Source organism: Lonchura striata, chromosome 3, assembly GCF_046129695.1.
Source record: "Lonchura striata isolate bLonStr1 chromosome 3, bLonStr1.mat, whole genome shotgun sequence".
NCBI lineage: Eukaryota > Metazoa > Chordata > Aves > Passeriformes > Estrildidae > Lonchura > Lonchura striata.
This window is the reverse complement of record NC_134605.1, coordinates 52,602,609-52,890,966: the sequence shown is the minus strand read 5'-3', so window position 1 is coordinate 52,890,966 and position 288,358 is coordinate 52,602,609. Positions and strand designations below refer to the sequence as shown.

At 37.9% G+C, this 288,358-nt stretch overlaps 4 protein-coding genes across 6 annotated transcripts; 1 reads left to right on the top strand and 3 right to left on the bottom strand.

The window, feature by feature from the left end:
• Nucleotides 1-72,298: 72,298 nt before the first annotated feature.
• On the bottom strand, nt 72,299-181,156 carry ADGRG6 (adhesion G protein-coupled receptor G6). Its single transcript, XM_077782146.1, has 25 exons — nt 181,023-181,156; nt 176,069-176,169; nt 140,050-140,391; nt 133,870-134,490; nt 129,115-129,183; nt 125,970-126,053; nt 118,887-118,972; nt 117,450-117,502; nt 117,316-117,369; nt 108,266-108,408; nt 107,469-107,583; nt 104,375-104,436; nt 102,795-103,002; nt 102,176-102,341; nt 98,810-98,950; nt 95,679-95,795; nt 94,515-94,560; nt 92,720-92,826; nt 89,873-90,000; nt 88,249-88,517; nt 86,521-86,635; nt 85,219-85,502; nt 81,269-81,370; nt 79,149-79,301; nt 72,299-75,035 (listed from the first exon to the last, which is right to left on the bottom strand). Exons 2-25 carry the CDS (start codon nt 176,166-176,168, stop codon nt 74,857-74,859), a joined length of 3,744 nt encoding a protein of 1,247 aa, XP_077638272.1. The 5' UTR covers nt 176,169; nt 181,023-181,156; the 3' UTR covers nt 72,299-74,856.
• Nucleotides 181,157-216,998: 35,842 nt separating this feature from the next.
• Nucleotides 216,999-254,444, bottom strand: VTA1 (vesicle trafficking 1). Of its 3 annotated transcripts, none has more exons than XM_021553166.3 (8): nt 254,289-254,444; nt 241,295-241,389; nt 238,172-238,299; nt 237,452-237,527; nt 234,012-234,123; nt 227,170-227,343; nt 225,250-225,330; nt 216,999-218,161 (listed from the first exon to the last, which is right to left on the bottom strand). In XM_021553166.3, exons 1-8 carry the CDS (start codon nt 254,395-254,397, stop codon nt 218,016-218,018), a joined length of 921 nt encoding a protein of 306 aa, XP_021408841.2. In that variant the 5' UTR covers nt 254,398-254,444; the 3' UTR covers nt 216,999-218,015. The 3 variants fall into 3 exon arrangements, with proteins under 3 accessions (XP_021408841.2, XP_021408842.2, XP_021408843.2); XM_021553167.3 differs by having other exon boundaries at nt 227,170-227,340; XM_021553168.3 differs by lacking the exon at nt 241,295-241,389 and having other exon boundaries at nt 254,289-254,298.
• Nucleotides 254,445-257,348: 2,904 nt separating this feature from the next.
• Nucleotides 257,349-260,942, bottom strand: GJE1 (gap junction protein epsilon 1). Its single transcript, XM_021553057.3, has 3 exons — nt 260,845-260,942; nt 260,069-260,251; nt 257,349-259,676 (listed from the first exon to the last, which is right to left on the bottom strand). The coding sequence occupies exons 1-3, from the start codon at nt 260,881-260,883 to the stop codon at nt 259,281-259,283; spliced, it is 618 nt and encodes a 205-aa protein (XP_021408732.2). The 5' UTR covers nt 260,884-260,942; the 3' UTR covers nt 257,349-259,280.
• A 9,266-nt stretch (nt 260,943-270,208) lies between these two features.
• On the top strand, nt 270,209-288,038 carry NMBR (neuromedin B receptor). Its single transcript, XM_021553075.3, has 3 exons — nt 270,209-270,724; nt 284,597-284,945; nt 287,255-288,038. Exons 1-3 carry the CDS (start codon nt 270,309-270,311, stop codon nt 287,654-287,656), a joined length of 1,167 nt encoding a protein of 388 aa, XP_021408750.1. The 5' UTR covers nt 270,209-270,308; the 3' UTR covers nt 287,657-288,038.
• Nucleotides 288,039-288,358: the final 320 nt, after the last annotated feature.

The following is a 288,358-nucleotide window of genomic DNA, read 5'->3' as shown; positions in this document are numbered from 1 at the left end:
ATCTCACTGCAAATAGGATTTCATTTTTATTTTTGATGGAAAAAGTGGTTTTGTTACATTTACTTGGCTGACAGCCAGGAATACAGCTCAATACGAATCAAGCAAATTTAAAGGCCTTCTGCAGCAACATATGGCTTGTTTGGGAAGTATGAGTCATAAATGGAACCAGATGCAAAAAAAGAAAATGTTATAAGAAGGTAGGAACTGTCCTCAGACAGATGCTACTATTGTTATTTCTGATGTTTGCACCTCATTGTGAAAAACGTTCACATGCATACTGGTGAGCAATTTTTTTTTTCACTGTGGATTGCTGCCTGTTTCAAAGCTCTTCAGTGGCACAGGTCCACTCGGTCTGCTCATGCAGCTACTTCATACCTTACACAAGCTGTTTTCTTCCTGCAAGCTATTAAAACACAGTTCCCAGTACTGTTTGTTTCTTCTGGTTTCAGGGTGTTTCTTAACATATGCAGGGTTGGCCTTTAGTTTGTTCTCCAAGTCCTGTGTAAATACAGGCTAACAGAAGTATGTCCTTGCCTAGGAAGAAACCCTACGGATGCTTTGCAACCACACCCTGTGCATATCTGCGGGGAGGGCGTGTGTGCATATGCCTGTACACACACAGCCAGCCCAAGTGCCAAGAAAATGACATCCAACAGGGAGGGAGCCATCAGGGGCTTCTTCTGCCAGAGCTTCAGCTGCCAGCAGTGAGGCAGCAGGTAAACATGGGGACGACCAGAGCGGTGATGATGGGGTGAGCAGCCTGGGTGCATTTTGGCACCCAGCTTTGCCTCCCAGCTTTGCCTGGTGGCTGCTGCTGCAGGACTGCTGTCAAGGACTTTCTGCAACCACATAAAGAACTACCTGCCTGTACACCCATTGCTGTGTTGGGTACCCTGAGTGAAGGTGTGCCTCCTGCACAGGGGCCCATAAGTTTCTAAGAGTTTGACTCCTGAGTCCTAAATACCATTTCCTTTTTGCCAATCATATTCCACTGTATTCCTGTTGTGTTTTTTTTTTTTTTCCTAATTTCCCCAGTCCTCACTCCCCATTTCCCATGAAGTATGTCAAGAACTTTGACCAAATTTAACTCAAGAGTCCCTTCCTTCCCACATAAAATCCTCTCATACTACAGGTAAAACAGATTCTCTGTGTCTCCCTGCTGGGCAAAGCCTAACTAGCCCTGGTCTAAAAGGAAGTAATGTATGTCATGCTCAAGTCCTGCAGAACAAAATGGCCACACACACTTGAACAGTGACACAATTCACATGGTGCAGGCAGTGCAGGTGCAAACACCAGGTGGTGGGGTGGGCTGTAAATCAATCTCCTTCACTCAGTGGTGGACACCAGATGATGACTAAACAGTGAACACCCCACTGGACATGTTGTCCTGTTGTATGTGCTCTCCCAGCCCTGGCTCTTCCTGCATCCCAGTGCCAGTGCTCCTACAACAGCAGGGATGTCCTGTGGCTCAGCCTTGATGTATCTCCTCAGAGGTGTAGTCCTGTGCAGTGGTGGTCAAGGCCCTTGAAGAACTTGTGAGGTACCTGCTTTGTGCTGTGGCCTCTTCCAGCATGATGTACAAGGGCTGCCCAGAGCCCTGTTCGTGTCCCCCACCTGGAAAGTCAGTGCTTAAACCACAGCTTGAACCATTGCCCTTTTCTTGGCAGGCATTCTTTGTCCTTAGAAAAAAAAGGCCATAGTATTGACTCAGTGGCTATCTGATACCACAGCATCTCACCTTATTTGATCTGCAAGGTTGGTTAGTCACCTGCTTCTCTGAGTGGAAACATGTTTGGTGTCAGTGGCTATAGCCTGCCCAAAATGTCAAGTCACAGTCGTGCCAGCTCCAGCCTCTCTCACTGCAGCTCAAGCTACTGCCCAGCTACAGCATAATCTGACATATGAGCAGGCTGACTGAGCTGAAGAGGGGGAACTGGCTCAACTCATAACTCAGGTGCGTGCTTGCTCACTCTTATCTTAGTAAAAAGTCAAACTACACACAAACATTACATCCCAGGGTTTGCCTTACAGCATATGTGCAACCCTTTGCACTTTAGGAATTCAGATTGCATATCTGAGTTGGAAATATTATTTCCTTCTTTTGTACCTTGTTTCTGCTGATGTCCGGGATCTTGACAGAGAAGAATTGGGTGTCAATAATTTTTAAAGTGATATCAGGGACTGAAGTTAAGGAGAGAATTACTGGTAAGGCTGTTGCTTTTTATTCAAAGTAATCCTCTGGGAAGGTAGACAGAATTTCAGAAGACTGCACTGGCCTCTGGGAATAACAAGAATCTGCCACCTTGGTTGGGAACACAGAGTTCAGATGGACAGTGAAACAGGCTGTGTAAGTTGAGTGGACAAAAATTTGTACCCGCTCTAAAACCAACCTCATGACACACAATACTACTTAAAAGCAGATAGATTTTGCAACACTTTCTCATGCTGATGACATCAATGGGATTACTTAAGTGAATGGTGTTTATTAAATATGAATAAGGGCTGTGCTATGCAGCATTAAATGCACCCCAGTTGGGCTGGAGGTTTGGGAGTTCATGTTCATGACTAATTCTTGATGCTTGCTAAGAAGAGCTGGGAGTGCCAGCAAAGGAGCTTCCAGATCCTGGGAGGAAAGGCTTTACTTTCTGTGCATTAATTGTATTAATCTTGCTCATTGTGAAGGAAAAACTGAGCTCTTCATCATACCCTCCAAAGGCTTCCTACCTCAAGAAGAACTGTGGGAGGTTTTGTGTGCAAATGCTCCATAAGAAGAAAAGATCAAGAGAATGGAAAAAATCTGTCTCTATAGCAAACTCCCACAGAGAGAAATTTCAAGGGGGTTGGTCCTACCAAGAGAGAAGTATGTACCTAACACGCCCAAAGAGGCCCCATTGATTAAATATGTTTAAAATCATCAAATGGTCTGTGCCTTAACTTGTAAGCTCTTTTAGTCACAGATTTTGTCTGCCTCTTTGGCCAAGATTTTATTTCAGACAGAGCATCCTTCCAAACACAACACTTGTGGCAGTGTAATGGGTAACCCTATTTCTTAAGCACAGGAAACCCAGCAGTTTTTCCATGCTCGAGGGTTAGATAACCCTTTAGCATGCACTGGAGGCCAAATTTCCTCATGGAGCATGTGTCCTGGCCCCTGGGAAGACTGAGTCTGTCCCTAATACACAGACAGTTCCCTAGAGTGCCTCATCTCTGCTGGTGTAGATCCAATAACAGAGATACCCTGATTCAATTCTATGGAGGATTTGGCTTTTAATTTTGCATGATTTTCATGAGCAGCTGGATGGAAAAAGAAATGCCTGGAGCTCAGTTTTACTTTGACTTTCTGAGGTTTCCAGGTGAGTACAAAATGTATTAACAGCAATCAAAACCAGATTGTACTTTTGCAGACCAAATATATATGTCCTTAGACTATATGTGGCTACAATAAACTGTAGACAGTTGTATTTAGAAATCTATTTGTTCCACCTCACTGAATATATACTCATGATGATGAGTTGCTATCATAACCCTTAGTGCTGCACACTCACAGTGCCACAGGAAGCTTAAGCTTTTTAAATAGTTTCCTTTTGTATTAGCGGTACAATTTTTCACGATTGCCTTTCATCACCAGTCTAGTGACAGCTTAGTGACAGCTGACAACATGGAAGGAAAATCCACAGCTTTGGCCTGTTTGTTCCCATCAGCACAGAAATCTGGAAGCTGTTCCAGAGGACCCGGGGGAAAAAAGCCCCAGGCAACAAACTCCCAGGTCAGAGGAAGGCTTGAAAAAAGGATGAAGTTCACAGTTTCGCGAGTCAGGGGTAGGTCACTTGTCTTTTTGAAATGCAAATTGATGACTAAAAGAGGGAGAGACAATAGTAAAGGAAACAGCAAACAGCCCTAAAAAAGTATCTTTTCTTATAGCAGGTTACACTTCCTATTACATGATGATTTTGTGATGTTTGCATTCAGATATTTGTCCCTCCCAGGAACAATGAAATTACATCAGGTCTATGTGGAGATCAAGTTCAAATAGCCAAACTTGCAAAGAGATATTTTAACAAAAAGCTCTATGTGAGCACCTGGCTGCTGCTGAGAATGAGGCCATGTAGAACATTTTAAAGCAACTTCTAACTAGTGGTGAATTGCTTTTTGGAATCTTTGGGTATATTGAATGTTCCTGAAGGAACTCAACTGCTCAAAAGCAAGAAAACATCCAGGCCTTTGTTTAGAATGTTTAATTTAAGACTCTTACTTACTAGTGGAAGAATTAAAATTTCAAAGATAAAATTAGATATGTACAACAGGAGCAAACTAGAAAAATTCAGCCTTTAGTTTTATGTATTCTGAGTGAAAAGATTTACTAATTTAAAATAACATCCTAAAGTATCCATATCATGGGTAACAGGTGTAAGTCTTTGCTTTCCCATGTAATTCTTGATATATTGTACATGTGGCACATTAATATCCACTCTAATGAACCAGGTGAGGTATATTAGTCAGGACATACAAGAGATTAAGTACTGTAATATTTTGTTATGCTGGAGGCAGTTGGTGTCTTGTGGCTGATGTGATGATTTGGGGGGTTTGTCTAAGAAAAGTTTACGGGTTATGGATTTTGTAAATTGGTGTGATACAGAAAACTCCTTTGAATCAGAAGGCTGATCTTTGTGTCACTACTGCCTTTCACCCTCTGACTCGGACTAGCCAGTGCTCCTAGGAGCTGGCAGAGGGCTTGCGCTGGTGCTCAGTGATGCCTTGCAATGCACACATGCTGAGCAATGGCCAGTCAGACTGGTTCATCGCTGCATAACTCAGTTTGGCAATGCTGTCACCTGGCAAGGAGCTGTTGTCATCAAACCAGCTGAATCAGAAACCAATCTGACAAAGGAGGGAGAATTTATCCTCTTGAATCATGTTGAGACTCGATCGCTCATGCAGCTGAGGAACAGCCTGCCTGAGGAGATCCTTAAAACAGGGAAATCCCAGCACTGTTTAGTATACATGAATTACCAAGGACACCCAAGAGAGTGGATGAGACAAGAGGCCAAGACAAAAGCTCTTTAGTGAAGATGTTTATCCTTGGAATTTAATTGAAGCTTAAAATAAAAGGTAAACTAAACCCCAGGAAAATTATGTGTATGTATCTGCTAATTTTTGCATGTTTGGTTACACACCATATTTGTTTTCATGAAGAGTTAATACATAAACCAAAATGTTTGTTTCTCCCCCAAAACTCTAGGAAAGTGAAACTCTGTGAGGCCTGTTTGGACCCAAGGTAGATGCAGTTTTCCTGTGGGTCTCACCTCTCATGAAACAGTGTTGAGTGGAATATTATTCATTTTAGCATGGATCTGCAGGATAAAAGGCTCTGGACAGCTATTAGGTATGTAGCTAGATTTTGCCTTTCAAAGCAAACGCAGTGAGAATGGGATGAGTGGAGTTGCCATGTGTATGTGCAATGCACCAGTGGATCCCTGCAGCAGCCCAGAAGTGGAAGGAGCCCCTGCTCAGACAGCAGCTCATCATTGCAAACTTGGCAAGGGCAACTTTCAACCAAATAAACATGAAGGAAAGAAGGATCAAAAATTATGCTGTATTATTGTGAAGAATTTAGTTTTGAATCTATATTTGCTCAGTAAATCCATGGAAATTGGCAATACTTCAGAAACTTGAAGCAAGTGGATCAATTGGGTGCAATGGGGAAAAAAAATATCATAAAGGGACTTCCATAAGGTTGAGGATGTTCGCAACAGAATATCCCAAAAGTTTAGTGAAGGCCACTTCTGGGAATTGTACCCCAATACAATAGGCAAAGAAGGAAGATGTGAGATACTCTGAAAATGAGAATTTGAGGACTGAAATGCAGTAGTAATACCTGGGAATTGCACAGGAATATGAGTAGTGGCTCACCTATGGCATAACTATAGTCACAAGTGTCATGCAGAGTAATACTGGAAGAAAAGAGACCCAGAATAAGTCACGTATTAGTCTTAGGTGCAGAATGTCACATGGAGCTGTGCAGCTGTTCAGATTTGGGAACATGTAGAAAGTGGAGTTTTGTAGTTAGAAAAAGAATGTCTAAATAACTGGAGATCAGATTTCTTTGCTGTTGATTGATGTCCTAACTGCCAGAAAAGAGGACTTATATGTGAAAACATCAAGCAAATAGTTTGTAGGCAAGTGGTCTGCTGTGGTAAAAATGGCTTTGCCTCAGAAAGCAGAAGATAAAATTAATTGCATATTGAAATAGCATTTTAGCAAAGAGTGACAAAAGAAAAAAAAAAGCAGTTGTCAGCTGAATCTGATTTTGAAGTGTAGTTTAGGATTCATTTTAAATTTGAACTATCAGAGGGTCTCACTGGTTATGGATTCCTACTTGCTTCTGCAATATCTTTGATCCACAAAAACATTTTATGTGTTTTATAAAAGAGAAATATGGTAAACCCAAAAGAAAAAGTGAGTCAGTAGATTTGATAGATCACCATTTATAAGACAGCCAGAAAGTTCAAAGAGACAAAAATGTCTCCTTTCAAAATAGGAAGTGGCCTAACTTCACCCTGTGCCTCAGCTTCCCTCAGTATTTTGGTTAAAAAGTCCCTGTGACCACAACCTCAATGCAGTCACTTAATGATTTGCCATCACATAAAGAACCATGCAAAATGCAGGCAGGGTAAGGAGCATTGGCACAGCAGAAGTGATGTGTGTGTTACAGAAAAGGATACATGTAAGACAAGAGTGGCCCTTGTGCAGCCGTATCTCATGGGATCATCAATGGATCATGGTTTTGCTTTGTTTTGTTTTGGTCTTGATGTGTGTAAACCTTTGCTTGAGGCAGAAGTAGGCAATCAATATTTGCTGTCAGCAGCCAACTACTTTACAAAGTGGTTGGAAGTTTTTCCACGAAGGAGACAAGAGCCTCTGAGAGTAATAAAATTTTTGACTAGATCTGATAAAGGCATTTGCAGAGATGGTTTTGAACCTACAGTCATTCCATGAATTTACAAGGAATTGGCAGCCTACCCACTGCAGCATCTCACTGGATGGGGGAAGGGTTCATTGAGGCTTATCTGTCTTCAGGGTGAACCACCATGGTTTTGGGCCTGGGCTCATCCCACTTCTCATAAATTACAAGGCTTTCTGGATTGTTCCCTCCCCATTCAGTGAAACAGATCTTTGCACCTTCTTTGTGAACAAAACAGTCAATGCTCAGGAAGAACTTGGCTTTTGCCAGCCAGTCATCCTAGCATCCTGCATGGCTCTGCTGACTGCTCAGGGCAGAGCAGAGCCCCTGCAGGGTGGAAGCAGCTAGGTTGGCTTGCTAAAGCCCGCTTAATAAGTGTGCTACTCCAAGGAATGCATTTCCTTGAATGCACTCCCAAGGTCCCTTCCCTAGGAGGAAAATATTTTCCCCAGCCACATAAATACCCCTGAAATACAATTACCTGGTGCTCCCAGACCAACAGTGCAGCCTACTGGCCATTTCACTCTAATTAGCTCATTGAGTTTCCAGCAAAATTCAGTCTCCAGCAGGAACCTCACCAGATACATGCAGCCATGCTTGGTTTCAATACATGTTTTTACCAGCAGAGCCATAATATCCACTGAGGGTGGCTTAAATACCCTTGGCTTGTGGCAGATCCCATATATCTTCATGGAGAATTTGCAGTTACTATAGCAAAATAAGTCACTTAAGCTGCCTTAAGTTATTTCTTGGAATTTCCTTTGATTTATTCATGGCTGGAGGATTTGCAATTCAGAGTTTTGGCTGCTTGTCAACAGTTTTTCTAAGGGAGAGATGCATTCCACAACTTTAAAATAGGCTGGGACCATCTTGTCAGATGTGTTTCCTACATCTGACCACATTCCTTATGCCTATATTTAACAAAAATTTCTTGCAACTTTTTCCATTTTCTAGGCAATTTAATTTTTTCCTTAGAGCTTGGGTTAAAAAAAAGTTATTTCTCTTGTAGTTGATATGAGTACAGGAGCATATGGGACAGGTTTTAGAAAAAATTATAATTCTTAGTATACAACCAAGAAAAGGAATTATTCTCTGACATAATAATTAATTGTCTCTTGTTGTCCTTAGGGTCAACACGCCTTCTTTAGGTAAAATATTTTCTTTCTGGTAGTCCTTTCACAGTGTGTTTATCAAAAAATGACATGACTATAAAAAAAATTTATGTGAAACACTATGTAATTTTCAATGGAAATGATTGCATTCCTGGAATTTGGCTTGGATTAAATGTAGCTGTTCATACTGATCAGAAAACATACATAAAAATATTTCAGCAGTGCTTATATTCATAATGGTGTCCTCCTTCATTAATCTAGCATTTCATTATGTTGCTTCTCATTAAGTGTTGTATAAATAAGAATATAAATTTATCTCAATTCCTGTGCTTGTTTCTTGAAATACAATTTCACCCTGATTTGTTTTTAAAAATAGTAATATAAAAAGAAACAAATAATAGCATTTTCAGAGATTCTAACTCTGTGCTCAGGAACTGTAAAGGAACTTCATCAGGATAGCATCCTAAATCTCTTAAAACACCTTCTGCAAAAGCATGTTTATCCAAATGAAGAGGTTCCTGACCCAGCCAAGCACTTAGCTGCTTATTTAGCTTTAAGCCTCTGCCTAAGTGGCTCGATGAGCTATCTTCCCCCTCCTCTGAAGGGTGTTGGATAGAGCTGGGGGAGTAGCAGGCATAATTTTTTGAGTCAAGAAATTTTAACACACTGTGGAGGAGGAAAAATGTGGGAGGAATATGAACTGATTTCAACTTATCAGCCCCAAAGAAATGAGGTATGAATCTGAAATTGTGCTGCTCCTTTCCCCTCCTAATGAAAGAGAGAGCATCCTGCTGCTAAAGACGTCTCCTACCTGTCAAGAGCTCTCTCTGGGCCTTTCTCAGCCCCCATTTCTTCCTCTGCATTGAGTACACACACAGGCCATCCAGTTTATTTATGATTCAAAATTTATTATTTTCTTTCCATTAATTTAACTGTTTATTAGTTTTTCCCCCCCCTGAGCAGATATACAGGAATTGAAATAGTGAAATAACCTTTGGACTTGAAAATGTATGGAGGCAAAATAGGCAGTTGGTATCATTGGAAATAACCCTGTAATTACAACCTGAAACACTTGTTGTGATTGGGCTTTGGCTTGCAGGAGCTAGCATAACCCCCTAGGCTGAAAGATAAAGGTCTGCTGACGTTAAATGAGGGTAAATTATTGTAATGAATGACTTTTAATAATAACCTTTTGGAGGTGGTACAGTGTTGTTAGCAATAACTCATAGAATCATTAGTCATTAAGGTTGGAAAAGACCTTCAAGATCATCAAGTCCGATCTTTGAACAAACACCACAATGTCAACTAAACCATAGCACTCAGTGCCGTGTCCAATTGCTTCTTGAGTGTCTCCAGGGACGGTGACTCCATGACCTTCCTGGGCAGCGCATTCCAATACCTCACCACCCTTTCAGTGAAGGATTTTCCTGATGTCCAACCTGAACCTCACCTAGAATATCTTGAGGTCATTACATCTTGTCCTGTCTCTGATCACCTGGGAGAAGTGATCAATCCCCACCTGGCTGCAGCTTCCTTTCAGGTGGTTGTAGAGAGTGATAAAGTCTCCCCTGAGCTTCCTTTTACCCTGGCTAAACAACTCCAGCTCCCTCAGCCACTTCTCATAGGACTGACTCTCTAGACCTTTCACAGGTCCTGATGAGGGCTTGCTGTACCAGCCTGAAGGATGGGGACAGGTACCATCAGGAAAAGTAAGTGGGAGTGGGATTGTCCTAAGTTTTTCAGAAAATCTCCATGTTCTGTGCGTGGTTGCTGTCAGTCCTTTCATGACTCATAATTTCAAGGTCAGAACTTCCTAACTTCATCTCTAGAGATGTGTAAAGAGAGACTTTAGCCAGTGTCATATTGTTAGGTCAGACCTTATTAAGACATACCCTGAATCCTGAGGGTGATCCTATCTCATCCCTTTAACCGCCAGGGGAAAAGATGTGATGGTCAGCAGCTGTAACTAGGTTTCAGGGCTAAATGTATCTCTTTTAAGGTTCTTCTTCAGGAGACCCCAAAAGGCTGCAAAGGAAAATGATGACAGAAACCAGAGAAAGCAATAACAGAGAGCAGTAAAAGGTGAAGAGTACAGAAAAGCAGAAAATAGTCTCTTCTGGGTGTGCTCAGGGCCCGTTTTAATTATTTGACACTTGGCTTAAATTTAAATCTACCCGGGGCATTGTATGCAAGAAGAGACTGGATGCCTTACTTGGCAAGGTGAGCACGGTGTTTGTAGCTACAGTAAAGGGGGAAGGAAAAGTATAGCCCAGACTGAAGCAGTAGATAGAAAAACCCTCAGACATCCTCGTTGCACTGATTAGTATCTTGAGTCATTGCCTTTGAGGGAGGTGAGAGTTTCCTCAGTATGGTGGAATTAGATGAGCTCCTTTAATGAGGTTAGATACCAGAGGCATTGCGCAGTACCGTGAAGTTCCCCGAGGGGAGAAAAAAAAGGATACCTTTTCCCTGCTGGGAGCTGAGGTCTAACTGGGGGTAATCAGTGTTAAAACAGTAGGCTTTGGGAGCTGCTAAAGCTACCCTACCTATGGCAACTGGAAGCGGCAGCCAGAGATGGGAAGAGCTGTGATGGTGCGTAGCTGCTCTGCTGCCCGGCAGATCTGCCTCTAGCCCGTTTGTCACCCTCAGGCTCAGGGTCTGTCACTGAGAGGGTCTGTCCCTGTCCTGCCGGTCGGAGGCTGGCCCCGCACCAGCTGCCGGGAGGCCAGCGGCGGTGGCTTGGCAGCGAAGGCAGGGGAGGTAACACTAATGCAATCTGAAACCTCCCCCAGACAGCAAGGCGGGCAGGCGGAGGGGAATGAGGACACAGGCAAACAAAACAAAAAAATAAAAGGGAAAGAAATCAGGCTGTCTCTTTATCTCCTTTCAACAGACATCTGTTACACAATGTGTGTCTTTCTGCTGCTTTATATAGCATGCGTTAAGTTTTCCTGCTTCCTGCAAGCGCTGGCCGGGACAAGGCGCTGAGATGAAGCAAGTGTCGGCTGTGCTTCAGCAGTGAAACTCACCCAAGGAAAGGTGAAGGTGTAACCTATACAAACCCCATGACTGCTGATCTCTGTCCTGTGACTAATGGAAAAACCCCCAATCTGGCTGTTCCAGCTTGGAGGCCACTTGTGCCCAGGCTGGGTCCCAGGGGACTTAGTGAGTTTCAACACCAGAGGCAGGGCTGGTTGCTCTGAATAACACTGTCAGAGCTAAGAAAGCAGAGCTGTCCACTTTGCAGCTAAACCTGTTGAGCACCCTCAACTACCAGCTGGGCAAACAGGTTGCTGCCAGCTTCAGGTGGCCGCTGTGGAGGGCTGACCCCTAAACTAAAGCATCATTTGGCTGCTTCACTGAAAATCTTTTTAAAGTATTCAACAACAGCAATAGAGGAGGGTAAGATTAGAGATTTCACTTTGCATAGAGTGACCTGACAGCACTCAGATTGAGTTTTGTTTTTTTCATTTTTAAAATTTAATTGTCTCAAGAATTTGCAGCTCTTAGTGTAATTTTTGTAATAGTTTGGAGTGTGTTTAGAAGCTTAAGAGTCTCTTTGTTACCACCTTTCCCTTTTTGAGAGTGCCAGACTGTTTTTTTGCACAAAATACATATTAATAGACTCAGGGCTGCTACAGTGATAATAAAACAAAAATACAGTGCAGCTAGCACCCTGCTGCAGAGGAGCAGTGAATCCAGACACCAAACTTGCCTAACCAAATCAAAGGGGCTCTCGGGAGCCCTTTCCTGCTCCTGCCTGCAACAGAGCTCAAACCAGCAGCAGATACCCCAAGGGTAACCAGTCCAGCTGAAGCTGCAAGCAAATTTAGCCAGAACACTACAGCCAAAGAACTGAGATCCAAATTTAGTTTTGGACCTTTTGAAAGCACAAAGTGAAGCGTTTAGCTTTGGAGCTCTTGGTAGCTGCAAATCTGAAAAAGTTCAAAGCTCAGTGAAGTTCTTTGCAATTAGAGGGAAAATTGGTCCTGGGATAGCAAATGTGGAGGCACCACAACACCACAACTTCCAGTGCAAACACCCCTAAGCTATTGAAGTGAAGTGAACATTTCTCTGGTCCCTCTAATGCATTCATCGCCCCTTTTACCTTTCAAGATAATAGCTATGAATGCCTCCTTTGTTATAAGGTGCACGCTGCCCCGTGTGTGTGGGAGGTGGGTGTTACGATAGGCATCATACAGCAATATTCTGGTATTTTAATAAATGAGCTTCTCCTGGAAGTGACATTACTTGAGTGTAAAACCAGGCATATCTGTCTCCTTAGTAAGATACAGGGTATTTTGTGGGGGTGTGAAGTAATTTTCTTTGAATAATTGAATTAATTAATTACAAGTTACATAAATGGATAAAGCTCCAATTGCCCATAGTATCTGTGTACCATTCACAGAACTCTATGCAATATTTTCTTCTGATTACATGAACACGCTATTCTGAATATGCCAAACAACCTTCCTTCATCCTTTTTTATAGTTCCCTGAGAGCTACTTCTGTAACACCCATGAGATGTGAAGAACAACCAGAGACCTCCTACAGGGAACAATCTGCCACCAGAAGAGCTGTGCATTTCACTGATTTTTTTGGTTTAGATGCCAACTCACACCCTCGTTCTAAGACAAAAAAAAGCTTTCAAAAAATGGTGAAAGCTTTGTTACCTGGTGAAGCAAAATCTCAGAACATCTAAAGTGTTCAAAAGATTTTGATTGAGGCCCTTGCAGACCAAAAAAAGAAATGCAGGTTCACAGAAGCTACTATAAGAGGATAGCAAAAACCCAATAGTCTCCATGCATCAAGCTTCGGGAGAGCTAGTTCAGTTTTCATCTCTGAAGAAATCTAAGAGCAATAGGACAGTGTTTTCACTAGCAGCCTGCAAGCTGATTGTGCATGTTCAAGGCTTGAAGCATTGCTCCTTGGACTCTCCTGATGAGACACCCACTCTGTGTGCAGCATTTTACATTCACTGCCACATGCTCTAGAAGCCAGACAGCCACTTCCCAGAAGTGTGAATCATTTTCACATTTGTTTTCTGCTTCAGCTCCTGTTAAAACTACTTTATTCCAAGTAGAATGGCTTTAAATGGAATACCTAAGGAGATTCAGCAGCTGGATAGGGATTTGTAGGACATTCATCTTCAAGGTTGATCTGCCTCTAAAGGATGCACCTGAGCTTTGAGCATCCAGTGCTCCCCAGCACAGTGTCCAAACCATTAGGAAAGCCAGTGCCCCAGGCAGCACCTTGGGAGCACCTCCAGGTGCTGAGAACAAGAATGAGAATAATGCCCAGGGAACTGGAACACTCACCTGGGAAGTGCAGCCACACTGCAGAGCATGCAGGGCTGAAGCTTGACATCTTGTACTGTCCAAGGTTTGCATCTGAACAGAACAGTCCATGCTTGCAGACAGATGTATCTGAGGCAGAGCTGGGGTGCCACTACACTGCTACTTTTCCACTCCCAAGGCTCTTTCTTCCCAAGGCTTACAAAACAGGATTAAGCAAAGCTGGCTACTTTTGTTTGAGGGGTCTTCAGATGAACTCTGGGAACCCAAACAATAATCTTGTTTAGGTTTGTTGGGGAAAGTGAGAAATTGCTAGGAACACTGGTGATGGGAAGCCCCACACTCTTCCTTCATTATTCTCTTTAGCTGTGTAGAATAAGTGCAGTATGAGTGAAATACACCAAACTGTGTATCAATCATTTTTTGCTGCTCTCTGGGCTGTAGAAATAGTAATGATTTAGCTTTAACAACTCAATTTTTTTCACAACTTCTTTTTTTGACATTCTTTTCATTTTGCTGCTCTTTGTTTAAAAGCACAGATTTTTTCCAAGATCCTCTGGAAATTTCCAAGATGTAGTGTTTTGCTTTGGGCTTCAGTGCTGCCACTTGTGACAATGTTTAGATTTTTATTTCAATTGCACCTCTGAGTCACAGAGCCACATTTCTTCCTTCTTTTCTTTCCCTTTAGAAAAATGTTTCAAATCCCTCACTGTAAAAGTGCTTTGGCAATAATAATAACAGGAATCTTAACAATTAATGCAGCTGTTTCAGTGTCTCTACTAGAAAACTTATATTCACTGTTTTTGATTATGATTTGGAAATAAGCAGGTATGAATGTGCAATGCTGTTTGCTTGTGACTTTGTCTTCTGGCATATTTTAAAATCATAAGGTCCCTGGTACTGGCTGTCCAAAACCAGTGCAATTTCATCCCTTCAGGTGGTTCTGATGATACCAAAGGTCACTCAGCTGCTTAATAAAGTCAGTGAAATGTGGAATAAATCAGTCAGTAGCCTGGGGAAGTACCCCTTTCTGTGTGGCTTCACATTCCTTGGCAATTTTATATGCCTGCATACATTATCCTTGTAAGTGTGATCTGATGTGTAGGTGGTCCCTATTTCTGACACATTACATTTATCTGCATCTCTGGAGAAGCTTAAAAAGTCAAGCCTTTTTTACAGTCAGAATATTACCATGAATATGATGTATTCTGGGGACTGCATTCTGCATCCCAAGCATTCAGCTAATCAGAGCTGCAGCTCCAGCTGGCCTTATTTTGCCAGTGAAATAAAGTGAAGCTATATAGGGAGAACACGTGAAGGCGTGCAGTAAATTTTTATGAGTCTGAGAATGGAATGACCACATTGCTCAAGACTTACCAGCAGAGAGCTATGAAAGGCTTAACCAAATAAGTGGCAATTAAAACTTTATAGTGTTTCACACTGTCATGTGTTTGTGCCCTGTGTGTAATTTTTATCTCATGTTTACACCTGCACTGGTGAAACTGAGGACTATTTCACCCAAAAGGCATGGTTTCATTTAGTTTGTTCATGGGTCTTCCTTGAAGCTACTTTTTTATGCATTATTTTGAAACACAGGGAGGTATGCAGCCAGGAAGGAACTGTGTGGTGGTATTGCCTTCTTCCTTCTGTGCTGCACAGTGAGCTGCTCTGTGCCAAGTACTGACAGTGCTGTAGTCTACAGCTCCTCACAGGAGCTCTTATCCTCCAGGAAGTATACTTTGTAGATGCCATGGAAACTGAAATATGTCGATGGTACTTAACACTGTATAACAAGAGATTAAATGCAGATGTTTGTAATGGTCAGAGGGTGTATTTGTTGCACATCTCCTTGAACCAAAACTAGGTTTAAACATACTTTTGGGCTTTGTGCCTAACCTTTACTTGGTTTCAACCTGCTCCCAGGGTTGGGCTTTTTTGTATTTTCTATTTCTGCTCTTGATATAAATGGCCTCTCTGGTTCTCATGGTATGCTGGCAAGGGCCATGAAAGATCAGGACAGGCAGAGAGGAAGGGGAAGGGTGCCAGCTCAGTACATCAGGGAGGAAGAGGGTAGAAAAATCACCTCAGTATGGACATAAGAGCAGAAATCATGGCAAGACAGAGTTAAATAGCTGGGGCTGCAGAATCAGATTTTAAAAATACAGTAAATAGTATTGAGACCTAAATTCTGAATCCCAAGCTGAAAAAACCCTGAGTTACTCAGCCTCATTCGCATAATGGGAAAATCTTCCACTTTGAAAAGCCATGCCTCTGCCATTAATACCAGGCACCTCCCTCCCCGTATCTGGCCTTAACATGTTCACCGGTGTTACCCTGGAATCCTGCAAGATGTTACTTTAGAGATAAGCCTGTCCCCAGGGAATCATAAAAAACAGAGACGGAAAACACCTCAAGAGATAATCTATCCCCTCTTGTTGCCCCAGGCAATGGAAGGCAAATTGCATGTATGGGCTGGGGCGTGGAGAGATGGGTACATGGGCAGGGTTTATTTGCTGGAAAGCTGTGAAGAAACTTGCTGGGAGAACGGTGAGGTAATGGCAATGGCGTTGTATCCAGGTGGTGTTGGAAACTGCCAGGTAGAAATGAGGTACTTTGTAGTGACAGTGGAGAGGCAACAATACAGGTTAATTACTGTGCTTTGAACGTTCTCATCCTCATGATTTAGGCCCATGTAGGCATCCTGAACCGACTGGGACATTTTTCATTGCATATCTGTATCCGTGGTGGGATAGGAGTAAGGATTAGAAGGGCTGCAGGAGGTCTGTAGCTGCACATGCTGTGCTATTAGTGCAATCAGTGTTGAGCAATGCTGCCCTGCCCAGTGGCAGTACTGATGGATCCAGCTTGGTTGCTTTATAGGGTCAATAATTTGCGGTAATCAGCTCAGTAGTTGAGCAAGGTAAGAATCAAACTGACAGCTTCAAGAATCCTGATTATTTCAGACATGAAAAGTGGTCTGATTCTGTAGCGCTAAAAAATGTGTTTTCGGAGATAGGGTGCCCTGTGAATTGCAAAATTTCAAAGTGCTGTTTTTCCTCCATCTAGAGTAATGGAGAAATGGGGAGAACTAATGGGAAACCTGAGACTTAACTTAGCAAGGTACGGAGCTAGGGTCTATAAAAGTGGTGAAAATCAATATGGGAAAGTCGAGAGGGAAAGCCAAGGGCATTGAAGAGCTCCCCCTGTTGGAATGGAGAGTCACAAGCTAAACCCTCCAAGAAGAGCTTCAACATTTATCCGGATGAAATTCTGCCAGGTGAGTAAATAAACAAATATTTCCACTGAGCCCAAGGAAAAGAGATTGCAAGACACAGAACAGCCTCATTCGCCATCGGGCAGTGCTGGGGGCAGCGAAACTTGGTCCTTCCATGCCACCTAGTGTAGGAAGCTGAGCAGCTCCCTGCTCTTGGCAGCAGCTCCAGACCCATGCATCCAGCCAGGCTGGGCTCCGCAAGCAAGGGTGATTAGCAGGAAATTAAGTGAGGATCAGAAGTCTGCCAATGTACAAACCATCCCACCAATGAGGGCAAAAACCTGCTTCCAGCGTACCATGGCAGTGAGTGATGCTGGTTGCTTGGCTGTGCTCGTGTTGTGGTGCACCCAAAGGTTTTAGAGTGAACGGCGTAGCTTGTGTTTTCACATGTCTTCAGTGAAACAGATTACACTCTTGACATGCTAAGAAGAAAAAGATAGCTTGGGATGTTTTAATTCTGACTCTTTTTAAAGTGGTCTTAATTTCTGTGACTCATTTGAGTCTTCATTTCTGTGACTAAAACTGTACATTGGGTAAGTGGATATTAGGTAAAGTTGGATTTTGGTTTAGTTTTTATTTGTTTTGTTATGTTAGTTTGCTTATTTGTTTGTTTTCAACAGGATAGAGCAATTTCTGGGTTTTGGCTGATTTTTGTAAGGAGAAAAAACATTTTGTTTCCATTAGTAGTTGCTCCAAAACATGCCCATGGATAAAAAAGGGGCCAAAGTTGTGGTGAGATGTCTGATTTCTAAACATAGATATGCTTCAGCTGAGTGGTTAGGAATACTTTTCTCTAGCACCAGTTACTGGTGTAATGAAAAGACTAAAGGCTAAACCAAGGACTCTTGACTTTGCTTTGGAACATTCACTGCTGGTTTGTCTTTGACACAGAAGAGTAGATTGAGTGGGAGAAAATTTTGATAACTTTTGATGCTCCCAGAAAATCTATACCATCTCATTAGACTTTTTCAAAACTGCTTCTTAGCAGATTGCAGTGTCAGTCCAGGATGTTACCAATCCCAGAATAACCAGATAGCTATATATATATATATATATATATATATATATATTTCACCCAACACTCATGGACAAGGGCACCTGCATGCTGGCAGATTGTCCTACGTGTAAAATGTGAAGTGTGTTTATAAGCAAGTTTTGAGAGTCATAGTTGCTAGCCTCGATATATAAAGAATGAATGATCTCAGCAGGATTTTAAAAAAGACAGTTACCTTGAATAACTGTCCTAGAGCCTGCATCAAACATAGGAAGAGGTAGTTCATGTTTAGTTTTGGACCTAATAAATACATATGGGTTTTTTTCTCAGCTTTCTAGTTTTTATTTTATCATTTTTTTTATTCCCTCTAGAAAAATAGCTGTTCAACTCATCCAGTCACTACACCCTCTAGAAAAATAGCTGTTCAACTCATCCAGTCACTACCTTGCTGGAGTTGATAAACAGTATTACCTCCAAACATAAATGATCCAGGCTTAAGAGATCTGTGCCCTTCTTCCACCCTGACTCCTGCTAAATGCCCTCACCTGTGTACAAACTTCTCTGTTCCCACATGCCTTTACTGTGGTACAAGTAAGGTTTTGTGTGGTGTGTAAACAAGGAAATCCCTGGAAGCAGAAGAGCACTTCTGAAGTTAGGCTTGCATGATGGCAAAATGATGACATGTAACCACAGCACTAATAAGGGCCACATGTCTGTTGTGTGTTGAGAAATGGGTGAAACACAGCACAGGCGAGGAAGAGATGGAATGTCATCATATGCTTTCTATTTGCACCAACATAAAAAAAAAATAGTGTTTTTACTCTTTCCAAGGCAATGTGATATATGTGTCTGGTTCCATTATTAAAAAAAAAATTAAAAATTATTTAAGATATGTTTCAGGATTAAAAAAAAAAAAGGTGGATGTTGGCCATTTTGAGTCATCAGCCAAACTCTTGGCCTTCCTGTTTTTTCCTCAGCTTGGAACTCCCACATATCTCTACTTAACAGAACCCCCGAAGATAAGTGATGTTTAAATATTTTAAATCCTTATTTTTCAACATTTTCCTAGTCTAATTATTGATCTCACAATGTTTAGTATCCAGGAAGCAATCCTGAGTTCCTGAAATGAAAACCACCTTCCAAAAGCCAGGCTTTTAAAAGATGAGTCATTGGCTGGCACTTGAGCACTTTTTGGCACTTAGCTTAAAAGTAAGAGATTTTGAGGACAGTTTCTGCATGTGAGAAAGTAAAACAAAGATAAAATAAAATCAAAAAGTGGTTTGCATGCAGCCTACCAACTTTCAGAGAGGAGTGTAATAAAATCACAGTGTCCAGGCTGAAATAGGGGCACTCGTGTTTGGTATTTAACTCTTTCCCGAATGACCTGTAATTACCATCCTGTATTTGTCTGAAGCCAGGGCTGCATTTCTCTCTTTCTCAGAGAGTGTCTTTTTGCTGCTGAAGCTCTGGGGTCTACAAGGGCTTTGGTTTGCTTGGGGAGGTGGGGAATGGGGAGGGGGCTTGGAGACCAAGTTCTCAGCATCCTCATTATCTCCCTGCAGAAACTGCTAATCCCTACCAGGACTGCTGTCCTTGAGGCAAATGCTGGATTGGTGGAAGATATTCATAACTGATGCACCTGAGGCTTGCCCTGCTCTTTGTTCCCTTAGGCAAAAACTAAGGGAAGCAAGGAAAGAAAGGGTAGGAAAACTGGTATGATTGTCAGTTAAAGTGCTCTAAACATCTGCCTGTAAATAAAAATCTTTTCCCTATTGTTTTCAACATCTTCCTCACATAACTCTAGTCCACTTTGAGGCAGGTCTGCAGGTTCAGGTCAGCAAAGATTAACATTAAATAGAGGGAGAATAGAGAAGGCAAGAGTTGGGATATATGCCTCCCTGTATTGAACAAAATCCCAATAGAAATGAGTGTATTATCAGCATGGTGCGTGGTAGCTATTAACCCTTGGAGATGGAAGGTGTATTGGTCACATGCATAGAGGACCTGTAGCACAGAAGGCAGTGCTGAAAATTCCTGGGTCTCTGCCAGGTTGACAGCACAGTCAGGTGCTCCATGAGTAATTTCAGTCAAGCAGGATAACTGAGAGTTAGTAATTGTAAGGTGTTTTTTAGATTTCTTCTACTTTTTCTCATGCTACTTTAACTTTGCAACTTCCCATTTTCAGCTTGCCCCTCCACAATGTTCTGCAGTGGCTTAGCTTTATTTGGTTTGTTTCAGGCCTTATAATTAAATATATTAAAGCCTCTGTTGCAGTGTTTGTGGAAAATGATGATGATGGTCCCACAATTTCCGTTGTAGGGATCTCTTTGATAAACTGCAGGATGACGAGGTCTGGGGCTCTGTACCTATGTGAACCCTTGGAAACCAGGTAGAAGGAGACAGGTTGACAGAGTTCCCTTGGACTCAGGAAATATTTTTCAAGCAGGAAGTATAACCAGCCAGCGTGGGACTGCCATGGATTGGCAGCAGCATCGCTTATATGATGACATGGCTCGTGTCAATGGTGAGTAACCTGCCATGATGTGCTCATTCCCAATGCCAAGTAAAACCCCCAGTGAAAAGCAATGAAGTTACAGGTCTGGGGGAAGAAATGTTCCATACGCCTGACCATTCCAGACCTCCACAATGCAAGCAAGTGCTTTGGGAGCTGCAGCTGCAGGAAGCAGGTGAGCCTCTCGGTGCCTGTGGCTGTTCCCAGCGTGCCTGCAGAGAGCAGCAGGGAAAGGCCTCGCCTGCAGCTGAGCAGGGAAGCTGGGCTTTCCTCTGGAAGGCAGCTTCCCACGGCTCCCTGCCAAGGAGGCTGCAGCCAGTAACCCTGAGCATTGGCCCCTTGCCCCTGTATTCCCCTGCTGTGGTCAGCCCGAGCAGCAGGATAGGAGGGAGCTGTGTGATTAAGTAGGGAGGAAGGGAGCAGATAAGGACACAGAGTAATGAAATGAGTAGCTGGAGTCAAGGGAAGTGGGAAGCTGACCTAAGGACTGAGGAATGTCACTGGGGACAGAGGGGTGGGGACATGCGGACTTGGCAAAGAAACTGGGAGGGTAAGCCAGGAAGAGAGGGTGTGGAGAGGCTGAGATTAGATGGGGACCAGAGAGAAAGTCTTATTCTGGGGCTGGGTTTGTCTCAGGTTTGGGAAGAGGACAAAGATCCACAAACCTGGCAAGTGGATCACGGCACTGGTCAGGAAACAGAGCAGGAGGAAAAAGTTGAAGGGCATTGTACTGGGATGGAACAGAGACAGAAAACTCTCCACCCACCCAAGTGTGTTCTAGCCTCCAGAGCTGGAACGGGACCCAAGAGGACTGACTGTGTGCAGACCCCACCACTGTCTGCAAATACTTTTCAGAGCTATTCTTTGAGACAAGATTCAAGAGACAAGATTGCTCTCAGCTTCTTTCATGAACTTTTTGAGAATTTGTCTGAAATGGTGTAGAATAACTTTGTATGCAAACAAATTTGTATATTGTTTTCTACTTCATCATGATGTATTTTAAAGTAGAAATCACATTTTATGGCCAAAATATGTATCATCAATTCCTTAATTTGCCCTGTAATTAATCCATTAGTCTATACATTTCAGCAAATATTTGAGTATATTAATTTTAGAAAGATATAATATAGAATTAGCACATTATTAAATAAACCTAAACATGTTCTCTTGATTTGTCGTATAAATTTTTACCATTTTAAAATAATTTAAAAACTGTAGCAGATGTTTGTTTAAATTGTAATTTCTAGGAGCTGGCACCAATAAAAACAATCAATCTTTACATTCTTCAATATTTCCATGCATTTCATGATGATAAAATGTGGTAGCCCCTGTGATTTTTAAATCCTTTTGTCAGGTAATGAAAGGAAAGATGATCTAAAGATGTCTTATCACAAGTGTATTTAGCAGCGTAATGTAGTGCATGAAGTTGGTCCTGTGGAAGCAATATAGCTCCTCAATTTCTAGTTAATTTGTAGAAAGAAGAGAGTTCAGGCAGAGGAATTATCTGTCACAATTAACACTGCTAGTACGAAGTTTGTATCTAATTTCAAAATTAAAACCATTTTACTACACAACAGTTTTTAGATTTTTCAAATATTCCTTATGCAGCTTCAGTGCAGTCAAAAATCATCATGAGCCAAGTAATTCTTTTTCTTCAGTTTTATTTAAGGAGTGCAATTAAGTGCAGTCTTTGGGCTAGATAAGGACAAAAATTCATTTTGATTTATTGTTAGGTTGTTTTCTCAGCTTGGTTTTAGTGTAGGTTCTGCACTGGAAGCAAGTATGATCAGCCTGCTGAGAACAGATTGGTGCATTCATCCTCCCTTACATTTATGTGATAAATAAATGAAAAAAGGGATCTCTGTACAATCAGAGACTCTGCTTCTGTCACTCACAGGGACGCCTTGCACTGTTATCCCTACACTTCACTGTCTGCCCTGGGAGCAAGGGAATGTTGTTGGCCCCATGCAGTGCACACTAATCTGGGATCCTTCAGCTGTCTTCAAAACTGGAAGCCACATAGATGTGCCTGCACTGTTCTATCACAGCTGTGTGGACTGGCAGGATTCCAGTGAGATTTTTGGTATTGTACTTTGCTGGGTACTTCTGCTGACTTACCTGGAAGTTACTTCAGTATTTCTAACACTGCCTAGTGCAGAGAAATGGAAAATATGATGGCTTCTGTTAATTAATTCCACATTGAAATGCAAGCACATGAGAGGACTTAACATTCTCAGCCTCTGGTGAGAGAGCACAGGATACTGATACACTTGCTCCTTTCTGATTGTCCCTTACAGATGGCCTTTGTAATATAGCCTTGAGACTTTTTCTTTTTTCTTTCTTAAAAAAAATATAATGTGATGTTGCTAAAAGCTATTTAATGAAAATAAAACCTTTTCCAGAACAGGTACCATATGAACAGCCCTTTTCCTTTCTGTTCTTCATATTTTTACCACATGTATTAGCTGTGCAGTTTTTAAGGTTCTCATCCAGAAAAGTACTTGAGCAGGTGCTTAGTTTTAAGCATATGCTTAAATGCTTTTCTCTCTTAAACCCTTATTCTTGGCTTCCACTAGGACTGCTGAAAAGGGTGATAAATGTATGGAAGTTTCTGTGATGTAGAAAGCTGTCTATTAGTAACTCCAGAGAAACCACCAAGTGATTCCACATGGACCACCAAACTGTCTTCAGAGTCTAATGATTTTCATTTGCTCTGTCAGTCCAGCGTAGACTCAAGATGAAAAGTTATGTATTATTTTTCCAGCTCCCCGAGCTATTCAATCCTTCTTCCATCATTTGTTTAATACATTCCTCATATGCTACTCTGGTCTCCTGACACCCAGGCTGTTCCTGGGAACAGCTGAATTCCCACATGAGGGAAAACATATTTTCATATGTTTTTGGGTATATCAGAAGTGTTATTTTATTTAATAGATTTAAAATATTTAAGCCCCCACCCTTACACCACCCCTTTGGCATGCTTTTAGTGGGTGTCCCAAAAGACTGTAAAGAAGAAATGAGAAAAACTACAATGGCACAGAAAAGCATGCTTTTCATAGGAGTTCAAGGTGACATAGTCAAGAAATACATTGCAAATAAACTGAACTTAGTTTCCTCTCAGGAGGAGATTGACTCTTCACCTCTTTGTCTGTTTTCAAAACTACTTTTACTGTTTTGCTTTTAAGAGCTAATAAAAAATACAGAACCTGATTCTCCTCTTACATCAATTTTAGATTGGCAATGTCAGGGTTATTGTACTCCATTACCTACAGAGCTCCATTAAAATGTCAGCACTACATCAAGAAGGAGAACCATGTCCATGTTACCTGAAGAATTCTGTCCTACTGGTATTTTGGGAACCCCTTCAACGTGCAGGTTAGAGGTATCTCTTTAACAGTGTTAGTCCTGCATGAAATTGAAATGGGAACAGAAGATGGCTAAATTTTAAAACTACATGGAGAATATATGAGAAGAAAAGAAGGTAAACTCCTCAAGTCAGTTTGTGTTCCTAGTCACACCCTTTTATCTTGCTGAAAGCTCTGAAGTCACAGGGGACAGATGCCAGTTACTTTGTGAAGCTCTAAAGAAATAACATTTTTGGAGTGAAATACTGGTGCAGATGAATGCAGTGGGAGTTATCTCTTGCTTTTTGTGTGACAGGATTTAAGCAAAGTGTAGATGGTGTGGGATGCAATGGTCATGTTTCATTTGAAGACCGACATTCTTGTTCTTGCCCATCCCAATCAGGTGAAGAATCACACTCTAGTAACCAACAGATCCTTGGAAGAGCACTGTTACTTAGCAGCCATAGTGTTCCATGGCTGTGAAGCTTCAGGAGAGAGTTAAGTAACCCAACAAGCACTGTGGAGAACAAAAGTATCACAGAGCATTGAAATACATTATCTTTTTAATTGGAAGAGCATGGAATCATGCAGTGTTCACTAAGTTATGCTCCTTGGGATTTCAGCATTCTGCATATCCAGGGAATGCAGTGTGGTGACCCCCAGCATCTAGTTTCCGAAAAGAGTGGAAAACTCTGCAAATTAGAGAAAACATAACAGAGCCAGAACTCTGCTTTGCATATTTCCTCCCCTTCTCCTCCTATCTGTGTCACCAAGCGTTTCCTATTAACACTTCTCCTTTATCCTACGCAGTGCCAGAACTTGAATGAGTCACTGCTGGAGAAGGGCTTGTTTGATGGCAAAGGCAAAGCAGCAGCATTACTAACAGTTTCAAAACAATAGGGAATACTCGAATGTACAAAAAAGGAAGCACTAAACTTTTGCTGTGTGAGACTGTCACTGGCTTACTGTCAACTCATTAGGCAGCATCCTGAGCAATGACGAAGGAATATATTTGAAAATACATTTGGGATTGTTTTGCAAGCATCAGATTGTTTACACTCCATGTGAGCTTTCCCCTTCTTTCCTGCTGGGTTATTGTGCTAAGAGTATTTGTAGTTAAGACTGTTGATTACCCCAGCAAGAAAACAGTATTTTTTTTTGTGAGTACTTCTGAGACTTTGAAATTTCATTTTGACCCACATGTGGTGGAATAAGAATTTGATTTCAGAGTTTTTTTTTGAATAACAAGTTGCAAAGAGAAGAATCAGGAGAGAGAAAACAGCAAGAAGATAAATCTGGCATTAACCTGACATATGGGAAAACAACAGCTGGTACATCTCCTGCTAAGGTGAGGACCTTATAAATAACACTTTCAGCTATTGTGCATTCTTCTCTGATAGCCTCTAGGAAATCTTTCTGATTCACAAAACATTCTGTGTTTGGCAGAATGTCAAATCTGGAAATAAAAATATCCCTGCAAATACTTGGATTAGCTGTATTGAGAGCCCAAGACCCAATCCTAATCTTACATTCCCTTTAGAGGAACCTGCCTCTAAATAACATTGATTGGACAATAAATAGTTTCATGAGAACATGTTAGCAGTGTTACATTTTACTCTAGGAAGCATGAATGGTATCCCAAGACTGTCTGCAATGAAAAATGTAAGCCTGGTCTCCATATAGCATCTCTCATTACCAAATTGGTATTTTTCTGTCTGACCAGTCATGTAGTTTTAGAAAAAGCCATAGGACCATCATAGACAATACCTAGTGCAAAAAGTTCATATATTGGAGAGCAAAAGGGAAGCAGGTCAAATTGAAAATAATAATTTGGGGTTCTGTCAAATCCTGCTTTCTCTTTTCAGATGAGGCATCCACTACTTTGGCAATACCTAAATCTTATAAATTATCTCAAAAATCTGAGAAACTTCAAAAACTTCAACTGACATTTAGAATAAATTGCTAAGAAAGGAAATTGAAGGAAGGAGCATAAATAATCTTAAGAGTCACCTTGGCTTATTTATTAACAAAATATGATGAGGGATGCAATGAAAAGCAGGAAAGAATAAGAGAAAATCAGCAAAAGAAGGATAGACATACCAAGATAACTGGACTTTTTCCTGTTCTTTAACAGTTCTGTGCTTTAATCACAACCTGGAAACAGCATAGGCCTCACTCAAGATCATAAACACCTTTCCTACATGGCCTGATTCTATAAAAACTGTAGTTTTGCACAATATCTTCTAATCGCAAACAGATGCAGTCTCAATTCCAGGTGCAGCAAGATATAGTATCAATCTGTTCAGAAATATTTAGGAGCATTTCAGGTATAGTGATCCAAAAGTGGCCTAAACACTGGGTGTGATCCTGCATCATTTGCACCTTTGCACCCTGATGCTGGCCCAAAGTGGTGAGTTGTTGGCAGGTTGGGTCTAGAAGCATTGCCAGAGGGGAGCTGGGGCTGGCCTCCACACGTACCCTGCTTGCTCCTGCTGTGGACTCAGCTGGCATCAGTGCAGGGCTCTATATATTGTGCTTTTTTGTGCTGTGTAAACTTGAACAGTCCTATAGGACCATGTCTGCTGGTTTAATTTAAAGCAAAATTTGAATTGTGAATGTATCCCAGAAGTGCAACTTTTAGTGTCTTCTGGCATCCAGTTCTGGTCCTGGAAGACAGAAGTATTTCTGGCCCCAGTTAAAGAGAACAGTACTAAAAATTAGCTTTTCTGCACACAAAGATGCTTAGATGTTGAAACAGGCTTTTGAAAAAGCCTCTTTGTTCTTGTGTATAAGTGTGGAGTTTCCAGGGCAGGAAAAGACCAGAAGGGTAATTCTGTGGCTTTCATCTTCAGGCTTCTCATGTCTGAGGCACGTAAGAAGGAGGTGGTGGCTGTCACCATGGCTCTGCAGTGTTTGGGACAGAAAGGCTGGTACAGGTGGGCTGCTGCTTCACTGACAGAAATGATAAAGTCCCCTTTCTTTCCCAACCAGACATCTTATATGGAGAGGTCTAACGAGAATGAAGACATTTCCTCCTCTATGCTCTTTCATTCTGAGCGACACACAGTTTATCACCTCATCTCTTTTATTTCAGATAATTGTATGGGCTAGTATAATTTATTAATAGAATTTTTATCTCAGAGCTTCAAAGGTCATAGTACCTGTCAGAGAATTTCTTGGTGTTATAACCTGTGCATTGATACCATTGCAAATCCCTTCTGCACACAAGGCCCTTAATGCGAGCAAAGTGGCATTTTTAACTCAAATTAGTGGGCTCACAGGGAACATTAGCTACAGTTTATTAGCTCAGCTCCCCAGTTGCTAATCCAATCTCCCTGCATGGCAGGGCAGACACTGGGTAGTACAGGTGGCATTGCACAGTGTGCTCTCCCTCCAGCCTGGCAGAAGCATTAACTGCAAGGCAGGGGTCTGGTTATGCAAAGGAACTATGGTCATGGCAACAGAGTCAACCAGCACACCAGTAGGAGTTCAGATGTTAGTTCTGTGTGAAGGATTAAACCTAAATTACCCTTTTGTGTACAGAAGATGCTCAGTGAATGGCCTTCTCCAAAGTTTTGAGATACTTAGTTTGAAACGGCTATGATTCTTCCATTTTTGATTTATATATTTGTGTTTAAAAGTCTCATTAACACCTCTTCAACCTATCTGCACTTTTGTTGCCTCTGAGAAGCATGTGCAGTGCACCAGCAGCAGTCCCACCAGGGACAGACCCACCATCAGTTCCAGAGCAGATGTGGCAGGCAGGGGTTGAGAGTGACTGTGGGGGTAACAGGGCTTTCATTAGTCCCAACTCCCAAAGGCTGAGGGCCTGTTTCTGTCACAAAATTCAAATCAACAAACTGATCTGTGAATCAGAGTCTAGGTCTCTCTTGTTTACTTCCTTTAAAAGTCAAGTGGGTAACTTCTAGCTTAGGCCACATTCAGATATTCTAAATTCCACCAGCATGCTTGCCTGGTGCTTCTGACTGACTGAACCAAGCTAAGTCCCTTTGTGATGTCTGTGCAGTTTCTTTGACACATCCTTCTGGGGTTCTTGGCTTTTTCAACATACTGGAGATTTGTGATTAGGTAGCATTTAATTCTTCCTAAGACAGGTTTGAGAGTGGTGACATTGGAAAGTAGAGTCTTTATTGTAGTGTAAAATCCCCTTAGTTCACTTTCTATAATTTTCTGCCCTGAATTTTAAAGGCATAGTACTGAAAATCTGGCTGAAAATCTTCAATACAGAGCAAAAAAAAAGGACTTGATGACTCATGTCTTCATGGAAGCTGAGGTAATAGGTAATTTTCTGGTTATCCTGGCAGGGAAGACCTGCTTAGGTTGCAGGACCACAATTTCATCTGTTTTCTCCAAGTTGCTTGTTTAAGGGCTTTCAACTCAAGTTCTGGTCTGGAGAAAGAAACAACAGAGTATTTTATACCTGGAAAATTGAATGGGTTGATGATTCATAACCTAATGAGTTTCCCATGGTTTTCATCCAGAAATTTTTTACCTGGTTATGTGTTTTAACTAAGCACCAGAAAAATACTTAGAATGGAGTAAGGTTTCAATATCAATAGCTTTGCAAGATTGAGGAAAACTAGTTTTTCATCAGCATGTGGAAGGGGAATGCAAAGAAGGGCATTGTTGGGCCAGAGGGCTATCAGCTGAGCAGCAAGATGTGAGATGTTAAACGGAACAAGTCATGTGTTCACCTACTGCGAACTTGTATTTTGTCTCTTGAGGAAAAGAAACCACAAATTTGTGCTTAAAAATGTGATTAATGCATTGAAGTAGATCCACGTAAGTGGATCTACAAGGGGTCTGCAAAGATGCATCACCAGCCAATACCTTATATACACTTGCACCAGCACCAGCCCTGCCAGCAGGAAGTTTTCCCTCCACCTATTTTTAATAAGATAATTTGAATCCAAGCACAAGGAACCTGACAGAGATCATTTACATAGAAGAGTTAGAGAAATTTTCCAAGTCAGTCATCAGGTGATTCATATTGTGAAGCACTAGAGAATGTCAGCTGACACTTTTGCATGCAAGTTGTATGTGAAAAAGAAAGAAAAGGGAAGTACATGAACACTGCAGAGCTCCAATGTATTTTATTTTCCCTCCTAGCAATTACTGAGAAATGCAGGTTAAGCTATTTTCCTTTGGCCCACATCTTGCCATCAGGTTCCTGAATATCTGGGCATACCTTATTAAGATTAGCTATATTCAGAACACTGCCCAGATTGGGTTAAATGAGCCTCAAGATAAGTCCCTAGAAACTGATTCTAGGGATGCAATCTCAGCCAGCTTTTCAGAAATGCCAATATGTTTAACAGATGTATAGTCTTTCAGAGTTAAGCTCTACTGAGCTACAGTCTAATGCTGATGTATCAGAGGCTGATAGCTGGTTTTTGCCACTGCAAATCTCTGGCTCAGATGGATTTCATTGGAAAAAGTCAGTCATGTGCACTAGAAAATCAAGATCTTGGACACTGCTTAGTCCACCATCCTGCAAAAGCATCACCTCCAAGCTCAGAGAAAAGTAGATTACAAAATTCAGTTTCAGAGGCATTTGAATGCCAAATGATGTTTTTCAAAAGTTCTTGTGATCTGTAAATACCTAAAAGTAGCTTAAAAGTCTCATCCCTTGTGGCTATGTAATTATATTAGAGCATATAAATTTGGCAATCACATAAGTTAAATATTTTAAAGACATACTTCCCCTCTAGATGAGTTTTCCATGTTGAATTTTATTTCAGTTAATTGTAGGTGTAGACAGAAATATTGGAGTTGCTCCTATGAAGAAGGAAAATATGCTGAATATGGGAATGTATTTCAGACTGAAAGGGCTTGACTATAGGATTTCAAGTCCTGGATCAGGGTTTTCAGTTATCTGAGTTGATACTAAATGATACTAATGTGAATCTTCCTGCAAGAGGATTATGTAACAAGCCATTTTAAAAAGAGATTTTTATTGAATTGAGAGTTACTTTTGACTTAATTTACCAGTTACAGCAGCCATGCTACATAACTGGAAACAGTAACTAGAAAGGTACAGGAGATAATTCTGGCAAGTTTTCTCTACATATGTCAGAACTGTTCTTATGTTAATTGTTTGACTAGAGAGTGGGAGTTCTGTGTCTTTTAGAAGCATTGACTTTTTTCCCCAAGTGAAAAACAAGGTCAGAAAGAAGAAACTGCCTCTTTTCCTTGCCTTGCACTCTTTTCCTGCACTGATTTGGGAATTTGGATGCTGTTGCCTGGTTACATTTATAAATCTGTCCTAAACTAAGGCATTTATGTCTGGGTTTTTGTCCAATGAATCATTTCACTAGCTCTCCCCAAAATCTTGAATTAGCTCTGTGTGAGAAAAGATTTGAAAGCATTTGCACTGGTGGGGGCAGGGAGCATAAGAAGAGGTGAAAATGTGCTTTATGTTCCTGCTCAAAAATGTTAAAGCTGCTCATTGGGTCAGTAAGTTCAGCTAAGCTCCTTCCTAAATTCTGCTGGATATCAGATAGCAGGATTTAGCGCTTATTCTAGTAAAGCTTCACAGTGGTGGTCTTCCACTGTTTGAATGCAACATAAATAAAATATTTTGCTTCAAGCTTTCTCTCTGTGTCCTGGTGAAGCTGATTTATGGAAGTAAGAACGAAAGATATATGAAAACTGATGTGGGTTTATCAAGGTATGCTGGAACCCTTGTATCTAAAATGAACTATCCTGAGTGATTCACTTATTTTCCATCAAGTGTTTAATGATGTCACAATATAAATAAAATGCTCATTGTAAGGAGTAACTGGTTGCCAGATGACAAATAACACTGAAAATCTAAGGGTTTGTTTCTCCATGAAACATTTTGAAACCTTAAATGATCTTGTTACAGCAAGGGTAACAAAATTCTTGGGAAAGAAAAATGATCATTATGATTTGTGACTGTCAGTCTCACTAAGATTTTTCTGCAGACAAGCTTTGACCTTGAAAAGAGGCAAAATACCTTTTTCATTCCTGGCTGCTCACAGCCTCAGAGACTGTGAGACTGCTTTTTGTTCCAGGCTTCTCTGCAGCGCTGTGGGGAGGTTGCTTAGAGCCTCTGTCAGAGCTCTGGTGCTTGCATGGGCTCTGGGGGCAGCACAATCCTACAGCAAGCTGCAGGGTGAGAATGGTCTCCACCCTGGCAGACCCTGCACTTTCAAGGTCTCCTGCATGCTTCTGTGTCCTTTCTGCCTTCAGTGAAGTGATGGGGAGGACATTTCCATGGGAGGACCTAGGCTCCTGAGCTGGCATATCCTTGCTCTGCTATATCATCCTGAGTAGAACTGCTCTAGTTTCACTGTCTCCTTGGTCTTCAAATTTGTCTGTGAAACTCATTCTTCAGCACTAGCACAGTTCTGATTTCATGTGTAAAAAGTCTTTTTTTTGAGCATTTCTACCGTCGATGAAGACAGATTCCTTCATAGTATCTTTGTTTCCGCTCCCTACACATATCTCCTGTAGATACAACATATGTTCATAAAACCAGCTGGAAGTGGGACATATAAACAGCAGTCGCTCAGCAGTGGCTTCTCATGCCAGTTTTAGTGGAACACAGTGTAAGGATTACATTTATATTGTCCTGCTTCCCTACATAAAACCATTCTTTGCTTCTGGCACTAGCCTCTTATGCAGTCAGAGAAGATGCACCAGTTTGCACTTAGCTGAAGGTCTTTATCTATCTCTGAATCTTCAAAAATCTCTCCTTCCTGGGGGGAAGAGCACTTGGCTATACCAAGTGAAAGCCTGTTCCGGTCTGCTGAGAATGCCAACAGGCAGTGTTAGTGGTTGTGTTACTTTTCCTACCGCAGGTGTTAATCTTGGCATTGGAGAGAGCTAGCAGGGCAGAATGAGTCCTGGGCTCCTGCGATGCAATGACATTTCTTTAAATGATCTGTTTACATAGGTTGAAAAATTACAAACTGACAAAACTGGAAACAGGTTTTCCATTGATCCACTAAACAGTTATAGCAAGGAAGAAGGAAGAACAGAGGTCCCTGCTAATCCCATTTCCCCAGTTCCCTCCAGCCAGCAACTCACCTCTAGAAGAGTTTCTCTTGTGTGTCATTAAACTGGCTTTTGATCTGACAGTGCCTCTCTTGCCGCAATTGCATAGGCTGTGTTCACAGTAATGAATTGAACTTATTGTAAATCCACAAAGAACTTGTAACTTGGTCCATCACCACTTACCTGGCTTGGATTTGACTCTTGATTTTTAATGAAAGAGTCATCCATCTTCCTTTTACTTCAGTGAAAGAAACAGCATGGATATGTCTTATCATAGCAGAGATACATCATCTTGTATCTCAGATCTGCCTACTCCTAGCAAAAGAAATATTTTCCTCACCATCCTGAACATACCAGCAAACTAGCAGAAAGAACCAAAAGTAACTTCTTTTGGAATGTGGCTACTTTAGGAATTGCACCATATGTAATTTGGATCACTTCATTGTCCAAGCTGGCCTTGTGAAGGATAACATCACTTTGAATAATCTTCACAGTGATTTTCTGTGAAAAGAAACAAAATGAACTCATTTACATGTTTGACAACTTTGGACACTTTTCTGGAAGTTTTCAGAAGTACTGAGGTGAATAGCACACTTTTCATGTATTCATGTGTCTTGGTCCCAACCAGGACATGGTTAATTTTTGCACTAGCCAGGAGGGGTCATGGCTAACACTTGGAGGTTATTCTATACCCCCTCTCAACGTTTTTGGGGGATGGGGGAAAGGAAGTCTCTTCCTGGGAAAAGGGGTCCCTTCCTGGGCACATAGGATGGTGAAGGGAGTGGTCAGGTCTTGTCAGGGATGAGAACTCATGTGTGAATTGTTTGTTTCTTCTACACTCTTGCAAAAAAAAAAATATTTTGCTGTTAATGTTGTTACTGTTTTGGTTTTGTTTTGTTTGTTTGTTTTTGATCTCATTGCTCTTTCCAGTAAATTGTTCTTATTTCAACCTGTGATCCTCAGCTTTTGTGACTCCAATTCCCCTTTCCTTCCTACTTCAGCGGGATAGGGAAGGCAGAAGGGGCTGTGAGTGAGTGACACATGGTTTGGAGTATCTCTGTGGAAACACTAAACTGGGGAGTACCATTCCAAAACCACAAGAATATGCTAGGAAAATATTCAGCATCAGGGACCAGGGATTCATTACCTTTGTGTTCTGCATGCAGCATTTTTGTGTACTGAAGACAAAAGAGACATTTGAATTCTAGTATATTTATTGGTATTTATATTTCTTTTTTCAGTATGGCAACACAAGTCTTCATGTAAGACTGTAGAGCCAGTTATAGCCATTGAACTTCAGCTTTTAGTTTAGATTAGAGTTCTTGTATCCTGATCTGTCCTTTTATATAATCCCATATGAACATTACTGAAGTCTGTGGCTTTGAGTTATGCTCACACATATCAGCTGTGACACCTGGACTCTTCTAGTGACTACTCTTACATTCCAGCAATACTTTTTAAGACATGAAAAGCATTTGAAGGTAATTAAATTTCTAACAGAAACAAGAAATGCCCTTGGATAGTCTAACTAGAAGAGAATAAAGAAAGAGATAAAATACCTTACATACTTTTAAAGCAAACAGTTGGCAATTAACAACAGCAATAATAATAGATTTTAGCTCTGTTTGAAGTAATATTGGTTTTAGTTAACCAGATGAGACGTATCAATTTATGTCAGAAACACCAAAATTACTTTAAGTCATCCAAAAATTACTTCAGATCTATACAGTAAAATTACCTTAGAGGAATAATTTTTCCTTACTTCATCTTCAATAAAATTAACTCTTTTCTTATTCTTCAGGTAGTTCAATTTATGTATGGACTATTGTGCTGACTTTGGCTGGGTTAGAGTTAATTTTCTTCCCAGTGGCAGGTATGGGGCTGTGTTTTGGGTTTGTGCTGAATGCACAGTTGACAATATAGAGTTGTTTTTGTTACTGCTGAGCAGGGCTTAAACAGTGCCAAGGCCTTTTCTTTTTTTAGTACTGCCACGCTGGTGAGGAGGCTGGAAATACATGGGAAGTTGAAAGCAGACACAGCTGGGACATCTGACCCCAACTGACCAATATTCCATACCATACGACATCATGTGCAGTATATAAAGTGTGGGGAAGAAGGAGGAAGGACAGGAAATATGTACTGATGGCATTTATCTTCCCAAATTCTAAATTTTATTTCTTTTTCAAGTCTTCCTGGAAGCTTGTTATGTCTTCCATAAAGTTTTCACTTTTGGTGATAGAGGAGAGCGAAGACATTATCCAGATTGAATACTTATTTTCTTTAGAAGTATTGGTAGAAAAGGAAAATGTCATGGTTTATATTTGTGCTGAAAAAATTCTTTGTCTTCTGGCATAAATAGTTCACTGACACCAGGACTAAGGTGAGGCTTTATAGTTGAAAGCATCATTGGTAAGTGAATACAATTTTAAGTTCTGTAGCAATCACAACACGTCCATAAACCGCACAGCATTTGTGCATTCAGTGTAGCTGAGATTTTCCTGATTTACTTCTTTTTTCTTGTCTTTTCCCTTTTCATTCACTTTGCAAGCTATTCATGCTGAAGCAAAAAATAATTCTCCCTCACCTGCACTGAAAGTTGCTTATTTTTTTTGTTTAATGAGATGTTTTGTTTAGAGATGTTTCTGTAGACTCTTACTAGGACCTTGGATGTTATCTAGTATATTTGTGAATCTTTAAGATAAACAGCAAATTTAAGGGATATGATTGGTGCAATGAAGTTTTTTTCTCTAATCAATGCAAATAATATTTCTTCATCTCTTTGATCCACTTCCTATGAATAGAATGGAATGTTTTTGTGTTTTTTTGGTTTTTTTTTTTTTTTGTTTTTTGTTTTGTTTTTTTTTTTTTTTTTAATGAGAAAATATGAAATCCAGACTCAGGAAAATGCTACTTGGGCTATTTTGCCTATTAGAACACGAATTGAATAGTCTGAGAGCAGACTCAACACTCAACACTCAACACTGTCCTGTATTGGATGATAGGGGATGAATTACATGGGAGTAGGTGTCAGGATAATTTGATTTTCATGTGCTCTTACAGTTCAATGGCATCTGCATCTGCTTATCTGGGAGAAAAACTGGAACCAAAGACTTTTAAATAAATAACTGCCCAAACATGTTATAAAACAGATGCAACATGGATTATTCACAAATAAATAATCCTGCAGAATTAAAACACTGACAGCAAAGTCGAGGAACCTAACTCTGCACTAGAACTGAATACAGAAAATACTGAAAATATTTTTTTTATATGGAACGATGACAATTTACAGAAAGGCAAAATTATATTATCCACTTTTTAGCATATACTTTTGTGGGAATCAAAGGATTGTGCTCCTCAAAAGTGAATGGACAACTGTTTCATGGGGAAGTGTGTTCCAGTGACTGGTCTGGCAGAGAAACAGGCATCTCCCCAGGCTTGATAGTGAAATTTGTATGGCACTTTCTGCTCCTTGCCCCCACTTCCACCCACCCTGCACCTGTAGTCTTTGCCAAAGGATCTAACATGCTCTTCTTTCTCTGTTTCACTGCCTTTATGATCTGAGAACACTCTCCCAGCCTGGAGCAGGTGTGAAAACTTAGAACAGCAGCTGTGGGATTTTGTGCTTCAAAAGGAATTGGCATTGGTGCAATGATTATGTTTTGAACTCACTTGTCCTTTTAAAATCACCTAGCCTTTTTACCTAAATGAAACCATGAGATCCTTGGGAATTGTAAATACCTCATCAGCAATTTTCTGTTCAGCATCCTCACCTAGGTCCATTTACTCCTCTACTTATCATCATGTTTTTTCTTCAAGCCTTTTCTTCATTGTCTCACCTAATTATCAATTATTGTCTTCCACTCTGTTTTCAAGCAGGCCTTTTGAATGAATGTTGCCAACTTTCCCTTGGTGTCCAGAGTATTTATGAAGTGCTTTAGAAGTCCAGCAGAGAAAAGCAGTGAGACATCCAAATTAAATGACAAAATGATTATGCCAAACTTGTTTTGAATACAGCCCAAGGCACAAAATGCAAAAGGATTAGTTCAGGTACCAACAGCTCAGACTGTGGTGTTTTGTGTGGGTTGGCTTTTGGACTGTGTGCTACTGTTAGACAAGTGTTGTAACAAATTAGGAAACCATTTTCTGCCAGAACAGTGTGAAGTCCAAAGACATGCTTTGACTTCTTCCGACATAAGATTTCTTTTTATTATGTCTTTCCATGTTTTTGTGTGTGAGTGAAAGAGATGAGCAGGTGCTCTGTGACTTAATGTTAGGGTTTGGGAAGAATATATGTGCCGCATACAGTGGGGCTGGAGAGCTTAAATAAAGGAGATGGGAGAAACAAGGTAAGAAATGTAGTGGATTCAAAGCACAAGGCTGGAATTCAATTAAAATTATATAAGTGAGGGTGAGTAAAATGTAATCAGTAAGTAATATAACAATATATATTATTGTATTTATTGGTCATACACAGAGTATTCCTATGTGAAACATAGCTGTCACAAAAATATGCAGAAAAGGCACTTGAAGCTCCTTGCACTATTCAAGGAGCAAGATGTACCAAATGACAGACACAGGCAGTGCCCCAGCTGTGGCTGTCACATCACTGTCAGGGTGTACAGACTGCCCCTGCAGGGGAAGCAGCTGGGGGTCAAGGAATGGTGTGCAGGACCTTATACCTGATGTTCTTGTGTTTAAATTTGACTAGTGAGACATGGAGCAAAATGCTTTTCATGCATGAAGTATAAACTGCTGTATGTGCCTCTTCCTCAGCTTTCTCCACACTGGCACCCAGAGAAACTCAGGACTGGAGTTGTGGAGCTGCATTGTGGTGCAGCGCTCAAGACACCTCCTGGGAAGAGGAAGAGAGCCTGGCAGTCATCAGATGCTCTTTGGAGGAGCTGGTGCTTTAAATGAGTTTATTCATAGTTAAACATTTCACATGAATTACTCAAGAGAACTTGTTTGTTAGAGGCAGGTGGTGACTAATCATCTCTTAGCCCACCTTTACCACATTCAAGAGTTGTCAGAAAGCTGACAAGCAGAAAAGTGTCTTAGTAACTCATCATCATAACAAGCTGACATGGGAGGCACCGACCCCCGCTGCGGCTGGATTTAAATGGGAAAAATAGGGCTTCCAAGTTCCTTTTCCTTGTCCTTGGAGCTTCATTACTTAGGTAATGGCAAAAATATGTTCCTCACATGGTGAAACCAATACATATCTAATTCTCCTTCCCCACTCAGAATTAATCATAACTTCCAAATTCAGAACTTTTTTTTTTTTTTAACACTTGATTTGCTGTTGCTCAGCTGAGTTTAGAGATTTAGAGTCTTCCTTCAAGGTTACATGAAGTCCCTTATGTACTGCTTGCCAGCAGAACAAATAAGTCAGACTTCAGTGTTACACGTCAAAATTGCAAGTAGAAAGAAATGGTTAATTGTTAGAGTATTCTCCACCTGGAGCAGATGCTGGAGTGCTCTATATTCCATAGCTTCCAGATAGTCAGTAGAGAAGCTCTGAGCTGTCTGGGATATAACCTGAGGAGTGGCACAGCTATTTTTTTTTTTTTTTTTTGTCCTCAAGATGAAGAGAGGCCAAAAGGAAGAATAAAGCTGCTTTTATGTCCATTCTGCTGAGATAGGGATGGCAGTAGCTTGGGAAAGCAGAGAGAACTAGTTTAAAATGTAGCAGATGCTGCTTTTAAGCCTTAAAAAGAAAGAAAATAAAGGAAAATTAGTTGTGCAATTAGGAAAATATACTGCAGCTGGAACAGAACACTGCAGGGATGAAAGGAAGCTAGGTATCCTTTGAGATGGCAGATGTACTACCAAATATTTATTTCTTTTAAATATTTTCTTAAGTCTTTAAAGTAAGGTAGTAGTTTCTATTGTTTCCTTTGGCAGCTTATTCTAGCCATGAGCTTCTCTGTGTAATGAAATTCCACCTACAGTAAATCTTCTGAGTGCCTGGATGTTCCTGAGGTTTAACTCTTCCAAGCCTAGTTCTCTGCTTCTCTGCCTGCCCTGTACAGTGTTAATTCCAATGTACTGTGAGATTGACATCAACTGTCTTGTCCCAGATGTCCTGGACTGTCAACAGGATGAACTAAGTGACTGACTTTCTATGACTCTTTATTTATCCATTTGGTTTGATCACTGAAAATCTCATTCTTTATTTCTGCCTAAGAGCTCATTATTTTGACCTGGAGAACCACTCCTTGTCATTTCAATGTATTTGTCACAGCTTGAATCTGTGCAGTTTGTCCTGGATGATCCCAGTGGTCTGGGATCCCAGCTGCTGGCCTACTGTCCTGGTCAGTGGTCTTCAGGCTGGGCTGGACTGGCTGTGGGTCTGTGTGAAGGAACTAGAAAACATGTCTGAGGGAGTTGGGCTTGTTTCATCTCTAGAAGAGAAGGCTCAGGGAGACCTCATCACTCTCTATGACTCCCTGAAAGGAGGCTGTAGCCAGATTGGGGCTGGCCTCTCCTGCTGTGCCTGCAGCAGGAAGACTGGAGGAAATGGACTTAAATTGAGACAGAGGAGATTCAGATTAGATATTAGACAATTTTTCTCCACTGTTGAGGTGGTCAAGCACTGGAATAGGTTACCCAGGGAGGTGGTGGAGTCACCATTCTTGGAAGTGTTTAAGAGATGTCTGGATCTGGCACCGGATGATATAGTTGAGTGGTTTAGGGGCTACAGTGGCAGTGCAGGGTGGACATTTTGACTTGATCCTAAAGTTCTTTTCCAACCCTGATGATTGTATGGTTCATTCAGTGAGATACTACAAAATCTAGCATCACTGTGGTGCCTGGATATGTGGAAAATATCTAACATAACTAGGGAAAGAGAGAAAGAGACTGCTCTTTCCAGGATGACTTCTCTGATTTCCTAGCTATCAGAGGCCAGCTGAATCTTGGTGACTTATTCTGCAGGTCAGCCAACATTTCTGAGCAGTTCTGCCCCTTTTCATGTTGACTGTATGCTTCTAGCTGCAATAACAGCAAACTGAGCTCTAGGTCTTTCTCCTGACAGCAGTCAGTGATCCAATGTCCATGCTGAAGTGAGAAATGGGAAACAAACTGGAACTTAAGGAGAACATCAGATCTTATATAGAAAGCATTTTTCTTTAGGACATAATATTTCAATCTGTTAATTCCTAACTTGCTTTTCTCCAGCAGGAACTGCTGAGCTTATTTTAACCAACATCCCTCTTTGATTCATGCAAACTGTTTTTTTTGCAAATCCTCTACTCTCTTGCCATTGACTAAAACATTAAAAAGCAAGCTATTCTGAGAGAACAAAAAGGTATGTGTGGATTCTGGCACCAAAGTTTTGGTCTGTATCTGTAGATAGTGGAAGACACTTTACTGGGAGTTAGAAGCTTAAATGCCTTCCAGAATCAGAGCTTTATTGGGAAATTATGTAACTTTATTTAATTTTTTTCCTTATTCTTTCCTTTTACAATCCATTTAACTCAGAGGGTAAATAGGTTGTGAAAAGAAGCAACCTTGCCATTTAAACATTCTGACTGCTTAATATATGAACAATTGCTATAAATAAATAATTAGTCCAGGTCACTGTGTATGGTACTGGTTTGTCAACTGGCTGAAAAGAGGAGGCTAGAAATGACAGAAAAGAGGCTGTGTGCATAATGTTTCTTTCCTACAACAGAATAAGAAACAGACATGAACTCATTTATATTGTAAGAATCTGAATATTGGCTTATTTTATGTGTAGAAGAACTTTTCCTTCTGTGCGATATTCTAGTTTTTCCCTTAGGAGCTGTGAACATTACATAACCATCGAGCAACATTCTACGCACTGTGTTAAATTTCCTAAACCTGCAAGGAGGAATGTGTCACCAGCCAGAGAGACGTCACTTTGGCTCACTGCTGAGTTCTTTGAAATAGATGCTACTCCCCTTTGTGCATATTCACAGCGAAATGGTTTAACAGGACAAAGTGATTTATTTCAGTAGACATAGCTTCTTGGGTAAATGAAAAAACATTTGTTCTCTCCACTAGATTTATTAAGCTACAAGCAAACTGTGGCTATTAAAATGAGCTCTGAGCTATATTGGGAGCATCTAGCACTGTGTATCCAGGTACCAAATCTGCCATAGAGGCATTAGGTAAGGAATGATATGGATCTACCCTACTGCAGAGCTGCCCAGCATGTTTGATTTGTATCCAGTATCTTGGTTTGCATGATTATAGAAATCTCTGTGCCAGAACAATGCACCCTCAGTAAATATAATTATTCTATTGCTTTCCCCCTGCACTGCACTGAACAACTATTGCTCTGTGGTGGATCTCACCTTACAGATTGTTATCAATTGTAAAATTCTTTCTCTATTTTACAGGTAGAAAAATGAAACACTGAAGAGGGTGACTGAGTTTCAGACTCTGAATCTATGTTTGCATGTTACCATCCTGTTCTTGGCTTAATTTAATCATGGAGATGAAGCCATGGGTGACATTTTTCTTCTTTGCATGGAAACCGAAAAAGAAGTCTTGGAACTTTATTCACAGAAAACAGCTCTGAGTTTGGGAGATGGATGAGTTTCCCTTGGGTACCACTGTCACCATAAGCTGTTAGTGACATACAAATATCATAATCTAAAAATATATTTGGTCTTGAAATAAGATGTGTGTCCCATTGGTGGAGATGATTAAATTGTCAAAAGGTTTAGCAAGGCAGTTGATAAATTTGTCTTCTATTATATTAGTCTTTAAAATAGGTTTTAAAGTTTTTTAAATAATTATTTTCAGGAAGGCATCTCTGTCCAGCAGTTGGACAACCTCTTACAACCTGGGTATGCAATGGTTGTATGATCACTGTCACATGGGCTGTCATTTCTTGTATGAGAAAAATCCCAGAAAATTAACCTTGTGCAATACAATTGCATTATTGCTTGTCCCTGAAATCCATAACCCATTAAGTATATATTGGCAAGTCTTTCTCTGGACTTACAGATTATTAGTAACTACAACTGAGCAAGCTTAGCATATATATGTGTATGTTTATATTCATACTTTTTTATAGCACACTATAAACAGAAGCTAATCTCATTTGCTCATCTTACATGAATAAGTGCTGAAATATCAGACACACAGTCATGGCTTAAGCCCAGGTGTCAAATATGAGCCACAAGCCTCAATGCTCCCCTCTCCCCCCTCCCCCTCCCCCCAGTGGAATGAGGTGTAGAATCTAAAGTAAAACTTGTAGGTTGAGATAGGAAAAGTTTAATAATTGAGAACAAAGTAAAAAAATAAAGAAAGTATTGGAAAGGAAAAAAACATTCAATTGCTCACCATCCACTGACCAATGCCATGTCCCATTCCAAAACCCAGATCAGACTTTCTTCCAGGTAACTGCCCCAGTCTGTGTAATGGGCAAGACATTCTGTGGTGTGCAATATCCCTTTGGCCAGTTTTGGTCACCTGTCCTGGCTATGACTTCTCCCAGTTTTTTTATTTTTTGTACCTCCTCATTGTCATAAGCATGAGACACAAAAAGAAAATATTCCTTGACTTAGGATAAACACTACTTAGTCAAGCCCAAAACTTCAGCGTGTTATCAACATTATTCTCATTCTAAATTCAAAACACAGCACTGTACCATCTACTGTAAGAAGGAATTAAGTCTCTCCCAGATGAAACCAGGACACACAGAGACCTTCATAATCAGTATCTGTCTGGAAAATTTTAAAAACAGATGTGTGAAAGTGCAAAATGTATAAATCATCTCTGACAAATCCAAAAAAAGACTGCTAATTTTTAAAAAAAAAATACTTTATAAGCTCAAAGGTCACACAAAGGTTAAGTTTAGCCAATCAATGTAAGTGCTTTGTTTTGAAATTGAATGGGAGCTTTGAATTCATAAATTAATGTGACAGAAAAAATCTATAATCAGATAAAAATGGTAGCTAAAAGAAATACATACATGATTTTTAATGTGATACAAACTGAAGAAGAAAAATTTTAGATAATGATATCTTTTCTGACCTGAATCAGTGAACCAATAAGCACTATAAAGCATGGGAAGTGTAAACCACTTTTTAAACTATATGGAACAGGTTATGTTTCAATAAACAGTTTCCTTAGTTCTGCCTCTTGCACCCTTGTTGGTTTTATTTTCCAGATACATTCCCTTAGTAATTCTTTAGATCTGTATTTACTGGATTTTGCTCAGTGAGAAAGTCCTTGGCTGTATTGCTGTATTCCTACCAGATAATATGGTAAGTTCTATTACATAGCAGAGGTTTTGAATTTGCAAAAATGTATGTGTGTGTATATGTGTATATATATATATATATATATATATATACATATATATAAGTGTGTGTGTGTGTGTATGTGTATATATATATAGTGTGTGTGTGTGTGTGTGTGTTTTTTTCCTCCCTCCCTGAATAGGAAAGATGCAGTAATCACTGACTCAATCAATATTGATTATTGACTTTGCTGTTGTTACACATTATATAGACAGTCATTTACCAAACTGAGTTCCGTGAATCTTATTGTTATACCAGAATCACCAGAAAATTTTGATTTAAGTGAAACTGGAAGCACCTTGAGCCATATGCCTTTGAAGCTGACATTTGGTTGCACTTAATATTTCTTATTTCCTGTAGAACTGAAGAACTTGTAAGTTAAAAAATTCTTTCAAAAATCAGCAAGAAATTTCTGCATTATTTTCTGCCCAGAATTTGCAATTAGGCCATAGCCTCCTAAGTCCCAGATAGCTCCCTTTGAAAGAAGAGTAAAATATCAAAAGCATAATAGCTGAAACATTAAACATCTCTTTGGACTACAGCATCCATTTCCCTGAATCACACGCAGATGGTTCAATGAAAAAGAAAGTCCATGTTTATTTTGGCTGGAATCCCAGTCACCGTCAAGGAAACACTATCTTCAAAAGAAAAAAGGTGTTTCAGATGAAAATTCCCAAAAGACTGACTCTTAGTTTTGACATCACCATAGATTCAGAAATGAAATAATTAAAAAAACTAGTTCATGTATCTTACAGACTCATACTGTAATGCCAGGTATTTTTAGTTCTCCATAAGGATTCTTACCTCGTGCTGAGTTGTACTGCATCTTTGTGCTCAGAGACAAGAGCAGTGCATCCTGCACAAGGAAAGGGCACGTGATTTCATAAGACGATGCAGAGTACAGAGTGACAGAGGGTGAGGTGCAGCCTCTTTGTTCACCCCATTCTTTGTTTCCATGGGCTTTGCAGAAATTCACTGAAGGGATACACGGTTAATACCCTGTGGGGCATTACAGGGCAGCTCAGGAGAAATGTTTCTTATAGATAAACAGCCAAGGATTTTTTTCATCCCAGTCACAGACAAAAAATGGATATCACACAAAAAATTTTTAAAAAATAAGTGGCTGTAGATGATAGATTATAGAGAGTCTGGATGAGGAGATCAGCAGGATACCTGGATGTCAGCATTATGACGTCCAAAGGCCCATCTGGTATCTATGCAGTGGAGTAAAAGGAGATGTCTGGTAATCAGGGTTTTGAGGTATATTCAGAAAACAGAACATATATATTCAGAAAGCAGAATATATATATATATTCATAAAGCAGAAAGGAGATTCTGAGTAGGGATGGGGAACACAGAAGACTCACTCATGGAGGGAGCAGGAGGGGAAGGAGTGGCCACAGACTTCCCTATCAGGAAATGTCTTAGCAGAGCTGTCTTTATGAGACAGAGCTTCTTTGCTGTCAGTGGGGGAAAACCAGCAAAAAACCCAGCCTCATTCTTACAGTTGATTTTTCTATTTTATCTGCTCATGTCTTCAATACTAAAAATGAGTTCACTAACTTGAATTAATTACGGAAAAAGCAAAGAAACAAACTTCTATATATTTCTGACGTGTTTGACATGAATATTTCTTCCTCCAGTATTTCATTTGAGAGTAGAATCAGAAGTGGTAGAAATCTCAGCAAAGGGCTGTCTTTATGAAATTTCCAATGTCTTTTTCTCTTTTTCAAGAAATGAAATATGTAGGAAAATTGGATAATCTTTCAGCTGTTTGGATGGTTGCTTGAAGCAAATCCAGTCTCCAAATCTTTCAAGAATTTGCTGCAAATGCATATTGACAAACAGACAGCCAAATGCCACAGACATAGGCTCTGGTAATGCATATAATTGAATTATAATACCAGAAGAGTGCTGAAAAAGAGGGCCAAAATGAATAATATAATTATTCTGAAACTTGCAATCTGTTTTTTAATCAAAATTACTCTACAAGAAAAGCCTATCCCTTCATCCTCATGTAAACCCCTACTAGTATGTTACTCCTACTCTTCTGTATTCTTGGACGCAAACTTTGTAAGTCAGAGTCAGATTTGTGGACTCAGATACTAAGATTCTTATTTAATCTACTTAGATTTGTCTGGCTAATTGAGTAATGCTCTGGAGATGGACAAACCTCAAATAGAAAAAGGAGGAAAGTTTAATACAGGAGATAACATTCACTTTCTATTAACAAACCCTACAGTACTCATAACACACTCATAAGTATTGCTTCCCTAATTCTAAAATAAATTATTTTGCTTTGAAACAAAAAGGTGGCATTTTATCTGACAATGAGTATTGTCAAAAAGAGGGGGTTATTTTACTCTTCTGCAGCCAGACCTGAGTATTTAGATGGTTCTCTGCAAGTGAACATCTCAGTTAGTTTGTTTAATAAAACTGGTTTCAGGACATTGTTTTCACTTTGTGTGATCAGAATCTGCCTACTGTAAAATTGCAGGAAATGGGATAGACCGAGATACCATATTTTTTCTACATCTTTCGAATAAACTGGGTTGTTTTTTGTGTGTTTTGTTTGTTTGTTTGTTTTCTGGAGACATTTTTTTAACTCCTTCTTATGAGTATTTCTGGGGAAGTGTAAATTCAGTGAGATGAGATGAATTCCTCAAAATTACACTAAAGAAAAGTCCACAAAACCAGATTACCAACCCTTTGTACTGCATATCAGCTCATTAAAGGATTCATAATATCTAGATACATTCCTATAACATATAGACCCATTTTTTTTTTGCTCCAATCTCTTTCAGGAGGGGGATGGATGAGGATGTTTTGATAACTGGCAATTATCAGTGCAATGAAATAAGCTTCCAAAATATCACAAGGTTTCTGTGCTGGGGATAAAGCAAGATTCTTTAAGTGAAATGGAAGAACTCTAAAATTACACGCTGAAAAATCAATATGTTGTTTCAATTTGCTTGAAAAAACATCTTGCAAAAGGGTCTTCATTTTTCAAGTCCCATGACCACATCTGAAACACATAAACTGAAGAGATATAAAGATTTAAATCTTCATAGAAATCATAACTTCATTATGCCATTATTGCTGCTCCTCAGCAAAACCATGCAGTCATTTTCTATTCATTTAGAATTCAGTCAAGTAGGATCAATTCAGGCTTTGCTTGTCTGTATCCTGTGATGTAATTCCAGCTAATGAAGCTGCAAAGTATAAAATCTGGCTTCAGCCAGCAAGACCATTACAATGCTCTTCCTTCTGTTCTGACCTTTCAGTGTCTAAGACAGTGAGGGCTGCCTGCTACTAGCACTTGTGGCAACATGTTGAGTGCTAGTAGGGATGATGGCTCTGCTGTAATGAATCATCTAGATGACATTATCTAAGCAAATAATTTATTTCAAATGAGAAAACTTCATCAGGAACAGTAAGACATGCCATGCCAAGCATGCAAAATTTAGGAAATAGTAGAACTAAGATGAATCATGTGGCTTCAAGTCCCTAATATCGGATATGTTAAGGTTGTTTTAAGGGTTTCAGAATCTCATATAGGATTTTCCTGCTGATGTGTTCTGCAATGGAATCCTAGTTAGTACTTAAGATTGTTCTCCCTGCTAAAGTGTGTGCAAAGCTCATGAAGACATCTTAATGTCAGACTATACATTTCCTGGTAGATTTCTGCTATGTGTGCTTAAGAAAATCAGTGCCTCAGAAATATGGATCGACCTCTGTCTTGCCATGTATTCACATAGTCAGACATGCAGCCAGGTAAGAGCATTTGTAAGATTTCTAAGATGTGTGCTGTGATCATCTCATCTTTATAAGGCTTGTGCAAGGCAGAAGCTCAAATCTCCTTGTGCAGTTCCCATGGCATTCTCCTAGCCACAGAAACTGGGATGCCCTGGGAGAAGTGGCTGGTTCCCTTTGTCCAGCTCTGCAGTGCAATGCAGCTTTAAACCCTCCAGGTTGCCTCCCACGTAACATGGTTGGTTCTTGAGAGCTGATGTTATGACCAAATTTGGGCCATATTCTGGGATCTATCTGATGTCTTCTCTATACGTTTGGTATTACAGCAAAAAGGTGCTCAAAAATTCTAGACTGCACAGTGTGGCTGAGCACAAGATTTATTAGAAAAAGAAAAGGATGAAGAAAAAAAGTATGCCTCCCAAGTGTGATACAAGCATCAAACATTCCTTGGGACAAATAGGGGAATAGAACAGGTGGAAATTGTTTCCTCTGCATTGCAAACAGAGAAGTCAAGGCCTGGAATTAAGAAATCTGCCAAAAATTATACAGAAATCCAAGGCCAAATGGGAATTAGGAGTTTTTATCTCTTATTTCTGTATTTATTCTTTTTAATCAAGTTTCTTGTCATTATTTGCATATTGTCTCTTATTTTTCAGCACCAGTGCTTGGCAGAGCCTTGACAGAGGCTCTGGCAGAGGGCTTGACAGAGGCACTTTGCAGTCAGGTGGAATCACCTGGGCACAAATAATTGCTTTGAGAGTATGTGGCATTTTCTTGCCCCATTCAGTTCAGCACTGTAAATCAGAGCATCTGCACAGTGACCTGCTGTGTGTATTATTGTGGGCCAGGTCAAAATACTGCATTGGTAGATTGGTTTTATGCAGCTCTGTTTGCCAGTGCACCTTTTCAGCTATGCAAAGATGGTAAAACCTACTTTAGCAAGCAATAATGCAGGATGCATTTCCAATAAAAATGAAAAAAAATTAATGCAAATATTTTCCCTGGGCAATAAAAAAGAAGGAGCAACAATCTCAGATCAACCCAAAAATGCAAACTTTAGCAGTAATCCAAACATCACTTCCAGGAGAAAATCACAATTATTTTGAAATGAAGGTTATACATTTGATTGCATTTGATAGACAGAATTCTACCACTGCAAGGAATTTATTGGGAAGTTTCCTGGAGTAGAGAAAAGAGAACAGAAAATTGTGGCAGGTGAACATGAGAAATTGCTTGAGAACAGTTTGTTTTGTTCCAGCTCAAAACATGTTACTTGGTCCAGTGACTGTTCAAGACCAACTTCAACTGCCCATTACATAAATTCTCATCATGTTGAGTTCTTTAATAATTTAGGCTGCCAGTCTAAATTATTACAGTTGAGGCAGCTGAAAATGCATTTCTGATTTCTTTTCTCTGACTCAACACTCCACATTTACATCTGCTGGACGACCAAAGAATCACCTGTTACTTAGATTTCACTTGCTTTTGACAGATATTAGATATTAGAACCCAGCTGTATTTTGTAATCATCCCTTGATCTGCATTGTTTTCTCAGGGAAATTTCCACTTTCTTCTGTTTTTTTTTTTTATTTTTTATTTTTTTTCTTTTTCTTTTACAATGCTCAGTGAGACACAGCAATCAATAATCTCTTGGAAATTGCTCAGGAGATTAAAATGCAATTTTAACAATTTTTCATACACATTCCCCTCCTGGAACAAACATCTTAAACCACAAAGTTATCTCTCTGAAACACCATGCCAGTAGGCTCAGATGGCTTCTCCTAGCATTTACATTTTTTAAAATCTGCTGTAGCTCCAGGGAAATCAGAAGTGGCACTTGGTAGTGAGTGAGATTTTACACAGTAAGTTAGACAGGAAGCCCTGGTATCCAGAGATACTTTTTGGTAGAGTACACCCAGAGAGGTGCAGCCAGGGGAAGTTCCCACCATACAGGTTTTCCATTGGCAATGGCAAGTGTTTTTTTGGAAACCTGTGCTCAGTTTTTTTGCATTCCCTTCCAGTGAGCCAGCTCACTTGGAAAGTTGTTTGGAGGGAAATTGCAGTGGTACATGGTTTTAAAATATTATTTAATCACCTTTATGTGTCCCATATGGCTTCTGTGACTATGTCATTTGATTGTGATATTGCTGGCTAATCAATAATTTTCATATCACTCCTTACTAGTCTCTTAATTTCTGGGAAGAAAAGAGACACATGCAGATCCATTATCTTGAGTCTTAGATTTACTAAAGAATTTTCAACACAGTTCCTCCAAATAGGCATTGATGTCTTGACAGCAGCAATCACTTCAAAAAGACCCAAACAAACCAAGACCACCCAAAACTATTGAATTACACACTTTTGTTATTTATCAAATCAATTTTCCTCAAATCACAGGTCAGAAATCATATGGCAGATTCTGATGTACAAGACCAAATATATGAACAGGTAAAGAGGCAATGTCATATTTTCTAAGTTTGAAGGATGGATTAAATTTGTTTTTCTGGGTCTTTAGGCCTCGTCCTTTTTACTCATTCTGCTAAAACTTTATTCCTCTAGGGGGAAATTTCCTCTATAAAACTTTCTTTTGTGGCTCATCATTATTTTAAGTAGTTGGCCAAAAGGAGAGGTTTTTTTTTTTTTCAAATGTGAATTTTCCAGCTAGTGGAAAACTGTGGGCTTGCAAGTACCTGTCTCCATGGCAGAGTGCCTGAGGGCCCTGGCACTGCTGGTTATCCTAGTGCCACAGGCCCTGGAAATCCTTTTGTTTTCCCATCAGGTCCAGCTGTGGGGTATCTGCATAATAGGATGACTTTCATTAGTGTTTTCCCCAGAAGGAGATCTTTGGAAGTGAGGTCAAATAAATGTTCTGTGCACAAGCACACAAGTGGCTTTTGGTACTGGTGGATTGAAACGTGTGGTAAATTGACCATTCAAACTGATAATAACTCAAATTATTCCAAACAGATAAAGATCAGTTTATATTATGTGTAAGCCTGCAGACCAGAAACGGTCCAAGATTTTATTATTTGGCAACTTTGCATCCAATTTTTCAATCTGTCTACAGCCTTTTTAGCAGTGGGCATTTTCTTTTCTTTTAACATACTTATGTAACCCTAATCCTGAATCTGTCCAGAATTGTAATGTCAATGTTCAAATTGTGATAGACATCTGTTCTTGAAAAACAAAATTACTTACAACTCTTTCTCTCAATTTTTGCAATCAGATAATTGACTCCAGTTCTGATAGTGATGTTCTGTATTGTTTATTATTTTAACATTGATTAATATATTTCTAGCAGTTCAAAATTTTCAAGTGAGAAGAATTATAGGAAGCTAATATGAAAATATGATGCAAAAGCAAATATTTATTAAAGGTATTTTCCTATTTTAATATTTTAAAAATCCTAGTAGAACCAAATTATTGTAGGCTTTTAAATCCTCAATCTGTTATTTTTCAGTTGAAAGAAATTTTAGCTCTGAGGACTTCTATGACACTCCTAAAAGCTGGTCCAATCTTCTATGCATTCAGTGGAAGAACATCAAATGCCTTCACCAACTCTGGATCAGTTTCCAAAAGCTTTTACTTGGAAAAATATTGAATGCTAAATTCCTCTCTTGTACCCTTTATGTCAGTAGGACATTTCAGTATAAACCTTTATTATTTTCCAACAGGGCTGGAAATCTATCATGGCTTATACTATAGAGCAGCACCTAAGGTAATATTGAACTAAGCAGAAGCTCAAATGATTGACCACAAAGCTACTCATCTTCCTTGACTTTAGTTTAAGGATTAAGTAATTTTAAGGATTTTATCTTTAAATTATCCTTGTCTGAAGATTACTTTGGTGTAGATTTGTGAGATTTTTAATGCATATTAGACCTATTGAATCAGCCATATTCCATGGCAAATATAACTTCTAGAAACACCCCCGCCCCTTGTTTTTATTATTCAATTAATGATAATTATTCAGTAGAATATGAAGGACAATGCAGACAAAACAACACTGTTTACCAGATAAAATTTAATACACAAGTCACTGGAAGATTCCACTGTTTAGTGGCGGTACACATTACAACAAATAATTTAAAAAGCCAATATTCTAAAATAGATTTTCTTATCAAAACTGGCATGGATACCTGTGTCTATTGATTCTTTAGACATTTACATAGAAAAGAATACATTGAGATAAACCAAGTCTAATTATGATATGACATTTTGTGACACTATGATACCTCACAGTCAACTAAGTTTGTGACTCAGAAACTAATGTTTCTGTGTAACTAAAAGTCTGGCATTCAGGAATTCCAGAGTTGTGCAGTCATACATGAAAATTTAGTTTATGCATGGGGATACAAATTCCTTTGGTTTAGAATTAGTTTCCAATATGTGATGCCTGGAACTGATAAGCCCCCTCTAGATTAGGGACGTTTTCAATCCGTCTTCATCTTAGAACAGATGTTCCAGGTCTAATTATTGAATAAGTAGCTCATGTAATTTCTTTACCTGAAATACTTTAAAAACATGAAAACCTGCCATTTTATAAAAGCATCATCAAATAAAACAGATTTCATGTTCTTCTCATAAATAATTCTGGTTTCTTATTATGCACTGCTTACCATCTGACTTATGGCTGGCTAAAGTGGCCCAGATTCTTCATGCCTAAATAGCATCCAAACAGTTTAAACCTTGGCACATCAGGACTATCTGATTTTAAGGCTTATTGTATCTAAGGCATTGCATGAGATATTTTTGCAAATGTCTGCATCTTCTTTCTGGAAACTTACCAAAAGTTCAGTTTCTACTTCACTGGAGAAGGCAAGCTGCAGAATGTCAGCTCTTCAGGTCTAGAGATATCCATGCCCTTCATACTTCCCTGTTTTCAACCTCTAACAGCACTGTGCAGGGTCAGTCTCATCTATCCATTTTGTACTATGGTGTGGTGAGGACTGTTTCTCTCTTTAGCTAAAATCGTAGCATTTCTTTCTTTTGTTTTTGTAATGTTTTGTTTCGTTTAATTCCTTTAAGAAGGAAAGACATTACCTTTCATTACATGTGTGCTAAACCTAGCAATAAAAATTGTGACCCAAAATTTCTAACAAGTAGCTATCATTATAATGATTATTAGAGTTGCATAGATATACATTGCTAGTAATAAGTATTTTTGTGGTTTTCCAGGAACTTGCTCCTCATGCAAGTTTTTTGCCGTATGTTAGTGCACCATGCTTAATGATATCTGGAACAATAAAGTATAGTGCAGTACAGTAATAATGCTAAGTTCTCTTACAGAGTAACCTCACATTAATTTTAAAAGAAACTTTAGCCATTTAGGGACTGCAGAGTTAGGCTAACAATATTTAATGAGCTTTGTTCCAAAGTCTGTCCTGATATCATCAGCAATTCTGGTTTACGGTTGAGCGTGCAAATAAGAAGAAGGGAAATATTTAAGTAAATTTATATAAATAGAATAATAATTTATATAAATAGAAGGGAAATATTTTACAGAGCCATTAGAAATAGTAGATAAGAATAAAAAATACAGCTGTGGGGAAATAAGGTGATTTTTAATCAAAGTAGATTTCATCAGATTTTCTCAGCTTTTATGCTACTGAAATGAGCATGAAGTTATATAAATAACTTAAAAATACCTTTTTGAAAGTTGACTTAACTTCAGTAGTACATTGCTTACCAATTTTTTTTCCTCACTATAAGGCATTACATGGGGTTAATTTGCTACTGTCCATTGCAATGGTAATCATCACTGCTTGTGATTAAATATATATTGTAAGTAATTCATTGAAACATAAGCATTAGATAAGACATTCTGGAATACTGTAAATATTGCATTAAGTGTATGAATTTACTATTCATTTTCTTGGTGGACAATTTGAGAAGTGAGGTGGAGAATTGCATTTCATTTATAAAAGTACAAACAATGTACAAGAAATCGTCATTGTGTTCTCATGACGCAAGTGATGCTTACATTTTTGTGGGGGATGCAGAAGGAATTAATCAAATTTTAAAACCCAGTCAGGATATGAGTGCTGGATAAATATAGACCATGGAAGTGGTGGTATAATATCATGCTAGTGACATCTTGCATCACGAAAAGCAAAGTCTAAATCGGAACAGCAATTTCTCATCTTGCTTTCAGATGACATCAAAGGTCCATGGGAAATTTGTTTTCATTAACATGTTCTTCACTGATGGCAGTAGGAAAAACATTTTTCTCTAGAAAAAACAATCTTTTTTTTAAAGTACTGAATATCCTTAAGTGTTTTTAATTTGAAACTTAAACATATGCTTTGCATTCTGATGCATTAGAAATTTCAAAATCATTACATCACATCTTTTCATGCTTTCATTACAGTCCTGTCACACAGCTTTCCCTCCCTGCCCCTCCAGAAGGTTTTTCTGGCATCTAACTGCAGCTGAGACATCAGCTCCAACATCAAGCATGAGGTAAAGCCTTCACTGGGACTCTATGGCCCTCATAGAGTGTGACAGATGTTCATGGGATCCTCAGTTTGTAAGTGAAAGCCTGAATAATATCTCCACACCCTGGAAGTCATTCCATTGAAGTGAATTTCCAGGGCAAGGCCTGGAGGAATCGAGATGGCAATGGTAGGGCAGAGTGAGAAGAAAGCACTGACCAGACTGCTGAGAGCAACATCAGAGAACATCTCTGTCCTTCCTCATTCCCAGTCAAACCTCATCTCTCTGTGGTGAAACCAAACCAGTGGTCATCTGTGGAGCTGCAACCCATGACAGTAGCCAGAGACTGAGAGAAGACAAATGGAACAAGGGAACAGATTTGAGAAAAAGAAAAAATGAGGGAGGCAGTATCACATTAACAACTTTGATAGGTTGGATGGGGAGGATGTAGGATCAGATACAGAACCCTCAAATTTTCCAGCCTGGGCTGACAGGAGGATAGCTCACATGTAAGCTGAATTCAGATGAAGAAAAATGGCCTTCACTTTTTCCAAGCCAAGAGAACCTTGAAGCCAGTCCCGCGTTTCCCATGTGCTTTAACTGCTAAACTGAATTTGCTTGCAGGCATACCCATGGCCAGAATCAGCCTTCTGTGGGCCCTAGGAGTCCTGGGGACGAGTTGGGTGCTGGGAAGCTCAATATGACCAAGGCTGTGGGAGCATTGCATTGCCCAGAGGCAGGTATTTAGAGGCTGTGGTGGTAAGTGGCAAAAGCTAAGGAAATGCAACATGACAGATTAAATCACTGTTTTTTCTCTAAGTGTCTCAGCTGTGCTCAGTGCTACCTGCAAATACTTCCAATCTTTTCTCGAAGAAGGCAACTGAAAAAGATTTTTAATGGGCTGTTTAGCATATTGGTGCACAAAAATGGAGGCATACCTGATTTGTTCTTATCTAAGTTTTTACTTTATATTTTTTTTAATACCTCTAAAAACACACTATAGAAGAATACATTCATGTTTTGAATTCTAAGTCACAAAGCAGGGTTTGGTCCTTCAAGTCAGCTAAATGCTGTTATACAGTCCATCCTAAACTTTCCTTTCCCTTCTCCAATGGAGTTTACTTCTCTTTTATGTGCAATAGGTAACAGAAATGGCACAAATATGTCTCCTTCCTGTCTATTTTTCTCATTTTCTTCAAGTTGGGTCCCTCAGTGTTTGAAAATTCTTTTGAGGGGTGGAATTTTTCATGACGTATGTTGAACATATAGCAAACATATCTATAGCCCTAGACTGAACTGTGGGCTATAGATAAGTCTTCAAAGAGAAAGACTTACTATCAAATGGCCTATTGCCATTTTGGAGAAAGAGAAGCTCTGCTTATGCAAGTGTTTAAAATGACTAGGAAATTACTTTTAATGCCTTTATTCATATTCCCCTCTCAAAAATATTTGCTGAAAAACTGGTAGTTCCATTTCACTCAAATAAGCACCAGATTCCTTCAGGAAAAAGATTGGCTCTAGGCAGATGCTCTGCTTAGCCAGCTTCCTTTCTTTGGAGGGAAAAGAAAAAGATGTCAACACAAACACAAGTCTGTGATTGATGAGATGTTTTAGGGCATGGGGGAATATTTCTAAATTTAATATGTTTTTCCCTTTAATGATGAAGAAAATAGGTGGATCCTGAAAGCTTATTTAGCTTACATAAACTTACTTATTTGTTGGCCGGCTAAAGGCTAGACCTTGGCCAAGGATAAAACAAATTTAAAAAATATTTGTTCTGTTGAGTTGGGGATATTTTACTTTTTAAATTAGTTTTCGAAAGACATTATTGAATTAGTATAGAGATGGTCTTATAAATATGAAAAAGTGTCTGGGTAACAAGTCCTTGAATATAGTGTGTTTGGGGTTTTTTTTATGAGTTACTCTAGCACAAAACTGGCAATTCCTGTGGGCAATGTCAGCTTGGACACTGGTGGTCATCACAACTCAGTGGTGCCAGTGACCAACATTGTGTGTATTTTCTTTGAAAATCAGGATTAATTTTCTAAGAACTACTGGGCATTTTAACCAATTGTGATGGATTGTTTTAGTGAATAGGTCTCTCCTGTTAAACCTGTTTATTTGTGATTAATAAGGTTCATTAGGAAAATGGATTTGAACCTTGACAGTTGTCACTCATGTCAGTTCAGATTTGTATAGATGAATTTTTAACATTGTCATAGAAGAAACACATTTTCCCTTATAATTTACATGTGTAGAGCAGGAAAAAAGAAAGGATTTTATGTCATCCCAGTACTGCTTTTTCTCATCTAGACAATCCTGTGAAGTCTTTCTCAGAGGACTTTCCCAATTCTTAATAAAATACCTTCTTTTCCAGGTATTTGACTGATTTATTTGATCATTCCTTAGGAAAATATTATTTTAAGGAGTTTTTTTCATTTGATTTGCTCAAAGATTACAGCTGTTAAATTATTGGAGTTTTGCCTACCCTTTTGTATTTAAAACTTCATTCAAATTTAAATCTTTTGGAAAGATCAAAAATTACTCCTTTACTGTATTTCCTGTCTTGCTTTTGATTTTATCTAAGTTCTCTGTTTAATGTTGCAACAATTCTTATGGTACAGTAGATTTCATTGTGAAGAAGAAAAAGAATTTAAAAATGTTTTCTTTGCTTTGCGTGTCTACTGAATGATTTTGATTTTTGTATTTTTCAATTTTATCTCATATATAGACCTGTCGGGTTTCTTCTGTTTCATGACAGGAAAGTGTCATAAGAGGACACATAAAGGATGCTGCCTTGGCTCATGGCAGTTACAGGAAGGAGGAGGAATCAGGAGGGACCACGTTGCCAGGAGCACTTGTGACAAGTAGAGCTCCTAGTTTGTGCTATATCTCTTAGAACACTCTGGACAAGTGGTCCTTCAGCTGCTGAGTCAGTGCTCCAAACACAGCTTCTTTGAGAAGAAACAAGGTTCAGCTCAGGCCTAAAGATCCCAGAGAGGATGGATGGTCTGAGTCTGAAAGTGCTTGGTGTGTGAGACATGACCGGTCGCACATTACTTCCAGTCAAGCCCTGGATCATTGTGTTTGACTTCCAGCTTATTACCTGGAGTCTCTTTGACTAACAGAAGAATAATTTCCTTATAACCTCATGTGGTATCATTGGGAATTGGATTTCCTGTTCTGCCAGTAACACCTTGCAGTCACACCTTAGAAAGGATTGGTTTTATACTTCAGTGTCTCTTACAATCCAGAGCTGCCCCTTTCTTTTACAGAAGGGTGTTCAGCAAAGGTGTCAGCAAATTGCAAAAGTCCTGTCTGTGGGTGTGGTTTCAGTAAACCCCCTGTTAAATATGGAGCTTTCCCAACTTCTCTGCAGCCAAAGACTTAAATATTCAAATAAATATATTTAACGACTAGATGGTCCTCTTCTTCACTGGTGTGAATTTTCCTTTACATGCCAGAGAGCTAACAGAAGAGCCAAGTGGCTTGAATCATGAGAACCATGTTGCCAGTAAAAGGCAAGCTCTGTGTTTTAATTGGCAAAAGCACTAAGGAATATACCAGCTGTGAATTATTTCTTCTCCCCAAGTAAGGGGGTTTTCGGGGCAGTAAAAAAAAAAGCCAAATTATCGTGGACTAGGGATGATAAGGAAGTTGAGGAAAATACTGAAAAGAGCTGAGGAAAGTCCAGAATGCGTTCCCCTGTGTTGTTCAAAATTATGCATATTTGTCATTTATAGTCAAGCTACACACACCTCTGAGGAGGAGGGAGGGGATGAACCTGAATGAGGACAAAGACTCAGGAAAACCTGCATCCTTTCTGCTGACGTAGCAAATATTAGACTGTCTAAAGAAGAGTGTGCATGTGGGGAAAAGTTGTGAATTAGCACTCTTAGTAAACTCTGGAAAATCTTAGTTAAAGCATGGAAGCTGGAGCTAGAAAGATCCTGTTAATCCATCTTATTCAGACTTTTCACTCCAGCAGGGCTCTCTCATGATATTTCTAGTGATTCATCTAGCCTCACTTAAATTCATATCTATGAGGCTATTACTTCCTCTTGCATTTTAGGAATCATAATTATGGAAAGTGGGAATCCAGGCATAATTGCTAAGAAATGGAAATTTATTGCATCAGAATGCACAGTTCAACTCCAGCAGAATACTCCCTTTTCCTTTGTCATTTAAAAATGAAGTGTTTTTTTGTCCTTCTCCTCAAATGTCTTAATTTTTCAATGTCTCTTACCTTAAATACTCCATTAAACATGCCTAGATCAAGTTTGGTTTTTTTGGGGTTTTTTTGGTGTTTGTTTTTTTTTTTTTTTTTTTTTTTGTTTGTTTGTTTGTTTGTTTGGTTTGGTTTGGTTTGGTTTTTTTTGATAGGCTGTTGCAAGACTCCTTCAGTATCCAATCAGCTGTGGAACACCTATGGTGGGGCAGCACCAGTACCAGACCTCAATAGGCACGGGCTTCATTGACATTACAGATGATGCTGAGGCTGGAGTGGCAGCATGTATAGATTACACATAGACTTTTAGGGGTGTAATGCTAAATGGCTGGCTCTGCCTGGGGTACCTTGTAGCCACCAACAAAAAGCAATGAGATTTGGATAGAGAAGGTCATTAAACCATTCTTCTCCTGATGCTATGAGTTAAGAGCCATGGGAGAGAAGGCTGGTCAGACATGGTGTGGGACCCAGAGACGGACTGCTGCTGTGCAGCAGCCTGAAGGAAAGGAGGATCCCAGAAAAAGACATGATGCCTTTTCCTTTCATTGGCTGGAGAATGCCTTAGACATAAATGATATGAAAGAGTTTTTCAAAGCAGAAAACCCCACATATTTTTCAGGTCAGACTACCATGCAAATCATAATAGAATTTCCTGGAGATATTTCCATTTCAGGCTTTTGAGTGAAGAAGGACAGATTTTACAGATCACCTGGATGAGATACTGATGGTGCCATGAATTCTGAAGAATCTCAAACAAAACATTACTAAACTATTGCACATGGGAATAATGTATAGTTTAAACCTTGCACAATATCAAAGAAAGGAAAGCTGACAAAAACAACTTCAGTCACTTAAGACTGGTCTTGGAATGTGTAGACAAGTGGGTCTAATTTTTCATTCTGGAAAATCAGTTAAAAGGGTTCAAACAGATATTTGATAATACATTATATATACATATATACATATATACATATATACATATATACATACTCTACATATATATATAAGCGTACACAATACATATAAAAATAATTACAAAAAGGAACAGGCAGTATGCATATTATCAAGGCAGTTATGCCTCACAGAGCTGTTAGAGTCCTTAATAAGCAATATATGTGGATCCATGTAGTATATATGGACTTTCTACCAGCTTTCAGCAAGATCATTAGCCAAGTTAAAAACACTAAAAACTCTTAAAACTCCCTCCAACTAGGAAAGAAACCCCTTTGGGGGAAATAACTGCTAAAAGATAGAGAATGAAAACTTTTAGCAATGGGATGAGGTTACTAATGCAGCCCCATGATAGACACATTACTGCAGGCTGTACTGTTAAATTTACCCATACATGATTTGTGAGCACAACAGAGGTGGTGAAGCCTGATGGTGATTTGGGATGCTCAGGGCAAAGATGACAGTAAGATGGCACACTTCAGATAACTGAAGTGTGATATCACAGTATGGAGCAACAGAGGAATAAAATTATAGATGAAATATAATGTAGACTACTGCACAGAGGGAATGGGTATGAGGGAGATACCAGCACTCACTTCCAATATGCCTTGTTTTATATTCTTTTTCCCAGAGTACCAAAGTACATATCTTCTGTTGGCCAGACAACAGATGGATGAATAGTCAGTCTGGCATTTTGTTGTGATTAGAAATTTTAATGGAAAAATTGGAAAGAGATGCAGAATTCATGAAACCACTTTATATGTTTTCTGCTTTCTTAATCACTCTGCACTAATGAATTTTATCTTAAAATATTTGAAACATGGCTACTGTCATACTGACAATACATATAAAATACAGACCAATAAATATAAATTGTATCTTTCTCACTATGCAATCAAAAAAGCAAAAGAAACTCAGATATGTTGCAAAAATGATAAGATTGGAAATAGAAGCATATATAAACACTTAAATCCTTCTGTTTTATGCAAGACAAAAAAACAGGGTTTAAATCTCTTGAGAATTCACATCTGAACTTGTGAAACATAGGCAAAATAGTATGTTTTGGACAAGAAATGAATTTTAATACTGCATGGCTAAATCTAGCATAAATGATTATATTTTATTTATGCAAATATAAAGTTTTAACCTTTTCTCTTTGTCTTTTTTTTTTCCCCTCACAGTACTCTTACGTGTTTCTCTACAGATGCTGTATTGCAGTTGCATTTATTATATTCCCTTGCTACTTTAGGAAGTTCCTTTCTGTGCTATTTGAGAAAGATCGAGGTTCTCTGGAGGGCAAGAGTGAAAAACATAATCATCAGTGCCTTGTTCAGGGCCTTTCAGTCTGATGATGTCAGTTTGCCATGCACCAAACCCCAGCTGGTGCATTTCTTTTATACACTAACACTGATGGTGAAAGGAGAAAGGGACTGGCCACTCCAGGACCTCAGTTCTCACTCAGAGCTGTCTTCTAGAAAAGTCCTAGCTTTCCCTTTCCCTCTGTGGTGCATGTGCCCATGCACAGCACTGGGTGGAAAGGTGACTCAAAGAGTCACGTCCACCCTCAGAGACAGAGAATTTCTGGGTTTCCCTTGCACCACCCTCTGCACATACAAAGCCACAGTAGGAGAGATACTGTTTACTCTGGCTGGCAGTATCCTGAAGCGATGGTCACCTTCTCTTCTTTTCTTTTATTTTTAGAGGAGATTTTTATTTCTCCTCCATGCTCTTCCCCTAAATTACATCAGTTCTATACTGGAATGTGCTGCACTTGTTTGAAAAGCCTTATCAGGAGCTGAAGCGTTGCCAGCATTTTGCAATCCTTGGGTGGCAGGGAGGGGAACCTGGTCTATTGCTGAAACAGAACCTCTGGAAAGGGATGGAGAATAAACCAGAAAATTGCTTCTGTCTGGTGAACTAGAAGAAAAGAATCCATGGAAAGAATTCCCCTTCATAAACTGTAAATTTTACTTGTAGTCTATTGAGCCCAGATATGCATGTTCTTTCTATTACAGCTCATGAACTCACAACTGGAATTTGCTTTTTATAAAAGAATAAAAGAAGAAGAAAGAAAAGATGCAGTGAGCCAGCCTATAAAGCAGTTTTGAACTCTAAAACTATATTAAAATTGGAATTTTTAAACATATGTAGAAGCATTACTGTGTTAAAACATCTGAAATGAGGTATTTTCAACATAGAAGTTAAACAAAAAGAAACACCAGTAGTTTAGGGCAGGAAATTACAAATTGAAGCACTCAGTTTAAAAGGGATTATGGCTAATGCAAAATAGGCCTTTCACTTAGCACTTCTTTGCTATTCTGGCAACCAGGCACCAAAAGACAGTTACATTATTTGTGGCTATAAAATGCTATGAGCAATAAAGTCATGTTACAGGACTATCAAGCTGAGAAATAAAACCTTATGAGGAGACAGCTTATAGCACTTAGACTTGCTCCTGCCCCAAAAAAGGTGATAGAGAAATGAAAACAAGAACAAGCTCCCGAAAATGGGGAGAAAGCAGAGTGCCAAGGCCACAAATCATCTTCAGTTTTTCCAATCCTGTGGTCTGGGCTGTTTTGTTTTCTGAGAGGAGAAGGAACAGGTCTGGACTCCAGCAAGAAAAGAGCACACAGAGCCCTCAAAGTCTGCTAAGAATCATTGGGTCCAAGCAGGTAAACACGAAAGGAACTGCAGCTTTCCCAGGATGAGATCCAGCACTGTCCCCCTGACCTTGACCTCCCAAGTGACCCATAAAAGAAAAGCAGCAAGTAGAGTGAGACAACCAAAACCAAGGCAGAATTAGCAGAGAGATAGGAATGTGTGTGTTTGCACTCCTACAACTGTGTTGCTCGCCCCATGTAGGTGCATATCAGGTCGCTGGAGCCTGTGGGGATAATTTTGACCTAACCTGAGGTCTTATAGCACTGCTGTTACACTGAAATCAGTTGTGGTGCATTGCAAGACCACAGTGAGATCCTAAGTTAACTGCTCAGGTTTTTGAGAATGTTTACTACAAGTAGTTATAGACACTAGGAGAAGACCTCTTGCAGGGAGGTTTTATCCTGCAGCTGCATCAGTTGTCATTCAAGGCAAAGAGTTCAGGCTGTCCGAGGAAAATGTGTGTCTTTGTAACAATTCATAACTTAATTCTTTAGAATTCATTACAGGATTGGGAAAGAAGTGGCACGTGAGATAAATGAAGTGGGAAAAAGATGTATGGGAAGAACTTGTGATTATTAATGGAAACAGTTCAGCATAGACTAATTCCATCAATATGACTGTGCTTATTTATGCCAACTGAAGCTGAGATTGTTTGTTTGCTTGTCTTAATTGCATTTAAAAAGTAATGCATTCATTTCTAATCCTCATGTTTGCAGAGAAGTGCTTGAAAACGTAAGTGCATCTAATTGTTCAAAGAAGCAGAATGCAATTAGAAGACAACCTAGTGGTATTATTATTTAATCTTGTGGTACTTAGAGAAAATTATTCCTATTTTTGATCAGACTATTCTGAGAATTTGATTGACGTTTTGTATAATGGTAATTTCCTCTCATTTTTTTGATGCATCTCTCAAACAGTGTCAAAAAGCAGTAAACATTACTTAAGGTAAGCAATCTTTAGATTAAAAATTAGGCAAGTATGACAGAATTGGATCTAGTGAATGCAGTAAGTAAATACTCTGCTTATTTGGAGAAATTGATTGGTTACATCCTGTACAAGTTCCTAGGAATTTTTGACCCTAGAATTTGCAAATATATTTCTCAAAATTTCACAACAAGATATTTAAAACCTCTTTTGACCAAATGACCAGAAAGAAAAGAATTGAAATGCACGATCACATTGAAATTTATTACGAACTTTTAATTATTTTCAGGAGGATGTTTATCCAAGCAATTTAACATTGTAGAATGTGCTGGTTTGGCCATACTAGAGACTGAATTCTCCATCAGGCAGATACAGGACAAGAAGCAGCATGTCCAGTCAACCAAACCTTTTCTTACTTTTATGGATTGCCTTAAGTGGTGTTCTGCCAATGTTCAGAGAGTTACTACTTTTGCTGCTGAGTGAGACTATAGCAAATGTCTGTTTCCTATGGATGTTTTTTTCTGGGCTCCTGTTCTGGTTTCAGTTAGGGTAGAATTAATTTCATTTCAGTAGCTGTTACAATAGCTGTGTCTTGAATTTGGAATGAGAATGGTGCTGATAACCACTATTAAGGAGGAGAAGCAATTATTTTCTCATCCTGCTCAAATAATGTAAACCTGAAAGTGGTTTACATTGAAGCACTTGGATGTGGGGTGGGAAGCACAGCAGCTTTGCTCTGCACCTCTGTGTATCAAGTTGTCATGGGAAGCCTGTCTTCTTCACAGAGCAGTCTATCTGGTATGCTAAAAAGCCCCAGACACTATGCAAATATAGAAGTGAAGTGAAGTGGCAAAAATTGTTACAGATGAGCAATAACATCACAAAGACATCTAAAACTTATTTACCGAATATTCTCAGAGAATTTAAAGAAGAGGCTAAAACTGACTCTGAGATGGTTACAGGCCCCTTCAAATCACAGCCAGGTGCTCCAGAACTGGAGCAGTTTCAACTGAGGCATTTCTGCTGCAGCTATTTATTATTCAGTTCCTCCATATGGATTTCTTTTTTCCCTGCTTTTTCTTGAGGATGTTCCAATTTTTCTGAGCCCAACAGTTATCCAACAGGAGGTAGCAGATAGAGGGTTGACTCACACACCTCACACCAAAGAGTACTGCCCCAAGGAATGGCCTACAAGTCAAAAGGCCATTTTTGTTTTGGGGTGACACTGCTACAGGAGCTAGGTGGCTTCCCTGCAGCCCTAGTGCTTTGTGGAAGCCAGATGCAGGCAGTAGGTTTGAAGATGTGTTGAGAATTTAGTTTTGCATGCACAACATGTAAACTCAGTAACTCTGCAGATACTAGGTGAGACAAAATTCATACAAGCAAAGAGCCATATGAAACCCTACAAAACAGGTAAGACTGCTCATGAAGCTGCCTGAGGGGATGGCAGGAGGCAGAGGTAGCTCTGAGACTGACTACTGCAGCCTTACTTGTCCACTCAAAGGACAGTAAAACTATTATTTTGGATTCAGCCATACACTCCAGCCTGCAATGTCCTCAGTTGTTGGATCTCTGCACCGAGTGAGTTCAGAAAAACCTTCTTCTACTGCCTTAAGTTATTAGATCCTCTGGTGGAAATTCTTATTTAAATGGATTTTCCCTCTATTAAGCAGGAAAAAATTTCCAGAACAGGAAAAATGTGTTATCCTCAGCACTGCTTTCTGTCCGGTGGCACTGCTCAGGCACGGAAGGGCTTCTCTGAACTCAGGAAAGCACAGGCTTGAAATCAATGTGGAACAAGTGGTGATTTCTGACAAAAAATAAAATGTTTTGATCATTATTTCCTATAGTGGTTTTCTTTTCAGAAGCATAAATATGTAAAAGGAAAACATCTGTCAGCGTTTGTGTGTTTTTTGTATATACTGTTTTTGTTTAAAATTGAAAAGAGTTAAAGAATAATTAAAAATATATAATTTGTTAGCATATTCCAATAAAATATTTGAGACCTTTCCAGCATTTTCTCTTGCTTCTTTTTAATGCCTTTTTTGTCCTATAGCTTATGCATCAATTTGTCTGAATCTTTACCTGAATTTAAAGCCAATTATACTAGACAGAAGTTTCACATTTGGTGTGTGACAGATTTCCTAGGAAAAGCTTTGGTCATAACTTGTGATCTCTTTAGGGTCATAGGTGAATCTTGGTGACTTTTTTGCCTTGCTTTCCCTCTAAAATGCGTGTTTTCATGAACAGCTGCATACAGAAGTTGAACTGGGCTTATTGAGGCAAGCACTTGGCAGCCCTTTTCACAGAGAGGAAACAAAGCAAAGAAAGGTAAAACTTCCACTTTCGCATTTCTGACACTTCCGTGGCTACAGAAGGCAAATGAGCACAGCAGCCAGCAGCATGGCTTCTGGTAAAGGCTTCCCACATGCCTTATCACTGCTTCCTCCGCGGCTGCTTATCACTGGTAATTCCTCTGCATTTCCAGATAGGATTTTTCCTGCCTGTTTCAGTCCCTCGGGCTGAGGTGGTTTATTTTCAATCGTCGCGGATGCCGGCGCACCCCCAGCTCCCCGCAGCCCCGGGACGCGCCGGGCTTTGTGCCCGGGCCGGCTTTGTGCCGGGGCCGGTGCGAACAGAGGCCGCTCCGGAGCCAGCTCCGTGCTCCCCGGGGGAGCGAGGGACGTGCTGAGGGTCACGGATGGGTCTTTATCGCAGCCTGGCGCTGAGATAGACAGGAAGATCTGAGGGTGCCGGCGGGGCGCTCGGAGAGCAGCATCTCCTGCCTGCCTCCGAGCGCCGGTGCGCTCGCAGTGCCGGCGCTCGCCGGGAGATCCACGGGAAGTTTGAGGACAAGATGAGAGCCGGAATAATGATCCTGCAGAAACTGAGCTTTGCTTAGCACTGCTGTCAGGAGGAACATTTTGTTTCAGCGGCATAGCAACCACAAGATGAAAAGGGCCAGGCATGAAGGAAAGGGGAGATGTCCCACTCTGTAATGCAGTTTCCTGGGAGGGGAAATCCTGCGGTGCTCCAGAAAGATCCCACTGAGCAGGTTGAGCTGGGCTCACGGCATTCAGGATTTGCTAGTGCTCTATTGCCCTGGTAATGCCGTGGCACCTGTCCCTTGTCAGGCCCTGCTTGGTGACAGAGTGCAGCAGTAAGGATTTACAGAGTATCAACAAATCAGGCTACACGTTAAACAACTCACTTCTCCCTCGCTCCCCGTTTTTCAGGAGAAAGGTGGCTCAGAGGAGGGCACTGGCAGGTCCCTTCCTCAGAGGCCAAGCCATGTGCCAAGCCCCTCACAAACTGTCCCAGCAGGCTCATGGTCAAACCTGGACGTCTCATTGTAAGTCTGATGAGTGACCAGTCTGCCTGGTGCAGTGTCACAGAAGCCACCCTCTAGTGGATCCTAGTGGATCCTATCCATCCCAATCTGGCCTTTGGGACCAGATTTGGGATGGCTTATACATCAGAGTTTCACATTTTCAAGAGATAAATGATGCAACTTAGGGCTGCTCTTTGCCTTGATTTTTCAGTTTTGGCTCATTCCTGAGTCCTTACTATAAATTTGCTATTGGTTTAAAGTGTCTGATAGTTTCTTGCAATTGATGCATTGATCAGGACAAGTGGAGATGGTTGATTTACTTTTTAGTAAGCATACTTGCAGATGTTTGCATATCTCTCAGACAGAGGAGTGCCTCTTCATTCTTTCTCGTGCTGTAACTGATCAGATGCAATGCCCTTTTCTTTCCTCAGGACTTTGAAATCTGTTTTCATCTAAAACTCCACTGCCATAAACTTGGAAACAGCATTCCTTCTGCAGATAAAAGTATGATAAATCCAGCATGGTAAAGGATTTCTTTTTTTTTTCTCCCACAAAAAAGTTCAGGTATTTTAAAACACTACATATGTGTTATCCAATGGTCTTGTAAGTTCATGTTCTGCCTTTTAAAAATTATAATTTCACTTTAATTCAGAGATCATTCAGCTATAAAGGGTACAAATAGCAAATACTATTTCCTCATTCCTCTACCCTGAAATAATTTATTCTTATGGGCAAAATCATCACAAAGACAATCATTATTGTTTTTTATACCACAAGTGCACCCAGATTCACAGGTACAAGAAGAAGCTATCAGTAGCATGTTACCCTTTATAAATCCCTGCATTCAGGTCCTGAGCACAGTGCTCTGCTACAACAATTCACCATGCATCAGCTGAGTGAGGGCTGGCAGCAGGCAGCTCAATTCTTAACTTGTTACAACTTAAAGGTGAAACATATTGGAGAAAAAGAGGTGGATGAAGAACATTCACCTTGGCAGTCCTAATGACTCAGAAGGATAGGGCAAAACTCTTAAATGACAATAACTTCATCGTAAGTCTGAGACACAAGATTTGTGGAAAGGGCAGTCTGAGTGCTTGAGGAAAGGTCCAACTTTGGATATGAGAGGCCAGCTGAGGAGAATACAGGTGGTGAAGCATCCACCCATGGCTTTAAACTTCTGCTACCTCACAGTGAAAAGATATGCCAAGGAACTACTCCAACTTAAAAGCGATCACTGTGCAGCTGAACGGATCCTGATAAAATGTTAAAATGGATAATCCATAGTAATTGTGCATTTTTGTTGCAATAGATAAGCAAGTTCTGGGAACCACAGCACTAATGCCCAATCAAGGTAGAAACCCTTAAACTATATGGTGAGGCCGTGCACAGTACTGGGTTCTGATCAACCTGATTAAAGCTGATGTTCCTCATCTTCTTACATAGTGTGGCTTAAGAAATAAATTGCAAGTGTAGGGCAAAAGAGCTAAAGCATACTTGTCCTGATTTAGCCGATATGAGGAAAACTATTTGTGTGAGTTTCCTACCTTACATGTGGGTGTTGGTTTAGTGGATCCTATCCATCCCAAACCGGATAAATGAAACTGTACAAGACAAATAACTTTTGTTTCCTGAACTCAGGCACTTAGTCATTAATAAGTAATTACTGCAGGTAAATGAGCCAAAACACTTCATAAAGCAATATTTTTTTTGTTTCTCAGCTATTGCATCTGCTGCTTTTCCACAACCACCTTAATATTAAAATGCTTCTCTTGGCATTGTGCCAGTCATGGAAGAAACAAGCTGGTTGAAGTAACCACATGCCAATCACAGTCACAGGGTTGCTCTACACACATTGAAATGTCTGGTTTATGGGAATAAGCTACTGCAGCTCCTATCATCAGGCAGCCAAATCTGTCGTGATTTGTGTGCACCAAGACAATTCAAGGTTTGTGTGCATAAAAATCCTGTTAGGCAGAGATCGAGATCTAAGGCGGAAGGACTCTCTGCCAAAGGGAGATTTTTTTTCCTGTGGTATGAAAAATAAAAAAAAAAAACAAGTCATTTAATTAAATGTCTCAGTATGTGGGTCTGGGTTGATGCTTTTATTTGCAAATATCCTGGAAAACTATCTGTTAGTTTCTGTAGCTTGACTTTGGGACAATTCAAGCTGGTGTTTTGTTTTTGTGATGGCTTGTGTAGACAGTGGTTCAGAAAAGAAAGCAGAGAACAAACATGTGGCCCATTTTTTCAGACCTGTCTGGGATGCGTATATGTGCTGGATGTGCAGTTTGTGTTGTTCCTTATATTCTTCCCATCCCATTGCCTGCTGACTACCTGCTGAAATGGCTACTTAAATAGGAAGCACTGCAACAGACTCTGTGACTGCATGCCCAAGTGTTTGAGAAGTTAATGCTTGCCTTCCCTGGCAAAGTCAAATTTTGAGTCAACTCAATAGTTTAAGTCAAATTTCTTCATGTGAACATTATCCCTGAAGCTTCTTTCTCACCTTCTTTTCTCAACCTAACCAAAATAAAACACTGAAATGCCTTTTGCAGCATCTTCAGTAATGAATTTATTTCTTTTAACTGGGAAAAAAAAGGCCTGTTGGTTTTCCTGGCAGAGTCAAAGGAGGTGACAGCTGCCATGCTCACACAGGCAACTGCATTAATTCATTGCAAAGGTTAAAAAGTAAAACAAATACCTAAAGCCCTGGCACAGATTTAATCTGGTCCATAAAAGTGCCAGAGAGAAGCCTTGGTTTCTAGTGAAAACAGCCCACAGAAGCCTATACTGGACATTAATCTGAAGGAAAATGGAACCAGAAGGGTTCTCAGGAGGGTGTCTATTTTTCCTCCCTGTTTAAAATCTCTGTCAAAATCAACCCTGAGATACATATGCCTAAAACCCCAGAGGTTTGCCAACCCACCTCTAAAAGGGACCAGGGCTCAGAGGTGATGTGGCTATAGTGCCTGCATCTGCTCCTCCAGCACATGTGCAGGTCAGTGCTGCACCACAGCATCGTGCCAGTGCCAGGCTGCTCAAGAGCTGGGAGGTTGTTGCTGTTGTGGCCATCTCTGCTTTACCTACAGAGGTTGTTCCTGTAAGTAAATGGTCAGGGGCTGTTGCTGCAGTAGGGATAGGCTGGTGACTAAAGTGGTTATTGGTAGTGTGGGAGTGTGATGGGGTCCTGTGGGGTCCTTGTTCAGAGGGGTGAAGCTATTTGGTGGATGTTGTTATGGACAAAGGGTTTGCAGATGAAAATTTGAGGGAGCGAATAAGACAGGAGAGAGGTTAGGGATGAATTTATTGTGGGAGCACCTTCCTCCTCAAATGGTGTGCTGTGTTAGTAAAAATAGCTCCATGTAATTAAAGAGGATCATCACCGGAGGTTGTCTCTGTGTCACCTGATACTGCTGTCAGTGTTGATAGCGGCATCCACATGCGTGGGTTTAGGAAGCCCAGGTTTAGCCTGTTCTTAGACATCTCCAGTGACAGAGGGTCTTCTCCTGAAAGTCTTTTGGTGCTTCACTAGGACATATCCTTCACCTGTGCCTTGTTCAGGAGGCAATTAATAGCATGTTTTTGGATTAGTCCCCAAGTGATGTCCAGTCTGATTGCAGCAAGAGGATCTCTTTGCATGAATGTAGGAAACTGCATATACTACATCTGATAGAATAAAATATGAGTGGAGGATTGCCTATTTGCTTTGAACTATAGCATGCTTCAGTTTGGGGAAAGCAAGTGGAAAAGTGAAAAAGACCCATCTTTAAAAAACACTGAAAAATCAATGAAAATACAAGAGCGGGATGTGTTAAAATCAGCTGGCTGTAATCCAGCAGCAGTATCCAACAGTCAAATCTCAGGGACAGGCTGCTACTGCCTGTGCTGATCTTTATCTGGTTGATCTTTTCTGCAATAAAATGTGCATTTGGCTTTTCTGTTGGTTCTGCCCATGATGTGAGTCTGTGGTGGTACTCCTGATGTGGAGTACGATGACAGACCCACATCACCATAACTCCATCTGAAACTGGTGCACAGATCTGGAGGATCTACTCTAGCTAAAATAAATATAAGTTTCCCATCTCTGGCAAAAGCTGTCACCTAACCATAGCAAGGGCTAGGGGCTGCTTTGGATGGCAATTTGAAGCCCCAGTCTGCCTGAAGCAATTTTAAGCCTCAGTCCTGTTAACAAGTATTAGCTGGACTGCTTCAAATCTTGCTCCACAGTTACCACCATCTCTTAGCTTTCATCAAAGAAAGGGTGAAGAAGATACTCATGGGTTGAGGTCCAGCAAGGCTGCTGGAACTCCATCCCCTTGATCTCCTTTCTGCAGAGCTCAGCCTGGGCCTGTGCAAGCACAGAACTTCTCTGAGAGCTCTTTTAGTTGCACTCTGCATGGAAAGTCACAGTACCGAAGCCCCTGCAAAGCTCTACAAATGCTATTTTTTTCATGCCCTCTTTTTGGAGCATCCTCACTGTCCTATACAGTTGGTTGTGGTTCTGTGACCCAGGCAGTGCTGCATAATCCCCAGATTCCCCTGTACTTTGGTAAATTCTAGAAAATCATTGTATCTGAGCAATGAGATGTTTGCAGCTAGACTGCGAGGTCTACTGACATGTCTGCATTCCTGGGAAGTGAGCATTAGTTGTAGGGAGGACAGACAAATTTTGGGGAGCTCATGCTGGCTCTTGCCTTGTTTAGAGCTGTGCTCATGTAAGGACACCAAAAGATGATGCACCAGGAACACAGCTGTGCTGTGACACTGAACTCGTGCTATACCAACACCGTGAATCTTTGGATAAATGATGGTGTAATGACATCAGTCACACTAATCTTCTGCTCTGCTGTGTACACCAAGTCTTGACCCTTTGTGGGACTCCCTTCCCACTGTTCCTTCCACAGCCACAGCAGCCATGCTCCAAAAAAATTAAGTAAGGCTAGAGCAGGCCATGTCTTTCCCTGCCTTCCCTTCTCCATCTCCCCCAGGCAACTTGACTCCCCTTAGCTTGGTGCTCATACAGGGACATGCTAGTGAGAGTCCATGGACAAGCCAGAATTGCAGATGAGACATTTCAATTTTGACAGGGTGCCACTTTCCAATGGAGCAGCTTCCTAGTCAGTCCTGCCCTATGATGGAATGGCCGTGGGGCAGCTTTACAGCTGGGTCTTTAGCCCAGGAGTTCTGCACCTTTCTTGAGCTGACTGGGTAATATGTGCCATGGGGAAGGAGTATGTGAACAGAGGAACCAGCTGACAGCAGATCTGTTCTGATGCCTTTGATGGTAAAAGTGCTAGGGAGGTATGGATCTGCATGTCACTGTCAACAGAAAGCTGCTGCGATGTTTTCCTCCTTGGACTATTATGCATACATTGAATTTCTGAGTCATAGGCTGACATTCCAGCAGATCAACTCATTTGCCCAGTATTGGAATAAGCCAGTGTACAAGCCTGAAATGGTGAGCTGGTTCTGTTTGCTCAGCTGATGGAAGTGTAGCAGTTGCTAATTCCATTGCATCCTCTCAAAGAAATAAAGGAGAAAATGAAACAACCAATGAGAGAGAATACAGAGAGACTCTGTATTGCTCTTTCCACTAACTATGCCCAAATGCAGGCAGACAGCTCTCTCCCCTCACTTCCCTGAGTGCAGAGTGTTTGCTTTATCTGGTGATGTAACTGCTAAATAATAGACAAACCTGGGATGAACTCTCCTACTTATTTCTGCGCGGGTGCACATATGGAGGAATCTTTCTGCATTTCCACTGGATTTTAACAGATTTATAACTAGAAATATGCCACTGCCCTCTGCTGGAAAAGCAGGAGCCAGACAAGAAGAAAAAAAAAAACCAGAGCAGAATCTTGTAAATATTATTGCATTTACTGCACTTGGTGCTGGAAACCCGTGAAATGCAGCAGGACAGGGACAGTCGGAGTCCTCTGACCACTGGACAGAGCAGGATCGACTCCCCTACCATGGCTGCCTTTTCCCCTCACTTTGGAGGGCTCCCAGATTGGGAGAAACCTGGCAGCAAAAGAAAACATCAGACTAGAGTTAGCAGGAGTTGCTCTTTCTCCTACACTTAATGTATAGAATACAGTTTGGACATTTGAGAACACTTTTATATCTAAAGGTATGGTTTTTAAGAATGCCCACCAGGAATAGTTGGGATAAAAAGTGCCAAGTCCAGACGATCTGTTACAATCTAAATAATCAAACTGGCATTTATTTGTAAGGTAGATCACTCAGCACACCTTGAGAAAACTGTGTCACTCAAAGTGCTGTGGTTAAGCACAGATGGTTGTGATTAAGCAATCCATATGGACAGCACCATCATGTGCACTCCCCATGAGTACTAAAACTGTTCTCTAGTGAGAACAACAGCAGCATTTGCTTTGAGTGAGAAGATGCATCTGAGGAAGGGTCATCCACGAGATTTATTTAACTATTTCTGGTGTGGTGCTTATCAGTCTGATTTCTTATCATGAGAGGAATTAGCTTCTTCCTGAACTGCAGAAATATTATTCTAGGTTAATCTTCAAGCATGGAAATGCTGGAAGTGTTGCCTTTAAGAACTATGACAGATTTTCAACTTAAAGCTGGAGAGACAAAAACAGTAGTTTAAATTGACATATGCACAAACAGCCACGGTGGTGTGTCCTACCTACGCCAATGGCCTTGTCTCTATTTTTGGTCAGGGTGACACAACCTGGGGAAGAGGCAAGAAATCATGTAAAAAGCATAAGATGCAAAGCAGGCCTTGGCAACTACCTTTTCCCTTCTTTCATTTTCAGTTTCCCTTTCTCTTCTTTTTTTCCCCCTTTCCCTTTCTCTAGCACTATATTGTCCTGAGGATGGAAGTGTCATGATGGTTCCAGGACATCTGACAAAATAAATGGACAGAGTAACCAAAGACCGGCTAAGTGGAAGGTGAAGGGGAAAACCTCCTTGGCACAGCAGCAGCTGGAGTTCTGGGCATGAAAGGTCTGCTCCCCAGACTGGTTTGCATGATTGACTTCCCTGGCATTAACTTTCAAGCCCTTTGCCTAATTTGCTGACCCTTATGTGGGTTTATGTCTTTACATACAGCAAATGCATAAAAACATACATTAAAACTTTTCATAATGACTCCATGAATGACACATTGCTGCCCTGTAACTCGGTAGCTGTCCCTGAAGTTACATAGATGTGTCTGATTATAGCTCAGCCTTTCAAAAGTAATAAAATTAAGTGGCATTTTATGTAACTCAATGGGTTACAGTAGGAAGCTGTTAACAGTAGAGGATTAAAATAAAATTGTTCTTGGTATTTAAAAAGTGATGAAATGAGGAGAAAAATAAATCCGCCCCCAAGAGCTGCAAATCATTCCTTACAAGTTTGGCATCTGCCAAAATTCTACTTGGGAAAAAAACCCCTGGGCTTCTTCCCTCAGAGGGTCCTCCCACACTCTGAGGCATAAAGCCCAAGGGTAGTGTTCACTGTCCACAGGCACACACAGACAGACTGTTCACAGGTGCACCCAGCAGCCTCATTATTAAGTGCCACTTTTCCCACAGGGTTCTTTTTAATGCTTTCTAAAAGGTATCACTGCTAAATCCTCATATTCTGTGCATTTTCTGTGATAAGACTTAAATGCAGGGGAGCAAATCTGACACATTTCAGGATATTTCCATCTTCTTTACAGGTAAGCAAATAAAGGTAGGCCATTAGTGTGTGACATTTATTGTTTATACATTAGTGTGTATTAATCAAGTGATTGACTGAATGAAAATTTTCAGCAATGATCAAATGAAATTATTTATAATGAGGGACTACATTCAGCTGGAGAGAAACATATAGAAAGGAGTAACTCCTGAGTTTTAGATTATTCATTTGCATTACTTTAAAATATCATCCCAGCATATTGACTGTTGTAATGATTTTCTTTTAATTTTGTTATATGACTGCCACTGTAAATAAATGAGATTGCACAACTTCCAGGCCATTCACTGAATGTGGCATTAAGTAAATTACAAAAGGGAAAGGCATATTCTGCAAAATGTCTTCCCCTGATGAGATGGAGTTAGTCTTGCACATTTATTTCCAACATTTTGGCTAAGTGTGTACCTGTCTCAAGTAAAAAACCACAAGATTATTTTCCAGAATTCCACTGTGTAATTTTTGCCATTAAACACTAAAAAGGAAAAATAAAAGTCAACCAGTCACTATTAAAAGACTTTAATTATTTGGAACACTAACATAAAAAATGTTTACTTGAAAAGGTTTCTTTCCATTTTAGTCCATCTTCAAAGCTGTTACATTATATTTCACTGACTAGTATCACAAATTACACTGACAAGTTTCCTCAAAGTTGCAAAAGATAGAGCTACAGTAAATTGTTTCACAAGTTATTTAGAAAAAAACATGTAAGAAATTATTCTTTCCCTCTTTGTCTATGATGAAGCAGAAACTTAGCATTAAAGTAAAAAGAACAGTCATTACAGTGCTAAGTATATTTGACATATTTAACCTCACAAATAAATAAATATGTACAAGGGAGGTTACAGCATGTCAACTGCAAAACAGAAGCTTTACATTGTAGAATTGAGAGCATTCAAGAGCAGCTAAGTGACACAGACAGTTTAAGATTACTACATGGTAGTAAAAAAAGAGAAAAAAATCTTAATTCAGCAAAAATACAGGTAGATGTACATTAAACTTACAGGTTACAGCTCAGCTTCATTCAGGATACTGTGTTTTTTTTTTTTTATCTGTTATGTTTTATTGATTCCTCATTTTTTTAAGGAATGTTTGGTTTTCCTTCTCTTCACTTTTGAACATCTTAATCAGGTAGAAATCTCACAGTAAGCTGCTATGTGAACACTATTACCTACAGTAGTTAAGCAAATGGAAAGATAAAATATAAGTTCAGCAAATGATGTACATAATCTCTGCCTAAATGATTTCAATTATTGAAGATACCTGACAACACTCATCACTGTTATTAATTACAGTTTGAGTGAATGGGGCTGACTTCCATTCATAGACACAAACGTATTTGCAGCTGTGAGGCCGAGGTTTGGTTCAGGTCCATGTAGTGACAGCAGTGTTCCTCATGGAATACATGGGGACATCCTCCTCCCACCAGGTGTTTGCAGCCAGGGCAAATGTGCCATTTGTGCGGTCACAGCATTAAATGATCTCTGCACACAAAAGCACGTGCAAAGAGCAGGGAAAGCACAAACCCACATCCCTAATCACTGAGCATCCACCTGCTTGGCAACTGAAAAATCTCAGCACAATTTTATGCTCTCTGAATTCAAATAATTAAATATGTGGCTAAAAATATTTTGGTTAAAAAAAGGGGTAATTTAAAAAATTAAAACATTCTCCTCTGAATGCAGTGCTTGGAAAAAACTTTTATGTTTCAGCATATGCCTTCAGAAACGTGCAGCTACAATTTTTATGAAGTTTGTCATGGGGTGAAACACAATTCATGAGGAGAGATGACCTTTTGGCACTCAAGGTCACTTGCTAATATGTCACACATTTATAGAGAGTAAAACAAGTAACATTTTATGCTCTTGTCTGTTCTCTGTGCACACCTCCCCCCCTACCCCCCAGTGCTATTATGGACACAGTATAGCAATGTGAAATTCCTTAATATTACCTCAACACTATTTAAACTCTGTGCATCCAAAAACCTCAAATCATGTCATTGAACAGGGCAACAGAGGGATACTGATAACATTACGTGCCCAGAAAGACGTTTATTTTTGGTAAACATGTTCCAGATTATCCTAATGTTGCAATGCCATCTGATGGAGGTGTCTATACACACAGTATATGTGAAGTACAGAGACTGACAAACTCATGGGTTTACAAATAATTAATCTTGCATTTAAATATTTAAACTTAAGTTTTAGCACCGTCTGTAGTTTTTAGATTGTCTCTTGTATGCATTGTGATATTTACTGTGTGTGTTATTATAGAAATATGTGTAGAGAGAGTTCTAGGTACATATTTATATATCTATATATAGTTGAATGTCTTTTTGTTATTTTGTTTTGTGAAGAGAACATTAAACATAGACTCGAGATGGAAGACACTACATTTCATACATACCAATCAATAAATGTTGAAACACAACTCTGTGTAAACTGTTTTTCTATGTATATGGATACAAATTTGTCTGCATTTACAGCATATGCTGTTTTGGTGACTAAGTCTATCTGATCAGGTCTATTTAGGCAAAAATAGTTTAAAATAGCCCTTTAAGTGGTGCTAGGGTTTTACTAATTTATGAATAAAGAGCACTAGACATTCAAGAAGCAAGAATCTAACAAATGCCATAGGGAAAATCCATATTTTTCAAAACAAAAAGACCATCAGCAAACTGCTCAATAAAAGCTTGCCTATACTGCATGACATGTCTGCTATTTTCTCCAGGAGTCAAGACTTCTGTTTGGATTATATAATTTAAAGTTGCTCTTCAGTCTTAAAAGATATTTACACAGGATTACAATTAGCTGTCCAGGCATCATGCTGGCTGGCACACATTTAAAAACAGCTCAATACCATGGTAAAAAATTGTCGTTTCCCACAACAGTAAAAACTTAAAAAAATCAGTCCTGAAGTGGAAGCTGTTTGCAGGAGAACACTATAAACTGGGAAAAAATAACTGAATGGGTCATACTCTGTGACATCCAATATTCTCAATTCCAGGAAAAATTTTTGTATTCCTTTGATTTAAAAATAACTCAGTAAATCAGAAACCGAGTTAGAATTTTGTGCTGCGACTAAATGTGTCAGACATGATGATATTTTTATAGAAGTTGTCGGAGTGAGGATTGCAGTATCCTTTGACTTTGTCAATAACCTGGTGGACAGGGATGATTGATGTCTGTTCTCCATCCTCTTGGGCAAATTTTGAAGATGGCTTGTCAAGGAAAACATTCTCTAAGAGGAGGAAAAAGCAACAAGAAATAGTTAGGGCTTCTTAAGCAAATTCATAGTTTAAAAGATGTGTCACTCTCACATTGATATGCCTTCAATTGCCACTACTGCTGAACTAAATTATTGCCCTAAAAGTCAGCAAAAAACTTTTTGGCTTGAGATTGCTTCTTCTAAATTCTTTTGAGATACATGGTTTTGTGGGCAGACTTTTCAGGTATCTCTTTAAATTATCCCTCTATTATTTTGCCTGAAGTGTTACTGACTCCTATGACCTTTTAATATATTCATTTGCTGCTGATGCTCTGAATCTTACAAACCAAAAACATTTTGATAGCACTGGATCTCCATAAATAGCATCTCCACGTTAAAGTACTGTAGAATGACTGTGAAAAGAATTATTTCAACAGTGGATGTTTTGAGCTATGCACAGAAATAATATAATCTGTGCTGAATTTAGCAGAGGATGTCTTTCATCCTAAAGCAGATAACCAGAGCCAAAACTTTGTGCTTGCCTGGCCTCACCTTGTTTTTTCCATAATGTGGAGGGTGCAGACTGAAAAGTGTAGGGAGGAAAAGATGCAACAACTGGGCCTCCCTTCAGAGTCCACAAACTAGATGTCAAGGGTGAAGGTGAAGAGGTAAAGAAGCAAGGCAATTCCCAGCCAGACTGGGAAAGTCTGCTTCGGTGGCTCTCATTAGTGTCATTCAGAGAATGGTCAGTAGGTAGAGCTAACGTAGCGAGAAATAAGAAGGAGAGAGCTTGTATCTAATTTTCTTAAGTATGCTGTCCTAACCAAGCTCTCTTTCTTATCTGTTCCACTGCAGTGAAGCTGGAGTTAATTCCCTGAACCTGGGCAAGATCTGTACCACTGTAAGCCAGCAGTAAGGTGGAGCACCCTGGGAAGTAACGTTTCTATAAGTGACATTTTTGATGGCTGTTTACAAGACCTTGGTGAAGTCATCTCCGAAAATTCCTTGTTAAAGGATCATTTAAGAATGAAGCATACTACTTGAACCAAGATTTCATTAAAAACTTTTCTTAGAAATAAACCAACTAGAAATAAAAAGAATAGTAACCCATCCCAGGAAATGTCATGATATCAAGCCATAGAAGAGCACGAAGTGTTGCAAAAGATAAATGGATTGCAGACAGAGAAATCAAAACAGTTTCACTCGTTAAAACAGAAAAAGGCATGTTTGAGGCTTATCAGGATGATTTTTCAAAGCACGCAAGAATGTTCATTAATTGCAGTGAGTAACACCATGTCCAATGGTGGAGTACTGAGAGCCTTTCAAATGTATGCATCTACTAACCAATGGCTTCACATCTACATACAGGGTCAAAATCTTGTATCCCTGAAGTGTGATCTGTATGACCAAATTCTCTGCAGAGATAGTCTTAGTTTCTAATTCACTGAAGGGTTACAGAGGGCATTTAAGGACTTTCTACAAGTAGTTTGGTTTGGGATTGTAGACAGCTGGGGCACAAGTTGCCGTAGTGACCTTTTTTGTTCACCCATGAGGGTTCATCCAATATTTGTGTTGGTGCGTTCTGCATTCAAGCAGCAATTCATAGGTTGGCTTTAAGTAATATATAATTCACCAAGAATAATTTTGGGTGCTAATGGATATAAAAATCTCAATGTCTAGAAGACTGGTCCAGTAATGGCTGTAGACCCAATATAAATATATAAAATTTTCTGTAATAACTTTGATAAATACTAAACAATCTTCTGCAACTCAATCATATTGTTTTTGCTTTTTAATGTATGCTTTGTGTATGGGTGTTTCAAGATAATCTCCTTTACCCAGACTACTGTACACAGGCATTAATGTCAGGACATTAATGTCTGTTTTCTAAAATGGGATGTTCTAAATGCTGTGTGCCCCATGCAGAGTGCAGACACCCAGAGTTTGAAGCATGCTTGTCCTTTGATTCTGCATCAGTGGTGCAAGATGTAATAGAAATAAGCAGCATTTCTGATTAGCAAAATCCTCTGCGTCAATGAGGACATCATGCAAGAAGCATCCCTCCACCCTGTTCCAACCATGCATTCAACAAAATCAATTCTCACTTTACCTGTAATGCTCCACCACTGATGAGGAAAGGGCCTTAGAAGACATTATCTACACCACAAACACATGAATGCTTGTGTCAATTCCAGGGAGCACATTATAACTGTATCAACAAGACTTGCCAAGACATGTAGCAATGGCATTCTTTGCCTGCAATTTAGCTAAATTGGCAAACTGGGAAGTTCAGCTGTATTAACAATCAGAATCTGAATATTATATTTTATTACTTTTATTATTTGTACACATGAGAAGATATGTCAGTATTTAAAAACCTAGTGTTATCAAAAATTCCTGTGGAGTATCACAGTAAGATGTGTATTTTGGAGAACAAAGTCAAATGTATTGAAATTACAAAAAATAAAAAGAACACTGTTGTATTCCCTTAATGTCCAAAAACCCTTCATATTAAAAACTTCAATTACATTAAGAACTGCAATCCTTTTTAGGAATAATTTATGCATGGGATTAAACTAATAATTTTTGAAGAATATATATGAGCGAGTTTCTTTTAACTTTACTACTTCTTTTCTGGAACAGTTTCTTTGTTTAACTTCAAGAACACTTTGCAAAAACTCTAGCACTATGTCTTCTTAATTGATAGTCTGATATTAAAGATGCTGTTTGTGGAAGACTGCTGGCAGAAGTGTTCCTGCAGGGAAGAGATGAATGAGCAGGGCAGCTGGGCACACTGCACACTGAACCTGGCAGCAGGGACTGGCAGCCCAGGGAGGCAGGCACTCGCCGTGTGCTCCCAGTGCAGTTGTGAATAGCAGCCCTGAGAGCAAGCTCAGGTGCTATCAGCCATCAGGAATGTCTAAGATACTTCTCATTTTTACTGTATTCAAAGCAGATGTACTTCCTGTATGTTCTCAACAAACAATAAAGTTTTAAACTATTAAAATGCCTGAAACACAATCCCTCATGCTAATGGACGCACTGAATCTTGGTCAGTGAGAAAACAACAGTGTAATTAATTTAAAAAAATGAGTGTTTGTGCCAAACTGAAGTAGGTAATGATCACAAATTAAAATAATAGAAAGTATTTCCTAGAAACTATGCCATGCATCAAGAAAGGTGAGTGTCCCATCATAACTGAGACACTGGGGGCTTAATGAAAATAATTAATACTTAAGAAACAACATAACTTTCCTTCTAATGAAATCATCTACTTCATATCTAAACATTTTTTCTGATAAATATTTTAAAACAAGTAAACACACCTCTGAGTTAAATATGTGCGCAGATTTTATTTCCACTATATTTATAAAAGAGTATTTATAATAATGCTATGTGACTTTACACAGGACAAAAACATGCACTCACAAAACCAGAGTAACAAAAAAATCTGAACTATATGAGTGACTTTCTGAAATATTATCTCAGACACAACCAAACTTGCAAATCATTCCAGCTGCTCTCTTTCTTTGCTCCCTTAAAGTCTTCTTAAAATGAGCATATTTTTATGTTATGAGTGGAATACAGATGATGCCTTTTATTACATATACCATTGATATCTAAATAAATAAGCAGTAGATATGGCTATTTGTAGAAATGCAAGACAATGCATACTCTGGGAACACAGTATCCATTTCGGAGTAGGCTCCATTTGTCGTTTCACTCACAAATGTTTTACAGTTAGATGAAAGGAGTTTAACCAAGACAATCAGCTGTGGACTTGGACACTGAAGACTTGATTCCTATTTCCAGCTGTACTGCCAGCTTTCATGTTACCTTGGGTGAAGAACGTCATCTCTCTGTGCTTTGGCTACCCTGTGTTTACAATAGGATAATAAGCAAAATTTGCTTTCATCAAGCCTATTTCATTCAGTATGGCAACATATGGAGATCAGATCTATATACTGGATGTACTGCACGTTGGGTAATGGTTCTTATTAAACAGTAACATATATTTTAAAAATACTGGCACTATATGAATTGATGACATTTTCTCTCTTTAACCTTGGGGTAGAAACACTTGCTGTGCCTTTAACACAAACCTATGTGCTCACAGATGCACTCAGTTGTAGTGTCAGAACTCACCTGTGTGGCTGTTTCGTTTGCAATATGTATTCGTCGTGGATTTTGATTTGGATGTTAGGTAGGTTGAATTGGAGCCGATGGAACTAGAGGATAAGGACTTCCCAAGATTATCGGAACTCTTCTTTATAATATTGGTTGCTGTTTTGCTCCAATCTAAAAATGATTGAGAAGTTTTACATAAATATCTATCATGATAAATGCCTAATTTGTTCAGTTATGATTACTTCAAATATCTGATGCATTTCCTAGTATTGCTTACAACAAATACCCCATCCTTTTCCTGTTAGGTATCTTCTTTGGTTCTTAAGAATGATAAAATTATTCTAATTTGATTCACTCTACTAAAACAATTGAAATTAGTGGCTCTAACATTATAACAATAGTTTGTCTGGACAGCAGAACTGCAAATATGACCTGGATTTCCAGAATGCAGAAGAGCAGAGAAGCTCTGTAGCAGTATATGGATACCAAACTTTCCTGACCTGAAGAACAATATCTAAAGGTGATAGGAAAGGGGTAGATAGGATCATTTACAGTGATCTTATCATCTGAGGGTTTGATCTGCTGCTGCTGCAGAAGAAGACAGTACATAATAACAGCTAGCTTGTTGTTTAGCATATTGGTGCACATTTTACATAATAAAGTTTATTCAGTAGTTCACATTTAAAGAATTTTGTCCAAACCATTAACACAACAGGCTCCTATGCTGGAACAACTTTCATAATTAAATGAAACAGCTAATACCAATAAACTGACTGAAGAAAAATAGCACTTAAAAATGCATCATAGGTGTCCCAATACCAGTAGAATAAAAGTATCTAACCACTTTTGTACCATACAATTGCATGTAAGTGCAGAAAGTTTCACAATTTAGTCATCTTGCTGTTATTCACCATACTTCAATGAAATTCACAAAATGGAAGTGAAGTCCAAGTCAAAGACATGTGGGCCACTTTAGTCTTGATTTAAATTAAGACACATACATCATACTAAATTATTGCTAGAGTGTTTAGGTAAGCAAATTCACATTTGACTTATATTTCACTGTTCTACCTGAAAACAGAACATGAGTTCTGGAGAGAACAGAGTTCATGCAGATTAAAACCAGCCCATGGAGATAAACTGGTTAATGCCAGACACAATGACATCACATTAACTATACCACTGAAATATTTAAATCCTTCATGTTTTTATTTCTACCATATTCACATCTACAAGCTGCCCAACAGCAGCATAAAAAAAAGGAAATAATTTGATCCATCTTTGTTTTTCAGTTCAGGAGTTACAGGATTAATCACATGGAAACTCAACATATGAAAAAATTTGGATGTCTGATCAGAATGAATATGATTTTCCTAGTTTGCATTAACCCTTTGAACTAATTGAAATAATTTCTTACTACAAAATGAAAGCTTATTGTAGAAAACAACAAGCTTATGCCATCTTACACCAGCTGTACATTTGAACACTGGTCATTGAACAAGAACCATATGAGAAAGAATTATATGGTCCAAATCACTACATCTGTCAGCAAAGGAAGAGATAGTTGCCTGAACAAAGCAGTTTCATGCCATCCAAGATGGCCAAAGGTGCAGGAAATTATACATATAGTGGCCTAAGCATTGGATTTTCCATGTGTCCAAACCAATGTCTCTCCATTCACTCTGACTGTTGCAGATGAAGGTGAACTTCAGTTCCAGAACCTAACTTGTTAAAGGAATTTTCTTTGTTTCCGAGTCTCTAAAATTCTCAGAATTCAATGGCAAAGGACAGGACAGTTTAAAAAAGCAAAGATAAAAGCAAAAGAAGTCATAAGATTCCTATGCAACTTTTTAGAATTGCTCCTACATCAGCTTAACAGTCCACACAATTAAAAGTCAACATATTTTAATATAGGGGAAAATGAGTAAGACTGGGTTCGGAATGACAAAGTTTGAATCTCTGGATTTTTTTTTTAATTTTTTTTTTTTTTTTTTTTTAGGGTCTGATGGGCCTTCCAAAACCAGCATCCACATCTCTGGCTTACCTTGCATTATATTACAAGAACATATCAAGCTGTTTACCTGGACTTTTATAGACAACTGCAGCACCTAAGGAGGGGAGTTGTGAAGTGTCTTTACCTGAATTGTCTGCCAGTCGGAATCTGCCACAACAGAGGTGTCTCCTCCACTGTTTCTGCACATTTTCTTTCATAGCACAATGGAATACAAATATAAACAATCCTGTGACAAAAGCAAATAAACACCAAATGAAGCACGTATTTATAAACAGATTAACTGAAATTTGTAATCAGAAGACTATGAAGTACAAACAAAAAAATTAATTTTAATATTTTATTATTGTTATCCATGCATCATTTAAGAGGTATGGAAATTAACTAAAGTTTTCCCATCCTCTAGCTGCCATGTAAGTGTCTGGGATATGAGAATACAGAGATTAGTATGCCTTTTATTAGCATTGTTGATTTAGCTCAGTGTTCTTTTTTTTTTTTGTTGTTTTTTTTTTTTGTTTAGAGGAAAATGATTGAAAGGTCTTTGAAGCAAATGACTATTCTGCACTCAACAGGACTGCAAGAGAGAGACTGCAAAATAAATACCAACATTATTATATTTACAAGGAGATATTTTATCTCCTGTATGTACAGAACTATGGGCTGTATTCTTTTAAAACCAGACATCTTGTAAATGGCACTTAGGGGTATCCTAATATACTGGGTTGAGTGCTGGCCAAATGCTGAAAAAGCACACTTGGATTTTTGTGCATCACATGCATGTACTTGAATGATTATGGAAATGGTAAGAATACGCTCACATGTACTAATTAGGAGTCCAGCTGCTTACTTCCAAAGAAAACAAACAGATTTTCATATGCAATCGTAATAAATGTGTTTAAGAATGTTTTTGTAGGGTTGATTTTTCTCATGGAATTTTGAAGTTTTTATTTTTAAGACAGGAGACAAGTATCCTACTGTGTGATAAGGTAGGTCTTAGCAGATCATATATGTTCATCACCTATAGATGTACTTTGGAGCTGAATATAGTAGTTGCAAATACTCCTGAATCTTTTCAGGCTGTCACTGGCTGTGGAATCTTTTGTCGTTCTGTGGCTTAGCCTACTTCTTGTTTTACTTGTGCTGTTTTTGAGAGAGCCAACCTGAGGCAAAATGCTATTGCATGATTTTATCTTAGATGTGAATAAATGCTGCATAATGTGGGCAAACATGGTTAAGTGGCTTCGTCTAAAACCATTCCTTTATGATCATCCTGAATTGTTCTGTATACTAATGTCTACTATGTTTCAGCTGTCAGAAAACAATGGCAGGGTATAGCTTGGTTTATGTTTTGGATTATTATAATTATCTTCTCTCCTCCAAACTGCTGAGGTCTAATTTTGCACTAATGCATGTCATTGAACTGGACTTGTATTTGCTTATCAGGCCAGGTTGAGACCTCTGGAATCAGTTAACTTCAGGTAGGGACTGGGTCATGAGAGACAATCTTTCCAAAGTTTTTCAAGAGTTGATGGGGAAAAAAGGAAAAGCACATTTTAAAAAAGGCATGACCTTAATGCATCTCAAATGTAAACTCTCTTGGATTATGGTTACTGTATTTGCATTTGGTAAAATGTTTTTCTATGTGATTTTTTTAAAGCACAGAGGAAGTCCAATGCAACCTCTATCAGCTCTTACAGGACTGGAGATATGAAGTTGTTTGTGTCCTGAAATTCTTCTTGGGGCTTTTACACAGCTTACAAACTTGGTAAATTAATGCTAAATTAAAGTGCAGTGAATGTTCTGAATATTTAAAAAGAACATGCATATTCCACAGTAATGCAAAACAAATGTACTGCATTAAGTACTTTGCCTTTGCCCTGTCTGGGCTTGGTCTCCAGAATTTTTTTCTCTGTATTTCATTATTCATTAAGTTTACAATGTGCTTTTAGTAGTACAACTTTGGTTTTGGTTCCCAGAGACAAATCAGATTCTAGGCTTGGTTCTAACTTGGCTCTCACTTGAAAGTATTTGGCTTGTCCAGGCATATATATAAAATGAGCAGCCAAAAAAGAAATGTTCCCATATTTTTTACTCTGAGTGTCAAGGAGAGAGTGTCAAGAATTTCCTTTGTAGATGAAACAGCAAAGTACAGTAACACTAGCAGTTGCTGCAATTTGCTTTTTCATCACCAGTGCACAGAAAACTGCTGCTGGAAGCTGCTGGTATGGCTTGAAATACTACTCATGCAGCTTTCAAAAACATGAGAGAGAACAGATGTATTTACCAACATCTCCATAATTAAGCTGCAAATACTGATGAAAGACTTGCTATATTGAAATGCTTTTTGCTGCTAGGGAATGCTTTCTGATACAGATTTGCCCCATTCCATCTCCTTACTGCAACATGAACATTGCACCAGTTGTATAGGATTTTAAACATCCTCTTCCTTTATCCTTTAGCTTTGCCTAGCTCTTTCTGCCACAGCAAAAAGTACCTTCAGATAGAAGAGTTTTATCTCCAATTGCTTGATCTGACGTGACTGAGCATGACTGCATCATCATTGCTACCACAATCCATGAAAATCTCATCACTCTTCTTTCTACATTTACTTCTCATCTTTTTCAGTTTCATCTTCTGACTTAATTGCCTTCCAAATATTCATTTTCCATTAAAAAGTGCCATTACCCCACTTAGGCAGCATTGGTTAACCTTGTATGCACTCTGCACATACAAGCTTAATTGATTGCACTGGAAATTCTGGTTACAGAGAACTTGTTCAATTTGACCCTTGGCAAGGTTTTCAGAATTTAAGTTTTCTTCATGTTCTTCCCATACTTCTGATCTCTGTAGGCCTGTCTGAATATCTAACACAGACAAAATGCAGTAAATACTTCATTATGCTGCTAGGGGAGTATCAGAATCTATCCTTTGTAAAAAACAGTCTCTAGTAAAAACACCACATCCAAATGTTTTTTGTCATTTTGCTTAGCATTTTAAGTTGAAACTGACCCAAACAAAAACCCACAACATGATTCTCTTTCCATAAAAGCTCAATAAATCTTTCAGCACAGTAAATACATCTCAACTGTATCAGATAAAATCTGCACAGGGTGATATTAAGTACTTTTTCCGTAAAGAGAAGATATTTTGCTGACCGTAAGAAAATTTCATTTTTATCTCAATATTTGTATTGCATAATACACACTTCTTCAATGACATTCTTGAATTTGTTTTTTGAGTTTTTTTTTGTTGGTTTTTTTCCCCAGCAGATTTAATTTTTATGTCAATATGTGTGTGGCATAACACATGCGCTTTTAATGACCTTGGGGTTTTCTCTCCATTACATATTTAGTTGCTCTTTATAGGTGGATAAGGCAAGCACTGGTAGGGAATTTTATGGAAGTTGCAACATATGCAAATTTTAGCTCTGAGTTGAATATTTTTAAATGTCATCTATATCATTCTGTAATTTATAACGATTTGATTACAATTTACAGCATTTTTCAGAAAGATAAACTATGCTGGAAAAGTAAAATATCAAAATTTGAATAATGGAAAGAAAAATAAACTGACTGTAACAGTCATTGGATTTTTCTTAGGCAAAGAATATCCCATATGTCTCTGCTATCTCTCCACACTGACACAGGACTGAATTTTATTTTATGAGTTCCTCATGCCTTATATAAAATATTTATGAGTTTTACAGGTTCCCTACAGGAATAAAGTAAGGAAAAAGGCTTCCTATATTTGTTATAATCAGTGAAAGGAAATGCTGAAGGTCATACAGCGTGTATCTCAACAGAGAACACTGCAGAGTATTAGCCAGGAAGAGCTCTATTTATAATATAGTTAATTTTATGGAAAACGACATTGAAACTGTAATTAATTTACATAAGATATTCAAGTCACATGTAGTTGGTATTATTCCACATAAGGGGAAACTAATGATGGTTAAATATGAAAGGAGAACCTAGAGAGCTTGGATATGAGTTCCCCGGTCCAATCACCGGACATAGTATGCCTCAGAACAGTAACAGATCAAATACTGGTCGTTCGCAGAACAAAAATTCAGCTTACCTTGCAATGAATTGAAAATTGAGAAGAGGTACAGGAAAGCAAGAGTTAAAGGACCCCAGGCAAAAAATGCAAAGCCCCAGGTCATGCCCAGGAGGAAGGTCAGGCTGACCACGCTACGGAGGTTCCTCAGGATCTCTTCCTTCAGGCTCCGATTGGTTCTTTTCCCATTCCTCCCGCAGATTTGCACCATCACCACAATAAACATGGCGACATTCATTAGAAACATGATTCCAAAGTAGCCGGCACAAGTCACGTAAAAGACAACTTCGTTCTTGATCCAACAGCTGTAAAAAAATTAAAATAAAATAAAATAAAGGATCATTCTTGGTTAATGGCAACTATCCTCTAATTAATCATATGACTAAAGGAAAATGAGCCAATTTCTGATACCACTGATGCAGAAATATAATATAAAATGAAACATTTGTCCATCTTCTGTTTGGAAAAAGGATGAAGCCCAGAGGCATCTTAAGTGACTATGGCCTACAGTATGAGCATATGAGAAATCTGAGGACTGTACCAAATTTTATTCAAAACTAGTTAAAAAAGTAGGAAGTGGTGGGAACTGCATTCCCATAATGAAAAAAGCTCAGACTCAGTACAAAACATTTCACTGCTGTCATCTGTGTGAAGCATTGAGTGCTTTAGAAACAGAATGGGAAAACTTGGATCTTCAGTGTCAAAATCTCAAGTTTCTGCCACTGGAGCTGAAGAAGAACCTGAACATGACTGGAGAAGAAGCAGGACTTCTGAGGCAGCCTTTTGACAGTCAGCCATATGAGAGTTCTAACTAATTCCTCTTGCAGCAAATGGCCTGAATGCTCAGCATGATAATATAATAAAATTTTAAAAAATTAAAGTTTTATTTATCATAATGAGGCTTTGCCAGGAAAGGAAAAGAGCACTCACATAAAAAGTTTGGCATTTGGAGTTATTATCTGGACATCAAGAGAAGAACATAGAAGACTATTGAACTACATTGGCAAAAGGCTGCTTGATTTACAAAGGAAACTATTTTTATACAAATTCTTTCTTTGCTCTTACCTAGAAAATATACTTTTCATTTAAGACAAACCAAAACAAGTATTTTTATTTTATTTTTATGACAAAGCTTTTGCCAGAGGCATGTTTGTACGTGGCATTGGGTAATGCAGATTTCCCTCCAATTTTTCTAACAGACTTCTTCACATTACAGATTCTAATAATTCAGAGTTTTGCCTCTTTTTGCTTGTTTAATGCACCATTGACTTTTCCAAAACAACTATAAATGCTAAATTTTAAGAGATCAAAAGAAATACTCACAAGTCATCTCCTCCATGCCCGTTTATATCTCTGCCATATAACTGTTTGCCATAAACATGGCTTGCATTTGTATTAGCACTTGCAAAAACAATTGCTATCACCAGAGCTGGCAAACCTGTAACACAAGAAAACTTGTGAGCTATCAAATCTCCTAAAATTTCAAATTCACCATGCTAAGCTGAATTACTGATGTCTCCATCCCTATCACTTTAGTGCACAGCATCCTGAGAAAATTGCACTGAGAAGGTAGAAGGAAACAATTTTTCAAACAGTACAAATATGTAGAACTATCAAAGCAATTAACAGGCACTAATGAATAAGCCTTGTAAAGTTCTGTAAGGTAGAAGAAGTTTAGTATGTGATAAGGAAATTAAAGTAAAATAATAAACTAAAGTAAAATAATATCCCTTAATTTCCCAAAGTTAAATTTGCAGCTGCACAGAGGCTCTCATTATATAGTGAAAAGATTAATAAATTATTGTAAAAATCAGATCTACTGGAGGAATGGTATTAGGAATTTTTTGAGGGATTTTTTTAATGCTCATGTGAATTCATAAAGTTGTGTAACTGGGGTACATGAACTTAAACCTGAAATATCTCCACTGCTTCTCTCAACCACATTATATTATATACATCATATTATATTCTATATTATATAATATTATATACATCATATCATATTCTACAGCACTATACATATTATATGTGGTCCCTTTGCTTCCATAAAGCAAACTATGTATTTCTTAATAAAAAAGCAGAGTATCTGGAGAAAATAGACGACTATACAGAAGAAAACTCTGCAGAAAGGTACAGCTCACACAAAAGAAATGCATGTTTCCTGATATGCCTTATTTACATGTCTTATCCTTGCCATAACAGAACAGATTCAAAGGGGAAGAGGTTAATTTGCTTTTCCGACCACTCAGTCCTCGTCCTCTGCTGAGGTTGCCAAAGAGGATGCTAGTTGCCAATGGAAAGACATCAATTATCAGCTGTACTGAGGTCAGTGCTCTAGTCGTAAGGTTAATGGCTTTGCATTGTGTTGTATTATTTCAAACACAATATGCGCATTCAGGGAGAAACCACAGATTCCTGATACAGACAAAAATGAAGAATAAAAGTCTTGCTGCCTGAGCCTTGCAGTTATTTTTCAGTATTACTTTTTCCATTTCTGTCCTGCTGTGTACATTGCTTAGTGCAGCCAGGATCTCTTGGTGGTTTAAACACTGTGCTGAATCTCAAGAAAATTTTGGTTGTTTCTGATTACACAGTAGGCTTTGTGTTTGCTGGCAAGAAAATTCAAGCTGGAATTAAAGTTTTTGAAAGTCACTGCAAAACCTCCATAGGCTTTGCAGTAACTGCAAAAGTTTCTGCATTCATTGTGTGACACAGTTCTCCATCTCTGACATGACACTCACATTTCCCCTCTCCCACTCTGGCCTCTTTGGAAAACAAGACCAGTTTATCTGGTCTCTCTGCTTATTCTGGGGCTGGGAGCTGCCCTGGGTGGAGAGTGCCAGTGTATTTACACAGAATCACACAGGGGAACTCAGTGACAGAGAGGGCTGGCTGCATGCCGGCACTGCTGCAGGCTGGGGAAGGAAACCACACACTGATATAAATCCTACTCTGTATTTCTGATAGAGAGCTTTTATATAGCAGCATTTACAGAAAGCATTTTATACAGCAGCATACATCCTATGAAAATATTGCATCTACTGAACTCACCCCAGCCAATGATGCAAAACTTCAGTATGTATCGCCGTATATACGTGTTGAACACCTTCACTAGAGCAATGTACATGTGAACAGCTTCCAGTCCCATCCATGTAAAGGTGGCCAGAAGAAAAAAGTGCAAAAGTGCAGCTACAGCTATGCAGAGGCCGTCAATGTCAAAGGATGCAATCCAGCCATCAAGCAAAAAAATCAGGTTAAGAAAGAGCAGAGCTGTGCTCAGATTCATCAAGATTTTGGATGGATAATCTCTTCGTAGCTTCCTAGTGAGAGAAACATGTTACACATTATTAACTTGCTGCAATGACACAAACTACCTACTGCAGCTGGGTTTACCCCTTCACAAAGTCAATAAAAGCACAAGGGACTCCCTCCAGCTGGGTTTGTGCAGTAAGACATAGTGGTGTGTATTTCTGTGTGGGATTGCTGAAGGTTTCAGCTGCGTGTGGTGAGGGTAAACTACCAGTTCATTGGGTCCATAATGACCTAATGAGCTGCTGCAATATTTTAACAATGGACTTTTTTTATTTAAAAAACCCAACACCTTTCAAATAAAATATAAACAATATATATTATAATATAATATAAATAAATACGAACTATTTTAAATGAAAACAACAAAAAAAATATAGCTGACCAGAAGGTCCTCTGTGATCCTCTGTGATCTTTATATATATATATATATATATATATATACATGGCCTTATATGTTAGTTTTTGGAATATATTGTCCAGTGGATGTGGTTTTCTGTTTGTTTTTAAATAGGATCTTAGGAAGACTGAAGAACAAGTAATTTTTTTTAACTGATCCCCACTGAAATGTGGGTAATGAGGGGCAGCAAATAATTTCTACCAACTTTAACCAGAATACTATACCATAGGTAATGTAATAGGAATGCAATCATTGAAGATATTTAAAACTTGTAAAGTCCCTTCTTCAGCCCCCCCTTCCCCCTCCTGTCCCCAGAAAACTATGCTTTAGCAGCTACTATGTCCTATCCTGTTACTGGCAGAATGCTTTCTTTGTGTTGACATGACTTCATTTTCTCTTTTCACTGTTCACAGAACTGTACCACTTCAAAATTTTTGCTTTCTATTGAGCCACTTTCACATTTCAGCAGGACTTCTGTTGAAATTGTTGCAACACTTCACAATTTATTTTCATTTTATGTCTTTCCGCTTCTTTCTTAAGGGCTATAGAATGTAATTTCTCTAGTTGGAAATTTCTCTTTTTAAATTTGGAGTCTGTTATGCTCATGTAGGCAAGTTTTGGTTTGTTTTTATAAAAAGCCCGTTTGACAATTTAAAAATAATATCTATCTGTTCAAAATCTAGAGGATTCTGTCTTGCCAGAAGGACAATTTTGATACACATTCCCCTTATTCCCTGGTCTGAGCAGCACAATACATTAGAAACTGGAAGAAAGACTCTGAACTTATGTCTGCTTGAAAAAGTTTCCACTTTACAACACTTTGACGCTGATTTTGCAGGTTTGATTATTTTCAACTATAGACTTCTCCTCCTAGGCAAATAAACCACACTAACCACATAACTAACTTATTTTATTCTGCACACACAGGTACTTCTTTGTGATGTTCTTCACAGAATTAGTACTTACTCAAACGCAATGTATGTCAGAAGAGTTGCAGCTGAAAATATAGCAGATATTCCACAGCCTATGTAAGTGATAAAGGTCAGGACCTTGGTGTTCTGTGGGTCGATTTGCGTCACAGTTCTCTGAAGGTCCTGTGAGAGAGAAGAAAGAGACAACAGTTGTAGGCATCACTTTTGCTACGAGCACAGCACTCTTTCTTTCTTTCTTTCAGTCAAGTAAAACTGAAAAGCATTCTGGCAATACCACTGTAACCTTCACACTGGGGTTCATTTCGACTGTGTGTACTCAGTCTAGAGTTGTTACACCTCTCACTTCCTTCCCACAGCTCTTCAAAACATTGTGCTTTAAGTATTATAACTACTGGGAACAGCAGATAGAGCTGATTCTGATCCTTGTAATTCAGTACTGGGAATTAAAATGTCCTTCTCTGGAAAAGTGTCCAAACGTTTTAATTCTGTTGCTTGTATACAACTTTTTTCAGAAGATGTAATTTCTGGCCTTTTTGTTATTTACAGTCCATAGGAGTCAATGTAACTATTCATCTACAGGTGAAACAAAGGGCAAGATATTACATTTTGGATTTAGGGTCTGTTTTGACATAAGAACTACACTTTTAAATATAATTTGTCAGAAAAGTAGTGATAAAGACAACAGAAAAAAAAATTCAGAAATGAAGCAGGAACAGCCTATGGATTTTCTTTTTTTTCCCTGTCTGTAACTGTCACATGCTACCATCTGAGAATGAATGTCAGTGTTATTTCCTTTTTTTAAGGACAAGAAATTATGAGAATGTTCAGATTTATATTACTGTGGAGAAAATATGAGCAAGCACTAAGAGATGATTACGACAATTCTACAGTCATTTTCACTGTTGTCCCTAGCAAACCTAGCCAGCAAAAAGGAACATTAAATGCTACAAAACTTCGCATGCTTTGTAGGAAAAGGCAGGAGCAGTTTTTTCTTACTGTCCACACCAGCCTTATATGACAGTTTATTTATACATAAAGAGATTGTTCTTTGGAAATAACTTAGTATCTAAATTAAAGTCAGAAGAAATTATTATAATGCAAAAACAATTAGAATGGTCAAAACTATGTAAAAATCTATTGGAATGCAGCCCAAATTTAAAGACCTGCCTTATTTTCTACTGCCACTGAAGCATTCAGGGAAGAGAAGGGGCTCATTGAATATATCCTAAAGAAAGCCTTTTCTTAATCCCTCTGGGGATGAAAAGTGGAACAAGACCTTAATTTAACTTGCAAGAAGACACAAAGTTTGCGGCTTTTCCATATCTACGTCTCACATCTCAGCATGATGTGATGAGAGCAGTTCTATTAAGAAGGGTCTGGAAGGCCAAAGCTGAAAAAGTCAGCATTTGTGGCTCCCTTGTGTGGTTTAAGTCCTTTTTGACACTGCCACAAGTTACTTCAAACCCCAGATACTTCCACTTAGGAATTATTCCTGCTGTGACCAGAAGCCAACTGCAGCTATGTTTTACAGGCCAAAGAATGTTAATTTTAGCTGGAAAAAAAAATGTATCAGCCCATTGTTGAGCATAAAAAACGACCAAAAGTTCAGAAAAGATAGCACTATTCCATTTTTTTGTATTGGGAATTTTTTTCTCTGAAAAACACTTCACAAGTGCAAATTGCTGGAGGCAGCTGAAGGCTGGAGGCTATGCTGCTGAGGCTGAAGTGCCCCATATGGTTCCCTCTTTTATCTCCTGGACAGACACTTCTCTGCCAGCCACCCTGTCTGGAGACTTTGCTTAAGGCTCTGCCAGAGTATGGGCTACACGTTCTGTACCAGTGCTCCGTGAGCAGTCCTTTTCCCAGAGAAGGCCTGTAACATAAGGCATGCCCAAAACTGAGTAAAGCCAAGAAAGAAAACAGCCAATATGGGTTTACACATTGTGCAAAGGTGCCACTTCATAGTTTATGACATTAGATAAATATTGTCAAGGTTTGTGAACTAGAGTTGCAAGGGACAAGTCAGCCTTTTGACCTAAGGATGAAAGAGAATTTTTGTGCTCCCTTTACTTTTCATCCTCATTACTACTTCTGCTGTCTGGAGGATATTTTTCTTTCCCTGTTTTTCCCTACAATGAGTCTCTTTTCTTTTTGTTCTGAAAGCAGCATTTCTAACTATTTCTCATGCTTTTTTTTTTTCTTTCTTTTTTATTTTTCTTTTTCCCCTGCAAGCAACTTCTTACTTTCTTAATCTGGACATTTCAAATAGACTTTCTTATTCACTTTCCTCTTGTTCCACACCTCCTTCCTCAGCTGCAGGTCACTTTTGGCAGATTATACTGTTAAGGGATATGTCAGAAATCCCCTGAAACTTAAGACTCATAAAGATCACTTTTTTTTCCTGTCTCTCTAGTGGAAATGGTAGTACTGGGCCTTGTTATATTAAGTTAGATAATATGCTATTTATATAATAATATACTATTTGTATTCTGGTATCACTCAGAAGTCTCAATCTCAGGTCTTTTGTGGCACAGTATTTTTAAAACATAGAAACATCTCATGGGTATGTTTTAATTATTTTAAAAATAATATTTATCAACTTTTAAAGAATTTAGTAATGATAATAATAATAAAAACAATAATATTCTTCCATTTCTAACTTTATTCATTATCTCATTCCTGAATCCTTATCATTAATACTTTGTTATGACAAGATAACTTTATGGTATTAAGGGGGAAATAATGTATTATTATTATTATTATAAATTATATCCAAAAGAAAGAATCCAAGTAACAAAAAATGAGAGTTGTCTTGACACCAGATAAAAGCTGTGTTCCTGTTCCTGGGAAAGGTAACTTGGTGAGTAGTGAGTTTTCCTACCATTAGGACCCCAAAATGTGTGAGGTGGTTGCATAAGCACACAGTTTCATTTTCATTGGATTCTGCATCCACCTGGCAGCCCGCAGGGTTCCAGCCACCACTGCCACCTGTGGAAATGAAACACGAAAAACTGGTGTCCAACAAACACGTCAACCTCTCTTTTAGCAGATTTCTCACTTCATCTTGTGCAGATGCAGAAGTGCTTTCTCAAATTGAATGAGCCAGCATTAAAAACAACTGCAAGAGAAGCAAGTGCAAGACTTCCTAGTTTATGCAAAGAATTTTCCCAGATGAGGAAAACTGGATGGAAATGGACTAGTAGTCCCAGAAATGGACTTCTGAGCAGAGGCAACAGATGGAGAAGTATAATAGAGGCAGGCAGCTTTTTGGTTAGTGAGTAAGATGTAGATCACGCATTAAGACACGCCTTAGTTTTACCCAATAATAAGATGGTTTTAGAACTACTTTATACCCCTCTGATGTGATGTCTACACCTGCCTGCTTCCCACTCATATATCCTCAGGCACATGAAAGCTTTTATGGCCCAGGAGCAGAGGGTCCCGCCCTTCCTCTCTGCAGCATGTAATGCAGAAGCTTAGAATGGGCAATCCCAATGATCTCTGGGGGCCTTACAAAAAAACATGAAGTGAGCTATTCCCAACCCACCTCACTTGAAAAGGCCATTATGAAAAACAAGTAGAATGATTTCAGTTTTAAAAAATCAATGTTAAAAAGTAAAATTTGTTTCTTTGTTCATTTTTTTCCCTGCCAAAATATTAGCTAGTTTTTTGAAATCATTCTTATTCTCTGACTCTTAATGACATTTTTCTCACAGCTCTTGAAAAAATCCAGGATAATTTTCTCTGTAACTTCAAGACAATAAAACACTCAAATTCAAGACATTCTCTAAAAAACTATGCAGAATACTGTGAAGATGTTCCAAAAACACTTAAAACTCTTCTCCACTCAAGCAGCCAGTGGGAATGGTTTCCTCCCCTCCCTGTGTGTTTCTCCTTTAATGTGATTATTGAGTTCAGCTTCCTAGTTTCCATGATTTTTTGCTTATTTTAATGGTCCTGAATTCTCCTCAGTTGGTCTGTCTCTATTTCCTAATTTGAAATACAAATTTGGATGTTAAACCTTTCTATCCAAAATCCTACAGGTCAATCTGTTTCATTGTAAGGAAGAGAAACATCTCAGCAGTGATCGCTGAAACAGAGACATCTGGAAATTCATCTCAGAGAACAACTTTGTGCAAAGGATTAAGAACCTGAGCAAAACATCACACACGAGTTTGGCAGTACTGACCATTCTTTGATGAAGAATGGTCTAAAATGTTGCTCTATTAATGTGTGTCTCCATATGTGACCATAAAAGCTTATAATCTGTAACAATCACCATCTTACACCTATATAACGCAGTTCTTAAAAAAAATGAACAGTTAAAAGTATGATTAAGAACCATTCATGTGTCAGAGTAGCATTATCATTTAATTTGCTCATATAGACCGAGAAGAGAAAAACTTCAGATACAAGAAAAAAATTGAAAAACTTAATTGAAAAATTTAAAATGTTAAAAACATTTACATTATAAACAAACTTTAAGAAGGACTATTTAAAATTTTCTGTTGCAAATAACTGTGCTACCCAGAAGAAATTATACACTTCATCAAGTGGACTTTATTGAATCCTGTAAGGATTGATTTGGAAGCAGAATAGACAATACTGTGACCAATTTTAAAACTCAGACATATTTATTCCCCTCATGAAAGAAATTACAGTATTTTCAAACTTACCATTTTTGTTCATATCCCAGAAGACACAAGTAGGTTTAGGATCTTCCTAAAAACAGATGTAAAAGTAGACTTTGTAAATCTCTTCAGACATACATCTCGCCAACATTTACAACACATGTTGCAATGCAAATATTTTCATTTAACGAGCAGAAGAATCCATATTGTTAGATTGTTGAAAATTTGTGTAATGTCAAATTAGAGGTTGTTTTCTGCTAGAAAGATGGATTTTTCCAAATTGCAAAACCTAGAGCACTGCTTCTATGTACTGTTCAACAGTTCCTTTTGCACATCCTCAGAATATGAAGTTTTCTTGTTACTGAAGTTATCCACAAATATGATGTCTTTATAGAATCTAAATACTTTTACCTGTTTACTTCCTTAGGGCTTCTCCATGAATCCTCTACATAAAGCTTGAAAATGTACAAATGCCTGCTGAACCCATGTGTAGGTTGTTTTTCCTCACCTTAAAATATTCATTGTAATGCAATGCAAGACAAAGTAATTGAACTGTGAAAATGACAAACCAGGTTTTCATTACATAAACAATTTACTTAGGTATTGCATTTTAACATTTTCTTTAATGTTTCAAGTGCTATTGCCTTTTTTGGATTATATACTGAGAACGGAGTCAAGCTCACACATTTTCTAACTGGAACAGTGTGTGCCAAAAGGTTGCATTTGGTCTATATTTCCCTAAATTTACTGTAGTCATCTTTTATTAATGTGTTTCTGTCCATTCCTCTGATGAAAACCACATAACAACAAAATAGTTCCGGGAACTATCAACAAAGCAAATAATGCTTAGTCAAAGAATTTAAGTAATTATGAAATTCCAGTGTAATAAATCATGTCCCTGGTCCCTGGTCATGAATATGGTCATCAACAAAGGTCTCACCTACAGTTATCTGCACAGAAATTACTTCTGAGGGGCAGAATCAATGGTTGTGCAGATAAATGTTAAGTCATAAATGGAGTGCAAATGTATGAGGATAGGAGAGATTATTTGCTTCTACTTTGTGCTTGCATGCTTTTGTTTGAGACTTCTTAATTTTGATTTGAGTTTGATTTTATTCAAAATCCATCTATATAAATCAGGCTATAATCTTAGCCTTTATCATATATAATCTGAATTTCTGTCCCTCTGAATAATCAGTCTTGTTTTACCTGAATTTTGGTATGCTTGATTGTAACCTTCACATAATCCTGAAGATCCTGAATGGTTAAGTTTCCAATACTGCATGCTACCACGAAACTGGTCAAATTGGCAGGATTTTCTGCATCCTTCAAGAGATTAAGAAAAATATAATAAGTGCTGACATGGCACTTAACATAAAAGCCAGAGTACACAGTTTCATTTTTTCAGCGTGCCAGAATAAGTAAGTTGTCAGCATTTCTGTACTTTTGATTGCACAGTATAAGAACATTATGTTTATAAAATCAAATTATGGGTTACCCTTATGGAAGCTTCCCTATTTTTCTTGTAGACATAAACATGCATAGACACAGTTATAGAGAGCAGTTAGAAGGCAAACAAAAAAATAACTCAAACAATGTGGCAGATAACAACCCATGATATGATTAGCTCATTTCTCTAAACAAGCATGAATGAGCTCACTTATCTTATTGTTGACACTGTCCTTTAGTAAAAGCAAAGGTTTTAGAGAATAAACCGTTTTCTGCATACAGTTGTTAAATCATCCTCAATCTTAAAATGAATGACTATGAAGTAGTAAACAAATTCAAAGCTGTTTCATACTGAAGGGTATAGCATTTTCTGTAAGGTCTTATTTGACAGGAATTCAAATAGAATTCTGACATTATCACTGACCAGTAGGATTTTTAACCTGCAGCTGACAATTTTCCAGAAGAGGTGGTTTCCTTGGAAACTAATTATTTATTGAAATGGAAGTGCATTAACAATGCTATTTTCTTTTGATAGGCTTCTATTGGAACCTGCATATTTAGATGCCTGGTTGGGAAGCTTGGTCACTGCCTGTGGCAGATCTTAAGTAAAGTAAATTCTTCTATTTCACTCACTTTCTCTCTCGAAATCTGGTCTGCCAAACTCCTGAACCCTTGATTCCTTCTGTTTAGGAGTTTTATTAACGTAACAAGACGTCAGGTTTCAGCTCATCACTGGGCTTGTGAGATCCCACCACTCATCAGAGATACAATAGCTTCCATTATTAGGTGGATATTATCCTGAGAAGAATATTTAATTTCCTAAGAACCATATCCATGAATTTTCAGAGACAGTATTTCAGATTATACTGAAACTTTGTAGCAAAATTTCCTAAAATCTTAAAAATTGAAGAGGAAAGAAAATGCAAATTTCTAGGCTGTTCTTAAGTATTCAGACAAGAAAAAGTCTCTTGGCTGCCACCTAAATTTGAACATCTGACAAAGTCTATGAAAGTCCTTGGACATATTTCCACAGGTTTCAGTAGATTCTGTCCATAGCAGAAAAGAAAAATGAGACACAGCTGGTTTCTTTAGTGAAGGCAGTTTAATATATTCTTATGTGTGCTTTAAAGTCAAATACAGATTACTACTTATTTAGCCATGAGGCTGTGCTCAGCTGAAGTTCAACAGTTCAGGCATAGATGTTTACAGTGAACACACCTGTGTTTGGTGAAGTGAATCCCACCCTGAACAGGTTTTATATAGTCCTCTAAATAATGGGACCGTCTTTAATGAATTACAAGCCAAAACCTACTGGAATTCTCTTAGCTGCAATACAATAACCCACCACCTCCAATGCTGCAAAGTATGTTTCACTGTTACATTGAATACTTTTAAGGAAGACAATTAATAGCATTCAGATATTTGTAATTGCACATGGAAGAAATATGAAATCCAATAAAAATAAAATACTCTTATACTAATGGATAAAGTTATTTGGTTTGAGATGGCATGTGGAGTTTATTTGTATGCCTTATTTTAATCCCCTTTTTCTTTAACTTTCTTTATTTTAAGACTTCCTAAAAATGTGAGGATTGTACATTTTTAATTCATTGTGTTAAACACATCACCCATGAAGAGTTTGAAAAACACACAAAAAATGAAAGGCATTTTAGATGTGAATTAAAGTGCAATTTTTATGGTTTTTGTTTTTCAATGGCTTATTAAGCACCAGTTAGAAACGCATTCTGGCACCATTAAGGGAAACATTCTAACTTAATATGATTTTATGCCATTATAACCAGCCTTCATGTGTATTCTTCTGGGTTTTTTTTAATTAAAGATATTCATCCTGTTTTTTCTCAAAAGCAGGCTTGAAACAAATAGAATTTAATATAAAAATACTTTGGGGTGTATTTCAGAAGGCAACTTTGGGTCATGGGTATTTTCTTGCCTAGATTATCTTAAGAATCTGGATACACTGCCAATAAAAACGATAATATAGGGACAATACAATACTATGGAGTTCTGCGGATGCACAAGAGCCAAAGGTCACTTGAAATTCTGATGGGAAAACAAACTCAAGTCTTCTGAGACACATTCTACAGTTCACCATGAAACAATGTTTCCTTCTTAATTAACTCCTTTTTTTTTTTTTTTTTTTTTTTCCCCAAATAAGTGTGGTTTTGGTTTTCTTTTTCCAAGCTGCAAACTCTTCCTAATATTTTTGGCACCTACCATGCAGGAACTATTTACAATTACCATTTGATAAGACCCAAAAAATAAAACATCAAATTTACCCGAGCATGTTTAGGTTTCAGGTACAAGCATTGTTGTTCTTATTCCTATTAAAATATGGCATGCTTATGAGAACACAGGTATAAAGAATAGTGTATATATTTGAACAAAAGTTCACTGGCTGCTAACCATCAGCCCAGGGTTTCCAACTAAATATAAAGCAGTCAGCTGGATACGACTGCTAACCAGCTCTTAAAAGGAGAGTATTTGGCAGTGTGATATGCCAAATTACCTCCTGACATAAAAGAACCTGGCTCCACTAAAAATCAAGGAGTTATATTAATTAATTTTAACAGAATTAAAGGCTTTTTTAAAGGCTTTTGCTGCTTTCCTCTGATTTTAAGCAGTTGGGATACAGTTTTGCATAGATTACCCTGAGAAAAAGTTTATTTCACATGTGAGAGGAATTTGCAATTAAACCACTGACTTCAACTCAATTTGGGCACTTCAACTATTTTGCTGCTCTGAACATGAGTGTCTTTAGTGCCTACATTTGCTGTCATATTTTAATTCCTGTAACTCATGAAACAGGAAACTTTAAGCAGCTGGCTTTGATTTAATCTATCTGAAATTACTTCAAGCACATTAATGCTTACCTGAAAAAGACCATTTTTATTGAAGAAAGTAAACTGAGCCCTGGATATAACTTCAAACTCATCTTGACTTAAATTCTTCAGTAAACTTGGTGGCAGAACAACAGAAGCGATGGCACTTGTCTGATCCTTGTCAAAATCTATCTGTTAAATAAAAACAGCAGGAGAACATGTTCAAACTATAATAAAGAAACCACCTGTTGTCCACAACTGGGTTCACACTCTTAAACAGAAATATCTAGATATGGGACTAGAACCAAACAACAGTAAAATTCCTTGTGTCTATGTAAGAGTTGATACAATAAATAAGTTTTTTAAAGGCTAGAGAGGTTTGCCACTTTTCCAGCATGAGATCAGCCTTCTGCTACAAAAAGATATTAGAAAAAACCAACAAAAAAGCAAACTCCTCCACTGCTATAATGATGATTTGGAAATAATGAGATGGTAATTATGACAATCATAACCATTTTCAGTAACATTCAAGATGCTTTTCCTCATAGCAAACAATGCTGAGAATTAAAATATATGCTCTGAATCTTTCTTTGTTAAATTGTATTAGTTGACTTGATCTGTACATCTGAAATAATTTTTTTATGAGCCTTTATAGTTTCTCTGGAAAGGAGATTTAAAAATTATTAGTGTTGCTTTTCTGTATTTATTGTGCTATGTACCACAAAAGGGACACTTTCTGACATCCTATCAATTTAATCTTTATTCTCAATGTATCAGAAATCTAAAAGCCTTCTGTGGACCAGGAATATAACAAGTAAGTACAAATTAAAATAGGATGCAGACCTGCATTTTATTAGCAATTCTATGACCGATCACTTTCCTGCTGTGGACTACTCAAGGCGTGCCATCATATCCATTGAAGGAAGGGGAGCAAGCCACCTCACAGTGGCTCTATAGTAAAAACACTTCAGAATTTTACTGTGAGATATGGGAACTCCCACTACTGACTTCCCCAGAGGCATCCTGGCCATGTACTTATGCCTCTCATGGACAATTGTGTCATTCTAAAACCACCAATATCTAATAGAAAGTAAAAGTCATAGGCTATTGACAGATTTTTCATCCTTGGAAATCAGTAAGAAATAGCTCACTGACATCTCCTGACAGGGATAAATGTAGTTCAAACCCACGTTTTCAGAGGTTGATTCTGCCACAGTAAACAGAAAGTGTGTATGTGATAAAGATGTCCCATTAGGCACTGTCTGCAAATAGAGAAGAAGAGGTTTCCCCAAAGAAGCATGGATATATTACAGGAACAATTTAATAATATGAATCACCAAAACCTTAGTCAAAGGTTTGGCAAGAAACATAGACATAGGGGACTGAAATATAATCTTTCCATATTGCCATGGATAAATTTGCTTGATATCTACTTTAAGAAAAAAACACAAGGAAAAAAAAAAAATCTGGAAACATTCTGACATACAGCTTGAAGAGTTTAATGTTCCCTGACGAGCCTAGGATAGATCATCACATCACTGGTGAAAAACGTGGGCTTTCACAAGGGAATCTCCCTTCAGCAGGGATAGAAAGTATCTGACAGGCATGGAAAATATAAACGATGCCCACAGCTGCTATAACTTTCCTGGTAGGAAGGATGCTAAGTATTCTCAATCAGCTGTTGGAAATCTGAAAGTTTGAAAAGAAGCTCATGTTCCAATAGGAACATTATAAATAATTTGACCAAGTTTGGATTTTATGATTATTTAGACAGTGCTGTAATAAATGATTCCTGGACGAGAAAATTCCTGGATGTCCTCAAGCCACAGATGGTAATTCCTGTTCTATGTATGATCATCTAAAACCTGGCTTCAGAATTTTCCTTTCCTCTTTCCATAAATAAAGGATGAAAACTGCAGGAGAAACATTCCTTTGATAACAAAGAACTATTCAACTTCACAAACAGCTATTGAGCTTCATTAATATGAGAGCTAAAGAAAAGTAGATTTACAATCACCAAAAATTTATGATAAAATTGAGTGAAAGGAATTTTAGCTAAAATATCTAGGAATATAAATATGTGAAAACTCAAGTACATTAAATCTATTTTTATCTATTTAAACAAACATTTGAGTTTTGATCCAAAGTCTATATATATTCACAAGCCCTAAACCCTACTATATTAATTACTACTACTTTTTCTAGGAAGCAGACGTTTTTCTTCATTATTGTTTTGATTTTTACAGTATATAGTATCTTATAAAGTAATCAAACATTTATTAGGATTGTTGTGTTGCCAGCTTGCAGCAGGAATTAATTTGTTTCCATACAATACTTACACTCCAGTGATTAGTTTTTCACTGTTTTTATAATGTCATATTTTGTTTAATTCGGTTTTAGTTCCTTGGCCCAAATTATAGCAGATTTTTTCTCTTTCTGTGTAATATTTTCTGTGTGTTTCTCCAAGTAAGACTCACTGTGCTTAAATGGTTAAACACTCAGTAAATTGAGATTACATTACCTCTGTCACAGACTTTCTATGTAACTGAAAAAAGTTAAATTGCACTGCATTTTTAAAAGTATTTAGGTGCCTTAAGATGCAGACAGGCATGTAGTGAAATTTATAAATTTTTGGCACCTCATCACTACTGATTTCAAAAGAACCTTCGGAAAATCCTGTAGGTACTCATGTGCTTCTCAAGCAGTATTTCACATTTTAAGATGTCAGTTTTTTTCTATTTGTGGGAAAAAAACCTAAAGAAAATATTTTTGAGGTGATGATAAGTATCTTAGCTACAGTATCCTGTCTAGATACTGTAGCACTGTAAATTTTGTGTGATCTCTGTTCATTTTATTCTTAATGTCCAGGCTGGTCAAGCTCCACATGAATGACTTAAACTGCCTCTGATATCCTAAATGGTACAACCCAATCAACCTATATGTAGACAACTGGATTAGACTTAGGTTTCTTTTAGCACTAAATATTTTATCTGTACTGAAGAACTATTGTATCTGCAGCAATCTATATGTAGATACCTATATATAGGTATCTTATTTTAAGGCTTAAAGACATCAGAAGAGTTGTTAGATATTCTACAATGGTCAGTACCACAGATTGTTAAAGGTTATTTTCCTTTTTCACTAGAAAAAACCCCACAAAACTAAAAAAAGGTCAAGTGTGTTGTGGATTTATAAGTCAAATTACTTTTTATCTGCACGGAATGTGAGTTTATCTGTGTTTCCTGTCACTCAAGGAAATACTACATTAATCTGTTATCTGTTTGGATGATTGTAGGAAAAAGGAAATAGAAAGTAGGGGGAGAACTGGGAGTTGTAAGTGGATTTATAGGAACCACAGTAAACACACTTGGAACAACAGGCACATTTCACATTCAAGCACAGCTGATTGTTCTGTACCTGGAAATCAGATGCATTATTCTGTGGACTGACACTGAAAGCACCACCTTTGAATGAAGTTGAATTTATAGAAGACACTCCAAGTGCAAGATTCCGTGTTGAAATACTCATGGATGGTCCAGCAAAATGGATCTTTAAAGCCAAGGCATCAATTGTTTTTAGAGCTCTAAAAACAAAAATAAAAATTAGTCTGAAAATGGAATATAGAAAAACCCTCCACCTATGCTCTGAATGCTCTTCACATAACAAGATGATCCTCTTGTTACTGACAATGTTTCTATCACCCATCTGTGTATTCACACGGAGAGTGCTGGACTGTAAACTTATGCATGTCTCTTGAAAACAAAAGCTTTTGACTGACAGGAACTGTGTGATTACATATCACTGATCCTGAAATAATTTTCCAACAACACTTATATCTATGCTGTGTCTTGTATCAGAAGACTTCTTTTCCATCCAAATACTTTGTCATGCACACTAAAAGAAAAAATATTTATGTATCTATTTTGGAAAATTTTTTTTGATGGAAATCAGAAAATGTTGATTTTCTGGTTTGTCTATGTATGGAAGAATGAAACAGCCTTGCAGGTTGCTCTCAAAAGCTTTTCTCAATACTTACTCTGAAGATGAGGCTGCCAATACACTGTCTGAACTGGCTAGAATATTGGAAAAAATTGTCACCACGGTAGAACCCAGAGATTCATCGATTTCTTCATCATTCACAATTTTTTTGAGCTTCTGCACAACGTCATTTACTTTGTCTGAAGTCAGCTGCTGCCCCTCACCAGTGAGATTCAGAAGCTGATTAGCAATATCTGCTGCATTTTCTGTGAGCATACAGAATCAAGCAAAAAGAGAAAATAATGCATTAAAGTCCTGAAGTAATCAAGAAATACAAATTTTTATCATTGTTGAAAGCTAGGGTATGTTCTATGGTATTTGTAATGAATATAGAATTTCATAATTTTGTCAAATTTATAATTTTTTAAAAAAAGTATATGGAACCTGCTGATTATGTACTATCCTCATTGACTGTGTTGTGTCTTTGTTTTGATTTGAGTTTGTAAATCAGAACTACTATAGAAAGGGGTGATTAAATAAAAAAGAGAGGAATACAATGACTAGTATAGCTTTTTTTTCCCTCCTTATGCTATCCTTTTTTCTCACTGGGAAAAAGTTTCACTTTTGAAGTGAAACAAATGCATCCAAAGTCTCTATTACTGAAGTGTTCATTCTTTTAAGCTTTCTGAAGAAAGTCTGACCCACTTGCAAATGTTTCAGTTCTTTCAGAGGATGCTACTCTTACTTGTCAGAGGCCTGGAAAGCACAACACACAAGTAATTTTCATTGCAAGAATCTTCCTGATAACCAAAGTTTGATAGTGTGTCCAATGGCAAAACGTGTTAAACTCTAATTTTAATGCCACCTGGACAGAAAACTAATATAAGCACTAACCTTTAACAACATCAAAATATTTGAGATTTAATGGAATTTGCAAATAAGATTTTGAAAGATCAGCCTTCTTTAGTTTGCAACTAGTTGTGGGTTATTTTTTTATAATACAGTTTTATCATATATTTACTGTGGAATGTTCACTTTACATGACATGATGTTTCTCATATAATCTGACTACAAGTACCCAACTGACTGAATTAGGTAGCCAGGCTCCCCAGGACACCTCTATCAATGAAGAAAGAAAAAGAGGCTTCTCCAAGACAGCAATTCAGAACAAGAGCTTAGTGCAGGTGCTCTGCACATTATACATATGACTGCAGAATTCTCACCACTAGCTTTAGCACTAGAAAAGGTACCATAACATTGTTGTCATGTTATTTTATTACTCTTTCATGGCCAAAATTACATAAAAGGATAATTTAGAAACAGAGAATAAATCTGAAACTATCTGCTTGGAAGTCCAGTGAAGAAAGCAGGAGCCTTTCCCCTGGCAGCATTCAAAATATTTTAAAAATTGTCCTAAGAGGTAAGATACCACCTTCCTTTACTCTTGATTAAATTGCCTGAAGAGTTTGATTTAATTCAGCAATTGGTTTCCAGAGCTTTGAATGGGTGAGCTGAATTGAATTTGGGTGCACTTCCCCAGAGTTGAATTATCTACTTGGCACTGATTTTTCAGAAAGATTTTTAAACAACTTTGCATAAAGAGAAAATATATTCTTCCAAAGACATTAATATACCCACCTGTGCAATTTCTAAGATCAGGTTGACCCCAGTATGATGTATAATTCTGCAGACCCAAATAGCTAAAGAGGAAAAATTACAAAATTCACATGAAATATTGTTACAAAATTACATAAATATTTCATAATTCTTATGTAGGTGTCACAGTGGTCCACTCTTTTCAATTCCCAGTATTTGTAGCAACATGACCCCTAGCGAAACACAATAAATATACTTGACAGTGAAAGTAGATGATTGATTAAAAGATATTGCTGAGATAAATCCCAGTTTTTCAGCAGAAATTCTGGCCTTGTGTTTCAGGAAATACCAAAATATTGACACAAATGATTATGCCATTATTGTGGCCTAGTCACATGCTGTTTCTATAATTTCTCCTTGATATAAATGGCTTTGATCTAGCCAATAGCAAGACATACTACCTCTCTTAAGAACATGCACAGAAGCCATGTGAAATTATAGATTTATTCCACCAGTGAAAACTGGTAAATAACAGGGTAAATAACTATTGGATCCAAGTCCAAAGTTAGGGGCAGATATAAAGATTTTTTTTTTTTTTTTTTTTTGCTTGTTTTTTAAAGCCTTACCATAGAAAAATACAGAATCACAGAATGGGTCAGGTTGGAAGAGACCACAGTGAATTTCTGGTCCAACTGCCCAACTCAAACAGGGTCATCCCAGAGCACATGGCACTGGATTGAGTCCAGACAGTTCTTGAGTAACTCCAGTGAGGGAGACTCCACACTCTCTCTGGGCAATCTAGTCTGGTGCTTGGTAACCCATGCAGTAAAGAAGTTCTTCCTCATAGTCAGGTGGGAATTCCTGTGCACCAGTTTCTGCTCACTGCCCCTTGTCCTATTGCCTGGCACCACTGAACAGAGCCTGGACCCATCCTCTTGACAGCCTCCCTTCAGATACTCATAGACATTGATGAGGTCCCCTCAGTCATCTCTTCTTAAGGCTGAACAGGCCCAGCTCCCTCAGCCTTTCCTTTTAGTAGAGATGCTTCAATCTCTTAATCGTATTTGTCACCCTGTAAAAATGGCTCCAAAATTAAACACACTTTTGCCTCAGTTTTCTTTAAAGACAATCATGTTGTCACAGCATGGACAAAAGGCAGGATGGTAAATGGGGAAAATTTACCCCTTTATTCATCATATGATAACATTATTCCTCAGCTGATCGCATTTATTGTAGCAGCACTGGTAATCACCTACTGTGGAATGCAGATGATTAGAAGAGACTTAGAAGAGTTTCCTCTTCTCTCCACACGAATCCCACCAGTGCTCCGTATTGGATAAGTTAGTGGAGGCAGAGGCAAGGAAGGCATAATACAGGGCAGAACACAGTAATTTGTTTTTATGGGAAGTGTTGTACACAATCAATGGTATAGTGTAGACCACAAATGAATAATAGAGATAAGCAATACTGAGACAGCAAAGCCAGAAACTTTAATTTTTTAATGATTCTGAGGTTCTGACATATAAACAATTTGATTTCTGCACTACCCTCTCTACAGCAAAAGTTGGTCAGTCAGATCAGTTCTTGTACAAGATTAGGAGTCTGAGGAAGTGAGTTATTTAAGTATAATGTGGGTTGCTTTCCTGTTTGGCACCAAAACTCAAAGCTGATTCATATCCATGTTACCATACTATTTGGAAAAATTAAGAGCTCTGGTCTTCTCAGAACATGTTCCAGATGCAATGTGGGTGGATAAGACTAATATATTGCATTTAATGGTAATCATCCTAAATACTGAAGGAATTAATTAATATTGCATCATCATAACCATGTTTAAGGCACTCAAAGGAGATCAAAGCCATAATGTTTGGGTAATATATAAACAGAAGTAATAATATTCCCACTTTACAAATAGGAAAAGGACATACAGAGTCAGTCTTTTGTAGATGTTTGCAAAAGAACCCTTACATTAGGGAAAATTTCTTAAACCTTAAAAACTCAAGTTCAAATCTTTAAGCAAAAGATTATCCCCACCTTCATTCTTTTACTTCTCCCCTAATGAGATGACATGCTTTGGATTAAACCAAATATACATCTCATCTTCATAGAGTTTTATTATACTTCTTACACAAGTCAGATAGCAGTGGTGGAGTGGTAGCAAATGTGAAGCTTTGAACACAGTAACACAAAGGTCATGGCCAAGTGCAAGGTCCTGAATGTGGGTCAGGGCAATTTCAAGTAAAAATAGAGGCTTGGGAGGAAAACAGATTGAAAGCAGCCCTGAAGAGAAGGACTCAGGAATGCTGGTGGAAGATGCAGCCCAGAAAGCCAATCATATGCTGGTTGCATTCAGCTGCATCCAGCTCTGGGGCCTGCAAGACAAGAAAAATGTGGACTTGCTGGATCAAGTCCAAAGCAGGCCCACAAAAATTATCAGAGGGCTGGAGAACCTCTCCTGTAAAGAAACTGAGAAAGTTGGGGTTATTCACCCTGGAGAAGAGAAAGCTCTGGGGAGTTTTCAGCATCTAAAGCGGGGTACAAGAGATCTGGAGGGACATTTTACAAGAGCATGTAGTGATAGGACAATGGCAAATGGTTTTAAATGGAAAGAGATTAGGTTCAGTTAGATATTAGAAAGAATTTTTTATTATTTTGAGGTTAGTGAGGCACAGGCACAGGTTGTCCAAGGAGGTTGTGGATGCCCCATCCTTGGAAGTGTTCTAGGCCAGGATGGATGGGGCTCTGACCAACTTGGTCTAGTGGGAAGTGTCCCTGCCCATGGCAGGGGGGTTTGGAACTAGATAATCTTTAGGTTCCCTTCCAACTCAAATCCATTCTATGATTCTATGACTTGAATAAAACAGTTTCATTCTGTCAGGAGATATTATTTTTATGGTCATGTTGAACATGTATTAATTGTGGGTCCCAATATGCCCTACAGAAGTGGTAGATGAGTTTTTTTTCTTATCAATGAAATACATACTATTACTGCTCCTACCTAATCTCTCACAGTATAGAAAAAGTCTTCCTGAAACAAAATACCAGCCAATGGCAACCATATATAACTAAATAATAACTATATAACCAGAAAGTTGCATCAGAAACAACTCAGCTTCTCAGATATTTGAACACCTACCAGGTTCTTGATGCAGTCTGAACTGAGCTCCCATGGCAAAATGTGAAGTTGGTCACAGTAGGCCTGGTATCTGGCCAAAAATAGTTTGGAGGGTTTTCTTCAGCTAAACATTTTTCTGTAAAAATGAGTATATCAGTGTTAATAGTAAATTTTGTCACCTAATCATCTTCCATTTGTTGTCCTCAGCTCATCAATCAACCTACAACACAAAATTTCCTTAAAATTAAATGCATGGTTGTTTGCAATAGAGGGATGCACAATGGGGGATTATCTATACTGCTGCTGCTCAAAGGCAAGACTTGAATGTGCATGCTGCATCCATCTGCACTCCAGCAGCCTCCTCCCTTCCAAAGGAAGGGCAATCTTTGGGAGAGGCTGAATGGGAAGAGATGAGAGCTAAAAGAAGATTGATTATGGGCAACTGTTGTCAGAAACACAAACACCATTGAGAAGTGGGAATGAGGGGCCTTGGAGGTCCAATATGTCTCACTTTATCTCTGGCTGTAAAGCATATTTTGTTATCCTCAAATCACCAGAGAAGCTTTCAGGAACTGTTCAAGCCTCTTTCAACCAGACAACAAGACACTGACTAAAGTGATTTGGACAACTTTTTGTTAAAAGAGCTATTTTGAGCATGGGTCTTTGAGATTAGTGGAACAACTAGGCTTATAGGGACAATTTAAAATCTGAAACCATCATACTGCTTGGAAATGTGTGATTATTTTAACACAGGAGATGCTTATTTATGAGTAAGTAAAAAAAAATATTGTTGTTTAACGAAGCTGAACACTACTTACCCACTGGATCAACATCCACAGTATGAAGTTGATACCCCTCTTCCATGGTTCTATTATTACTTATGAGCTTCTGTCGGATGTCTTCCTCTTCCAAATTGATGTTATTGGTAGAATTATAAACCAGAAGAGCCAAAGCACTAAAGCTGCAAAGAAAATTATCCAAGTGTTTCAGTCAGGAGAGCAGAGACCAAATGTGTGGAAATAAAAATATCTGACAAACTCTGGTTTTCTGCGTATGGAACACTGTCATGAAAACAGTGTTGCTCATTATCTGTAAATTAATATTTTTGTCTATATAAGGCCATGATGGCTGGGAAATTTAATCTTCTAGTTACCTTTAAAAAGCATATCATCAAAAGAGCTAAAAAATGTTTTCACAAGAGTTCAGAAGATGAAACGATAGAGTTGTGAGTTCTAAATGGTCCCTAATTAATTTTTAAAATCTGGTTGCTAACAGCTTAGGAACTTGAGAGTTGATTCATCCCACCTCACAAAACTTGTCAGGGTGGGTCAAGTCATCCTCCAGAGGATCCACCTCTACACTGACTACAGAGAAAGACTAGAAGATTAACAAAGAACAGATGCCTAACATTTAAATCTCTTAAGTTTTTTTATGGAGTGAAAAACACCCTGACATACTTCTGAAGCTTTTAGTCATAATTAGGAAAGTGGAGTTCCTCAGATGACTAATCGAAGTTTGAGCACTAGTTCTGTATTTTAGCCCACTGCTACTTTCTTGGACATCAGAAGTAGTTCAAAGTGCCCATGACTGTTTCCTGTGAATAAAATAAAACAGTCCCCACCCTTGTCCAAAAACATCGCTTTTTTGGAAGAGAAATTGTGAACAGCAAACCAGTTCTAGCAGGACACAGGAAATAAGCCCAGAGTGGAAGGCACAGAAATTTCCTCCTGGGACAAAAGGAAATGTTGGAGATGAGAATATGTCAGTACTCAAGAGCATTGCTTGGCTCTGGCTAGTAGGAGGTAAGCCACTAAAGCATGGAACATTGGATGTCCATGGAAGCCAAAATGTGGAAAAAAGGAGAAAGCAAACATGCTTTGGGCTGCCTTCATCTTAGCCTTGCCGTTGGATACCCATCAGCCTGAATAAAGACAGACCTTTGGAATGTGTGAGCTGTTCCTGGCAGCCTAGGCAGTGGTGGTGGCACTGCCAGCACACATACAGTGGGCAGGGCACACACCCATCAGGGGTGCTTTCACCTGTGGCCCCCTGTGCAAGAAAGCAACAGTGAGCCAAAAGGGCTTGTGGACTACAGGAGTAGCAGAAAAAATCTGTAGGGGTGCTGAAGAGGGCCAGCAGGGCTTTCAGGTATTCCATCCTAGAGACACCAGGACTTCAACTAAAAACATCTTTCAGAAAGACATCCCCATAATGACAGCTCAGAACTGCACTTTCCAGATGCGTCTAATTTTCTTGACATATTCACTGTTTTACTGGTAACATGTTGCTGGAGAAGAAAGATAAAAATGTGACCACCTGCAGGCTTGGCTTTCTCCTTTCCCTTGGATGTATTTTAACAGAGAAATTGCAGCTATCTTGGGCCAGGTCTCTCCTTCCCTGCTTCCAGAGATACTGAGTTCCTCCTAGCATTCCTTTGGTCTCTGTGGGGTGTTTAACATGTATATGGCAAATAGCCTCAGTAGGGTGGATATGCACTAGTAGGCTTTTGCTGTGTACCTCAGATATGTTACAAGCACAAACTTATTACGGCATTTATTTTTAGTAGAAGTAAGGAAATTGCCTACGGGATTGCCAATTCCTTCAGCCCTCCAGTACTTCATCCCCAGAGACTCCTGGCATTTAACCATCTTTCCTAAAAGATTCTGGCTTCATTAATCTACTCCCTTTACTTCAGAGGAGGAAAACTTAATATACTGATGCCACTCCCTACCTCAGCACTCTGGCTGCAGAACAGACATCCTGAACAGTCACCACTACTGCTTAGCTGCCTGTTTCAAGATTCCCAACTAACTGAAATTATATTTAATATCCATACCTGTGAGGAAGGACAATGCTGACAAAATAGAAGGGATAATGATAGATGAAGTAGAATTGGTTACAGTTACATTGAAAAATTACAGAGAAAAGTATTGATTATGAAGCACTGGCAAAAATAATCCCTTAAACCAATCTGTTGTTTTCTGAGAAACTCTTAAAACACAAGTCATGTATACTATATAATAAGAGCCTACTCCATAATATGATGAAAACAATTTCCACAAACTTTTCAGAATGACTCATGCTAGCTTCCCAGACTAAATAAATACCTTTTAACTTGACAGCTGACGCAATATGAAGTTCAGTGCTTCCCTTCCACTTTTGTCACACTCAGATCCCAGAGAGAAAATATTATAATAGTGAAGAGCAAATTGTCAATTTGGGAAACAGTAGGCCTGCACTCAAATAAATGGCAACACTGCCATGCTCTGCTGGTGTCATTGGATTTGCTACACCCAACTTTATATCTTTTATTGTGTGACATATAATGGAAGATAGATTCTCACAGCGGTAATCAATTACAAATTCCACATCATCTATAGTAACCTGTACTGCCAACATTACTGCCATCATTATAATTTAAAAAATGGGCAGTGGTGTAGGTAAACACAACAGGGATCAGTATGTTTCTCTTTTCTTTGACTGAAATGGTGACAGCTGGAGCAAGCAGGAAAGCTTGGGAAGACCAGTATCTATCCCACTTTGTCCTGGTCTGTTGAGCTAAGCTGGCTCAGAGAGGAATTGACAAAGCTGCATCCTCATCAGAGGCACAGGAGGCAGTGGTGGAGCCTGTGCTGCCATGGCCCGGACCACAAAGCCAGCTTTCTTCTCCAGCAGCGTGACTCAGAGCTATTCCAGGACAGTGTGCCTACACACAGGCTGTGGTCGCGCTGCTGCGCCCTGCGAGGAGCCCAGAGGAAGGATTAACAAACCACGCGAACCCTGCGGCACAGGCTGCCTTGCACCTGGAGAGATGCAGCTGGTAATTAGCAACGCACATTTCTCCTTTCTGTTGTACAGACAGGCAGAATTACTGAATTACTGTTGTTGTCAATAGTGATTTGTTTCACAAATCACTATTAGTTTGTTTCAGAGTTAGTGTAACTTGATTTAGAGAATATAAAGAACTATTTTTAAAGAACCTAAATACTTGCGGAATCTAAATTTCCACTAAAAGTCGCTAGGAATTTCAATGCTGACTACCCTGGCATATTTTAAATAGTTTTCAAGTGTCAACACTAAATTCTTTACTAATCTCACATTTATGTTGTCTCTGAAGATAAATGGTGATGGATAGCTATAACTGAAGACTGGCCGCACAGGTAGGACCACAGAGTCACTTGTGAAGTTTTAACTACTTCACATTAACTGGACATACAAAAAAGAGCTGACTGTTCCATAAATCACTCAGTGAAGATGCAACACAAAGAGCAGACAAAATCTGAGAAAACACGCAAAGACAGAAATAATTATGAAAGCAGAGGAAAACTAAAAGCATTCCACAGAAGCATCTGAGTTGTGAATAATCTTTTACTTGAGGTGATTTTGACTGCAATACATTAAAATGTTCAAAACAGAGAGCAAAAAAATATGACTTGCATAACAGACACATTTAAAGAAATGTCAAGGATGAAGAGTTTCCTTCCCCTGGAGAAGGTGATATTATAGTTAGAATATAAAATCTGAGACTTTATGACACAAAACTAAAAATTGAAGCTACTTTTTGGACTATTAAAAATAAAAGCATCCCAAGTCTTCCTTTTAAGTTAATGACCATTGTAGCAGAACAATTTTGCAAGCAGCATGGTCATGCCTCGTTCCTTGGCTTGTGTCTCTAGGTCTTGCTCCTCTGGTGTGGGAATACAATCAACTATGGCTTTTCAACATAAAGAACTTATAATATGTGCTAGTTTGGTATGAAGGCTATTCATTACTAGAGAATGTTGGAGAGTCAAACCAGAAAGGACTGGAATCCCTCACTTGGAACAGCCGGTCTTTGCTGAAATGAGTTTTTGGTTACACTTGCACTATGTTCTGGAATAATGAAGAAAATCCCCATTCCCTATTCCCCACTGCTTTTCTAAAAACAGCATCTAACAATGTCAGATCTATACTAAATCTAGTTAAAGTCAGTGGAAAGACAAAAGAAGTCACTGGAAGCTGGAAAAGGGCAGGAAGCTTCAGTAGGAGACTAAGAAGGGCTCATCCTTCAGTCACTCAAAAGGAAATCCCAAATTCTTCTATCTGTGATGAAGACTTTCTTCACAGGTCATGTCATCACAAGATGACAGCAGGGCATTGTGGAGAAACCTGAGAATTTTCACTTGGGATTTTTTTTTCGTTGGTTTTCCAAACAGAAATATTACACCTAATGTACATGTTACATGGCATTTTAAAATATTTCTTAGCCCTAGTAAAGGCTGTCCCTTACTACCTTTAGTAACACTGTGTGGACTAGAGGAGGGCCAGGTCCAAATCCTTCCTAAAGCCTCCCTGGTCAAAACCCAGAAAACTTTTGAAATAGAAACAGACATCACAGATATGTTAATTTATAACTAGAATAGAAAAGTTATTTCATAAATGTAATTTGAAGTAATCTACAAAGAATATAAAAGGCCTAATACTTTACTTAGGACTAGAAAAGCAAAATTATGCTGTTCTAGTGTTGCTAACTCTTGTCAAAACTATTACACAATCTAATTACCATTTTATCCAAGTGCATTACACTTTCCATTAAGCAAAACAACACCCAAGAACACAGCATGCAGGAGCCTGAATATGCCTCACTAACATTGGTGGCAAAACTCCCACAGACTTCAAAAGAGCAGGACTAGGCATGGGTAGCTCTGATTTCCTCCTTTCCTCTCTATTTTCATTCCCAATAAAAATGATTTCTGTTTAGGTTTAGTAGTTTTTAAGCCGCTGGCTACATGGCTACCACTGTGGTTTTTAATTTCGATGAGCTGTTTAACAGTACTAACATTAATATTATTTCCCATAGAAGGAGAAACTCAACACTGGAAATAGGCCAAAATTATGACAATCAAGCAGTGGAAGTTGGAACAAGCATAAACTTACTGTATGTTAAGCAGAGAAAAATTCATAAATTAATTAGGGCCTGAATTCTCAAAATTGCTTGCAAAATATGAGAAGAAAGGAGAAACAAGGGAGCTGAACTCTTTATTAAAGACCAATTCCCCTGCTGTGAGGCAGGTCTATGTAGTCATCTGACAAAATCTAGGATCAGTAGGACTTTTCTGAGAAAATCAGCAGCAGCAGTCACAGGAAGTTTTGACAAAGCTGCAGAGTCCTAAAGAGCAAAGAATTAATCATTCTTTATACACATTTTTAGTTTATCTACAAAATTGGTTCACTTGGATAAAATCCACAAATTAGTTTAATTTTCAAAGGTTTCTGCAAAAATAACGGGGACAAAGAAATAGCTATATCCATAGCTTATGCTATAGTCCTGTCTATTTTAAACAGCTGCCCTTTCTTGAAGAGGCAGAAACAGTAAAACCACAAGAAAAATTGAACACTGATATGAAGTCAAATATCTTTTATAAAACTCTGTCTATTAAAGTAGTTAATAATCTACCAAAGTATTAGCTTGATACATACTGCTGTCATGCAGAGATGTCACAGTATTAAAGGTGCTGATAATAATATGCACTTTTGGACTTGGCACTCTGTCTCTCATCGCTGGGTACATAAATGCCTAATAGGCAAGGTGTACTTTGGATTTCTGCAGCTCATACAACACAGCAATGAAAGAGCAACAATCCACTTCAATAATTTTGTTTTGTTTTGCTCTTCTTCAGAATGCAGTAGTTTAAAATATTTTTTGGAAAACACCTATTTTTAATGTGACAAAAAAAGCCAGCTTCCTACCTCCCACTTCCAGCTACTATTTCTTCTCTGAATCATTCTCTCTAATGATTCTTCCTCTTTCACATGCAAGAAGACTAGGTGGGGAGAGTGGCAGCTCAAGTTCCTTGATGAGAAAGCAGTGTGGTAAATAAGGGTAGAGAAAAGAGAAATGCATAGAACAGGTTTGTGGATGTTGTTTTGTTGCTTTTGGGTATTTTTTTAAACTGCTGTATATATAAAATACTAATCCAAAAGAAATGCAAAAAATATGTGATCTGAATTACAAGAATATTAATTAATGTAAAGAGAGGAAAAACCTTCTCCAACAACAATTTTAAGAATTATTATACTGTCTTGGAAATAGAAGGCTATGATCTTGTAGAAAATTCAGAAAAGAGAAATAAGGCTTAGTGAGTTAAGAGTTAGGACTAATATGTTCACTTCTGTAAAAGATAAAGTTAAGACCATAATACTTCTGTGTTAGGTCCTAAATTTTAACTGTGGAGTGAATTTCTGTTTAGATGAACATGAAGATAAATAGAACAAGAAATACTTAAAAACTAAGAGAAATAGTACAATGTCTAGGACTGCAACAGACTTATCCTTGACTATCCAAAATGAAGAAACAAGAAATATTTGGGCAGCTTTCCATAGGAATAATTTATAGGAAGATTAAATTAATATTAACTGCATGAAATCATACTGTGAGCAAGTTACATTGAAGAATTCAGACACAACATTTCAGTGAATCACCCAGGAAATTAGGAATTGCCATTATTTCCATCAGGTAGTAGTCTAAATAGATTTCTAAAATTTTAAATAGAATTCTAAATTCAATTTAGAATTTCTAACCTCTAAACTGCTAATTGTTTATACTCTCAAGTGTTACCCTAGCATCTTGCAGAATTTCCTAAGAATTCTATCCAGGAAAAATCTAAGGAAAGTCTAACAAAGAATCATGATAACAATTATCTGGAAGCAGTAGGAAAAGATGTTTGCTTTATGGATCTTCAAAAATTCAACAGATTTCTTCCCCACAAAATTCATAACAGATGTGTGAACCTCAAAGAAGTAAGGAACTGGTGACTAAACCCAGGAACACTGAAGACTGCTGGGAAGCTGATGCTTTTTTGGTTTCAGAATGGAGGGATGTACAATCATATATATATATACACACAGAAGACCTAAAGATGCTTCAACCTATTTTTTTTCCAATGTTTCTTCTGTAAGAGGTAAATGATGCATGAAAATGTATTCAATACATGAAAGCTACATGAAAAAAGGCAGAAAATCATGTGTATATATATTTCTATATATGTGTATGTACATAAACAGTGTGTAAAAAGCGTAATTTTTGCTAGTCAGATATCATGTAGGTCATGTAAATTTTTAATTATCCTTGCTTTATTTCATCTGGATTTCTATCTTGAGCAGGATCTTGACTTGTCTTTTTGTTTTGTTTTGTTTTGTTTTCTAAGAGAACATTCACAGCATGACACTCCTGATTATTTGGAGAACATTAAAATTTGGTGTGACGTGATCAGCATTTATACTAAATTATTCAGAATGATGAAAAAATGTAATTTGGCCTTGACACAAAATGCACTAAAGCCCACGAGAAGACTTGTTCCTCATTACATGAGGCCTTCCTTGAAAAATGACATATTATGAACATGTAATTCCATTGCCTCTGAAATTAAATATAATGAACAAAAGAAATAGAAATGGGGTTACTTCCCCATAAAAGTAATATGTCATGAGAAGTCATTTAGTGGCATATTCACTGTATGTCAAAAAGGAAGGGAAAGGAAAGGGAAATTACTAAAATAGTTTCTGCCTCTTCAACCTTTTTTTGAGTAGACTAGGAAGAAGAAAAAAAAAAAAAAACAGAGGGCAGGATGGTTGGAAGGATGGAAGGATGGATGGAACAAGAAGAAACTAGGTGTTCTTCTCAGCTGCTAGACTCATGAAAAGATACACGAATAAAGATGGAGAAAGCTTTATATTCCTCAGTAGGAATTGTTGGTAAGACCCAAGGTGCGGTCTCCACTTGAAAGGCGTTGCTGGCATAACCATATCATTTAGAAGTGTGAAAAAAAATCCTACCCACATCACTACACCCTACTGTAAATGTAGGTCAAGCAGCAAAATAGCCCATTCAGAGACTGGGCTTACAGTATAGCAGTTAAAAGGTTTTGCCAATAAAAACTGTCTTTCTGCTGTGGCTATGTGGGAAGGAGATACTACCTTTCCCCTTTCTGTAGATCTTTTCATGTCTAGGCAAACTCTTGAAAACTAGAGCACCACTAACTACTTCCTGATGGTAAATTGGGAATATTGGGCTCTAATATTAAAAAGCCCAACTTTTATTGCCATTATCATGGCAGTTCTCAAGAGTCAGCAGTTAAAATTCGTAACAGGACTTTTGCCTACACTGCAAACAGACACATCCCATAACCACTTATTGCCCCATCCTCAGAAGACTAATTATGTTTTCGTTTCCTCTTCTTAATTTGGTCCTAAGATTTCCTCCCTCTCCAGACATCCCTCAGAAATCAGCCTGCTGCTTTCAAAGAAGCTCATGGAGGCTATATTTTCAGGGGGCTGACCCATCTAACTTTCTCTGGTTGCCTTTGAGGTCGTTCCAACTCCAGCGCCTCCAAGCCCAGCAGTAGCCAGGAAATGAGAGCATATGGTAAATAGTTTAACTCACACTCCTTCAGCTTTCACTTCTTTTCAGTGTTTTCCATCTAGTAAGATGTCTATTAACTCAAGAGCGTCTGATTCAAGAGAACAAATGCAGAAACAGTGGACAGATACTAGTGTAGCTAAGCTTGCTGCTAAAGAAAGCTGGGTGTGTTGTACAACTTAAATATCCTTTATCTATTCAGTTTTGTGACAGATGAAATCTGAGTTCTGAAAAAATTATCTGTTAAGGTTTAAAGCATGATAGGTTTAAACCAAAACAAACATGACAACCAGTATTAGGTTTCTAAGAACATTCAGTACACTAAGATTGCTAGCAGTCATGTATTTACAGATCTGCAGCATATGCCAAATAATAGGCAACAAATCCAATAATAGACAATAAAGCCTGTTGTAAAGCCACTGGCAATAACAGCTGTTGCCTCTATTGAGAAAATGTCTTTCAAAATATTACCTTTTAATACTTCTTTTTTGTCTTGCTCCTTCTCTTATGGAGGAAGGGTGGATGCTATGAAAGAAACAGTCATTAATTAGAGTGGAATAATTCTCCAAAGGAATACAGCATAAATATCTCCCTCCTTAATTTACCTGATATTGACCACATACACAGTGTAATTCCAGTTCTGGAAAGTACGGTTCAGCTGAAAAACAGGAAGACATTGATCACATGAATGGCAAGATGTTAATGTGGCTCATTGTTGCTTAAAGCAGTATTAGAATTTCACCCTTTTGCCCTTTGAGAAATCCCCTTCAGCTCTGCAAAGCAAAGAGAACACTCTAATTTCAGTGAGGTGACTGTTGTACAACTGGTAGTGAGACATGTGGCTTTTTTGTGTGGCAGAAGGAAATCTGTATATGGTCATGACAGAGTGAACAGGTGAGTGCACAGGATCCTGACTTTTTCCTTTTCTCCCACTCTTCCACATCTTAAATACTAAGGTACACTTAGAATATATTTACTGAAAAAGCTAAAAAAATCGGCTAAATTTTCACCTGAAAGTCTTCAAACTTACGATGATCTTCTTTTCAGACCTTTGTGCCGAGCCACAACACCTTTGTACTCTTTATTCTGAGTGCTCAGTTTTCCTCCAAGAGACACCATTGCATACTCTTACACCTTTCTAGTTTCTTTGGCTCAGGCACCTATGTACTTTGCCTTGGTACTGCTGCTAAGGGAATAGCCTTGGCAGGTGTGGATGGCTGCAATTCTGTTTTGTAGATTACTATATATATATGTATATATTCATATATATTCTGGTTTAGGGATTCTTTAGCTTTTTAAATGAAAAAAAAAAAAAAAAACAACCCCAAAAAAAGAATAGTTGTTATAGTTCATTATATCATATTTTCACATAAATAGTTGGTATAAAGGTTTCACAAATTGTGTGAGAGGGACTAAGTGAACTGTCAAAAAGGACATAGAATATATTTATCCAGAAAAGAAGAACTTTTAGAGGCAAGAACTTCAAAAATCCCTCACCCAGAGAGGAGCTTATGTCTGCTAAAATGGGCTGAAAAACCACGGAGTACTAGAAACCTCAGGAGCTGACCTATGGCAGAAACCTTTTGAAGTAAGTGAACATTAAGATATATTGGAAAAGTTTATTGCCTCACACAAATCAACACAGCCTGGTGTTTCTATGATTTCTGCCACAATATAGCTTCAAAACCAAATTAGCACTTGGGAGAAAGTTTTTGTCCTGTATAATGATGTTGGAACTCAGACATGTACCTCTTTGGTGGACAATTCTGATTTCTCCAATACTTTCCAAAATCTCACTTACTATCTACATCTCTTAAGAAACAAGCTAGTATAGTGCAGACATTTCAAATTTTATCCATAGTGCTGAAGAGCGCCAGCTAGACCTCTATTTATTACTGCAAAAATAAATAAAAGAAAGATATTTTGAGAACCCATGTGAAGAGTTTTTTTGTTAGTCTCATTCTTTTTTTTCTGTTCCAACTCATAACAGTGATGGTACAGATTCATATATGCAATCACACAGGAAAGAAGATTTAACTTACCCATTCTGCAATGACATCATGTACTTTTGATACTGAGTTGGGGTTGGAACTAGAGACAACTATAGATATCCTGTAGAATAGCCCACCTGTTCATTAAAAACAGCATTATAATGTTAGAAACTGAGCAAATTTAGCTTATTAATAATGAGATTTTAGCTTCATTATTAATATAAAAACTGTGCTGAACCTCAGACAACATACATCTAAATAGTATTTTGCATATGCTTCTAATGTGGTGTGTAAAATCAAGTTCATGATGCTGTCAGGAATTTAAAAAATTATTATACTTAATGAAGTCTGCAAACACAGATAAATTCTGCTCCTAGACATATTGTTATAATATTGTTATAAATTCCAGAATTGAACCACTGCAGATTGGAGTTTAAATACTGTGAGAACAAATAAAGGTCATCAATTAATAGTAGCAAGGTAACTGAGGACAGAATTAGGTGTGAGAAGGGATATAGAGCTCTTGTTTCCAAAGTACAGGCTTGCTCTGAAGCCTGGCAGTGGCCAGACAGTAGAAGAACCCATATTAGCTTTACAAAACTGGCAGCTGAACAAACTACCTTTCAGTCACAAAATGTGTAACCCTTGGCTTGGTGCAATTTTATATTCAAAAAACTGTTTTGAAATGGCACTGGGTAAATATAAATTCTCCTTAAGCTCATGAGTGGGTAGGCAGCATTACAAGATTTCACATCTAATAAATAACGTCAATTCATTTCATAGTTATGCTCTGTGTTAAAAGTCTGTACTTTCCACAAGCCTATTTTTTTTCATTAAGCTACTCAACATTCTGTAAGCTCTAGCTGGGTAAAAATTCCCAGGATGTGGGGGAGATTTAAGAACTTCTGGATCAATTCACTTGCATTTATGTGTATTTGTGGCATTGCTTGGTTTTGGGCTGTTACCAAGGTTGTGGGTCTTGATCACAGATACATGCATTTATATAATCTTATGTAAATCTTACAGAGACACCACACAGGACAGAGCAGGACATGGCAATAATTATACAGAAATCCCTTTCTGTCTCTGATTGGAAAGGAATGGCTCTACCTTTCGGAATCTAAATAAAAGACCTTTTATTCTAAGTGGAGCAAATGTCATAATTTTACAACTTCATAGATAATTACTGTACAAGAGCTTGAAATAAAGGCACCTGGAAAAATATTTGAAGTCGGTATTTTCCAATTTAAGTATGCATGCATTGGTTACTATTCATGGAATGGTTGGAGTATTGTTCTTTCTTTACAATATGGAATTAATTATATGTATATTAAGATTGGTAAAAATATTCCTCTGCAATAAAACAGTAAAGAAGATGGTTTACTAGACACCTTCTTTGGTAAACTATAATAAAATTTTTGATATGAGCAGAATGAACTTTGTTTTGATGTACTGTCTTTTTTAACTCTCCTGAGGAGGCACACAAATTTGGTGCATAGTTTAATTGGAAAATGAGCTTTAGTTTATTATTACTGTGATAGTTTAAAAAAAGGATTAAAAATTAAGTCTTTGAAGAAGAAACTTGCACTTTGGGCAAATTGAAAACACTTGCAAGACCTAGATGTTCTTTGTATGTATATATCTCTGCATAAACATGTATTCAATTTTAAATCTATAATGTATCTTTTATATGTGCCCTACAGATACACACATACAGAAAGTGTGCATTAGATATACTCTCATAAACTCATATATAATTATAACCTTACTTAGAAAATTATGTATAGTGACAAAATCACCTTAACATAGGAATTTGCGAAATATTTTCAATATCATACACAGTAACTACAATCTAGGGGATAGCTTCAAGATCTCCACCAGATGGTGACGCAAAGCATGTTTTAATGAGGTAAAAAAAAAGAACAAGAACTAATCTGCATTTTAAAATACTCTCAGGAGACTGTAAATTAGATAGTAAAAACTAAAACTTAATCCCTCTTCAAATTAAACAGTTGAAATCCCACCTCAAAACGCTGAATGAAAAAAAAAAGAGTATAAATTTGGTGAAAAGTAGTCAAAGAAAATTTTAAAAAATGGAAAAAAATAACCTGGAAAACAATGCTCCCTACCCCTGCCACCTACTACAAAAATATAATGATCGATCAAATCTGAGTATATTTTAAAATTCTGTTTGGAAAGTTATCCAAACACTTAGTTTTGAAAAATCTTCTATTTTTGAAAATGAAACCCCCAAAAATGTGTCAGTAAAAAGCATTCATACACTCCCAAACAATAAACTGTCCTTAAATCATATAAAATACATGGAAACCAGTATCCTCACAGTCTCATGAGAGCTGTCTTAGAGAAGTACACAAATATGAGAAATCATACATTAATGACATTTACTATGACTAAGATGTTACAAATTCCCTTCTACTGTAATTGTATTATTATTCCAAAGCATGTTCATATGTTAAATGGTCCTACATCTAAAGGACAAAAGATAGCTACTTCTACATTTAGTCTACAAACTGAATATCTAATAGACAAGATGATCTGGGGTTTTTTCTACATCTAACTTAGTGGCTCGACATACTGTAGTGGAACTCAGGTCGACACAGGCAGCCCAGCTCAGTGGAGAAGTCACACAAACAAGGCAAAAGGACTGCAGCAGAGCTATCAAGTTGTTTCAGTGGTGGGTAAGAGGTGCTGTTTTGGCTTGTCCCAGATGGTAAATTGGCCAAGGAATTAACATGGGCTGAAACTGATGACTCATGGTACGTCACAGAAGAAGGTGATGTTTGGATCTGCATGAGAGAGTGATGGGTGGCTGCTGCAGCTGTTGTCAGAGTGCCTGTCGAGATGGTCTCTTTGTGTTGAATAAAAACTCGGCTATATGAAGATGGCAAAGGTACCACATAATTAATTATTGAACTTCTTGATGATTCCAGAACAGAAGAGATATTCGTAAGATGCCCATAATCAGCATTTTCAAAATCTGAGACATTAGCAGTAATGATAGATATTGCTTCTCTGTTCCTGCTAAAGGGTCCATGCACCTCCCCTTCGGAATTCCATTCAGAAAGCCTCGGTAGGTTTGTTGATGTCAGAACAGCAAAATCCCTTATGTCTTTATTATTGTCAATGATTTCTTGTTTTACTGCCCAAAGAGAGTATCTTGAACTATCCACTTGATTTTCAATGGAGTTTTGTCCTGAAACAGTTAGATAATTTCTTGGTGTTTCTGTTGTTGGCAAGTTTAACTCTTCTACATCCCACTGAGGGAGCAGGCTTGGATAAATTGTATCAAGGTGGTTCTGAAAACTTTGTGGGAGTGGAGGTGTGGAATAGCTGTTAGGGGCTACACTATCTCTGAATTTCGAGTCTGAATGAAGAAATTGCCTTAATTCCAAAGACACTGGAAAAAAGTCAGAACTCGTTGAACTGATGCTTTTTAAAAAAATACCTGCATCTTTTTGAACTTTACTTCTTGGTTTATCAATGGTATTTGTTATAGCATCATTCTCCAGAAGACTTTGAGACTGCAGTGTTCTGTGTGTTCTTGTACTGCTTATCAAACCGTTAACTATCCAAGTAATCTGAGTCCCAGGTGTACTAATCAAGATAGAAGCTCGGCTATTCCTTAAACCAGAAGGCTGAGTTCCTGAATATGTTGGAAATACAGAAACAGGCTGATGCTTATTGTTTAGGAAGGTCATGTCAGTTTGATCACTTACTATGTCAGTTTGAATTTGCATGTGCAAACTATCTGAGGAATTTTCAAGCACCTGATCAAAAGGGCTTACCTGTGCCCATATAGAGGACTGAATGTAAGGTGCTTCCAGGGAAGGAAAAGGAAAATCAAAATAAAATTCACTGTTGGAAGTCATAGATAGGTTTGCAAAGTTCATTGTTGACTGCAATTGTGGTATTGACTGGCCATTACTTTCTGAAATTCTCTTTGAAATGTGTGGAACAAATGAACTAAAGATTTGTGTTTCCAAAGTTGATACATGAGTAGAAAAATTAATTTCTTCAGCTCTGTGACCTAAAAATCTAATAGCAGGTGTTGGTTCAGAGATACTGTCAGACTTAACATATAAACTAATGGACAATCTCTCTGTTGGGGAAGAAAGAAGTTTATTAAATGAGAGACAGAAATTTTCTGATGGCTCCCCAGAAAACACTTGAGATGCTTCTTTTAAACGATGGGAAACAGTCCAGAAACTTGCTTTTAAAGAGGGGGATATATCTACGTATTTTGTTGGAAAATCCAAGTAATCTGAGTCCCAGGAGTCAGCAACTGGATTCATGTTCTCTGACTCTAATATGGAGAAAGCTGACTCTTCATTTTCATTACTACCATGAAATGCATTCAAATTATTCTCCAGTGCTCCATATCTGAGGGTCTCACTCGGATTTTGAAAGTATAATGAATGCTGTAAATAATGAGACCAGTAATTACTACTAGATATAAATATGCTATGACTTTTCAAATATGTGTCAGTCAACAGCTGTTGATAAACAGGCAGGGTTGTTACGACATGCTTATATGCTGAGCTTGTCCTGCCTGGTTCTACCAGAAATGATGAAAATGTTAATAGTTCTCTGCTGTGTCCTTGGACTGAATTTGTCACCTGTCTGTCATGCATAAATTTTGTGTATAATTTTTTCATGTTCTGAAAAACACTTGTTGGTTTTTCATGTAGAATCTCCACAGAGGTTAAATATGTAATGTCTCCTGAGTGATGCTCCTTAATGTGCACAGATTTTTTAAATTGAAATTCATTGTTTGCTGATAGTGTGGAAAATGTTTTTCTGTCAGCATTGCCTTCTATAATTTCCAAGTAAAAAATTTCAGGTACAAAGTCTAACAAATCTAACCTACTTTTTTGGAATGGCTTCTCATCTGGAGGTGATACTGACAAGCTAGAAAGAAAATTATGTCTGTCTTGTTGAATATCAGAAGTGATATGGTGATGAAATACAGGCTCATTCCACCAGTTCACAGGCTCCAAGACATTGCTTGTATGCATGAAATTGTTTGTGTCGCTGTTGGAGGATGAAATCCACAGAGTTTCTTTTTTGTGTTCGTACGCAGTGCCGCTGCTGCTGCCGCTAACAGGAGAGTGGAATGATGGCTCAGAGTCAGAAAGATGGAGCCTACTTGTCAAAGTCCTTGCTAGCTCTGTACAGGGATTTCTGCTGCAAAGAAGAGGAACTGCTGCATTCACAGGCGGCTCTGTAACTGCATCTGCTGCACCAGAAGTACCATGGAATGGACTTCTAGAATAATTCAAAATATTTTCATTTGGCAACTGATTCATTACAGTATTATCTAGGTTGATGTTTTCTGTAAAAGCAGACATGTTTTTGTTGCCGGTCTCCTCAGAAGAAGCTGGTATGGACAAAGTTGGAAGGAGCAAGCTGTATGGGTTTTTTCTCTCTGGGTTATCATCAGCTGAATTTTTATTGAAATGCAGAGGCCTTTGTTTCACTGGCCAAATAATTGGGGTTGAGATAATTCCTATTGTTTTGATCCCTTCTATCTTAGATTCTTGCTGCCTCTGTGGTCGTGAATGAGAAAATTCAGGTGAATGTCTCTTCATTCTGAAGATAACTGTAGCAGGAAGTCTGAATTCCTGCAGGTCTGTGTGTAGCAAGCCACATAGTTAATGGATTCAAGAAAATATATGTAACTTAACTCTCTGTTCTTGGTCTAAAAATCAACTTACCAAGAGTGGAAAATGATGCCTTTTAGCTGAGTGAAAGTTTAATTTGCTTCTAACCTAAGTGAACTTGGCTTATTTTCATAGTGTTTCTACCTTTTCTTGGGACTTTCAAAGCTAGAGAAAGGACTTCAATTGTCCCTTTTTTATTCATACTAATATTAATAAGATTAAGTTCATTCTGCCATCAAAAAAAAAAAAAAAAAAAACCAGAGTTAACTGCTCATGGTGAACATTTTTGAGTGGCTCCACAAAAAAGAAGCAAACACTACTTGGAAGAAATTTTAAATATTTTCTTCTTACTTCTACAGCTTATTAAAACCAAACAGTCTGGATTCAGATAAATTCTTTCACATTATGCACTGTACTGCCTGATTGCCAATGTACAAGAAATATCTGCCAAGAGAAAAAATGCTCCAAGAGTTTAAAATCCTACAGTAAAAAATGATGAACTGGGGAAAAAAAACACCCAACCAAAAAAAAAAAAAAAAAGAAACCAAAAACCAAACCACAAACCCCACCCAGATTCTAATTTATTTCTGTGCAGTACACTGAAAAAATAAATCTTAAAAAAAATGTATACATTTAAGCCTATGATGAAAATTGGCAAAATCTATCTCTGTGTTTAACAACCAACTTTAACAATCTAATAAATATTTTAGCAGCACTTCACAAAATGATGCTCAGTCATTAGGAGACAGTGATATCACAGAATTTGAGAAAGCCTCAAAAGAAATCCTGGCTATATTCCTGTGCTAATAATAGGTTCTTTACTACCTTATTTTTTCCCTTAATCTTTCTAAATGAAAAGTAAACTATATCTGATACTGTCAACATTTTCCCTAGTAAAGTCTGATCCAGCTCTTCTTTAAGTCAGTGGAAAGATTTCTGTTGACTCAGTGGAAGTGGCTTTGCTCCATAGGAATGGTTCCACTTGGCTCCTGTGCCTGAGGAATGGCGAGGAACTAGTGAGGAACAGGCAATCCAAGCCTACTACCACTCTGGCTGTACAAGTGGGAGCTACACAACGTCTGACGATCTGCAGCCTTGAAATCCTTCAACAGCAGGGTTCTTTTCAGACCCTTTCTAAGCATCCCTCTCCCTTCCCTTTTTCTTTGCAATTCAATGGGTTACACACACCTTAAATACAATGGGTGACACAAAGTTAATCCCTTTCACAGAAGAGCCAGGCAAACATGAAACAAATAAACACTGAGTTTGGTTCTGTTCTCAGTTACACCATTCTGACATGGTCCAGAGAGCTAATCCTGACTTATTCAGTGTAAATGAGATCAGAACTGAGACATGACCTTTGACATTATGATGGTAGGAAAAACACACCTTAAAATACAACAAATTTGCTTTAGACACAGTACAAGGAAAAATGTAACACAGGATTTCTTACCATTGTTTGGCTTATCGTTTCTATTAGTATCGGGCATGTTAGTGGTGACAGTGGGTGGTGTAGGAGTAGTAGCATTTACAGTAGCTGGTAATAAAGATGAGAAAGAGGTGAACTTGAATGAAATATGAATGTTAATAAGGTAAGACAAAATGGGAACTATGCATGACAATGTAAAATGATACCATCTACACACAATGCCGCAAATGTTAAAAAAACACATTATTTTTTTCTGTACAAAGTGATGAATAGATATGAACTGAGGACCCAATCCTGCAATTCTCACTTGCACTGACTTCAGTGGGAATTTTGCCAGTGCAAATTTTGCACAGTCCTGCACTCTTTTCATAAACTCAAAATCCTCTCATGAGAGCCTTGGTTGTGTGAAGACCAGAAAATGGGTAAGTTCTAAGATGAGCGCACTTAGTATGTTGCTTGTGAAAAGAATCTTTGCCTCTCCTTAAATACTGAATATGACAAACAAATGAGAAACTAAAGCACTCATGCAAGGATTCACTTAACTCGACTGAACTCAAAACAAAGAAGAGAATTGAGATCAGGCTTGGAATAGTGAAGTAAAATATCTATTTTGAAAGCTTTATGAAGAAACTCAGCTGTACTGTTCCCATTAACACCAACAGGAGTCACTCCACAAAATCCTGGAGAACCAGCTGAATGCTTTTCAAAATTAGAAGGAGGAGCCAAACCTGAAAATTTCCCCCATGATGGACTGGGAGGGCATATGTGCCAGAAGAATTCAAAAATCATGCCACTGAATTTTCAAATAATGGTTTGGAAAATAATTTAGTTTTGTTCAGTAACTCCCAGAGAATGCAAATCCATTCACGGACAGATTTTTTCTTGAAAACCCTTATTTAAAATCTGAAGGTTGATATGGTAAAATCTCCCTGTGTTACATGGCTTTGGAAGATTTTGACCAAGAATCAACCTAGGAAGGTTAAGCAGTTATATTTTGGGCAAGAAATCACATTTTTTATGTTTTGCTAGGTTGATTTATCTAACCTTTTGAATTCAAAAGTCACAAACCTGTCACAGCTTAGGGAGCAGGTTCATGCTCAGGTTTCACTGAGACAAGAAAATTAGGGAAAGAGAAGAAAAAGTTGGGCATTGGAACAAACAGATTCTAACTGGGAAAGTGAGCATATAAAATGACACCTAGAAATAGAAAAAAAGCTCTTCCATGAAACTTCAGAGCAATATTGTCTGAGGAATAATTTACAAGGTTTCTTACATATTGGGTCTTAGCAGCCAATGCTGCTAAAGAAGGCATCTAATGAACAAAAATATTTACTAAGCATAATGGAAAAATCAGTTCTTTCATCAGACATAGCTGACATAACCTGGCATCCACAAACAATTTTACTGTTGTAATTGCACAACACCCAACAAACAAAGGAATTCAAACTGGCCTCTAAGTTTAGACAAAGCCTGTGGCATTGAGAGAAATAGACAAATAGACATATTTTTATAATTTTCATTATTATGACAATAATTATGATGGTGATGAGTGGGACAAAGCTGATTTGGCATCTTATTCCAAAGTGACAAGCTGAAACAAGGGACACTACCAAATACTTTTTTAAAGAAAGAGTATTACCTTCATGAAAATACTCATAGTCTTTATTGATGGTCTAAGAAGTTAAGAAGGCAAGTTTTAAAGGCAGCATCTTTTATCAGAGGCAATATCTACCAGACAAGTTAATAAAGCTGGGACAAAGGATGAGGTTTTCAGAAAAGCATGCTCGTTCAGCTGAAAGTGTGTCCATTTCTGCAGCCATATTATCTGATGTCATGAAAGACATTTTCTCCCTTCCATACCATGCCATTTTAAGGGAGGAAAACACTCAGAGATCTTCCAAAAGAATTGACAGTGATATATTTATACAGTGATACCCCTTACATATAAAAAGACTGACATTGAATAATTGTGGATGCATCATTTACCCAAACTATTTGAGGAGCAGTATTTAGATCATACTCTGCTTTCTGAATATCATGTCTGAAAATTACTGTTTAAAATCTGATTATGGACATTAATGGCATTTCACTTTCCCCATGGAGACTAGTACAATATGCTCCAAAAACTTGAACTAAATTTACCTCATGAACATCTGGGAAAAGCATACTGAAAACTGACATAGATCTCTTATTGCCTTTCCAAGTAGAGTGCATTTTACCTTTTATTTTTAAACTAAATCAAATTTACTTGAAAATATTTGTTTTGAAATAGTTTTGAGACTTCTTCTTTTCCTCTTATATTTTATTCACTCCTTCTTCCACCATTCATGTAGAAAGAGGTTACAAAGCTAGATATTTTTGCTGCAGTTGCTGCTGTAATTAAAGTTTAACATAGCATGCCAACACGTTGGAAGGCCTGGGTTCATGAAGGAAGGCATTGTGGAAACAGGTTAATGTTGCTCATCAAGCACTTTTTATGGAACTTCAGCATGTGAGCAGAACAGTACCAATTAACCATCCTTGCATGCCTATTGATTCATGTGACATGGAAATCTGTAGGGTTCACCCATTCCTTGCATTCAACTGAACTGACTTTTAAAAACACTTAATGAATTTTTATATGTGGTGATTTTTACATTATTAATCCATCACTAAGTGCCATAGCATGTGTTTCTTTCTCTAAAAGCTGCTGAATTTTGAAGTTTGATGGTACTTATTTTATACCTGCTAATCTCAAAGTACCTAGCCTCAAAATATCTTACTGAAAAAAAACCTGGATAAAAGCTAGCTTCTTTATTTACATCTGCTCTTTTTTTTTTTTTTTTTTTTTTACATATTTACTTACTACTTATACTGGTTAATATTTTACTGTGAAAATGTACAGGAAGAAAAGAGGTGGACAAAGAAATAAAGGTAGTCAGCTAATTCAGCTTTGATATAACTGAGACTATTTGGAAAATTTATTATCAAGGGAGTGCTCACATTTTTTCCACATATTGTACGAACAGGACACCCACATGCTTGATGAGACTAAAGAATTCCTTTTCTTGCTATTTTTTATTGCTGCTCACCCTTTTATAAATGATAATAAAAAAGAAATGGAATAAAACCCTGAGGCAAATAAAGATTTCCCAAAGATGAACCTGTGAGAAGGATCTGGGTTTCTTACCTTGGCAAAGGCTTCCGAGGTTTGCACAACTGGTTGGTTCAATTGAAGAAGAGGGAATTAGATATGAGCCTTTAAAAGGAGAAATCAAATAATTTAGAAAGGGTTAGTTACTGGGCCTAAAACACATTATATTGCACAGTGACACATTCCTCTTTCTAATTTCTCTCGGGGCAAAACTGACACTGCCATTTGCCTATAAGACTTAAAAGTTTTCAGTTTCTGTTGCAGCTTGGGGATCCTTGAAAACCCTGCTGACTTGCAAGTTAGAGTCACTTACGTATCCTCCTGTGGTTTTCTTAGCTTTCACTAAATAACATCACATTACAGGAATTCAGCTTCTGTGTACTCTGTAAACTGGGTTTAAGCAAAGGGGTCAGTGTGGCCACGGGATTTATGTGATTTTTCATAACAACATGTGCCTTGGAGGAGTGACCACGCTCTGCTGCTGCAGCACTGGCTACCCAGCACACGCTTGTGAGTAATCTGCCTGGGACAGACACCAACCAGATAAAAGGTGATTAAACTTGCTTCTCTGCCCAGGGCAAGGGTGTGATTAATATGCTGGTATGCATGACTTATAAACAGATAATGTTATAAGTCTGTACCTCTACAGAATTATTCATAACAACAGGCATTACACTTTGATGATCTGGAGACAAAACCAAGGCACGTAAGAATGGCTACAGAAGAAGAATTGGTGCAACTGCATTAATTACACTTCATGTATCCCAGAGGTTCAGCTGAAGGTACAGCTGCCTTTGCACACTGTGTTGAACATAATGGGACCATAGAGCTCTGGCAAGATGTGAACCCACTAGGAGCTTTGCCCTTTTTTGTTTTGCTTTACCACTTCAGAATCATATTGACTCAATGAGGTTTTCTCATGAGACACACTATCCGTCCGTAAAATTAAGTAGCCACCACCCATCAGCTTGTAAAGATAGCTAAGAAAATATTTCCTGTGATGCAAGAACAAATGAAGCATGGAGCTTTGACACAGAAATTGTATCATGACACAGATACCTCTACCTGTATTGTCAACAAATATAGGGCGTAATTAAAACAACAAATATTAAATGATCCTCAACAAATATTAAATTTCACTGATTTTAAGAGATAGAGGCAAATTCACTTTCTTGGTACACTTCTTATGAACTCCAGGAAGGATGTTCTAAGTGAGTGTACTATCCCCTGCATGAGGTGGGCTTTTTCTCCCAAAAAAAATTCATTAATATTAAACAGTCAATATCTAAACTACTCTGTTTCATCCCTGTTGTGTAACATCAAAAGATGACCTGAGACTCGGCTGGAAATACTGTGGATGTTCATATTTTCTTCACTGAATATTTAAAACAAGATTGTGATTTTATTTGGTGAAACTAAAAAAAAAAAAATAAAATCCAAATTTACAAAACATTTAAGTCAGAAGACTACTGCATTGAGTTTACATGGCAAGTGTTTGGCAGCAAGGGGGTTACAGGAGTAGTTCTCTAAGAAGCCTCTCACAGAAGCTTTCCCTATGTCCAAAGGAGCCAATGCCAGCCAGCTCCAAGATGGATATGTTGGCCAAGGCTGAGCCTGTAAGCAGCAATGGTAGTGTCTCTGGGATAATGGATTTTAAAAGGGGGGAAAGTTACTGCACAGCAGCAATTGCAGCCAAGAGAGGAGCGAGAATGTGTGAGAGCAAAATTCCACAGACACCAAGGCCAGTGAGGAAGGAGGGGCAGGAGGTGCTCCAGGTGCCTGAGCTCAGATTCCCCTGTAGCCCGTGGTGCAGATCATGGTGAGGCAGCTGTGCCTCTGCAGCCCATGGAGGTCCATGGTGGAGCAGAGATCCACCTGCAGCCTGTGGAGGACCACATGCTATAACTGGTGGATGCCTGAAGGAGGCTGTTACCCCATGGAAAACTGGCACTGGAGAAGACTCCTGGCAGTAGCTGTGGACCAATGAAGACAGGAGCCCATTCTGGAGCAGGTTTGCTGACAGGACTTGTGACCCCATGAACCTATGTTACAGACACATTGTGTGTGATACATTTCCCATCAGATGTCTAAAACTCAGACATCAATATCTGCTTGTTATGCTAGAGGTTATAGTCAGTGGAGAGGAACAGACACTCCTACAGCAAAATAACTTTGACTTCACTGAGACATCTCTTCCAGGATGAAAAGCATTGACCTGTGGAATAGCCTTTTGATTCCACTATTCATAAACAGCACTGAGGGCAATTATCTTAGCCCGAATCATTGGCCAGCTGCCTATAAGGCAGACACATCCCACACTGAGTTAAATCTGAGAGTGAAATTAAGGATTCCTTTGGACTTGGGAATGAAGAACTCATTAAATGCACATGAGAAAAAAAACCAAAACAATTGCAGGCATGGACTGATATGTGGCCTTGTTACCCTTAAAATGAGTAGATCATATTCTGCCATAGCTGTAGCCAGTGGAGGCTTCAGAATCAGAATCAGAAATTGATTAAATGCTCCTAAATTTGCCTGCACTGAACTCTGAACTGGTGGGCAATAGCCATATTTCTATCATTACCTAGGTTACTTGTTTTAAAATAAGTCTGGATACCTAGGCTGTGAATGCATACCTTTACATGCAATCTGCACAAAGGTATGGCAATAAAAACAGAATTCTGTCAAGTCTTATGCAAACATCCCACCACAACTGTGCAGCTGTGGAAACATTAGTCTAAAGAATAAACTAACAAAAAGTAAAACCATGAAATGATTATCTGAAACAATTTGCTGGTGTTTTATGCCTCATAAATCTACTTGTAAAAGCTTTGTCTGAAAAACCATAAAAATAATACCCCTTGAAAATGTAAGCACTGTTCAGGCAAAGATATGTTGAGATCACTGCTAAATGCTTGGTTTGCTTTTTTTTAAAGTTACAGGCCACTTCCTGGTGAAGCATTATTGGAGCTGTGTGAAAAACTATTTTCTGCATAAATCCTTTCACTGCTGTTAAATGAAGCCTAATCAGAGTCAGCTCCCCAGTGTCAGTGGTTTATTCATGGTTGATAGCCTGACTCATCAACTCTCCTGTTGAAGGCTGATTTTACAAAGAAGGCTTTTACTTGAGAGGAGGAAGGGAAGACAATTCTAACAATTTAATCTCTGGGATTAGTAACCATCTCTGAAATGGCACTGCACCCAGAATTTTCTTTTAGGAATATTATGGCTCAGAAAAGCCTAGATCACAGAGGATGATTTCATGTCAAGGAAATAAAAAGACTGGCTAGTGAGTCAGTTTCCTCATAGGCTTATTTAGAGACAACAACATTTATATGTAGATATATTTTAAATTACTTGAATAGATACTGAGCCTGAAGTAGGAACACTAACATATTTTTTCTTAAACAATGTTCTGCTGCAGGAAAACTACTGATAACTCACATCCCAGGGAATAAACTTGTGGAATGAAAAAAATTCTATCTATAATATCACAGCTGTGTTATTATATTTATAACTTAGGATTGTACATTCTTTAGCAGAAAGAAGAACAAGACTCCTACTCCAGTCAAAATTAAATGAGATTGTAGCTTTTACAGAGATAGGTTGCTTGGTAAAAGTGTTATGGTAGACATCATGGTGTAACAGCGCAAGATTTGGTGTCCCAGCGATTTTTTGGGAAGTTATTCTCTACCATATCAGTTTATACTGATGAAATAGAAACAACTTTTTTGTCTAGAAAAAATGTTTTTGTTCATCACTTGTGGTCAGATCAGCCTTTTCTTTGTTCTGGTAGAAAGGTGAAGGTACTGAGGTGTTTGTGGTTTCATACAGGTGTTGCTTAATGTTTTTTTAGCAGAGGCATGTTGAGATCTTTCTCAGTAGTTCTAAGCTGTGAATGAATATACAATACTTTGATAAGAGTACAATAAAGTAGCAAAGCAACTTTTTTAGCCACCTTAATCCTTCAAGAACTATTAGATACAAAATAGAATGCCTTAGTGATGGCAGCTTCTCTTCTCATCTAAGGATTCTCAGAATGCTGACAGATGCTCTGTCAAATACACAAAAAAATACTCCAGGACATTTATGTAAATCAAGTGTCTGAGCCATAAAATAAGAATAGGTTGGTAAATGTATTGAAATTTATCTTCTGGAGTAATCTACAGGAAAAAACGCCTTCAGTAAGTACCAGTTAAAAAAAAAGGACGAATAATATGTCATTATGAAGAAAAAATATTATGATTTTGATCTCAAACTCTTCCTTCCTGTACACCTCTTTCAATTTAATATTTTATTCTAGTTTCCTGTCACCTATGCTTTTGTCATTGCTTTTGCTGGCTCTGCATATACAACATATGGGCTCCTCTGGCTAATCAAAGGGCCAAAGGGCAGGTACCAAAACATTTGGTAATTAATTAGCTAATATATATTTTCTTCTCCAGAGACCACAGTAATCTTATTTGAGGCTAGTAGGTACTTGCCATTATCCCCCTTTTGTATGAGCCAATAAGAGTGTTTAGGAAATTTTTGATCTGCAGATCTTTTCCAGCAGCAACTTAATACACTTAGGAGGCTTGTTCCTTTCCTTTAAGGAATCAACTCCATACCCTTTCAAAGCCTCTGTATAGTAAGAGTCAGGCTAAACTGTAATAAAGGTAATACCTTGCTGTTTTTCTTCCATGGGAGTGTTCTCATTTTTTTCCATCTTGGTATGTGGTATGTTCAGCACAATACAGAAGAGTGGGGGGGGGGAGAAAAAGCAAAAAAGTTTTGGCAAGGCATACTCACCGCAACTCAAATTGTTTTCTGCTTTCAGCGCTGAAGTTGGAATACTCCAGAATTCATTTTCCCAGTCTACAATGTTTCCTTTCACATCGCAGCTGAGGTTGGCCAGTGTTTGCGCATTCATGGTGAAATTCCAGAGGCGGAAGTTGTAAATGTCCCCATTTAGAGAGCTCACTTCATTGCTGCTAGAGCCCAGCACCAGCCTCCCATTTCCAGGGATAACTTTGTCAAAGACCTCTGGACAGTCCACCACATGATAGGTGCTTTTGGCATATATACCTATAGAGCCCGACAAGCTGTCCCATACAACACAGAGCTGTTGAAAGGTTCCTGTGAAAAACTCTGCATTTCGGGGCAATGCATTCTTAAGGATACACTGTGTGCCTGAGATAGACAGAAAATGGCCTTTTGTGGTCTTCCCAAAACTGAAGACCTCTCTCAACAATGCATCAGTGTAGGAGAAAACCTTCCAGTCATCGTTGTCATCACTGTTGCCCTTGGTTGCTTCAAAGCACAGTGTAAACTGTCTAAGCTCTGGCACTGAGATGGTCTCTGCCACAGACACAGCATCGATGTCAGGAACCTGGGGAATGATGACTTTCTGATTCCTCAGAGACACAGCAACTAGAACCAAGAGCAGATACATAAACTATTTTAAAAAATTTCATCATATAGGAATATAGGCAGACTGGCAGCAGGGGTTGAAGCAACATTCATTAAATCAAACATTCATCAGGTCATTTTTATCAATGTAATATACCAGCAGTGCACACCAAGGGGAATTTGACTTGGGAGTGCACTCAGCTGAAAATATGCAGCAATCTTTTCAATGCCATAGAGAATGCTGTGTGACACCCAGTTAACTCCCTAAGTTGCGTTAAGAGCAATATTAGGACATACTACCTACTGACCTCCAACTCTGCTTCAGCTCACTTAATGAAAATTACTTCTCATTCATCTAGTAAGGATGCATTAAGCAATGGAATAAACCAGTTATTTGAAAAACACAGTACAAAACTTGCTTTTAAGATATATTTTAATTACTTGTCTGTATGACTGCATTACACCAGTGAAGTTCAGGCCTTCCTTCTTTTAAATATTGCAACAGAAGAAAGACCCCATTACATTCCTTGGCAAACTGAAGCCTTTTGTTGCTGAATTCAGTGAATGGGTATTTCTCTACAGCATTAGGCATCATCTCATTTTGTCCCCAACAGCTTTCTGATCAAATACTGCAATCGTGTGCTCATGAATATTTCTATCCAAGCTGTTTCCTATTTACTAACAATTGGGTCAGCAGTTTTGGACTTCGCACAAGTATCCAGAAATTTCTAGTCCTACAGCAAATTATGTATTGCTGTAAGGGAATTTAGGCAGAATTGCTCTAATTGTTCCTAAGTATACTTATTTGCATGAGCAAAATGACAGCCATGAAATGAGAAAGTACCACATGATACATACTTTTTCCCCATGAGTACATGAATGACAATTCTGTTCACTGTATTTCGGAGAACATTATTTTTCAAAAGAGAATGTTAATATGCTCAGTTTTATTGTCACATATATGGCAGCACAATTCTTCCAGCAAATTTCTCCACAGAAAAGTTTCCGGCTACCAGACATGCAAAGGTGTCAGACTGCAACAGGCCTCGGTTTTACTTCTGGCTCCTCAGTTCTGCCTCAGACCCCTATCTCCCGCAAATGTCTGCTACCTCTTAAACATTTTCACAGTGTATATGCTGGAAGTGAAACTGTTTCTTGAAGAAGGTGAAGAATAACTGCCACAGTAGTTAATTCCCAGTCTCCGCTGGGATTTATCAGTGATGTCACAACACTTATACTAATACTACAACTATTCTCTTCTCAGATTTAAATAAAACCCTTTCAAACATGACAGTGTGAGACATGAGGGATGGGTGACTGTCACGCCATACCCAGGAAAGACACATATAGATGGTGTATAAGAATTCTGTATTGTCTGTGGTACTGCAAATTCCCTTTGCCAGCTGCTTGCAAAGACTCTGAGCTCCAAACTACCATATTTGGATATACACAAGAACATAATTCGACCAATGTATTACATAGTAAAATAACATAAAGCATTGCATATTATCTGCCAACCCAGCAACTGCATAATGGGAGGGAAGAGAGAAAAATACTGGGCTTTTATAGTTACTGGATATACTTCATAGATTTATTTTTTCTTCCCAAGGGAAAAAGCATGCTGTAACAATTTTATAGATAGAAAATGCGTTCAACTCTCCATTGAAAACAGGAGCATTTTTTTAGCGGGTTAATTATACTGTAAGCTCCTTTACGTAACATGGAAAGTGTTCCAGAAGAAGCATAAGGATGCATGACTCAAAAAAGAAGAAAGCTTATTCACATGAGTACTGTCCAGACCAGGTGGCCAGAAAAGTTATGGACCACCTGGTCCCATTTAAACAGTACAGAAATATAAATAAATGGAAAGGATTTTCCTCCTCTGCTGAAGAAGTCTACTCAGTTTTGCTCTATTCATCATACAGATTTAACCACTGGCATCTTTCCCATATACTGAAAACACAAAACTGACAAGTATTTTGTCCACATGGAGAAAACTGAATGCTGCCATCAATATTAAGTGCAGATTTCTTTCCTGGTTGCTGCTGCACAGTCAGTCACCACATTGATGAATTTAAATGTTAGTATCAGGAAAACTTATTCTCTGAGGAAGAATATACATATATTTTTGGAATACTCATCCAGGTGTTTCAGAATACTTTCAGAATGATGCTATTTTTTTTTCTTAGGAGGATCCTGAGATTAGCTCAGTTGGTTAGAAGATGGTGCAAATAATGCCAGGATTGTGGGTTTGATCCCTGTATGGGCCATTCACTCCATAGCTGAACTTCGTTATTCTTCTGGGTCCCTTCCAACTCAGACTGTTCTGTGATCACTGGATTTAAATGGGCTTGGGTTTTTTTTGACACATTTTCTTACAAAGAAGGCACAAACCTCTACCTTACCTGCGTCTCACTGTCTCATGTCTCATACACCCCTTCAAACATAAGCAAGCCAGGAGCCCTTAGGCTCTGTTTTCCAAGCCCTTTACAAGCAGGGCACACTGGTCTCCTGCCAGCTGATGGGCTTTTCAGTATAGTCTGGTGCTTAAGGAGTGCCTTATGCTGTTTCTAGCTCCCCTGCTTTCACCTTCCCTGTCACTGATGCTGGTAGAAATGTGTCAAAATTTAATGAGGTCCGCAAGTGTCCACATACCAAGTATGTTTGGCAGTGTTTTGTTACTACCTCAGTGAATTGTGCTTTTAATCTGGGCCACTTCAGTCCTGTTTAACTGTATGCTAAATTGCCTCAAGCACTGCTGTACTAACACAGGTCTGTTTGCTCTCCTTCCTCCCCTTTTGGGAACTGACTTCTACTGTCTGATGGAGTTATTACTTACAGTTAAGCATTACTAGGAAATTATTTACTATGACAGATCCTCAGCTGTGCAAATTGACATAATTCCCCTAAGACTGGCAAAACTAGATTGGTTTACTGCAGCTGAGGATATGGCCTGTCCATCTGCTATTGTGTGTTGTAGGAGGTGGCAGGCAGGAAACAAACATTTGTGTGGGTGGCCAATTTGATACGGACAACGGGACTCTGCAAAACTCAGTTTGAAACTTACATAAAACTGAGCAGTCACACAAAAGCTGTTCTATTCCCCTGCTAATTCTCTCCTACAACTCACTCTCTTATGTCTGTCTTTCCTCACATGTATTTTGTCTTGTGTACATACTGCATATTAGGATGCTTGTATCACTAATGTCTTTGTAAACTACATTTCTAGATAGTAAATTGTGTCTTTGAATGGCCTTTTACTTTCCAGTTTTGCATTACTTTGTGAAATTCAAAGTGGAACAATTTTATTATTATATAAAAAATATAATTTCTTAGAAATAGAAAAAATATAACAGCATCCCCCTATTTCTGGGAGAAATTAATGCTTTTGCTGCCGTATCACGTTGTTAGTAGTCAAAGATGGTGTCAGTTTGAACTACAAGCTTTGAAGCTTCATGTGAAGTGAGGGCGTGTGCAAATTTTCACACGACATGAAGTGAAGGGGCATGCAATCTTTTGGATGGCTTTGGAAACTCTTTGCAAGCATAGCAGAGCATAGTACAGGCATCTGACATGTGGATGTGTTGTCATTTCAGTGTGTGTGCATATTGATGTACTATTTTCCACATGCATTTATAACTTGAAAGGAAAGCAGTACATTTTGATACCTTTTCCCAGACCTTGCTCTGTATCCATTTCCAAGTTAAGTTTTATTATAATCTTGGTCTGTAACTATGATCTGAAAGTAACTCAATTGCACAACTATGAGCAATAAGTAAAAGATAGTAATAATTTTCCCTAGAAGAATGCAGACAGCTCTCCCAGCATCCACAGTCAAAATCAAGAGGTCAAGTGAAAGTTACACATGGAGTAATGAAACCAAATGAAGTCAGTCTCAAACTAGGTGCTTAACAGCACAGCTTAACACAGAGCTTCTGAACTAATATATATGCAAAATATTAAAATATAAGTCACTGGTGAATGTCTTCAATACTTTTACTCCTATTGGAGAATAGCCTTCTTTTTCAAAATAAAAGGCTGTCTTCCAAGACTATTTAATTTTGATGGTGCTATCCATGAGCATAATGTACTATTCAATTTGGAGGCAATACTCTTGCTTCCATTATAATACATATCTGTGGGTATATACACACAGTGTTCTCTGCCCATGTTCGTACACCTCTCCTTTCCTTATTGAACACAGCTGAGGTCAACATTTCATCTTTTAATTCCAATTGTAACTCATCTCTTACAGTGATACTTAAACATTAAAATATTAAATATTTTGCATAATTTGACTGTATATGATTTTTTGTGATCTATTTGATTTTCCAACGTCTTACAATACAGCAAGAGTTTTGTTAATTTCAAATAGAGAAGCCTTTCAGAAAATTTGCTTTGACTTTCATAAGAAAACAGATGTTCCTACAATTATTACTATATATTTTTGTCAGCATAAAAGGACCTCAGTAGAGAGAAGTATTTTTAGCTTCTCTGTGATGCTACCTTTTTTCTTTTCAGGACTGCAACAGATTTTGATGATGTAATCATGCCTACTATTGTCTTATGATTCCTGGGATGTACTATCTTAATTATTTTAAAATATATGAAATGCGTAATAAATATTTTAAAACAACCATGAGGAAGATGTACTTGTGACTAAAGACAGAACTGCCAAACTTCCCTGCTCTGTTTTTTATACCAAGCTAACCTGCAGAACATCACTGTACTACAACAATATAAAGATAAATGCAGTACTAGTATTCAGTTAAAGGTGTGCAACCACTATAAAAAGGAAGTCTACTGAGAGCATGCAACTGTAAGCTATAACCCTGAAGTGGAATGAATAGTGAGCCACACACGGGGCCTGTCAGTGACTGTCCTGAATGTCTTTCATTACCTCACTGCCTTTACTGTCTAATTAATTCTAATTAATGCTCTAATCAGAAATTATTTGTATGCTTACCTTCTAGGGAAAAAAGCATGAGCATCTTTTTAAAACCTTTAAAACCATTGTTATATATTTAGGGAAGGGAAAGAAAGGTCATGGAACTGGAATGACAGGTAGCCATTCTGCAGTATCAGCTCATCCCTGGGAGTTTGTTCCAGAGGCTGGATGAACTCTGAGAAGTTCTGCTTTCTGCAATAACTTCTCCCCACTGCTGGGAGTTACACTGGGCCAGAGGTCCAGGCTGACCTTTCTGGCTCAACTAAGTTGCCCCTCATGCTCTCCTTTAAGTTTCTATGTCCCTCTGCAGGTGTGCTGACCCAGAAGACACCTATCCTGCTTCTGAATCCTCCAGCAAAAATTGGCAGGGAGAGAATTGTTAGGCCTAAAATCTTTGCATGTAAAAAGTTTTTCTAACACACTTCTTGTCATGTCCTGGAATAAAAAAATTTTGATCCAAAGAAAAATAAATTAGCTAATAAAAGACACAAGATAACCCTGTAAAGTGCAGCCTCACTCATCCAGTCTCTTCTCATGGAGGACTTGGCTCCTTTGGGAAGTGTGATTATAATCCTTATAGGACATTTCCTTGTAACATCTATAAAGGGATGAAATGCTTTGGACTTACTTACTTCGTACATAGCTGGCATTAAAACCTTTCTTTTGGATACTGAAGTCGCTTTTAAATGACACAATCATCTCATTTCCAGTGGAATTATAGGATAATCCTTTGGCAGTGATGCCACAAAGGTTCATTGGGCTTTCTCCATTGTCTAATGTCAGTGAATCATAAATGCAGCCCGGAGCTTCTTCAATGTCGAAATCAATAAATGTTAGCTGTATGATAAATCCATGAGGTGCTCGGATGATCCACTTGCACGCTTGGCTGTTGGGATAGTCACTGGGGAAGCATGGTGAAGTGAAAACTCCAGAGGGGTCAGTTAGCACAGTCCTACAGTCATAGCATCCGTGAGCTGACAATGAAAACACAGAAAAGCTGGAGGTCAGGCAGAGACATAACTTAAGAATAAAGTAACAATCAGCACAAGAACTAAATGTACATCTATACAGGCAAATAGAGATGGGAGGAAGAAAGGCAGAAAAAGGCCTTGTTTCTTGTGGGGAAAATGTTGGAGGAGTAGGATAGCAAAAGCATATTTTATGTAAGAAATCCTATAGCAAAGAAATATAAATTATATTGCTAAACAATAATTTGTGCACATGATATACATATATATATTTACCATATATATTGGCCTGATAAAGTGAAAGCAATGTTTTTCAATTCAGAAAGGCAAATTGTAAAACTGCAACTTCCAAAAAGATGACTGGTATCATTCAGATTTTTTGGCTGCTGGTCTGATGCTGACTGTAGGTTCTCCCAACAGCTCTATGACATGCTGCTGTTTCCAGAGTAGTGTCCCTGGAAAGGAGCAACAAGAGTTGGCCTGAAGAGCAGCAGAAGCAGAAGTACCTGAAGGTTAGTCATCTTCATTTTCAGCTGATGCATTCCACAACACCCAGAAGGGTAGCAGTGAGCTACTGGCTTTTGATTCAACAGTAAATTACTGTGTCCTTCCCATGCTGACTCAGCTCCATTGCCATATTTGTGGCAGTCAGGCTTTAAGAAATTCTTACCCTATTTGTCATACTCCTTTGCTCACCTGCTGTGTTTACCCTTGAGAATTTCAAGCCCAGTTAGTCCCCAGGGTTGCATTTCTTATTTGGTTAACATTTGCTCATTTATCATATATTTGCTTAGTGTATTATATGATATAATTACTGTGAACTGCTTGCTGCTAAAATCTGTAACAATTTGCCAAAGCAGCACTGAACAAAATAGATGAGAACTGAATATCACCAAGAGATAACCAAAGAAACTAAATGGCCCATTTATGCTGAATTACTTTGCAAACATTTCATCAAGCCACAACCCTGTGTCAAATCTTACAAGGATGAAAAAACATGCATTACTAGTTGCCCAAACTAAAAACAACTTAAAAAGTTGTTGAGTGTAAATTACATACAGAACAGTTATAAAATAAGAATAAATGGAACTAATTCCTCCAAAGAGTCCTTGATGTTTCTTTGCAGACAGGGTCCTGATATTTTTCAGTTACATTTAAATGGTGTTTGGCCTGAACAAGTGAACACTGACTCTGTGAAGTTGAATGCCAAAAATGCAGTTTACATCTGCAGCTAGAATTGAGAGGTATATTTTACATAGTTTTTATAATTTTTATTTGCAAAGCACAAATTCATGTGTCCCCAGTGAGGTAAAGAGACTGTTTGGGCTCTCAGAGCCAAATGAAGGCTGGTTACACTTGGAAAGCTCAGTGGAGCATTTCTTTGTTCAAGTGAGAAAAAAAGATTGTCTGAAAGATTTGCAGGTAGCTTTGGGAAGCAGTGCTACTGGAATTCGAAAATTTGATCTGTGTAGTACAAACAAAACCCTGTCCATTTTTTATTTCCCTGCAAATCTTTACAGTCAAAGGACTATGCTCACCTGCACTGCAATCCTGGTGTTCCATTTATTAACCAGAGAGGGAATATTTACTTATTAGTGACATTATAAGACATTCCCAAACCAGAGAAAATATGCTACTTGTCAGTAAAAGTGTATGTCCCTAATTGGTAGAATATTACACTCAAGCCGAGACTGAAAAAGTCAAATTTGTCCATCTGAGCGAACTCTGAGGTTCTTTGTGTTTATTAATTCTATTGATCATCAGCAACCAAAAAACAGGACTCAACTTTTCTATTTATCTCTTTCTCTTGAGTATTTATCATTGTTTCTAGGCTGTGTAAAAAGAAAAAGCCAGTACATATAACAAAAAATACTCTTATCCCTGATTTCACTGTAAATATTAAAATATAAATGTTATTTATGATTTTTTAATAATATAATCTTTGCAGTAATGTATTCTCACTATTACATCCATATTGTTTCGTTGATTTTACAGAACTAATGCAAAAAAACTTAGCCCCTAAATTTAGGTTGGAAAATAAGTGCTTGAAACTTAGCATGCACAGAAGAAACAGATTTGGTAAGTAAAATAGTTGGGTTTTTGTTTTAAGTGGGTTGGGTCCATTTTGGTATAGCAGCTATTCTGTCCATGACTGCAATTTGAAGGAGAAATATCCTGTTTTCATGCAAATGTCCACAGTAGTAAGTAAAAAGAAAAGAAAACAAACAACAAAACTATATATAAACAGAATGGTTTTAAATGGAACGTTTTGCACAGCTTCTCATGAGACAGTTATTTTTCTATAAACATCACCTATTTTACTCATTAAAGAGAAAAATTGCTGTGGCAACGTTAGGCTGTCAGCCAAAGCTGACAGATATTTTGCAATCCCATTGGCCCAGAGCAGTACTGAACTGTGGAGAATGAATACTTGTTGCAATATACACCACAAACATTTCTAGAAGCAATCCAAGATATTTTGTTGATTTTAATGGGAATAAATTTAGCTATGATATTCCTGGTTAGGAGCCCCACATATCCAGAATCTGCCTGTCAAGTAAGTTTTACCACCACAGACCAAAGGAAATTCACTGTCTAAATTATAATATATGATAAAGGCCTTTCTCTCTCTCTCCCCCTCCATTCTTTCCCAAACCAAAATGAACACCTCTTTCAAATAGTGATACCACGGACTTAATTTCAATATTTCTTAAATTGAAAGCTTCACTGGGCAGTTAATTTGTTTCCATCATGAGAATACACTGCACTATGGTTTCCGTTTCATAATATTTTTTTTTCTGCATCATACTCATACCTGCTATAGTAAAGAATATTAAAGTATTTAGTGTGATACTTCAACTGAAAAGGGAAATTATTAAATTCCACTGGAGCTAGTTAGAGCTTTCACCAAAGTTATATGTGATTCAAAAATGTTGACTTCAGAAGTGGAATAGACTGTAGGGGAAATGGCTTTTTCCTATCATGGCATGGAGATAATGGGTAAAAATGGAAAAACTTTCCACAGATTTTTAGTGCTTCATCAATGAAATGAAACTTCTGATTTTCCTTAACTACTTTGTATTTGTACAGGGTTTTATATGCGCAAAGCACACTACCAATGACTTTAAACTGTAGCTGGGAGAGCGCTTTGACAATCTGGCCCACTGTAGAAAATCCAAAAATTAGTATATAGTGCCCAATGGAAAACTGTGGTCAAAGCAATTTGACCACTTTTAATAATAACTTATCAGTAAAAGCAGGAATAGAATCTCATTTTCACAGTTGCCAGTTTTCCTAACCATGAAACCATTTACTCTCTTCTAGGAATTTCCTGACTATTTTACATATATACCTTTTAACTTGTGCGAGGCAGAAAATACCCTATCCTACTCTTTCATACACAATGCTCAATCATCTGAAGACTGCCCTAAAACCAAGGGGCTAAGGAAAGCATATCAGACTCATTGAGTCCACCACACAATCAGTCATGTGTACATGCAAACCTCATATCTTATGAAACAAAATTAATTGTCCAGCTTGTTCTGTCCACTAATTTTGCCTCTTTAGAGTCCCAGCACTGAATTCCATCATATGAACTCATCAAGACAACTGTAAGTACCGAAATACACAATTTCAAAAGCAACTTTCATGAGTCATTTGTGGCAAGCTAAAGCCACAGCCAGACACAGAACTACAATGCCTAACTGCAGATTTGGGAAGGAAACATTCTCCATACATTCTTATCCCATATGTACATACTTCTCTTTTTAACTTTTTTTTCTAGAATGACTAATACACTCCAGCCTTTGCCTCCAGAATCTGTGCTAATAATCATATTTTCCTCTAATTTCTCTACTTCTCTCCATTGCCATTTTTTACCCATAAAACCTGTGTTTTGTCCTATTATACTCAGTATTTCTTTCTCAGGCATGAGTTTTGACCTCTACTTCTCCATGTGCTTTCATTTCTGCACTTATCCAACCTTGGTAACGTGCTGGACAACAAATTTTGTTCAGCCAAGAATTTTTACAAGAGTGCAAAAGCAATCCAGTTTGGAACACTGTCTATTTCATCCTTAAAGAGACAAATTTTTTGAAGGTTAGGATCAAATGAAAAGAAGGTCACTGTGGGGGAAAAAAGTCCTTATTTCAGTTTGTGCATTATCCAGGTTTTTTTCACACTAAGTTACGCTTTGCACTGGAACTTTCTTTTCACAGCTGAAGCATGCAGCATTTCCCACCCAACAGGAGTGTAAATGACTCCACATGCTTAGGCAGTAGCACAGGATACCAATGACAGCTGGGGTGGGTTGTAGTAACACTACCAGTATATTTTTTTTAATACATTAAAAGGTTCCCTCATAAAACAGAATGCTCCTGGGTTTCATTTTGGCATAAAATTTAAATCTACTTCTCTCTGTGGATGATACAATTTTTATATGAAAATATCCTGAAATAAATCTATGTAGCTCTGGAATTGAATTTTTAGAAAGAAAACCCAAATATTTTATGTTAACTCTAGTAATATTCAAGTGAACAAGAAAATCTGCCCTGCCCAACAGAATTAGGCCAATTCTAAACCACAGAAAATCTTAGCTAGAATGCCTAGCTCTTTAGACATAAAAAACCAGTACAGAATTAATTATAATTTGCTTTCATGTTGACATCCGATAACTTTTAAGCACTTTACATACATTTTAAAAGGCAGTATTAACAAACATGGTCACTTGAACTGGGCAAGCACAGGAGGTGACACAGCAGAGGCACTTGCAAGTGTGTGGTGATGCCCAAAATAAAAGAGAAAATTTACAATCATTTTGTGTCACAGCATAAAAAAAACATCTAGTTAGATGAACATTGGGTGGAAAAAAGTTTTGCTTTGTAAGAAGCAATTAATTGTTCAGGGTTTTTCTATTTCAAGGATATCACAACACTAATATGGCCAAACATTAGGTTAGATGTATTTATGACTGCAAATAGATGGGTGAATGAGGTCAGCAATGGGCACACCTGCAGACAAGCAGAAGGAAGGGCCAAACCACCAAGATGTGGGTGGGCTGGAATGGCTACAGAACAAACAAACCTGTGTTATTCCAGCAAGACACAAACACCAAACCAAAAACAGCTATCCTATGGCATAGGCCTGGACAGTAGCTTATCTTCACCTCAAAAATAATTTTGAATGTAAAGGCAATCTGTAGATCTAGAAAACTGTCCATATACAAAGTGGGAGCATATTAATTGCAAAGAAATGTCCCATCATTCACTCTGAACATAAAGTAGTACTCTCCTCTGCTTACATTTAAGCTAGTAATGAGATAAAACCTTTTAGATTTATTTATGCAAAACAGGAATCCTAGCACTCTTCTGAAGCCTCTGCAGACCAAACCATGTACTCTGCTCTCTGTGTAACCCACACTTTTGATTGAATTAGGTCTGGGAAAGTTCAAATGAGGAGATGTGGCAGGTTTATTTTTACTTTTTTATTTACTTTCCAAATTGTAGAAGCTGTATGATCTCTCAAAAAGATCTTTATTCTGCTACACTATGCTGATAAAAATTACTATGCACCATACCTAATTTAACGTTTGCAGATACTGTAATTATCAAATTAAACAGAGAATCCTAATTCTATTAAAACATTCAGATTTAAAAATAAAATAAAGGATTATTTCTGGAAAAAATAGAAAGGAAGTAAGACTCATTCTGATGTGTACAAAAGTTTGTCCCTTCACAAACAATGTTATTGGGTTGAGGTCTATTGCTTGGAAATATGACTGTGATTGCGTATAAATGCAGATATCCCTGGATTTGTCATCATCATATGGAACAATATCTACTTTGCCATTTCTACAACATCTCTGAAGTTTCTAAAAATTTCTCCAACAGCTATAAATTTCCTAAAGTGTTGAGCAAATCCTATAACCTCACAGATATGCTTTGAATTTAAGCATGGACTTAAAATTCAGCAACTGCTTAAAGTCCTTTCCTACACAATGGTGCCTTTGAGTTTGTATTTGAAGTTTTGCTGTCCTGTCTTCAGCCTTGCAGCCCCCTCAAGGCTGAACGGGAGAGCATGACTCCATAACTGCTGCTCTCTGAAAACCACACGTGTGCCATTCTCTCTAGGTCTGACCATTTTCTTTTCTCTTTCAATGAAAGGAGTAACAACTGGACCAACACTGGCAAACACCCATTCAGGGAGAGAGATCCACTCTCAAACACAGAGGATGCTAATGGAAATGTGGTTTCTATGTAATTAAGTAATGTGGATTGAATTTGGTGGGACAAGGAGATTGATTTTTTACACCAAACTGCAATGAAATAGTTCCTTCCAGACTTTGAATTTCTTCACCAAATTACTTTATGCCTAAAGACCAGGAAAGGTGAGGTTTAATTCTAAGTCAGCCATGAACTTCCTAAAAATATCCTTTTATTCCCTGGCCTCCCCACTTAAAAATATAAACTTTATTCCTCTGTGTAGGGTTCAAACCCATTCCACCACCCTTTGTTAGCAGGATGGTATGCTAACTTTCAGCTCTGCAAAGGCATCAGTAACAGGCTTTGATGATGGACATTTTGGGTGTGGAGAAATATATTTCAATTCACCCTTGAGTTTTCTTAAATTTCTCCAAACACTGAACAGTCAAACTGCAGGTCATAAAAACCCCAGGCAGTGTAGTGTGGGTCATCAAAAAATGGAACTTAATAAAATTTAAATAATTTTCTAAAATATTCCTAATTAAAAAAAAAATTATTAATAGCTATAGAATACAGAGATTTCCCAACAGGATAAGCATTACACATTTTTCTGTGAAATCACCTGCATAGACTCATCAGTAATATAACCAGCATATTTTATAAAATAAAATTTTATAAGCTTTATATGAGTGAAACTTTACATTATTCTTCTGCAACACATAATAAGATGTATTTTGCAGAGTACAAGAACAATAAAGTTGTAGTTAGCAAGAATCTTTTTTATCTGTGTTACTCTTAATTTGCAAATGTGACTCTTTTCATTGATTTGTGAGGAATCACTATTTTAAAAACTCAGTCCAGACTCTCATTCTGCATCATTCCCATTGCCTCATCTTCACAGTACTCCTTGTACCCAGCAAGAATTTAAAGCCTCCATATTCCTGACTGGAAATAGCACATAACCCTGGCAGAGTCTTTTATAATTCAATGAAAGACAAGATTGTGCTCTCACAAAATAATTCAACAATTTGGTTTTGGCCACTGAAGCCAGGAGACAAAGAGTGTACTATGCCCTGGCCAGTCCTATCAGCTTGCCTTGCATCATCATTTGCTGATGCATTAGGTCTTGTAACATGCTTTAAATGGATAAACTGGTTGGCATACCTAGGAATAATAAAATGTAAGGAAAAAAAAATCTCCTTACAGGCTAGTACAGAGACGTATATGAAAGTGTAATTGTTGACTATGAATTCACTTATTATTTCTGCTTCCTGTTGCTCTAGCCCATATTGCTTATCAGTTTATTAAAAAATTATATTTGTCATCACATTGAATTAGAACTGATTATTTTCTCTCTTTTGTAAGACAAGAACAAAGCACTTAATGAAATTATATGTGGCAAATTGAAAACTGATAAAAGACAATATTTTCTCTTACATAACAATGACAGCCTGTGAAACTCAAGCCGAAAACTATCAAAGCAGGGAACATAAAACTCAGAAATGCACAGACATTTTCCTAAGTATATAACAGGATCTCTGAATCCCTCCAGACATAAAATAATTGATGGGACATAACTGTAGACATTGTAAACTTCATGGCTTATGTTTAAAATTAATCTTAATCAACTGTCCAGGAACAGTATCAATAGCTCCACCTTGGTCATGGACACAATCCCAGTCTCCTGCCCATATGGCTGCGGCTCAAGGCCAGCCCAGACAGGTCTTCTCCAAACTCTTCCTGGGTACGGCTGCGCAGCCAGCACAGGTCAGAGCCCATTCCCAGCATGAAACCTGGATGCAGCTACCCCGGTTTTTGGAACTACGTGCACTTGAGACACAGCATGAGCTGCCTCTGAGGCAGACAGCAACCCTGGGCATATCCCATTTACTGGAGTAAAAGTGGCCATGGCACTGTGGGAGAGCAGACGAAGCCACGTGAGGCCGAACACAAGGCTCTATCTTGTGTATCTTTCATAGGAGCCAATTGAGCAGTTCTCATTAGTTTTGATGTTCCAACACTACACAGAAATCTGGGAGAAACAGGTGGTATTACATCCTGTTTCTAACACGATAATCAAAATTATCTTTCAGGATACACTTGAGATCAGTAGCAGTAATAATGTAACAAAAAAATCAGGAAGAGCGAAGTTTAATTTTCAGATCAGGTTAAGATTAGAAAAGCAGACATTAGAATAGTAAATTACTGACTTGGGAAGCATTTACCATGAACACAGGCAGTAACCAGCTACTACTAAATCCAGGAGCAGGTTTTTCACTAAAACCAGAGATCATCGGAAGCTGATTTGCGCTTCCTCTTGACACAACTGTGTGACATGGTCCGACACCGAGAGAGATTATGTTATTAATTTTTTCATAAAGAAATATATAAGCAACAGCTTGATTGCTGATCTTTTTATTAGGCACACAGATGGACTGGAACTGTACACAGGTTTAAGGTGCACCATTCATATGCAGGCTGTTGACACTTTGGATAGGACATTTCAGGGAACTGACATCTTGACTTCTCAAGATTAGCATCCTAGTCCTTAAAGGAGTCATCCAAGTACTGACATTATCAGTATTTGTAATGTGCTGGATCTCTACATCTTTATGATAGTCTTGGAAAGGTAGGAGCTGAAGCTGTTGAGTGGGATGCCAGCACAATACAGAGACCATTAGAGATTCAGTGTATTTCATGATATTCCCCTTTACCCCCAGACCTCATTTTATGCTGGAATTCAGTAGGTATTTATTTCTGTAGGGTTATCATTGCCAGTAAAAATGCTCTGACCCCTCTTGATCACTCTAGCACAGATATCCTACTCCCTGACAGCAACTGACTTTATCACAGCAGTGACTCCAGCAGGTTTTGATTGATCTGGGAAATTGAGGGAACCAGCTACAATAGAAGAAAATACGTTTAGAGCCAGGGTGGGGGCCCTCCACTGCCTGTTTCCCCTTAGTTGTTTGGGTTTGTGCCAATGAAAATGGAAGTGGAAACAAACACACTGACTGGGTAAATCAGCCCTGACCCATATGAGTGGAGTTCACAGTGTAGACAAAGTTATGGATTTCCCCCAGAGGGAGGGGGTAATGTGAAAATCCTGTGTTACACCCATTGTAACTTAAGAATATTTTCATTGGCATTCCTGTGATAATCTTATAAAAATAACAGAATTGACTTGCTAGTTTTGGCTTGAGTTGGACTTTTTTTTTTCCACAAAGAAGCAGAAGTTTGGGACAAAGAAAGGTATTGACAGTTCAGTTTAGATATGCTGGTTAAAAAGGCATTAACTAGTAAATATACAGGTGCATATATTAAGCACATAAACTAGCATACATGTAAATAAAAATAAATTAAGTCAGGGAAGGGATAGGGTGGGAACAGGTGAGAGGTTTTTTGTGAGGTTGCTGCATGTAATCTAATGTTTTTCAATCTGGGATCTATATTTCATGCTCCATCATGAATCATGCTAGGATTTACAGGAGGAATGGTCATCAAGAATGTTTTACTTTTGTCTGCTGCACTGGCTCCTAGCTGTTCTGCTGCTGCATTGTTACAATGAAGATCACATCCTCAGCTGGAGTAAACTGATGGGTGCAGTTAAATTCAATACCAGGCTACACAAACCAAAGAGCTGCATGGCTAAATACATTCCAAGGTATCACTTGTGCAAACACATGTCACACTTCTCTGGGAAGTAGTTAAAAAGAATGAGTGGGAAAAGAGCTGACAATCTTTTAATGAGGAAGAGTGGTTTGTAGAAGCGTGAGTTCCCACCAAACTGTACAGATATGGATTAAAACGAGATATGGGTTAAAATAATGTTACAGTTAGGCACAGGTTATCTTGGTAAACCCCAGTCATACAGAAGCACACATTTCTTCTACATATACATTGGAAACAGACAAAAGAATTTGTTAGGATTAAATTCTTGGGTAACAGAATATTCTGTTATTCTGTACAGTGAAAGGATAAAATACTGAATTTTTACCAGGTGCTTTACCCAGCGAATCCAACACACACCCAATATCCACAGCAGTTTACATTTGATCTATGATGCATTCAAAATATTTATTGTTTATAAGAGTTCAATTGCAGAGTTTTCTTTCCAAGGCTTCGATGTTGGAATCTCTTTTCTGGCTGCTACTATCAATATTCTGAATAGTCATAATTTCTAAGTCCTATGAAGACCTTTAGAAAACACAAGGCAGCAGGGCTTTTGTATGGTTTATCAATTATTCTTCAAGCTTTGTCTGTTTACAGGTCAAATTTTGTGTCTAGATATTCTTTTAGAATTTTTAGCTATTCCAGAAAATCTGGTATGGATTATGTGGATCTCTTGCAGTAGATGTTGAAACTACATTTTGCTGTTGTTTAACAAATTACAGAAATTATGAAAAATTAATTTACACTGGAATTCACTATTATAATAAAATACCAAGGCATTCTAGACATACTGGGAAGCATCAACTCAAAACTGATTTCACACAGAGCCTTTGAAACACTTTAAGCATTTTATTACTTGTCCTCTCTAAGAGTTTTTGAAGTAACTATTTCAGTATTATTTGGGCTACTTATATTTCAGTACTTTAGTGTTTTCTGGGTCCTTTTACTATATTATTAAAAATAGATACTGTTGTTAATATATTTGTTTCATTTGATCTGCAAGATGTAGCAATCTAAGTCAAAAAAACTGGGATTTTTTTAACATTACAAATTTATAGAGTTTTTTCTATTACACACATAAATATTCTATTCTCCCCATCACAGAAAATCAGCCATTCTTTCACCTTCCACAGACAATAACATTCAGACAATACCACAATGAGCTCTGTTCAGACCAAACTGAAAAGATGTCCTGAATAAGGATATCAGGTATTTTCTTGTACACTTTCAATGGAAGGGTGAGGAGACTGGAAAGGGTTAGAGCCTCTTTGCTAAGCCAAGATTTCAACTTTCCTACTTCATTTAGGCACTTTCTGCAAGCAGTCCAGCTACACAAGTAAAAGTGAGATCAGAAATGACTTCTCAGTAATTGAGAAGCAATTCTTTTTCACTGATGAGAACAGACTCAGAATAATGTCATGTACAATATGGCAGACTAATATCTATTGTAGGAGGGAAGTGTGTACATTTTGGACATTTAATGCTACTCTGATATCTCTAATGCTGTTTTTTTATCTATATTTACAAACAAGCCATTCATTGTAATTTTGAATAATTTCAGTTATACACCATCTAAAACTGCTTTCTTATCATATTGTTTTTATCAGATGTAAAGATGGAAGGGATTGGCATACCTAAGTCAAAACAGTAATTACTTCACTGATGTATTGTTAGTTTCCACCCCTGGTATGTTGGTGTATTTCTCCTCACATTACAGCTGAAAAGAAAACTTTGTGAACACAGACTGCAAAGTCTTGTGCTGAACAGCCAAGTGTCTCCTTATTGCTTCCATTAAGCTTACAATGACTGATCTTTGTGTGACTATACCCAAACCTTTTATTTTTCACCAGTCTGGGCTATGTGATTTATTTTTCTAACCTCCATCCAGTACTGCAACTGCTCTAGACACTGAACTCCCACTGCAATCAATCAAAAATTCTCCCCACACATTCCAGTGCTTTTTCCAACAGTAAAGCCTTTTTCTACAACTTCTTTGAAGAAAAATATTCCATGGATGAATGGATTTCAAAATTAGGAATTTGATCCTGATCAAACTACATATATTTAACTCCTTGAGTATGGATATTATGTGCCCCACTCCCTTTTTTTGCATCTTGCTTCCTTACTGAAAGAAACCCTCAAACTGACAGGGATCAGATCAGAAAAAAATTAACTGTGTCCTTTTTTTTCAACTATGACTAATTACCACATAAAACCTGAAAATATTCTCTCCTTAATCAAGAAAAACTATGACAAGCTTGACTAAGTTTGGCTTTAAAATCTCTCTATTAGATTCTAAAATGCTTTGTCTTCTTTTTAGAATTTGTCTACTCTAAATCTTAAAGAACAGGTTTACAGATATTGGTGTGATGTTTTTTAAACATGTCTCCAAAAGGTTAAACTGGTCTCTGTTAAAAACATATGCAGCACTTAGTTACACAATACTAGACAATTTAAATCTCAAATACCATGAGAAATCAATTCTTAACTGAAAGAGGAATTCTGAAAATAGACTTCTTGTTTGTTTGGGGAAACTTCTTGTTTCTCCAAATCAAAATCAGCAAGTTATTCAGCTTAATTTAAGAGGAAGAGTGCTTTCTTAGTCTCAGGAGAACTTGCTTCAAATGAAGGAATTTATTTTCTGTGATGGTTCTGCAGTCATCAGCATGATTTGAAAACAACATCTAGAGCACTTGCCATTTAATGGAAACTGCAGTTTTACAATTGACTTGCTCTGCAATTTCTGAAACCAAACCAAGCCAATCAAGCAAAGGAAACCTCTTTCATGAATCTGTTATTTACATATGAAGCAGACAGGAAAAAGGTATTTTGTTAGCTCTGGAGACACTGTTTAAGGAGGTTTTAAAAGATTAGGAAGTATAATGACAGGTGCACAGTGTTCCTTAATATGAGACGGGAAGTGAGTATGAGAAAATTTTATGGCATCATCCTTCTATAAAACTAAGTGAACAAAGTGTACTCTCTTAAAAATCACTATTCAGTCACATTTACAACCAAGTATTGTCCCTTCACTTGACCTTTAACACATTGTACTGCATTAATTGCCTTAACTATTCAATTAAAGAAAGCCAAGTACTGGGTTGCTCCCATATTCCTTCTGTGTGAGGTTATTTTTTAAAATATCTTCCCAAAATATTAAACTCTGCCATTGTTTTGTATTCAACAAAGCTCTGAAGTTCAAGCAAGCCAACATGTGTCATCATCTCAAAACCTGACATCCTCACTGTGCAACTTTTCAGCTAATCTTTCTAGCAAAATCTACCTCAGCATACACCAGTGACCACAGCACTCTCCTCAACACCATTTCCAACACCACTGTTTCCAACATTTCAACTGTTTTCAATGAAAGCCTATTTCAAAGCCACAATGAACAAGACATATTCTTATTTAGAGTTGGAGTCCATTTATCAATTTTCTCTGTCTCTGCACCCAAAATATGAAATAATACGAATATGAAAATAATTTGAGTATCTAGGCAGATTATCTGGACACCTCCAAGAACTGAAGCCCACTTTGATTTCAAGTTTTCTAGTGCTGAAATTCTCAAACCCACTAAGATTGACTCCTTGAGGATAATAAGCCCTGGGTCTTCCAGTGATGAAGCCTGGCAGAGATCAAAATTGAAATAGACCTAATAAAAGGAGTAAATATGGAAGAGACACTAATCAAATTCTAATATTGAAAATTTGACCATGAAGTTCCAAGAGAGCTTACAATTCCCACTGCTTTCACATTACTTACCTTTTACTATAGTTTTTAAGCACAATTACTCTGATTCTGCAGATATGGAAAATCTTAACATTTGCAATACTGTAATTTTTGAGCTATAATTTTTGGCAATAACAAAACTAAGAAGCAAACCGTTAAAAGTAAATATACTTTTACTCATGACCACAGGTTTATGATTATGAAGAGTTAACTGCAAGGTTTGAAGGGAGAATCAGAGAGAAATATCTCAGTGTTACAGAACAAAGTGATTAACAGAAAAGCAATTTTCCATGTATGACAATTAATAAAAATGCAGCAAAATATAAAGCATATGCCCATTGCTATGGTACATGCCATGTTACCAGTATGACTCTTCAAAATGCAGCAAGTAGAGCTGCAAGGTGTTTAAACTCACCTCCTGCAAGAATAGAATAAATGAGTGTTCTTGAGTTCTCTTTTTTTTTTTTTTTGCCTAATTTGTACACACTTGCTGTGTAAACTATTAAACTGCAAACTGTAAACTTGAGTTCATAAATGAACCCATTCATGACTTCTACCTCCGCTCTTTTAGTGGTTATCTCAGTGACCACTTCCATGCATTGAAGATTTACTTCTGGGGCTACTGAAGTGTATCAGTGCAGTGTTCAAAAGTAGTCTGAGGACACTGGTGGGAACAGTGGTTATCTCCCATATCTGCATCCTATCAGACTGTCAAGTAGAAAGTTACCATGAATGCCATTCACTGTTGTTCACCCAGATATTTTAGACATTTTATCAGAAGTGCAGAGGAACACTTAAAAATAGTAATTTGGGGTAATAAGTTTAAAAGTTTTGAAGAAGCAGGTTTGTTTAAACATATTAAACAAATAACACATCAAATATATCTGATTCTCTTTATTTCAGTTCAACATCTAATGCTAATTGAAAGCTTTTCTCCTTTCATTATCCTTGGCCAGACCATCTAGTTTTAGGCTTCATTCAAAACTCAACAGAAATGCTCTCACAGCAGGATTTGGCCTTTAGACTCACACATGAAAAACAATAATTGACAATAACAAAACCTCGTCAGGTGACCTGAGTGCTGGTATTACACAGTTTCTGTCATAGAAACAAACTACCGACCTTAGGATCCTCACACACAAAGTTCAGCAGAAATATAGAAGTTGTTTAAGGTGAACACCTAAAGCATGGGTTTAGCAAGTTTTTATATGAAAAGCATACTACCTATGAGTGACTACAATACCTGAGCAGAAAACAGCAGGCAACAGAGTGGAGAAAGCTGTTCTTAGTCCTTTGTATTAATAAATCTAGAGTGTTAATTTTAAATCATTCAAGGTGGTCCCTACCAGGCATACACAATGCAGAAAAAAATCTACAGAAACAAGAAGTAATCTGAAAATTGTTCCAGCATCAGTGCCCTATGTCCCTCTAACATATATTTGAATGTAGAAAGTAATAAAAACTGTAAGATAATGAAGGAGATCACAGTATTTTTATAGAGGGAGGGAAAAACATTAATACAAGGCCTCTTTTGGGCCATGTGCTACCTTTATAGCCATAGTGTTCAAAAAGGCAAGATGTGGTCTAAAAACATATAACTGTTGTTCAGTGTGTTTTGGCTCTAAAACAGAGTCCCAAAAGGAATACTACAGACACTGAAAAGAAGATAAGGCAGAGCAAAACACCACTTGCTAAGTCATTGTATCATGATACTCACAGAAGAATGGATCACAAAAAAAGGGAACAAAAGTGGACTTCTTTCCCTAGTGGGGAAAAAAGTGAGGGCTGTATCTGACTCTCTTTGTCTCCTAATAGTGTGTCCTTCTGAATATGATATACTATGTCCTGATAGGAATTAGGAAGAGGCATATTAATGTTGCACTGTGTAGGCTGGAACCTGCTTTATAGACCTGCTTAAACATATACTTAACAAGTTGGTTCCTTTGCCATACCATGAGATTTTTTTAGAGGGCTTATTTAACTCAATGAAGCAAGAGAAGAATGAGTCATGAGTGATTTCATAACAGCTCTGCAGAAATTAGTCCAACACCATGGCTGTAGGAGAGCTAAGCTGGACAGGCTGTGAAAGCACAGAGAAACAAGGAGAAAGAGTCATAAACTCACAAAGAGCCAGAAGCACAGAGTAAAAAGGATAAAGCCTGTATAAACAGGAAATAAAGGAAGTCTTGCATTTCAACCTGATCATGTTGTCTAACTCCTATGGATAAGAAAAACTGAAAAATTCCTTTCACACTATGTATGTGCATAACCAAATAGTCATTTTATTCTACAGTCATGTCCATCTAAATCCACCTTGCTATTGTCCTGTAATAGCATTATTTCTTCCACAAAAGCCAGTGACTAAGCCCAGAACTGTGGTAGACTCCCATGGCAAGATGGCAGAATTTTTAGGCAGGTCATCTGACTTTGGTCAGGAGCTCAGTCAATAAAACTTAGTGATTACTCTCTTCAGGGTTTTTCTATTAAGGATTCTCAGCTATTAGATCAATTAAACTACAGTCAATATAAAAAGCTCCTTAGGGAAAGTATTCCTTCTTATTCTCAATACTCTAGTTGACCCTAGAGCCAAGGTCTACAAAACTGCTGCTGGTCTAGAGTTAAAAATTTATTGTACCTACTTCCTTAAGAGACAGGCTATTCCAGATCGCCTAGTTCTTATGAAATCTATTAAATCTATTTTAGTAGCTGTGTGGTTGGCACTAGCATCAATCATTGCAAGTTTTTCAGCAGAAGTTGCTGAGCAGTGCGTGCAAACCAACAGGGAACACTTCAGTATGGTTCAGGATAGTTTCAGTACAGCTCTCCCACAGCCTGCATGGAAAAGCTGAGAAATGTTTTACATATCTGCAAGCGTTAAGCCTAATATGAACCTTACGAGCCTAGTCAGCTGATCCAGACATTAATTGGGTGCAGCAAATATTAAGTGAAATACTAAAAAAATGATAGGTGTAATCAGCCTTCTGAAAATAAGTAGTATAGGAATATTTAGATGGGAAGGGTTTTTTTTTAGGAAAAAAAAGGAAAAAAAGAAATCTCCTTCAAAAAATATTCTTCAAAGTAGTTTCTGATAAGTGTAAAAACATTTGATTGCTATTGCCTTTAAAACTTTTAGAAAGCCCTTTCTTAAATAATGAAGAAAATTCAAAACAATTACTTAAAATTTTGCTTTAATTTTCAGAGCAATTTTTTTCTCCATCATTAAAACACTTAAGCCAGAATTTTTATCCTTTTGCTTTTCTTTAAAATTAATATGCCTTCAAGTTTCAACAAAAACAATATATTTTGGGGAGAAAAATCAATCTTATTTAATAACAGCAACTCATCCAAAATAGCTTTCCAGTAACTCTGATATCTTCTTTCTCTTTGTAGTTTTCTTAAGTGTTATTATACAGCACATTCTGCGGTGAGACAGAGTGCTGGAGATCCATTTGTAGTATGAAAAGCTTTTGGGTGTGCTAGACAGCTCTCCTGTTTCTCTCATGACTGCTGGCTTTTCTCCATTCAGGCATTCGGATCACCTCCTGTAGTCAGACTCAAATCTATTCAGCCAGAACAGCCAAAACAGGCTCTGACAGTCTGCAGGACTAACAGCAATTACAACATTTTGTAGTGTGTGGTAATTGAGTCATTATGATCAGGCTGCAACATCTACATGAAGGAAAAGTTCTTATAATAGCTCTGATGGTAACTGCTTGCATATTTTCTTCAGTCTGGACCAGTTATGAAAGCTGCAGAGCAGTGCTTAATGGTCGGCTGGAATGTGTTCCTTCCAACAGAGTCACTCCAGTACCACTTGCATGTCTGCAATGCCATATAAACAAAAAGGTGATGTCAGCCTGCTCTAAATGCCCCTGAAACTGTGGTCACCTGTTCCACTATTGGAGATACCACACTGTGCTACAGAGTAGTAATGGTGGCAAGTCTTACAACTCTTTTCAGATCATCTGGTAAGTCTGCTTCAGCCTGAACTCTAAACATAACTACAACCTAGTGCCAGCAGCAATTTTAAGCAGTTTTTAATTATGGAAATGGCAGAGGGTTGTTTGTAAGTAATCAGACAACTCCTAGATTCTTCACCAACTATGACTTGCAAACACTTGCCAGAAATGAGTTCATTTATAACCAGACAGAGAATTGCACCTTTTCTTTCTAGCTTCCTGACTCTATGGAAGTGTTATATCTGAGGCAACTGATGAAACAAATGCAAAATAATAACAGAGGCATGAATATAAATAATTCAGCCTAAAAGAGCTGATCATACTAAACCTTCCAAGTGGGATAAATCAATACCACCATGCTGATATTCAAACCTTATCAATAGGGTAAGAATGGTCTTACTTTGCCTGTCTGTAGAAAAAGGGTTATGAGGAAGGCACTCCAGCAAAGTATAAGGGACAGAGTGGGCTGAGTGATACAGGCATGATGCAGAGTTATCATGAGAGGTCTGGAAAGCCAGCCTTGCAGCACCCACTGCTTTTATCACTACAAGGTGATAAAAGTGTCAACCATATGTTCACATCCCTTCCCTAATGGCAGCAAAGCAGCCCTACACCTTATGTAGCAGGAGTACATCAGGTCTGCTACCTACAGCAGAATTCTGCTCGATGCAACTGTCTGCTCTACCTGAAGCTAGTCCTTCTCCAAGGACTATATCCCTGACACTAACCAAAGGCCCAGTTTCATTTAAAAATTCAAAGTTGCAGCTACAATGGGAAACCACCTTATTGTGGTTGTAATCTGCAACTCTTAGCACAGATGCAATGCGAAATGTTATTACTTCATGAAAAATTATGACAATAAAAGTTCCCATTTCCAGTGCACAAATATTTAACTTTACTTTTTCTCATCATTAAATCTCCTTTAAGCCAATTTTGTTTATCCCTGCACATGAAAACCTTGCTACTTCATTTACAAGCAACAAGCTGCCCTGTTCTAAGAAAGCAATTACTTTACAGGAAGTAATAGCATCAGAAGTGTCTTGCCATTTGGATTACTGAAAAAACAAAACTAGCACAACAGTGTTATCTTCTGCTTAGAGCTGACGTCTGCATGGTCTTTCAAATAGAAGGGTCTAAAAATCTGATGTCTGAACCAGCTGATTGCTGACCTGCCTACCAATAAGAAATAATCTATGTGATCATATCTGAGTTGATACGAGGTTATGCCAAAGTGCTCTGTCCTTTTAGAGAGAGGTAGGACTACTAGTCCTACAGCTACGAGATCTGCACTGTGCAGAATGACAGGTTTTTTCCCTCATTTGTAAGGAAGAACTCATAGCACATATAGTGGATTGCAGACTATCTCGGTTCCTTCTGCACCACAGCTTCTTTCTGCCTCTTCTGCATTTCAGAAGAAAAAAAGAAATGAATCCATTCCTTCTGCAGTTTTCCCCCCTTCACAGTCTGAGGGAAAAACAGTCATTTGACACTTTCAACAGGGTGTGGGAGGGTGGTCTAGCTATTCGTTGAACTGAAAGGGTTGTTTTGCTAATGTTCACAGATGTGAGGAATTACCACTCGAGCCGCTTGAAGTTTTCATTACATTTTAATAGAGGACCTGAAGTACCACTCAGTCCTTTCCACTGCTTGTCAACATGATCAAACACATATTATTATTTTCAGGCCCATTTTTACCAGATGCAGTCTTAGTCTAGAGCAGGAGTGTAATTACAAGTCATACATCCTAAAGATTTGCTAATAACATTAACACCTGGACAGTTTGCTAGTAACAGGCAGTCAAGTAAAATTAGTTTACCACAATTTTTCCCTCTGACCAGACCAGTGCCTTGGCTACCACAAAGGATCTGTGGTACAAGAGATGCTAGAATTAGTGGACACCTGGATAAATAAAATCTATTTGGGGAGTCAACATGACTTCTGTAAAGTCACATTTTGTCTTATAAACTTCTTGGAGTTCTCTGCAGGCTTCAGTTGTGCTATGTGGGCTAATATGACCCAGTTGACATATTTCCCTTGAATATCCAGAAAATTTCTGGCGAAGAGTTTCACCATAAGCTTTAAAGGCCATTAAGAAGCCATTGTATAAAAAGCAAAGTTTTGGCATGGATAAGTACTTATGGATAAGTAACTGGTTAAGAAGTAGGGCATTGGAGCAAATGTGAAGGTGTAGAAACACAAAAAAATCACCAGCAGAATCCCACAGGCATCTTTGCAGGAATTCACACTAATTAGTGTATCCAGAAAGTATCTGGAAAAGCAGTAGAAGAGTACAGACAAAGTTTGCTGCTAAAGGAAAACTGCCACAGATGTTAGATACCTTGAAGGCAAACTGTAAAGAAGAGAAAAATGAGTCCCTTATAAGACAGTGACTAGGCAATAAAGTGACAAATAAAATTCAACATAGATAAGCATGACAATGCCCTAAGTGCACTAAAAGCCCTTAATTGGCTTTCAGTTCTTGCTGGATATATGCTGTAGGTATATCTGCCTCTGGCCTTTGTCTCTGGCTGCTCCTAACAAGACTCTCTGGATGCTCCCCAGACCTGCTTTTTTCCTCACCCTGTCTGTTAACCCAGCCCAGATATGGTGACACTGTGTCCAGTCAGCGAGGACCTTGTCTGTGCTGGGGTCAGCCTGGCTTCTAGATCCTTCTCCATCATGGGCAACTGAGCACCTGCAACTCCCAGCTAGGCGACAGCCCAGGGCACATGTGGATGTCCCAGCCTGGGTTTAATGAAGCTGTTGAGCCACAGGAGGAGGATGCGTGGGTGCGGGTCCTGAGTGGACATGGCCAGGGCAAAAAGGGAGGAGCCAGGTACTCTCAAGCTGGGAAAGAGACAATGTCACGGAGAACAAAAAAAGGTTTACAAAATCTCTGTAGGTGACAGGGAAAAGAGATAAGGAGTACCTGCTCACTGTCATCACTTAGTGACCCTTTGTTGTAGAAGCCAGTTTCAAAGGAGAACAAGGTGGTTCTCCATACCGTAGGAAATGGACACATGGCACTCCCTGCCTGAGGACCACTGTGGATGTTCAAAAGGAGCGGGCAACTAGTTGGCAGAAATCCACTGCAGACCAAACAGGCAAGCCATGCCAGCCTCAGTTAGATTTGCATTCCCAAAATGGAAAGAGTTGAAGACTGGGAGTTTTGTGGAGAAGTATCAAGTACATAGGCTTTGCTTTAACTCTTCTACTTCAGATGCCCAGATATGAACACTGGGCTGGTTTGACCCCATCTTAAAGTAACAGACCTGCATCTCTTCCAAGGGCAGATGGCCATCAAGACTTTATCCATAGTAATAGGAAAGAAATATTTCATGCAATCTGTAATCTGAAAACTGATACAGTTATTAAACATTTCATAATTTCTAGAAGACTCATTTGTCTTACTACTAGCTACATGTCTGGAGAGTAAGAAAAACAACCTCAGCTCTAAAGGAAATCCTTTTTGAATCTGGTGTCTTAAGAATTATGATCCTTGTTCTTTTTGAGGATGTTGGCACTGAAGGCACTAAGGAAGCAGGGGGTGCTTGGCACTGCATGCCAGTTCCAGTCTTTCATCTAGCAGACTATCTTGACATCAAAGATATCCTACCCTTTAATAACTGTATTTTGAATTTTACTTTATTTATTACTGAAGAAGTAGGAATCTCTCCACAAAGCTCTGGGCACCCTGCCATTACCACGGATATACAGAAAGATTGTATGCATTTCAGAGAACCCCATTTCCTAGAAAAATGCCACCTCCCCTCAAACACAGGACCTGCTTGTCCAGACAAAAACACTCCCAGGTGCTCGTTCAGAAGATAACACTGCAGAAGTAAAAGCCTTAACATCATTTCCCTAGATAGATATTCTCTTGCCACTCTTTTGCTAGCAGTAATATTGACTTCTCTATTCCTAATGCCCAGTGTTTTGTTTCCCATTTCCAAAAGGACAACACAAACCAATCTCCAATAAACTAAAATTGCATTGCCTTAAAAACAAACACAAAAAGCAAACAAGCAAGTTAAAACCTCCCCCAAACCCAAACCAAACTGCACCCATGCATTACTCTGGAGAAAATAGCAGAGAAGATAAAGAAATTATACTTTTAAGCCTGACCAGAAATTCCCCTGAAGATATACATAGAATAAAAAAATGAAGTGCAAAAAAATCTTTCAAGTGATAGGAGCATGCTGGAAAGACAACAGCAAAATATGTCTCTATTCTTTTTTTTCCTTTTTTATTATTAAGTCTGTGTTCTGGTTTTACATAGGTTGTACCAAAACATGCTGCAATTGTTCTGACTGCTGGATCATTCAAAGGCTGCAATAAATAATTAAATGAAAAAGAAAGTTCTAGTCCTAAGAAAATTGCTTCACAGGGAAGTAATTTGATTATTCCAATCACTGTCATCTTCAGCTTCTTAAAATGTCACAAAAATATAGTGGAGAACAACTTGATTAAGTGGGATGCATGAAACAAGAAAAATAAGTAAGTTACATTTTTTTAAGAGGACTTTCTTCTCTGCATATGGGATACATTAGCATTCTAACTACACATCTCTAAGAGTAATTATAGTTTTATCTACATATACACAGACATCTCAACAATATAAACCCCTCCCAGAAAAAGACACATTAGGGTTGCACAATCAAGGACGACTGAAGTTAGGAAATGCCAGAGTTAACCTTCCTCTGGCCCTTGTGCACAGATAATTGAAAAAAAAATCTTCAATTACATAATCACATACTACTGTTTTTGCAGGATCTCATTCAGTGCACAGGAAGGACAAACCCCATGAAATAAGCAACTTTGCAGTATCCTGCTTTACTTCTGTACTTCAGTGTGTTACCCTCAACCTTGAAGTGATTCCAGCTCTCTCCTGAGGCATTATCACTGACTTCCTCATGAGCTCTTCTGTGGTGTTCATTAGTATAACATTGGAACCTTCCTCCAACAATTATTTTATTAAATAAACTTATAATATGGCTGTGATGGAAGAATTATTCTTAAACTCATTTCACAGAAGGATATCTGGAGAATATCAAGTTCAGAGAAAATCTTCTGATGTTAGGAATCTCAGACATGCAAGATCTAACTTACTTGTGATTTGCAGTACTATATAGATGTTAATATAGTCAAACACAGCTCCTATTCACCTCAACAGCAATCAGAGACACAAATCATTCTGTAGGTTTAAATTAGAGACAGAAACTGGGACACATTAAAGACAGGCATGAAATTCATTTGCTGAGCCACCGACAACAGAAAATAGAGACAGAATTCAGTTTTCTAGCACAGCGTTCAGCCACTCTTGCCATGAGATCTCTTTGCAATCCAGTTCCTCATTCAGTGTGCATACTTTACCTCTGGCCACACTTTAAGCAAAGACCTTAAAAACTATGTTCATTTTCAGCCTCCTGGCATGTCTACTTTGTACAAAACTGAAGGCCAGTGAAAAAAAGCAGGTGGCTTTGTAAAACACCCTCCAAGATCACCATGGATATGAAAATGAAAAAATCCATAGGCAAGATGAATTCTTCAAATCTGTTATTTCCTAATTACCGTGTTGACAGCTTTCTAGACTTACTTTTATCTATTATATTAATAAAGTTTTATTCTAGTATTTACAATAAGTCAAATTTGAAAACTACACTTGTGTGACAATCAAAGGAAACCTTCCCCGCTGGTCTATCACACAGGTTTCTGACATATCAACTAAACTAGCAACTGCAGCTTCTAGATTATAATTCTCTATTTCACTAGCTGAATCCCAAGCTTTTCCTCACCTCCACATAAGACAGAAAATTACTGCAAAATACATTAATCTCTTACTCTTTGTCAGAATTGGTGTGATTAAAAGGTTGTGTTACTTTAAAGCAGTAACAGACAAGTAAGAGCCATTTAATAGCATGTGGGATTTCAGAAATAAACATACTGTGTTATAATTAGAAAAGATAGATTACAAGGATACGGCATTGCCCACCTATAATTGGGAGCCTGGATATTTACTCTCTTATTGCTGCTGATAAAGAGGTGCTCACAATGAAAGTAATTATTCATTCAAGTCTCATACAGATATAATTTTCCATGACCAAAACCTATACTAAATAACATAATTTACTTAAAGTGTGGACAAAGGCTTTGTGCTCTATGGCTTGATTTATAAATCTGTCAGTGCACACAGGAGATCCACCTGCACAATCCAAATAAACACAATACCATGTTTCTGTATGGACGTTTGTCCTTAAATTTATACGAAATGTTAGTTCAGCATTTGCTTCTGTTGAAGTTTAAGATGTATCATAAACATATAATGTTTTAGGATCATTTTTATCTGTCATTTTTGTAACTTATAGTAATTGCATTTTTTAAAGTAACATCAAAGGACAAGTCAAGTAGCTTTATTTATGGCAGTACACAAACACAGGGTAATGGTTGGTGCTACCTCCAGACTATGTATCTCCAGCAGTGATAATCCCAACCAGTACTTACTTATGAAAGCTCATGTTACATGGAGAAAAATAATAAAATACCACCATTATTATTTAATATTTATCTTATGAATTTTGCTGTCAATCCTCTTTGAGCTGCATTATAGCTTTAAAAACAAAACAGGCAGATTTTTAATCTTATTGAAAGCTTCATATGTGTAATGCATAGCATAACCCCAAGAAAGGTCCATAAGGGGACATAGGAATGTATTTCCCAGATCAGTGTTTAGACTGGGCATAATGGTCTTTAGCAGTTTTCATAATTGCTGACAAATTGGTAAGTATAGCCCAACAGTGGTAGATAACACTGCAGGATATCTCTCTGCTTCCCAAGTAACTGGTTCTTGAATGTATCTAGCACCCTGTATAGCACCTTGGCCATACAAAGTCTACTTGCGCAGCATTTGACTGTCATGTTTACTATCATCAGTATTTGTAGACACACTTCCATGTTTACACATTGACACCATAATTATTATGAGGAATGAAGAAAGAGGAATAAATGGGGACTGTTGTGAGGGCCAGTATAAAAAACTGAACCACAAACATACAGAGAATTAAATTATGACAAAATATAAAGAACAAATTGCAAGTACAACAGAAGAGCTTCCTGTCAAGGAAAAAAAAAATTAATCAACTGCTATTAAGTAATTTATGTTTGTGACTCACAATGGTCACGTTTTGATGACCAGAGTCTAATTTAAAACCTTTTTGTTATTACAGTACATAAGATTATTTTTCCATCTGCTGTCAGATTTCTTATATTGAATTCTGTGAAGGGAAACAAAATCAAAATCTAATGTCAAATACCACAAATTGCTAAAAGACCTGATTTCCCTTTTTTTTTTAATTTTTTTTAATTTTTTTTTTGGTAAGTTTGGCTTGATCTCTCCTAATAAAAGATGTTTCTTTGGATTTTCACATATTTCAAGTGAATAAACACAGTAGCTGATTAAGATAAGAAGCACTGTAGACCTCACCCTAAAGATTAAAACTCTGGCCAGGCTGAGCTGTCTTCTCACTAGAAACACACGCACTAAATTAAAATATGAGGAAAGCTCAAAATATCATGCCACTATAATCAAAAGTAATTCACTTAAAAAGGAAAAACACAGCTTTCCTCTGTGCACTAGGATTAAAAAAAAAAAAAGAGTGGATATCTGGATTCCTATGATATTTTAACTGACTCTGACAGTTACTGAAAAATCCTCAAACTGATGTAGTAAACCTTGCTGAAAAAGAGTGATAGAGCAAAAATGCTTGCTTTTCCTTGGCTCAGTTTTTGAGACTGCTGAGAATATTCATTTAACACTGAATCTCAGGGAATCTGAGGTGCTCTGACCCCCACAAACAGTACCATGTCCCCCCAAAAAAAGCAGAACAGTGCTGAAAGGAAAAGGCTTTCAGTATCAGTCTTTCCAGAAGAGTTTGTACATCTGAATTTTTTCTAGAGCTCAAGCCAATTCTTAAGTACCAAGAAAGGATTCACATGACATGGGGATTACACAGACAAAAAGCAGAATACAAAAACCTCTTCCATTTCACTGAGTGAGATCACAGTTATCTGCAGACAAAATCCACAAGTTACAACATGTAATCATTGCCAAGTGTACACAGCAACTCTTCTTTTGTTCTTTAAGCCTTTTTCCTTTCTGAACACTGAACAGTGATGCAGCACCATGCAAATTAAACCTTTTAAAGCCATGGGGCAGAACTTCAGCTTCCTCTGACACAGGAGCACTGCTTGGCCAAGACACAAACTTCCACATAGTTTCTGTTTGGACATTTGGGGAGGGATTTTCTGAAGAGCTCCACAGTGATGTAACTCTGCCCTGGACTGTGCCCTGCACTGACTTTGGTGGGACCCAGTAAAATGAATGTTATGCAATCCATGGAGGAGCCACCAGAATATACACAGCTGAACATCCACTTAAGAATTTTCTTATATTTTAGTCCAGAAGTTTTGTAAAAACTATTTGAAGATTAAAGTAGATTTGTCTCAATTTCCCCATTCCTAAGCATAAAAAAGGACAGGACACACCTTCTATGAAATTATTTCATTATTTTCTCAATTATGTTATTAGAAAGTTATTTTCATTTACTTTCTTGGAAAGAATACTTATTTAAGAAAATTAATGCTTTTAAGAGAGTATGGCAAAAAATTTAAATTAATCTTGTAATTTTCTCCTTCAGATTCAAAGTATTTATTACACCAGAAAAATTATTAGGATGATAAGGCAAGATAAATGTTTTGAAAACAATAGCTTTAAAAACTGGACTCTTCTCAGCTACATTTCTGGCATCTGCTACATTCCATTGCTATGATGTGCTATTCAGAAAAGATTTATGAAGCCAAGCATTTTTTTCCTAAGATCTTGAGTTCAGTTATTGATTCTATGATTAAATCGCCAGTAATTCAATTTTGTTAAGCTCTAAAAAAAAAGAACAACATCAAATACTTTTGTTGAAAGTAATAGCCAAAGGAGTCAGTAAGCACAGGAGTTGTGTACAACAGAATACTTATATCACACACATCAACATTGCCAATAAATAAGGAAAAACACCCACCCAAAACTAAAGACAACTATGCCAGATATTACTTGCAGGTAACTAGATCTTGGTCAGAGACTTAGAAACTTAACATTTGTTATTACCCACATAAAAAATATATGTATATTTTATTAGAGAGAGGGAGTGTATACATAGAAAGATGTTTGCCTTTTTAATCCTCAGTAGTATCTTTTGATTTACTATTCTACGAGTGCTACTTCTGCCTTTTTGAGTTCCACAGAGACCTTTCAGGAATGAAGAAGGGTTGAATACAATTCACTTGTATAGCAGTGAAATAATCACTTAATAGTGGAGCAATTCCTCATATGCAGAGATAGAGGGAAGGCCTGACTGGCAGCATTTCTGTATACAATGCCTTTGCCAGTTCCAGTGGCAAGATTTTAGCAGAAGCACAGCCAATTCAAAAAACGACCAAAACACTAGACATCACGGAAATGGTATAAGGCCAAAATCTGACTGGCCAAAGAAAAAAAAAGCCCCACACTTTATAAACCAGTTACATAATAAACTGTAACCAGAGCAGCTAGTGCACATCTGATGCACCAGGATTACCCCATGTGAGGGAGGAGGCCCATTGTTGGTATTGTTACGCTTCCTTTAAGCACCTTTATCGGTCAAACAATTTTTTTTAAAACCCCACAACTTCTAACCCATTGTACAAATGATGTAGTTTTTATTTTTATGTGTATATTACATATATACATGAAATATAACGATTCTTTAACTCAAAGTTAAAACCTAAGATAAGTTAACATTATATGGGTGATTTGCTATTCAAATCATTGGATAGGTGGGCACCCACACCCAGAATAAAATCTCTCTGTTATTTTAGATTTCATTACAAAATAAACACTACTGTTCCTTTTTGTAATTTTAACAACTCATCAAACAAGTGATTTCAGGATTTTTTGTATACTTTTAGTTTCTATAAAATGCAGTATAATATGTGAATATCATACTTTGGATATGGAAGATATTTAGACAGAATCAGAAGAAGAAAAAAATATTCAAAATTTAAACCCATTTATAGACTTTTCCTGTAAATTCAAGATAATGAGAAAAACCAGTTGCCCTCACACTTAAAAAAAGTCACAGAGGACTGGGTCACTTGTACAAATGACTCTGTGATAACTTCAACCATGAGGTCTTTCTCTCCACCTAAAAAGCAAGTTCTGATTAAAAAATGCCTTGAGTTTCATAGTATGGATTTGTCACTGCACAGTTCTTAATTAAAAGAGCTCTGAGAAGCCAGAGCATGCATCTGAACAAAACAAACTCTGTTTGAGACAGGGAGTTGCAGCTTTCTGTCTGACACCCATTAAGGAGCATATTCATCACTGAAAAAAGCTGGAACTAGGAAAAAATCTGATTGCATTTTATGCTTTCAAAAATTAAATTAGCTGTGTGAACATCTTTTCATGGATCTACCCTGTGTTCACGGATCTACCCTGCAAGCTCTTGCAGACACTCAGCTTTGGAAAAAACTGTTTTAGGAGTCAGTTGGACTGCTTTGGGTATATCCAGAAGAAAAATGGTTTCAAAAATAGGAACTTTTTGTCACTTTTTGAGTAAATTATTTTCCAATACATACTTTTTCAGTCTACAAGAACTTTTCAAACATTAATTTCTCAAAAATATGTCATACTGACACTTCGATACAATATTAACTGTCTTAACATCTTAATTAATACATCTGTAGTTTTAGAGGATTATGCAATCTGAGATACCACTGTGATGGCCTCTATTGTCAGTTTTGACTATTTTTTACACTGGAATTTGGACAAAACAGTAAATAACTGAAAATATGTTCAGAAATTTCTGAAAAGAAAATTCACAGAATGGGAATTGGTAAGTATCTTTGGGAGCTGAAATCTTGACAACAATTAGCAAAATCGTTTCCAAATAACAAATTGAAAACAGTCAACATACTGCTCAAGCAGCTGTAGCCCCAGAGAATAGGGGGAAAAAATAAACAAAAAACCTCTACAAAACCTACAACATGAAAGATCATAAAAGACAAGCACAAATTCATAGTGGTACCAAAAATACAGGACTAGAGTAGGGTTTAGAGCGTAAAGTGGCTTGATCTTTTCAGAGATGGCAATTAAAATTAACTTGTGTCAAAGACATTTGGAGGCCAGACTACATAGGCAGACTTCTAACTCTGAATTATGCACTTAATTTTCCTGTACTGAAGCAAGAGTTAGAGCTTAGTCTGTCATTTACAGGAACTGAGCAGACCAACAAGCACTGAACCCAGACAAAACAAGAGGAGCTTCTGGAAACTCTCCTTTCCTTTGATCTGCATGCTGATAGAATTATAAATGTCCTCATGGCTTTATTAAAATAAATCGTATTATCACATCTAGGGCAGGAAAAGTAGTTTGGTTCAAGATATCACAGCAAGGGATGTACTTCTCCAATGTAACTTATCACTATTACTTTAATATTTTTGTTAACTTTGTAGAAACTGTTCACAGTCTATAGCTAAAATACTTTATTTTCATCCCACAGCAGAGATACTTTTCTCTTCCATGATGAGAGAAAGAAATTCAGAAAGAGTAGCTGTGAATAATATAATCAGATGTTTTTCATACACAGTCACAATTCCCTCACTTTTTTTCCCTAATTTTTCAAAAATAAATGTAGTATTTTTTTTTCATTTTACTATTGTATATCTATCTCAGACATCTCTGTGTTGTGGTTGTGTGAAAATGTAAATTCTAACATTTCTTTATCACAAAGTGATAACTGAGGCCGTGATTTGGCAAGCATTACATGCTACACCTTGTGCAAAAAGCTTAAGCAATCCCACTAAGTAAACAAATACTATGTCCCAGCAAAAGTAATCATGGACATTAAAATAGGCATCTAAAATCTGCAAGATCAGCCCTTCTGATTAATTGAGAAATGCTAACTTTACAGTGGTAATTACTCACTTCTAAAACATCAACTAGGATATGAAATCAATAATTGTAATTACTCAGTATTAATTGTGATACCTATTGAAATGCACATCAAAAATTGCTAGACTTGTATGTTAGGAACTTTTACCTGGAAACTTCTATTTCTAGTTAAAACCTTCACTTCACCATACAATGCTTCTCACATTAGTAATCCACAGGAGAAAAAAGTGTCATTTGCAAAGTCTCCGTTTTTTAGTAAGAAAAAACCACATTTTGTTCTAAAATTTTCTTTCACTTTATTGAGAGAAGCTGACACATACAATCAAAAACTAATTTTTTCATATGATAACCTCTATCAGGGCAGCCTTTGCTAAAGCACAGTCCAGATGACCACAAGTCATTTGAGTCTATTTTCGGATATACTGCTAAGGTAAGTACTTTTATTATGTGTTGTGATAAATAGTATTGACAAATATTCAAGCTTGTCTTGGCTATGTTTTTTTTAATTTCTAACAGTAAACAGATAAAATGAGGTAAAAATAATTTACAAAGAGATTCTAAAATACTGTAGGTTGTAAAGATTGGGCCTTCTCTGACAGGTTGTTCTTTTTTTGAAGGTATACTCTTTATAGAAGGCACACTCTTTATAGAAGGCACATTATTTAACCTTTGTTCCAATAAAGGAGTGCAGAGACCCTGTACAATGAGGTCATATCCAGCTTAGAAATGCCTGAGCACATTCCATATCAGTTTGTCTGCAAGGACATATCAGAAAAGGGGGAAAAAAATCACTGTGCTTTTAAGGCAGTATTGTCATGGTTAATGCAAAGAGGTTGAAACATTTAAGGAAGGGAAAAGAATTATAAACACCATAAAAAGATTATAGCTAAAAAAAGTAAACAGAGGGAATGAAAGGTAGGTTCCTGTGAAATTCATTTTAACAGTAATTTACTTTTATATTAACAAACTGGCAACTAGGGAAAATACAAGAAAGCCGACTAGCAGCTTTTTCTCTGAAAGATTTGTATGAACAGAAATTCTGAACACATGCCTCAAGCCAGCAAAACTTTAGATATCAAACAGAACATAGAAGAGATAGCTTATGTTTTGTTTAAGCTAAATTAAAATATACATTAAAAAAACAACAACCTGACAGACAAAGAGGAAAGAATAAAAAAAACTTGGAGCAATTCATTAAATACATAAATTCCTTCTGACTAATCTCTCAGTTACTCATGATTTATGTATGCCTCTGTAAGGAAACACTGCCAGACTGAATATTTTTTCCAAACTTTTTAAATTTCTTGATGTTTTCCATAACTTTCAGAAATAAGAATTTCCATGACTGAGTCAGGGACAGAACTATCAGTCACATTTACCCTGCTCAGCAATAAATGCACACCCACTCCCACCCCTGGGATGCCATGAGAGGAGTTGGACAAAGCACCAATAACAACCTCATAAAACCACCCCCTGCTGTACGAGAGGATTGTGCCGACTGGCTGGGTTAATGCCTTGGCACTTGGGTTCTTGCTCTGCACATGGTAAGAAGGAGGAAGATAAGGGAATGTGCTGACATTCATTTCACCACTTGCCCAGTGATAGGATCTTTGGCCCCTGTCTGGCGTAGGCAGCTTGAGATCTGTGGAGGAAACCCACACTTCCTGACGTGGCTGTGCCAGATAAAGTCCAATCCATTTTCACTATGTCACTAACTCTTGCTGCTAGCGCTGGTGGCATGAGCAATACTTCCTACCATGCTGACTTCCCATCTCTTATTGGGCTTCTGAACCCACAGATTCACCCTGATATACTCCCATAAACAAGGGAGGACGTTAATCCCTCCCTTATCTACACAACACAATTAAGGAGCATAACAAAGATGATCTTATATTGTGGATCATCATCAGACGTGGGTGAAGGACCTGCCTTCTGATTATTTTTTTCTTGATGAATTAAATACAGCACAAAATTTTGCTTTGAATCAACACTAAAATTAAGATTTCAGGGGCTGTAACAGAATTGAAATATACACTTTGGTGAAATCTGGAGAATTGATTAAACTGCTCTAAAGACATGGAATGTGACTACAGACACCAGTGCACTTTACTGATGGATGACCAAAAGGACAAAGGTTCATTCTGGCATTAGCTACAGCTACAGTAATTTTGTGAGAACATCAACATGGAGCATAATGCAGAAATAGTGTAGTAATAATTACAGGTGCCCTTATGGCTTTATTAAAATAAATATTTTTCACATTCTGAATAAAACTAAATATGGTTGCACAGCAGTCAAAACTTAAAATATTTAATTACTCTTATGTAATTATAAGTCTACTAATGACATAAGAAGGTGAAAACTCTTATGAGGATGTTGCCATCTCCTCAAATGTTCAAGTGTTCAAAACTCTGAAAGTCCAGTGCTGACAAGACAATTGATAATTAGACTGGAAAATAATTATGCTAACTGCAATCTGCACTTAAAGTCACTGAGAAAACTCCAGCTCTGCTCCTGAGTTACCACAGGGAGCACAGACAACTCCAAAAGACAGCACAATATTGAAACAATAGACATTTTATTATGACAGCAGAAAAGCAAAAAAGCAAGGTGGGGACTAAATTGAATGTTTTTGTGAGGTTACACACGCCTGAAGCAACTGATTTTTCCTTTCCATACCGAACTGCTGCTTCTTTATGCCAGATAAATTGAAATTGTGACAGGACAAACACAAAATCAATTTTTTAGGCAAAGCAAAAGCGCTGTCATATTCCAAGATGTGCGATTTCCAGTGGGTCTTCTGATTTCCAGTGGGTCTTCTAATGTCCCAGATTTTAATCAAAATAGATTCTACAGGATAATGATTAAGAAGGAACTATAGATATTAGGAAAGTTTGGAAGTTATATAATGTATTTCTCAGCTCCAGGGAAAGAGGACTGTAGATTTAAGCAGTTTCTGGTAGATATTACTATATTCCCAGGAACTGAGATTTTCCAGTCTTTCTTGACATCTATCTCACTGCTACCTAAACCTTTTGATGAGATGTCCTCCCCTCATTTATCTTCCTGTAATTTAAGCCCATTTCTTTTTGACCTTTCAACTTGTAAATATCAGTCTATCCCTTCCCAATGCACCTACCTCCTTAAATATTCTCAGTTCTTATGCATTCCCCCTTTTGTCTATTATAGACCAAAAAATTTTAGTTCTTTCTGTCTGCCTTCATTAGTTACATTTTCTAGAACTCTGTTCACTCTATTTGTTCTCTCCTGGGCTTTCTGAAACAAATGAAATGTACATACAAACAAAAAGTTAGGAATATCTGAGTCTCCTATAAAAGCAGATTTAACTAATTCTGTTTAAAACACACCCATTCTAACATCTCAGCTCCCATGCAGCACTTTCACTGGAAGATAGGCAAGCTTTTTACAAGGGAGGCCAGACACACTCATCACAGGGAAATTGAGGCACAGCTAAATGAGCCACATAAGACCATCAGGGACATCTACCCCAGATAGGAGTGGGACTCTGACAAGTCACTAACTGAGCTGTGCAGTAACCTACCCCTGACCCACAACACATGGCCTGAAGCCAGTGTGCCCAAACCCTTATGACTGCTGAGATCTTAACTAAAGTACACACTACATTTTTATCGTTTTTTACCTCTTAATAATTTCTTTCCGTTTCAAGTGTCACAATCCATCCATTGATTCCTTTGAGGTATCAGACTTTTAGTTTTGGATTTCACTCCACTTGTGCACCTGCTTGTCAGTACCTTACCAATCTGTGGCTGAATATTCTTTCCGCAGACCATCTCACTCCTGTTCTAAGATTTCTGCTCTGTGACCCCTCTCCTAAGCTTTGCTTGTGAAAGCAGGCCCAGTACTGCAGTTTTACTCAAACCAAACTAAAAAATTATTACTTTTGCATTTTTTCATGTCACAGTGTGACTGATATCTTTATCTTTAAATAATCCATATAACCTGGACCTGATGATCTTAATCGCTTGCTTGTATGTAACCTCCTCTGGGCAAAGCTTAATAAGCACCAATAGCTTTCTAAGCTTACAGCTCACTAGAGAATCTGGATGAATGTCAGGCTTTTATGAGATTTCTACTGTAAATTCAATCAAGCTTAAGCTGCCAGAGAGATTATGAATACCATATGAATCCACAGCCAAAGTGACCAATACCTTTTAAGAACATGAAATAAAAAATGCAGGAGCAGCAGTGTTTCCTGCTTTGTCTGTCTTGCCCTATTAGAAAAGGCAGATAAAAAGACTCCATTTTGCAGCATAACCTATGCTTTTACATCAACATAAAAAGAAATATGAACCCTGAGGGTCTACAGGCAAGCACTGCCAAATGACAGGTTCCTGTAAAGGTAAATGTCTCATTTTCATTTCAGTCAATTATTAACAGCAGACTACCTATCATCTCCTTCACTACTGAACAGCAAATATCTTTGTATTGAACCTGGGCATTTCCAAAGTACCTTATTTGTCTACTTATCATTCAGGCAGACAGGGAAATATATTTTCCATTTATTACAAGTTTAGAAGATTTCAAATCTACTCCTATGGAGGCAAGAAAGGAAAAGCCCCCACAGAGACACACTTGAGGCTGGAACACTTAGGCTGCTTTTACCAATCCAATGGCACCAATCATTTTATTGCTGAAGAAGTTAGCCAGGGGCATATATGATTTTATAGAAGTGTATCTTGGAGTTTGGCACAGGGTTTTTGACCTTACTTGTTCAGCACCAGCACAGCTAGCCAAGGTGCAATTACCTGAATGCACGGGTGAGTTTGTGTTGGCTTTCCCTGTCCTCACAGCATACTGACTGGAACCTTCTGGCCCATGGGGCTTAGGTTGCTGTGTCACCTGCACTTTCAGTTATCAGTTATCTGTTATGAAGAGGAATTAGCAAAGGATAATAAATTTGGCATCCTGGTGTTCTAGTCACCAGGTAAAGCACAGAGCAGATGTAAATTAGAGGAGGTTTAGCTGATTTACTTTGTGCTAAGAATGGCAGCGGCATGGTCCAAGATCAAGTATGGACCAGGATCATGGGGACAAAAAATCAATCAGTCAATGGAGCCACAGGTGAGAGCAGATCCCAAATGCATTTCTGGCTACAGTTTAACAGAAATGGAAAACACCTATTAAAGTGACATGAATATGGAAAGTGCTACTGCACAGCGACAACATTGTTTTGTCTCTTAAAAAAAAGTGTAGGTTTTAAAAATTCAAAAAAAGCACTTTTATAAAATGGAAAAACATTACCAAAGAAGTTAGAAGCCCTTTCTATATATATAAACAATCTTTTTTTCCAAATGGCAAGCCTGCCAAAGCAAAACTACCCATCTGATACAGAATTAGCTGGGCACCACAAGCTGCTCCAAAATTTTCATATGCTCCAGAATAAACTCCAGACATCTTTTTTCCAGCAAAGCAGCTGGATCTCCTAAAATACTTTGCACTTCAGTGGTTAGGACATTTACTAAATGAAATCTCTCATTCATAAGTTTAAAGAAAACAGTCAGAATGTTACATTATTCTGTGCTGAAGTGTACAGATCAAGATGATGTCAAGTTTAAACTGATAGTTCTTTACAGTGTAGAGTTATCTTACATATAACTTGCATGTACTTTGCTGAAGAATGTTTCTATTATTTGAGTCATACAGGCTTTCTAAAATAATAAGCACACTCCAGGTATTTTACCACTTTGAAGTGCAGTGAAGGGTTATTAAATACAAAATCTGCAGGCACAAATAGTACTGTGGAAAATGGAAGAACTACATGATTGCCCACGGAATTTCAACAACCAGAAGAATTTCAAAAGAGGCAGGCAATAACAAGGTAAACATAAAGAAAGAATAAAATTAAAGAATTCAAAGAAAAAATTCAAAGGAAAGAAAATAGTAACAATTAATAACAGAAAAACTGTAAAAAATGGCAAGAAGAAAATTCAGCAGTAGCAACACAAGACCCAAACTATAAAATCACACATAGTGATCATAATGCATCACTTTCATCAAAGTGTTATATTGTACAGAATTCAGCCATACATAAGCATAATCCTTGGTCATTAAAACTTTGGTTCCCAGATCATTTATTTATGCAAGAAGATAAATTGCTGACTTACCTGCTTGCTGCATGCATATAATATATGTGGTAAGCAAGCAGAGACAGCGCTGCAGCTTCCATTTCCAGTGATAGCACCACATTTCACTTACATGGGACATCCTGTGGGAAAAAAGAAAAGCAAACAAGAATTCAGGGAGATTTATAAGACACTAAAATGAAGTAGACTTTGTTGTTAGTCAAACTAGTAACTTGCAGTAAATAAAGTAGTGAAAATTATGGATTGCCCCAATATTGCTTAAATAGAGACAAAAGTCTGCTAAAAAGGGTCAGAAATTATGTTGTCTTATTCTCAACAGACAGCAAAATGGAAGATTGGTCAGCACTGGGCTTCTAAGCAGATATATGTGGGTGGTATTTTAGTAAAAGAAATAAGAAGCACCGTCTGAAAGAGTTAAGGTATAGGAGTAAAGGTGATTTTTTAAAAATATATGAAATGTATTTTTTGAAATATGAAATTTTACACATATTAACACATTTATTCTATTTATTTATACATAATATATATTTGTTATTAACAAAATAAATATGGTAGATGATAATTTGCCTCTGCCCTTAACAAAGCTTTCCATTTTTCAGTTCTAATGTTTTGACAACTATGATATTTTCTGCTGACAACTTTTATGAAAATCCTGAAACCTTCCTTGCCAAAATCTAGGAGCTCACCTGTGCTGCCAGAGGAGTCAGGGACACCTTGATTATTTAATAAATTAAATGCAATTATAGAAAAGTCTCTACCAATTATAGCTTGAAGTTAAAGTTGCCTTTCCCTTGCAGCCTAGAGGATATTTAACGGCTAAACCAAAATGCTTCCTCCATTGTGGGCAGAGCAGGAAGCAAAACTCTTAATAAACTTCTTCATACCTTTAACCATGCATCCAAAATGAATGGTGCTCTACTACATTCACATCTCATTTTATTCAGCAAGTTAGCAGAAAGCAAAAGGAAGTAAAAAGTAACGAAATAAAACATGCATTATTTTGACCAACTTTCTTCTCCTATTTGGTGATGATAAATGGCTTTTGTTCAGTAAGATATTATCTACCTATACTGAGGAAGATAAAGACAAAACTCTTCCTTTTTCCTCACATATATTGTTGTGAACACACCAGCACCAGCTGAGCGCAAATATAAAACCTTTCCAGTGTAAGATTCTGTTTATTGCCAAAGTGGAAACCAATGCAGCAAGATAAACCACTGTAAAGGAACAAGTAATATTTCAGCTTTAAAAGTAGTAATTCATCAAAGCACTCCTGTGGGCTAGATGCCAATGGGCCCAGGTAAATGACACTTCAGCAGACTGCTGCGATCAGTTAGGCTTCCCTTGAGTGCACTGTTACACAGCACAGGTATCCGATTACAAAAGTAGTTCAGTTCTTTGTGGGTATTTGTATCAAATTAGGAATCTGAAGCAGATTTATTTTTTCTGAGATACTGTAAAGTCAAACTTAACAAGTGTTGAAGACAAGCTCAGAAAACATGGGGCTCCGAAGTACAAAAATCTCTTTGATTAAGCCAGACATACAAAATAACTGGATTATCAAACAATAGAATTATTGTCCTTCCACTTAGTGATCCAGAAATCCCTATTAAAATCTCAGACAACAGAAAGATGAGGTTTTGGAACTGTTACTTTTCAATGTATGTAATTCATAAATCCACAATAACTTTAATATTGATTTAGAAAATTGAATTTAAAAGAAGTTCTTTGAAGACATCAAAACAGTTACACACACACTCAAACATATAGGGCATACATATATACTCACAGAGTGGGAAAAAGGAAATGTTTGGGCTAACAGCATGACACACCAGAGGTACAAAAGAATTTTCCTGTTCCTACAGAAGAGTTTGCAGGTACTAATGAGATACATGGCATCCTGCTGCTTAATCTAGCAACACAAACCTGTAGAAGCAAGTTGCATTACTGGTTTTTGTTGCTGGTTTGTTTTGAGCAAGCACATTTAACGGTTATCAGACTAGGAAACAAAAAATTATTTATTAATTCAGAATAATTATGTGTTGATTTCCATCAAACTGATAAATGGTCTGTATCATCACTTTTGACATCTTTGTGAGCTCAGACAAAGGTTTTGCTCATTTAGTAACTGGAGAATCCAAAACACCATATTTAAGATACTCAGGGAAAAATAACACTACAAGCTTCTGCTACTTACTGGTGTGAATATATCCAGCCACATTTCCTCTAGTGCCTTTTTGAAAAAACGTGAAATTCTATGTTAGTCTGAAAGAGGTATTTAATTTGGCCAATTTCTATTTGTTACTGTTTACTTGCACTGCGGTAATGCTTACAAGCCAGTACTCTGTGGTACTCCAGAGTGATAGTTTATAGTCTGTTTCCTCACCCTCACCCATGTAAAAAGTGCTAGTCAAGAAAGATTTCAAGAACATGGATAAGCAACAACAGGGCAGAGGATAAATAAGTGCAAACAATAAGGCAGAAAGGCATAGCTATAAATAATTTTCCCCAGAGTAAAAAGGTAGATAATTGCTATTAAAAAATATACAGTTCTCCACCAAAATAAATAAACAAAACAAATATATAAAAAATATCAAACTGTCTTCTCCACTTCTCCACCATTGAAGGATAAAACAATTCTCTTTATACCATGTTGTCTCGGTTGACAAGAAAAAGGTTTATCAAACTCTGACAAAAATGAACACAGAAGCACACACTACCAAAACACACCACTAACATGCGTACCATGAGTCAGATCTGTTTCTTTTGGAGAGGATTGCTGAAAAACTGTTTTACAAAGCATAACCACTAGCTGAGTGCTATAAATTAGTGAGGAAATCAGTTATTTATATGTTCCTAGGATCTTGCAGAGCCAAAAAGTGAAAATTCAGAAAGCTGATTTCTCACAGCCTTACACTGTGATGTGTAACACTCCTGTTCACACAAGAAGTTGTCAGGGATGGAAGTCAGATAATTGCCAACAAAAAGGCTTTTTCCACAACAAAATCCATCCCTGATATTTTTATAATTTGACATTTCAGACAATTATGATAAGGTGTTGTAATAACTGATAAATACTTCCCAGGCTTTAAAAAACACAACTTAGTTGCAGATGTTATTCATCTCTTAGTAGCCACCATATTTATTTTAAGGTTCTTTTTACTAGTGTTAATCAACATCTAGAAGTAAATACAAACAGCATATGAATAATTCAACAGAAAAATCAGCAAACAGTTCTTAGATTGTTTATGCTTATCAAGGCCCCCTCACATATAGCTTATATGGCCTCCTGACAGCACTGATTTGATGGCCCAAGAGACCTCTTTGGTCTTGTGTTCTTATTTTAAATACAATTATAAAGATATGTTCTATCATTTAATATTCATTAACAGCACAGGGGATGGATATCAGAACAGCAATATAGTAAAACATACCAGGAGTTTAGGTAAGCAAAGGGATGGACCCTGTAACAAAGAGATGGATCTGTAAAAAAGGTCTCAGAAGAGATGGATTATTTCAGTCTTTGTGTTTGGTTACACAAACATTGCTGAACATAGTTCTTCTCTATTTTGTATCAGTTTAAAGGAAAAAACCCTGCTTTGTCACCAGCTGGTAACAGACTAGCAGCTCTGAAGAAATCACTCTAGATTGTCACAGAACAAAAACGTTTCACCCAACATATGTGGGAATTATTAGGACACCTATGGTAGGAGTATACTACATGTGGATACAGTCTAAAACCAGCAATCCCTCTTAACTTTTTGGGGGGGTTTTGAGGGTTTTGGCCTTCTGTGGAGTCTGATTCTTTTGAAGTCTGAAGTACTAATTTTCCTATGGATTTGCATTTCCCAGTACAGACACTGTGTGACATGACCATCTATGCACTCCAGATACCAATTCAGTACAGTCTAGTCCACAGCTACTTTCATTTCCTATAACATAGGGAGACAATGAGCTTATTCACAATTCATTTCAGAAGAGAAAAATAGACATGTAAATTATCTAAACCCTAAATGGGTAGTAACTTGACACAGTTCAAGATGGAATTACTGGGAATTTTGCTACATCCAGCTACTAAATCTTTTATTCTACATGTCAGCAGCCAGCTAGCAGACAAAATAGCATTGCCTTTTAGGGAATTTACAGTTCTGCAGGACAACATACATAAAATGTGAATAATGCTGGAGTATTTCATTTGTAGATCGTACCATCCCAAAACATGCAATACAAATTTGAATACACCATCTTCTGTGTTCAAAACTTTGTCAAAATTCCCTGGAGTAGGATGTGAATTCTGCCTCAGGCATGCTGACATGACTTTTTTTGTCTTTGACATGTCTAAAGCTATTAAGGAAAAATGTTGCTGACACTTTAAAATTAAAAGAAGGATAACATCAATTTCATATTTTTTTTCACACAGATTGTAAACAAAAATATTTTATTCTTAATCACTCCCAAGTTGAACTGCAAGTGAAAGATGATTGTAACTCACAGTTTAGTTCCCCAAGATTAATAGAGAAGTTGATTTTAACTTTGAAACTATTGCTTTAAACTGTACATGAATGTCTTGAAAGACTAATTACACAATACCCCTTAAAACTTTCATTTTGTTAAGCACTACTTGTTCCTAATTATTCTTACAGCCAGCTTTGAAAACACCCTCATGCTCATCAAAAGAGACACTGCCTTTTAATTTAAAAAGTATCAGCCCTATCAGATCCATCTAAGTCCCTTGGCTTTCCTTTCAAAGGGAACTTTTCCCAGTTGCAGGCAACAAATGGGCTGGCTGTTTCCAATCCGGTAGCACCGCAACACTAAATCCTTAGGAAAGCCTGATTTCTGCCATAACTTGACGGCGCAGTGTGAGAACCCCCTGCTCTTTTCACTTGTACTGACTCCATCCCCAGGTTCTCGCTTCCTGGCTGTGAACGCACCGAGGGAACGCCGAGCCCCAGACCTCAGTATCTCGCCTTACCTTCGGCGAGTGACAGCCGGTAGAGGAGAAATATCCCCGGGAAGGCGTGCGGAGGCCGGGGCACTGTCCGGCAGGAGGGGGAGCCCCCGCCCGCCCCTCGCCCGCCGAGAGTGGCGGAGCCCGGCGCTGCCCCCGCTCCGTGCGCTGCCGAGTCGCGCCGGGGATGCGAATGCTTTGTGAAGCCCGCCCTGCCCTCCCTCTCCCCTGCTTTTTCCCTAATTGCGCTGGCACTTCACCTGGAAGGCTGCCCGTGGTGCCAGGGCTCCTCGACGTGAGCGGCCGCGGCCCCGAGCCGAGGGGCCGGGGCCGGGAGGATGCGGGGGCACCGCCGCTCAGGGCAGGCGGCCAGCGGGGCCAAGTGTTTGGCTGCTAGTCCGCAAGCACGGGGAAATCCACCAGACCGGCGCTAAGGACGGTGTTAGGGCGCCCTGGAAAGGCAGCGGCCGCCCGGGAGCCGGCCGGGCGGCCGCCGACGGACACGGAGCCCGGACGGGGCAGAGCCTTGCCAGCCCTGCCCTCCGAGCTCCCGGCCTGAAGCCTCCCCGTTTCCCCATTCCTTCAGCCCTACCTAGCTGCACGGCTCAGCGCTGACATTACTCACCCCCTACCGTGGGTGGCGGGGAAGCCCTGCCCGGGCTCCTGGCCCCTCGATGCAGCCCGCGGGGCTATCGGCGCTGCCCCAGCGCCCCGGGCAGCCGCAGCCCTCGTCCCGGAGCTCGGAGAAGAGACTTACATGGTGACATTACGGGGCGGCTCTCCTCCGGGTCTCAGCAAGCATCCCCCCGCGCTGCCGCTCGCTCTGCCTCTGGCCCGCTCCCTCGCCGGCTCCCCGCAAAGGTCATCGCTCCTTGCCCACCTCTCTTCCACGCCCGCGCCGATCCGCCCCTCCTCCGCCGCGATGCTTCTCCCACCCCGCCGCGGCGGGACCTGCCTCTCTCTTTGCACCAGTCGGGGAAACTTCGGCGTGAGGGAAGCCGCCCCCGCGGAGGGCAGGGGCCGCCCCGCCCGCTCCCCGCGTCCCGCAGTCAGGTGGCGGCCCCGGCGCGGCCCCGCGGGCTGGCCCGGCCCGCCGCGCTCCGGGGCAGGACGGGCCCGGCCCGCCGCCGCCACCGGGGCCGAGCCCCTCGCCAGGAGCGGCTGCTGGGACCGGCGCGCCGCTCTGGGGAGAGGGATGCCCACCCCCGCCCGGGAAAGGCGCTCCGCGGGCGGCACCGCACGGCACCTTCCAGGCTGGCACGGCCGTGCAGCCACCCGGCTCACTGTTCGGGGGCTGGGCCGGGGGCGTGCAGTCCCCAGGGACCCCTCAGGAGATGCAGCCGCAAGCCCAAAGCCAAAGGACATGGGCAGCCTCAGAGAAGATTCCGTGCTGGGGGCACTGCCCTTGCCGCTCACAGCGCCCTGAGCGTGCAGCACCTCGCAGCACCCCGGTGGCAGCAGGGCCCCGGGGACAAGCACACCCTGCACGCCCACCACACTGCGCACTGCAGGGGAAACGCGCATAAGCCCACCTGCTCGCCTTAAGAAAAAAAACCTGTCCCATTGTGTCCCAGAGCTGCTGGCACAGACTCCGAGGCATTTAAAGTGTGTCAGTTTCCTCTGAAGCACCTTTGAAGCACACTAGGGACACAAGATGGGTGGGGTGGAGGTGCGCGGCTCTGACCCACTTTAAAGCGTCCGAGGCAGAGTGCTGCTCCCATAGAATGCTGGCCCACACCTCACTCCTGGGTAGCGTTCTTGGAGGATGGTAGTTTGCACCATTTGCTAATGATGCTGAGTTGCTTTGCTCAATTGAAATCTGTAGGACATGGAACTGCACTACAGGTAGACAGGAAAGCATTGAAAATATAGAAAGGGGAAAACAAAAGGTCATTAGAGAAATCCAAAATTTTCACAGTACTCCATGGATCTGAATAGGTAGGATTAGGAAGGATGGGGCAATAAAGGACCTGGCACAGCAAATCATTCAACGAAGTTATCAGCATGCAATGGCAGTAAAAAGCAAACAGTCCCCATAAAAAAAAAAAAAAAAGAAAAAAAAAAAAAAGAAAACATTGATAAATTTTTCATGAACTTTATACTGAACATTAATATTCACTTATTCTGGTCAATTTTCATTCTCTGTCCTTAAAACAAATCTATAGGCTTGTTTTCATTGTAAATTCCTGGCACTGAACATGGGCACAAGAACTGCTGGGACTGGCTTAGCCAAATCCACCTGGGCAATGGTGCAGGCTTGGACAATGCCAACCCACAAGTTCTTGCTGCTGGGTTCATTGTACACCTGCAGATTATTGCATTCACCTTATGTGCACAGCAAAGTCTGTGCTTCTAGAATGCACTGCACTCACTGTACATGAGCTCACTATCTCCCGGGCATATTGAACCCACCTGTATGAGATGTACACAGTAAATCAAGAGCATCTGGAAGAAATCAATCTGCCATTCATGCCCAGATTAGTGATACATGCGTAGCGTTTATCTGCTGGCGTTGGAAACTTACATCTTCCTTTCCTACTCGGAAGGCATTAGGGGTGACTGCAATTCCAGAACCTGGCAGTCAAGCTGGAAAAAAAAGACAAAAAAAAAGACAAAAAAAAAAAAAAAAAGGATTTTTCCTGTCATGTTTTTGTTCAGCCATTCCTTGGTTAATTCTCCTGTTCTGATTTTGCTCTCATGCACTTTTGCAAACATCAATCTGCTTACCTCTCCACAGCAGGAGCACTGCTGCTTCTGGATCTCAAACTGAACACTGCCCAGCGAGAAATACCTGTGACGTCCAGTGGGAATAATGTACAGTGCAGATTTTCTGGACAATGAAGTAGCACGTTTCTGAAGACAGTTTCAGAGCTGCACAGCAGTGAAGGGAACCCAATCACTAAAGAGAAAATGCTGATCATTATCTGGCAGCAGCTCACTGTGCCACATCTGCCTTTAATCAATAGTGAAACAACTTGGCATGGAGTGGATAGTTGGAGAGGGCTGTATTTCTGGCTGCTGCTTAGCAAGTGAGAGTTTCTGTGTAGATCACAGTGATTTTAAGATCTGTGTCTCAGCATGAGAAGCCACAGGCTACATTACAACGCCCAACTCAGGTTAACATTGCAGGCTGTCTTTTGCATAATGTGATTAAGAAGGAAGAAATTACAGAAGTCTGGGAAGCAGTGCTTTAACTAGGATTCTTTATATTGATATCTAGTGAGCAGCACCTGCAGAAAGTCAAGCAGCTGTTTTTATTCTTTTCTTACCACATCTGTAGTCACAATGTTGCTTTACATTTATTTTTATTACACCTCAAGCAAGTGGGGTCTGAATATTCTTAGGTGCAGGGGTAGCATATTCAAATATTGCAGTGTTTAATGAATATTCTGAGATGATTAGTGAAATATTTTGCATGAATTTATGGGCCCTGATTTTTTATGGCTTTGTTCATGTGTTTCTCTAAACTTATGGCTGGCGTGATTTCCTAGTATTTTGTGCAACTTTGCATCAACTCATTGAAATATCTTATTAAAATGTTAAAGAATGTTTCATGAAATAATAGTATGAAATACCAATTTTATGTCTGGATACTTCATTTTAATATTTGAGACACATGATTTGCCAACGAGCTTTTGTTTTGAAAATCTCTTCTATGTTATAACAATTGCATTTAGGAAAATCTGTGTTTATTTTCTAGTGAAGTGCAAATACTGAGGCTTTATTGCTTGTAACAGTGTAAAAGAGAAAACAACCTGAAACAATAAAAAGGAAGCTGAAAATATTAGTGCATGACAAGTGCTATAAGCTCATGAAGAAAATTCAAGATCATATGCATTCTCAAAAATTCTAGGGAAAAAAAAATTGGGTTGCATTCTACAAGTATTACTGGCTTTCTGTCTGATCATTCTCATGTCTTGAAGAAAAATGTTACACAGCTGAGTCCAAAAGTTCAAAGGTGAGCTCCTAAATGCTGGTTTGAGGATAGAGGTTTGGGTATCAGTCTAAAAGGTAAAGTAGCAGAATTGATGTGAATTGTTGGTAACAACAGTTCGCATCAATTAAAGGATTCAAGAATTCACATCAATCCAATAATTACTTCAAACTTTTGACATATAGCTCTGTTTCACAATGCTTTTACATAAACTGATCTCATAAATTACATACAGTAATCTCTCTTGCAGCTTTTCCTTTTTGAGAATCTTTTGTCCCTCTAAAGACAACTCAACTAGCTCCCAGATTTCCCAGGAGAAATGAACCTTGTTCACCCCTTCCTGGGCCATTCTCACAGTCCGGAAGACAATCTGACCAAACCTCCTAGTTTTTCTACTTTCAGAAGGTCTCTAAGCATCTTATATCTCCTTATTTTCCCTTATCTGAGAGAGTAAGGGCCTTACCTTTCTGTTTCATGTGTAAACGCAGCACCAACAGGATCAGGAGTGTCTTTTTCTTTATTTGGTTTTGTTGGGGTTTTGGAGTAGGTTTTTTTGGGGGGGGTTTATTTTTGTTTTGTTTGTTTGTTTGTTTTTGTTTTTCTGGAGAGTTGTTTTCCTCCAGATTTAAAGTGCCATTCAGACAGGGCTCACTCCCATTAGTAAGATGCTGAAGAGGTGTCAAGTCAGTTTTCACTGTGGGCCTTAATGCAGTGGCTTCACCTAAGTGCTGGGCAGAGATGGCTGGATGCTGGGCGGGTAAGCATGTCTTAGAGGTTTCTAACCTAGTAGATAGGGTGAAATAGCACACAGTTTCTATGCTTAACCAAGTACAGAGCCAGAATGATTTCCAAGAACCTGGAAAGCAAGGGAGTTGTGATGACTGTATCAGCTAATGTCCTTAAGTGAAACTGCCTGCAAATGATTGCACTGACCTATATGTCCTTGAATTTAAGTATTTGTCTCCTGAAAACAAGCATAAAGTGAATTGTAACTCTAACATATTTCTACAATGCATGTGCAGGATTTCAAAGGCTAACATACACTCGTATGTTTATCTTATTTGGAACTTTCTCTATGTGCTTTCATGTGCAGAAAACTTATGCTATGAAATATTTCCTGTTAGGGAGGTTACCACCAGCTAAAATGCTGTGCTTTGTGCCAGATGAGATGTCTTTGATGAAGTGCTGAGAGCATGGCATATTCAGTGCCTGCACACACTGCACTCCATAAAATTCTGAAAAGTTTGTGACCTCAAACAAAGCAAGAGACACATCATGCAGCAAATTAATTTGGATAGTTTTCACAAAACATTTCATGTCTTTGATCACTGTCTTGTTTTCTGAGCCCATTTCTACTCCTTATTTCCAAGCACTCCAGGGGTCCTGAACCTTAGCCTGCTGGGGCATGCTGCCACTGGTGTTTTTCCACACATTTCTGATCTGTGGGGGTGGGAGGATGCTGGAAGTCCCTGCTTCCTGAGCTTTCATTTCTATAAAGGGGAAGAGGAACCTCATAACATTTTTGTAGCTTCAGATGAATGAACTTGGGAGTGGTGCTCACTTTGCATGGTGATGCACTCTTACTATAAAGGACTCTGTAGGTTGACTTTGTAATCTGTAAAGAGGAACCTGCAGCTGGTGTCTGGTGTTCAAACAGGAAGATAAATGTGGAAGAAAGAGCTTGTAGAATCAGAGGACATGCTAAGAGAATCTGTCATTCATGGTGTGATACAAAGCACAGTGGGTAAAGGCTCAGTGGTGAAAAGAAGGGCTTCAACAAGAGGTAATTCATCTCTGCCAGGTACACTTTGAGCTAAATAGATACCAACCAACAAATATAATTTTGTAAAATCACTTATCTATCAATTCTTTTGTCTAGAAATATGCCTCTGTGGCTACAAGTCATTTCAATGCTGTTCATCACCAGCTAAACTGCCCCATCTCCTCAGCAGATGAACTCTGAAATTAGAGCTATTTAGAAAAGGTAACACTGAGAGCTAGGATGTCTCCCAGAGTGTTGGTACTGGGAAGAAACACACTGATAATTCTGTACAAGACCATTTTCCCACCAAGATCTGTGTACAACCTACTCATAAATGAACAAATAATTGACTGTAATTAATACTCATCACTGAAAGATTCTAAAATGGCACCAAATTTAAGTTTTTCTCCACATATGTTATTTCATGAATAGCCAAATTCTAAGGAGTTTCAACTGAGCAGGCTATATTTTTATGGTATCAGCTGACTTAATTCATCTCTAATTCTGGATTCTTGATCTTTTTTTCAGTCATTCCTTGGCCAGTTTGGAGGAGTTAAAAAAAATCCATTCTTCACCTATTTTAAGAACCCAACTTTTCCTTTTATACAATTTCTGGGCAGGATTTATCACTTCCGTTTTCTGTCCAGATGTTAAAAATTTGGAACAACTGGAAGAAAAGCTGATCTCATGGTATTTCCATCAGGTTCCACTAATGGAACAACTGGAAACCTCATGAGGAAAGCCCTTCTCTTAAGTCTTCAGACTAGTTTTGCAGACTCAAGAGATTAGGAAACTTTGGATAAGTTTTGAGTAAGTATTGAAATATTTGGATGCTTATCAGAACAGAAGAACTGCACGAAATTCATTCATCATTTTTTATAATAATAGCACAAGTAAAAAAATCATAGGATCACATAGAAATTGAAAAAACTGTATGTAAATCATAATAAATTAATAATTTTCCATGTCATAAAAATAATATACATCCATGCAGAATGGAAATTAGATGTTAAATGTAATATTACATTCAAAGAAGGGTTCAAAGAGCTGAATTGTAGGGTGAAAGCAGAAAGCATTTTCATTTTGCATGAATTCATGAAGCATTTTCATTTAAGAAAATGAAAGAAAAAATGAGCCAGTAATGTTCATGATTAACTATCCACAGCTCTTTTGGAACCTATCACTGTGCTCAGGCTGAAACAGCAGGAATTTCACACCAATGTTTTAAAACATTACTGCAAAGTAATTTTTTTGGGGATATGATTAAAAGTCCTTGCAATTCCAGTTTTCAATAAATTATACAGCAAACCCAACCAAACAAAAATACCCAATATTTTTTCAGAAGTATGCGAAAATTTGACCTGCCTTCAGAATTTAAAATCCATTTCCTGTGCATATGCATTATGATAAATAACAGAAGCATGTACTATCTGTTCCACAAGATGAAGAAATGAGCCTGAAGAACATGATGGAGTGATACAGGTAACACTTTGTATCACAGACTTCAATTCCTCAAACTAAATGATTAGGAATTCTTTAAAGGCTGAACTAAGTAGGACAGACTCAGGTGTGAATTTGGAGTAGTGATTAAATCAATGCTTTGGACTCACAGGCTCCATCAGTATGAGAACAGTTAATTGAAATTAAGAAGTGCTTTCCATTAAAAGAATGATCTGAGAAAAACAGTCCAAACCCTGAAATTTTCAATGTACATTTTGAATTTCCTTCACCATTATATCTGAATGGTTGATTATACAGTATCCTTGAGTGAATACATGAATTTACTGTAATGTTCCGAGAAGGGAGCTGAAAGACAGAGATATTTAGGGCAGAATTACAGAAAAGTACCCCCATAATAAATGTTCATCCTAAAAGTCTTAGGGTAATATTTTCCCTTGTGGTTTTTGTGCTATATTTATCATATTTCTGAATTTTTAAAAATGCTTTCTTGTAGAGCTCAGTCTTTCTCATAGTAAAAATTAATAGGAAAGTGGAAGTGCATCAGTAGTGATTTTTTTTTTTCAATCTAAAACACTGCAGCAGCAGTAGGAACAAGTTTTTCATAACACTCTTAAAATGCTTTTTGTCTGCCTTCAGTTCCTTTCCCATGTGTTGGTTCCCTTTTCTCACTGGTTGCAGGTATTGCATGCAATGAAGAGGCATCTCAAATTCTAAAAATAATTGTGATTCTTGTAGGTGCATGTATAGACTCCTATCAGGGATCACAGCTGGAACCTGGAGAAGGCTGTGGTAGAACTGAAAAGTTATATATATTGTTATATGGCTACTTAACCATATCCAGCTCACTGAGCTACACTTGAAACTGGATCACCCACCTCCAGAACCTCCAGGTAAGCAGCCGTACCTTACTCCAAGCTGACCTGACACCAATACAACCTTCTGCAACTACAGAAGAAAAAGCTGTGAGGGAAAGCAGATAATCTGAAACAGGTTATAATTTATTTACTCAAAAGAATAACATTGAGATGAGCCAAAATGAGCTCAAAATCACTGGGTTAATGTTTATTTGTCTCACCCAAACACGAATTTTTCCATATGATGATGGAAAAAAAAAAAAAATCCACACCTCTGCTGACCTCCTGGCTATTTCTTCTTTGTGTCTTCTCTTTTCCTTTCACAAACAGATTATAATTGAAAACAAAGGTAAAAGTCAGTGAAAAACCCCTGAAAAGCAAAGGCACAACCTCATTAGGAGAGTGCTACTGGAACAGGAGTACGTTTTTGTGATTGTGGGGGATGAGAGCTATCAGTGGTTCCACAGACCAGCTGCAAAACAGGGAAAGGAAGTCAGCAGTGGAAAAACAAACACCAAAGCTTTATGGACAGCTTTAATTCAGAATTGTCATGGAAGACCTAGTCCAGCGTCTGAACATGTTCAAATCATTGTGAAAGCTGAGCTAGATACATGGTTTTGATTTATTTATTTTTAAACACTGCTGTAAGTCTCATCATAGAAACAAGACTTCCTCTATTTGTACTGCAGTGTCAATGTTCAGTCCCCTGAATTTTTCATTTAGTGAGGGGTAATGAAGACTATGTTTATAGGCTGTTCTTTTTACTTGTCATAGCCCAAGTCACACTTAATTTTCTTTTTAAATATTTTAAATCCTATGTGAAATTTTATGCATTTTCTTTAGTTTTTACTGTATAGTAAGACATAGTAAAAGATCATATAATATAGTCTCAGGAACAGAATTAATGTAATATTATAGTGTTATTTCTATTGGGCATGTGTTATATCAATACTTTTTTCCTTAATTTAAGAGAGAGTGCATGGGAAAAAGAATTGAGGTTCATGAGGAATATGTTTCTCATATTCCTATTTCTTCATGAGGAATGAATAAGCCCTGGAAAATTTTGTGGGGAAGGGGAAAGAAATAAAGAATATCTTCTTCCCTAACTCAAAATTAGGGCTTGACAAGTCACAGGAAAATATGTGAAGGGAAAAGGACATATTTTCCATTTAACCCTGTATGAAATTTTGGTGCTTTATTCTTACAACTATAATTTTTTTGAGCCCTTTTTCCCATTCTTTCTTTTCTACCCTGCTTCCCCCTCTTCCCTGACCCTTCTCACTGCATCTTTCCTCTACAAATAGTTAATCTTCAATTATAGATTCCAAAATAAATGCTATTCAACTTCACCCTATATTAAGACCTACTTAAATGAAAAAAAAAAAAATACAACATAGCTTTTAAATTATCAAAACCTGTATTTTGCATGTGTTTTGAAAAATAGTAAGATTAATATAAGTTTGAGGGGGGAAAAAAACCCAGAAAACACAAACTCCAAGCTTGTATTACCTAGGTATATTCAGTCATTTCCCTGAATTGTACTGAAACTTTCCAAACATCAGAGAAAGAACAAACTGTATTCTAGAACAGTCAGTCAAGTCCTCTATGTGAAAAAAAAAAAAAAAAAAAAACCCAAAAAAAACCCTTGCTTCTAATTTTTTCTTATTTTTTAAGTGCTGTTTTTCCTTTGTTTGGAACAAGTTGTAGCCTCAGTAGAGGTGTCTCCTGTACTCTTTTCCTGGAACTGGGGAACGTTTATTTCCCTAAACATTTGGGATATATGGCAGTATTAGGGATTATATGGGCATACAAAATAATCCTGCTGGCTGTACCGTGACTGCCAGGAGGAGTTTAAGGGCAGATGTAGCTGGCAGTGTGACCCTCCCCACACCACATCCCTCTCCCCTGCACTGAGGTTAGAAAGGGACGGGACAGCCCTACCAGTGAAACAACTGGAGCAAGGGATGGTGGCTTTCCCAGAGCAAACTCCAGCCTGTGGCAAGAAGTCACCCATCACTTACTGAAGCCAGGAGCCAGCTTTGCTCACGGACCAGGACACTAGAGGAGAGGACAGATCCACAGCACAGGAACTGGGGACACTTCAGTGTTCCTGTGGCTTGCTTTGTATTTCAGATGTGAGGTCTAGCTAATCATGAGAGCTGCTATTTCTTATATGCTTCAAATCTTATATAATAGCACTTACTAGGGTTACTGTACTTCTAAGGTAAAAAGAAATGATCAAAATCTCTCTTAATAATATTAATTACTGATTACTTATGTACACTCTTAATCTCGGAAATCTATTACAAGGAACAGTGTGACAGAGAGAAACCACTACAAATAATGTAAATTTAGGTACAAGTGTAAATATTCAAGATTCACAAAGATAAAGGTGTTTGAACATCATTCCCATTTAGCTTTCTTATTGTGCTATTTTAAATTATTTTCATTAAAAGTAGGCAGTCATGAGAATGCAGAGGGTTAAAGAACAAATTCAAAAGAAATGTCTTGTATGAAACTATCTGAACTTTGTTTAATAATATTTTTTGATAATCCACAAAGATTAATTAAAAAACATACAGTAATTCTTTTGAAGTTCACCATTTTCATTATGATGTTGAAATGTCTTCCTGCAGCTAACCTTTGTCTAATGTATCCTGAACATACTTATTTATTTTTTCAAATTGAAAAGGAAATTCAGACAGTTGAATGGTAGTGCTGCTTATAAATTTCACAACACTAGTATAGACAGAAATTTATTAAACTAGAGGTATTTGGCATACCAGTTTGAGTTAATGATTCAGCAGCTCAAATATGTCCCTAAAGCAATGATTTCATATACAGGTTCTTTTATGTCCTAAGTTGTTGGAGTCCAGCTCTCAATGACTTGGTTTTACCATCATCACATCATAGCTCCAAACATCTGCCTTGAGATCTCTATTTAAAGTCTCAGTGGAGAGGTGAATGGGACTGCAGTAAGGGTCAACCTCCTTCCTATGGGAATCACACACCTTAGGGACAAGACATGTTAGCCCTATGACTGGGAAGGCACCAGTGTCTGCCCCAAACTCCTGCTTTGAAAAGGTCTGCAGTGCTGGAATCCCACTTTCAAATAACTGCCTTAGCACTTCAGATTTAAAGTAGTGTGCTAAATATATTAATACATTTGAAGAGTTATTCTGTGTATCACTACATGATCCTACCATAAAAAACTACTTCATTTAGATATTGAGAGTGGGTGCTGCCCTTCGTCTCCTCTTGTGAAAGATGCTCCCTCCCTGTCCCCTCTCTGCCCTTCCTTGTGCCTTTTTGGAGGATGAAAACGGAAGTGGCACTATATCCACAGAGCACACAGGGGCTTCCTAAAAATCCTTCTACCCACCAGCATGCAGCACTCCACCTTCTCCTTGCTCAATAATAGGCAACTGTTATTTGGCTCCACCCTGCACTGGAATTTCCCACAGATTCTTAGCAATTAAGGCACATGTAAATAAAGGAGTGCAAACCCCTAACCACTACTGAAGAAAAAGGGTGAGTGTATGAGGTGGCACAAGACAAACATCTAAGGGTGACTAAGAAGATACAGAAAATCTCAGGAGGTAGGAACTTCAGAGAGAAGATGCAGGGAAAATGGTAGGAGCACTGCAAATGGAAATACAGCTACAGGGTAAAAAGGCAAGGGACATTGCAGTGAGAAGAGAATGGCAGATGATTGAAGAATATACAGAAGGAGAATGCTAACTTAAACTGGAAAATCATAAAAACCTGAAAAATATGAAATAAACCTTGCATTTACTAAAATTAAAATTATAAGATCAAAATAAAAAGGGTGCGAAAAAGATGTGCAAAAACTTGGTCTTGGAGTTCATACACCACAAGCATTTTTGGAAATATTTTAACAATGTAACTGTAAATGCACTTTTCAGATCACTGTTCTTCAGTATCACACCTACTATGTGAGAATGTGTGTGTAGAGATAATGTCCAGTATAGTAACTATTGTAAAGATGAGCCATCTAAATCATGAAAAGCCATGAATTTACAATCATTACATCCTTCCTACATTTCTCATTCCTTTCTTTTTTATGAAATGGAGACATCCATTAAGCTCAAAATTGAGGAAAATTGAGCTGAATCTGTCTGGAATGACTCCTAACACCATGTAGTTCAATAGTCAGCAAGACATTAAGTGGGGCTTTTTTTAGAGTTTCCATAGATAGCCAGCTCAGATTCAGAAAGGTCTGAACACCCCAAATTCATATGAAGTCAGTAAGAAGAGTGTCTATTTAAGTTGCTCTCCATATCTTCCCCCTTTATCTTGTATCAGAACTTCCTCTATTGTTAAAAACAATCTCCAGCCAAAAATTAAGGTTTTTTTTTCCTGAGTTATAATAACTAAATAACTTTGTATTATTGACATAGACATTTCAAAAGACAAGAAGAATCATTATGATGTCTCCAGTGATGGTTATTGATGACAGTCTCTTGAAGCTGTAACATTGTTCTTAATTTCTTTGCTCTCAGTAATTTATCTGTTGGGGATTTTTTTCTGGCATCTGTTACTACTTAAGCTTCTGAAAGCACAGCTAAAAGAGCATAACAGAATCTTAAGATGTCATCAGCTTGGCTGTAACACTGGATCTCAGGACAGGTTACTGATTTCAAACAGTACTTATATTGCAATCAGCAATGGAAATAATTTGAAACTGCTCTGCCTACACAAGCAGAATGATTCCCCCTGAGGTTAAGGGAAAGGTTCCCACTGACTTCAACAGGCTTTGATTAAGCTGTGAATAAGGATCTGAACAGGGTAAATACTGGTGACAGAATCTGGGGCTCTGCCAGATAAACACAGAAAGAGATGGGGAATTTCAGAATGCTTTGTTCCTGGAAGAGAGGAGACTTTCTATCCTTTGTTTTTTAGCTCTAATTAACACCGTCCAAAAAAAAGGTCAGGAGAAAAGAAACAGGAGAAAAGACTGAATTTTCTTTTGCCCTCAAATGTTAAAGAGAATGTGAGTACACTTGTGAGAAATGTTTTGTTTTAAACACTCTTTACTAAAAGTGACAACAATCAAAATATAAGAAGGTATGACGTAGTCAGTGGTGTTAGAACCCATGGACAATTCTTATAAAAAAGGTTTTGGGTTGTATGAGAGATTGTACACTGGAGAATTCCATTCCCCATCAGCATCTAGTCTGTACATGTTTGGAAATATTCTGACAATAAGTTCTGGGACATCCTCTTCGATACAATAAGCAACATTACCCCTCCTTTTTATCCAGTTTGGGAATATTAAGGGCCAAGGAATATCCCTTTATTGAATGCTTCATTTTAATGAGATTAGAGTAAGACACCCTTCTAAAAGCTGATTTTGTGTGGGGGCACATAAAAAAATTGCAATTTATACTGACTAATGCTTCTCTTAATTTTCCATTGGTTTTCATCTTTTTGAATAATCTAATTGTTAATATTTTATGAATTATACTAGCTTAAAAAATTGTTACAAAGCACCTTGAAAGCAATTTCTATACTAGACCAGAATTAAACACACTGACTTATTTTCAAAAACATGGCGATGTGGGGACATGGTCTAGTGATGGGCATGGCTGTGCTGGTTTAACAGCTGACTTGATCTTAGAGGTCTTTTCCAACCAAAATGATTTTATGATTCTTTAGGCTGTCTATGTATTGAAACCATTATATTAGGAACTCCAAGCTCTTAAATATTGTATTCTTTAGACCATCAGTGAATTTTTGTCTTCAACCATTTTCTGCTCAAGCAATTTGCAGTAAAAACCAGCAAATGTGGCCACTGTATTAAATTTAAATTTATTATATTAATGTGACATACTGCTGTTTTTAAGAACTAACAAATATATAAATTTTGCCAGAAAACCAGGTTTCAACAAGAATTGGTACAGGGAAGCACGTTCCTATTGTTCAAGACTGTGAATTTTCAGTGCAGAGGAAGACATTTGTCCTTTTCAGAGCCAGAAAGCACATTCATCTTTCCCAGTGTCGGCAAATACATGCAATTTACACATTACTGTCTCAGCTTCTGAAAAAAATTTGGCCCTTGAGGCTTTCTTCTTCAGAAAATACAGTTAAGCTTTCCACTAACTTTTTTTTTTTTTTCTTTTTAATATGGTGGGAATAACTTAAAAGCAGATAGGAACCACAATTTAAAAATCCCTTGACTGTAACCCAGTCACCACATCCCAAGACTTAGCAGGAAAATAATTTGGTAATACAGTAGGGTTGCCTTATCATGGCATGCCTAAAAAAGGTCTCTACAATTAGATTATTAAAGCTGGGGCCAAATTCAGTTCAATTTTAATTAATAATGCAGAAGTTGTTGCAGGTAAGTTGGATGCAAGTTTTTGTATTCTAATTGATGAAATGAGCCTTGATGACACTGAAGGTTCTCCGATTTGGGTTTTTTTAAGCATGGAATAAGTTTTTACTTTAAATGCATAGTAGATTTGCCTGAGCAAATGCCTGAGCTTTTGGGTTTATTTTCTCTTGAGGTAATAGCTCTTGGCAACTCACCAAGCCTTTTCTATTTGCTTTGCATAAGAAACAGCAAGACCATATGAGTATTCTATGTGTGTGTGTATAGGATATATCTGAATATATTTTGTTCATAAAACACATTTTCTCTGAGGAGAAGCTCATTTGTACTAACTACTCACACAAATATATATATACATAATATATATATATATGTGTGTGTGTGTGTGAGTAATAATTAATAATAATTACTTAATCCTTTTTCTGCATAGGGACTGAAAGAAACTGAGAACTCATAGATGCACACTATAAAAATAGTGCTGTATTCTAATAATTATGAGGAAAAACAATCATCTTGTTAATGTGGGTTGCTCAAGTAAAATATTACCTTAACAAAGGAGCTAAGAATCCACTGTGTCTGTAAAGATATAAATGCATTCTAGTTTATTATTTTAGTTCTAGCTTATGATGGAATTACTCATTTAAATTACAGATGTAATAAAAACTAGTCTTGCACAGCCCAGTCAATAAAATCACCAAGACAACTGTTAAAATACAGAATCCAAGTGAGAGTAATATTGTCTAACCAATAATCTATGTTCCCTCAGTTAATGGTTTATCTATGTATCTCTCCTTGTATTTCAAGCTGCCTGAACCATGGAAAATGTAGATTTTAATAATTCTTATCATAGCCATGAAGCACTAAAATTTCAAAATTGTCTTCTGTTTGACAGATGCAGGACTCGCTCCCCATGGTGTTGATACCCAACAATGAGAGAAATTACCTGGAAAATTTCTGATACCTACATTGGTAGGTAGTATGGTCTTATTTCCAACACTTCTCTTCACAAAACGTCTTCCTCCCATGACCCTCACTGTGCTGTGGAGACCCCAGTCCTGAAGCCTCCTTTACATCCCAATTAACAGCACTCTTCCCTGCAGTGCCTAGGGCAATGCAGCCTTAAATCCTCTCTTTTTTTCCCATTCTGCTTTCCTCTTTGTTGGAGCAAATGATTTCCCATACTGTTTTTTTTCAGACACCAGCATCTCTTTTCCTTCACACACTTTCTGTCCCAGCCTGCCTCACTGCCTCCTCAAACTCCGCAGGTAGATCTGTTAAACGCAGGAGGCAAGCTGGCAGAAGCCAGCTGAAAGAAAGACAGCTGACAGAACTTAACCAGTCTGTGGGCTGTTCTTAGAGGAGCTGTAGGAATCTGGTTTATTAAACCCACATTGACAACCCTTCATTCTGGCTCTGAATGAAACCTGTGGGGTAACCTATTTCACGCCAATGCAAGGGAGCATTCAGCACCCATACTCAGACATTTAAGAGCAGTAGGTGCTGGGCAAAGAAGGAACAGAGAAAGAAATAGAAGGGGATGTTGCCTGGGACATGGCTGGAGATACACTCTTGGGAGGAAGGGCTCCAGCAACGAAGTAGTTATGGCTTTGAAGGATTTCAGCTATGGGCAACCTATGTCAGAGCAGGGACACACCAGAAGGACTCGCACTGGGGCAGAGGACAGCAGGTGGAGTAGAGAAAAAAGAGTAAACAAGGAGTGTCAGAAAGTAACCATTATTCACCAGTGCCGATTTCATACAGTGCCTTGTTGTAGAGTCTGGGACAGTATCAGGTGGTCAAAATGAGGACAGTTGAAACCAGGAAGAGTAGAGAAATTATATTTGACTGAAGGTAAACCTAGGAAAGGGGAAGGAAAATCAATTGTTAAATCAATTATTAGAAGCTTATGTTGACAAGCAATAAAAAAAAAAAAAAAAAGAATCATTGAATGATTTGAGTTGGAAGAGACCTTAAAGAGCATGTAGTTCCAGCCCTGTTGCTATGGGTAGGAACACCTTCAACTAGATCAAGTTGCTCAAAACTCCATGTAGCCTGACCTTGGACACTTTGAGGGATGGGACATCCACAGCTTCTCTGGGCAACCTGGCCCAGTGCCTCACCATTCTTAAAGTAAAGAATTTCTTCCAAATATCTAACTTAAATCTGCCTGCTTTCAGTTTAAAGCCATCACCCCTTGTCCTATGCTCTTGTAAAACTTTCTCCATCTGGCTTTTAGGTATTTGAAGGTTGCTGTAAGGCCTCCCCAGAGCCTTCTCCAGGCAGAACAATCTCAACTCTCTCAGCGCTGAGCACCTTCATAGGAGAGGTTCTTCAGCTCCTTGGCTATCTTCATTGTGCTCCTTAGACCTGTGTCAACAGGTCCATGTTCTCCTTATGTTGAGGACCCCAGAGCTGGATGCAGCACTGCAGATGGGGTCTCACCAGAGCAGAACAGAGGAGCAGAATCCTCTCCCTCACTCTGCTGGCCACACTGCTTTGGATGCAGCCCAGGACACAATTGGTTTTCTGGGCTGCAAGTGCCCATTGCCGGGTCACATTGAGCTTCTCATCCACCAACAAAGCCCTTCTCAGAGAGGTTTTCAATTTGACACTGTTTTGTCTGCAACAGATTTGGAGTCCCCTTGTTTTATTTACCAGCCACTGTAAGCACTTTATTCCATCTTACCCTTCTACTTCTCATATGCAAGAATGTTCCTCCCTATTTCAAAATAAGCCCAAGCATTTTTCAAAAAGTTTCAGGTACAATTGTGAGCTTCACTAAATCTACTAAATAGAAATTCCAGCAGCGGCTAAATCACTGCTGATTTTGTTAACTGTGTGCATGCCACTAATAAACATGTTGAATTTCACATACTGAGAAAACACGGACAAAACCTTATTCCATGCAAACTGAGGCTTATTTTTATGAAAAGCCAGTTACATTTATATGTACACATATATAAAAACATCTAAACCCAAATTCCTATTATGCAACTGGCATTATCATGTTTATTGGCCATTTTTCAAAATAATGAGAAGCATTTTTATCCAGTATGGCACTTTAATATAACATGGTGAAATGTGAAGAGAATAATGAAATTCAGTACTAAAGAATTTGACATATAACTCTTGACATACCCTGTTATGAACTTTAAGATAGGAAAGTGCAATTTCCCTGTGTAAACTTATTTTAGGCTTAATCTAATCAGAATGATCGTAAACCAGTGATTCACAAGTTATGTGTGTACACCTTATGATTATATTGTTCTTAGTCATGGAGTTTATTGTTCTTAGAGTCACATAGTTCCTTTTACTCCAGGAGAAACTATTCTAAAGTAGTTGATAGTCTATGGTTTGCCCGTATTTCTTCAGAAGATCCTTTCAGTAGCCAGGGCAGTTTATGTTGTCTGCACAGAAACAGAGTAGACTTCCCTTAAATGGCCATCAAATGACTGAAGGAAAACCTTCTTGTAATGGTTGTCATGACCATTTATAATATTTGTTAGTTTTTCATCCACTTCTACTTTTTCCTTTAAAGAATGACCAAAAAAGAGAATAAATCACAACTTAATTCAATCACAGCAAGCAAAGGATGGAAACAGACCCCGCAGAATTGTTGTAGTTCTTTTCTCTCTTAAGAATGATACTGGCATCTAAACAAGGAAAATTTGAGGAGGAGAAAGAATCTGGCTTTCATTTTTTGGAGGTATAACAGTATGTCTACAGAGACAATAATACATCCATCTCCACAATGGCTTTGGCAGTCATCCTTTGGTCTCAATTTCCTGTTACACAGTTTCAAAATTCAAGGTACAAATGCTCTCTCTTCCTCTTTCAATCTCCCTTCCCCTCTTCCTGCCCAAAGAATGAATGAAGTTTCAGCCTTCAGGAACCCTATTCCCTGAAACAAGTTATGCATCATTCAGACCGGGCTCTCCTGGCTTCTTTCCCCTCACTGCTCCTAGGAATCCAAATGGTTTTCTGAGCTATTCTGTCACGATCAAACCCACTTGTTTTCACATTAGCACAGCATCAGTTCACTTTGATGCCAAGGAGGTTTTTATCCTATCCTTTATGGAATTATATCCACCTTCCTGACTAGAGTCTGCTGCTGCAATGACATGAGGCAAGGGCTGCAACAGAGCTTAACTCTTCACCTTACCTCTCTTTCTGATACCGAATCTCACTACCTCCTTCAGTTGGAATGTATATTGCTTAATCTTTCTCTCTAAAAAAAATGCCTTTGAACATGCTGGTTGTAGGTTCTTCACTGCATGCAGCAGTCCTGCCACATTTACTGAAAGCTGCATAGGACAATAGCTGTTAGATTCCATTACAGGATCTCAAGACAGCCCAAACCTTTGTGGTGGATCTGGGAGTGAGTGTACTGAACACCCAATAAGACCTTTTACCCATAGTGGCATTCACAAACACAGTCTATGACCTGGTGACTCTGAAGACAGGTTGTTGGATCTTGTAGATAAATTAGAAAAAGACTAAAGCATTTGAAAATTCTTTGCCCTTACTAAGGTTGTTTGCCTTGAGCAATCGTGCAACCTTCAATTTCTTCCTCCAGGTTTTCAGGCCTGAGACAGTCTGGTCAAGACAAGAAGTTAAGATGGTCTCTTTTCTGCCTTTGAGCTGCAGCCCCCTGAAGAAACCCCATGGCACAAAGCACTCTTGAGAAATCAGAGCAACTTTCTTTTACATATGCATCTGTATGATCAAAAATTCAGATTTTTTTTTGTTTTCAGTATCTGAAAGCATTAGTGGGACACTGTCTTTACTCTCCACAGATCTTTCCAGGAGAGTGGAATGGCAGACATTTGCATACAATCTTCCACTCTGTGGTTCAAGAAATTAGAGCTATTTTTTTTCAATGAAAGTCTGTATTACCCTTCCTTCTAGGCTAAAATATTGGTATTGTCTTTCTCTTGAGATAAATTTTCTTGGCTGTTGCTCCAGTTTAGGTGACTTGCGGAAGAGCTTCTAAAACTTTTGGGCTTCCTTCCAAAATCTTTTTTACTTTGTCGGATGACAAACTAGGACATGGGAACGGAAAATTTACTTGACTTTATCCTGTCAGTGTAAGAAATTATGTTTTTGGTTTTTTCTGTTGTGTGCCAAGATTCTGCCTTCTATCTGGATGTATTTGTCAGCAGGACCCAAAGTTTACAACACAATCCTCCCCTCATTATGAGTGACAAAATGCATCTGAGTGTGGTAGGGATGAGCATTTCTATCTTGTCTTTTACCAGACATATCAGCAAGAACTCTCCCTCCACCTTTAATTGGAAATAAATTAATGGTATAGTGGAGAAATATCTCAGGTTTCCATTATGCAAAGTGGTAGCCTGTTAATAATCAAGTTTCCAGCTGAAGGATGGTAGAACCAACACGCAAACGCTTAGAGACTACATTTTCCCACAGAGCAGATATACATCTAATAAAATGTGTGAAATACAGCAAGGATGAGATAGGAAGGTTTGCCTTGAGGCCTTTTTGAGGACTATACATTTGTAACACAAATAGTTTTCTCTGCAATAAATGTAAATACCACTGAAAGACAGGGTGAGAATATGCCAGAATAAACCTAATTGTTTTTGATAGATACTTCCAGACTGTTTAGTCTCTTCTGCGTTGTATTTCCAGCACACTTCTGGTAAGTTAAAGTCCTCAACTACCCCTCTGTTCATAAAATTAAAAAAAAAAAAGCCAATATATTACTGTTCAGATTTAGAATTTAAGTTTTTAATTCTCCCCTAAAATGGCCCTAAGTGATGGGCCATTTTTAATTTACCAACATTACAGAGTCATGTGAAACAATTGATAAAGTGTACTTCACTAGTCAAGAATCAAGCTTCTAAAGGTATTTCACTTTGCAATAGATTCAAATATATTTGTCAAATATAACTTTTGCAAGTAAGTAGCTATAATTTTCTGTCCATGTTTGGAGCCTCCCTTGACTTTCTTTCTCCTCATTGATCCAAGTCAATCCTTTCTCTTATTTGTGCTTCTTTCCCTGTTGCACATGAGAATTTTTCCACGACTGGGAATGCCTGGTGCAGTCTATTTCATAGATGCATGTACTGCTTGGCTTCCATTAGAAAAATAATTTATGGAGGATAGAGCAATATTTAATTATGTTATTGATTTAATTGCACTCCACTGGACACATGGGATCCACGTGCACATCTCGGTTTTCATTTAGTTCTTTGTTTTATTGCAAAAGACATTTATCTGGCTAGATGCAACTATCGATCTATATACCAGTTCATTTATTTGGTAACTGAAAATTTAAAATACTAGACAGTATTATTCATTAAGATTTGATGGAAAAAAAAGAGGGAAATTAAATATAAGGATAATTCCAGAAGTAAAGAACACTCAAAAGGAGGAGAAAAAAAAAGAAAAAAAGATTGTTGCATGTCCTCAACTGAGACAACAGGTGAATCATACCCTAGCACACACCTGCTAATGCTGAAATAGTGTACATCCACCTGGAGGGAAGGCTCCCTCCAGATGTTAGTAAAATGCCTACTGATGCTCCTAAAAGGTTATTGATGCAACTGCTTACATAGTTTTATCAAAACCAGAAATTGTACGCAGATGACACTAAGGTGTCACTGAATGCTATTATCAAATACTATCTGAACTACACAAATCAGCTACTGAATTACTGGATTTGATGTAGCAAGTAGTCAATAAATTCCAGAGCCAGGACAACAGATACACTGGTGTGTGTATCCTCCCAATATTAAACTGTATGTAAAGCAAGAATACTTGAAAGAGAAGGCTGTGCTATTGTCTGTCATTAACAAGGCTATGATTGTTAGAGACCTCAGCACTAAGATTTAATTAAATGAATACAAATACAGACTGAATACAGGCAGTTCCACAATAGGAAGAGACTTAGGGAGCAGCATAGAGGCAGTTATAAGGAAGGACTTACTTTTCTTGCCTAATTTACTATTTCCAGTTATTGCTTATAAATCTTTCATGTCAGAGCATTGCCATTAATGAAAGTATTTGTGTTTACTGCTTTTTACAGTTTCCTCGGAAACTAACACATTATTTATCTTCTCTAGAACTAATAACTATAGCACTAATATCCTGGTTATAAAGAGATGGCTGCAGTCTAGACAAAGCCAGTTTAAACTCAACTTTAGTTCAATCAACAACAAATAAAGGCTAAAAGTGCAATTAAGAGAATCAGACTATGCTGAAAAGTAAAGCATGTCTTTAAACACCCTTAACAAGTACAGCTGAGAAGTGTAAATGTAGCAGAAATATGGGCAGATTAATTTGTTTGTTTGGTTTGATTTGTTGGGGTGTTTATTTTGTTAAAATCTTCTATCTTCCCCATTTCTTCAGGTAACAGTCAAATTATTATCCAAATTATTATTAATTAAAATCCATCTTTTCTCACTTAAAAAAAAAAAAAATATTTTGCACTAGAATTAATTACATTCTATGCCTAACAGGTATTCAGGCACCTCTTGCAGACTGCATACTGCTTCAGCAAAATTTCCAGATTCAAACTTCATTGCTGATGGCATGCACATTACCTGGGATGGAAGATTAGAAATGTGGTTCCAGAAATTTCTGGGATAAAGCTAGCTGTGACAGATATATGTTACTACCTCTATATAGAGATGAAAACTAGAAGGCAGTGAGGAAAATACAGTGCAGCTTGAGATGGGAATACATTGCATGAAATTTGCTACATAGGCTCACTGGCTTCAGTGAATCTGTGTAGAATTTCTGTTGCACAGTGTTTGAAAATTGTGTTTGCATTTAGCCATAGTGTATCTGTAGGATAAAAAAATTACATTTATTATAATTATTGGTTTAGCACAAGTTCCACATCAGTATTGAAATACAAAAGCTGATAAACTCTTTTCTTCCTTCAAGACACAGTTATTTTAAAAGAACCTTATCTAAAGTGCAGGAAATTCACAGGAATAATTTACTTTTAAAATACCTTAATTAAAAAAACCTACTTGTTACATTTCGGCTAGAGATCTACTACAGAAATACATCTGATACCAAATACTTCTCTACACAGGATTTGTTAAAAATGTTTTTGCACACACTCTTTGAAAAACAAGAAACATTTGGGCAGCTAAACTGGATTTGGTATGGCTCCAAAAGTGCTTCAGTGCACATTAGTTTCAAAACTGAACAATTACTGTGTAGCAGAAAAAATGCCATTTTGATCTAAGGGGAAGAAACAGAGCATGATCAGTGACTAAAGTTTATTTGCTAGTAGAAAATGCAGATTTAGTGTCACAGAAATAATATTCTTAAAATAAGCTTTTCTTCAGTAAAGGGCATCAACAAAATGCTTAATTTGGCAGACAAAGGAGTAATTGAGGACACTGTTACTTCACTGTTAAGAGAATCAGTCTAATTTACTGATTTAAGCATAATCTGAATACTTAAACAGTAACACACAGATAACAGCATTTTCATAAACCCTGGTCCAGGAAGCACCATAAACAACTTGCTGCAACCACTTGCAGTACTGCTGGCAGTGAGGCACCCCAACACAGGCTGCTGCTGCTGCTCTAACACTCATTAGCCCAGACCAGGAGAGATAACCAGCCATGCTGAAACCCAAGCTTCCAGTTTTGTGTTAGAAGTATTAAAGTAACTTAGACCATGGTTACTTTTGCTGCAATAATGCCCCTCACTTGAAGCTATTCAAAAATACCCTTGCTTTGCACATGGAAACAAAGCGCTCTCTTCTGGCTTTATCAGTTGGTCTAAATATTTGGGATTTCAACAGTCTGGGGAGTGGGAAAATGATATTTACACTACCCACCTTTAAGCACTTAATGTACTTCCTTCCCCCTCCTTGTCTCCAATGTCTGCCAGGTTTACATTTGCTGCAGCTATAGCACTTCTGTCTCCTCTGGGAACAGAACACCAGAAATGGAGTATCGCCTCTAGCTTTGTGATAAGTGGCAAGGAAACAGGATGTAAATTCACATGACAAGTACTCACTTAATAATTTCTCATAAATGATAGTCCTATTATACTTGATACTAAACAGGGAAAATGTGTGTACAAACAGAGCCATTAATCTATTTCAAGTCATCTGTAGAGAAATACTGTAAGGATCAGGTTCTCATTACTTAATTAATTTTTATTGTCCACACGCTTGTGCAAGATTATGGTGTAAGATGGCAACATCAACAATTCTGGTGAAACAACTGAAGAGGGATATCAGAGAATACCACTATACAAGGAATTTATCTACAGAAAGCTATCGGTGCCACCAAAACTATCACTGAGATAAGGAATGTTAATATCAAACCTGGAGACCTTTGGAATGGACAGTGTTTGATCAGTAAGTACAAAGACACCAAAGTTTACAAATACATTTCTTTCCCTAAATTCTACACACTTACAACTCCAGTTCTCATAGACCACACATAGTTGAAGCTTCCTCATTTTGTCTTAGGATCTGTAGAGGTACATGAGATTTGGTCCACGGAACAGCCTGGGCAGACAGGTAATTTAAACTGAACTGGTATCAGCCTGGTATTTTGTAAACGGAGAAGCTTTAATACTACATACCAGGGAAAGGCAAATATTTAGCTTCTCTGTGGGCATTTTAGAATGGATTATGATGATTCTAAAGTTTTATTCTATATTGTATCATACTTTCATATATGCAACAATTAACTCTTACTACTTGGATATAAGACGAGGTGGAAATATGAACTACGACAAAAATGAGTCTTTAATTCTTTATAGACGTTGGGTGAAAACATGCCATAAATTTCATACAGCCCCGTACTGTGTTCCACCAGCACAATTCACACTATGGCCTCACTATTTATCCTTTTCTTACACATCTAGTAAGTTTAATAGTCTGACCCTATGACATGTCACTAAAGCCAATTCTCTCCAGTGAAAATAATAATGAAATTTTCTAGTCATAGAAGAGAGAAACTGCTTGACAATTAAAACTCCCACTTATCTGGAGTGCTTTAAAGTTACTGTTACACTGCCTGTTTTCATTTTCAGATAATGTGTCAGTGTATCTCTCCAGAATTGGTGTGTTAAAAAGACACAATTTTAATAATGTCTTCTAGAGAGTTAAAGTATCATCTGAAATTCCTTATCTCACTTGGACAATTAATTGTTCCTATTCCACTCATTTACTTGTTTACACACTCTTTATTTTTCATTGTGATAATTTACACAGTGTATGGTAGTATACAGCCTTAATTTGTGTCAATGTGCTCAGCCAGGTCTAAAGCACAGCTAAAACTCAAAACAAGAGTAGAGTCGCAGTATGAAATTCGAAGAACAAACACTAATGAAGAGTTGGTTTAGGCTTTAAGAAATAATTATATTCATTTAATTCCAGGAATTGATAACTTGTTCTCTAATGCAGTTGTGCTAGATTTATTAAAAAAATAGATTTATAAAGCAACCTTTTAACTGGACACAGATCTCATGCTATGGTTGTTGCTCAAATGGTAAGGACATGGTTTAGCGATGGACTTGGCAGTGCTGGGTTAACAATTCTATGATCTGTGATTCTCTTCTTACATTTGGATAACTCAAATGCCATGAGGAACAAGCTGTGTGTGTTCTGTATAGTCCCCTAGAAATTATGAGTTTTTAGACATGTTTCTGTAATGTTTAGTATCCATGACAGGTTATGGAAAATAGAATTTACCCAGATATCCTGCCCTCAAATAACTCAAAGGAAATATATTGTTTCCAGTTTTTTCCTTCTTCACCACTGACATAATTTGTGTCTAAATTACTGCATTAGTATACTGGAGAATCAAAGGTTCTGCATTTATATAAAACACATATTAGAACATAAATATTTGTTCATGCTTAGTGAACAAACATTTTTCTGGAGACAAATGAACATAATCTTTTGTACACCAATGCCATGTTCCTATGGTAATACAGTAAGATATACTAGAACTTTACCATTAAAAAAATTTATGATTAATTAATTGTATCAGGTGAAGCAAGAAGCACTTGATTGTTGAATCTTTTATGAATTTGGTTCCTTTCAACAGAAACTTTTCTTGAAATTTACCAGTTTCATTAAGCTTGTGCTATAGAAAATAAAAAAAATGCTTAAGAGATGAAGGGTCAGTACTTGAATGAGAATTTACTGGTAAAATAAAATATAAACTTTAAATATTATAATATAGGTCCATCACAGAAACAAAGTAAAGTGTAGATTTTTTTATTTCCTCTTGCTGCTAGTTCCATGTTAGTGATCATTTGTAAAGTAATCACATAAAAACGCACAGGTCTGCCTTTAGAAGTTCAGATCCTTTATGAAGGCAGGAAAGTCAAAGCTCTGTCTGATCCTCTTCTCTGCATGCCTCCTAGTTTTGCCAAGGAAGCAGTACAGAATAACTGTTGACTCCAAATCGGCAAGGGTAGGAAGTCTAATTAGTCTGCAAAGGGATGGACATTCCTTTGTAGTCTGACAGTGGATACACTTCAACACAGTTGTACACTCAACATTTTTTAAAAAGGGAGCTTTGTAAAATTCTGGCATGCTTACATCCTGTTTCTTTTGCAATGCATCATACTGTGGCCAGAAGCACTGCTATTGTATATCCATCAGAGCAACTTCCAAGATTAAATTAATACATACTTAAATCTTATTTTGTTTTCAAAATAGCACACCATTTTGAAAGAAATTAGTCCAAACTAAAGATAAAAAAAACCCCAAAAATCCCAAAACATAAAAGCAACACACCTGTTTAATAGATAAACACTCTAGAAAGAAAGCTGCAGTTATGTAGGGGAATAACAGTCAGAGCTAAGCAAAACTCAGGGATGCTGCTTGATACAAAGGCCTGCTTTCAACTCCCTCTTTGGTTAATGAGGTTTGTAACATCAGGTTTTGCTATCCAAGAATCTTCTAAAAGAAAGCAAAACCCAATCAAAATGGAATCTGCACAACAAAATACCAATTCTTGCTCTTTCCCCTAAACTAGTCTTGGTTCACTGGAATGTCGTTTTGGTAAATTTAGTGAAGTTTCACATCCCAAACTGTAATTAGAGAAAATAAACAATTATATCTTAAGAAATAATATTCTCAAAATTACAGTGGAAGGAATAACTGAAAAAATAGTATTGGCCAATGTGGAATAAGGCTATATTAAGAAAAAAATTATAATCAGTGAAGCAATTTTCTCCTTGCAGTTTACCAATTGCCTGTTTTGTATAAGATGCTCAAGAAAAATACAGTAAAGAGAAAAACAGAAAAATCACCTTTGTTGACTTTTAATCACTCCAGCAAGAGCTAGGCTGCTTTGACTAAGAATGTCTGCCTGCAAAACAAAGTGAGTAGTGGAAACTTGTATCCAAATAAAATAAACCCAGGAAATTCTGGAGCATGCCAATGTCATGGCACTCTCCCAAGTGTCCAAATAGGGTTATGTCAACCCCTATCAATTACAACTTCCATTCTCAAGCAAATCTCAGAAATGGCAAATACAGGGATAGGTACAAACGTGACAGAGAAAAATACATAGTTCTTTTTATACCTTGTGGTCCACAGATACCAGACCCTGGTATTGTAAAGGGAATGGTCAAAATCATAACAATCATTGATGACATTTGTTCTTTCTATACTTTGAACCTGTCATCAAAGATTTGGAATCACAGTTTTATAGCTAAAGTTTTCACAACAAATTAAGTCTTGAAACTTTGAACTGATATTTCAGAGTATGTTTTTGTTCTAATAATTTTTGCTTCCACTTAAGCCAATCTGGATAGAAGTTCCCCAGCATCCTCAAAATATACCCCCCCATCCTTTTCCTCTCTTCTCTTTTACATGCTCTGAAATCACATATCACCAAAGAATATCTGTCCAGTCTCCATGAACCCACCGTTCCTGCAGCAGTTAACAGGGCTTCAAAGAAATCACACTTGCAGCTAGGCAAAATCCAACACAAATTTGTATGAATGTGCTCCACCTCAAGAGAATACACCAAATTATTCACCAGCCAACTCACACAATTGTTACAACACAATGTTAGTAAAAGAACCCCTACTGACAAGTCTGAAGTACCTGCCATTCCTGTTGCTGCACTGTAGGGGTGGGATTTGGTTGCTTTCAAATTGTTTGTGACTTGTTCATGACATATGGCAACAAACACGCTGGCTACATGCATGGAACAGTAATTTAAAGCAGTCAGACAGTGGTAAACAGAATAGGAAGAATAATTTTTATTCCATATAAATGCTCATTTTGCATAATCTCTGCAGAGAAGTCCATATACTTAGTGAAAGTCCTGATTTTGTCCCCTTGGAAGTGCTAATTTCATCATTTAAGTCAAAGATCCCTATGGCTCTAGATTTCTCCTCCCATATACAGAAAGTTTGACACCTAGACACTAAATTAGATATGACAGAATCAGACATTACTAAAACAGAGACCAATGTTCATACACTGAAATTTATTAGTTTTCTTTTCATTCAGAATTGGACCAAGTAATTTTCTTCTCTCCCTGCCTAGTTTAATGACACTAATCAAATTCTGTGCTGCCGGGAAAAGGAATCACTGAAGAAGTGCTTATCTGCATTTAATAGCTGAATGCTTGCAACAAATTCCAGTGTGATCATTGGCTTGTTTGTGAATGCCATAACACAGGTTATGAACCTGCATTTAGTGGCAAGTGTAGCATTTAAAGAAATGCCAGATAGAAATGGATGTACTATGTTTGAATGTTTATGAAGCAAATAACCAATCTGCATCAACACTTCCTAAATGTTTTACTTTGCCTCTACCTTAAAACACCAGTAATTAGTTGAGCACATTAACTTAGTAATGAATAAAAAACTGAATAATAAAGGCACGTGCAAATCTCTCATTCTGGACGATCAAATGAATCAACAGTGTAATCCACTATGAAAATTATTTGAAGAATGAGTGAATTGTGTTGGTATAGTTTCCCCTCCTACTTCCAGCCTCTCTTATATTCTACTACTGTGAGACTTCAAAAACATAAAACTTAGGTTTCAGCTAGACCTTGCCAGACAGAAATATTAATTACATTAAAAAACTCTTAAAATGAAGCACATATTCCCACACAGAATAAAACCAGAATCTCACAGTATTGAAACAAGCATACATGTCTCCCCAAATACTTACAGCAAAAAAGATATAGGCAGTTACATTTTTGACATATTTTTATTTTAGAATGTGGGCTAATTTTTCTTTTCTTCCATACACTTCTGTGTGGAAATTCTTGTGTGAGATGTGCTTTCCATATAAAGTCCTTTTACTGGGCCCTACCAGAGCATAGCTGGAAAAAAGGATGACTATGAGAAGTCCCCCTAAATTTTCTATCATTTTATATTTTGCAGGTACATTAAGTTTGTCATTTACATTGCATCTGCATGAACAGGATCTGCTGTAGTCATTTTAGTAATGACATATGATGAGCCACAGATTGCATTAGCAAGTTACAAGGGAATGGGAGTCTCGTGGAAGGAGTTCTAGCAGACAAACAAAAAACTGTTTTTTATTTTTAAACATATCTAAGGTTACCAGGTGTCAAACACTGGAGATAAATGGCACACAGAATTACATTAGATCAAAGTCACAACACGCAGAAAATAAACAACTGTTTAGTGAATCGCACTCAACAAAAAGATCAGATTTAGTATTATTTAGAGTGCAGGGAAGTCCTCTAGTTACAAGAAGTGTCAAGCAGCTATCCTTATTAAAATGACCACTTCATTATACAGATGCTAAAAATTCCTCACTGTGTGATAAAGTTTCTTCAGGAATTAGGATGCACAAAGAGTAGACATTAATGCATGTGCTCTGGTAATCTCCTGAGAAGCCCAAGGAATCGCATGAAAATTGCTTTGTGCCAAATTCCAGAAAAAATTATTTAGCGAGTCTTCAAATGTTACCAAGTCTTTGACAGGTCCTACTAAACAAAGCCACTCAGTTCAGCAGTAGACATGGTTCATGTCTGGTCACATGAACAAAATAAGCCTCTTTTGGAGTCTTTTGTACTTTTGGTTTAAATTCTTGGTTTTCTGAGTATTTTGAAGCTAGCCACCCAATGAGACCCAGTCAGCAGGACCTTTGCTTTGGAGTGATGATGAAGGAACCTACCAAGATACAGACTGATAAAACATACTATCCTTGCAAAGTACTTTTGCCTACTTCTGCCACTTGATGCCACAATTTTGAAAAACTACTTTAAATCTAAGCCTTAATAGAGAGTTTCAGAAAAATAGCTGAAAAAAAAAGTCAGTATAAAGATTATGAGATTAGAGCCTCCACTCTGGAGAGCTGTCAGCATATCACACCTGGATCCATTAATTCCATTGCTATTGTTCTCATATTTTACTCAACACAAGCAAAGCTTTCTGAACATAGCAAACACTTATGTACATGAGCACTCTTACTGCCTTACTAAGACCATTCCAATGGATAGAGTTACTCAGGCAAGTAAGTGTAGGATGAAGGCCAGATGTGTGTGGTTTCTGTTGCCAAAAGCTGTTGAGCTGAAGTGCAGCAGTTATGAGTACCTGCATGCCTCTTTTACAAACACAGAATTAGTATTGACACTGAATGAAGTATTTTTTTTCCCAAGACTGTGCAGATACACTTGATAAACTTCAGAACAAAAGAAATATTGTTTTTGACAACAGCGTACAGAGATTTCATTACGGGCTCCTTCCTACAAAGCTGAATTGAAACCAGGAGATATGGACTCTATCTTGAGCAGTGCCATTTCTTAACAATATGCTATACATAACAATCTTTGAAAAGCTTTTCATACTGCAAATTGGAAAGGTGTTTGCATTGAGAAGTATGCCAACTGTGGGTAGTCTTTCATAGTCACAAGCAAATGCACATTAGGTATTGAATTAATACAATCTATAAATATCTCCTCATTCTACCCACTGTTATCCATAAAAATACTTACAATCCATTGTAGCAAACATTAGTCCTAATACAGATAAAATTATGGGGAAAATATTTTCCCACTGCAAAACACTGGGAGAAATCAGGTCATCACGATGTCTCCAGTTCTGCAATACCTTTTTCAAAAGTAACATCTCCAGGTATTTTGGAAGATGGACCATTACTCAGGGTCTAGCAAAAGCCAGAAAAACCTTCCCAAAAGCCTTGACAAATCAAAAGTTTAACTCTAGAATAATTTCAGTCTTGCAATCCACAAGTTTATCAAGATGGCTTAAAATAAATGCTTTATCATTAACACCTTAAGAAAGCCATTCTGTACCCATGGTTAATCTTTTCTCAATTAACAAGATTTGTACCATCTCAGTAGCCCCACTTTGCATCTTGTACTGGTAAATAACTTTCATCAATAATGATCAGAATCAAACCCACCAAGTGACAATGTACTTTTTGTACTGATACAATCTCATCAAATGCATACTAAATTCACATTATGAACAGCGTTGTTTCTGTTTCCAGTATCCTAATTTTTGTTTAAAAAAACACAGTCTTGTAGAACCTAAGAAAATTTCATTGTGTTTTGTGTTTTCAGTTTCACTCCATTCTAATCCTTTAGTTAAAATCACAGAATTTTCCCCAGTTCTCTGCAGGTCTTGCAATACTTCCCCAACTTCATCTCATTCGCAAATTATGTCTGACTTAAATGGTGACCTCAACCTAAGTCACTGGTATGTGAAAGAGGATGTACCCCTAGACTGATCTCTCTCATTTAGATTCTGAAAATAATTTAGAATTTACTGCAATCTCTTTTTCCACCAGCTTTAATCTGTTTTTCAATTCTCATGTTAATGTTTAGAACAGAGGTTATTTTGGACTTCTGATAAATGCAACATTTTAAGATTTGCATTAGATGCTGCTATATATATTCCTGTCTGTCATTTACAACTGTAATGTTTCCATATCTCTAATCTTCTAACTTCTGCCCATGGTTTCCTAAATTATCCTATCAAATTTTTTTCCATTTCTTCTTCTAGTGGGTTGACCTTGGCAAGACATTAGGTGTCCACCAAGCCACTCTATCACTCCCCTTCCAGGAGAGAAGGGGAGAGAAAATAAGATCGAAAACAACTAGTGGGTTGAAATAAGGAAAAAAAAAACCCAACGAAACCAAACCAAGCAAAAAACCACCAGCTCTCTGCCTCACCTAGAAATTCTATTTATTTGGGGAACTTATTATAGTGATCAGCCCAGCTGTTCTCGTTACTTGTCAGAATTACAAAATCCTGACTATATTAACAAGTATTAAACCTAAATAATCTTATTTTGCAGATGGGCTATTTGAGGCAAAGGAAAGTTTATAATTGCATGAACTACTTAGATTCGTTTGTTGGGCTCTGACTTGTGAAATCGCTCTGAGTAGAGTTAATTTCCATATATCCTTCCTCAGATGTTGTAGTCATACTGCTGCCAAAGAGACTCTGAAGCTCTTCGAAGAAGGGAAGTACAATGACTACCTCTTTCTTTACAGCACATACCAGCTAAAACCCAGACCAGATAATCTTCGCAAATTACCCAAGAATGCCTAAACATGTGGGCTATCACTCAGACTTAGCATTGTATCAAACTACAGCAATCAGACTCACCATTGTATTAAACGACAGCAACCTCCTCCCAGCTATGGGAACACCACAGATTAAACAGACACTGAAAATGGGGAAGCAAATCAAAACAGGAAGAAAGCACAAAATCAGAAGATAGCATTTTAAGGCAGACATCTAGTTCTCTGCAGATACTAGGCATTAACTTATGCAATCTCCCAAGTTCTCCAAAAGGGCACATCAAGTCAATTTTAATTACTTAATAAATATTACATATTTAACAAGCACAGATTCTTAGGATGAGAGGATCTACTCTCCGTTTTCAGAATGCTGTCAACTTGTATTTTTTTTGCTTCCCTTTTGTAGCTAAGCTTAAGATTCTGCTATCATTTTGTCAACTAGGTTAACTTTCTCCTGTGCTGTAACTCATATTTGTTCGTCTGCATTTAAAAAAAGTTATGTTTTTTTCCTCTGTCATTCTAGTGCTCCTTCCCACCTCTCCTATCCCCCTGTAATCTTCTACCTTTAGATCCAGCACTTTTTCTCTTCACTTTCAAGTTTCTAAAGAGATCAGATAACCTCATTACAGTCACTGTCCTGCTCCCATTCCATGTGGGATTTTAAGTATTTCTTGTTTTCTTCTGCAATCACTTCAGTGCCCCCTCTCATTCTGTGAAGAATGCAATTTCTTTTTCTCCCCTGGCATATGCCTTCCCTCTTTCAAGTTTGTTTTCAATGCTTTTTTAAATAAGTTTCCTATTCTGAGATCATTTAGGGCATTACAACAGTGTCTATAATCAGACTATTCCAATACTCTTGTAAGCCAAGGAGAGCTCTGCTGGCAGCACTATACTCTTTTCTTGATTGATAGTGAAATATCTAATGGAAATTTGTGTTTTGTTAATACAGCTGTGCATTGAAAGGTGATGATGCAGTAAGAAAAAAGCATTGCTCCTTTTCCCAACAAACTTGGTTAAAATTCCAACATTTAAAAATAGATACTGAGGTGATTGTGAAAAACAGTTGCTGTCAGAACCAGGATGCTTTGGTGGTTTAGAAACTTGGCATAAACGCCTAGGTTTTCCTAGCCCAGATATCCTGGCTCAGGCTCTAATTCCATAAACCACCCAACAAAGGATATTGTAAAAGTACGCAAGAATTACACTTTATATAAGCATGGGCACTTTCCAATCTCAATCAAAACATTAGCACAAAGACTTTAAAATAACAGAAACTACATTTGAGCTTTTGTAAATTTAACTTCTTCTGAATTTGTGTTCTCATTCTTTTTGTACTGGGCTCCTATTTTACCCATGAAAAAAGAAATTGACATGAAAAGAAGTTGACATGAAAAAGAAGAAAAACAAAGATCATTCATTTGGAATACCACACAATTAAATGCTAACTTTTGGTCCTATGTATGCTAGTACATTTAAAACCTCACATTAAGAACAACATTTGTCAGCAGTATCTATATATATATTTGTATCTGACATTGTCCCAACACTAGTAAAGGAGGTAATAATAGTTTTTTTTGAATGGCATTCCTATGGCTCACCATTGAATTTACATGCATTACATAACACATGCACTGATGTCTGAACACAAACCACCTCTACCCCCCAGTTCTGCTTCAGGCAGGAAGTTTCTCTGCTATTAGTTTCTCATAGGTCAGTGTTACACAGTCTCAAATATTAAGTGTTACAATCACATTCTGGAATGTGATCATACTTAAGTCTGTGCTTCTGAAACTTTACTTACAAAGGACACTTAAATATTCCCCCTGAAATTACTTGAAAAATTTGAGAACACTGCTTTCAGTATTAGTCAATCCAATTCATTTGAAAAAACCTTCATGTTTCATAAAGGATGACCTCCTCCGCAAAGCATTTTTTAAAGACTTCTGTAGGAATCCTGAAGTATAATATGGAACTTTCCCTGGAGAGAAATGAAAATACAAAGAACTGCAAAAACATAAAGCCTTTTAAGCAACAGATACCGAACAGACTGACTAAAATTCTAGCTTGAATAAGCAGTAAAACTGAACATGGAATACCTGATAAAAATCTGACAGATGCCTTTCTCCTTTCTTAAGAAACACTAAGGACACTGAGAACTCACAATCCAAAGGAGAATGGCCAACAAATATGTAAGTGGCAGTCAGACTGAAAAGCAGAGTTGTTAACTGTAGCATGGAACAAAATCAGCACTCTGTTTAATGCTGTACTTCTTTGTATAGGGAAGCAGTTGAGAGAACCTATGTGTTTTTACTTTATCACTCAGAATGCCTGTAAAATGAACCAGTCAACACTTAAAAACTCACACAATATTTAACAATGGGGCCATAAATTTCAGTGCCTGCCACAAATTCCAATTTGGAATAGTTATAGCCTATGTACCTATATTCCCCTGACATTTTCAAATATATACACTATTTGAACTGTTCTGCAACACTGGTTTGTACTTTTGGGCTATCTGCTGTAGTTGAAGCTGTCCCAGAGGCTATACTTAATGGAATGGAAATGCTTTGCTATAATATACTTTAGGCATCAGTTTAGAGGAGAAATATTCAGCCTGTTACATCAAAAATCATCACCTTAAAGATGGGGTTTAAAACATGGTTTTGTGAGCTGTTACAAAACTTCCCAATTAATAAATAAATTATTACAGCAAAATTATTTTATGGAAAATAAATTCAATAGGTTATGTCAGACCACATAACCTATTGAATTTATTTTCCATAAAATGATGAAAAATAAAGGCAATAGGTTATGTGGTCTGAAAGTTGGTATTAGGATATGTTACATTTTACATGAAATTTTATATAGTAAGTCTTCTAAAATTTATTAATTTATTTCCAGAAAGAATGTCTTGCTAGCTTATCTAAGAAATTTTTAAACCTTTGTGTTACTGTTTTCATCTTCATTCCCCTTAGAAACACTTATTTTAATTTTTTTTCTAGGCAGAAGACAGCAGATGGGCAAATCATCAAACAAACTGCTTATGGGCTTATGGCTTTTGCATTGCTTATAACTTTTTTACTGATGATTCCCTGGTTTCCTAGAGGAACCAACAGATACAATATAATAATGACCAACAGAAAATATTTTATACCCTTTAAGAAATACTTACATTTTCATTTTCAAGCATAGTTATGTATTACATTTCAGATAATTCCATTGTAAAAAACCCCAACAACTTTAATTCAAAAGCTTCAAATCAATACAACATTATACCTTATTTATTTTTGCATGTAATACAAAAGCCCCAAAGTTCTTTTTTATTATTTTATAAATAGAAATAGGAAAACTAAACTTCTGGGGGTTGAAGCTGGTTTTAAAAATAGTAGTATGATCCTGAAATGAAAGAAACTTCTGACAATTTTATAGCAATGCTATATATACTTTATATCAATGCTACAGGGTAAACTGACAACTATATATGCAGAAGACTTTGCAGTAATTAATACTGAAGTGAGAGATCTATCTTTCATGAAACACCGTACAAAATACAGACTTACTGCTCAGGTCTGTACAGCATTACTGTCAAAAAACTTTCAGATAGTTTTATTCTAAATTTCCCCACGCGATTAAAATCTAACCCAAGTGACTGTCCAGATTAGCATGCTATACCACATCTGAAAGCAACACAAAAATTATCACATTTTATCTAGTAAGTCTCAGTCAACTACAGTGTTTAAGCATCGTTTAAGTTTCATATTATCCATGTGAAATCTGCTGTCAAAGACACTACACACGTTAAGGGATACAACCAGCTAAACTTTAATTCATGCTTGTTTTGTTTTCTTTTCCTCATCTTTTTGCTTTGAATATAAGACTTGTTTTAGTCACTCCAAAGCAGTGCAGCTATAAATAACATGGACTTGATCCAGCAGCTTGGAAAGACAGAGAGATCAGATAAAATGCCATTAAAATTATTATATATATCAGACATGCTTTATGGTGTACTCAATTATGTCATGTCAGTTAAAAGACTGCATATTCTTTCTTTTAAACAGGATGGGGGGATTTTTAACAATGAAGAGCTCTATAACTGCAGTGGTAGACCTCATGAAGACTCAAAATTCAGTTTCCAAGATATTTTAATTAAATCTCAAGTCCAAAAAGTTTTCACAACAAAGCAGACAGGAAAAATATTAGTTGGAAATACAAAGCTCTATGACACTAATACCAGAGATGAACCTATAGTGTTTTAGTGGCAGAAGAACAAGCATTTTTCCAGCCTCTTAAAAAGATGGAACAGTTTTGTTCTTTTAATAGGTCTTCCTGAAAGTTCAAATTATTTAGAATCTCTGCCTCCAGTTTTGGGATCATTGTTGGTAAATATTAGTATTTTCTCTTAATTACCCATACAGATACATAAAATTCTAAGTGTTCAGAAGGAGCAAGAACCCATAATAAAGAATACATGTAGTAGTCCATACACCTGTGGGGTATTAAATTGGAACACCATCAAAATTACTCCCTCTGAAGTATCAAGAGATGTTTTTTTCCAGCACATTTTCAAATGAAATACAAATGTCCTCAAGACTCCCTCAACTTAGACTTATGTCTCAGATCATACAAATACTGAAATAATTTATGTATAGAAAAGTCCTTCCCAATGTGGACTTGTCAACCTTCTCATATTAAGCCTCTAATTTCAGGAGGAAAGCACTCATCCATTTTAGTTACCATTTTAAAGCTATTATACCTATTAAATAATTGTTTGCAATAATAAACCGGGAGTAATAATTTTAACAGAACATCCTAATTCTCAAGTTTTTTACAGTGAGCATTTTCCAGTTCTGATAATCCAAATATTGCAAAATGAATTCTAACTCTTGAGTGGTGTTCACAGTACTTTCTTCAATATTTTGCATACATCAAGCCACTGCATTCATGTTTCAAGCTCCACTGTCTGTAAAATGAAAACAGAGATTTAGACTGTACCATTAATTGCTAATCTGATGCTGAAGCAGTGGTTTCATAGTCATGAGTGATGGGATTGACAATTTCTGTGTAACTCCACTTCCCTAACAGGTACAGTAATAAACTGTTAGTTCTTTAGGCGAAAGACATGAATCTGTTGGATTAAAGCTTCATTCTCTCCCTGTAATGAGTAACTTGAGGGCCTTCTGTAGATTTTGCACAGCAGTGCTCACATCTTCATACTGCAATGCACTGCCAGCATATTTGCAATATTTTTGAGCTCTGGCGAAGTCCTCTGGAGTCAAGCGGACTTCTCCTGCAAAAACATAAGTATTACAAAGTTACTACAAAGGAAATCTGACTTAAGTTTCCTTTTTTATGATTTTTATGTTTTACTGATGCTTGTGGCAATATTATGAAAACCAGGCTAATATTGTGGTAATATTATGAAGACCAAGCTACAGCATTTCTTCTGTTCTGCCCTGCTCTCTTTTCTTTCCATTCATATAAAGCTTAACTTCTTTGCTATTGAAAAATGTGAGGACCTTTCTAAAGACTGGTATTTGCATGACCCAGTGCCTTTCAAAAGTAAGCCAATACCTTTGAGAAAGATTTGTTCTTCATCTAAGACAGTAAAGGAGAGCTTTTATATGACATTAAGTTAGCTGTAATCATGTTACAACCTGCAAGAAACAAGGACAGTGCTTTTTGTGTTTACAGCATAATTACTCTGCTTTCTTTTACGAATAATTCCTTCTCAACTGGAATAACTTTTCAGAATATGGAAGCATTTCTCACTGGTGTGTTTTCACACATTTTATGTTTCTGTTATTCCAAATAATTTTTGTTTCCAATTTTATGAAAGATGAAAACAAGATTGAAGTCATGAAATGCACCCATTTTTGTAATACTGGAGAACACTAGCCAGAAATATTCCCATAATATAATATAAACCAAATATTACTTCTTAATCAGAGTATTTTCTTGCTGTAAATTAAAACTTTAGGAATTCTGTAGTACTCAAACACATGCATTAAGTCTTGGAGAAGACATAGCAGGGACTTAAGCTCTAACTGGGGGAAGATTTTATATGTGAATAGTTTCACTGATGTGGGTGCAAAATAAAGCAGAGCTATGGTACTGTACCTCCTACCACCCACAAATCCACTGGGAGTTTTAAAGCTAATCCCATGCCACTCCAATGATGGACAAATTTATATATGTCCAAATACGGACAAATTATAAAATCTTTACTCAGGTTCTTTCAAAACAAATTGTAAATGATGGATTTCTATGGGCAGAGATAAATAATTATATAAAACACTAAAGATTATGTATATATTTAATAACTTCCCACACAATCTGGTATAAGCACTGAATAGATTTCACAGATTGAGAGAAAATGTGCTTTTAAATGCACCACACATTTTACATAAAATTTAGTTAAACAAAGATTTAGCTCTTGAAGTACATTTTACTCTTAAGCAACTACATGAATTATATGAACATACTTAAAGTCATTTTTTATGGCGCAATTTCCATCAGCTGGATCCTTTCTTTCAAAATAGAACTGTTAGCAATACTGTGAGAATGTTTACTAAAGAATCTCTATTCTTATCAAAAAATGTCTATTATATTTGCTTTTCCTTCCCCCAGTCTTACTATTTAAGAACAGTTTTTGAACAAATAAAAAGGAAAACTGGGAATATTAAAAAATTAGCCTCGTCTGCTGGTTTTCAAAACAACCCTACCCAAGTAAAATCAGAAAGGTAAGCACTCTGAGGGTTAATTTCATAATTTTTAAAAATATGCTCTAGAACTCCACTTTCAATAAATAAATATAACCATTGAGGGACATAAAAACTTGGTGGGCTCATTATGATTGCAACGTATATTAGTTTTATGCTTAGTAAGTAAAGCCACATTAAATCCCTTAAAATACATACACATGTGAGTAAATACACACGAGGGAGTGCACAAACACAGACACACACCTTGGGTATTTTGTACCTCAGGAAAATCACAGACTAAAAGCATCTGGGGTCAATCTGTGACCACATTACTGAACATCTCTAAGAAATTAAAAAGACCAAGTTTCCCTCAAAGTAGCTTTATGCTATGATGCCAAAAGAAACTACAAAATCATTCTTTAAAAACTGGCCAAGGCATCAGTCCAGTATTCAAATAATTTATTGGAAGCAAGCCTAAATTCACCCGTCTAATCTTATTTTTACAGTATGAGCTCTATTAATGTTTTGCTGGCATAAAGCCTTATTTATTATGAAATCTACCTCAGATGCTATTATGACAAAATGTGAGGGGAAAAAAATTATTAGTTTCAAATTTATAAACCAAAGTTTATACAGTAAGAGGGTTGATCTTTTGATGTGCTCTGTAGCCTGAGCTCCTATTGAAGCCAATACCTCACAATGGAAAAGCAAAATAGAAACAAACCAGCTCTCTGTTCTGAAGTTTTACAAATAACATAAAACTTAACTGCAATGACTGTACTTACATCAAAGGTATAATCACAAGAGCTATTAACCTACTTCAATTTACATATTCAAAGGTCAAGCAGTTTAGGAGGAAATGCCCTGGGGGTCCTGGTGGGTACTGATCTGCCCATGAGCCAATAATCCGTCCTTGTGGCTAGAGTGCCAATGGCATCCTGTCCTGCATTAGGAAGAGTATTGCCAGCAGGCGGATGGAAATGATCCTGACACTTTCAGGTACATGTTGAGTGCCATGTCCAGTTCTGGGTTCCTCAGCACAAGAGAGACAGACTGACATCCTGGAGACAGTCCAGCAAAGGGCCACAAAGACGACTAAGGGCATGGAGCACGAGAAATGTCCAAGAAAGCTGGGACTGTTCAGCCTAGACAAGAGAGAGCTCAGGGGGATCTTGTATCAAGGATATAAATACCTGAATAGAGTGTATTAAAAGGACAGAGCCAGGCTTTTTTCAGTGATGCCCAGTGACAAGACCAGAGGCTGAAGCACAGGAGGATCCTGTCTCAACATCAGGAAATAGTTTTACTCTGAGGGTGACCAGGGTCTGGGACAGGTTGCCCAGAGAGGTTGTGCTGTCTGTCCCTAGAGAGATTCAAAACCTATTTTTCGAACTAGCAGTAACATTTTTTCTCAAACTCCTTCATGCAGGAAATTAAACCACAGGGAGAGTGCACAGGCAGGGGGAAACACAAAAGACATGGTCCCGAGTGACTGGTTGTACATGACCCTTCCTTGAGCAGAAGGGTTGGACCACGTCCTGAAGTCCTTTCCAACCTCAAGTATCCAGTGACTCTTTGCTCTAAAAAAGCCCAACAACACTGAGATACAAAAGGTACACTGTATTTATTCTGAAATAAACCTGCTTCCTCTGGTAATCTGAAATTTTTAGGACTGTAGTTATATTAGTGGAACATAACAGGGATATGGAATCTGTAACAACAAGCATGATTCTTTTAGTTTAAGAGAAACACAAAGTGAAACCGATTTGACAAGAGCTGCTGAAATAATTTTGGGAAAAAATAACAGTTTTAGAATAAAAGTAATGTGCATTTTACATAGATATATCTTTTCCCTTAAATAATTAAATAATCCTTTTCTACCATTCAGATATTTTTTCCTTTTCACAATGCCCAAATATAAGGCAGATGATTTAAGAACATTTCAGTCATACAAACTGATACATAAAAACAGTGATGGAAAAGGTAGCAAATGGTTTTTGAAACATGATACTCTTTTTACCATTAAATCACTTGAAATATTTGAAATGTATGTACTAAAGGATTTATTTTTAAGATCATGAAAACGCATTCAATGTCAAATTATTATTTCTACTTTGTGTGTAGAATATCAAACATTCTACATACAAATACAATGGACAAATGCCTTCTTTATACTATGCCACCTGTGAAAGGGACAATATGGCAACATAAGAAGATCTTGTAAAATCTGTATAGCACAACTGTGAATGCCTTTAGTGTTAGCAAAATCTAGGGGTAATAAATTTTTAAGACAACTATACCAGAGAAGTGCACACACATGTACACGAAGTTGCTGCATAATTCTACATTCTGTTGTCAGACACATTAACTCATGCTTACACGAAAAGGCTTTGACACTTTCAAAAGTCAGTGTTAAACTCTGAAACCTGTTCCCACAGGACAGGACAACTACTGAAAGATGTATGCTAACTAAAAATCAAAGAACACTATTCCTTTAACTTCCTTTGATAAAATATGCTACTCCTCTCTATCAAAAATTTTTCTCCCATAACAGCATTAATCAGGCTTCCCCCATGTTATGGGAAGCAAAGCATTTATCTTTAAAATATATATTTCACCTTACTATAAGAAAGAGTCTTGAAGGAATATGTGGAATATCCTGTTTGACTATGCCTATACTACCATATTCAACGTTGCCAAGAAAGGCGTCTCAGCACTCAAACTTGACTGTCTGCAGTGTCAAACTGCTGGAACAGATTCCAGTATGGTTTTGGCCCATGCAAACTAGCACTTTCCCAAACAATTCCTGGGCATGACTTGTGGTCAGAGCAAGCTACAGACCATTCAATATGAGCAGTCTTAACAAGCTACCTTGTTTAGGTTTAGAAGTTTAATAATATTAATGTGAGAGGTTCTGTGCCAGCTGTTCTCTGTGCCAAATATTTGTAAGCATGTATAACTTGGCTAGCATGGACACAGGCACTGTGTCTAAATCCTGGAACAAATCTATCTTGCACTTGCACTCTGTGGACCTACTGGATGGAGGGCAACATTGATCCCTCCTTCCCGTGCAAAGGAAACCTCAGTTGCACAGGAATGGTACACACCTCAATACACAGCAAGGATCTAGCCTAGATATGTCAGTAACAGGAAAGGGCTCATGGCTCCTATAGTTTTGTACATCCCCTAACAGATACAGGCATTTTTCCATCTAGTTATGGGTTAGAGAACAAAGCTGCTGTTAGCATAGAAAAGACCCCTCAGCAGCACAAGAAGAATGCACAAGACAGTGACAGGCAAGGACATTACTGTCACTCTCAAGCTTTTTAACTCCACACATGCAAAGAAAACTCTCACTGTACCTCTGCTGACACATCCCCTGCACCCTGCATAATTGACAGTGTTTTCTAAGCTTTCAAACCAAGAACCTGTATGACCTTTATCATCTCTTTGCATGCACTTCTGCAGCACTCCCTTATAAGAATGTAATACTTTGAGCTGTTACAAGACCCAAACTTGTAGAAACACAACAGATGTGCAGATGAGGAATGCAGGCATGCAAATACTCAGGTTAGATCAAGTTAAGAGATTTATCATGGTGCTTAGCAAGGGTCTTAATCTCTTAATTACACAATACTACTTATCAAGCATTCTCATAAACACAGTTAATTCCTTCTTATTTATGTACTTATTAAATCAACTTATCTCAGATAGGTGGTAAAAGGGAGCAATGCACTCACACAATTCAGATATTGAATAATAGAACGTCGTAAACTTAAAAAAAGTTTAAGTTTCAGTCAAAATTATGACATTTTGACATTATGACAACCAGAAGCAAACATTCAAACCAAGAAATGATGATTAAAATTTTCAGAGTAGTTACCATAAAACCTGGCACAATGACTGTCTAGAAGATCATGATAAGCTAGTTAAAAATGAAACCTTTTCTTCCTAACACCACAAAATTTGTCTTCCAACTAGCAATTACTATGACAAGGCTTAAGTAAAGCTTTGAGCCATTTCAGTTGAGGAGCTACCAAAACCCCTACAGCACTCCCCAAAACTCAGAAACTCTCACCAAGTTAGAATGTTACAGCTACAGGTCTGAGGTGTTGTTTACAATGAGTTACTGCCTCAGAGACATTAGTGCCAGCTCAGCTGGCCAGGGCATGGTGCTAAAAATGCCAAGGTTGTGGGGCTGATCCCTGCATGGGCCATTCACTTCACAGTTGGACTCAATCCTTCTGGGCCCCTTCCAGCTCGACTATCCTGTAATTCTGTGATTACAGTAATAAGCCAGAAAAACTGTAGCACCTATAGTATCATTTGCTCTTCAAGAGAATACTGAAGGTTAATATGTCTCTCAATGGCAAATTTTGCTATTTTTAAGACATCGTCTGTAAAAATGGCTAATATATTAGAATGGAAATATCCTTAAGCATTTTTTATGTCAGCAGATTAAAAACAAGTATTGAATTCCTCCTATAGCATTTGACTGAAGCAAAAATGCTTTTTCAGTAAAGCTATTTTAACAAAGACACAGTCTTCAATGACATAATAAAGTAACTGAGTATCTGTAAGTCATAAAATACAAGAACATACCTATCTAAACTTTGTAGTCATAACAGGCAATGTTTTACTGTTGTTAGTACTAGAACGTAATATAGCAATTATGTATAATATTGTATACTAATATATACTATCAGGTTTCCCTGATGAGGATAAACTGTAGGGGAGAATATGAACAGATTTTCTACCAGGACTCTTAGACCTCCTCCTCATTCAACATCCATGTTACACTGCCAACAAAAATTTGATTATTACAAACAGATGTAATGTAAGGGTTTTATTTTTTTACACTCTTTTCTCTTTTCCATGGACAGTAAAATTCTTAGAAAATAGCTAACTCTTTGTCCATATGTAGATGAGTGTTCAAATGAAAATCTAGGATGATTCCAGCTTTATTGTCAGTTACTATTCTTTCACAAGCCAGGGTTTCCCCCAGGTTAGCCCTTATGTGTATGTGTATACTTCAAAGCATGGAATATGAGAGCAGACATAAAATACATATGATATAGTTATCAGTGATTTCAACATCAAAGACAGATGACATCTTAGAAGATAAAAGCCTTGATTAAATGGTACATCAAAAAACATCATTAGCAGTACCTTACAAATTGATTGTTTCATTTAACACAAGTACTACTTCCAGTCAGGAAGCACACTATTATTCTGTACAAAAACATAATTTGAATGTTTTATGAATTATTTTATGAAATTAATAAGTAACTTACATCCTGAGCCCGTAGAATAAATTTTAAGTAAAGGGAATGTATATTAATTACAAATAATGCAATTTACGAATTCTATCAGGAATATAGGCTTTGCAAAATATGTAAGAACTGCACCCGAGAAGCAACAATATAAATAATAAAAAGCCTCATGCAATGCTAGGTCATTAGTTCAAAGCAGCCAGACAGACAACACTATATTGTAACAGCCTTCAGAAACTACTAACATCTTAGCAACAATGTTTAGATGTTGACCATTCCTTTTAAAATGGATTGTGTTCAGATAATAGTGACAATATTTCTCAAACTTCTTCCTTCAGGGCAGGGGAGACACAGAGGACACAGTATGTCCATGTACAACAATACAAATGCCACAAGCTTACCAGCAGACTGAGCACTGTAAAGGGAAGGATCAACCAGAGGAATATTCTGAGGAGCAGGCTGAATGGTGTTACTTGTCACTCCTGCAAACCAATACAAAAAAATGAACTTGGATTATTTTTATTTATTGACTTTAAAAGTAAGCAAAAAACCTTACCTGTTCTGTACACAGAACAGATACACCTTATGATTTTCAAATTAAACAGCTGATAGCATACTAATTCTGAAACTGTGTAACAAATAATTTAAATGCTTTCACTTCAAATATGACTGCTTTATAAAATAAAACAGAAGAATGTACAGACTGTCATCCATTTTACCAGTACAGGATTTCACAGAAATTTAATTTCAGGCATTAAAAAAGTAAGAAAATACTAGTCCAAGAGACGCTGGTTACCCAAAAGTATTGCAGAAAGCCTGCTAAACAAAAGTGTGAGTAACCCTTTATATTTCAAACTTAAATTCTACATTCTAATATCAGAACCAGTCTTTATTATTATATTTTAAAGCCCAGTGCCAGTCACCTCACACGTGCAAACGATCTCCTTCCTAATTCCTTTGAAAACAATCAGTGAGAATAAAAAAAGCTAAAAAGGGAAACAATGTTGCTAGAAGAAGAAACTGCACTTTATGCTGTGAAGCATTCTTGTACCTGCATTCTCATTTTAAGTACACTCATTTGCTTTGATCCAAAACTGTATTTCTGCAGTATGTCCATAACATACCAGACTAGCATAAAGTTAATTCTACAACATTGCTGTCTAGGAGGAAGGTATAATTACTTTTCTAAATCCCATCACTCCACTGAATGATTGGTGGGGTTAAAACTATGTAATGTACATTGGAATTCATATATTCCAACAAAGTATGCACTCCCTAATTTTCAGATCCTCCCACATCCAAAAAAACCCCCACCTATCTGAAGGATTTCCCTTTGATAAAGCTGAAAAAACCAGCATCCTGAACTCTTCATAGGGTGAAGCATTTTTAAAAAGAGAAAGTAAAAGAAAAGGAGGGATTGTGTGACAAAAAGTATCTTGTACATTTGAAATATAAAAATGTATCTGAATAATAAGTGATCACCAGGATTGAAAAAAAAATTAATTTTTAGTCTTATTAATCATTAATTAATAATTCTACTCTATGATTATTAAAAAAGGTCCCATAAGATAAAAAAGTTGTACTCACTAATCACTTAATTTTTTTTTTTAATTAATAAATACAGCATCTGAGAAGGAATTCCAGATGCTGTATTTAATTAATAAATACAGCATCTGGAATTCTGAAGAACTTGGTTTTTGGTCCAAATACTATACATAATAATACGAAGGATGTAGGAGCCAATACATTTAGCCAATGTTTAGCCATAGGGACAAATTCCCATTAATGATAACATCTGAAGTCAATCGCACTAAAGCACTGGGGAAAACAGGCAGAAGCCAAACCAAACCAGTATGATTGGTACATCAGCTATATTGCTATAGGGTTGTAGCAATTTCAACAATGTTGATAAGCTCTCGCATGAAGAACAGCAACCTATCGGCACAGGGAAAGCTACGTATGAAATGAAGTAATACAATTCCACCTACAAACTGAAAGACTCAAAATTGTGCTTTACAGTACAGACGTTGCAATACAACATCATTTTACTGATTTAAGAAAAGACAAATAAATTCTGTCTGCAGGAACAGTCACTACCTTGGTCCATATATGTCTTCTGTAAAAGTGCTCCAAACTATGACTGCCATATTTTAAGAAAACATTAAAAATATTTCCAGTGACATTTTTATGATTTTAGCTTATGAAGACGCTTTTGTCACACAATATTATGCTATTTTACTTTCTATGTGATGAATTAAAGTTTGGGCAAAAATTCATCTCCCATTAAAGGCATGGATTTCTCAGGTGTGATTTGGACATACCTGTGTTATGAGGTACTTCAGCTGGAGTGTTGGCTGGTGCATGGGCACCTGGTGGTATATGTATGCCAGTGTAATTACTAGTTGGTGTATTGTTAGATTCATATGTAGATGATGATGATGGAGCTGTTCCACTATGGACAGAAGACGACCCTGCTTCTTCCTTTTCAGCATCTGCTAAAATCATACAAAATAGGAATTACTGCAACTACTATGTATAAACACTTGAAAACTTTGGCTTTCCTTAACATCTCCTTTCAAATTTGTATTGGTAAAAAAATTGCCACCACACAGCATGATATAAAACATCAACCCAAAACCACAGAGGGTCGATTTGAAAAGCTAAAAAGCAACATATCAGACAACAAAGATCTAGAAATTCATACTTTCAAAGATCTCTTCTGTTCAACTTGAAGAATCATTTCCTTACCTGTCTGAATATAAGCTATCTCATTAGAACAATTGTTATACCGTCACGTTCTGGATCCATAGAAGCTGAACAAGTTATTACAAATATGCAGTAATCTACATTTTAACATATACATGAATCAGAATATGGAAAACAGTATTTGCTTTACAAACTCTTCATAAAAGGCTAGACAGTGCCAATTTTTTTAACCCAAATCAAACCACAAATAAGTAAGAACCAAGAGGAACTTTGGGAAAGTAATACCAAACAAGAAACTAAGTGCAGCTTAGCCAAGTCATAATTGCATCTAGAACAACTAGAATACATAATGAGCTATAAGAATAATAAGGTTCAATATATCCCACAGCATGTACAAAGATCATACGTATTTTTCAATCTAGTCATGTTTTTAAGGTTCTGATCTACTTTATTTAATACTGCTTTAAAGGCTAAGGATCCAGTCAATTCAGAATATATGGCTGATTCCTGCTTCTTCATTTGAATTAAGTTCAGTTAAAAGAACTGATGTCATTTACTGTGTATACATTCACCTGTATCAATAATGTCAGATGGAACAACTAGTAATTGCTTATTTAACAGCCAGTGCTTGAAAGGGAACAAAAAAATATGGGAGAACAGAACATATATGTGTGTAGAGCTAGCAAAAGAGATATTTTAAAAGAAATTCACATTGATCTTCAACTACACAAGACTATGAGTTATGCAAACACTTCCGCTGATTAATAATTAAATGGTCTACTATTAAAAATATTGCTATAATAAATATCAGAATTGTTTCCCATGTAAGTCTTTTTATCTCCCAGAAAAAAATTCACATGCTACCTTTAGGAAAAAAATGCCTAAATACCTTTTAATTAACAATACAATTTACTAATAAAAAAGGCTACAAAGCAGAGTAAAATCAAGTATTGTTATTAGAGCATTTTTACTGGACTTTAATAAATACACTCTGGTTTTATGGCACAATTTCTGACACATGCAAATGAACACCTGACAGGTTTTTGGAAGACAAAAAACATCTTAAGGTGCCAGATCTTTCTTTTGCTGTATTTCATGTTTGTAACTCATACTGCAATATTGTGTGGCTAATATGCATGGAAATAAAATTAAATGTGTGAAAACTGGTGAAAAGAAGGTGAGATTCAAGAGTAAACATTGCATATGCTATTGTTTAAATAATAATGATAGGAAACAAAAATGATAGGAAATAAACATGAAATAAAAATTATAGGAAACCATTGCTTGAATGCTGTATTTTTCACTGGTTTTGGTGTCAACCGAAAAAAAAAAAAAAAACAGCTTCAGAAAAGAAAGTGAACAAAACCAGAAGTTTATTATACATAATATGAGTGAAATAGTTACGTACAACACTCATAATGCTGTCTGAAGGTGAGGCTGCCGAATATTACTTGTAACACTGTTACCAATTATTTGCAGCTTGGGCAAATTGTAGCCAAGCTAGGATTTTGGGAAAGCTGTTGTAAAAATTACTAAGCAACTTTTGATGATGAGGCAGTGAGGAAAATGTGTTTCCACTGTCCTTGGTATCTCAGCTGTGAGAAATTACTTGTAAATTCATGCCCATATTTAAGCCGTTAATGCATTTATTCCTTTATTCTGCCCCTTGCACTTTCCTGTTGCCCTCATCTGGTTCTCAAGGCACATTCAGATTTCCTTCTCTGCACTAGGATTACATGTCCGATATCTGCAACCCTTTGCCACATACTTGTGTCACTTGCACTGCTCCCATTTTCTCTCCAAGCCATTCCCAGTTTCAGCTTCTAACTTCCTCACTGCACAGTTCAGGGTCTCTACTTGCTCCTGTACCAGTGCAAAGCCGTGGTCAACACTGGCCACGGAAGACATGAACCCAAAGGGTTAAAGTCTGGCAATGTCAAAAACAACCCAAAAAAGTGTTAGGAGTGCTAACCACCAGTAATAGCAGTGCCTGCAAGAGGCAAATTCACAAATGAGGAATCCACTTTTAAATCAGGTATATGTATCAAAAGATTATGCTCAAATGTTTGATTTGCTCATTGTGCAACTGGCCAGTGTTAAAACTGTATTACACATAAAAGTAGTTTTGTTTAAGTTAACTCTCCTTAGGTCTTTAAAGTGCCCAAATATCATAAAAGCATTGTAACTATTCTTTTAGCAAAGCAAATATTTAAAATATTCTTTATCAAAGACTAAAGTATTAGAAACAGTTTAAGATATCCACTCTCAGTATTTGTGCATCGCTTTCAACAGTAGTGCCAGATAAAAGGATTTCAGCCTGCTATAAAAGAACATTTAAATCAACAGAGGTTTTAAATTCTATGGTTAGAATGTACATAATATAACTGAAAAAAAAATATTTTTGAGGGAATGGGAAAGAATGCTACAAAATTAATAAATTAAATAATTTTCTCATGCAGCGGTAATAACCTAGAATTCAAAATTCCTTACAATTTTCTTAAAAATGCTGAAACTAGGCTGTGAAACAGTGACACAATTGTTTTACATTTCATTTCAGCTCCAGCTGAGTTTCTTGGCTTGGAATCTCATCAGCTTTTGTACTGGAATCCCAGCATAATGAATTAACAAGCTCTTTAAATTTTCTGCAGAGCTACAGTATACCCAGATCACCTGTTTGTGGTTTTCAAAATTATTTATTTACTGAAGGTAAGATTTTGTGAAATAATCACCCCAGCCCCATAACTAACCATCCAAAGATACTTTTATATACACAGAGGATTCTCAAGGCTTGATGGCATTCCCTTTCCAGTGTAAGCAAGCACAGATCATGACTTAATTTCAGCAGCCAAGTGCAATAAATATAAAATTAGCAATTTTTTTTTTTAAGGAGCCCAGACTCCTCCAGTTCTCTGGAATCCTGTTTTTCATGAGTTCAGAGAATTATAATCTATCAATATATTTTTCTTCCCTTTGTCTCATTCTGCTGTGTTGTTTCTCTTTTGCTTGAGGTGCTGCTGAAAGATTCACAATGTCAGGTTCTATATGAACCTTGCTTTTAAAAAATGAAACCAAATATGTATTTTTTTTCCACAACATTGAGAAAAGAACTCAAAAATCCACCAACTTTTCCCATATTGTTCTTTTTACTAGTTGGAACTATTAAGGTTTTCTGAAATTCTGAAATAGAAATGTAGCCTACATATTATATATTGCAATGAAGGTGATTAAATTTAATGTATTTACTATGGTTATAATATGGCTATTTAGGAACTTTTTTCTATTTCCACTTTTTTTCCCAGTAGTTTAAAACTTTGTTGAATGACCTAGGGCTAATGCTAAGTAACCTCTATGTGTATTCTAGGACTTGTATTCCAACTGCATTAATAAATTAAGCATATAATTTTTAGGTTTCCATGGTGGCATCCTGACAAAAGCATCCATAAATCCAATAGCAGAACTGCAAAAAGCATGCCTATGTACTGTAAAAACATCTCCAAGAGTTACAGTATGGTTTTCAAGAATCACAAAAAAAAAAAAAAAACACTCTGGAAAAAAATGGTAATTTGTCAAGCTACAGAGACCTAGTTTCACTCTGTTTAAACAGACTTTTTCCACATGCGAGGGGAGGAAGAAAATGAGCAAGCAGAAAGGAATGGGGAAGGTCCAGTCATACATTCAAACAATACTGCTTTTCTTCTTATGATGCACAAAGAGGAACTGAAACTCTTTTGTACTGATTCTTCTCATAAAAATTAATTTGCATAAAATTTTTGTCTTGATTATGAGAGACATCATGAACACCTACACCATGGAGCTAACCATAAAAAATAAACATCAACATGTATTTTTCATTTCATTTCTTAGAAAATTAGTAGTGTGAGAAATAATCTCTCTACATGAAATACAATTCAACAACAAAATAAACAAAGTATTGTCAAGTTACAAATCTTGCAAGCTCCCTATCAAAAAGGATGTTAAAATTTTGATTCACTCAGCATTTGCATCCCTTTTAAGCTGCATGTAAACATAACCTGGAAATTAAAGCAATTGTCTTTACCAATTCCCATTACCACCTGTAATGAACTGCAACGAATATCAAGGATTTGAGGAAAGCCTGAATTCTGCTTCCCTTCTTACAACAGTTTCTTTTGTTGCCTTGAGCAAGTCAGTCACTTCTGCGCATTAATAAAATGAAGAAAGAGTCTATTTGTTGCTCTGTTGAGAAATAATTAGCTTCTACAAATTGCACACATGGATTTTTAGCAGAAGTTTTGTAATGTTTACTTAGAAATTCTATTTTTGCACTTGTTTAAAATTCATAGTTCGCTTCACATACTCAGGTCAGCTTTACCACACTATGAGCCAGACCACTAAAAGAGCATTAATGTAAAGCTGAAAATATTTCATTGAACTATTCATTACATTCAATATAACAAGAGATTTTTCTCTCACATCTTGCATTCTCCATTAAATCATCAATCTGGTGTATTTTGACAAAGATGAAGAGATGTATGCAGTTGGAGTTGCATCATAAGTATCTCTGGCTACAGCTATGTAGCCAGAAAGTAGTACAGCTATGAAGCTATGGAAACTACCTTGGAAAAGACTGTATGTTGAAGAAGAAATTAGTTTGCTAATGCTTCACTTCAAATACAGCTGTGCCTAGACTGGAGCATATTTCAGTGGGTAAGATACCCATTCCAGTGTTTAAGTCTGTAGGGTGCCTTTAGGTTAGGAAAACATAATAACAAGAACAAACAAGTAGCTTGGAAATAAAACTATCATACTCAGTATTTGTTCACAAATATTTGAATTTACTTATGTTGCAGTGTTTCTGGAGCACTAATATAAATAGTATTTTATCCAGGAAATTGCAAATAAATTATATTTGGCACCCAGGCTCTTAGACGCTATAAAGATAATAATAAACTGAAACAGATATGTTTGGTACACATTCTCCTTAAAAAAAAAAAATCATGATTAATATCCTTTTTTTTTTTTTAATGTAACACTGTCCAGGACATATAAATTACAATGTGGAGATGCATCAAAATGTGTAACTGCATGATGAAAAGATTGAGAACCAGAAGATAAACTAGTTTTCTAATGTTTTGACATGTTTAAAATGAAAGTACTGAGTAGAAAATTACATGGCTACTCATAACTTATTAGAAGTAAATTAAAAGTTCAGACGTCAAAATTCACTCAATACTCAGGTATAGACCCCAAACACAAATGCATGCAAACAAACAAATAATTACTATTATGCGCATATACATTTACATTTCATGTGTGTGCACAAATATAAATACACTGGTCATCTATATTTATACATACATGCACAAACTATATGTAGCCAGCCCCATAAGGTGGCTCTACAGGTTAGATACATACTCTACAAGCTAGATCTCTTTTGCACTGTAGATTTGTTAATTGACCCTTTTTATTTGGAGTAATTTCTATTACTAAATCCAAGCTTAAGATATAAATTAACATTAACTTAATTGACAAGCCACAAAGTCTCATGTGCCAGCTCAGAAGAAAATTACAAACTGTTTGATGGCCTCAGTTGTTCCACTAGGTTTGCCAAGAATGATACACTGATGTTGTCATACAGAATTAATCTGTTTTAATCTGAATAGTGAAAATATCCATTCCAATGACATCCTATCTCTTAAGAGATCAACCTTTGAAATTTGTATTCAATCTGCATTGAGGTAAAAAGCAAAGAAACTGGTCACTACCAAAACCAATGAAACTGATCACTATCTAAAGCAAAACAACTTGTTCTGACACACATTGAGTTTGGTTAAGTGGATGTCCTTGGAAATTATGTCCTTAACTGTTAGATAAAGTGGGAACCTCACTGAATCCTGTACAGAGAACTCAGATAACCAGAGGAAGCAATTGAAAACATGAAGAAAAGGAAGATGAGTGAGAAAGAGGCAGAAAATCCAACTCAGTAAGAGTAGACCATAAACCTGTTTTGAAACTGACATTATTACACAGGGAGAAAGAGATGTCTCACAAGCAGGTCTTTGCTTTGAAGTTAAAATTCATTTGCCATCAGTCCATTTGTAACTCCTACTTAAATTCTGAGAGAGGATAAACTGGCAAAGGGACCCTAACTTTACAGAACAGATATAAATGAAGGACTGTGGTTAGTTTTAAAGAAATTTATGGTTCTGGCTCAAAGCTGACAATGTCTTCTTAGAGAGTAGCTGTATTTAAAGTAATAATCTCACTACAAGCAAGTATTTTATTAAATAAGTCAATCACACAGTAAGGTGCAATAAAAATAACAGCAAGAGAAGCTGAAAAGAAGGCAGCTCATTGTGAATGGAACATCAAGCTGGGAAGCTGTGCTTCCTGAGGGGTGCTCTCTGAAGAACTGTGCATACCACCAGTTCACCTTGGCACAGCCTTCCGCTCTCTTGAAGAAAAGGGAAACACGTACCAAAACTCTCTCCTTCCATTCCAATGGGGCCAGGCTGAGGAGTCTCTCCATTCTTTAAGCAGTTGTGAATGTAGGCTGCCTTCCACCTGGCATACTTTCTGTGCTGGGCATTCTGCGGGGAGGGAAAAGGCCAGCCATTTTAACCACTCACTTCTGCAAATTAATGCATTCAAAACAGAAATACAAACATCTTTTCCACTTTCTCTGCTGTCATTTGACACCCTTTTAAAGAAAAAAGTGCAAAATTAATATGTGAACTACAAAAAATAATTAAAATAACAGCTCTAACAAGATCTCAGCGTGAAAGGAAAGTGTTGAGATCTTCAATTAGTGCAGCATATCAGGAAAAGGAAATAAATTATACCAAGAACATCTCATATGAAAGACATAGCACTGTGTAGCAATTACTGACATGAAGTAATGAAGAAAGCTCCCCATCTCCATAAACTTTGATGATTATTTACTTTAGATTTAAATACTTGAAACTTAAAATGCTACTGCTGCTGATCAGAAAGATGAAATAATTTCTAATTATATTATTTTATAATTTAAAATTTTATTTAAAACCATGAATACAGAAAGGTTGATGTAACTGCAGATTAATGTGATTTGTTTGTAATATTCTATAACATTAAGATTTTCCATTTTGTTTTCTAAAATATACTTTACTGTTCCTAGGTACAACTTTTAACATGTCAGAACATGAAAGGAAGATTGGCCACTTTGTATCTCCTGGGAAAAAAGAAATCCAGGAAGAGCTATCAATTGAAAGATATATTAAACTGATTATGCAAATCAACTACTTTGCCAATAGTTGTATGGGAAACAACTAGTTCTGACAGTTATGAGGTAATATAAATCAAGGATCAAGGCTGAATATAAACATTAGAAATGTGGAAGGATGAGTGGAATAACTTGCCCAGATGCATAATTCAGGTTGAGACAGCATGCCTCACACCAACACCAGAATTTTAAAAATTCATTTTTTATTTAAAAAAATTAAAAATTATTTTGGAAATTAAATCCAAAGTTTATAAGAAATTAATAAACTGAAATTCAATACTGTACTTCATAAAGCGTATTGCACTGTCATCAGGGTAGAGAGACACAGTACAAAAGGTATCTCCAGCAAGCTCCCTTGCTCATATTTAATACATTGTATCACCCAGGACGCTCACACAGTCCAAGACAAACATCTGGCCTTCATTTTTGAAAACAAGGTGTTCTCCAGAAAAAAAAAAAGCCTATTCTGATTACGTATTTATTAAAATGCATTCACTCTACGTCAAAATGAAAAGTGCAATTGGAAAATACGGCTTTCTGTTAAACTTTCTTTTAATAATAATTTCTGGTCAGTCTATGTTACAGATTAAATCCCTTCATTTTTTAACAAACACTCTAGAAGCCACAAAATGCAGAGAACACATACCCAGTGTATGCTACTTTTAGGAAAGATTATTACGGAATATTTAAGAGCCTGTACATCTCCCCTCTATTCTAATATGGCAATTATTTATTGACAAAGTGTGAAGATGCAGCTGTATCAGGGGCCCATGCCAGGTGCTGGCAGCTCAGCCTGGCAGGAGCTGTGTCTGTGAGGAGAGAGAGGCCAGGGCTGCCCCATGCTGGATAAAACCAGCCCCAGAGCACCCAGCTCGGGACACAGCTGAGTCCCTCGGCCATCTGGTGGTGCCCTTGGGAGAGCGTATTTAGGGACAGGCCAAGCACCCCCAACCCCTGCACGCAAGGATGGATGGAGTGAGGAGAATGGAACCAAGTGTTTCATGTCTGTCCTGCATCCTGACTGCAAAGCTTATCATTTCAGAACTGAGAAGTGAAATGCTGTTGGTTTTAGTTTGTTTTTAACATGCACTGCTGTCCCTTTCCAGAAGGCTGCCCTATTGAATTAATGTTACTACTGAGGTAAATGAAAAGAATGCTGCTATCCCAGAGCTTCCTACTGCTCTGATCTAAGCTGTGTCTTGTAAAACACATCTTCCAGAAAATCCTTTTGCCTAATTCTAATATGGAGATATAGAACAACCACTCTTCATCTGTGACACAATCCATTCATTCTATCCAATAATCAATCACCTGCCATTTAAAAACATACATATTATGCTCAACATCCATTCTCTAGGTGTCAAATATCTCCTTTCTGTGCCTTCTGCTGTTGCTTTAAAAACCTTTTAATAGTTGATAGTCCACATATGAAGGCAATTTCAATTACCCATTATAAAAATAAACAGGAGGTCTGAATATAGATGTCATACTCTATAACCAGGTGCCAGGCTGAATTTCATTTAGGCTGAAAAAAACTTCTACAAAAGTCTAAGACAGTCAGGTCATACTTCTCCCATCACCCCTTCACATGAGAATGGATAAGGAAACGGTTGAAATGTAATGATGCTATACAGGGGAGCAAATATTTTCTGTATTTCCTGTACATTCTCTTTTACCATTGGTGTTCATCAATTAAACAAAATGAGAAAATTCTGTTTCTTTCCAATTACAAAGCATTTCTGTCCTTTCAGCATCAACAATAAAAAAACCCAACATACAACAGAAAATGTACCACTGCTATTCTGCACTGACATTTGTAACAATTTCTTCCATCTTCAGAGCAGGATTGCTTCAGGTACTGAGGACTCAACTGATCAACACACTGTCCTATGCACTGAATTCCTACAGACTAAGATGGATTTTTTTCAGTCCAATTCAATGTGCAAATATGCATTCACCCTCTGGCTCTAAGAAATGTTATTGCTGGATCTAGTAAAGGATGTCAGGGTACAGAGAAGACAGTTTGAAGAGAATACATCAAAAAACAAACTTATTTCTGCTTCTCAATAAGATGAAAATTTTGTATTGGTAGAGTCTCAAGCTATGGAAGGTGGAGAATATTGCAGGAACTCTTCACCAAGCATTTCTCTTGGGTAAGACCTATCTTTAGCATCTACACTTACATCCTATAGTATTTCAGAGGTGCACCACTATCAAGTCCATGCTTTTACCTTCTTTCCAATATTTACAGATGAAAGTAGTCACAACAACTGCATTTTAAACTGAGCAAGTATGATTGCACTTTAGGCACACTTACCAGATTGGGGATTTACATACAGGATGCTAAGCCTGTGAATTTCAACCAGGACAAAGGAGGACAAAGCTAGGAACCTTGCATCATTTTTCCCCCTATATGCATTCTCACTTGCTCAATGCAATGCTTTGAGTTTCTAACTGATTCTTGTCATGAAGCATCTTCTAATAGATCTTCTACTATTTCATCTACAATTTATTTTAAATACTAAGCATGATTCTTTATGGCTTTCTAACAAGTATTTGGCTATACTGTTCTTTGACATTCCTATTCACGACATATAAAAGCAATGTCTGTGCTTGGAAAAACAATCAGATAATGCACTCATATGCCTGACACTTACCTCTTCAGAGAGCTCCCCAAATACTGTAAGAACATCTATCAGGAGACTTGCAGTATAAAAGGACTTTATCATGTTTCTGCAAAAAAGAAAGCATTTTGCTAACTTGGCTATGTCAGTCTCTCAAAATTACATTTTAGGCATTGTAATCTTAGGCCATACTGGCTTATTTCAAGCCAAATGTTGCTTTTTTTTTTCTTTTAATCTGATCTTACAGAAGCTGCTTCATAATATTTAAATCTAGCAATATTGATTAGTCTTCTAACTACTATGCAGAAAATATTCAGTGTTTTTTAAAACTGGTTACGTGTTCTGCACTTCATTTCTAGCTTGGAATTTGTAGGACATCAGAAATCCTGTATTAGCTTAGAAAATTGCTGTAAACCAAAAAAATTGTTGTAAACCAAAACATAATGGATCATCACAACTATTTTACTATCACTGGTCATTAGAAACTGTAACATGCTTGATAAAACAAAGCACAATATTAGCCTGTGGTTTTAGAAGGCTTGCCAATAGGTATGCCACTCCCTAAGGAACATAAGGAGGAGGATACCAGTTAATGTGTGAAGTTAGAGACCTAAAAGTAGTAACAAATTGAGTTTTCCAGAAGAGAAAAGAATGTATTAAAGTCTGATTCTTGCTTCCATTCAAATTAGAGTTTGGATATTCACATTCCCTGAGCAGTATCTTCAGATAAGAAAAAAAAAGATTTTCACCTACTTATGAAATTGCCCAGCTCTGTCTTCATTGTCTGCATACAAAAACATTTTCAAGGCATAATTCTCCACATGAGCAGAGCCAACAATTTCCTGAGTAATTGCTTCATTATCACCAAATTGCTTTTTCATCTGAAAAATGTTGGAAAAATACATTAATTACTTTATTAGACCTTAGCAATTCTGCAAACACAATAAGAACCTGCTGATTTAAACAAAGTCAAGTAAAATTTTAAAATAAACAACTTACACCTTGTTTTACAAATCTGCAGCTTCTAACATAACAAATTCTAAAAGCAGCATGTGAAAGAGACCGCACATTCTTTTGGAGACAGAAATATTATGAATAAGTAGCTCTGAATCTTTGGTCAAAAAATGCTTAGAAAAACCACCAACACCCCAATATTTTCTCCCCCAAGTTAAAAATAAACACAACTTCAATGCTGTGGAGGAACAGCTACAGATATTTTTCCCCTTAGTATCTGAAAGACCCGGCACCCTGAAGCCTGTGTCAAGATTCAACACAGTTCAACTGGTAATGCATGCTTTATAAAGGTGCTGTAGATCAGAGCCATCATATATCTCTTTTCTTGTAAGGTTATTTCACTGCAGTTCATTATATCTTTCAAAGTATCTGAGTCCTACCTCAACCGGTCTAGTGACCTATGGATTTACTGGAATTTTCAGTGTAAGCAGAGTATTTCAATTCAAAGAACGCTTTTCAAAAATATTAGAGTACCAGAAATCTCAGGTTTCCTAATAAAAATCAGTAAAGCAAACAACCCTCTAACAGTTACAACAGGTGGATTTACAGCTTCTGAATAGGCTTACTGTTTGCACATAAGGAAATCTCAGGTTATCCTTAGAGAACAAAAACAGGAACACTGCATGATACTAACCTGCAGCCTTTATTTTGCCAAAAGATTTAAAAACAATCTCTGAATGGCAGTTATTTTTTCACTGTGCGTGCGAAGAAAATTTTAATCATGCAGGCAGCATTTCCATAGTTTTTAGATTGCTGCCAACTTTCTAAGACATAGAATGTTGCCAGAAAAGTTACTTCACTTCAGTAATTAAACATAAGTTTCCCAAATAGAATTTTAAATTTAAAGGCTTTAATCAAACTACTATATGTGGTTTTCAAAAAGTATTTGTTTTATGAAGCGTAATTTTCTTGTGAAACTACCAAAATTCATGTGTTCAAATGAAACACTCAGACACTGAAACAAACTAAGGAAGAAAACTGCATACACATATATTTTCCTAACCTATCTGTATACCTCACTCAGAAAAGAACTGATTACTTGACCTGATGTTCGATTATTTCAAACACACAACTGACACTGTTACTTACACTTCTAAAAGTACTAAAGTTAACCAAGCTGTTTAATGTTGAAATTATCCTTTACACAATTCAATACAGTAGTACTGGTGTTTTAAACGCTGAAACAAAACTTCAACCTAAAACTCAAGGCATTTAGGCTTAAGCTTAAAAAACAGTTAAACCGCACCCCTCTGCGCCCCCTGGTGGTTACGGGCAGACTCGAAACAGCAGCTCCTAAATTACAGCAGGGGTCCAACTTTTCCATAAACCCCAACTTCCTGGCTCCAAAACTGCTCTGTTAGACTTGACTAGGAGTTCTCTCTCCATCCTTCAACCACCCGGATACATAGAATAATCTTCAATACCTGTGCGTGAGTTGTCATACAGACAATCTTACCAGTAACCAAAAGGTTAAACTACAGATTTTTGCTGCTGTTTTAGTCATTTCAATTTCAAAACAGAAGGGATAACTGAATGCAGATTAACTGCTGCAGTACCACAGGTAACCCAGCAAATCCCAACATTTCTTAGGAAATGAAGAGCAAAATCCTTTTGAGTTTTAATCTCACCTCTGCTGCTATCTGTCTCTTCCTTTGAACACGTAACCTAGTCCTATTAAAGACATCAAAATCCGATGAAATAACACACCAAGAAATCACTGTACACTGAATTTTCCATTGCAAAAAATCAGTGATAAAAAAGCAAGAAACACAAGGAAAAAAAAAAAAAAAAAGACAAATGGTTCATATTTCATTTTTTTTCCAAAGACTCACAGAATGGTTTGGATTAGAAAGGACCTTAAGCGTCATCTAGTTCTAACTCCCCTGCTGTGAGCAGGAATGCCATTCACTAGAAGAGGTTGCTCAGGACCTATCCAACCTGGCCTGGAATACTTCTGTGGACGAGTGATCCATCTTTCATAACTGAAAGATGGGTCTTTCAAACTGAAACTCTTATACTAGTTCCACACAAACTCTTCAGGCACTGCTAGACTTTGGATGGAATCAGCAATACTGAACAAAAAAAGAACTGCTGCTTCATTTTTCAATACTACTTTCTCCTTCCAAATGAGCACTTAGATCTCAGAATCAAAAAACCTCTTCCTTTGAGAATGCTGAAAACTACAGGGTGTGAACATAAACAGCTCCTGGAACTTAAACTGACCATCTGTACAACTTTACCTTTCTTTGTTTAACTCTCTTTTATTTAAGGCTTTTTAATAGTATCAGATCTATTCAGAAGAGCGTGGCATAGCTATCCCTTACCCACACAGATCAGACTGTGCTCACAACAATTTATAAAATAAAATCTCCAATCTGTAACACAGGATACAATCAGAAGTATCTTTATCTGTTGAAGAATATTTTTTAAATCTCCCTGGATACAAGTCTAGGTTAGAGATTTCAAAAGCATCCATGGACTAAGTTATTAAGTCCTACAGCAGTTAAAATAACTAAACTTCAAGGAATCAAAGGCAAATCAATTAAAAAAAGTCTTCCAGAACACCTGCATTAACTTAATAATAAATTGATTTGTCATGGGAATATGTATAAATAAAGCATTGCAATTTATGCTATCTACACAAAATCTTATGGCAAAATTTTAATTATATTTGTGCATGTATACACGCATAGAGCTTTATCTCCTTCCAATCCTTCTGCAATTTATTACATACAACTCAGGCTCATGCAGTATGCTTGCATGTAGAATAGCTGCAGAGAAGAGACAGTATTTCCAGAAACTAAAATAAAAATTGTATTAGTATCATGATTATTTTTGAGGAAAGCAATAAATTCTACTTACAGCTTCCAATTGATCCATAAGTTTGCATAAAAATTTACGGCATTCTGGCGTTTTACTATCAATCTTCATCCCTGTCTGCATTGCATACAAACGACCTTGAAATGATACAAAACACACAAAAAACACTGAAAGTCATTATCTAAGGCAGAACCCTTAAGCAAACAATACAATGCCCCCCAACAAACCTGAAAGACAAACTCATGATTTAACCATATACTGACTCCAGTACTAGTGAACAGTGGCAGCAAAATATAAGGTTTGGCCTTGCAGGAGATAGTTTTGGGAGATTCATGTTTTATTTTTCCCCAATGACTATTACTACTCACTTTAAAGTAATGTTTGTGTCACTGTTTTGCAATATCAAGTGCTTTTATAAACTACCACCACCCTTACTTGCAACTTACCCAAATAGGAACTTCAAATTGATTTGAGAGAGCACACGGATATAAATGGAACTTCATCTAGCATGAGGCATTTATCCTTTAAACAGTTGAACAAATGGTATTAAGCACCTACTATCTCCATGTATATGCATACATAGCATCAAAACACTCAAGACACAAACCTGATCTTTACATCAGGCAAGACATTCTTTATTGAACTTCCCTTCCGAGTTGCCAGTTTTTAGTAAGATCTTGAACATGAATGATTAACATCTTCTGATTAAAAATTATCTTTTTACTACCAAAAAACTGTGAGTTTTAGATTTGCACATGGCAGAATTTATAGGCTTGATAAAACTGTGGGCAAATGTAAGCAAGCATTATTTGCTAGGATTAACACACACCGAGAAGGGAAAATAGCCAGAAACATACAGTAATCAAATGCAGAACATTTACCACAAAATATATTCCTCTAATTCTCACTTCTGACTCTCAAGGGAGTCCTACAAAACACTCTCAAATCCAGAGTTTAGGAATCAAAAGCTGTAACTCCACCAAATATTGTTATGAGGTAGTTATTATGGAATATCCCATGTCCTTCTTGCAGGACAGAGTTCTGCAAGCAATCATAACTTGCCTCACAGCTTTAGAATCTCGTTCCTCCCAAGCACCTCTTCATACACTAGAGAATCTTTTCCCTTCAAATTACCTCAGTAAACATGAATATAACACAACTGCTATCACATTGCACTTATCCTCATGCTTGCTGCAGAAGAAAACATATTACACTCACAGGCTTGTCTGCCTTTTCCATCTATTAGAAATTTGTCTCATAAGATTCAATCTCTTTCTACAAAACTTAAGATTCTGCTGGTGAGTGACATAATTTAACTAATTTTTCTGGATTTTAAAGTTTTATTTTCTATTTTACATACAACTGAGTGTTCAAACCAGACTAAGCATAGATAGCTTATTGGGGACCGCAAAGCTCCCTTATTTTTGAATGTTAAAGCTGCTGGGTTGCCTAACCATTTAAAGACATTCTCCCTGAAAAATAAAATACTTGTGCTCTCCAGGGCCTCTCTATTTTTACTATTACAATATATAGAAGGATCTAACATCTTCATATTCAAGTTTTCAGCAAAGAACAACCAAGTGGAAATCCTGAACAAGACTAAAGGAATTAGTAAAAACTTAAGAACAACTAGAATGCTTGAAAAATTTCTAGGTAGGTTTCATCAAGTGACAACATTACTATTAAGTTAATTAAGCCCACCAATATATCTTCAGGATGATGACATGTTAATGTTAAACATTACAAAACTAGCACATGTAAGGTTGAAATTAGATTTCAAAGACAGTCAAACACAGAGAGAGAAAGAATTGTATCCAAGGTACTAAAATTAATATGAAAAGCAATCATAAATTAAAATACCATCATTACACGACAAGGAGCTAATTCGCAGTCTTCAATTAAATTGATTTTTAAGTACATACTTGATTGTAAGCTCTCTTGAAACCACTTCAGGGTATAATTTAACAATATAAAACAAGAACTAATGTAAGGTTGCTAAACCTATGAGCCATCTAGATCACTTATTTCTTTTTGATGGATGCTAAGATCAGATATTTTCAGAGGCAAATAAATTAATTTTATACTGATATACATTAGGGTGACAAATTCAAAATACATTTGTTCATTATGGGATATAGATTTATCTTACTTGCTGAAGTATGCATCTTCAGATCTCATCCATAACTCATTTACATAAAAATAACTCTGTTTCCATATAAATGGATTTTGAAAATGTCTTTAGCCTTTATCAGTTTAAAAATTAAAATATCTTCTATGTTCTAACTTATCTGCATGTGGGTTTTTCCACTCTCAATGCAGATACATCCATTCAAATCACGAAAGCCAGATAATTTCTCCTTCACTAATATCCAAAGGGGTGTATTTACAGGACTGAGACATCTGTACACTTTGTATAAAGCCCTGAAAAAAACACTTCTCTCCCCAATTAGGATTTCAGTGGCTTAAAAAGACTAAGACTCCTTCAGGCACTCCAATGAACAAGTGCAGAACAACTCTCGAACACATAGAAATCACATGTCAGAGAACAACAGTTAGAGAAACAAGAAAATTGTTTTTCTTGTCTATATATAACTTTACACTGTGGGTGACACCAAGAAATCTTCCACACCAACACCTTCCTCCTAACAAAAGATTTTACGACCAAGGTACCCAAGGGTCGTAGGTTGTTAAAAATCAAATACTATTATCCAAAGCACAGACTGTCAAAGAGTGAAGGTGCTCTCACAGCAGCAGCTCTAAGATACCAGGAACAGAGACATCCTAGAGACAGACCATTAATGTCACCTGAGATAAGATTAAATGTGTTCCACCTGTCACAGCAATTATATTGCTGTACCACAGAACAGACCACAGTAGACAGTTACTACACGCAGCCCCCAAGTCCCACTTTGTATCACTGCCTATAGAAATTGTTAAAATTTCCTGAAAGATCTTATTAACTAGCAAAAGGTCAAAGCACACTTCAGTTACTGAATAAGAGAGTCAACTGTGATCTTTAAAAGTTTTTGAAGTCTGTAATTTTTGCATGCTCACTTCTTCACATACACTTACTCTGAAAGAAGAACTAACCTGGTGCAGACACATGCCTCTGATGAGGCTGTTGTTCCTATAAAGGCAAGCAAAAGCTACTCCTTTTTTTGTCAATTAAGTGGTCATCAAGAAAGAGCACAATGTCTGTGAAAACAACTATTGACAAAGCATCACTACCTAGTAGCATTCAGAGCCAAAAAAAGTCTTGACTCAGATATTATTGATAAAACACTGATAAAACTTGATTTCAATGAAAGATGAGGGAACCTTCAGGTCAGGAAATGCAAAGCAGACACCACCAGTCAAAATCTCCACAAACATCTGTTTCAGTTGATGAACTGAAGAAAGAAAAGAAAAGTACACTCTACCAGTTTGAATCTCATCTCAGTGACACACAGAATGTTAAACATGTTTAGGTACACTTACTACTTTACTCAGAGCTGCTCTAGTCAGAAGTAGGACTTTGGGATTGAAAACTCCTATCATTAAACTTACAAATCAAACAGAAGGTGAAATAATTGAAAAACTGAAAGAATTGGGGATTTCTAGAGAAAGAAAAAAATTTCTATGAAGAGAAGGAAATAAATTGGTATTTATCTTGAAAGACAATACTAAAATAAATATAATAACCTTTTAATGGTTTAAAATTTTGCTTTTGAAATTATCTGTATGAAGAGCAATATGGGAGTGAATCTGAAAGCAGTAAGCAATCCTTTGCCTTACTGCTGATGACAGGAAAAAGCATCTACTAGTTATACTTTTTCCATTTTTGAGTATTACTATATCATATTCAAAAGGAAAAAAATTTAATCTATTTCCAAATGCAAGTTCCTCCACATCTGTGTCTGCTGTTATCTTCTCTGCTCTAATTTTGAAATGTCCCAAGTATTCTACAAGAAGACTACCTGTAAGACTATTTTGAACTACCACCTTTGCCATTTAAGGTGTTCTCTTGCATATCTTTTGTGTGTGCTTGATCACACAAGTATTACTTATTGTAAAGATACATGATTGTAACTGAAAAATATGTTTTCATGTAGTGAAGGAAATCTATTAATGTCCCTTACCTGCCTAACTTGCAGCAAACGGGCAAATGCACCTCATTACTAAATTTTCAGCAGCAAGAGCAAAACATACCTTTCCTTTGTTAATATAATCAGTCAAATTTTAAACTAGCAATTAATGGTCAAAGAACTGTCCTCCATGTTTATGTTGACAAGTAATCTCAGTAGCAAATAACTCATGAATGAGAGGTCAAAAGTTTACTGCCTTCAAGATCTCCACTAAGAAAGTCAACAGTGACAGGAGTTCAGTTGCCCTCTTCCTCCACATCTAGAAGAAAACAAATTATTTACATTCCATGAAATACAGTTGTTCTTGTTTCTGCAATATTGCAAAAGCAATGGACATTATTATTACTATGCTTGCTAAATCACAAAACTTTTACTTTAATGGAAGTGGTTCAATTTCTAGTAAGTGTAAAGTGATCTCCTGAACAATACAGATGCCACGAAAGAAATCCTCAAAATGTTATTTATTACAAATGCACTGCTTTACCTTATAGAATACCACACTTGAAAGACCATTTTACATCAAAATAATTTTAGCTTTCTCTTCAGAACTTCTCTATATATTGAACAAAATGTTTAAAGTGCATGTCCCTAATGACCAGTAACACACGGTTAAAACTAAAGAACTTGACTTACAGGAGGCATTTGTTTAGGAACTTCTAATAAAAGAAAATCCTCTGTGAAGAGCCAAGCTTCTGAAAATGTTGATGTAAAAGAAAACTAAACCCATACAATGTAGCTGCAAAAAATTTAATGTTTTAAAGGCTAAATTTATATGAAGAATGTAAACAATCTTGGAATTAAGTGATCTGTATTTCTTATCTCTCTTCACTATTTATGATTATGATCTGGAATATCTGGGAACAGATGAATGAAGTTATTCCACCTTTTTGTTTTATGCACCCAGTTTTATAATAGATACAACTGGTTTTTGCCCCCTCTATTCAAACTAAGTAGCAAAAAAATAATTTTATGTGGCCAACAAAGTAGTACTGTATGTGCAGAAGTTAAAGTACTAAGGAGGTAAAGGAGGCTACAGAGAGCTAATGTTTAAATATTAAATAACATCAGAAGCAGAGCTAAAGTCACTTGTAATTTTGCACACAAAGACACAACTGTTTTGCCAATTATTAACTAAGAGAGTTTGCTCAGAGTTTGTAGACAGGACATTTATCTTCAAATTCATAAAGACTTGGCAAGTAATCATTCTCACAAAAATGTTTTGCCAAGACAACTACAAAATATACATCTTGATTTGCTGCCCTTAATCTTTGTTCAGTAAATACTAAGTGTGGGTGTGCTGGCTGGAATTATACAGTGAGTTTTACAGAAACTTCTCTGCCTTTATGTCACGTAATACCATGTTATTTTTCCTTTGCTAATACACAGCACAATTTCAGAGCAAGTATTTTGTCTCTAGTATGTGCCAGACATTCATTCCTCATACGCAGTAAGTTACTCCAGATTTATGTTTGGATAACAACTGAAACTCCCCTCGCTCCCATTTTAAACTAACTTTGTGCCAAGTAAAAAATACTGGAGAACAAAAGTTCCAGCCAACAAGTATGCACAATAGGTTGATTCTCTATCTTCTAAATTCTGTCCTACTACCCATCTTTCTTTTTCCTGGTCTAACAGGATCAAAAGATTATACTTTTTTCCTGTGTGTATTTAATTCTCTAGCATAGAAAATAAATTATTAGCAACTCTAATATTTTTGACATTTGATAGTAAAAAGTGACATAAAATAGTAACAAATAACATTGCAATAAATTTTAGCAATATTTTGATTCTGATTAAGGGATAAAACCTTTACCAGGCCATAATTTATTACTCATTCATATTCTACATCCCTTTGTCAAACCACTGACAGAAAAACACTTGTTAAATGCCCAGTACAGGAAGTCAACAGCTGGAATACAAATGTGGGATGCAAAGGCCACAAAGACATTAAATTGAATTCTACTCGAATCCAAAACTAATGGAAACATTTTTATATAAAAATGTATTACTCTTGTTCTCATAAACATGAATGTGTCATAAATATATTTCTATATGGCTAAGTCCAAGTTGCCTGAATTCAAAGATTCCAGAGAAACAAAATTAATTTCAAACACTTATTTTCAACTAGAATTAACTTGGGGAAATCTGTAATAAAAAAAAATATAATGCAAAAGTGGGGAAAACTAAGACTACAAAAATATAGTTAAGAAACTCAACAGAAGATAGACCCTCTTGTCCTCCCAGATCCTTCTATAGTATTCTAAATGTTACTGAAGAAAATGAGTGGATAACAGGATAGTATGTTACATGCTAGACAAATTTTATTAAGTCAAAACGATCTCAACTGCTCCTTAGAACTCCTGATGTTGGAGTAACTCCCCTTACAATTCACTAACTATAATAAGAAGAAATTATAGACATGCTAAATAGGTGAAACAGAATTTCCAATGACAAACACAACTGGTAACTATTAAGGTTAGATGACAAAACAAATAGTAATATCTATTATGAATCTCAGGAAATTATTGTATTCTACACTACCACACTTCAGTCTGGTTTAATGACTTATTTTGGTCTTGTAAGATTTGAGTAAGAGTATATAAGCTTTTCTACAATATTTAAACTACTCATATTTTTAAAAGCTGGTCTTTACAGCTATTTCCAATTAAAAATATTTCCAATTAAAACAGAAAAACTACATTAAATAGGATTTATAGCAATTGAGATCTCTAGAATGTGAATAGAAGGTAGCTACTCTGGATTAGTTGTGATCAAGTCATGAAGCTAAAACAGCTTTTAGTGATTAGAGCGCAAATCTCAAACACCCTCTTGTTTAAACTGGAAGAAGCCTATTTCATGTCTTTAAACTGCTCTGTGAGGTGAACCAAAGCACCCTCGGTGACCATGAGATAAGCTTCCAAAGTGTACTCCTGACCATACTGGCTACCAACATCCACAGCTGAATTAGGAGAAGTGCTGCCAGCAGGTTGAGGTAAGCGTTCTTTCTGTTCCGCTCAGCACTGGTGTGGCACACCTGCAGCCCAGGGCTCCCTGTACAAGACATGGGAAGAGCCACAAGGCTGATGAAAAACTAGGGGCATGTCACACCAGGAAAGGCAGAGAGCTCAGACTGTTTAAGTCTTGAAAAGCAAAGGATCAGAGGGTTTTATCACCATGTGTAAAATACCTGACTGAGAGGAGGGTGACAGCGGGGACTGAAGACAAAGCCAGACCCTTCTCAGTGGTGTCCAGTGACAGGACGAGAAGCAATGGCTCAAAATTAAATACAAGAAATCCTATTTAAAAATAAAAAAAATATTCTACTGTCCATGTAAAGCAGTCATGGAGACACCATCCCTGGGGATGTTCAAAAACTGCCTGCACATAATCCTGACCAACCTGCCCTAGTGATTATGCTCAGAGCAGGGCACTGCACAAGATGATGTACAAAATCCTCCAACCTCAGCAACTTTGTGATTCTGCAAATCAGAATGCTGATGTTGATGCATCCTTTCTTCAAAGACAGCAGCAAACCTCGGGCAGGAAAAGACAGTTGTTAATTCTACTTCCAGAGGTTCAAGTTGAGTAAATATATAGCAAAAAATGGTGAACTTTATGGTGGAAAAATGCAGCTTAGTATATTTACGCTATACAAGTGAAATTTAGGAGTTCAACACAAATACATGTAACTCAGAAAAGGTTTCACCCTCTGAAGTACACTTGTTCTCTATGTTCTCATTCCTATCTCTGTTAGAACAGATTATTTAAAAATATTACCTATGTAATCAAAGCAAAGCTGTTTAGGGCTTTGCTTTGATTACATAGGTAATCATCTTAAGTTAATATCATCTTAATTTAAGTTAATATCATCTTAATTTTTGCCACTACCTACAGTCTGCTTCAAGGATTGTGGGGTTTATGCAATTATCTTTGTTATTTCTACCACTCTTTTGGTAGGAATGTCTCCACAGACAAAGCAGTTTTAACAGCACAGTCTTCCCCAGTTACAAATCTTTGAAATAATCAGAGCAAGTAAACAGACTGACTGAAAGCAGAAAAAAAATAGAAAGCAAAGGGAAAAGTATAAATTGAGAAAAATATTTAGCTTGTACTCATAGCAGAATCAAAACAAGTGTCACAGTATACCATGAAATTGGTATTTACTTAAATATCCAACTTAAACATATTAACTTACCCTGAGTAAAGAACAGATTAAATCTATTCTTCTGTATGCAAGCTCTAATAAAAACCTTTAAAACATCTGTTGTATTAGTAGCCCACAAAAAAGTTTCCTGCCACCAGCAATATGAGAATATGGAAAATGTACTTTTACAAATGGACTATATAAAACTAGTACAAAAGACAAATATTTAAACTAGAAAGCTCAGATATTTGATCGTATTAGATATGGAATTCTACAAGTACATTTTTTTAGGCAGTTCAATTCCACAATGTCCCAATATAAATGAGGTCACTAAGTATGTCCTGAATATCTCCAAATACAGCAAATACCAGTTACTTTTAATTTTACTAATATTTCTTAATTACATGCATCTTCAAAATTAGTCATTCCAAATGCACAAAGATACAATAAAAATTGAATAATTGAAAAGCTTAATCAAAATATTTGACCATTATTAGTAATTTTCATCAAGAAGGACTAATTGGATTGGCAAAGGAAAAAATAATGGTATTTCAGTTGTAAAATTGCACAGTAACTATATTTCTCGAATTTTTAGTCTGGCCATAAACTTCACAGTCCTGTTCTTTCATAATAATGATACTAAAAAACTCTTATAATTTGTATGCAGAGAGAAGCTTGTTTCACAGGTGTCTGACTACACTTGAAAGTGACAAGCCAGTCACATTTAACAGGTGGATATTTCTGTTAAAAGCTGAATTATTTTTGGTTCAAGAGGTTGTCAACTAGATGTGGAATAAAAGCTGCCTTTTGCTTTTCTCTCTCACTTGATCTCACAAAACCACAAATGTTAAGAGTATGGAAGAGTACATACAAGAGTATGGAAGCATTTCTCTGATGCTTTTCCATCTCAAGAATTAAAAATTGAGTATTTTTTCATGCCTCTTTTATACAGATCATACCTACTGATACTACATTATTGTTTTCTGATGTTTAGTAGACTGTAAAGCAAAAATCACCACACTTTGCTTTTTGAAAGTTACTAGAAACATTATTTCTCACATGAATTTATTGACTATTCAAACACTGTTCATGAAACCTCAGTCCTTCTCTGGCAACTCATTGGCATTCTCTCAATACTTTTGAATTAGAACATCAATGTTCAGTAAGTACAGACTACTGCTTATCTTTGCAAAGAGATTAACAATGCAAAGAGAAGGTTGAAACAACAGTCATTAATGAAAATCTTGCTTTTAATTCTAAATTTGAAGTTTTTGGAAGATAGAGCTACCTCTCAAACCTTGCAATTTGTAAAATGAAAAATAAACAACTCATCAGTGCAACTTCTTATGCCAAAGCTGGAGACACGATTTCTTCAGTTATTACAGGCCAGAGATTTTTTTTATCAGAGCCTGCCTCCTTGTGTCTGCAAAATAACATTTCAAAGTAGTCAAACAGTTAGATTCAAGTAAATTTTTAACATAAGGAAGTTAAGAATGAACAATAAAGGATTACACAGGATTACCAACAATTAATCAGTTTTTCAATTTTTGCAATGTGGAAGTACCACAACAAGAAGTGTTGTGTTAGAGTGTACAAGAACACAAATGTTCAGCATTTTACTTGTCATGTGAAAAATTATGTGGCAGTTGAAAAAGACAAATAATCCCTGCTGTAGCTATTTATATTGTGTAAAACAGTTTAATGTTAATTAAATTAGTTTCTGTAAATCAACATACACCAGCAATACAAAAAATGGGAGTCCTGCCTTTGCTCCCAGCCACTGCGTCTTGTTTCTTTTCTTTGTCTGTATGGGAACACAGCTGTTTAAGCAGCACTAAGTTGGCCTGGCTGAAAAATAACTTATTATTGTCTTTCATCATACAATTAATTCAACATTCGCTTTTAAAGCAGTCTAGGGTTGGGAATGAGAGACCAGATAAGGACTACAGTATTTTCTTTGGGTGCTAGCTAATTTATGCTAGCTAATGTTCAAAATGTACTACAACACAAGAGGAAAAAAAAGGCAAATAAATAATGTAACTGTCACATAAATTCCCAGCTTTAAGAGTACACCTACAGCACCTATGATGAGAGACAAAAACATTAACAAGAACAGTAAGTAGTTTCTCTGAAAATTTTATTGCTAAGCTATAGAAAGCAATATTTTATCCTGCAAACACATCTTGCCAGAGATCACTTGCTTAATTTGTGTCACAGGTCTTATTATTAGACATATAAAAATGAAATTTAACAAAAATTAAGATATATCAAAACCTAGCATACATATGCCCATACTGCAAATTACTGTGCCATGGCAACATTAGTAATATTGTGACTGAAGCTTTTTCCGGGGTATGAACCACTTATGGCAACATTCCAAAGCTATAAACACATCACTGCTTAGACTGATGGTTACATCCACTAGCTAACCAAGGATCCCCTCACAGAGTGGCTGCGTAAGCAGCTTTGTGACAGAGCACTAAGCCCCTTCAGGGTGTGCTCTGCTGTGCCTCACCAGCCCCCTGGTTTTGGGACATGCAGGGTGCCAGGCAAGTGCCTGCAGATAAGCCTGGCGGGGAAGCACCAGCACAGAGAACACTGCACAGTAAGAGTTTTCTAGCACACACAGAGTATTCCTCACTCTGCTCCTTCCACACAATACATTATATAAAATGTACAGAGCTCCTCTGAAACCTATTTCAAAGGCTCCACAAAGAGATGCTCACGTTTTTCAGTGAACTTTTTTCAGTGAAGCATCTAATGAAAAGCGTTGCTTTAACCCTACATAAATCCACATGACTTTCAAAACATTATCTGAAATGAATCCTGAAATCTTTATGTATACCCTGCTCTACACTTCTAAAAAATCTATCTTTTTAGTAAAGCTTTCATTATTCATAGCGTGCTAGGAGTATGTACAGTACATTTTTTTTGACAGTAGCAATATTAATAATTAATATTTTGGGATTCCATGTAATTATGCCAAACCCATGATGTTAAAAATTAATGTTTCATAAACCTTACTTTTGCTTCAAAGCCAGAACCAAATGAAGAAAAAAACAACTACGGAACACGAGTACTGCATTTCTGTCAATCCAGACAAACTCATCCAACATGGGAGGAAATAAGTGTCATCAGTGGAATACAAGTGAAAACAAATTCTTCTCCTTTGTGTATTAAAAAAACCAAAGGAACGGAGCAAGACCTAAGTAAAAAAAGAGGTGTCAATGCATTTTACTTTATGTAATACTGTAATTAAACAGATACCGGTAGAATATAGTCTTTGCTATATTCAGTAATGAACCAGATGTTTTGAAGTAGCCATATGGAAAAAAAAAAAAAAAAATCACACTACTTAGGATAGAGAAGGCAAATCTACAGAAAATTGTAATTATCCAACACAGGCATTTTTTTCCTCTATACTAAGACCTAAGTTTCAGAATGTAAAAGACAAAGAAAAGTGGAGATCGTACACTGAAACATTTCTGGTTTAGAAGAGACTTATATTTTATCACCTACACTAATGCATGTCTTTCTCTTGTATAGCCAGACAATGCACTGCAGCTAACAGAAAAATCCAAAGAAATAATGAAAAATAAAATAAATCCCAGTGCAACTTGACCTAGCTGGTGCTTCCTGCCTCACAGTGTCACCTGTCCTGTGTTTTCCCAGTAAATAAAGAGCGAGTACTACTGAGAACACCCAGTGTTCTAATATGTGGCTACCTCACCTTCCGGGCTGCACTTTTCCACATTAGCACACTATTCCTGTGTAACACAGAAAAGGTAAAATTATTCTTCACAAATTATTCTCAGACAGCAGTTTTTTCAGAACTATCTGAAACCTGAATTTCACTAATTCATTCCTGTACAATAAGATCACCTTACGAGGAAAAAACTAGTTCTACAGCTATTTTTTATTTAATTCTTCTTGAAGACAAGCCAAGTAACCCCTCGAATGACCTCGTATCTCAATAAAAATACCAATCCTGTGATGACCAATCTTCCTTTTCCTTAAGGGTGACTGATCAACAACATAAACATATATTACTGGTGATCTGCTAGTCTTGGACCCCTTTACAAGTGTGGCTTAACTGTAACAGAAATTTAAGACTAACAGCAAGCTTGTATTTCTTAATTCACTACGCAAAATCTTTTAAAAAGGCTCACAGTCCATGCTGACAACCATTAGCTTAGAAACCACATCAGCTTGAAAAATCTACATATTAATTTGCAAGTTTTACAGTAAGGTTTTGCTGTGTTCATTTCAGCGAAGGAGCACACAAAAAAGCAAACCACTCCCTCCGAGAACTCCGAGAAAGTGACAAAGCCTCATCGGCAAGAAAATGAAAGCTTCTATCATCACTAAAGAGTCTCAAACTCAAAAATACTCATTCAGGGTTACACATGACAGAAGGGAGGTATTTTCAGGAGAACACAAAAACTCTGAGGAACTTGTTGAATGTTCTTTCCTGCCGTACTGGTTAGGAGTGTCCCATCAGGACCACTGTACACGGCGCCGTGCCCGCAGGCGGCCGGGCAGCCGGAACCGGCTGAACGCCGCAGGCACGGAGGGGCGGAAAGGCGGGCGGGGCCGCGGCGGCAGCCCAAGCACGCCGCGACCACCGCGCACCGCCCAGAGGTGGGGCCTTCCCCCGCCCCGCGCACCCACGGGCATGCCGGGCGGGCAGGGGAGGAGCGCCCCGCCCGGTGCGGCGGCGGCCGGGCCGGGCCCGGCGGGACGGCGCCGCGGCCGCCTCCTCACTCACAGTAGTACGCCACCACGGGCTCGCGCTTGTCCAGCTCCTGCGCGGTCCGCAGATGGTGCTGGATGCTCTTGAGCTGCGGCGGCAGCGGGGGCAGCGCCGGGGCCGCCATGGCGCGGGCGGCGGCGCGCGGGTCTCGCGGGTCTCGCTCCCGGGGCTGGCGCGCGCCGCTTCCGCTTCCGGCGCGGGCGCCGTGGGCGGGCGGGCGGCGGCGCGCGGGGAGCGCCCCCTGCCGGCCAGGAGGGGGCGGGCGGGGCTGTCCGTCCGTCTGTCCATTCGTCCGTCTGTCTGTGGGGACCTACAGCCTCAAACGCCACCTTCGCGGCCCCTTAGTGCTTGAAACGCGCCCTACAGCGGCCGTGAGGAAGGGCTGGGACTTGGGGGCGGTCGGGGCCGCTCCCTGGCTCACCGGCTGCCAGGGCTCAGCAGTGATGCCCTCCCCGTCCCTTCTGCCTCCCTTCCTCTGGCAGGACAGCCCAGAGAGCTGTGCAGACCTGGCCTTTGCAGGCACGCCTGCAAGTAAAATCCCTTCTCAGATTGAAACTCCTTCTCAATGGGCTGCGCCAAGGCTTGCTAAGGCCCGTGAGGCCCTTGGGGTCTGAGCTGTACCTTTACTTCTGGGCCTCTGCCTTCATCTCCAAAAACTCGTCTGCAAAAATTGGATTAGTTACCTGGTATGCAGCAAGACAATAAATACACACTCGAGATACTGATTGTTCATTTCAGAGTGGTGTGAGCCTGGATGTTTGGGGGTATTCCATAAATCAAGCACGCCAACTATCAGCACTTTACTATTTATACATTTTAGCAAACAGGCTGCTTTGTTTTTTAATAAGAGAGCAATAGTTCTCTTATTAGTTTTCTCTATTCTGTTAGTTAATGATTCTCTTGCTTCTTCTGCTGATTAGTGAGCATGTTAGGCTTTCTTATTTGAGTCACTCGGTTTCTTGGGTCACTGGTCCATGAGTTGGTGGCCAGGATTTCCCCCTGCCAGAATCACCTTTTACCCAGTCAGAGCTGATTGCAGCACAGTAGCTGAGCGGTCTAATTAGTTTCTTCCTTATTTTGTGAGTTCTGCCAAAGGCCCTGTGGCCTGTAAATTCTGCATTCCTTGTGTCAATTACCGGTGGGCATTCTTCTTCCCAAGCTTTGTTAACCTCCCCCAGGGTCTGAGATGGATGAAGGATGTCAAGCTCTAAACCTGGCAAACAATGTAAATCTGGTAAACAAGGCAATTCTACTACCAAGTGATTTGTTTTTCTAACACTTGGACATCGGTTAAAGCTTGCTTGTTAGCTGCTGTCTGTCTGTTTTCACAGATTAAATCTCCCTTGATTAAGCTTGAAAGTATTCGAAGATTAAACATCAAAGAAAATCCTTTCTTAAGAAAATGTAAATTATTCCACATTTTGCAATACTACCATGGCCTAGCTAATAGGACTGGGCTGCTTCCTGGCAGCTATCAGAAAGTCTGTCAGCCCTGGAACATGCATCTCATAGGATCACCACTTCCCAGATTAGTTTTCCTCAGAGGAACCGCCAGGGATTTCTGGTTTTGCAGAGAGGGGATAAGAACAGCACAAGAAATGTGAACTGTTGAAGCAAAATGGTTTCAAATGGATCTCAAAAGTTGCAATGTAAATTATTTTAGTGTCTATCACCTCATTCTGATGGCATAGTTAAAACTATTTTTACATTTCTTTTAGGTAGCCCTTTTGCCAAACCTCTTCTTGATCTCAAAGCATCTATTTGCGAAGGAAGAGAATGTCAGTGCTCCAGGGCATAAGGAAGGGTGCATGTTGGAGGGAGGCACAGTGTAGGAGAGGTGGCTGCATTGTCTCATTGCTGACATGGGAGTGTGCCAGAAAGGGAACAGAAGGGAAATGATGTCTGAACAGAAGAGAGGAATCCATGAAAGGAATAGAACAAGGAGTGGTTACAGGACTGGGATGCTGTGGTGCTATACTAGAAGCTGGTAGGAAGGTATAGCTGGCCCAGAGCAGCTATACCTTTGATGTAAATGCAATCACATCACAATTACAGCTCTTTGTTATGTGAGAAAGAAAATGGTCATGATGTCTGACTAGAGACAAAACTGACTGCAAACACATGAGCTGGGGATTGCTTTGAGTGCTCTCTGTGAAAATTAGGTGGCTAGAGTATGGTGGAAAACAATGAAAAAGTCAAAGAAGCACTTACAGTGTGAACCTGATATAAGCAACAAAATGCTTCCTCAGTGTTCTGGGAGACAGGACTTCATGTTCACTGTGTAAAGAAATAGAATTGAATCAAAGAATCCCCGGCTGTATTATAAATTCCTTTTTAATGGCAAAAACAAAACAAAACAAAAAAGCCTTATGATCGTCTCAAATACTTGCTAAGCCTTTGAGCAAAAATCAGCTCAACACTGAGAAATGCATGAAGGCATGTCAGTCTCGGAGGGAGTAAGAGTGGAAGGAAGCTGATAGAAAACTGTAAATGATGAAAGTGGTGGGAGTTTGGAAGACTAAGCAAAAGGAAAGTTTATACTCACTTGAGAACACAATGAGCACCAGGAAAACAAATGGCAAATATAGGAAAGAGAAGTGTTGACATCCATGGGGAAATGATTTCTTTACATGGACATAGTATCTCCATCAACGTGTTCCAGAAACTAATGGCAGAATCAGGCATAGAAAAACATTTGCAGTAAAAGGCAATAATGCACTTTTTTTTTTTTAATTAAAGAGTGAGGAATTTGACAATTTTAACTCCACAGGAAATGCAGAAAAAAAAATCAGTGTATCTGATTTAGAAGAAGGATAATTTTTAATATGTTCCAGAATTTGACCACAAAGAGAAAGGCCATGGTGGTGAGTAACGCAGCTCCTAAAGCACTCCAGGGATCCTCAGACAGTCCCATCCCAGTACTTGTTCTCCAAGGCTCTTGATGGTAACAAGAACTTAAAGTACTCCTGAGGGTTTGTGGGTTTTGGCACTCTTCTGACCCTTCTGAAGTGTTTGGAAATTTAAAGAAGAACTACAAGCAATGACATATTGAGCACCAGGGAAATACTGACAAGGTTGTGATTAAGTTATTTTATTATTATACAAATAACTGATGAAGTGTACCATTGGTAACAACTGTACCTAGCAAATGAAAGTAAATTATTTTTCTTAGTAGTTTGTATGTTTTTATAAATAATTTTTTTACCTGTTACAAGTTTCAATTTGAAAGAATAATTCCAGATGTATATTGACATATACAGTGAAAACAAACATGTATCAACCAAAGAACATGGCATATTATGCAAACAAGAAGTCAGCACAGTGATTTTTATTTCACTTGCAATGCTTGGAAATATAAAATAATTAGTTTAATATTGCATAAAGCTGATATCTTTGACTGGACATTTAAGATAACATATAACTTATTTCCATAGGGAAAAAATAATATTAATGCTTTAATATAGCAAATGTATTTAAATACTTCGTTTTGTTCTTCATCAGCATATATAGAAAACTACACGTCTAGTTGTAGCCCACTTTGTTTTAAATGGCACAGATTCAATCAAATCCAAAACACCTAAAACTTGCTGTTCCATTTATTTAGCAGGTTTACTTTTGTGGGTGAGAATTACAAGGCTATGATAATTCAACTGTGTTTGGGAGTTATTAACTATAACACTTCATGGTAAAACAGTTGGTAATAATTTTTCCAGAATTTTTAAAATATTTCTGAAATTGCCCAAATTATGTTATCAGGATCTCAGCTTTTTATGTTTGAAAAACAGATGGAAAATGTTTGATTGTTATTATAGCTATTTGTATAATTTTATACAGGAAACTACCTCCTCCTTTCTGATTCTGAAATCTATTTTCTTTCCTTTATTTCACTTCATCACAAGGAAATCACTTCTAAATTTAATATACTTATTAGACCTTAAGAAGAAGCTGTTGCACAAAAAAACATTTGATGCCTATAAAAAGTTTAAGTCCTAACCTAACCCAATACACTTACTTCATCAAATAATTTTAATATGCAGAATTCTTTTTTAACTGTTATTCCAGCAGCTTGCTATTGTTATTCCAACTGTTATTTCAGTCAGAGCAAGAAAAAGTTAGATGTGATACAAACAGCAGAAAATTCTGTGGGCCCAATTCTGCAGTCACACACAAGCAAAACGCATTGAAATCAAATTATGATTGGGCCTAGGAAATGCTTTCTCCAAGATTGACACTTTGAAGACGCTTATGCAAAATTGTTAAAATGCCCTTTTCCTCCTTCAAAATGTGATCAATACTAAATTGGTAAAAATCTTCTCCATGGTAAGCCAAAACACAATGAGGCGTTGCAGTCAGCACAATGAATACCATACTACTGTCTCACTTTTAAAAGGAGATTCTGAGCCAGCAGGTTACAGTAGCTGAGCATCTGCAAAGTAAGCTGGTATCCATGGATATGTTGTCACCACAGCCTGACCAAGAGTCTGCCCCTGGGGGCTGAGTTGCAGGCTGCATCTCAGTGGCACTTCTTGGGAAGATGTTTGAATGCTTGCTGGTACCCAGAGAGTATCCACTATTATTGTTCAAGTCTCAAGCCATAAGAACACGTAAAAAATTTGCAATTTTTCCTAGAAGGGCAATGGCCTTATTAACTCAGATGGCATGTGTTCAGAAAAGCTGCGAATAGAAGTGTGTTTATAAATAACCGTCTTCCTCAAACACAGACACTCCTCTGGAGGCAGAACTATCATAGGTGGCAGGTCATGAAAATATACTGCTCTTGGAGATTTTAGTGCCTTTGACCTTGAGATGGAAACAAAGATTATTTTCATAGTGTGCAAGTTTTTAGATGAGGAGTCTGTGTCAAGTGACTATTCTGTCTCAGTAATCATGAGTGTGGGTCTTTTCTGCAGCACTGCATAGAGGGCAGAAGATGTTTTTCTGCTGTGGTTTGAAATCATTGTTACAAAACTGCAGGTGGACAGAGCAGTAAATGAGTGTGAGTTGACATCACTGAGTTTTTAAGAAACCTAGCCTTCTACATGAGATCTCAAAAATTTCAGCAACACACAGGATCACTGTAATCACAGTAAATGTGTACATTGCAATAAGAAAGATTGTCTTTTCAAAGTGCTCTGGCACCATGCATCGGGTAATGTTAAACTTTTTATCCAGTGCTCCCACATCACACATGTAGATTGCATTCACTTTGAAACCAAAGAGCTGAATCTGAAGCCAAAAAGCCACAACTTCAAGGACAATCCTTAAGAAAACAGAGAAAATATAAAAACCAGTGTAGGATGACTTTTGGAGAATATCTTCCTGTTTGATGCTCTTACAAGCAGCATAAAGGTGAAAAATGGCTCCAGGTACCAGTACAATCACCAGCTGTAATGCCCAGAATACCTAAAATGTAGCAGAAATGTACCTGTCAGCTCATTTACAACTGCTTTGGAACAGCTAATACACATGCATATCATAACATTTTGCAAGTCTGTTTTTAATATATATCAAATGTATAAAAGCTTAGATGACAATAAAGGTAAAAAGCAGTGATATTTTGATTTGAAAAGTTTAGTTGGGTTCTGAAACATAAGTATCATTTTGGAAGGACAGGAAACACAGCTCCGTATTTAGTCACAGCTAAAGGGATATTAAAAGGAAAATACTAATGAAAAAAGCTAGTGATAATTAGCATAGTCAGTACTTATATGGAACAATTATGCTTTAGTTTTTGCAGTTTACTTGCTTCACATTGGATTTTTGCCATGAAAAAAAAAACAGAAAAATATAATTACCTGAGGAGTTATAGGTCTGAACTGGTTGTAGCAAAAAAGATTAACCTCTCTCTTGTCTGGGTCACAGCTGAAATGCAAGGCCTCATTTCCATAAACAGCAAAGCCCAAAACACCAAGGAAAAACATTCGAATTGAGCCAAAAAAAAGAGTGTGGAATTGTCCAATTACTGTTGGCGGCCTGAGCTGCAAATCAGAGGGTTCATTCGACATAAAAAACCAAAAATGAACAGTGTTATTGTTGGAGGTCTACTAGCTCTTTTTCATTATCCAGAATATTTATTTTATTCTACTTGCTTTAAAGAAGACAGTGTGCCTATGAAGGGTGCAGTAGCCCTCTAACAAAATAATATTCTTAATAATACAATGCTACGAACTTTACATAAACGTTAATTTCTCTAGCACTTGCCAGTTCATTTGTTTCAGTGCCTTCATCTGTATTCCACTGCTGCAGAAGGCGCCAGACGGAGCTGAGCGCTTCGACCCAAAGTCTATTCGTTTTGCTGTTGTACTGATTCATTCACATAACGTCAGGTGATGGCAAAGCACGGACCGCCGTGCCACCATCAAACCTAACTATGCTTAGAGCCGTACTTATTCCCGCAAATTAACAGTTCGGCTTCCCCAGAGGGGCAACTGCCTCCCCGCCCCGGCCGCCCGCCCCGCCGTGCCGGGCCGGGAGAGCAGGCGGGCGGGGGCCCCGCAGCCCGTGCGGGGCGGGGGCGCGGCGCGACCCCCGCGCGGTTTGGGGCCGGACCCAAAAGGGGTCGCGTACTCACACATCCCTCCGAGAAGCTCCGGATGTAGTTGGGGGACATGGCTGGGGAAGGTGCCCTGTGTGGGCGGCAGTGGCCGGAGCCGGAGCCCGCCCTGGCCCCGACCCCGACCCCGACCCCGGCCCCGGCTCGCTCCGCCCTTTGTCCCCGGGCGGGCCCCCGCGCTCGGGCCGGCAGCGGGCGCAGCAAAAGCGGGGCCGGCCGGCGCCCGCCGATAATCCCCGGGCAGCACCGTCAGCAGCGCCTGCCGCCACCGCCGCCCGCTGCGCACCTGCCCCTGCCCCGCTGGCCCACGCCGGCCTTCGCCGCCCCGGGGTACCCGCTGTACCGACCACCGCCCCCGCCCCGGCCCATCCCCGTCCCGGTTGAGGCCCTGGCGCAGCGCGCTCGGGGCTGCCGCTGGCGGGAAGAGCCGGGAGCCGGCTAGCTGGAGCGTCCAGAGCTCATCAACTTTAATATAACTTAAAGTCCCATAAAGATGCAGCAGGGCTTGGAACTGTAGATCCACGATTCTGAATTCAAACAAACAGAAATTGAATGAAAACAATATTAACCACTTCACAATTGCTATAAATAGCTTTATGGCAATAATCACTACTAAAAATTGGCCAGCATACTCAGTATGCAGAATTGAAGCAGCTCCAGAAGAGCTGTGCATGCGAGTCCACGCATGTGACAGACACTCCTGCTGGTAAACTGCCGCAAGGAAGTACTTCAACTCAGTGGTTTGAACCCAGTGGGAGTTCTGGGAGAAGATGGAGAGTGGAAGGATGGAGATAGGAAACCAGTAAAAGGGAAATGCTAATTTGTCATTCACTCAGTGTTACGCAGTAGTCTATTTGGCATGCACAGGAAAGTGAAATCAGGTCACAAAATCCAGAGAGGGGCAGTTATTCTTTTACCTCTAAACTCAAAAGACAGCCTCCCTTGTAACTGGCTGCAGCATGACTTCAAGCTGATGTATCAAAAAGCATTGTTTCCCGTGAGAGGTGTCCCTGCAGAAAGCAGTTCAGGAATGCCCTGGGAGACTGCAATTGTTTAAGGCAGGGCATTTTCCCAGAGCTCACTGCTCCCGCATGTAAATGAGTGTATGGCCATCATTTGTTGTAGTCTCCCCAGTTCCAGAAAGTTCTCTATTTTCAGTTCCCCCATTGGTTCCCTCAGAAAACTATTCCTTCCCTTCTCCCTCATTGGTCCTGTTCATGTCACCCCATCCCTGCTCCTCCCCTGAACCTTTCCGTCATTGGGCAGTTTATACCTTAACCGCGCCGATCTTTCCCCAGTTGAATACCTTGGCCCCTCCTTCCCCAGTTTCTCTTGTAGCCTTCCCCTTCATGTGAGGTTGTCTCCCTGTTCCTAGTTTCCCATCCTCTGCCTCTCCTTCACAGGGTCTTTGGCATACAAAGCAAAGATTGCCATATATTCCTTTGCTAGTACTTCTGCAGAGACTTTTTCATTTGGACACCACAATTTTCCATTTTTCTTACGTGTTGACCTGTCATTAATTAGGAGATCTTTCACAATGAAATTTGCAGCAACAGATTTCATTGGAGAAGCAAACTGGTCTGGAGCAAACATAGAAATATGACCCAAAGAGAACAAGGGAGTTAGAAGCTGTTCTGGTACATCAGCATTCAAACTTGTACTAAGAGGCTGAAAGATCTATGCAAGTTGTACTTCTTTATTTAAAAATATGCCATGTATACAGTGAACAGCTTGTTTTGCCTGATGAGGATTGCCTCTTTTTGCTTTCTGATGCAAAATCGGAATTAGTGTTTATCTTATGTATGGCACATCTGATTCTATTTTGTGACCCATCTTCCTGAAAATCTGTACGGCTACCTCAGCTACTGTATCATCTTCCATCCTAAGGTGCTGCAGTAGAGAGTCATAGGTCTCTGCAGAGTGGAATGAGGGATGTGTGAAGGACAGAACCTTGAGAATTTCAAGTCCTGCATGAATAGGAATATCAGAACTTACACCCTCTCTTCATCATCAGCTGTCCCCTCTATGGATTTATTCATTAATTTTGCTAGTGCACTAACGGCTTCTGAGTCAATATGTACAGGGGCAATTCTTTCCAAAAGAAATTTGACCATTTTCAGAAAAAGATTTGTTGGCTGCTTAGGATTTGCAAGTTTCCGGGCTATCTCCCTCACACAGACATTTACAAGAACATGTAGGGCTAATTAACAGTTCAAGCTGGGACCTAAGTTTCTCATCATTATCCAAAACTTGATTGAATTTCTCCACAAAATCTTTTTCTTTTCCAGGATCTGGAAGGTTTTTTGCTACGCTTTGGGACATTCAGCAGATCTGCGGAACCATCACGTGGATCGGACCTCTCCTGGGACTAACCACGGAGGAACCAGCACCACATTTTAATCTTCTGAGAGGAGATGGTGACCTGATCTCCCTGCGTGAATTAACACCGGACACCTGTGGAGCCCTAGAGAGAGTCGCTGATGCCCTGAAGTCCCGCCAAGCTCACCGCGTGGACAAGTCCCTCCCCTTGAAATCTGTATATTGGAGTGCATCTGGAAGAGCAATGGCCACACTGCTGACACCAGCCCTGGCGATACCATCTTAAGGCACTCCAGAGCACTTGGATTGCTGCCACCGTACTCATCATCTTTCTGTGGTTTCAAGCAGTAGAAGGATGGTTTGTTCCACAGCCCAAAGAAAACATCCGGATCAAACTTGCAAAGGCCCTCAAACAGGATAACTTCTGCATGGCCATGGGCAGTGTGGAGGACCTACTTTCTACATGTCTTGTGGGAGTTTCCCTGTCACAAGGGGACCACCCTTATGTAGGTAGGAAACCCAACCCTGTAGACTGCTGGGACAATTGGACGAGGATTTTGTCACATGGCACCACAGGAGCCCCAGGAATTGGACTTACTGGGCTCCTCAAGGGTGACATATTTAAATAAAAACCCTCACTCAAAGATTGGCAACAGCTACAAGGCTTTAGGAACAAAAATGTCTCACCCTACAACAAAACATATATGATCAAGTGGTGCAGTTACACCAGTGATATATTGTCCGAGTCCTCTTTGTTTCCCAGGGAGCTCCCCAAGGGAGTGTTTCTTATCTGCAATGACAGTGTATGGGCTGGGATCCCCTCTAAGATTGAAGGGCGTCCCTGTAGCCTTGGCCAGATTACTACTCTGACACCCAACAAGACCCAAATTCTTGATTGGAAGAGGGAGAGACAATTGGCACACAAAAAGAGATCCTACAGTCAATTTGAGCCCAATTGTGATCCCCAAATATATAATTGGGTTACGTCTAAGATGGTGGCTGCATCTATATTTCTGCCATGGTATGCAACAGTCAAGGCCCTCAGTGAGCTTTCTCACCTAGGTTGTTGGCTTAGTAAGCAGGCCAATGCCACATCCGCCGCCTTATCAGGTCTCTTGGTGGACGAGGAAACCACCAGGCATGCCACACTGCAAAACAGAGCCACCATCAATTTTTTATTACTAGCCCATGGCCACAGTTGTGAAGACTTTGAGGGACTATGTTGTTTTAACATCTCTTTGAAGAGCACATCCGGACACAAGTGGAAAACATCAAGACAGAAAGTCGGGCTATAGACATCATGAATAAAATGTTCACACAGTGGGGTGACTCTGGGTGGGTGGCCTCAATCCTTAAAGGATTGTTGTGGATCTTAAAATTTTCATAGTGTCCATCGCCCTGACGTTTTTTTTAAAAGGACCCTTGTAAAGACTTTGGGGGACGTTTATTTAATAAACAGAAAAGGGGGAGATGTGGGAGGTGCCCCTGGGGAGACCAATTCAGGAATGCCCTGGGAGACTGCAATTGTTTAAGGCAGGGCATTTTCCCAGAGCTCACTGCTCCCTCATGTAAATGAGTGTATGGCTATCATTTGTTGTAGTCTCCTCAATTCCAGAAAATTCCCTGTTTTTGGTTCCCCCATTGGTTCCCTCAGAAAACCATTCCTTCCCTTCTCCCTCATTGGTCCTGTTCATGTCACCCCATCCCTGCTCCTCCCCTGAACCTTTCCATCATTGGGCAGTTTATACCTTAAACAGGCCGATCTTTCCCCAGTTAAATACCCTGGCCCCTCCTTCCCCAGTTTCTCTTGTAGCCTTCCCCTTCATGTGAGGTTGTCTCCCTGTTCCTGTTCCCCTGTCCTCTGCCTCTCCTTCAATAAATCCATGTGGATCTTAACAGCTTGAGAGTCCTCTCGTCTTTGGTGGAGTTTCATTACTCTGTCTTGGCACCTGTTTACTAGCCAGCAGTGGGTCACCCTGTTGGACCTGGTCTGGGGCAGCCCGCAGTTCCTCTGTCATGGATGCTCATAGGCATGGAAGCATAGGCAGAAGGGAAATGATGGGAATCGGTGTTCATTGTATGCATAGATTTAGCTGTTGTATCTCTAAAAGGTGCCTCAATGACTGTATTAATGACATGGTCAAAATAACTGTTTTAAGACATCAGAACATCCTTTGTAAAGGGAACCCAACCTGCATCCACTGAAGTAGGTAAATTACAAAAAAGGTGAAAAGTACTCCAATAAGTGCATTTACAGTTAATTAATTAGTTGCTGATTAATATAATATAATATAATATAATATAATATAATATAATATAATATAATATATAAATATAGTAATTAATAAGTTATTTAGAGCTCCTAGTTCAGGCAGTTAATTAAATGTGTCCCCTGGAGCACTGTAAAAGATGCTGTATTGGTAGCACTCAGACTGGGTTTCCAGATGTTTTTAATGCAATCTACTGCTCTGCTGCATAGAGAAAATGCTGAGGTTTGTGTATGTCAAATGAGCTAAAAGCAATAATGTCTCTCAGTGGTGTGTGATCTGCAGTAAAGTACTGTGGTTCTCATTGTGGTGACTAATTTTAACCAAAATGCAGTGATTTTGGTTACAGTGAATTGTTTTTCAATACATATGGAGCTTAATTATAATCCAAATGCAATTCTAGTGTTACGACAGTACTATGAAATGACTAAAAATTAGTTCAGCATGTTTAATACCAGTAATATTTCAATAATTTAATTATTTTTAAATGTGAACAATCAGCCTTAGTAACAGTATAGACACTTGAATCTCTGTCCTGTGATAAAGGTGCTAAAGAAGACTTAGCTGGCAATGCTCTGATTTTTTTTTTTTTTTTCTATGAACATGTAAGGAATAAATAAAAAATAATTCTGGAGAGGTTGTCAGATGAACCAAATACAAACTCCATGGCTGTCTGCAGTAAATCTCCACTGAGTGTGATGAATGGGTCCACAATAATATTGTCACTTTCTTTGAAGTGGCTCCAGTGTCCTGTGAGCTCAAGCACAAGAATCCCATTATCTTTGCTAGGAGGAACTAATAGCAATGTTTTTCTTTTATCATGTGTGCTCAATAATGTGCTTAACACCATATTAGGAGAATAACTTGAGATGCAAATAGAGTAAGCTGGCATTGTGCAGTCCTTTTGAGTGCAGTCTGCCGAGGGAAGTCAAGCCATTTCTTGAGACTTCCTTGACAGAAAGTCATTATTTGTTTTGAATCTGTAGGAGCAGCTGTCTGTTAGTTTTCTATCATGGACAAATGGGATGGAAGATGTTGATATCACATTTGTTTCTAAGTGAGTCTGAAGCCTGGATTTTGACTCCAGTTTGCAGCTCAGCGGTTTGCTCTTTAATCTTTTAATGAGTTGAAGTCCTACTGAATGAATACAGTAAAACAAATGGAAGTTAAATGCATGCATAAAGCTGCAGTTGTGCGTAGAGGGATGACCTGCATGTTTAACATTAAGCACCCAATTAATTCCTTTATTAATGTGGTTAAATGTAACAGCACCTGTTACCCTTGTGCCATGAAAAAAATCAGCACCATGAAAATGGTACAAAAATTGAATTGGTATCAATAGGATAAGGTTTTTTTTCCCAAAAGAGAATTTGCATGAATATTGAAGAAATCCAGTTCTGCCAGCTTTCCAGCTTTGTCTAGTGCTAGAAGCACCTGAATTTCCATTTTGTTTTGCAGAGTTCCCTCCATCCAGATAAGAAAGCTTCTATTGAAATAACAAGAAAAAAACCCATGAGTTACTTTAGGCTATTGTACATTTGACTGCCTGGAAGAAGTCACTCTCTGCTACAATGCATGCCCACTTTCCAGCTGTACCTACTGGTGTGTGATACTACAAAATTTATTGAAGGTTTGGTTCCTAATGCTCAGTTTTTAGATTCAGGTAGTATTTGTTCCTTGGTTGTTGCTTTGTTTCTTTTAAAAATTTGACTGATTATCAGGCCTTCAAACATGATCACTTCAGGGCTCCATTGAACCCAGTTTTCATTTAATGTGCAAGTACACATACTTATCTAAAGTAGTTTTGGTGGCAGATATGCTTGGTTCTTCCTGGGATTACACGTGTTGTGATGTGCAAATCTGGAATTAGCTCTGGAATTATCAAGTGCCTTGAGCTGCATAAATGTGTGAAAAGAGTGTTTTTTCCTGTCTGACCCACTTCTCGGTAGAGGGCATTTTTGAGATATGTGCACATGAGTTCCTCATTCCTACATGAGCTGATTATGAATCCCTACATTTGGGAATTACTGATGAAGAAGTTTTTCCTCTCATGGTTCCAAGTGGTTGTGGTTTCTCCCCTATGGTGTTGCACTCCCACATGCACTCCATCTGTGGTGGCTGATTATGCCTGTGCAATTTCTTTCCCACTGGGAAGATTCACCTATGGCACTCTCTCCCTCACTCTTGTGCCAAATACTGTCAGAGCTGCACAATGAAATTATCTCTAGGCTGCAATCTGAAATAACATCTAGGCATGGGTAGTCTCTTGTTTGAAAAGAGAATGATGAACAGTTTGTATGTGGCGATCTGAATTCAACTGGTTTATGTCAGGCTCTGTGGATCTTCCCCACACACAGCTTTTTACCTCTGCAGGAAATTATATTTATACTGGTTGAATATAATAACTGGTTGATTCATATTCATACTGCAGTCTAAGCATTATCTAACTTTCTGGTTTCCCTGAGCTGGAGTCACTCTCTTCAAAGCTTATTTCCTTGCTGTTAGAGTTCTAAAAAATATAGAGTAGATAAAATCAAGTACTGATAAAAATCAGGAATGTAAATTTCTACTGAAAGTATTTCTATTTCTTCAACCTTAAGAATTCCATCCTGTGGACTAAAGGACAGATAAAATTCACTAGGATAGAAGAAATTCTCCTGAAAGGCAGCAGCAGGAGTGGTAGTGTTGTGAAACAAAAATCAGTGGGTCTCACCTCTCTCCATGCAAACTGAAATAAGTTTATATCAATAGAAGTTTTTAAAGTGCAAAAAGACTCAACTTCCCCCTGTCCCAAGAAAATCAATATTAACGACAAGTTGAATTTAAACTATTCTCCCAATGGGAATCATATTGTTTGCTGATATATAAACCTGTTTTCAAACAAATTAGCAAAAGGACTATACACAGAGTGTTAAACTTGGAGAGTTAAAGACTTATATTGGATCCAGCCAATGGGAACCAAAAAGAGAGATCTGGAGTGTTAACAGAAATGTGACTATCATGATCTTAGAAAATTTCACATATGCTCAACAAAATGGAGGGTCACAGCAATTTATATAAATATGTAAGCCATCAGTAAGGCTGCCTCAGAGGGAGCTGAATTTAAAACTGTGTGGAAGGAACTTGATCAGTAACAAGAATCACTTCCAGAGGAGCTCTGTGATGATTCTGATGAGCTGCTTAGTGGTAAAGTTTATCATCAGCTTATCTAGCCTGATTCTTTCTGAGGCCTAGCACTGTTTGGGTTCAAACAAATTACTCAGCATTATATGGATCAGTAATTTACACAACTTTAACATATATATTAAGGGATTTGAGAAGAGTGATAATGATCAATGAATAGATAGAGAAAAGTAAGTTTAAAGAAACATTCTTTTTTTATATAATCTTAGTAAAAGTTTGTTTACTACATAATTGCTGATTTAATTCCTACACTAGACAGCATGCCATAGACAGGCCATGCACATGTGACATGCTTTGCTTCTGATATTTCAGTGGTCAGATTCTCCATAGACCTGTCATAAACTCATAGAGCTTCAAGAGAACTGCTGTAGTAATATGAACAAGCTAGTTCTCCACAAGCTCATGAATACTCTCTTTTGAGAAAAAGAAATAAAGGAATCAGTCTGCAGAGCATGTTACTGGAAAATGCTGTTATTTTACCTTAACATTTTGTCTTGGAAACTTCAGTCCAACGGGTCTGCCTGTCTTCCAGCATATTTACATGACTACTTACATTCATGGCTTCTGCTGGAGACAGATGGACCTGTTTGGAAAGCCTATACATTTACAGGCCCTCGGAAGTAAAAGACATTACCTCACTGAAAAGCAAGAAACATTAGAGACAAATTCTACTCTTCAAAGAGGCAAACAAAATTCATTCTCCACTCTGCTATACCATTTGCAGAGTAAGTCATAGATAGAACACATCACCTGTCCCCCTTTCCATAGTCAAGACCACTGTGAAATGCAGCTTCACAAATCAAACCTTAAAACTTTAAACACAGCTGATGCCTTTAAGTAAGATCTATACACAACCCACAGCTGGATGTCAGGAATAAAATCTCTTCATTCTCACGCCCCTCGCTCCCTGCCACCCTGCGTTTCAAAGCACTGTGGTTTCACCTAAGATGCTGAAAGACGATGTTCCGGGGGCGATCCTGCGTTCTGTCCGACGTGTCGGACAGCTCCCCGGCTTGCCGGGCAGAGCCTGGCGGGGGCTGCTTTGGGTGGTCAGCGGCGGGGACACAGGCTTCCCTCTCCCCTCCCACTCACCGCGTCGTGCCCATCGCGCTCAGGGGCTCCCGCGGGACAACGGCGGCTCCGGGATCCGCCTCTGCCTTCCCGCAAGATCCACCTCGGTGGCGCGGGGCTGGGGCGAGGGCAGGAGGAGGGGCGGGGCGGGGCGGGGCGGGCGCTCCGCTGTCAGGTATAAGGCGGTGCAGCGGAGTGAGGAGCGGGCTCGCTCCGCGGCTCGCCGCTGCCCCGGTGCCGCGGCCGGGCAGCACCCGCGCCGCTGGACAGCGCGGGCGCTCCGCGGGGGCGGCGGCCGCACCGCGCCTTCGCCGCAGCGGCGCGGCCAGCGCGCTCCCGGGGCGGCTGTTCCCACCGCATTCTCTGCCCCCAGGCCCAGCATCTCCTGTCCCCCAGGAGAGGCTTGTCCGAAGAGCCGAGGGACAGCGCACGGGAGGTTTTGTTTCCTTCCCCGGCCACCGCACCGGCGGACATTCCTCTGCATTTCTTAAGGGAGAAAACTCGGCAAAGAAGGGGTAGGAAGAAAGGCAGTAGGGAATGGGGGGGGGAAAGTTAATTGACTTACTTGCAGAGAGTTGAAGCTTTCCTTTGGCTCCCGCTGCACGTTGCACTGGAGACCTTCAGTCCACGCGAGGCTGTAGGATGGAGCCAGAGCCCCCGCCCGAGCTCGCAGCAATGCCCCTCGGGGAGAATGGGAGTGTCCGCCTGCTGCCCGACACAGCCCTGCTGTCCCCGGGGAGAGGCACGGCCATATTCATCATCCGCTGTGTGATCCCTTCTCTTTACCTGCTCATCATCACTGTCGGCTTGCTGGGCAACATCACTCTCGTGAAGATCTTCATTTCCAGCAGTGCCATGAGAAGTGTGCCCAACATCTTCATCTCCAGCCTCGCTGCTGGTGATCTGCTCCTGCTAGTGACCTGTGTGCCTGTGGATGCCTCCCGGTATTTCTCTGAAGAGTGGCTCTTTGGAGAAGTAGGATGCAAGCTCATCCCTGTCATCCAGCTGACCTCTGTTGGTGTCTCTGTCTTCACCCTCACCGCCCTCAGTGCTGACAGGTAGGAAAGTTGGGCTGCCACTTCAGCTCTCTGCAGCTTGGGCTAAGGCTGGATGAAAGGTAAAGCACCTCCCTAGATAAGGCATCTGTGGTTTGCAATCCCTTAATTCCGACCTGTGAGGTGCCCATGCTTCTTCCCTCACTGACTGATGGCAGGGGGCACTAACTGAAGTTAAAGGGTATCTGGAAATGGCTGTGCCTGGCCCTAGCTTGCAGGGTGTTGATTTTAGCCCTGTCTTCTGCACCTCTGGGATGGTCCTGTAACAGTCCATATATTGGAATTTTACTCATTGGAGTAAGGTTTTAGATGCCAAATAAGACCGTTGCCAAGTCACAGTGTTGTCCACACGCAGTGGGTGACTTAAACCAAGTTAGGCACAGATGTATTTTAAATCAGTTTATTTCTTTTTGCTGAGAAGGTGTACACGTGTGTGTATGTGTGTCTGTGCCTTAGTAGAGAGCAGGTTACCAGAGGTGACTGCCAGAACTAGCTTAGCTTTTGGGAATTCAGTGACACCAAATTGTTCTATTTTAATTATCAATCTTAAACTTTTGTTCAAACTATTCTTACGGTCTTCGGAACTTTTAGAAAAGAAGAAGAAAAAAAGGAAATACCCCCAAACAAACTTGAAAGTAACACTTTTTTCTCCAATACTTGTCAAATTAGGAAGAAACAAAGAGCTGGATCCCCAGTTTTTCCTCCCAATTTCTGTGAATGGGTACTTAAGGAATTTATAGACACTGAGTGGCTGTAGGACTATGCTTCAGGCTCTGAAAGACAAAACTTTGCAGTGTAATTGCAAATTTAAATTATATGAAATTATCTTTATTTTTTTTATATAAGTAATTTTTTTGGGCAGAAATGAAAACATTTAATTCCTTCTCCATAGAAATTCACCCATTTTCTTTTGTTGTGTTTTGAACTGAGCCCCTTCATTATATTGGTGCATGATGTAAAGAGTTGAGTTTAGAAATACATTTTCACACTTAGAGTAATGTTTAAGATGTTAATGTTAGTGTTTAAAACTTTTAATAATTTATTTTCTGTTGTTTTTTTTTTTTTCTTTTTTTTTCCTTAGCTAATCCAGTCCATTGCTTGATTTCACTTGAGTGTAGTCTTCAGTGAACATTCATTTCAGTTCTATTTGAATCAGGACCTAACATATTTGTCTGTAAAGACTGTAACTTGTGAAAATGGATTATGGTTTTGAAGAAGAGCTTGCAAAACATATCTTAAAATGAATACCTGTAACTCTCTGATTACCTCAGTTAAATAGTATTTCAAAATCTGTCCTTACAGATCCAAGGAAACCCTGCAATTCTCTTTCTGCTCTATTTCCACTCCTTAGTATCTTGTGGTGTACATCATATTTGTAAAGTGAAGAAGTTAGTGGAGATAATTTCTCTAGAGAAATGTAATGTGAGGGAATGCTAGTAATTGAATTTTTAAGGATTCATTCATTTGCTTTTTATATAGCTTTGGAATATTCACTGTTTGATTTTTCCAGATAATTTTAAAATCCCTCTTTTTATATCAGTGGAGTCAAGAATTTATAATACTGACTCTGCTTATGCTTAATGCATCTAGAATTGCACGTACTAAAAAACAGTTACAGTTTGTGTGCTGAGACCAAATAAGCTCATAATAAATACATTTCTCCAGCATTTTGGACTCCACAGTATATGCCAATATCATAAATGGTTATACTAGGAATTTGCAGTGTTTCTTTAAACTCGTAGTTTTACTTTAGGTCACTGAGAATAAAAAACTTTTATTTTCCTGTCAGATTATCTTCCACTGACTTCAGAGACCAATCTCCTAGGTCCCCGGAGACTGCTGAGTGAAGCTGGCTGAACTTTCAGTGGTGTCTGGGTTGGAGTCAGATCTACTCTTTGTACAACACTTTGTACAACACTTGTGCTGAACTAGAGGGGAGGCACTGGTGTGGAGGGGTTTCTGTGACACTAATCTGTAGCCAGATTCTAATGTGTGTTGTAACTACATCAGTTTTGGGTGGCTATGATGGCAGATGAGAAGTGTTGGCTGCATCCTGCACCCAAGAGGTGCTGAAGAGGTCAGGTCTGGCTGCAGGCAATGTTTTCTCCAGATAAATGAATCTAGGGTAGGATGTAAGCAGTTATGACACCAAGAGGGCTCCATTATAATCCAGTATTTGGTCTGGTACACAATGTCTTCTTAGTGGCCCTTTCTTTCACAAATAATGTTCAAAGTACATTAAAATGTACTTTCAATTAAAGCCGTTCCTGGTTTTTGCTTCTTGTAACCAGGAGACTGTATAGAATGCCAGACATTGATTACACTAAAGAACAGATTTAGGAATATGTAGGATTCTTTGGAGCATGCCTGTGTAAATTAGGATAAAGGAGGTTGTCTTGGTTTCCACAGATGAATTAATACTTATTGTTTATGTTGAAATTCTGCATAACAATTATTTCAGAAGTAGCTATGGAAGCTACAAACTCTGAATGATTGTTGCTAACAAATTGAAGGAAGAAAAAAGTAATACTTTTAGTAGTATTAAAAGTACTACTACTTTAGTAAAAGTAGTAGTATAAAATTGTATATATGTATTTTCTAAAGTTGCTGGATTTCATACAGATTTTTTTTTTTTGTCACAGAAGTCCTTCTCAGCAATAATGTTTCAGTGTGACAAACATGCACCTTTTATTTGGAAAGCTTCATTACCTTGTATTGAGATTATTTGAGTTTTTGTTTGGGAGCTTTTGTGTGTGTGTGTACAAATGTAATATGTAATTTTTAACAATACTTTCCAGACTTCCCTTCCATGCAGATGGAATTTAGCAGCATATCTGCCTGAGGTTGCCCATCCCCATCTCAGGAATAGCAGCTGGTCCTTCCCAGCCCTGAGCTCCTGGAGGTCTGGCTGCCAGGTGTGGGGAGTGGTGCCCTGCTGCAGCCCCACATGTGTTAGGGTGGGAGGTCAGTGGTGCAGGTGGGGATGGTGGCAGCAGAGATGATGCAGTGATGGTGCTGGTGGCACAGGATTTTGGTATCAGAGCAGGATGCAATCTCCCTATCCTATGGCATGGAGAAGGCAGCACAGGAGATGTGCTGCTGAGCCAGCTGTCCCTTCTCACTGCCACACAGGATATGTAGGGACAGCAACCTAGCCCTCATGGCCACTAGTTTTCTTTATTGTGGAGAGACCAGGGCACCTTTACAAATCTTAATATTTCTCTTGTTTATAAAACCAAAGAAAAAAAAGAGGGTGGCAACAGAAAAAAAAAAAAAATAGACTGGATGACAAATGAGAAAGAGGAAGAGGGCTGAAAGACAAAAATGTGCCAAAAAAAGAGGAGAGCTAAAGGGACGCTCCCTTTTGCACTCAACACACCCTGAAAGTTCCCAGAGCTGGTGCATGATGGCCAGGGATGCACTTCCTAAAGATGTGGTGGGATAAGAATTGAAAAATGGGGCCTTGATGAACTTGTTTCTCCAGAGGCTATGGACTGCAGTTTTGGCAAGGGTTAGTGGATGTTGATGAGAAACTCTCAAGACTTGGTGTGTAGTCTTTGATAAGGAGGATAAAAATAAAGAAGTGAGAAGTGTTTGCCAGAGGGACTGCAGCATGACACACATGAAGAAAATATGTGCCAGCATCTCCTCACTGCAAAAACGGCAGAAGCCAGGGATGAACCTGACTTGAACCATCCAATGAACTTGCTTATTGCTGCATTGGTTCACAATGGACCATACATTTAGCTCAAAAGGCAAACTGGCCCAATAGGGCTCCTCATCTTATTCTCAGGTTGAGGGATCTTGCTGTTTTGTGCATGGGAAAGAGTCAAAGTAGGGCAAAAACTTAATCGGGGAGGCATGGAAAGGTATTTCCAGGTTTTTTCAGAGTTAGAGGTCTGGATGGCATTTTAACCTTGGTGTGAATTAAGACTGGGTGCTACAGTGTGCACCTCTGTAAATGTGTTAGCTCTAATGCAATTCTGCTGCACTCTAATGGAGACAGCAAAGCTGAACTCACCCTAATATAATTGGAATAGCATCGTATTTGCTTTCTTCCACAGTAATGTGACATAAAGACATATTTGATGAGACAAATACTTGATTAACAGGTAACAGTTTGAAAATTTAAATTCATATGTAAGTAGCTAAATATAGTGCCTGACATGCTTTAAATGTATTCTATAAATTTTCATAGCTAAGCTATTTGCTCCTTCTATTTTTTTTCCTTTATTGATTTGGAAGACTGCAATCTGTATTGTAAAACAATCTAAAATATTTTTTGAAAATTTGCACTCTGTGCTGACTTCTGATGACATCTGATAGCGAAATCTCTTTTGGCTCAGTTTATTGATCTATTATCTCCTTTCTTTTGGGAACTTTGAAAATGTTCTGATGTGTGAAAAGCTGCCCTAGTAACTGGGTTTTTAATTAGTAATATTACTTTAATGAAAACTTTTTATTTTTCTCATAATGTATTTTTAGTTTTTCTTTTATTATGGCAGATGCTGATTCAGGCTGAAATACAATGACTGTATTGAAAAATATAAATGAAAAAATATAAAATCCTCCTTTCTTATTGCATGTAGTAGAGCAGGTGAAGCAGGACAGTGGACATGATTTCCTTTTGAGCTCTAATCGTTGATATTCAGGAACTAAGGAGTCCTTATGAGGAAAATAGTATTAAATGATATATTGAAAATTACTTATAATTAACCAAAGAATAAAGAAAAAATATTCAAAGGTAAAATGGAAGATTATAAGTGAAAAACAATGCCTTAGCTGTACACAGTGGATAGGAAAACAAAAATACATGGACCAAGTAGAACTATGAGATTCTCTAAGTATATATTTTAGATATTGAATGAATAAATTAGTGAAGTACATTAAAATAAATGATGTTCCAGATGTTTCTCTCACTGTAGGCTGTAGCAGTATGGTTATAATTATGCAATAATGGACAATGCAAAAGAAATTTAAGAGAGGTTTGGCAAGCTTTATCTGTCACATTTTTTCAACTTGCCTTTTAGTTCTTATATGCAAACTTGACTCTCAAAATAAAGCTTCCCAGAAGATCTTTGTCAAATTAAACTATGAGGCCTGTCCCCACACAATAACTTCCCAATTAATTTATATCCATCTTATGCAGATAAAAGGAGTATGATGTAAAATATTCCAGGAAAACAGATGGTAGAACCACCCCCTCCCCAACAGTGCAGAAAGATTTTTATGTCTGGAGTAGATTAAGGTGTTAACTATTCTAGGATAATATTGCCCAAGCCGGGCAATTCAAATCAGCTGTTGGAGAAGTTCCTTTTGTGACTGTGTTTTCACAGCTGAAAAGGATTTCTCAGCATTTTCCTGCCGAGTTAGGCAACTGTTTCTCAAACTTCATACAGACACATACATCTGTTAAACTCCTGCCTTTGTACATGTCCCGTGTGTACTCTCCAACCCATACAGAAACAGCATAGATTGAGGATGGTGAAGGGAGAAATGGCTGTGGTGTTTATCCCAGTCAGTGATCAATGCAGTGCCTGTGTTGTGCTGGCAGAAGTCTCTTCATTTTAACTATTGCTGTTTAGATTGCCTTTTATAGGCTGCAGCCTAAACACAGAGAAACAGCTTCAAACCTCCCGTTTCCTGCTTTTTTGAGCTAGTCAGTAAAAGCTTGTGTCTGTGATTGACAAAATACCTGCTAAACAGCAGATCCAGCCCCATTCTTAATGAGCATGTATATCACCGTTAATTTATTTTATTTGTTTGCCCCTCAGCATCATGTGGTACATCCTTTCCTTATCTATTACACTGCAATTGGTTAATATGAATTGGAATGCTGGAATTCTCAAGTCAGCATTTAGCAGATCATCAGAAATTATGTCAAAGATCAAGTATGCTCTACCAATGCTTTGTCTAGGGAAAAGATTTCAGATGGTAAGTTTGTTAGAAAATAAATAATACATCTCTGTATATGTGTGCAGTGTGATATAACTCTTCAATATTTTCCTGAAAGGGATAATTTGAGTCCTAATTTTAAAATGTTTAATTACAGAAGAACTTGTATATTTATGATATGAGTTCTGCTGCAGAACCAGACTATATATTTCTGACACTAAATTATTTTATGGGTTTTTATATGTATTAATGAAACAAGGTATACGCAGTCACAATCCCTAGGTCTAAACATGTTCCACCAGCAACTTCTAAACCATGCTGAGATTCAGTATAATTTGACAGTGTAATTACAAATAGAAAGTAAGTTCTTACAAGTTTATTAAATTTGAAGAAATAAGATGAATGCTATTTGTTGTCTGTTGTAACGCGGGCAGCTTCTCTCGCCGCGATACCCAGAGCGGTGGCGTGCTGGGCGGCAGGAGGGAAGAGAACGGGCGACCGCTCCCCCTGCAAAACTCTGCAGTCCCAGTTGTCGGTGCGGGGACAGACGGAGGCAACACGGGACGTGGGGATGAACAGGATGGTTTTATTCTTTATCCAACACCCTCTGGGGAGGGCGAGCAAAGGTTTTATACAGGAACTTAGGAGGAGGGGTTTAGGAACAGCAACCAATGAGGGCAGGGCTGGGGAGGAGTCTAAGGAGGGACTAACATAGCACAAACCTATCAGGGGAAACAGGGGAGGGGAAACATAAAGTAACCAACAGGGTGTTGAGCCTCACGAAATAGACAGGGAATGCTCTGGAAGCAGGGGAGGAGGCTGAGAGGAATGACAGGGAATGTTCTGGGGAAAGGGGCAGGGAAAGGGAGGATTGACAACTTGGAGAGGAGGGGGTTAGGGAAGAGCTTGGGAAGATTGACAACTGGGGAAGGGAGGAGATTAAGGGGAGGTTGAACCTACACAGAACAAATATCAAATTAAAGAAAAACACACCACAACAGTTGTCTACTGAAGAGAAGCATATTTTGGAATTAAGATGACACAACTTTTCAGTTATCAGCAAAAATAACCCCAAGACAAACAGTCCACATAAGCTTTTCATAATTGTATCTGCTGCATGTAGATTTGTGTATTTCCAGCTTTGTATGAGCATATATCAAAATAAAATTGTGGTGTGTGTGCAAACAGGAGAGAAATGGGTTATTCTGATATGTTGTCATTATACCTCATATAATTTTGTTTTTTTTTCTTTCACATGATTATTCCACATATTGTTTCCTTTTTTCCCAACTGCTTTTCATAGTATTGTTTAAATAATAGTTTCATGCTTGTGTTTTGGCTCCAAATTTGTTTGATTAAATGTATATTAAGGATTACTACATTCACTTTTCCCTCTATAATGTTTTTATATTTCTTTTTTTAACCAGGGTGTGTACTTGTACTTTCCATCTATACTGATTCCAGGGCAGACGAAGATCAGAAGCTGCAAATAAAATTGAACTGGAAAGGTGTTTAAAAGTGAGAGAGTAGAGCTTTTAGATGATAATACTAGAGAAAATAAATGAATTTGATGATTTTTGAATTTAGAAATTAGAGATTTAGGGTCTAGATTCTCAAATGGGAAAACCTAAGTCTGTTCTAGATATATTAATAGGGGTTTGGTTATTTAATTCTTCCTGGCTTGTAACATTTCTAAAAATCACCTGACCATGTAATGTTCTTCACAACAGTGTGTTATCTGCTGTGGCGTGGGTTATAACTGAATTAATCAGTGAAATGGGAGAAATTGTTTTGTAACAACAAAAATTTTATAAACTGGCATTAAGCAAATTTTACACTTGGGATTTCTTCTTTCAGACACTCTAGTTTCTGTAACTGATATTTTTATTGACCTTCTGATTCAGCAGTGATGATTTTATGATATGTTTTTTATTCAAGTATATATAGATATTTTTGCTGAGAGACATGCAGTAAGCACATAGGAAATACGCAGACAGCATGTAACTCTGTCTCGTCAGCCTAAAGGTTAGGGTATCAATGGGATTTGGATCAAGCTTATTTGGAGAAATGGATTTCTTTTTTTCTCAAAGTCCTTAGACCCTTCAGGATTAAGACTGTAAGCCGTGAAAGAATTAAACAAGGTTAGTTGTGGTTTTCTAAGTTTTTTTAAAAGGAGAACAGATAACCAGGGGACAAAGCCAAAAAGTACCTAAGTGTGTCCAGGCTGCACATTGCAAGGCCTAATATCTAGCCTAGGTACTAACTTTCCTCATCCTATCCACTCCTTCTGAGCAGAATCCAAAATCCAGAATTCCAAATTAATGTTGGAATGTGATTAATCATCCAGAAAGGTGATAGCAGCCAAGAGAATACACATGCTAAGCTTCCTTATGCTTCCTCCTGGGAAATAGTATAGGCAGTTGCTTTTGTGATGCAGCGGGCTAAGAATAAAGTTCTCTTCTCACAGGTGAAATGTTAATTTTGAGCCACTGTCTAGCAGTGGGTTGGGATGGGCCAGCCCATCATGTCTTTTTTATGCACGTACATATATCTGTATATATCTATCTACATATGCACAAACCCTTATTCAACAGTAGCAGAGCATGGGACTGAGGACTGGCAGTCAGACACTTGTCAAAATGGTTATGTAAAGGTCCAAGATATGGTTTGACCTGGATCAATCAGTATTCTCTAAACAATTTCTAGGCATGATTCAGGATTAAACACAAGCCCAGTGGCCATTACCAACAGAAATGTGAACTGCCTAATTTGTTTGGATGTGGTGGTCTTGTAGTGGGCAATTAATGAAATTAATTAAATAGTCATGGATGTTTAGCCAATGGCACTTGGCCTCCAGGCCTAAATATATACTATGTCACTGTTTAGTTTGCTCATACAGATGTAGCTTATATGTATCTTTATTAGATTTGGTTCTCCTCTCTCCTCTCCTTCTTTTCACAGTAGAAACTTTGAGAAACTGCAACTCTAATGAAGACGTGTTAGTCTGTCTTAAGATGTGTTAAAACATGTTCATCAGTGACTTGAAATTATCAAACTTAAATATAAATTTACTGGAAATATTCAAATATATGAACTTTTCTGAATAACAGCTGCTGAAACAACTTACTAATCCTGATTTCAGGAGCAGAATTGAACAAATTAATTATGGTACCTTTAACTAGTGCTTTTAACTAGTGCAGATATAAATGAATAGCTTTGAAGAAGCAAAGTCCAGATTGCAGGCAATGAGCTGGCATTGCAGGATTTGCACAAGCTTGTAAGAAGCTAATGTGAGGCAAATAGCAAGTAGCAGAAGTAGAAATAGAGGAAAAAATTAAAAGGAAAGATAAAATTTCTCCTCTGAGATGCTGGGTGGACAGGACAGGTAATAGAATTCATGCAGAAAAATACCCTTCCACCATCCTGGGAAACTTCTGGTTTGATTCTTTTCAAGGTGGAGAAATCATCAACAAGTGTTGAACTGTTATTGATAGTTTTTGGCTCAGCAGAGTGTATTTTTACAGAGTGGAAAACTTTTTCCACTTAGGCAAATCTTAAGATTTTCCCCCTGAGAAACACAGAACACATGTCATTGACATTGACATTAAGTGTGTTTACACATGGTCTTCTAGTCTGCATTTCAAATACTGTTCATTATATTCACTATCAGACCTCAGAAATGCTCATTCCTGAGTGAATGCAATTCTCTGCTCTCCAGAGATAAGCACAGAATAAAAATATCGATATTACCCAAAAAAAGAGAGAAATGTACTTTACATTTCAAGAATTTTTTATAAAAATAAAAATAGAACAATGCACATCTCAAGTTAAATGATAAAATGATCCCACAATGTTTTCAGCTAGATAAATTGTTGTCCTCTTAATGATTCAGCTGGAGTTGAGCCAATTGAACTGCCCATACAAGGAAAAGGGTCCCATCCAAAATTTCATTTTACTGCAGTCGAGTGGACTTCAACTGGACATGATATGGGTATTTTTAACAAATACTGGTTATAGAAACAGGTTTCTTTTTCAGATATACTTATAAGCTCTTATGTTGTTAAAATTTTTGTGTTTGAAAGCACCATGCAGGGACACAATAAAAGACTACCATGTGAATGGTTTTGATAAATTACTCTAGTTTGCAGGAAATACAGTTGCACAACAACATCACTTTAGAAAGCTTATTTATAATGAGGCAAATAATACCAAGCCCTCCAGCTCCAGGATTAAAAGGAAAATTTAAAAAAAGTAATGTGAAACTTCCCTGCCTGAACCGTGTCTCTGCCTGGCTTCTGACACTTCATTATATTTATTTTCATTGTGAATTTCATGTAGGAAATTAGGTGATAAATCAGGGTCCTATTTGTGGTAGGTACTATATAAGCAGCAACAAGAAGGAAGTCCTTGACCTGAAGGACTTCTAAAAAACGACAAGACACCATGCAGAATCAAAAGAGCAAGGAGATATTGAGGCTAATCTAGTTAGAATGGTAGGCTATTTTCCAGTGACTACCTAAGTATTGACTAGTTGTTTGGGGGTTTTCTTTTTAGTTTTTTTAAGGTCATCACAACAAAGTACTCTAGAAAAAGTGGTAGGAAAGCAAAGGAAGGACAGCATAGGTCTAGTAAAGGAGCACCTTCTTTTGAAATCAGCTGTGTGGGAGGGAAACAGCATTGTGGATGCAGCAGAAACAGGAGTAGAGCTTTCCATTCTAATTTGGAGCTGAGAAATAACTTTTTGAAAACAAAGATTAGGAGAAGTAAATAAAATAGATTGGAGTTTAGAAGGTAGCAAAATGTTATATCTCTGGAGAAAGAGGATATTATTTTCATGAATTTATTTTGGGATTGTGTAGAAGGGAGGAGATTGCTTTTAAATGGAAAAGAACACTATACAAAAAAAAAATTTGCTGAAGGAGAGTGGGTAAGTTTGTGCTTGTGTCTGTTGGCAGAAACCGCAGCTCCAAAGATAGGAAGGGCTTTCTGAGTGGGGGTCCCTTCGTCAGCAGGGATAATGATAGAGGACATAGGAAGACAGAATTTACATGACAGCTTTTAATTAAAACCAAATGCATATTTATAATTATTTCCTGAACTTCTTGGCAACTTATAATGTGCTCTTTTTTCATCAGTGAAGTAAAAGAAAAGATGAATTTACTTACTAATTTGACTAATTTGCACAATTAGTCTAATTTACTGACATTGTTTTTATTGATGGAACATATGGTGTTTGTAATTTGAATGGTTGGTAGCATGTTTTAGCCTTACACTGGTTTTATACAAAGGAAGAGGTTGGTTTTTCACTTTGGGAACTTTTCATTACAATCAGTTTATGTTTTATTTTATCTGTAACCTGTTTCTTTTCACTCTACAGCTTTTAAAAGATATAAACAAGATGACAAGCTTTTTGTAAAACACAGTGCATTTTTCTTGACACTGAGTACTGTGAAAGGCTGAGTAGTAGGAAGAGTGCCACCTTGTAGTCAGTAAAGTAGCAAGTTGAATGAAAGAAGCTTTTTTTTTTTGCACTAAACTCAGCTGTTTTGTGAAAAAGGGCACTCTGCTTCAATGCCTTTCCACTTGGAGTATATTATGGGTCAGGGAAAAGCATACTATTTGCTGAAACATCAATATATGCTGAAGTACAAATGTATGTCACATCTTCTACTAATGTAAAGACTTCTGAAAAAGTCTTCCATTTAGAGATTAACTAGGCCAGTTTGCTGCTAAAACAATTATTTGTGACATGGTCATTTACTTGGGTCATAGGACTGTGGTCAAAATATTTTGAAGTGATGGAATGGAAAAGGAGAGGAAAAAAAGCTGTACTACAAAACTTAATTTTTACCCAATTTCCTTAACCTACCCCAAAATCCCCAAACCAGCTCTTCCCTAAGAAAGCAAACTTTTTAAAAAACGAGCAGATGTAAGGACTTGACATTTCCTCAAAAATAGAGGGTCTGTCTTTTTGTAATGAAATAAAGAGAGACAGCAATAGGAAGCAATTATTGAATAATAACGTCACAGTTTGTGCTGGGGAGTATTCATGCTTTGTGCAGAAACTTCTGTCCTTCCTGTGGCAATATAAAGACTTTCTTTACACCTTGGTGTCCAGGGAGTTTCTCACTGCGTCTTAGGAGAAATGGTAAATATAAATTAACAGAGACAGTTTGCTGTTTTGTTTTCTACTCCATGATAGGGGTGAAAATATAGTAAAAATTCTCTGAAATTCTGTGAATTTAGAGAGGATATGAACATTAATAGCCATTTTTTTTTAGTTATTTAATGATCAAACAATTTATCACACACCTGAGAAAGACAACTCCAAAGCACATTTTGACTCACATATTCTCTGAAGAAAAGGCTTCCTTGGGTACTGTTACAGTTCTCTGCTCCAGATGTTTTCATGGCATAGCCAGTTGCAGACATCTGCTTAAGTTGTTGAGGGGCTATGAACTACCTGTCAGGACCTGCAAATTAGCCCTAAGAGGTATATGGGATCACAGCGCCATTTATCAGCATTCCCTTCAGCAACCACATTATATTTGAGTATAAACTAATCCTTGGGAAGTATTTAGACAATTGCTCATACCCGTACATATTTGTGCATCATGTATATCTATCTACATACATGGATATAGAATTTTATCACAAAGTAGAGGCTTCTAACTTACTGTCCTCCTTAATCTAAGCTCATTATGTATCTAACAGAGAAAAAAACCAAGCCAACTAGAGGGTGATTTAATATACATAAAATCTGAATCACTTTTTGAAAGTGATTCATACTTCTCCAGAGACTACAAACACCTGAGGATGAACAAAGTTATGTACTTGGGAGTATGAATCTCTCCTGACTCCCCTTATCCTATTAAACTTTTTCTTGACTATTAAAGAAGATTAATTCTTTCAATTTCTCAAAATGTGCGCTCTTTCAGAAAAAATCACAGCCATCCCAAATCAAATTGAAAGTAGAAACAAAAAAATTAATGCACTTAAGAAAAATCTCATGAGCTCCCATATTGTCACAGCTTAGACAAAATGAAATGTTTTGTTTAAAATTTAGTTTTTAATAAAAACATTAAAGCATAATTTACTTACATTAAAAAAATTTAAATAAATTAAAAATCTAAGTGGAACTTTAAGGTATCCTTGAAATATTTTTCTCAAATTCTATTTGTTCTTATAACATTTTCTTGTGGAAAGTTTGACTTTATATCACCTTCTGCAGTGATTTTTTTTTTTTTTTAATAAAAGAATTCCTGACCAAAGTCTACTTCTATTAATTTATTTTATTTTACTCTAGATAGATATTTCCATTCTCCTCAATTCTTCCTGTTTCCATTGCAGGGGCTATGAAATTATCAGTTCCAGAAAGGTTTATATGCAGTCATATATTAGGAGACAGTTTTGCAAAATGCAGTGTATAGAGCAGCAGCTTCCAACTATTGATGTGGAAATGTTTACTTTATGTAAGCATTTAATACTTTCTGCACAGGTCCTTGCTTGACTTTACAAAGATGCAGATATTATTTGAGGGGGGCTGGGAGTGTCCTAGAGTGGGAAAGTTCTGGTGGAAGCAAGAGGGAGCCCTGGGCTTCAGGAGCTGAGGAAAGAAAGAAGGAAATACTAGGTGTCCATGTGCTGCTGTATGTGGAGTATGGAGGTAGATGCACACGTGGAGATTTGCTGAAGGTATTTGGAGAAGCAAAGAGCCATGGCTGATTCACTTTCACCACACTGGCACAGAATGCACACCTACAGGCACAGGTTGTATCCAGGTCTCCTTCTCCCTCCTCTGATGAATGTATACAAAAAAAGGTGGAGATTTAGAGAGTGCAAGTTAGATTACCAGCCCCTTGACATTTCAAATAAGAAAAAAAATGACATTATTTTAATCAAAGATGTGAAGTATGCTTGTGAATTGCATGTTGAATTTGAATAACTTTTAATTTGTATCTGCATTTTGGTCAATTTCAGGTATAAAGCAATTGTAAATCCCATGGATATCCAGACCTCCAGTGCAGTGCTATGGACCTGTCTCAAAGCCACTGCCATCTGGGTAATCTCCATGCTCCTGGCAATTCCTGAAGCAGTGTTCTCCGAACTGGCTCACATCAATGACACAGATAATGCCACTTTCACAGCATGCATACCATACCCCATGACAGATGACATGCATCCGAAGATCCACTCTGTGCTGCTTTTCCTTGTGTATTTCCTTGTCCCTCTTGTAATTATCAGTATCTACTACTATCATATTGCAAAGAGTTTAATAAAAAGTGCTCACAACATCCCTGGGGAGCAGAGTGAACATTCCAAAAGACAGGTAAGTAATTTGCTTTTTACATCCTGGTAAAAGATCTGTGTGCTGTGTACACTTCTAAATGAAAGTAAAGGAATTATAGCATCCAAATTGTTGGATTTTGCAGAGTATTAGTTCAGTTTCCACATGAAATAAACCAAGGATTATCTCAAGATTTTCCTTGTTTTCATGCTTACTCAATATTAAGCCCAGTATGTAAATGAATATGAACAAGGAAAATTATAAATCCACTGCCATGAATGCACATTTCTAACAGCAAATGAGATTAGTATATATGTTTGTATGTGCTGTTACTGTCACATTACTTGTATTCTTACTGAGAACTGATGTTTTCATAGTTAGTGATGGTGGCTTCACCTGTCTCTATAGGCAGTCATTTTAGGAAAGAAACCTTACATGAATGTTTTGAGAATTGTCCTTTTGTGCTTGGAAATGAGAATACTTACATAGGCAGGGAAAACTTTCCTTAGGGGATCTGAGATTGTTTTCAGATGAAGGAGTGCTGGAAATGTGAACATAGAGCATTAACTGATTTTTTTTTTTTTTTTTAACTTTCTTGGATGCAATCCTAAACTTGTACTTTTCTAGTATCCTTTCTGTTAGAGATGCTATAAAACTCTTGGTATAGATTCTGTATATCTTTGAGACAAAGCATTTTAAAATGCTGTACAAAGCCAATCTTCCCCGTAAGGCACAGGAAGCAATACGATAGTAACATTAGCAGGAGTACACATATGTACAAACAACAGCTTTTGCAGTGAAAGTGCCTCAGCTGCTTTAAAAAAGCATTAGTACTGATAGATAAAAATACTTATGCAATTTAAACAGTTTTGAATTGTTTTCTCTACCAGTAATTTAGAAAACTACTTGCATACTCTCAGAAATCTATTTGCATGCACACATTCTTTTACAAAGACTACATTCCTTTACATTTTGAGCAGCATTTCATTTCTGCTCTAGTCTGTTTCTTGTCAAAAGTGCATACATATTAGCACTTCATGTATTATTTTATTTCCCTGTGAAATATAGAGAGCCTTTTGGCTGAACCCTCTGGATGGAAACAATATTTAATTTATACCACATTTCTGAACTCACATGTATTTTCGAAGTAAGAACACATTTTTTCATTCTACTTAGTTTTTTTTTCTCTTTGTTAATCTATGAGGCTCTGAAGAATAGAAAATTCTGGTGAACATACATATCTCCCAGCAAGAGGAAATAAATTCAGACTATTGCTATCAGCTCATGTTTCTTTAAGCCAAATATAATATTCATATTATACTTCTGCACCTTTTAGTCTGCTGTTGCAATCTGAGTGCAAATACTATCAAATCTGAATGTTAAAGTTTTCCATCTTTTTTGATTTCCCCAGTTTTTTTGTTTAGATAGACCCAAGAATATTTCAAGATTAATTTTGCAGGTTTTGAAAAAATGTTAGAATAAATTCACTTGGTTTTTTTTTTCCCCAGAAAATTGAGCAGAGTAGAAAACTTTCCTTCCTCGGCAAAATTTTCATGCCTGACATAAATAACAATTCTTTTAGAAGGAGTATGGGGAAATTTTCTGCCTCTCTTTAGTGACTTCTACCTGGCCAGTTTATCTCCTCTCAGTTTGGAACCTCTGTGTAGGCTCCTATCCTGCCATTTTTTCAGCCACTCTCAGTATCTGCAATGAAATCTGTTATACCTTAGCACTGCAATTAAGATACATTTTGTGATCTTATTGCAATTAATGGAACGTTTCACCTTACCCTGGAATTAAGATGCTTTGGATGGTGTAATACAATTTTGGTGGTTTCCCAAGGAGAGAGGTGCAAACTGAGGCCCTCAGTGAAAAACAAAGGGATGTAAGTAGCACTGTATAGCTAACACCTTAGTAATGTCTATCTCATGGTATCTCTAGATTTTGAAGCCAGAAACTATTTCTAAATAGCCCTTTAACTAAAACTTAAGTTTTGAGCAAGCACTGAGATCTTATCAGAAAAGGTTATGTTTCATAACATCCTTTGGTGCATGTACAGGTTAAAAGTCAGTGAGTGCTTCCTTGGGTCATGAATCTCTCTTGCTGTGTGTATCATATAGAAAGAGCAACCTTCTGTAACTGCAAGCAGCTAAGAAAGTTCACTGAAAGAGGAAAAGGAAAGTAAATGCGATAGCAAAAGTAATTCAGGACCTGAAGGAAGAATTTTTCCTGGCCTTACTCATGACAATTGCTGAAGCTAATACAGCAAAATGCTGCATATTTTAATTAAGTCTGTTATGTGGTGTAGTTCTATTCCTTGTTGTTCATTTGTGTTCTCTTCATCTTTTTAGATGGAAACTCGGAAGCGTCTGGCAAAAATTGTTTTAGTTTTTGTTGGCTTCTTTGCTATCTGCTGGTTTCCTAACCATGTGCTATACATGTACAGATCTTTTAATTATGATAAGATTGATCCATCAATGGGACATATGGTTGTTACCTTAGTGGCCCGAGTGCTAAGCTTCTGCAACTCTTGTGTCAACCCATTTGCACTGTATTTCCTCAGTGAGAGTTTTAGAAGACATTTCAACAACCAGCTCCGCTGCAGGAAGAAAGCTCAGAAAGAGAGATCTGCCAGCTACTTGTGCAACTCTTCTGCCATTCAAATGACTTCCCTGAAAAGCAATACCAGGAACACAGTAACTACCATGACACAACTGAATGGGCACAACTTGAAACAAGAAATGTCATTATGATCAAATGAGTGTGATTTTTGACTCTGAAACAAATCTGAACTTTTCCTTTTCAGCTTGTAAGTCACTTTTGGCTCTTGTTTTTAGACAGTCCTCAGAAGAGAGGCTCTGTTAAATTCTGGCTAATCTGAGGTTGTTTCACATTGTCTGACTCTTAGAAGTGAAGAATATGTTTTATTGTCAAAACTAAACTGACTGACAATATTGTACTTTAAAGGAGATGCTGATATATGTTTAACATAAAGGAAAGCAGTGTATCTGATAAAAAGTATTGCTTTAAAAAGTATAAATTTTCTGATATGAAAAGATGTATTTTTAACTGAATATTGATCCAGGCTTATGTTTTGCTTTAATAGATTTTGCATGACTTTAGCTCTGTGGTGTGTGTGCTAGCTTTGCTTATTAAGACTGTTAGGCATTTTGGAGTCCATTAAACTTTTATTTTTAATTTATTTTTTCTTTAATCAGCTCACATGTTAGCACGGGTAGTCAGATAGACACAATGAATGAAGCTTATTGCCACTACTTATAAAAGGCTGTTCATATAAAAGTTTGAAGGGGGGTGTCAGAGTTGAATCCCCCTTTATACAGTGGCATTGAATCTGACAAATAATCATTCCCAAGCCAGGTGAGAGGTTAGCTTTCATGTTTGAGCTCCAGAGGGAAGGTGCTCACAGTGTCTTTCTTAGAAGGGGCAGTAATAGC

Excerpts from the sequence above, each read along its gene's own strand:
- ADGRG6 (XM_077782146.1), bottom strand. The coding sequence starts at position 176,168 with ATGTCCCATGTAAGTGAAATGTGGTGCTATCACTGGAAATGGAAGCTG. Across the intron at positions 126,054-129,114 it reads CCTCGGAAGCCTTTGCCAAG|CTACTGTAAATGCTACTACT; the intron begins GTAAGAAACCCA and ends CTTTATTACCAG. Across the intron at positions 117,503-118,886 it reads ATGATGTCATTGCAGAATGG|CTGAACCGTACTTTCCAGAA; the intron begins GTAAGTTAAATC and ends CCTGTTTTTCAG.
- VTA1 (XM_021553166.3), bottom strand. The coding sequence starts at position 254,397 with ATGGCGGCCCCGGCGCTGCCCCCGCTGCCGCCGCAGCTCAAGAGCATC. Across the intron at positions 234,124-237,451 it reads TTGGGGAGCTCTCTGAAGAG|AATGCCCAGCACAGAAAGTA; the intron begins GTAAGTGTCAGG and ends CCCTCCCCGCAG. Across the intron at positions 218,162-225,249 it reads TTACAGTGCTCAGTCTGCTG|GAGAAGTCCGCTTGACTCCA; the intron begins GTAAGCTTGTGG and ends ATGTTTTTGCAG.
- GJE1 (XM_021553057.3), bottom strand. The coding sequence starts at position 260,883 with ATGTCCCCCAACTACATCCGGAGCTTCTCGGAGGGATGT. Across the intron at positions 260,252-260,844 it reads GGAGCTTCTCGGAGGGATGT|CTCAGGCCGCCAACAGTAAT; the intron begins GTGAGTACGCGA and ends TCTGATTTGCAG. Across the intron at positions 259,677-260,068 it reads TCAGACCTATAACTCCTCAG|GTATTCTGGGCATTACAGCT; the intron begins GTAATTATATTT and ends GCTACATTTTAG.
- NMBR (XM_021553075.3), top strand. The coding sequence starts at position 270,309 with ATGGAGCCAGAGCCCCCGCCCGAGCTCGCAGCAATGCCCCTCGGGGAG. Across the intron at positions 270,725-284,596 it reads ACCGCCCTCAGTGCTGACAG|GTATAAAGCAATTGTAAATC; the intron begins GTAGGAAAGTTG and ends GGTCAATTTCAG. Across the intron at positions 284,946-287,254 it reads GTGAACATTCCAAAAGACAG|ATGGAAACTCGGAAGCGTCT; the intron begins GTAAGTAATTTG and ends TCATCTTTTTAG.